General features: G+C 43.2%; 3 protein-coding genes and 2 pseudogenes across 4 annotated transcripts; 2 read left to right on the top strand and 3 right to left on the bottom strand.

Annotated features, from left to right (window-relative positions):
- Positions 1 to 45,781: 45,781 nt before the first annotated feature.
- On the bottom strand, positions 45,782 to 97,714 carry WDFY1 (WD repeat and FYVE domain containing 1). Its single transcript, NM_001046542.2, is given in 12 exon segments — positions 45,782 to 45,991; positions 47,027 to 47,135; positions 49,272 to 49,402; positions 51,054 to 51,155; positions 56,051 to 56,156; positions 57,146 to 57,272; positions 59,337 to 59,449; positions 61,214 to 61,364; positions 62,870 to 62,924; positions 70,106 to 70,179; positions 76,059 to 76,126; positions 97,527 to 97,714. Coding segments are annotated over 12 exon segments (1,233 nt in total). The 5' UTR covers positions 97,664 to 97,714; the 3' UTR covers positions 45,782 to 45,931.
- Positions 97,715 to 102,546: 4,832 nt separating this feature from the next.
- On the top strand, positions 102,547 to 102,641 carry LOC112443612 (uncharacterized; annotated as a pseudogene).
- Positions 102,642 to 103,440: 799 nt separating this feature from the next.
- MRPL44 (mitochondrial ribosomal protein L44) lies at positions 103,441 to 111,389 on the top strand. The gene is given in 4 exon segments (NM_001046321.2): positions 103,441 to 103,636; positions 105,457 to 105,925; positions 109,828 to 110,006; positions 110,843 to 111,389. Coding segments are annotated over 4 exon segments (999 nt in total). The 5' UTR covers positions 103,441 to 103,457; the 3' UTR covers positions 111,015 to 111,389.
- A 10,849-nt stretch (positions 111,390 to 122,238) lies between these two features.
- SERPINE2 (serpin family E member 2) lies at positions 122,239 to 193,174 on the bottom strand. 2 transcript variants are annotated; one of them, NM_174669.2, is given in 9 exon segments: positions 122,239 to 123,003; positions 124,160 to 124,243; positions 127,284 to 127,370; positions 129,540 to 129,640; positions 131,648 to 131,846; positions 141,920 to 142,117; positions 149,230 to 149,457; positions 152,518 to 152,798; positions 192,484 to 192,635. In NM_174669.2, coding segments are annotated over 8 exon segments (1,194 nt in total). In that variant the 5' UTR covers positions 152,777 to 152,798; positions 192,484 to 192,635; the 3' UTR covers positions 122,239 to 122,965.
- Positions 193,175 to 214,508: 21,334 nt separating this feature from the next.
- LOC104970072 (GTP-binding nuclear protein Ran-like) lies at positions 214,509 to 215,097 on the bottom strand (annotated as a pseudogene).
- Positions 215,098 to 288,358: the final 73,261 nt, after the last annotated feature.

Consider the following 288,358-nt stretch of genomic DNA (forward strand, 5'->3'; position numbering starts at 1 on the left):
TGCGCGGAGCACCAAGGGCTCTGCGGGTTCCGCACTGAGGAGCCCTGCGCGGGGAGCGCGGAAGAAACTACTCTTCTGATTGACCCGCGCCGTGAATGTGATTTCATTCATTCCGCAAACGTTGATCAGACCTGGCTAAGAGATTTCCCCAGACACTTGCGGCGGGAAGTGTCACTGGTTGTCTTCTCCTGAACCACGTAAGGGAGGAAGCATTTGGTAGAGCCGGAACCAGAAGCGATCTCTTGCCACCGAGTTGTTTTTCTTCTTCGTATGTGTGTGTATGTGTGTGTACAATCCAAGAACATAGGTCATTTTAAGCAGACCCGATTTTAAGAACTTTCTCCTAAGACTCCGGCGTGGACTTCCTAATCTTTCTTCTTCTCCCCTTGGTTTTTCTTAAGCCTGGAGTTGCCACCTGGGGCGTTAGAAGTCTCCAAACCCTAAGTTGTACGTCGTGTTTTTGAGTGCATTTTTATGTTCTTTTGGTTGAGTCGGTTGGTTTTACCAAATACCTAAAGAGATCTGTGACCCTGAAAAGGTTAAGAACCTTTGCCTGAGTGGTTTCTGGAAATCAAAACTGGTAAAAATCCTCAGATCTGTGATCTGAGGTGTACGGTGTGATCCAGCCCAGGTGACCTGGAGATACAAGCTCCATATCCCTCATGCACTTGCTCCTTGGAAGAAAAGCTATGACAAACCTTGACATCGTATTAAAAAGCAGAGACATTGCTTTGCCAACAAAGGTCCCACAGTCAAACCTATGATTTTTCCAGCAGTCATATAGGGATATGAGAGTTGGACCTTAAAGAAGGCTGAGCACTACAGAATTGATGCTTTCAAACTGTGGTGCTGGAGAAGACTCTTGGGAATCTCTTGGACAGCAAGGAGATCAAACAGTTTACCCTAAAGGAAATCAACTCTGTATATTCATGAAGAACTCATGCTGAAGCTCCAATGCTTTAGCTATCTGGTGTGAAGAGCCAAGTCATTGGAAAAGACTCTGATGCTGGGAAAGATTCGGGGCAGGAAGAGAAGGGGCAACAGAGGATGAGATGGTTGGATGGCATCACTGTCTTAGTGGATATGAGTTTGAGCAAACTCCAGGAGGTAGTGAAGGACAGGAAAGCTGGGTGTGCTTCAGTTCATGGGTTTGCAAAGAGTCAGACGTGGCTTAGCAACTGAAAAACAGCAAGCCACGTCCATGCATTGTTGAAGCCACATTAATCAGAGCCCTACACAAGGAGACTAGGGGATCCAGCTGGGAACCAGCAAGATACTTTCTTCGGAAGCTTATAATCTCTTTTGGCTCAACAAATAATAAACAAGTAAATAAATCATTACAAAGTAATGAATACTAAGTAGGTGAGAACATTACCAAGAAGATGAGTACAGGTTGCTGGACAGGAACAGGGGAAGCTACAGTTATTTAGCTGGGGCACCTGGGAAGGCTTCCCCCAGGGAGGTGACATGAGATGTGGAGGTGAGATGTCAGTGCACTGAAGAAAAGAAGGGGGAAAAAAAAGGATTGTCCTTCTCAAAGATCTCAAAGAAAACCTCTGTGGCTGGAGTTAAGTGAGAGGAGGTCAAAAGGTGGGCAAGAGGCAATGGGTCTTTCCTACCTTAAGGCAACTCATTTACTAAAACCCCCAAGATTACAGTTTCAAACCTGGAAATTCTCAACAAGCTCACTGCCTCCTTGTCCTGATGGCTTCCACCCCTGGTGTGGTGGCATCTGCCCAAAGTACTCTGCTGCTAAGTCGCTTCAGTCGTGTTCGACTCTGTGTGACCCCATAGACAGTAGCCCACCAGGTTCTCCCGTCCCTGGGATTTTCCAGGCAAGAACACTGGAGTGGGTTGCCATTTCCTTCTCCAATTCATGAAAGTGAAAAGTGAAAGTGAAGTCGCTCAGTCATGTCCAGCGCTTAGTGACCCCATGGACTGCAGCCTACGAGGCTCCTCCGTCCATGGGATTTTCTAGGCAAGAGTACTGGAGTGGGGTGCCATTGCCTTCTCCGAGTACTCTAGAAGAGGATTATTTAAGAAATAATTAAACCCCAGGCTATGGGATGAGTTTGCCTCCTGACAGAGGATCTGCAATTTACTGTAAATTTAGAAGAGCTGTTTTCTAAGCAAAATCTACCCCCAAGGTTCATTTTCTTCCTATCTTGGGCATTTTGGGCTTCAGTCTAAACTTTGTGCCTCCTGCTTGCTATCTGACTTCAGGGCTCACCCCTGGCCCATTCACCTTGCCCATTCTGCAAAGCTTCTGCTTTAAGGATATTGTTGCCATTGGAAAGAGATGGGAATGCTAAAGGTGAGGCTTAAAGCTAAAGAAATCTTGATGCTCTTGTCATGACAGTTAAGTAAAAGATAAAAGCAGAAGAAAATTCCCTTACTATGTGGCCCAGACTAGGAAAAGTTTGGTTTGAGAATCAGAGCATCCTTTGTCTGTCTTCCCACATGACCTTGCTGAGAGGGGCAGAGGATGCTCTCCTGGGCTATTTCTCACTAATGTTCTTCCCTCCACACCCTAAATCACTCTTGGGGCTGGACACTTTACATAAGTGGTCTTATCTGGCCCTCAAACAGCCTCCAAAAGAAGGAGTTCTTTGCCCACTGTACAGATGAGAGCCTGAATCTCAGAGGCATTGAGATCAAACCAAGCACAGACAGCTAATCAGAGGCAGAACTGAGCCTGGAATCAAGGCACTGAGGTTCAAGTTGATTCCTACTGAAGCCGCATACCTGGTAGAGCCACACAGGACACACACTGGGGAATAAACAATGTTTATTCAGAACACCCATGGGTCGTAGTGGAATAGCATGCATTTTTGAGTCTTGACTTCCCTAGCCCATCTTTGCTCCCTTTTGACCTTCACAGCAGGTCTACTATTAAGAAGGCCAATCCCAGGGAGTACCCAGAGGCCCTGTAAATCAAGATGCTTTACTGGGGAGATGGTCCTGAAAGTGCCTTTGATTCTAAATCTGCTGTCATAAGCAGAAGCCAGAAAGCATGGTACGTGACACATGATTCAGATCAGGTCGTCTGTGAGCTGATTCGTGTAATTCTGTGCACAAAGCCCTGGTATTAGATCAACTCGATTTGTGAGTTTCACTTCTCAGATGACTCTATAACTGCACATTAACAGAAAGAACAGAGAATACAAAAGCCACCATGAGGTTCACAGAAGAGGAAGGGGGTGGCGTTACAAATCAAGGACATGATAATAAAGTAAAACACTGATAGTCCATAAACGAGAATACTGACTGTCTGGAAATTGAGAAAAGTCAAACTGCTAGTTTTACAATATAGAAGGAACAAAGAAGAAGCCAGCTTCAAAGCCAGCCTGTGCAATTCCTCCATGGCAGCATGCATTTGACTAAAGCCCCGCTGTTCTTCAGTGTGTTCCTATTAGTGTCTTAAGCAATCAACATCCCCAGTAATCCCCTCTGAATTGTCTAGGAATTCACCTTGTCATGGGGAAACTTGTGACCTTATGTTTTTAGAAAACTTCTTCTCTTCTCAAAACTGGACAGTTTTATTCCAAATAAAAGAACCTTATCCAATGTATCTCTAAAGAATATTTTCAAAACGTTTTCAGTTAAAAAATAATATAGGTTCACTGTAGGTTTGGAAAATATAGGAGAGTGTTATTCTAAAGCCTCATTCCTAATCTTACCATCAAGAAATAAACACTGTTGGAACTTCCCTGGTGATTCAGTGGTTAAGAATACGCCTGCTAATGCAGGAGACATGGGTTCGATCCCTGGTCCAGGAAGATCCCACCTGCAGCAGGGCAACTAAGCCTGCACGCCACAACTACTGAAGTCTGCACACCCTAGAGCCCGTGCTCTCCAACAAGAAAAGCCACTGCAATGAGAATAGCAACTAGAGCAGCAACTAGAGAATAGCCACTGCTCACTGCAACTAGAGAAAGCCCTTGAGCAACAACGAAGACCCAGCACAGCCAATGTACAATGCATTAATTAATTAATTTTTTTTAAAAAAAGAAATGACCACTGTTATAGTTGGTGTATTTCCTTTTAGATTTGCATTTTACAGGCATAGAGGACAGAGCAAAATTTAGTTTTTAAAACAAAAATGAGAATCCTACCATATGTACTCTTTTATATTCTACTGATTGTTTTCTTGTTTGGGGCTTTTTTGGGGGCTGAGGGCAACAGTTACTGAACAAATATTAATTGAGCATCTGCTTTGTGCCAAGAATTGTGTTGGCCTTTGGGCATAGAACAGTGAGGCAGGGGGAAAGATATGAATGGTCCCTCTCAAGATGAGTATGCAGTGCTATAGGGAAGATAATTTTTTTTAAATAACATACATTAGTATATAATTATCAAAAAGAAAAAGTGCTATGCAAACACGTTAGAAATCCTGACAGACATTTACTTTTCTCTCCAGGATCCATTCTCCCTGCTGCCTGAAATCCCAGTTTTGGTTTGGAGACCCAACATACACATAACTCTTCGCTTCAGGAGTAGCACATGGCCCGACAGCATCCTGGCAGATCAGAGTGCTTTTCCCCAACAGAGACAGTGATTGGTCCTGGAACAGGCATATGCTTGGAGTTAAGTAACCCAAGCCATCAAGACTGAATTCTGGGGTATTAATTGGAATCCTCTTGGAGAAGTATATCCACTTTTCCCACTAGATTTGAAGTTCAAGGAGGAAGCTGGAGCCGTTGCAGCCATCTTAGCACCATGAAGAAGGAACATCTCTTTGAAGCCATCACCAAAGAAATGGGGGCCAAGAGACAAGACGATAATCAGGTCCTCATGACACTTTTTGAGTCTCAGATCAAGCCTGAATTTTGCAGTTACCTGAACCAGTTTGGTTGTCACCGTTTGGCTGGGTAAGATGATTCAGGGAGTAAATGAGTCAGGAAAGGTTTCTCAGAGGAAGGGAGGTATAAGATGAGGCCTGAGGCCTGTAGCAGAAGCCAGCGTGAAGGAAGAAGCTGAACGGAAGAAACAGCGCGCAGGGTCCTGGAGCTGATGGAGCTTCAGAGCACTGGACAAAGAAGCTTGAGCACACGCAGGGCCTCGGAGGCGGGATTAAAGATGCAGCATATGAAATCAAGAAATGAGAAGCCATTGAAGGCTTGCAAGTAGACAAGGGCCAAAATTGTGGCTTAAAGATGTTTATTAACAATCCCACTTGCTGTGGTTTGGACAGCCGCATGGGCGGCAGACAAAAGAGGATTCAAAGAGACTTAAGTGGTCTTTACAATGTTTCAAGTGAGAGATGATGCAAGCTTCAACCAGGAAGCTTGGTAATACATTTTTATGTAACATTATTTTGTGAGAATCTCTCAATATCAACTTCTAGTTAGACACACACATACACAGGGAATTCTCTGCTGGTCCAGTGATTAGGACTCTGCCCTTCTACTGCACGGACCGTGGGTTGGATCCTTGGTCTGGGAACTTAGATCCTACATGCCACAAGACAGGGCCAAAAAAAAAAAAAATTAATGAAAAATACATAATACTTAATAGTCCATTCTTGAGCTATTCATGTTCTAGTCCCTTATAAGAAACCCGTCATGAAATTCTAGAAATCTAAGTCCTTACAACTAAATACTGAGATTGTTTCCACTTCTTATGAATATTACAATGGAAACCTTGTACATACAATTTTTCTCCAAGTTTCTGGTTACATCAGGATAAATTCATAAAATTCAAACTATTTTTCAAAAGAATAAACCTTTTGAAGCCTCTCTCTATATATCCATCAAAAAAGAGTGTCCCAGTTTATACTGGTCTACATTCCCACCAGTAACAAACACCCCAGGTAACTCTTGAATTAAGAATAAATTTCAGAACTTTCCTGGTGGTCCAGGGGTTAAGAATCCACCTGTCAATGTGGCAAACACAGTCCTGGTCCAAGAAGATCCCATGTGCTGAAGGGCCACTAACCCCTTGTTCCACAACCACTGAAGCTCTCACTCTAGAGCCCCTGCTCTGCAATAAGAGAAGCCACTGCAATGAAAAGCTCTCGCACATCACAACTACAGAGTAGCCCCCATTCCCTGCAACTAGAGAAAGCCTACTTGCAGCAACCAAGATCCCAAGCAGTCTAAAATAAATAAATAGATAAATAAAATAAAAGTTCAGTTTAAACAAGGTTGGGGTCTCCCAGATGATGCTAGTGGTAAAGAACCCACCTGCCAATGCAGGAGAGTTAAGAGACACAGTTTCAATCCCTGAGTCAGGAAGATCCCCTGAAGGGAATGGCAGCCCACTCCAATATTCTCACCTGGAGAATCCCATGGATGGAGGAACTTGGCAGGCTACAGTCCATGGGATCACAAAGAGTCAGATGCTACTGAGCAAACAGCATTAACTTACCCAAGTCAGTGTCTGGACCTCTCTCATTTTCACGCTCACTTCCAAGTTTAGCTGAGATGTGGTGTGAATTAAGATAGTGTTTCAAAGCCGCTAGTGTGGTTTTGCACCAATTTTTGAAGGGCACTAATGTCAGTCAAGGGCTTCCCTGGTAGCTCAGCTGCTAAAGAATCTGTCTGCAATGCAGGAGACCTGGATTCGATCCCTTGATTGGGAAGATCTTCTGGAGGAGGGCATGGCAACCCACTCCAGCATTCTTGCCTGGAGAATACCCATGACAGAGGAGCCTGGCAAGCTACAGTCCATGGGGTTGCAAAGAGTCGGGCATGACTAAGCACAGCACAGCACAATGTCAGTCAAATAATTCCTGTTTCAGTTTTAGACAACAAGAATCTATTGATGTTTTTATAGCAGGGGCAAGGATGTCAGGAGGGGGAGCAGTGGAAAAGGTTAGCAGCGTGTGGCTGCAACAAAGCTGTCCTTGAAAGAGATAAACTTGAAAAGGTATTTGGCTGCAAGGCATAAGGACATGCTGCCAGAAGGAGTTGTTCAAACTGGATGCCCAATCAAGTGGGACCGTAAGTGTCTTTTTTGAGATCTGAAGAGAAACTAGTAACTTGGCCAAGAAATTCAGTGTGTGAATGTGATTTAATTTACTGACATGCATGTGAATTAACACACATGTGCATACACACACACACACATATTCCAATGAAAACAAAGTTTCCACAAGCAGTTCCTTCAGGTAATGTCTTTTATTGATTACTGAGAAAGCAGTACACAAACTTTCAAGTTGTTTCCATTTCTGTATAAGTGTGTTTCCAACATGTTTTTCATGCTGTAGGGATTTATAGAAAGAGGGTGTGAACTCCAGAGCCAGAGCTGTGGTGAGGTTGGGACAGATCCTTGAGGAAGATGGGAAAGCCAGAAAGTCAGATGCTGTAGGTTCACCGTCACCCCTACAAGTTCTTGGTGGGGGTACTTTGAGTAGGCTCCTCCCTCTTCGGGGAGAGTCTTGGACTGCCAAGCCCTATTGGTCCGTCCATGAGTTAATTACATCTATTTTCTCTAGAGACCACAAATGGGCTTTAAAAGCATAGCTACGTGCATATCACTAAGAGTGGGCTGCTCTAACATCCCATCTTGACATACTGAAGGATTCGTGCAGACATTGCAAATCCCTGAGAATGTGAACTTATTAAAGAATGAGGAAAATATCCCTGTGGTTACCTGCATCTCTGCCTCAGAGGTTTAATGGTACTTAACCAAATGATATATTAATATCTATTGATTAATACTATTCAAATGTTTCTTTATCACACTGTAACTTCCAGATTGTCTTTAGAAAAGAAAAAAGGTACAAAGTATGCATTTGTGTGTGTGTGTGTGAGATTAAGCAAAATGCTTCCTGATACTATTGAATTCTTAAAAGTAATCTTTGGAATCTGACTTTGGAATCTTTGGAATAAATGACTTACTAATGTCATCAAAGAAGATTTGTCAGGAAATGAATAAGCTTATTCTTTTTTTCTAATCATAATGGTAATTTGGTTAAAGGCTAACTAAAGTAAAAATAAATGGAATGGGAGGAGTAGTTCCTGGGTTTCTCATCTTGTTAATCTGGTCAAATACAAGATACTTCAACTAAAGTAGGCTGATGGTTATCACTGCTTCACTGAAGGAGAAAAGAAAATGGAATGCGGATACAACTTGACATTGGCTGGCAGTTACAATTACGATTAAAAGTGCAGAATATGTCAGTGTAATGGATGCCAACTAAGCTCAAGAGCCTTTGAAACAATTCCTTGAGAGCTGTCCTTTGATCCTCCAGTCATGTTCAGAGACTTGCCTTGGTTTCAAAGGATTGGCATAATTCCTGACAACAGCACTGCACTTTTGTCTGACTTATGCCACCATTTTCTCCTTACTTATTCCCACCCTACTTTGGAATTCTGAATGCTCAAACAATTGCCATGCTCCAGGAAGCTCTTGTGGCCACTCACGATATCCAGTGGTGATGCTGATGAGTTGCCTAAGGCATAGATATGTTGTTTGGGGGCAGATTTATAACTGGGGAGGAGGGGCCTTCACTGAAGCTTAATGCCACAGTGGTATCATCATTGCCAAGTGCAAGTGTTAGTCACTCAGTCATGACCGAATCTTTGCAACCCCATGGATTGTAGCCCACCAGGCTCCTCTGTCCATGGAATTCTCCGGGCAAGAATATTGGATTGGGTTGCCATTCCCTTCAGAGGATCTTCCAGACCCAGGGATTGAACCCAGGTCTCCTGCATTGCAGGTGGATTCTTTACCATCTGAGCTAACAGGGAAGCCCATCATCATTGCCAGTCTCCTGTGAAATATACTGGACTCCATGGTTGATATTTAAATTTCATATCACTGCAGAATCCTTAGTCCTGATGTTCCTGATAAGCAACAACCTTTGGTTTTGTAGGATTTAGTCTAACTCCCCAGGTAATCCTATGGTCATGTGTAGGATGAGCATGCCTTCAGAATCATTAGATCCATGTATATGTTGGGCAAGGGATTGAACCTCAAAGCCAATGATTTCAAAATCCAAGGCAGGGAGTGGGAAGGGTGATGAAGAGTCAGAATCACCTAGTCCTCAAGTGAGTAGGGACAGGGAAAGAGTGGAGAGTTAACATGGCCCAGGGAAATGTGCTAGGATTGTCTTACGGAGGAGGAGTTTCTGCAATCAGATGCCCTAAGTGCAGAGCAGGTGAATTTGGGCAAGATGCTTAACCTCACTGCACCTCTATTTCCTCATCTCCAAAATGGAGATAACCATTGTCATGCCTCCAGGGATTCATAGGAAATTAGGATTCCCTGGTGGCTCAGATGGTAAAGAATCCATCTGCAATGCAGGAGACCTGGGTTCAATCCCTGGGTTGGGAAGATCCCCTGGAACAAAGGGAATGGGTACCCACTCCAGTATTCTTGCCTGGAGAATTCCATGAACAGAGGAGCCTGGCAGGCTATGGTCCATCGGGTCACAAAGAATCGGACACGAATGAGTGACTTTCACTTTCACTAAAGACACTGGCTATAGACCATGGGGTCACAAAGAGGTGGACATAGCTGAGTGACTGAGCATAGGATTAAAAAGTTCACACTCAATAATTACAGTTGCTGCTACTAGTAGTAGTTAATTTAATTAGTGTTAACTTTATCTTTTTTAATTAATTAATTTATTTTTTATTTCTGGCTGGGCTGAGTCTTCGTTGCTGCCTAGGCTTCTCGTTGCAGTGGCTTCTCTTGTTCTGGAGCACGGGTTCTAGAATGCAGGCTGCAGTAGTTGTTGCATGGCTTAATTGTCCCAGGGCATGTCTACATGCCCTGGGCTTAATTGTCCCAGGGCATGTAGAATCCTCCTAGACCAGGGAATCAAACTCCTGTCCCCAGCACTGGCAGGCAGACTCTCAAGCACTGTGCGTGCATGCTCAATCACTTTAGCTGTGTCCAACTCTTTGTGACCCCGTGGACCATAGCCCACCAGGCTCCTCTGTCCATGAGATTTTCCTGGCAAGAATACTGGAGCAGGTTGCCACGCATTCCTCCAGGGGATCTTCCCAACCTAGGGAGCAAATCCAAGTTTCCTTCATCTCCTGCATCTCCTGAATTGCAGGCGATTCTTTATTGCTGAGCAATGGGGGAGCCCCTCAACTAGTGTACCACCAGGGAAGTCCAGCATTAACTTTATTTAAAAGCTGACTTATTTCCTTACTGATCAAAACACCTTTTCCAAAGTCTGATGTGCCTTCTTAAAAGCATGTTTCACAGAAAAAAAAAATTTTTTTTAAGCATATTTCAAAGCCATGGAAAGAGCTTAGTGGGATGGAATGGTAGCTCCGTGTCTCCAGCCAGCTTGTCCCCAGCAGTGCAAGCCACACTTGACTTTCACACAAAACTCAAGCAATAGGCAGAGTAACAGTCTGCACACACAAGCAGGACTTGGGTGATCACATGGTCTCAAGAGTGTTTAGGGTCAGTGATGTCAATGCATAGGGGAGATGATCACCTAAGAAAATGTCAGCTCACTGTCTGTTGCATTCAGGAACTTGTGAGAGAATGCTTTCCCTCCTTTGTTAAAAGAGATCAGGTTTTCTGCCTTATAATTTCTGTCCTTATAATGTTATGCCATCAAAATACTTAATTACATGCTGGCTTTTTTAAATAATAATAATAATTAACATTTACTAACTGCTTACTGTGATATCAGTGGAAGACTTTAAATGTATTGCCTTATCTAATACAGTTATCCATTGATATGGGTTATATGTTTATAATTGCATTTTTATTGAAGTATAATTGATTGACAATGTTGTGTTAATTTCTGGTGCACAGCAAAGTGATTCATTGTGTGTGTGTGTGTGTGTGTGTGTGTGTATTCTTTTTCATTTTTGGCAGTGCCTCACAGCTTGTGGGATATTGTTCTCTGACCAGGGATTGAACCCAGGCTTTCAGCAGTAAAAGCATAGAGTCCTAACCACTGGACCACCAACGAATTTACGTTTCTCATACTCTTTTCCTTTATGGCTTGTTATAGGATAGTGAACGTCGTTCTCTGTGCTATATAGTAGGACCTTGTTGTTTAACTATTTTATATATACTGGTGTGTATCTGTTCGTTACAAATTCCTAGTTCATCCCTCCACTGCTTTCTCATAGTGTGTTTTCTATGTTCGTGAGTCTATTTCCGTTTTGCAAATAAGTTCATTGGAAATAAGTTCATTTGTATCACATTTTTGATTCCACATAAAAGTGATATCATATGATATTTGTCTTTATCTGACTTACTTCACTTAGTATGATAATCTCTAAGTCCGTCCATGCTGCTGCAAATGGCATTATTTCATTCTTTTATATGGCTGAGTAGTATTCCATTGTTTATGTATACCGCATCTTCTTATCCATTCATCTGTTGATTAACATTTAGGTTCCTTCCATGTCTTGGCTATTGTAAACAGTGCTGCAATAAACACTGGGGTACATGTATCCTTTTGAATAAGAGTTTCCTCTAGATGTATGCCCAGAAATGGGATTTCAGGATTATACATTTAGATTTTGTTTTACATAGTGGCTACACCAATTTACATCCCCACCAACAATATAGGAATGTTCCTTTTTCTCCATACCTTCTCCAACGTTTATTATTTGTAGGTTTTTAGTGATAACCATTCTGAATGATGTGAGGTGATACCTCATTGTAGTTTTTATTTATATTTCTCTAATAGTTAGCAAAGTTGAGTATCTTTTCACCTGCCTATTGGCCAACTGTATGTCTTCTTTGGAGAAATGTCTATTCAAGTCTTTTGCTCATTTCTTGATTGGGATGTTTTTGTTGCTGCTGCTGCTCTTGTTGATTTGTGTGAACTGTTTGTACATTTTGGAAATTAGGCCCTTGTCAATCACTTGGCTTTTTTCTATTATGGGTCAGTACTCTAAAAATAGTGTTAGTAGGTATTAGATAATGGCTGTTAATTTTGTCTTTAATATAAACATACTGCCCTTTTGATCTAGGATTTTAAGACTTGGGTGAAGCAAACAACTAGCCGGAATTCATTCAGTGGTGAGGTTTTCTATGCAGGCTCAGTCCCTTCTTTATCTATTTTCTTAAACCACATGCTTTTCCTCTTTGGCTACTCATTTCCTCTCTGGTCACACTTGTTTCATTTTGTTTCTACCCTGGTCACACATTTTGAAAAGTACTGAGATTGCTCCAGATATTGTGTATGCTGTTATCTCTCCTTTGTACATGAGGAAACTGAAGCTCAGAATGAAGAAAAATTGTTAACATCCCCTCAGTGGTAAAGTGCAGATAGAGCCGGGGTTCAGATTTGGGTAACTGTGGCTTCTAAGTCCATCGTCTTTCCACTAAGGTGATCTTTCAGCCCCCAGCACGTGTTTTATCCAGACTTGAGCCTTTCTTTAGTCTTGTCCCCTTTCATCCCCAGCTCCAAACCTTCCAGTGCGTTAGAGGACAATTCTGTGTTTTGTTTTGCCATGCCACATGGCACGTGGGATCTTAGTTCCCCAACCAGGGATTGAACCTGCACCCCTTGTGTTGAAAACTCAGAATCTTAACCACTGGACCATGGGGAAGCCCTCAACCACAATTCTGAAGAGGCTTCCCAGTCCTGCACACATCATTCATACCCTTCTTCAGACTGAGGTATGCAGTCTCTACCTTAAACATGGGTCAGAGTCCCAAGGATGGGAAGGGTGAACTCAAACCCATGAGAAAGGTCCTGCAGTGGGAAGCTGTGAGAACTCTGGCCCTGCTCACTAGAGCCACTGAACTCCAAATTTTGGTGGCACAGAAGTGAGAAGAGCCCATGCTACTTCTCCCCTGCCTAGAGAAACGCAGTCTCAGGATCTCTGTTCCAGGGCTTAGAGTGAGGGCTCAGATTCTACTACAGGCTTTGATTTCAGTCCTGGTCTCACCACGCACTAGCTCTGCCACCTTGGACTGATTGCCTAGCTTCTCTGTGCCTCGGTTTCCTCATCTGTAAATGGAGATATAACATCAACATACAATTCAGTCTTGTTGTGACCATGAACCACAATAATCGTACCTGAAAAATATCTAGTGTGGTGCCTGGTACATAGTTGTTGCTGTTTCAATCACTAAGCCGTGTCTGACTCTCAGGGACCCTATGAACTTTGGCACACCAGGTTCACCTGTCTATGGAATTTTCCAGGCAAAAATACCAGTTGTTGTTCAGTCACTAAATTGTGACTCCTTGAGATCCCACGTACTACAGCACACCAGGCTTCCCTGTCCTTCACTCTCTCCCGGAAATTGCTCAAATTCATGTCCATTCAGTCAGTGATGTTATCTAACCATCTCATCCTCTGTCACCCCCTTCGCCTCCTGCCCTCAATCTTTCCCAGAATCAGGGTCTTTTCCAGAAAGTTGGCTCATCACATCAGGTGGCCAAAGTATTGGTGCTTCAGCTTTAGCAGCAGTCCTTCCAATGAATATTTAGGGTTGATTTCCTTTAGGATTGACTGCTTCCCTGGTGGTTCAGATGGTAGAGAATACTGGAATGGGATTGCCATTTCCTCCTCCAGGGGATCTTCCTGTCCCAGGGACTGAACCCAACTCTCATATGTCTTCTGCATTGGCAGGTAATTCTTTATCCCTGAGCCACCTGGGAAGCCCCTGGTACATAATTCAGTTCAGCTTAGTTCAGTCGCTCAGTCGTGTCTGACTCTTTGCAACCCCATGAACCACAACACGCCAGGCCTTCCTGTCCATCACCAACTGCTGGAGTCTATCCAAACCCATGTCCATTGAGTCGGTGATGCCATCCAACCATCTCATCCTCTGTTGTCCCCTTCTCCTCCTGCCCTCAATCTTTCCCAGCATCAGGGTGCTTCAAAAAAATTAACTGTTTGGGGGACTTCCCTGGGCTTCCCTGGTGGCTCAGATGGTAAAGAATCCTCCTGCAATGCGAGAGACCTGAGTTCCACCCCTGGGTTGGGAAAATGCCCTGGAGGAGGGCATGGCAATCCACTCCAGTATTCCTGCCTGGAGAATCCTCATGGACAGAGGAGCCCAGCAGGCTACAAGTTCATGGGGTCACAAAGAGTCAGACATGACTGAGCATCCAATGGCTAATACTTCATGCTGCCAATGCAGGCAGAGCAGGTTTGATCCTTGGTCAAGAAGCTAAGATCCCACAGGCTGTGCAGTGCAGCCAATAAATTAAAAAAAAAAAAAAAAAACAGTTCTTGTTGATACTAAAAGTTTGTGATTTATTTCTTAGGCAAAAACAAAGATCTCATTCAAACTTTCTGTCCCCCAAGACCAGTAGAAAATTTGGAGTTCTGAGTTTGCCCTCTGTCCTGGCATCCACAAAGGCAGTTATTTTTCAGTTCACTTCTGTCTGGAATGCTCCCTATAGGAGGCTCTCCTCAAGAGCACTCCAAAGGCAAGGTAGAAACTACCCCTCACTTTCTAACATAAATGATTAGAGACCTCACAGCTTGTGAAGACCCCAGAGTCACTTCCTTATTCACAAGCACCACATCAATACGCCACCATTCCTTTCTTTGCTAAGCCCAATTGTACTATCCTGTACTTTGCCCCTACTAGTTGGAGAAGGCAATGACACCCCACTCCAGTACTCTTGCCTGGAAAATTCCAGGACGGAGGAGCCTGGTAGGCTGCAGTCCATGGGGTCGCCAAGAGTCAGACACGACAGAGCAACTTGACTATGTGCTGGGCACTGAGTTAGGTGCATAAGCCCCATTGGATGAAAGAGACAGCATCCCAGTGGATCATAATCTAGTAGAGAATGGAAAGTAACCAGTATACCAGCAAAAACATTATCACTGGAAATTGTGATAAGTTCTATGATGGATAAAATCAGAGACCAGAGTGTAATGGGGAATCTACCTAGAAGAGGAATAAAAGGAGAGACTCTCTGATGAAGAGACATTTAACCTGTGGGCTGAAAGGGGACCTGCCAGGTAAAGGGGAAGGGAGAGAACAGATGAGTGCTTGGAGGGACAGAAGGGAGGCAGGTGGAGCTGGAGCACACCAGGGAGCAGAGCATTTGTCAGGCAGGAGATCCTCCAGGTTCCACTTTTACAACTGGCCTCCTGTTTGCATCTCATGGGACGCCAAGACCTGAGCTTCAGGCTGAATTTTTACAATTAGACTCCTGTTTGCTTTTTCTGAGAGGGGAGATAGGAGGGCTCCAGGTAACGCATTTACCATCAGCCTCCTGTTTGCATTTCAAAATAGAAATAACAACAGAAACAGGGTAGACAGTCTTTGTCTCCTGTAAACACCTTAAGATAACAGTCAAGGCAAGAACAAAGAGGGAAAAAACCCTGTTTGAGTAAACGATTAAGGGATCACCACTCTCCCTCCGCCCACTTCTTGGGGCAAGGGAGACACTACACATGCTAGAAAGTCTCTTTGGGGTCAAAAGTCAGAATAATGCCAGGCTTGCTCCTCCCAGAAGCCTTCCCATCAAGATCCATCTTGGCTGAGGAGTGAGTGCTCTGCTCAGGAGAGTATCTTAAGACAAATTAGCCAGAGGGGGACAGAACAAGATGATTGGCCTAAAGGAAGACAAAGACCCAAGAAACTGTCCCCATATACCGCAGCCATGAAATTAAAAGATGCTTGCTTCTTGGAAGGAAAGCTATGACAAACCTAGGGAGCATGTTAAAAAGCAGAAACTTTGTCAACAAAGGTCCATGTAGTCAAAGCTATGGTTTTCCAGTAATCATGTATGGGTGTGAGAGTTGGACAATAAGGAAGGCTGAGTGCCAAAGGATTGATGCTTTTGAACTGTGGTGTTGGAGAAGACTCTTGAGAGTCCCTTGGACTGCAAGGAGATCCAACCAGTCAATCCTAAAAGAAATCAACTCTGAGTCTTCATTGGAGGGACTGTTGTCGACGGGAGGAGCTACCCCATGCCCCAACACCGGAGGCCAGGGGCAGCAGCCAGGAGGAGCTACCCCTCGCCCGGGACAGGGGTGGCAGCCGGGAGGAGCAACCCCACATCCAAGGAGCCATGGCTGCGCGGGTGCAGGAGGGCCTAGAGGAGCTATCCCACGTTGAAGGTCAGGAAAGACGGTGGTGAGGAGATACCCCTCGTCCAAGGTAAGGAGCAATGGCTGCACTTTGCTGGAGCAGCCGTGAAGAGATACCCCACGTCCAAGGTAAGAGAAACCCAAGTAAGATGGTAGGTGTTGCAAGAGGGCATCAGAGGGTAGACACACTGAAACCATACTCACAGAAAACTAGTCAATCTAATCACACTAGGACCACAGCCTTGTCTAACTCAATGAAACTAAGCAATGCCCGTGGGGCAACCCAAGACGGGTGGGTCATGGTGGAGAGATCTGACAGAATGTGGTCCACTGGAGAAGGGAATGGCAAACCACTTCAGTATTCTTGCCTTGAGAACCCCATGAACAGTATGAAAAGGCAAAATGATAGGATACTGAAAGAGAAACTCCCCAGGTCAGGAGGTGCCCAATATGCTCCTGGAGATCAGTGGAGAAATAACTCCAGAAAGAATGAAGGGATGGAGCCAAAGCAAAACAATACCGAGCTGTGGATGTGAGTGGTGATAGAAGCAAGGTCTGATGCTGTGAAGAGCAATATTGCATAGGAACCTGGAATGTCAGGTCCATGAATCAAGGCAAATTGGAAGTGGTCAAACAAGAGATGGCAAGAGTGAACATCAACCTTCTAGGAATCAGCGAACTAAAATGGACTGGAATGGGTGAATTTAACTCAGATGACCATTATATCTACTACTGTGGGCAGGAATCGCTCAGAAGAAATGCATTAGCCATCATGGTCAACAAAAGGGTCTGAAATGCAGTACTTGGATGCAATCCCAAAAATGACAAAATGATCTCTGTTCATTTCCAAGGCAAACCATTCAATATCACAGTAATCCAAGTCTATGCCCCAACCAGTAACACTGAAGAAGCTGAAGTTGAACGGTTCTATGAAGACCTACAAGACCTTTTAGAACTAACACCCAAAAAAGATGTCCTTTTCATTATAGTGGACTGGAAATCAAAAGTAGGAGGTCAAGAAACACCTGGAGTAACAGGCAAATTTGGCCTTGGAATACGGAATGAAGCAGGGCAAAGACTAATAGAGTTTTGCCAAGAGAATGCACTGGTCATAGCAAACACCCTCTTCCAACAACACAAGAGAAGACTCTACACATGGACATCACCAGATGGTCAACACCGAAATCAGATTGATTATATGCTTTGCAGCCAAAGATGGAGAAGCTCTATACAGTCAACAAAAACAAGACCAGGAGCTGACTGCGGCTCAGATTATGAACTCCTTATTGCCAAATTCAGACTGAAATTGAAGAAAGTAGGGAAAACCACTAGACCATTCAGGTATGACCTAAATCAAAACCCTTATGATTATACAGTGGAAGTGAGAAATAGATTTAAGGGCCTAGATCTGATAGATAGAGTGCCTGATGAACTATGGAATGAGGTTCGTGACACTGTACAGGAGACAGGGATCAAGACCATCCCCATGGAAAAGAAATGCAAAAAAGCAAAGTGGCTATCTGGGGAGGCCTTACAAATAGCTGTGAAAAGAAGAGAAGTGAAAAGCAAAGGAGAAAAGGAAAGATATAAGCATCTGAATGCAGAGTTCCAAAGACTAGCAAGAAGAGATAAGAAAGCCTTCCTCAGCAATCAATGCAAAGAAATAGAGAAAAACAACAGAATGGGAAAGACTAGAGATCTCTTCAAGAAAATTAGAGATACCAAGGGAACATTTCATGCAAAGATGGGCTCGATAAAGGACAGAAATTGTATGGACCTAACAGAAACAAGATATTAAGAAGAGGTGGCAAGAATACACAGAAAAACTGTACAAAAAAGATCTTCATGACCCAGATAATCACGATGGTGTGATCACTCATCTAGAGCCAGACATCCTTGAATGTGAAGTCAAGTGGGCCTTAGAAAGCATCACTACGAACAAAGCTAGTGGAGGTGATAGAATTCCAGTTGAGCTATTTCAAATCCTGAAAGATGATGCTGTGAAAGTGCTAAACTCAATATGCCAGCAAATTTGGAAAACTCAGCAGTGGCCACAGGACTGGAAAAGGTCAGTTTTCATTCCAAGCCCAAAGAAAGGCAATGCCAAAGAATGCTCAAACTATTGCACAATTGCATTCATCTCACATGCTAGTAAAGTAATGCTCAAAATTCTCCAAGCCAGGCTTCAGCAATACGTGAACCGTGAACTTCCAGATGTTCAAGCTGGTTTTAGAAAAGGCAGAGGAACCAGAAATCAAATTGCCAACATCTGCTGGATCATGGAAAAAGCAATAGAGTTCCAGAAAAACATCTATTTCTGCTTTATTGACTATGCCAAAGCCTTTGACTGTGTGGATCACAATAAACTGTGGAAAATTCTGAAAGAGATGGGAATACCAGACCACCTGACCTGCCTCTTGAGAAATTTGTATACAGGTCAGGAAGCAACAGTTAGAACTGGACATGAAACAACAGACTGGTTCCAAATAGGAAAAGGAGTACGTCAAGGCTGTATATTGTCACCCTGCTTATTAAACTTATATGCAGAGTACATCATGAGAAATGCTGGGCTGGAAGAAGCACAAGCTGGAATCAAGATTGCCAGGAGAAATATCAATAACCTCAGATATGCAGATGACACCACCCTTATGGCAGAAAGTGAAGAGGAACTCAAAAGCCTCTTAATGAAAGTGAAAGTGGAGAGTGAAAAAGTTGACTTAAAGCTCAACATTCAGAAAACGAAGATCATGGCATCCGGTCCCACCACTTCATGGGAAATAGATGGGGAAACAGTGGAAACAGTGTCAGACTTTATTTTTCTGGGCTCCAAAATCACTGCAGATGGTGACTGCAGCCATGAAATCAAAAGACGCTTACTCCTGGGAAGGAAAGTTATGACCCACCTAGATAGCACATTGAAAACAGAGACATTACTTTGCCAACAAAGGTCCGTCTAGTCAAGGCTATGGTTTTTCCTGTGGTCATGTATGGATGTGAGAGTTGGACTGTGAAGAAGGCTGAGCGCCGAAGAATTGATGCTTTTGAACTGTGGTGTTGGAGAAAACTCTTGAGAGTCCCTTGGACTGCAAGGAGATCCAACCAGTCCATTCTGAAGGAGATCAACCCTGGGATTTCTTTGGAAGGAATGATGCTAAAGCTGCAACTCCAGTACTTTGGCCACCTCATGCGAAGAGTTGACTCATTGGAAAAGACTCTGATGCTGGGAGGGATTGGGGGCAGGAGGAGAAGGGGAGGACAGAGGATGAGATGGCTGGATGGCATCACTGACTCAATGGACGTGAGTCTGAGTGAACTCCTGGAATTGGTGATGGACAGGGAGGCCTGGTGTGCTGTGATTCATCGGGTCACAAAGAGTTGGACACGACTGAGCAACTGAACTGAACTGAATACTTTGAGCCCCTGATGCAAAGAGCTGACTCATTGGAAAATATCCTGATACTGAGAAAGACTGAAGGCAAAAAGAGAAGGGGTTGCAAAGGATGAGATGGTTAGATAGCCTCACCAACTCAATGGACATGCATTTGAGCGAACTCCGGGAGATAATGGAGGACAGAGGAGCCTGGCGAGTTGCAATCCTTGAGGTTTCACAGAGTCGGACACGATTTAGGGACAGAACAATATAAAGGAGTTAAACTTCCCAAAGGCGTGACTCTCTCTCTGAGTCCGCCTGTGGATCTTTCTGCATGTACTTTTCTTTACCAATATACTTCTTCCTTTTCTCCTTACCTTCTGCTTCCTCGACTGAATTCTTTCTTGACAAGGCAGGCATGGACTAGGGATCCAGACCCTAGCTGCTGGCCTCTGTGGTCTAATGGTTTAGGATTCCTGGTCTGGGAACTAAAATCTTGCTCCCTGCTACTGCTCAATGACATTTTCTGCTGTGTGTGTCCAAAATCAGTTGGAGAATATCTTGGTCCCAAGTGAGGCAGGCCTTGAGGACTCTGGTAGAGCTAGAATTTTATTTTTAAAAAACCTTACTTCTTTTACCTTTCTAAACAAAATGGGCCTTAGGAAGCACTGCTATCAATAAAGCTAGTGGAGGCAATGGAATTCCAGCAGAGCTATATAAAATCCTAAAAGATGACCCTATCAAAGTGCTACACTCAATAGGTGAGCAAATTTGGAAAATCCAGCAGTGGCCATAGGACTGGAAAGAGTCAGTCCTCACCCCAATTCGCAAGAAGGGCAGTATTTAAAGAATGTTCAAGCCACCGGACAATCGCATTCATCTCCCATGCTCCTAAGGTCATGCTCAAAATTCTGCATTCTAGGCTACAGCACTATGTGAACCAAGAACTTCCAGACATCCAATCTGGGTTTGGAAAAAACAGAGGAACCAAAGATCAAATTGCCAACACTGACTGGAACATAGAGAAAACAAGGGAATTCCAGAAAAACATATACCTCTATTTCATTGACTATGCTATAGCCTTTGGCTGTGTGTTGTGCTGTGCTTAGTCACTCAGTCGTGTCCAACTCTTTGTGACCCCATGGACTGTAGCCCACCGGGATCCTCTGTCCGTGGTGATTCCCCAGGCAAGAATATTAGAGTGGGTTGTCTTGCCTTCCTCCAGGGGATCTTCCCAACCCAGGGGTTGAACCCAGGTCTTCCACATTGCAGGCAGATTCTTTATCATCTGAGCCACCAGAAAGCCCAAGAATACTGGAGTGGGTAGCCTATCCCTTCTCCAGGGGATCTTCCCAACCCAGGAATCAAACCGGTATCTCCTGCATTGCAGGCAGATTCTTTACCAGCTGAGTTACCAGAGAAGCCCTAAACATATCTAGAAACACTCATTTGGAGAAAGATGTTTTCATACAGTTTGGGTGAAAATGAAGCCATCTGACAGAACCATGCCATAAACAACACTGACAAGTACAGACTTCCAGGCTGGAATCCTTCCCAAGCCCATAGTTCCCAATTGCCTCTTTCTGTCCAGGACCCTGGCCACACTCTGTGTTAAATGGTCACCACTGGGTACATCTTCTGTTTGCCGTTAGTGTGAGGGAAAGGAGCCTGGATCTGCTGGTAGCCCGTCTGCAGCCCATCCAGGAACAGGGGCACCGGGGTGATGGGCACTGAGTCTGGCTGCATGGTGTACCCTGCGAAGCGGGAAGGCAGGTACTGCCCCTGATGGGGCACGATTTGGCTTGCTGGGAGTTGAGCATGACGTTCATGGGCATGTTCATGTACACCTTGTTCATGGTGCCCTTGGGCAAGCAACAGTTGGTCTGGGACCTGGTCAGGGGTGCCTGGGCCCCTGAGTTGGCCCTGGAGCTGGACTGTGTGGATCATAACAAACTGTGGAAAACTCTTAAAGAGATGGGAATAACAGACTATGTTACCTGTCTCCTGAGCAACCTGTATGCGGGTCAAGAAACAATAGTTAGAATCTTGTATGGAACAATTGACTGGTTCAGAACTGAGAAAGGAATACAACAAGGCTGTTTACTGACACCCTGTTTATTTAACTTATATGCAGAGCACATCATGAGAAATGCTGGGCTGGATGAGTTACAAGCTGGAATCAAGATTACCAGGAGAAATATCAACAACCTCAGATATGCAGATGATACCACTCTAATGGCAGAAAGCAAACAGGAATTAAAGAAACTATTGATAAAGGTGAAGGAGGAGAGTGAAAAAAGCCGGCTTAAAACTAAATGTTAAAAAAGCTAAGATCATGGGCATCCAATCCCATCACTTCATGGCTTTCTATTGAAAGGGAAAATGTGGAAGCAGTGACAGTTTTCCTCTTCTTGGGCTCTAAAATCACTTCAGATGGTGATTTCAGCCAGGAAATTAGAAGATTGCTTGTTGGCAGGAAAGCTATGACAAACCTAGACAATGTGTTAAAAAGCAAAGAGATCGTTTTGCTGACAAAGGTGCGTATAGTCGAGGTTATGGTCTTTCCAGTCACATGCGGTTGAGACAGCTGGACTATAAACAAGGCAGAATGCCAAAGAATTGATACTTTAGAACTGTGGTGCTGGAGAAGACTCTTGAGAGTCCCCAGACAGCAACGAGATGAAAACAGTCAATCTTAACAGAAATCAACCCTGAAGACTCATTGGAAGGACTGATGCTGAAGCTGAAGCTCCAGTACTTTGGCCACCTGATGTGAAGAGCCAACTTATTGGAAAAGACCCTGATGCTGGGAAATATTGAAGGCAGAAGGAGAAGAGGGCAACAGAGGATGAGATGGTTGGATGGCATCATCAGTGCAATGGACATGAACTTGGGCAAACTCCGGGAGATGGTGGGGCACAGGGAGGCCGGGCATGCTGCAGTCCATAGGGTCGCAAAGAATCAGACATGGCTTAGTGACTGAACAACAAGAGATAAATGGAGAGACTTCTCTCTGCAGTCCAATGATTAAGACTCTGTGCTTCCAATGCAGGGGACAGGGTTCGATTTCTGGTTGGTGAACTAAGACCCTACCTACCGCAGAGGGCAGCCAAAAATTTTTAAAAACTTAAAACAAAATGGCACCCAAATCTCATTAGTTCCAATGACTAACAAATTCATGAATAGAATGTTTGTCCCCTACTCCTGTCTCCCTTCTCTGAATCCTTTTATAAATGGTGTCACCCATCTCAGCCCTTGGCAGTGGAGTTATTTGCTTATCTGAGCCCCCCATAAGCAACACAGGAAATCATTTTTCTTGGAATAGGGAGTTTTCCACATTTACCACTGCTTCCATATGTAATCACTGAACATTTGCCCACATAGTTCTCTTGCATTAAACTACACTTCCAGGCAAAAAGAGGAGTATACATATTAGCTCAGAGCTTGTTTACTCCTTGCAAGGAAAGTTATGACCAACCTAGATAGCATATTCAAAAGCAGAGACATTACTTTGCCAACAAAGGTCCATCTAGTCAAGTCTATGGTTTTTCCAGTGATCATGTATGGATGTGAAATTTGGATTGTGAAGAAGGCTGAGCGCCAAAGAATTGATGCTTCTGAACTGTGGTGTTGGAGAAGACTCTTGAGAGTCCCTTGGACTGCAAGGAGATCCAACCAGTCCATCCTAAAGGAGATCAGTCCTGGTGTTCCTTGGAAGGACTAATGCTAAAGCTGAAACTCCAATACTTTGGCCACCTCATGCGAAGAGTTGACTCATTGGAAAAGACTCTGATGCTGGGAGGGATTGGGGGCAGGAGGAGAAGGGGATGACAGAGGATGACATGGCTGGATGGCATCACCGACTCGATGGACATGAGTTTGAGTGAACTCCGGGAGTTGGTGATGGACAGGGAGGCCTGGCGTGCTGCGATTCATGGGGTCACAGTCGGACACAACTGAGCGACTGAACTGAACTGAACTGATTTCTGGTGAAATGAAGCTCTCAGAGGAATAAATAATCTTTTCTGTCTCTGCTGGACTTAAAGACTAGACTCAAACAGTCTTAGGAGAGTTAGGTGTTAGTATAGCTTTCAAAGAAGACCAAGAGTGAGCTGATTTCAGCCAAAACATGGCAGGAGAGACCCCGTGTGTTCATTCTGAGTAATAGCGACTGGCATGAACCTGGTTTTCCCCTGATTAGAAACAGAAAGAATAAATCAGGAGCTTGGAATGAACACAATTCACTACTATATACGACAGATGACTGATGGGGACCTGCTGTCTAGTCCAGGCAATTCTACCTAATATTCTGTGATAACCTATATGAGAAAAGAGTCCATTTATTTATTAATAAAAACAAGTGACATTTCACATTAAAAAAAAGAAAATTATAGAAGTGTAAAAATGTTCTTTATGCACCAGAGCCATTCTTAAGAAGTTTATTTTTTTTCTCTGTAATTAGTTGCCATATTTCCAAATACAACTTAAGAAAGTCAGCTCAGATTCAGTGGCACTAAGAAATAGGAAGTTAGCCTTACAAATGCATTCCAATATACATTAGGTGCAGACAAGTACAGTTTGAGTCCACTTACATAAGTTACCTGCATGCATGCCTGCCAAGTTGCTTCAGTTGTATCTGACACATTACAACCCTATGGACTGTAGCCCACCAGGCTCCTCTGTCCGTGGGATTCTCTAGGCAAGAATACTGGATGGACTGATATGCCCTCTTCCAGGGGAACTTCCCAACCCAGGGATCAAACCTGTGTCTCTTACATCTCCTGCATTGGCATACATTCTAAGTTGTTTCAGTCACGTCCAACTCTTTGTGACCCTCTGGACTGTGGCCCGTCAGGCTCCTATATCTGTGGGATTCTCCAGGCAAGAATACTGGAGTGGATTGCCATGCTCTCCCCCAGGGGATTTTCCCAACCCAGGGATTGAAGCCGCACCTCTTACATCCTGTATTGGCAGGCAGATTCTTTACTACCAGAACCACCTGGGAAGCCCATAGACAGTACCTAGAATAGTCAAATTCATAGAGTCAGAAAGAACATTGGTAGATGCCAAGGGCTGGGAATGGGGTGGGGAGCGAGGAGTCAGTGTTTAATGGGAACAGTGTTTCAGTTCAGAAAGTGAAAAGTTCAGGAGATAGATGATAGTGAGAGTTGCACAACAATATGAATGTACTTCGTGCCACTGAAATGTACAGGTAAATATGGTTAAAAGAGTATGTATTATATTATGTGACTTTTACAATAAAAAACATTAATAAAATAAATGGATCTGCAGGAAAAAAAAAAGAAGTTGGGTCAGTAATGAGCTGTCTTTCAGCCTTGATGAGACATGGTGTTACCATCGGTGAGCATAGTACATTTGGTCCATGTACTATCCAGCGGCCATTTCAACTCTCAACTTTCAGGAGCCTGTGATGACGACTGGAGATCTGGGTTCTAGTCTTGCCTTTGCCTTGGGTGGTTATGTCACTGAGCTTCACCCGGTCTCAGGGTCAAGAAGGAACTAGGGGATTGGATTCGGTGCTCTTGTAGGCTCTTCTCAGCTGTGTTCAACTAGTAACTTTCAAAACTTCCACCCAAATTCCCAGGCCTGAAAGAGTCCCCACTGCAACTTGTCCAAATATATGGCACTCCCCAAGCTTGGCTGTCAGTGTTTGGGAACACTGTGGTCTCTGTTCCCAAAAAAGACCTGAGTACAAAAGGCCAGTCAGGAACCAGGGAAGACAGATTCAGACATGAAACCATGGGAAGCATGTTGGACTCTTCAAATACCCTCTCATCAAGCAGGGCTGGGAACTGGGTGGAGGACCTGCTTGACACTATCTCTCCCTGGATAAGGACTCCCAGACTCCACCTGCTGGGCACGAGGGGCCTCTGAGTGTTTTGGAGGCCTCTGAGATACATTATTATTCCTTGAATTTCTAATCTTCTGGCCCAGGCTGGTGCATCAAAAAAGTGCAAATTTATTGGGCATTGAATGTGGCAGGCAATGTTCAAAACATTTTGCATATATTAACTCATTTCACCTTCACTACAAGACCCTCCGCAGGCAATTACTGTCCCCACCACCTGGGTAAAGAACTCTTAAGCCAGAGGTTAAATAACCAGTTTGAGACCACACAGCTCCTAAAGGAACCTCAAGTCCAGGCAGTCGGCTCCACAGCCCATGGTCTTGGTCACCACCAATACTCTGAACCCCCACAGCTCTGCAGAGTGGCTGCTTAATGAATACATGTTGAGTGAATCAATGTTGAGTGAATGCTTGAATGAATCAAAATGCAACTCACTTCAAGATTCAAGATCCCACTGAGCAGTGTTCCTAGGTTCCAGATTCTCCCAGCCCCTTCCCTTCCTTTCTGGCCCCTATGCGCTTCTTGGCCAGCAGGTCAATTCCCGGCCCATGGAAGGTGTTTGCCCTTCATGACTACAGATCACTTGTAGCCACCTTTGGAGAGGCGGCCTCACCCATAATCCGCAGTCCTGCTTATTCAGATTTATGTTTATTTTTCTCTAACTGATAACAAGTACCGCTGGGCCTGGGCTAAGGAACACCTGCGTGCCCTGCCCAGTATAGGCATTTTGTTAAAGCATCCAGTGTTCTCTTTAGGCTGTGAACCAGGAATTCAGGATGCCATCAGGCCACACACCTTAACTCTCCACCCTAAAGTGAGCCTTGCTTCAAGGAACGTGTCTCACACACACCTCTATCCCCCATCAGCCTCCCCAAAGCAGGTTCAATCTCCACTTTAACTCCATCACTTCTAGTGAAGGGAAAGAGGAGAGAGAAACTAATATCTAGTACGAATGCTAGGCTAGCTACTTCAAAAACTTTATGCTTTCACATATACAATATTATTGTACTGATTCTACAGGTAATTAAAGCAATGAACAGCCAGGATGTTTGCATAACTCACCAGTGTTAACCTAGCCAGTGAACAGCAGTGCTGGAATTCAAACCAAAATACATGCTCTTTCTACCCCATGCTGTCTTTGAAGGTGCTTATTAGCACTTCCCCTGGGCTTCCTCTAGGATGCCAGAATCAATGTTTGGGTAGGAAAAACAAAACAAAACAGTATTTAAGGACCATTTATTTATCTGCAAAATAGGAATTAAAATAGTTCCTACCAGAAAGGGTTCTTAAAAGGGTTAAATGAAAAAACCCAAATAAAGAATTTAGCACCAAGATTAAAAAAGAATAAGCACCACGACCCTTCCTCTTCCATTATTTTCCTCCTCTATCTCCTCTGGACAACAGGTGAACAAAAACTGGACCTCACACAAGAGAAGCAGTAACACCAGGCCATTTGGAAGATGAAGGAGCAGTGTGGTGGTAAAAGAAAAGAAAAAAAAAAAAAGAAGTAGGTGGTGTAAACATGTAACTTTATATCCAGACAGGCTTGGTTTCAAATGAATACAATTTAAAATCATGTGCTGGGACTTTCCTGGTGGCACAGTGGTTGAGAACCTGCCTTCCAATGCAGGGGACATGGGTTTGATCCCTGGTCTCAGACGGTAAAGCGTCTGCCTGTAGTGCGGGAAACCCAGGTTCGATCCCTGGGTTGGGAAAATCCCCTGGAGAAGGAAATGGTGACCCACTCCAGTACTCTTGCCTAGAAAAGTCCACGGACTGAGGAGACTGGTAAACTACAGTCCATCGGGTCGCAAAGAGTCAGACATGACTGAGAAACTTCACTTTCTTTCTTTCTGGGAACTAAGATCCCTCATGCTGCTGGACAACTAAGCCCCTGAACCTCAATGAAGACTCAGCACAACTAAAGAAATAAAATAAGTAATCATATGCTAGCAAATATGTTTTCAGTAGAGAAATTAGTTAAGTTCTGATTCGAAATTTTTTTTTGGCCACACCACTCAGATTTTGTGAGCTTAGTTCCTTGACCAGGGAGCGAACCCAGGGCCATTGCTAGGAAAATACTGAGTCCTTATCTCCAGACCACCAGGAAAACTAAAAATTTTTAAAGAACTGCCGGAAATTCAACAGAGAAAATCACACATGCAAAGAGAAAGCAACAAATAACAAAACACAGAGTTCTGAGATGCTGTGTTGTCAGAATTGGGCCAGCCCCGCTGCCTAGTGGGCTACAGTCCATGAGGTTGCAAAGAATCAGACACCACTGAGTGACTGATGTTCCCATACTGAAAGGTCTTCCAAGGTGGCACAGTGGTAAAGAATCTTCTTGCCAGTGCATGAGTCACAAGAGATGTGGGTTTGATCCCTGAGCTGGGAAGATCCCCTGGAATGGCAATGCACTACAATACTGTTGCCTGGAAGATTCCATGGACAGAGGAACTAGTGGGTTACAGTTCATTGGGTTGCAAAGAGTTGGACACGACTGAGCACACACACCCACACACATCCATGCTAAAACACAAGCACTGGATTCAAAAACAAAATATAATTCAATTCTATGCCTACTTTTACCATTTTTTACAAATTTCAGCATAGCTGGTTGCTCAGTCATTAAGTTGTGACAGACTCTTTGAGACCCCATGGACTGCAGGACTACAGGCTTCCCTGTCCTTCACTATTTCCAGGAGTTTGCTCAAACTCGTATCCATTGAGCCAGTGATGCCATTCAAACATCTTGTCCTCTGTTGTCCCCTTCTCCTCTTGCTGACAGTCTTTCCCAGCAGCAGGGTCTTTTCCAGTGAGTCAGCTTTTCCCATCAGGTGGCCAAAGTATTGGAACTTCAGCTTCAGCATCAGTTCTTCCAAAGAATATTCAGGACTGATTTCCTTTAGGATTGACTAGTTTGGTCTCCTTGATGTCCAAGGGACTCTCAAGAGTCTTCTTCAACACCACAGTTCAAAAGCATCAATTCTTTGGAGCTCAGCCTTCTTTATGGTTCAACTCTCACATCCATACATGACTACTGGAAAAATCATAGCTTTGACTATGTGGATCTTGGTGGGCAAAGTAATGTCTCTGCTTTTTAATATGCTGTCTAGGTTTGTCATAACTATTCTTCCAAGAAACAACCATCTTTTAATTTTGTGGCTGCAGTCACCATCTGCATTGATTTTGGAGGCCAAGAAAGTGAAATCTGACACTGTTTCCACATTTTCCCTATGTGTTTGCCATGAAGTGATAGGACCAGGTATCTTAATTTTTTTAATGTTGAAGTTTTAAGTGAACTTTTTCACTCTCTCTTTCACTCTCATCAAAAGGCTCTCTAGTTCCTCTTTGCTTTCTACCATTAGAGTGGTATTATCTGTGAGGTTGTTGATATTTTTTCAGCTTGCAAGAAGCTATTCTTTGAAGGTGAACATTTTCAAGTTCATTTTTATAAAAATATGGCAAATGGTAAGAAACAAGCTTATTAAAGGGTTTTAAGATTACAGTTATAGGGAGCCAATGTAGGAAAAGCTGTAAATTAAAGATGAAAAGATGAAATGGCATGGACCTCCTCATGGTTCATAACATTGTATAGGAGGCGGTGATCAAAACCATCTCCAAGAAAAAGAAATGCAAAAAGGCTAAACGGTTGTCTGAGAAGGGCTTACAAATAGCCGAAAAAAGAAGAGAAGCAAAAGGCAAAGGAGAAAAGGAAAGATATATCTATCTAAATGCAGCATTCCAAAGAATAGCAAGGAGAAATAAGAAAACCTCCTAAGTGAACAATGAAAAGAAATAGAGGAAAACAATAGAAGGGGAAAGACCAGAGATCTTTTCAAGGAAATTAGAGATACCAAGGGAACATTTCATGCAAAGATGGGCACAATAAAGGATAGAAACAGTATGGTCCTAACAGAAGCAGAAGATATTAAGAGGAGGTGGCAAGAATACACAGAACTATACAAAAAAGATCTTAATGACCCAGATATCCATGATGGTATTATTACTCACCTAGAAACAGACATCCTGGAGTGCAAAGTCAAATGGGCCTTAGGAAGCATCATTACAAACAAACCTAGAGGAGGTGACAGAATTCCAGTTGAGCTATTTCAAATCCTGAAAGATGATGCTGTGAAAGTGCTGCACTCAATATGCCAGCAAATTTGGAAAACTCAGCAATGGCCACAGGACTGGAAAAGGTCAGTTTTCATTCCAATCCCAAAGAAAGGCAATGCCAAAGAATGTTCAAACCACCACACATTGCACCCATCTCACCCACTAGCAAACAATGCTCAAAATTCTCCAAGCTAGGCTTCAGCAGTACATGAACTGAGAAATTTCCTTCCAAGGAATAAGTGTCTTTTAATTTCTTGGCTGCAATCACCATCAGCTGGTTCCATCACTTCATGGCATATTGATGGGGAAACAATGGAAACAGTGAGAGACTTTATTTTCTTGGGCTCCAAAATCACTGCAGATGGTGATTGCAGCTATGAAATTAAAAGACGCTTACCCCTTGGAAGAAAACCTATGACCAACGTAGACAGCATATTAAAAAGCAGAGACATTACTTTGCCAACAAAGGTAGTCTAGTCACAGCTATGGTTTTTCCAGTAGTCATGTATGGATGTAAGAGTTTGGGCCATAAACAAAACTGAGCACTGAAGAACGGATGCTTTTGAATTGCGGTGTGGGAGAAGAATCTTAAGATTCTCTTGGACAGCAAGGAGATCCAACCAGTCCATCCTAAAGGAAATCAGTCCTGAATATTTACTGGAAGGAGTGATGTTAAAGCTGAAACTCCAATACTTTGGCCATCTGATGCAAAGAGCTGACTCATTGGAAAAGACCCTGATGCTGTGCAAGATTGAAGACAGGAGGAGAAGGGGACGGCAGAGGATGAGATGGTTGGATGGCATCACCTGTTTGATGGACATGAGTTTGAGCAAGCTCCAGGAGTTGGTGATGGACAGGGAAACCCAACGTGCTGCAGCCCATGGAGTCCCAAACTGTTGGACATGACTGAGTGACTGAACTGAACTGATCCATGTTTTAAAAATCCTTAGTATGCAGTAGCTGCTGCATAACTTCCTACTCAGTTTTGTCATTTTTTCCAGAGAATGACTTTATTAAAGTTGTATATCTAGACATAGATCTATATCTTTATCCCATAGGGCTGTTTTACTAACCAATCTAATTAGTCCTTTGCCAACCATCTTCATATCCTACTCAGTGTTCCTGTATCAACACCAACTAAGGAGTCATCTCCAATTAATGGAAGCTTCCCTGGAAGATGGACTTTTCCTTCTTGTTAAACTCTGGGTATCACACAAAGACCCTGTAATTTTAATTAAGATCCAGATAGATTATCAATAGTCCCTAGACAACCAAAATTTCAGCGAATGATTTCTCTCATTCTGTCATGTGATATAAAATCCATTGCTATATTCCTAGTGTTTTTCTTAAAACGGTGCCAGAAACTAAATATGTGAAGAAGATATTTGAAAAAGTGAATAAATAAATAAACACATGCATCAATATTTACCCTCTTTGAAAAACGGGTTCTTCAATGCTCTACTTTTTAATTTGACTTTGTTGAAAGCACTAGTCGGCTCTAAGTAATAACCCAATATTCTTTCATTTCACCAAAGGTATATAGAAGAATATATTGGACATTTTTTTCCATTGAATTAACTCTGAACTCTGTGATGTTGGGAAAGATTAAAAAAGGGAACAAAGCTTTAAGAAGTACACATACTTCCTTTTATGGCATTTTGGATACTTGATTTCTAGACACTGAGCACAAACACTGAGATAAATTCTATAATGGTATCTTATTTTCTGAGATGTAAATGCCCTTCTGAATCCTGCCATGACTTAGTTTTGAGGCTTAGGCAATAGGTGGAAATATTCAACACTGGATTTAATTAGAAGCTTTCACTGAATTCATTAGGATGCAGATAAATAGTTTACATTGGGAGATTAAGGAACAATTAAAATGATTATAGGACTACAGAAACAACTTTGTAACTAGTGAGAATTCTCCTAAGTGTGTAATTGCATTTTCAACACAATTAGGTGCTTAATTGTGTACAATCCTTAATTAATACACTTTAACACATAAACCCTTAGATTGGAGGTGGGGGGACTGTCTTTGTCTACTGCCTTTTGGCAATCTGAAAAATATATGGAGTGTTCTCTTTACCCTTTACCCAATAGGTTGCTCAAGTTTTGAATGGTGAACCTAGAGTATGTCATACAGAGTGAAGTAAGTCAGAAAAAGAAAAACAAATATCATATATTAACACATAAATGTGTTAGGGAAGCACACTGAAACAGCCCACCCTGGCCAGGCACCATAGTAACCATTTGCATGAGTTGTTTTACGACAGGAGGTCCAGATAAGGAATAAGGAACTAATAAGCCACCACCAACCGGTAGAGTTCAAGAAAGGTCAAAAAGGTGACACCACATGTCCAACCGCCTCCCAGAATCCTTCTCTCTGGCAGCCATCTTGGCTGAACAAGGCGTGCACCACCAGGAAGGACTCTGAGTCAGAATGATTGGCTAAAGACAACTGGGAAACTAATCCCATCACCATAAAACCCAGATTGCAAGCCAGAGTGACAGAGCAGTTCTCCTGGGTTCCCTTACCCTACTGTCCTCCGCCCTGGCACCCTTTCCCAATAAAATCTCTTGCTTTATCATCACGTGTCTCCTTGGACAATTCATTTCCGAGTGTTAGACAAAAGCCCACTTTCGGGCCCTGGAAGGGGTCCGCCTTCCTGCGGCATACGTGTCGACTAAAAAAGATGCACAACATGAGAATTGCAAGTTAAGTCTTATTTGGGGCAAAATGAGAACTGCAGCCTGGGAGACAGCACCTCAGATGGCTCTGAGAGACTCCTCTAAAGAGAGAGTGGGGGAAGATCAATATACGTGATTTCGGTTAAGGGAGAGTTCATGAAATCAAGTGTTTATCTTATTCTACCAGTCACAGGAAGCTGATGTCACCACGAAGGGATTCAGTGTTTTTCTAGATATGAGGAAATGCAAAGATTGGGATCATGAAATTAGTTCCTGGGAATGTCTATCTAAAGACCTGTTTCACCAGTTTTCCTGGAGCACAGAGTGCCTCATTCCCCATCCTGAACACCCTTTGGGTGTGTTGAAGGTCAGCAGCTACAGCAGCACAGGATTCCATCCCTTCAGAGGCAGATGGCAAATGCCTTTCCTTTGGTTCAGTTCAGTTCGGTTCAGTCACTCAGTCGTGTCCAGCTCTTTTCGATCCCATGAAATGCAGCACGCCAGGCCTCCCTGTCCATCACCAACTCCCGGAGTTCACTCAAACTCATGTCCATCGAGTTAGTGATGCCATCCAGCCATCTCATCCTCTGTCCTCCCCTTCTCCTCCTGCCCCCAATCCCTCCCAGCATCAGAGTCTTTCCCAATGAGTCAACTCTTCGTATGAGGTGGCCAAAGTACTGGAGTTTCAGCTTTAGCATCATTCCTTCCAAAGAAATCCCAGGGCTGATCTCCTTCAGAATGGACTGGTTGGATCTCCTTGCAGTCCAAGGGACTCTCAAGAGTCTTCTCCAACACCACAGTTCAAAAGCATCAATTCTTCGGCACTCAGCTTTCTTCACAGTCCAACTCACATCCATACATGACCACAGGAAAAACCATAGCCTTGACTAGACAGACCTTTGTTGGCAAAGTAATGTCTCTGCTCTTGAATATGCTATCTAGGTTGGTCATAACTTTGCTTCCAAGGAGTAAGCGTCTTTTAATTTCATGGCTGCAATCACCATCTGCAGTGACTTTGGAGCCCAGAAAAATAAAGTCTGACACTGTTTCCACTGTTTCCCCATCTATTTCCCATGAAGTGATGGGACCGGATGCCATGATCTTCATTTTCTGAATGTTGAGCTTTAAGCCAACTTTTTCACTCTCCTCTTACACTTTCATCAAGAGGCTCTTTAGTTCCTCTTCACTTTCTGTCATAGGGGTGGTGTCATCTGCATATCTGAGGTTATTGATATTTCTCCTGGCAATCTTGATTCCAGCTTGTGCTTCTTCCAGCCCAGCGTTTCTCATTATGTACTCTGCATATAAATTAAATAAGCAAAGTGACAATATACAGCCTTGACGTACTCCATTTCCTATTTGGAACCAGTCTGTTGTTAGCAAATGCCCTTCCTTGGTAAGTGCCGATTTGTAGTTGACATATGGAATCTAGAAAAATAGTACAGATGAACCTATTTTGCAGGGTAGGAATAGAGATGCAGACATAGAGAATGGACTGCACATAGGGTGGGAAGGAGAGGATGGGATGAATTGAGAGAGTAGCATTGACATATATACATTACCGTGTGTAAAACAGATAGCTGGTGGAACCTGCTGTATAGCACAAGGGAGCTCACTTAGATGGGTGGGATGGGGGAGGTGGGAGGGAAGCTCAAGAGAGAGGAGATATATGTATACATAAGGCTGATTAACATTGTTGTAAAGTAAAAACTAAAACAACACTGTAAAGTAGTTATACTCCAATTAAATATTTTTTGTAAGTCTTGAGTGGTTCAAATTCGTGTAAGTATAATCTGTTTAATATTTATAAACAATGGTTAAAAGTTTGACTTTTTTTTAACCTAGTTAAATATGAAGATTTGAGAGAACACTATATTGAAATGTACATTTCTTAATTTTCATTGATCTAGTTTTACAAGTTGGGTTGAAATGTAGCAGGAAAAATTCTTCAAGTAAATCACTGTATATCAATGATGTCCAGGTTTTATGAAAACTAACAGGTTTTTTGGGAGCAGAGGCAGAAACACAAAATTTTTTAAAACAGTCAGCACTCAATAAAAAAAAAAATCAGCCAAGAAGTTAGGTATAATTTCAAAAGAGAAAAAAAAATCAATAACCTTCATATATACAATTACCAATTAGAGGATATAATGAGAAGCTTTCAAATCAACAAAATGAAAAGAAAAAAACATTTGGGAATAAATTTAATACAAAATGTGAAAAACTGTAAAGGAGAACCAAAATCACTGGCTGGGGAACAAAGATTCTCCCACCAAAATAGTGGGTTTTGGGGGATGTGATCCTATTAAGAGTCTAGGAAGGTATCTATACATGCTGTGCTGTTCTTAGTTGCTCAGTCGTGCCCAGCTCTTTGCAACCCCATGGACTGCAGCTTGCCAGTCCACGGTGATTCTCCAGGCAAGAATACTGAAGTAGGTTGTCATGCCCTCCTCTAGGGGATCTTCCAAACTCAAGGATTGACCCCAGGTCTCCCTCATTGCAGGCAGATTCTTTACTGTCTTAGCAACCAGGGAAACCCAAGAGTCCAGCAGACATGGGCATTTATGCAGCAGTAACTCCTCAGCCAGCCCTGCCACTGTTTTTCAATATCCTCCTATTGCATAGAATAGAAGTCTATGAAGATTTAAGAAAAAAATGTAGTTTATCAGGCATTCATAATAAACAGATCATCTGGCATCATAGAGAATTCACATGTCAAAAATAAAATGGTGCCAAAATCAGCACAGCAAAGATCCAGAAACTATAGGTAACTTATATACCTATGCTTGGAAACCCTAGGTATTTATTACTAGATAACTATAGGTAGGACTCAAAGAAACTTGACTTCAACAATCTTTGGCAGCAATGTGTTCGAGCTATACAAGATAATAAAACAGTAAGAACAGAAGCCATTCAAGTTGAATGGATTAAATCAAGTCGATTTGTAAGTATAAGGATACTGGAGAATATATTAGTTCAGAAAAATGATTTAGAAGGCAGTGACACTTTTTGTCGTTGTCACTAATTTGTGTCTGACTCTTTTGTGACCCCGTGGGCTGTAGTCTGCCAGACTATAGGCGCTACAGTTCCTACAGGCTACAGGCTCCTAGGTCCATGATTTTTTCCATGCAAGAATACTGCTGTGGGTTGCCATTTCGTCCTAGGGGATCTTCCCAACCCAGAGATCCAACCCATGTCTCCTGCATTGGCAGGCAGTTTCTTTACCACTGCATCACCTGGGAAGCCCTGTGATACTTTTTAGTCAATATTTTTGTCCTACACAACTGCATAGTTAAGCAACATATTATGATAAAGTAATAGTGAAAATGCCAGCTGCTAAGGTCCTAGAAAAAGACCTTGATGTTGACCCTGATGCTGGGAAAGACTGAAGACAGGAGAAGGGGTCAACAGAGGACGAGATGGTTGGATGGCATCACCAACTCAGTAGACATGAGTTTGAGTAAGTTCCAGGAGATGGTGAAGGACAGGGAAACCTGGTGCACTGCAATCCATGGGGTCCCAAAGGGTTGGACATGACTGAGCGATTGACCAACAATAACAAGGTCCTAGTGGAGGAAAGCTCCCTGCTCCCCCTCCCCTCAACTAGGGTGCAGCAGAATCAACAGGCAGTAGAGTCGAAATGGAATTGAATTCTGGCTTCCTCCTCTTAGTAGGTTGGGCAAGGTCACTGAACTTTAATGTCTCTGAACCTTTCAGAACTTTAGTTTCCTTCTCTGTAAAATGAGGATTCATCCTCATTCATGAATGTTGTGTGAAATCAAGCAAAAATGCACAAGGAGTATTAGTTCAGCATCTGGTCCAAATACGCTGGGTTCTTTTTTGTGGTATGAGGTTCAGATAAAGGTTCCCAGCATCTACTCTTCAGCTCAACAACTGATCATAATTCTGAGCTATATGTGAGCTTTGGCCTTCCAATGCTCAGGGCAAACCTTGGAGCCTTTTCTGACTGAGCCACTGTCACTTTTTGCCTCGATTACTCCCCATTCTTGCCACTACAGGCAAAGAACAGCAGAGTGGCTGGTGACCCTAATGTAAGAGTCAGATCACATCGCTCCTATACTCAAAACCTTCAGATGGCTCCTACCTCATTCAGTAAAAGCCAACATCCTTGCAGTGGCCTCCATGATCCAGCCCCCACGAAGCCCTCACCGTCTCTGCTAACTCTCTCCTTCATTCAGACCACTGCAGCCACTCTGTGCTCTTTGCTGTTTCCTGACACACCAATCTAACTCCTGTCTAGGAACCTCTGATCCAGCAGTGTTCCCTGCCTGGGAATTCTGACAAATTGCCCCTCACCTACACACTCCATTTGCAGAAACCTGCTCTGTAGCACCATTAGAGTATGGGCGTGTGCTCAGTCGTGTCTGACTCTTCGAGACCCCGTGGACTGTTGCCTGTCAGGCTCCTCTGTCCATGCCATTTCCTTCTTCAGGGGATCTTCCCAATTCAGAGCTCCAACCCACCTCTCCTGCACTGAGATTCTTTACCAGTGTAAAGAATTCTTTACCAGTGAGACACCTGGGAAACCCACCTTCGAAGTATGCTATATAATTCATCTGTCTTTTACGTTTATTGTCTCCCACTGCAAGAATGTAGACTCCACAAGAGCAGGATCTTTTAGTTCATTTTTTTTCCCCAAGGATCTAGAATAGTACCTATACATGGTAGATTAATTTTTCAAAGAATGGTGTTGTGTCAACAGAAACACAATATATATGATATGCATCTCATAGTAATGTTTCAGTGCTTGGAAAACTGGAAATTCCGTAATTCAGAACTCCCTATGCCCTAATCATGGTATATAACTTACATTTCCATAATGGGCAAAAACACTGAGAAAATTGAGCCCCCTTAAATATGGCCCATATAAAATCTGAATGTGCTTAGTACAGACGGGGTTAATTCAAAACCAAAGTCAATGTGGCCAAAATGAAAACCTCAAAGAAAAATTTGGAATGGAAATAGAAGGATGAGGCTAGGTGGGCAGGAAAATGGAGGAAATATGAAGAAAAAAACAACAAGGCTCATGACCCATTAACTATAGGCCTGTAGAATACTCATGCAAAAAAAACTCATTGTTTCTGAATCAGCTCACAATACTATGGTGACTTGGGTCCACTTTTCTTGCTAAGGTTGGAGGGGGAGGGGAGGGGTAGCACTCTGCCCTCTGGTTCCCAGATGGGGAATTAATGGCTCCTTGTTCAGGTTACTCTATTGCTACAAAACAAATCACTCCACAACTTAGCAGCTTCAAACAAGTACTTTATTTTGTTGACAGTTTGTGGATCTGGAATTCGGGAAGGGCTCATCTTGGTAGTCCTCAGCTGGGTGTCTCTCCTGCTATGGCAGTTGGCAGCTTGATCTGCAGACATCTGAAAGCTCAGCTGGGCTAGACGTCCAAGAAGGCACACGCACTCAGCTGGCAGTTAATGCTGGCCATCAGCGAGAGCTCAAGCTTGGCGGCTGACCAGACACCTGTTGGTCTGAGGTGCCTGGTGTCCCACAGAGAACCAGGTGGAAGCAGCAGGGCATGTTCTAATCTAGCCTCAGATATTGCAGAGTCCCTCCTGCCACATTCTATTGGTGAATCACTAAGGCTGGCCCAGATTCAAGGGGAAGGTACATAAGACCCACCACTCAACAGAAGGAAGGTCTAAGCATTTGCAGAAGTATTTTAAAATCACACACCGCTTCAAGCACGAAGCTGCAGACTGGTTACATCTGATTAGGTCTTATGATGATCAGAAACCCGGAATTAGTGTTTGATGTTTTAGAAGTGTCTCATGTCCCCTGTGTACTTAGCCCCTGTAATATCTCCCCACTTTTCTCTAACTGTTCCTTCTGGCCGCTGGAAACTGTTTGAGTAGCTTGGAAGGTAGGACAGGGTGGGCAGGAATGATGGCAGTGGAGGAACAGGAATTTCACACTACCGACTCACTCCCTAAGAAAATTCACCTAAGTTCCTTGTCATTTACGCACACGGCATCCAAACTGTACACATACAGGTAACATTATGTATTTATTTTTTAAAGTATTGCTAGTTAAAAATTTTTTTTGGCTGTGGTGGCACAAGGCTTGCACAATGAATCTTTGTTCTCAGGGATGGAACCCATGCTTCCTGACGTGGAAGCACAGAGTCTTAAGTAAGCACTGGACCACCAGGGAAGTCCCACATCATTCATTATTGATTGCCTACCAAGGTCTATGCTGTTTGCACAAATTCTCTGTCCCATAGCAGTTAGAGAGATGAACACAACAGCTGCGTGGCTAGACCAGAGTGAGCGAGGAGAGCAGAGGTCAGGGAGGTGATGACTGGATTGTTTACAACTAGGGTGTCTACCGTGGGTGGGGTGGAGTTTTGAGGGTTTTGTGTCCAACAATGGCATGATCAGAGTTGTGTTTTAACAGGCATGTTGAGAAAAGGCTGGTAGGGGCAGGAGCTGGGGGACAGGTTAGGAGGCCACTGGCACAATCCAGATGACAGGGAACTGAACTGTGGTAATAGGAGCTGGACGGTGAAAAGTGGCCGTACTGGGAGGATGCACTTTGAGGGCAGAGCCACTAGACTTGTACTGAGGCTTGGGTCTGCAAGCTTGTCTGTTATTTCAACACATGTTTGCAATGTGGGACTCATTACATAGATACAGTTGATAGACTCCTGCAGCAAAAGACAATTCAATGTCAATAAAATACAAACAACAGGAAAGTACGTTAATAATGTAGAAATAAAGTCCCAAGTCACTTGAGAAAAAAATTATTTTTATGCAAGTAAATCCAGAAATAAACAAATTTGTTTGACCATATGCTTTTTCCTCTGGAGTGGGTTTCCATTTCCTCCTCCTGGGGATCTTCCCGACCCAGGGATCAAACCTGCATGTCCCGCATTGGCAGATGGATTCTGTACCACTAAGCCAACTGGGAAGTTCCCTTTTGACACCACACTGGGTTAAGTCCACCAGATATTTCTACTTCATTTTAGAAGCTGCTCTCTAATTAGTTCCTCCAACTCTAGGTAACAGCTCAAGGAAGAGCACACAAAACCAACGCATTCAGCCTAATGTGGCATTCTCAACGGATGGGGAGAAACTCGGGTATGATGGGCAATGACAACACAGAAAGGCTAGTCCCTGCCTTCCAGAGGCTGTCTGGCAGGAACCAGTGCACATGTTAGCAGGCCATCACCATGCACGTGGCAACTTTCCTGTCATGATTTAAAGTATGTGGTGGGTACAGAAGAGTTTAAATAAACCTGCAAGTGTTGGAAAATCATTTGCCTTTCTATGACTTAAGTTATCTTGAATTCAACAAATTGTGCAATCATGCAAGTTTTAATATCACTGCATTAACTGGGAACATCTACGGAAATACTTGGTTACCATTATATTGTCAAAAGAATTATCATATTTAATAAGGGAATGACACTCTGAATTCTGAAACAGTAAAATCATGAAACATGTAAATGTAACATGAGACTCCATTAGGTGAGTTTGATTGTTTCTAGAGTCTACAGGCTACTGGCCATTCTTAAATGTTGCAGGAATAGATGATAATCCTCATTATGAGGGCAGATCTAAATACAAATCTGTTACAAGTGTCATACGCTTTAACAGCCATACTTTAGAAGAGTGATTCCCAAGTTCTTTCAAATTTTTGATTTGGGGGCATGCCTACATTCTTTATTGTGCATTAATCTATTTCAGATAAAAATAAAATTTACTTTCTAGAAGGAATTTAACCACTGTGAAATTATGTAAAAATAACAGAGAATCATTAAGTATCATAAAGCATAGATTAAGGATCCCTGTTCTTCAGAATATATGGGAAATGATTGGCTTGTAAGAAATTTTGGCATTATGTCACCAAAGAAGCCACTTTTTAGGGCCACCGCTGATTCATGACTGGGGGGTAAATAGAGTCCTAATGGCCCTCTCGATCTCAAACACTAGGCTGTGGGGAAACATGCCACACAACCCTTGTTAACAGTATAAATAAACCTCTATTACTTCGTCATTCTTCAGAATGTCAAGTTCAGGATTTAAATGTTCTTCAAAGAAAGGTTTTTTTCAAAGAAAGAGCTAGATGGGGCACTAGAAAGAGGAGCATGGGTTTTGAGGTCAGATGGACCGCAGCTTGACTCTTCAGTCTTCCACTTGGGTTTGACCTGGTAAACTTTCTCTCAGGCTCCATCTCTATGCTACAAATGATAGGACTCATGGTCTCAACTTTTATGGGAAACCATATGTATCAGTATGGGACAAGCCTTCTAAGGGATGGTCTGTATGTGTGGTGAAAGGATATAGAAAGAGATCTAATTATACTGTTGTCAAGGAAACTTAGGGACTAAAGACTGGCGGTTGGGAAAGGAAGCATATCTCAAGTACCTACATTCTCCTCCTGAGAATGTTTTCACAAGGAAGCCAGGTAACACCTAAAAGGGAAGGCAGGACACAAGAACTCGTCTTGTGTCTTGCTTCCACTTTCCATCGTCTTGTGTCTTGCTTCCACTTTCCAAGTAGAGACCAGCTCACCCTCCAGCGACCTTGGAGACACGCCTATCAGGCCGTCGTGACAGCAGCAAGGTCATCCACCAAACTTTCTTCCTCTGCATCCTGTCCACTAAGCAGCCTTCCTGGGGTGACTGGGGTTCTATCTAGACTGTCCCACAGAAACTCAAACATTAATAAACTGGAATTTCATAGACTAGGACACTAAGTTATGCCTGTTTATTGCCTGTGCAAAGGAACCAATTCAAGTATTGGCAATGGTATGAGGATATTTGCAATAAGAGTTAAAAACTTAGAACAGATATTCTTTGACCTAGCAATTCCTACTTCTAAGAATGCATCCTAAGAAAATAATTGGAAAAATGTGCAAATATGAATATACAAGCATGCTGAGTTTAGTATTTTTAAATGTTTAGTTTTATTTGAAAATTTAAATATTCTAAAAATGTATAACCTAACTTCAATTAATGGGATCAGTGAAATAAAGGATGGTTTAGTCACATAATGGAATAATGGAATACAGTTGTCCAGGCTAGATTATACTGCAGCTAAAAATCTGTGGTGTTGGAGAAGACTCTTGAGAGTTCCTTGGACTTCAAGGAGATCAAACCAGTCAATTCTAAAGACAATCAGTCCTGAATGTTCATTGGAAGGACTGATACTGAAGCTGAAAACCCAATACTTTGGTCACCTGATGGGAAGAACTGACTCATTGGGAAAGACCCTGATACTGGGTAAGACTGAAGGTGGAAGAAGGGGACGACAGAGGATGAGATGGTTGGATGGTATCACTGACTCGATGACATGACTTTGAGCAAGCTCTGGGAGTTGGTGATGCACAGGGAAGCCTGGTGTGCTGCAGTCCATGGGGCCACAAAGAGTCAGACACGACTGAGCAACTGAACTGAAAACCCTTATCTCAGCAGACTAAAACAACAGAAGATTTAGTAACACCCACTGTAGATCCAGAGCACGTTGGGTTTCATGGGATGGCTTGGCATCCCAAAGAAACTGGTGGTTAAGCCTCTTACCTGCAATTAAACTCTCCTGACTGCACGTCATGGGCTGAAGCAAGTCACGTGGGCTTACCTACCTTCACAGAGTAGGAGGCTGACAGTCCCAGTGCATGGGCACAGAGCCAGCATCCACTTCGACTCTACAGCAGCTGATGAGGCTAATAGGGGGCACAACTTTTGGGCATGGGGCAAACTCTCCACACTACATCAGGTGTGGCAAGAAGGTAGGTACATATGCATTAAAAAAAAAAGCAAAAATACTGGGAAGATATATGGCATAAATTTAACAGTGGTGTCTCTGCATGGTTGCATGCACTAAAGGACTTTTTAAAAATAAACATTTTAAATACTTTTGTGGTATTATCTTTTTATTTTCCTTTTTTTTATTGCAATAAACATATTATTATATTTTTTTCTTTGGCCACGCTGCACACTTTGTGGGATCGTAGCTCCCCAACCAGGGAGGGAACCACGGCCCCTGACAGGGACAGCACTGATTCCAAACCACTGGACCACCAGGGAACTGCCAATAAACATTCTGATGATGAGAGAAAATAAAGCTTTGGTTCTTAAAAAAAAAAAAAAAAAAAACTCTCAATAAACTGCTGTTCTGATCTCTAAATCAACCCCTCATCAGTTAAGCCAAGGACTCTCTTATCCTGGATCTGAATCATCCTGTTTCTTCATAAAACTGAGCTGTTTGTGAGGGGACCCAGGGCAGAGCTCATGCTGTCTCCACGAGGCTCAGTGCTCTCAGGGGGCCTGGGTATCCTGAGCAATCTCACTCCAGGGCCTCATAAACTTCAAGACAGATCATACCTACTTCCTTTATACCAAACCCTCATTACACGCTAGCACATTAAGGCACGCGATATAAAGAAGGCACGTGCTTTTGAGTCAGACAGACAGACAAGATTCACTTCGTTTTCTCATTTGTAAAATGGAGAAAACAGTGCCTTGCAGAAGTGTTGCCAGGATTAAATAGTACGAGGTCGGCAGGGCACCCAGCACACAGGCAGCACTAAACTCATGGTAGTTACTCCTGCTGTACTATGTCCAGGTCAAACAGAACAAAAGCTAAATTAAACAACCGGGTAACAAGCAAGGAACATTTTATTGTATGCATGTTCTCAAAAAACCCACAAAAACAGAACCCACAAACAGGAGCAAAGAACAAAGGTTTCTAGCTCTCTGGGACACGCAGGGCACCCTATCTTATAGAAACGTAGCTAGTAGTACAAGACAAAATGTACTAATCAACATTGCCCTTTGCCTCCCTAGTCAAAAAAGTCTAGAGAGAAAAACACTTTAAATTGTATTCTAATATAAATTTGTTGCACAATTAAACATCAACTTACTCAAAGAGTTATTGTGTAGTAAACTGCAGAAAATAGAGTAGGCATTCAATAATCTGCTCACAATTAACAATTAAGCAATAGACACACAAATACAGCATGTATTACTTATTTGTTAAACTTCACATTTAAAATGAGCAGACGGTTTATCATTAATAGTAACCGGTTTCTTACATTTTAAGAGATACCAGATCCAGGAATGAAGTAGGAAGTAATTAATGAAAACTGCTTTTAGAAAATAACTCCTTGAATCTGAGCCACTGTGGTTTTATTCCATACTTAGGCCAGTTTCAACAGTTTAAATCTGTACGTACTACCAAACTGAATGCTGTAGGGGGAGAACAAAGTGACACCACCTTCTAAAGTATAAAGCAGTGTGTTTCGTTTATGGCCTCTAGGCAGCAGGACAGAACTAAGACACAGTAAACAGAGATTTACAAGTAATGAAGAGTCTGCTTCCATCTAATGCTACAAGAGTATATTCCTATCGCAAAGAGCAATTTTAAAACATGTTTAGAAGGAAGAACTGGAAGGTCTTGATCACGAACCTTTTGTTGTTGTTGTTCAGTCGCTAAGTCGTGGCCAACTCTGCGACCCCACGCATACTAGATCTAAACAGAAAGATCTTCTCTTAACATTCTGTTCTTCGTGATCCCCAAGTGGGACTCTGCAGGAGCATTCAGGAATGGAAAAACTGGTAAACCATTATTTGAAGAACTATATATTGTCAGTGACCCGTTTAAAAGTAACGCAGTCAAAATAAGGCAATAACCAGAAGTCTAACTATATGTGCCCAATCACTAAAATTTTTCCCCACCTCTATAAAAAATATTACCCCATTTACTACCTTGTGTGTGACAGAGACAAGGCAAGCCTACCACATGTGTGTTTAAAACAAAAAATGGTAGTAAGCTCTGGTGGAAAGAAAATATATTGAAACTTTCTCCTTTCCTTTTCCAGATACCTGGCTCCAATTCTTCCTGACACAGACCTCTCCCTCTTGACTTATGTTAGTTTAACCCCTAAGGAGGCACTGTATCAGCCTTACACTCTCTGTGAAACATTAGGTTTTTCATTAGGAATCTTTTAAAATAAAAAAAAGTCAAAAAGCTATGGCATATCCTTGACAGCTGCGAAACTGCTCAGTCTACCACAGCATCATAAAATCACATTTTACAGAGGCTGAAAGAAAGCAAAACCATCGTGTAGCATTCTTCAGCATGGCAAGAAATAGTTCATATTCTCTTTTCCTTTCAGGACTTCAGAGAATCCCCAACACAGCACCTTTGTGTGTATGAGCCAAACCATTAACTAAATTAAGCTGACATTCAACACTACCGTTCAAGTTACCACCACTTGATTTTTCTCCTGGATTATGTCAAGAACACACATTCTGCCAAGGGCCTAGGGCAAGTTTTGAAAGAAAACATCTTTTTCAGGTGATACAACACAAAAATTACAAGGAGCAATAAAACCCTTCAGTCTTATTTCTAAAGGCAAGTCGACATCTACTGCAGATCATTCTAGAACATGATGACCTGACCTCCTTTCCTAATTTGTGCCACTGGCCATTAAGACATCTTAGTTTAATTGCCTGTCTTAAACTGTTATTAAAAACACACTTTCATTAACAACTGTTATTTAAAACTATCAAGTCCCTTAGTTATGTCACACAGAATGATGCTGTCTTGGTTTGATCCCCTAAAAGCAATGCAGTAGTATTTTTCTATATCCATCAGTAAGACTAACAAAAATACTGCTGCTATCTATTTTAAAATCTATCCTTAAAATAGCCCTAAAGTAACAAGACACATGTACTGCCGGTTAAAAACAAATAAATATCTGAATATTAAAAGACAGGCTCCCCATTTCCTACCTCTTCCCCAATCCTAGTACTAAGTGGCCAAAACCTTTTAAATTAAAATGCCATTTGATAACAAAAGATTTTGCTAACTGTTCTGGGAATAACTTACAAGTTAGGAATACCTGTGCAGAACCTTGTTAATAGTCACTGCTCTGGGTTACCAATTTCCTTCTACGAAATAAGTTTTAACTAAAAGTCAACCTAGTTTAAAAAGCTTTGGAGTTCTCTTCTGAGGTGTCTACTGAAGTGTCACGGTATTTACAGGGGCTCATCTTGGGCTGCAAATAGACTGTGTCTTTCAGGAGGACTGGGCTGTTCCACGGAGCAGACTGCTCGTTTCCCATCCCAGTCACGCTGGTAGCTGGGTTTTCCATTAGTCATCCCTAATTGCAATGAGAAAAAGTCAGGCGGCTTGTGCGAGTCCCATGTTAACAGCACCATAGAGACATCTTGTCCTCAGAGCACATCTGGGGGACAGGGAAGGATATGGACTCCCTTGGTTAGTATAGACACTGTACAGCTCACTTGGTGACAACAGTAAGGATCCGCCCACGGCACGCTGGCTGGGATGAGAAACAACTGAAGTGGACCACACACTAAGTGCAGACATGGCACTACCTGGAGAGGACAGGTACCATCAAGAGGTTTGTCAGTGACTAGGGGCAGAGAATGTTCACAGACGCCAGTGGACGAGGAGGGGCTCTGGGTTTCTAAGACCCCTGCACCCCCCCAAGAGAGAACGCAAGTCCTCCTCCCTGGACCCCTGCTCTGACCACAGAGATGCGTGGGAACCCCCGAGGGCCCAGCAAGTCTGGGAGGAGGGGAGTGTGTTTGCACTTGGAATTGCTTGCAGAAACTTCTAGGCTTTAAGTCTTTCGTTCAGTGTTTTTCTTCTGAAACTCTCGTGTGCTAAATTACTGTCTCGGCACACATCAGCTCACTGCTCGCGGGACGTCTCGCTGGAGTAACTCCACTCCTTGGGGACCCGCTATGTCAGTCCCCACGGATAGTTCCATAAATGCCCAAAAACACACGTTCACGTTTTGTTCTTTATAAAAATGCTGATTTGATTTTAGTGGCTGGCTGTCCATCCACCTGAAAGGGACTGTGGAGCTAGAGGGAAGCGTTGTGTGTAGGGGAAGGTGGCCGCCGTGAAGACTCAGACCCCGCTGGCCCCTGCATCAGTGTGGAGAGAAGCCGGTTGCCAGACTGCAGCCCACCACGGGCGTCATGTCCCAAATCTGCAAGAGAAGGAGGGGGAGGACCTGGAGAGGTGGCACTGGCTACGTGGTCCCACAGGAGGACAGACAGCTGGTATACTGGCCCGCAGGTCAAGACACACAGCTCAGCCTCTTCTTTCCCTATAAAGCTTCTGGAGATTTACACAGTGACAAGACAATGTGGTTGGCTAGAACACAAAAAAAGCTTATAAGCAGTATTTCTCTCAACACCTGCGAATTACATCATAATAATGTTTCACTACAATTTACTTTTATTTTTAATAAAAAGCCCACTGGGAAAAAGTCCATTTTTAAAATTATGAAACAAATTATGACAGTTTTATGGGGTTTCTCAGGTGGCTCAGTGGTAAAAGAATCGACCTGCCAAAGCAGGAGCCACAGGAGACATGGGCTCAATTCCTGGCTTGGGAAGATCCCTTGGAGGAGGAAACGGCACCCCACTCCAGTATTCCTGCTGGGATAATTCCACAGACAGAGGAGGCTGGTGGGCTACAGTCCACGGGGTCACAAACCGTTAGAGACAAGTGAGCGGCTGAGCACTATGCAGGCATGGCAGTTTTATAACTCAAGAATGGCACTAAGGATAAAGCGCTCACACTCAGTTTCTGTGCTAGTCACTCAGGGATTTAACAAAGGAAAGTATGGTTATTTCTTATAAATGGGGAGTATTCTACCCAGGATAAAGGACCATTAGCCAGGGAAGGAGCGACCAGAGAAAGACGTCAGCTAAGGCCAGGCAGTGGGAGGGAGGACCCTGGGGCCGGCTCAGGGCAGATAGCGACAGAGAGGTGGCAGACCCTCACCAGCTTACTTGGAGAGACTGAGACAGTGGAGGGAGACCCCACTGGACTGAGCCACCGGGAAGGGCATGGAAACTCACAAACATGCAATTTGTTAGCCAGGGCTTTCACCTCGCCATGGGGAGTTCATCCAAAGGGAAGGCGAGCTTGTCCATCTGAACTGCCTTACACACTCACAGCATATCAGTGGAGCAGTCTGCACGGAGGTGCTAATTGGGACAATTAGGCAGCTTACCTTCACCACGCGGTCGGTCCCGCAGGTCACCATCAGGCCCCTAGCAACATCCATGGACATGTGGGAGATGTTATGTTTTCCTTCATGGAAGGTTGCTAGAGATGTCCGACTAACAGAGAGAAGAGAGGCCATTTAAACTCACCCGATGGTTTCTAGAGCTGAGGGATGAGTCGTCTTAGCAACATAAAGGAAATGTTTACGGTAACAGTGTCAAAATTTGCTCCCCGAAATGTGGCTATGGTTTTGAAAACCAATTTTAATTAAAGGATGACAGAAAGCCGAAGTTGCAGGACTGGTTTTCTGGGGGGTTTTTCTGGTCTTTCTGTTTGTTTTTGGTTGTGCCGTACAACCTCAGGGATCTTGGTTACTCAACCAGGGACTGCACTTGCACCCTCGGTGGTAAGAGCAGAGGTCTGACCACTGGACCTCCAGGGGATTCCCAAAGGCAGTTTTATAAAGGATTTTCCAAAATTCCCAAAATATTTGATTTTCTTTTAGTGGAGAGGCTTGTACATTCCTAGACATCAGAATTGAGAGAGTCATTTCCTAGTCAGGTTGATAGGGAGTCTAGGGGTCCCCAAGGAGAGGGGTCTGGAATTCTCAAGGAGGAAGAAAGGACAAACTTTTTTTCTTTCTCCACATTCCTTAGGATTATATAACAATAATGTATCCTGCCAAAGGACAGTCTTTAGATTCAACCTTCTGTTATCTTAAAATGTTAATTATGGGAGTAGACCTGGTCTTTACAAGGATGTATCTTGCCTGAGGACAGTGTTATCTTAAAATGTAAATTATGGGAGTAGGTCTGATAAGGTCTTTACAACCTCCAGACATTCTTTGGATTATATAACCTCATTGTCAACACTAGCAAGCGGGTACTCTTTCTGCCCCCTTCTGATGCCTATGTCAGAAGCTTTCTCTATCTCCTTTATACTTTAACAAAACTTTATTACACAAAAGCTCTGAGCGATCAAGCCTCGTCTCTGGCCCCGGATTGAATTCTTCTCCTCCGGGGACCAAGAATCCCGCTGTATTCGCGTGATTCAACAACCTTTCAGAATGAGAACCTTTAACAGAGAAGAGGAACTACACTGCATGAGATCACAGGCTGCAGGCTCCCCGCTAATCCAGGCTGGAGAGGCAGTGCTGCCCCGGGGTGCTGACCCTCACTCTACTCCAAAGCCCACACCCTGGCCACATCACCAGCTCACTGACCAAGAGCAGTGGTGGTGTCACACCAGCCTTCCTACTTGGGCATCCACCAAGGTGTGCCCAGCTACTGCTTTCAAAGATGATTCAAAAATGAGCATAAGTAGAGAAGGAAATGGCACCCCACTCCAATATTCTTGCCTAGAAAATCCTATGGACAGAGGAGACTGGAGGGCTATGATCCATGTGGTCGCAAAGAGCCAGACACGGCTTCGCGACTTAGCATGCATAGCTGAAATTAACACACCAAAATAACTCAACTGCATTTCAATAAAATACATTTTTTAAAAAAAGGAGCAAAAGAAAATGCTGGTCCTGCCTTCATGGATCTATCTGATTCAGAACTGAATGGGGGACAGACATGTCTTATACACAGTTATTTAAGCATAGATCACTAGGTCAGACTTTATGTGGGAGAGAATGTGGGTCTCCAGGGTTTTCCCACTAATAAATTGTCCATGAGTGTGAGCACAGGTTGAAGCCGGGGTGCCTCTGTAGAGCGCCTGCTCAGCCACCCACCAGTGTACACACAGCCTTGACCCTCACAGCACTCTGAGTGGCTTGGAGTCTCAGGGCCGGCCACTCATGGCCTGACCGGTCTGAGCAGAATCATTCCTTCAAGTGTTTGGGAGAAACTTGTGTTAAGTCACAAAGCCAGGGCAGAATTCTCTCCTTGGAAACTGTTTACAGGAGACAAAAGATCAATACAGTGGATCCTTGAACAACACAGATTCAAACTATACTGGTCCACTTATATCCGGATTTTTTTTTTTACTAGTAAATATCATAGCACTAAATGATCTACAGACCCATGGATAGGAAGGTCTAAGTTATATCCAGATTTTTATACCCCGTCAGACCCAGAGGGTCTAAGGTATACGCTACACCCAACTCTTTAAGTTGTACCCAGATTTTCCACTGCATGGAGGACAGGACCCTAACCGTTGTGCAAGGGTCGACTGTGTATCCATGTCATTTCCCAGGCTCTCCCACTGCAGATGAACACACAGTAAGACAGAGACAGGCAAACACTCACTCCTCGTCCTTGATGGAGTCGTAGCAGGAATCACAGACTCGGACCTGGAACTCGAAGCCCATGACGGGGTAGCTGGAGCGCTTGCTGCTGCACTTGCCACAGACAGCCTGCCCACACTTCCGGCAGTGATGCTTCCAGAAGGAAGGAGGGAAAGGGGGAGTTAACCTCTTGTTTTAAGGTACGTGGTTTCCCTTCAGAGCAGGGGAATGGGATTGGGGATGATGTGCCTTGAATGATACTGCAAAGTCACTTCAGTCGTGTCTCTTTGTGACCCCATGGACCGTAGGCCGCCAGGCTCCTCTGTCCATAGGATTCTCCAGGCAAGATACTAGAGTGGCTTGCCATTCCCTTCTCCATGAATTATAATCACCCCTAATTCAGTGTATCAATTAACACACCAAAGGCTGACGATTTCAACACTTTTAAGGATTTCCAAATATCCTTGCTTTGTTATTGGTGAAATACTGATTTTTATTCTTTCATATTTTCGGCCTAGATGACAACAAACGACGTTTAAAACCAAGTTCAAGCTCACTTAGGAACCCAAATGGCTAGAGACTTTGGGAAGGAAAAACAATCCTATAACAAAGAAAAGTTTTAAATGGAAGTAAAGTTTTAAATGTAATTTGCCCTCATTAAGAAACAAACATCCATAATCATGTTTCGTTCTTTCTTTTACTCTTTCAAATGATGATTCTGAAAATGAGATTCAAGAACATTCCAAAATAGTTCAGCTATTATCACTACTTTTGACATATATATATTTTTAAACCACTGAAATTTTGTGACCCATACCTTTCCATGCTCTTCTACTAGCTGTTAACTCATAAGATTAAAATTAATTCTCCATGTTTCCTTTGAATTAGGGCCTACTTCACCCACCAGTTACTACCAGCCATGTGTTGTGAGAACAAGGCTAAAGACAGAATATTGCTGCAATTTCTGAGTGTTAGAATGTTATGAGTGATAAAATAATTCCTACACTGGCAGTCTTATATCTGACCTTGCTACAGAGCAGCTTCATAAGTAAAACTTTATTGACACACACAAACTGCACCAATTCCTTAGAGAGGGTACAACCCATAAGAAAAGCTATTAAAATTGGCATTCCATTTTTACTTACCTGCACAAATTCACATTCAGTCTGAGTGAGTGGCTACCTTCAAGCTTGCTATAGAACTATGCTTTTTGTAGAACTTTAGTATTACATGAATACCTAATGGTAACAGCTTCCTTGAAATCTATAGGCTATCTGGAACACATTTTTTCAATTAATTTACAAAATTAAAAAACAGTACATACTTGAAACATGCTTAACAGAAATGCTGCGGGTACATGCACATGGAACAAGCTAAAATTCTTACTGTCAGAATATTTCAGCGAGGGCTAACCTGTTACTTTTCGTCTGTTCGTGAAAGTTTAAGGCTTAGAGGCCGAGTTCATTCTGACTTTGTGCTGGGCTGGTACAAATACTAACTTTAACAAGTAATAGCCCTAAACTCAGAGCTCTTTCATCCCTTTACAAACAGGCTCTGGGGGTTTTCTGGACATCCCTGCTTTTCCAGAGCAGGATGAGCGATGGCATACTTTGGGAAAGTTAAGTCTCACTATAACCCCAGGAAAGATCTGCTCATGTTTGTCACACAATGATGGTGACATCACAAACGTAGGAATTAACAGCATTCATAGGGAAAAGTGTGATTCGAAATAAAATGTTAGACTAATCATATAAATAACAAAATATGAGATTAACACAGTGACAACTGGATGCCAGCTACTCACCTGTCTCAACCCCAGTGTCTTCGTGTCCCACATCTGCTTAATATTCCAGAAAAAGGGCTGTTCACATTTCTGACAAGAATCACTTTCCAACCACTGAGGAGCCTGGGGGAGGAGAAAGTCAGACCCAACATCAGAGCATCTGCTGATTTATACCAAGTTTTCAGAAATTAATACAACAGTTCTAGACCTCACTGGGGTTCTTTTTTTTTTTTTCTTTTCTATGTATTATAGCTGTTTCCATATTCATTCAATATTATGTTTGTGTTTTGAGTAATCTTTGCCATTTTTGCAATGTTTTCAAGATTGTTTAATTTTAGATTGTTCTACCTATAGACAGGAGGGAGGAATTCAATCTGCATTATGAACTCTTAAGAGTTGTCCTTGCATATTTGACCTCAATCACTTGGCATCATATATATGCAATAAAAACAGAAAATACTCTAAGATTATACCAAAGATCATGAAGTAAGGAATAATCTTTTCTTGATTCTGAAAGTTAACACTCAAGAAAAGTTTATCTGATAAGAAGAGACAATATGGGAGAACCAGAGAAATCAAACTACACTGACTCTTAAAAAATCTTCAGTGAAGATGGTCAGCTTTACAGATTTGACAAGGTGGTTTAAAGAGTTGAGTGCCCCTAATTTTTTGTTTCCTATTGCATCAAAACCTTTGGCTTTCCTATTTCTTATTTTAGATATGGCATTACAAGTATTTCTACATAAGACAGCCATTACAAAAGTCTTTCTTCCTGGAGTGGGGGTGGAAAAGGGACCCACACACAGAATGAAGCAGGCTAAGACAGAAGAGCCTTCCGTAAATGACTGGGGCAATGCTGGAAGTGGGAAGGGAGGACAGAAAGAGTGAAGAGGAAATGCATACCCACGTGACAAGGTTACTACCCGATGTAGAACTGCTCATTTCTGTGATCAGGGAAGAGAGGAGGGGGTTTGAGAACCCTGCCTGTGAACAACGTCCCTCAAGGAAAACCCGTGACACAGTGGGGCCTGCTGCCAACACCATAGGAATGTTTAATTGCAGTGGAAGGAAAGCAGGGCCACTGTCTAGTCTTAGTTTGTGACACAGGCCAGTGTAACTCCAGCAACACCACCCGTATGTGGAGCAGTCACATGGAACAATCAGCACAAAAATGTCTTCATGGCAGCGATATTCAAGCATGAGTACACCATGGCTAAGGCTGTGAGCATTAAATGCAGTGCTTTGCAGTGCCTGGTATACAGCAAGTGCCATATAGTCCACCAGTGTGCTTCGTTCTCAACACAACCCTAGGAGATGCAGAAGAACATTCTCTCAGTTTGACAGGCAAAGACACTGTGGCTCAGAGACTGTGGTGGCCTGTCCACGGTTGGTCAGTGGGCGGAGCTCCCAGGAGATGCAGGAGTCCCGCCCACATCTTTGTGCTTGTCCACTGCACTCTACACAGCCTCTGGACATGGTCCTCTTCATTTCAACAGGGTCTCCAAACATGTTTATGGAATATGACAACCAATGGGACTGAATTCCTGCCCTCAGGGAGCATAATTCTGTCTAAGGGTTAGGGAAGAATATCATTTTGCTGAGCTGGAAGGGACAGGGACACAAGGAAAGAAAAAATATGCTTAAAATAATCAGATAATGGACAAAAAAACAAACTCAGAAATATATTTTTGGAACATATTTTAATATAAGAAATAACCATGACTTTGTTTCTTTTAATAGGATTAAGTGTTATGGTATAGGCTCTCATGAACCATCCTACTGAATGCTCATTCTCTAAGGAGAAAAAATTTTCTTTTGTGCTGAGAAGAGCAAAAGAGAACATTATTCAAGTATTCTGACTATTGCACTCTCTTTTCTAAATCTTGTTCCACCTGCCTAACCTGGACAAAGATGATGTAACAAGAACCCCAGGGCACTGATAATCTGTTTTGCACTAATGTATAAAATACTTCCCATTCTGTAACCAGCTAGCTTCAAATACAATTTCTTCATGTGGATTTATTATGGCTACTTGCTCATTTACGTCTCTTGCCTCCTTCCAAAAAGGAGTCCCTTTGATTACAATCAGGCAGGGATCGTCTGCTTCCAACCTGCCTGTGTGGTGGCCGACAGCCACTGTGGGTTGGAGATGCCCCAGTCAGTGTTTCCAGGTGACTCAGAAAGAAACTCCCAGCAAGGGCTGTGGGGCTAGAGAATCTGGGGTTAATCCTCTCAGCTGGTGCCTAAGGAAGTCCTACAAATTGTAGAAAACCCTAATGCAAGGTCAGAATCTCATATACCACAGGCTGCTTACTTTTGCACTTATATACTCAGTTGGTAAAAACAAAACAACAACTAAACCAAAAAGTCCTACTAAAAATATTGCATCATTTTGACATAATTTTATTTCCCACCAACACTGCCAACCACTGAGACAGTGTTACCAGCCAGTGTGCACATGATTTGGGATAATTGCCTATAAGTGATTCAGAGGAAAAGAGTCCTCCCCTACACACACAGGAAGCACCTTGAATGAATAGCCCCCAAAGAGAAGATGGGACTCTCTTCTTTCCCTAGAGGTACAAATAACCTCACACTCACATAACCTTGGAGGTAAGAACCCTGCTTCTACTTTCCACTTTTAAAAGGACTTAGCAAGGATGAGAACAGTGGACTGAAATCCAAGTAACTAAACCCTTACAAGAGCCACTAGTAGCATCAGGCCCCGATGGTCTCCTCCCTCCTGATTTAGGGAACACATCCTCTCCCCATCCTCCCCGAGTTCCTGCTCTCTCAGAATTAGACTGAAGAGCAACAAGTCTAGGAAACAGGGCCTGGTGCACTGCAGTGCATGGGGCTGCAGAGTCGGACACAAATGAGTGACTAAACTGAACTGAGGCAACAGTGCAGTACACTAGCTGCTGATGTTGCGTGAAACTAGGAGATGACAAATACATAACCCAGTTCAGATAAACATTTGCAAAGGCAGTATTACACATTCTGTAATATTGAGTCAATTTTACATATGTTTAATAACAAGTTATTCTAAGCCTTACCAAAAAGCTTTTTAGAAAATTCAAATAGAGAAATTAACCAGCAGATATGCCATCAATATTTCCTCTGACTTGTCTCACAAGGTCACTAAAAAACTAGCAATCAGTACTCCAGATTACGAACGAAATTTTATTATTTATATGGGAATCTACTTCCTTCATTAGATTGCAAGTTTTTGGCAGGCAAGAATCTTTACGTATGCTGCTGCTGCTGTTGCTAAGTCGCTTCAGTCGTGTCCAACTCTGTGCGACCCCATAGATGGCAGCCCACCAGGCTCCCCCGTCCCTGGGATTCTCCAGGCAGTAACACTGGAGTGGGTTGCCGTTTCCTTCTCCAATGCATGAAAGTGAAAAGTGAAAGTGAAGTCGCTCAGGTGTGTCCGACTTCTAGCGACCCCATGGACTGCAGCCCACCAGACTTGTCCATCCATGGGATTTTCCAGGCAAGAGTACTGGAGTGGGTTGCCATTGCCTTCTCCGATCTTTATGTATAGAGCACAGTAATTATAAAGCCTGCAAGTGTAATGTCCTGTAAAGTAATGTCGCTGTTTTTTTTTAATAGACGGAACCCCTCTGATTATGTCCCCGAGGGTATGCTAAAGATGCAACTGTATTCAGGGAGAATCAGACTCGCAAGTAATCAGAGGCGACACAAAGCAGCATGTGCAGGGCTTGTGGGGAATGCTGCATTCACGCCCAGCATCCACTGCAGTGGGCAGCAAGCTGACCTACACGCTGTATAAAGGACAGCACTTGGAACACATCGCGTGACATCAGAGTATGAGTTGTTTCTGATTAGCTGCTCAATTGTGCAACCCCATAGACTGTAGCCCTCCAGGCTCCTCTGTCCATGGGATTTTCCAGGCAAGAATACTGGAGTGGGTTGCCACTTCCTTCTCCAAGGGATCTTCCTGACCCAGGGATCAAACCTGTATCTTCCTGACCCAGGGATCAAACCTGTGTCTCCAGCATTGGCAGGCAGATTCTTTACCACTGAGCCACCTAATATGCACCACAATACAATATCATTTACGAGGTATATGTGGCTAAGTTTCCAGACTTTAGGGCTACCGTTTAGCTAATCAGTAAATGTGTCTGAGGTTAAACCATAAGACCCTAACCCCCTCACAAAAAAATCTTTGGAATCAATGCCACTCTCTACACCACAGGTGGTAGACGTCACTTGGGAAAGACAAATAACACCTATGCCGGTAAAGATGAGAATGGAAATCCTGCCTGGAAATCATCTGACAACATCTAGAAAAAGCCTTAAGACTGTATATACCCTTGACCCGAAGGGTCTATTTTCAGAATTTTGTCTGAAATAAATAACTGAACAATCACACAATGACAAGGTCAAAAATGTTCACTGCAGCATTATTTAAAATAGAGAAAAAGGAGAGACTGTTTATAGTGTCTGTCTAAATAACTGGAGGAGAGCTTAGAAGCCGTCTCATTCAATTATTTCACTTGATGGAAGAAGGAACAGAGACGAGGAAATTAAGGCACTTAAACTCAGGTCTCCTGAAAAGAACACTAGAGTGACACGGACTCAGTGGGACAGAGCTCGTGGGAAATAAAAGCAGAGAATGGGGAAATATTTTCCCAGATGAGCTATGTCCCTGGTGAGTGTCTTGGGGACCCCATGGCAGATGTGGAGCACCACCCTGGAGCACCTGCCTGCAGTCCATTCCATGGACGGGCTGGGCTGTCTCCAGCGTCCTCTCCATGCACTTCTCTGTGAAAATCAGCCCAATGCCCCATGTGTGGTTACTGCTTGTCCCCGTGGAAACTCTCCAGTGAGTAGAGGACACAGTGACGGTGACATACAGGACCGCATTGGACAGCAACCAGTAAGCACAGCGGGGAGGAGCTGGGACTGCCTGCATCTCCAGCCAAAGGGTGGAAAACCAAGAGGCGGGCTGTGGGACCTCCCCGGGTCAGCCCTGCCTTGCTCCCTCTTACCTCCTCTCTGCTGACATCCATGTTCCACACTGCAATTCCACCATCCGAGGAACAGGAGACCAGCTGCCTCGTGAGCTGCAGGTAACACAGCGCCTGCACTCTGTCACTGCAAACAGACAGCAGTCACTGCCTCAAGCTGGGACACACGCAGTCTCTATGCAGGCTCCAGGGTCTCCCCTCGCTGGAATCAGCAACTGGCATTTTATCACTAACTAGTTGGTATGGTCATCTGGATCCCTGTATATACGTTACCAGGCATTCTATAATGTACTATACAGAATAACAGTTACTATGAAATAAATGCTACTGCTTTCAAGTCCGTCATTAAGAACTGCAGGTCAGAGAGGAGATGGTGACCATAGTTTTCTGGACCAACCACTATAATTTCTTACCAGGTGCACAAGATTGTTTCTGAACAAGTAGGTCTTCAGAACTTAAGAGGTGTTCACCTCTTAAAGGAGGTGTAACTCCCTTACTTACATAATCCGTAAGAACTAGCAATTGAACACGATGGAGATTACTGGTGTGCACGTGTGTGCACGCACACACTCTGACAGGGTAAGGGAGTCTGCCCTGCTCCTGCATGCTTGTCTGGTTCCTCTTCTGGATGCCCTAGGAAACAACCTCCTGACCTGTAGATTTGTGGGGAGAAGCTTTCCTCTCCTTGGCTGCTTTTCAACTTGACTCTGCTCGTAGCCAAGCAACAGACAAGCCTACCCAATGACGAGGAAAGGGTTCCTCTTCAAGACTAGATGGCAAAAACCTGAGCATTAAAATGCCATAGCTTAGGCGAAGCAGGACTGGGTCAATCCAGACATTATTCCTTAATGAAATTCACTAATGAGACTGGCTTAAGTGTCGTACCGCAGGCCGTCTTCCAAGGTCAAAGTCCCCATCCATGGTCTCTAACTCACATTTGCCTGAAGCAGACATTTCACTGGGGTGACTCCTTGGCAGAGAAAGGTGGGAGAAAGCCCTATCACCTGGACAGCTGAAAGGATGCGATTTGGAGACAGTGGTCTCAGAGTACTCATGCCTCCCCCCGCCTCGCCCCAGCTCGGATTCCACCCCCACCCCCGCCCCCCAGTCACGCACTGGTGGCCCTGGAGCAGGAGTGTGCGGCCCTTCCTTCCCCCGATGTCCCACATGATGACGCTGTTGTCAGACGCTCCTGAGAAGAGTAACCGTTGAATAGGGTCCCACCAGAGGCAGGCGATACTCCCTAGGGGTGAGAGAGGGAGGTTAGCTGGAACACTCCACTGGCACACAACTGACAAGGGAAGACTGAACCAGGACCAGCTGAGTCTGGATGTAAAATGGATCTTCTTGGTATAAAAGGGCATCTAACACTTTATCATGAGTCACAGGGGAGACACAGCACAGTCCCTACCCAAGCTACAAGAAGAGGATTTTCAGGAGTTGTATATCAGACTACTCTGAACACAAAGGTGTTTAAAATAAGATTTTCCTCCTCTATACCAAAAAACTATTTTATAGCTGTAAATGAGGGTTAGTTCAGAAAAAGCTTTTGAAGGGGAAAAAAAAAAATAGCTACCAGTATCTAAAGAGCAAAGGCAGTGAAGGTTTCAGGAGTTTTCTGATTTAAAAGTCTGGATTATTCCAGGTCTCTGGGACCTTGTGGGTGTCCTACTCCAGGATGCCTCTGTTTAAGGAAATTAAGTGTCTTAGAGGAAGGGAAAAAAAAGTGAAATCGTACCACACAATTATGCCAAAGAATGCAGGTAAAAATCCAAATCCTACGTTTCACATTCTGTATTGACTAAACTTACTAAATTTGATACCCTTGGGAAAACTCTTTCTTTCTACAGATTTCTCTTTCAACAGATCTCTTCATTGTTCCATTAATTGCTGCTTGCCTAGAAAAAGTAATAAACTTATTAAACCAGTCACACAAGCTAACAGTATTTTTGGTGGGTGTATAGAAAACTGGTAAAGCCATATTCAGAAGCAAACCACAAGAGACTTGTTTCTCACAGAAGCTTAACCAAAGTGAAAAAAGAAGTACTGTGCAAAACTGGCTTCAGGGATCAATTCTGTAGAAACCTTAGCCCTGTTTGATCCTATGACCCACGTTTTTCAGCTAGAGCCTAACAGCAGACAGGCCAGCTCTTTCTACATGAACCCTGCTGAGCAGTTATTAGAACTCATTCTGTCCTGAGCAACCCAGAGAATACTTAAGAGCCTGGGATCATGAGACCATGAGTCATAAACAGAAAGTGGTTTCTGAGGGCCTGTGTTTTCCTGCCTTTAGATTTATCTACTCAAACTTACTGTCCTTCCCTCCCCCTTTTCCTCTACAAGGTCACAGACCCAGATTTATCTAAATAAATTACCTACAGAGGACATTTAAACTGGCTATACTTAAAAACACTATTTTCATAAATCAATCCATCATTAATTCCTTCAACAAACTCCTAATTCTTCAATCTGAACCAGATGGCCTCAAAGCTTCTAATGTTACGAAATACAGTCAATTGAGCTTTAAAACCTTTCCACGAAGCCCTGCCAGATCACTCTGCTACAGAAATAACAGAATTCCGCCCAATCATTCTTTTCCCTCGGTGCCTCCCCAGTGGATGTTTCCCAAATAAAGACAGAACCAGCTCATACACTTCCAATTGTACTGACGGACCTACTGTGTCTTGGTGTCCTAGAAAGCAACAAATTTAAAATAACAATCTTTTTCCAAAGGTCTTACCATTTACATAAAATTTTAAAAAGGGGAACAAAATTAAATTACTTTAAATTAAATTTAAATTTTAATTAAAGAAGGGGAACAGAACAGAAAGTAATGTCACATAAGTATTACAAATCTAGAAGGGATCATGACACCTAACCCCATACCTTGCCTTCACTTAGTTTTCATAAGATCTTCTGGGACTGAAGTCCCACATCTGGCCAGTCAAACTGAAACCTGACAAGATCTTAGGTAGCTAATCATTCATGAAACCACAGAGGCAAGAACTAGATTTGGATGCCCATATTGGGTGAAAAGGGCTTCCCAGGTGACGCTGGTGGTAAAGAAACCACCTGCCAATGAAGGAGATGTAAGAGACTCATTCGATCCCTGAATCAAGAAGATCCCCTGGAGGAGAACATGGCAACCCACTCCAGTATTCTTGCCTGGAGAATCCCCATGGACAGAGGAGCCTGGAGGGCTACATACAGTCCATACGGCTGCAAAGAGTTGGACATGACTGAAGCGACTGAGCAGGCATACATGCACACATATTAAGTGAAAAACAGCGGTGATCACACAGCCTACCTTCATGTCCTTTAAGGGTGGTAATAACTGAACAGGTACTCTGTTCAAGTTTCAGCAGGGTGATCTGTCCAGAGTAATCACCAACAAACGCATACTGAGTATCAAAGTCGTATCTGTGGAGAAGCAGTCAAGGATGTATAACACAATCCATCTCAAAGTTACAAAGCAGAAAATGTACATTCTATAAAGGGTAAGCACAAACCTAAAACTCTGAGAAAAGAAACACTCCACTGAAAATCATACAGCATGGAAACACCAAAGGAAAAAATGCTTTAAGCTAGAATTATCAGGAAAGTTAATATTCATTCATTCAATAAGCATTCACCGAGTACCTGTTATTATTTCAACTAATATCCTAGGAATTGGCAACAAAAAAGATAAAAGAGCTGATATATATAGAGAGAGACATAAAAATAAGTAATCATATTATAGTAAAGTTTTAAAATGTAAAATATTCAATAATGAAAACAGTCAAAAAGAACTGGAAGAAAAATGCTTTTTATGAAATTATCTCTGGAAATAATGTAAAACTGAGAGCAAATGATGGGAACTCATCTTTTGGGGGGCCTAGAGGATTTAGATTTAAGTGAAGAAGATGGTTTACTTTAAATTGCTGTGAAGAGTTTAGCCGTCCAAAAGGCAGTCATTTGGGGCAGTAGTAAATTTAAAATTTAAAAATATATTAACTATTGGTAACAACTTGCCATTAACACTCAGTTACTCTATGGCCATAGCAGTTTGTGGTAAATCAGGTGTCTACACACAATAAGATAATTACTGTTTTAATTCCAAAACATGGATCAAAAGGAAGACCACAGGCTGGACCACAAAGATGTAATTCTGTGCTATTTTCTATCAATCCATATGAAACACATAACAGAAAAGCCTATATAGCACATGATATATCTGAGTAGTCTTCCCTTGTTTGATTCTAAAGTGTATGATACTATTTTAAGTATCTCATGATGTACGTTCATTTGTAGCAAACATTTTTATAAAGGCTCTCAATGGAAGAAAGAATTTCACTACACCAGATGTCCAACACGGAAAGAGAAAATACCATGGGGCGTTTGCCTGCGGCTGACAGCCTTGACCTTGCCAGCACTAAGATACATAGCTACCACAGGCAGCCTGATGCAAGAGCGCACTCTACATGAAACGAATACAGCAGCAGAATTTCAGAGCGGCAATTTCTTAACATCTGAGGGATCCAGAGGCACCTTCGAGAGTCATATAAGGATTATGAACCCTCTTCAAACACACACAAGAAAATGAAAAAACTCCTTGTAGCCCTTTTATGAATTCCAGGGTCACAAATTCTTATATTCTCTTGCCAGGTCTGCAAATAACCCACTACTAGAAGATTCATTCCTTTTTTTCCCTCTTTACGCAACAAAAAGTCTTTTCTTTCACTTCAAAAAGCAAGGGAGTGAAGGAGGGGTCTGTATTAATGAGGTTTAGATTTTCTGAGATTTCTATATTAAAACACCTATGGCACACCCCAGCAGAGAACAGCAATTCATTTATCACTTTTAATAAACCGTTTTTAAAAGTATTTCATTTGTTTGTTTTAATGTGGACCACTTTTAAAGTCTTTTCTGAATGTGTTACCATAGTTTTTCTGTTTTCTGTTTTGGGGTGTTGGCCAAGAGGCGTGAGGGATTTTAGTTCCCCGACTAGGGATCGAACCTACACCCTCTGCATTGGGAGGCCAAGTCTTAACCACCAAGTCCTAATAAACCAATTTTATACCCAAGAAAAGAGAGACATAAATTCTTCGATTTTATGTGAAATATGTAGGAATCATTCAGCCTTTAGGTCTCAATTAGCAGTTGAGGATCAGATGCAGAGCTAACTGCTGAGACTGGGAAGGATACTGCAGACACGAGGCCCAGGAAGAGAAGAAGTGCCTCCCGAGCATGTTCCCGCTGCGGGTGCACATCCAACTGACACACTTGTCGTGGCCAGTGCTGATCACCCACTCGGTGGCCAGGCTGAAGATGATCGCCGTCACCCGGTTCTGATGAGCTGCGGGAGCAGAGAAGAAACACGACCTGGGCAATCCAGTCTCAGTGGGTGGGAACTGGGGGTCCCCTTCTCCACCCAGTCAGCCTGCAGACTCACAGGCTGGACAGGCCCACCCTGGAAAGCCTGCACTCTCAACAGGCGGCAGAGAATCTGCCCGACCCCCAACCCATGATCTAATGGGCAGGCTCTCCGAGGCCCTGCCCTCTGCCTCCCTGCAAGGGAGGAGACCATCAGAAGCTAAATATCCTTTAAAGAATAATGCTCAAGAGGGATTCAAATAGTATATCAGAGGACAGATTAAAAAAAAATCTCAAACAACTATCAATGAGTTTCGTATGGAAAGCAGTAGTCTTTTCTTAACAGAACAGGTTTGTTTGTTTTTGTCTGTACCTTTAGTGCTTTGACTCTTTAGAAAACAGTGGCATTGTGAAAAGGGCAACTGAAATTTTCTGAAATAAACTTTTTATTATTTCTAAGATGAAGCATTTGTAAAGTTCCACATTCCAAAGTAATAGCTGAGAATGAGGAAGTATTCTATTACCTAACTTCTGGAATATTTCTATCTCCAGGTCAATTTTAAGCCATACCAGGGCAGTGACCTGTCTACGTGGAGCAGGGTCTTGCATACAGCTGGTGTTTAATAAATGCCAAGTCTGATGAATGAAGTCAGAAGCTAGACAGAGACACATCTGACCTTACTCTCAGCTGTACAGGCTGCTTCAGAAAAACAGAGGGACTGTTTCTTATAAATTAACCAGAAAACACTACAACCCCCTGGAAATGCAGGCGTAGTCATGTAGACATTCATAAAACATAACAAATGGCCAATATCAAATAAAGTTTAAATAATTTTAAAACAGAACTATTTTAACTATCAAACTGGCAATAAGCATTTAAAAAGAACAATGAAGACTTAATGAACAGGCACTTTCTCGATCACTACTCATTAAAATATTTACACTATTGCTGGAGAGAGTTTTGCAAAATAAATCTAGAGTATTAAAAAAAAGTTTTAATGTTTGATCCCAGTTATTCTACTTTTAGTAATCTATCTTAAAGTAATAAGAGTTATAGGATCTGAGTCAGTAACCATCAAGGACACACACACACATATATATGAAATCACTTTTATACATATATATATATATATAAAAACACACAGATATATATAAACACACATGCCTATGTACATATCATCATATGTCTTAGTATGTGTTATCAAAAAATGGGAGCAGTACACATTTTCAAAAATAGAGGAATGGTTAAACTAAATCTGACACACGCACCCAGTGGAACAGTATACAAAATTTCAAATGTTAATAAGCAGGAAAAGGATGTGTAAATAACTCTGAAGAGATAACAGCCTCTCTTAATAACTGGGGTAACCAACCTTTTAAAAAGTTAAGGTGAAAATCTAATTTTGATCATAAGACATGGTGTTCTAGTTTATTTTTGTGTGTATCTACATGTATATGTGTGCAAATGAGTGTGTGTATTATAATTACCTGGGTAGGTCTTGATAAAGTTCATTTTATTAAAATCTTCAGAAACGTGGAATTCCTAAAAGTAAAAACATGCAATAAGAGAACAGTTATAGTTTTAAAAACAATAGGAACTCATCTTCCAAAAGGATGTAAAATCTAAAACTGGCCATCACCAGCCTTATGACTCAAGACTGGCTCCACAAGAACAGCAGAGAATTGCTTCTTGGTCCTGTCCTTGCAACACTATTTATTTTGGAACCAGACAAGTAAAGAAAGTGCTGCTGACCACCACAGAATTTTTGTCTAATTCTTCCTCTACAAATGAGTGCTCTACACTTCCTTTCCCTCTAATTGCAAAGGAGGCATCCTGTTAACTTTGCTGTCTTGGTATCACTAAAAGTTTCTCAAGATGATATATCCAAAGCAAAGTGATATACAAAGACCCATTACTAACAGAGTTCTCAGTACCAGTGAAAATAAGGCATTGGGTATCTGAAGCAACAGAAGGGGCATATTACATATATTTAACACACAAACACACACACAAAAAAGAAATTTAAAGATTGTGGTGATTTTCCTTTTTTATCTCCCAAAGTTTTTATGGACTGTGTAATACTTTATAACTAGGAAAAATTAAAAGTATGCGCTTCTTAATGAAAAAAAATGAGCCTCAGGCATAAGACTAAGATAAAACTCTAAAGAAAATACACTACTTAAAAATTCTATTGATCAGTGCTAAATTGGTAAGCTCTTAACTGTCTAGATAACATGGACATTATGAATTGTTGATTGGTCAGGATGAAAAAAAATCCACAAAGGAATACTGATTTCTTGTTCTTCATCTTGGTTCTACAAAGTACAAAAATGTATCGGCATTTTATACATACTAATCTTTGCTGGGACTCATAGCTCAGTCAGTAAAGAATCCGCCCACAATGTACGAGATCCAGGTTCAATTCCTGGGTTGGGAAGATCCTCTGGAGAAAGAAATGGCAACCCACTCCAGTATTCTTGCCTGGAGAATCCCATGGACAGAGGAGACTGGCAGGCTACAGTCCAAGGGGTCACAAGAGTCAGACATGACTTAGCGGCTAAACCACCACCACAATCTCTGATGGGAAATCAACAGTTCAATACTAACTAACGCTAAATTGGACTTACAACGCCCCTTTCAACCGAAGAGCTGTAAGAGTTTTATATGCCATTCTATAATGGCAGTAGAGAGTACCCTTGAACCAGGAGCCACAAGAAGGGTCCCTAGAGAAAAAAATTCATGGCCACTGCCATTCCTGGAGATGTTATTTGAGGCCTGCACTCCTGGCCTCTTATTATGTGTAGGCACATCACCATATTCTGATAAAAATCTTCAGAAGGAGAAAAACGAGACCACTGGCATTTATTATCACACAACGGATTTACAGCAGCAAAAAACTGGTGGGCATCAACCCCCAACCATGTAGATCCCCTACCCCGCCCTCCGTTCTCACCGCCTGTCTATTGTCCAGTGAACTTCTTATGCAGACAGCCTAGCAGGAGAGCCTAGCTCTTTCCTTCCTGGCTCTTAAACATACTCAAGACTTCTAATTTAAAAAGCAAAACAAGTGAACAAAAAACCCTTTTAACAATGCTAAGAGTTTCTTTGCCGCGCCCCCCCAACCCCATCCCAGCCAAAACCTTCTCTATAGATCAGCCCACACTCAACACTGAGGCTTTCTAGCTCCTCACCCCAGTCACCCTTCAATCCACTGCACCCCAGGGCACCACCCCGCTGCATGGAAACGGCTCTCCCTGCAGCCACCAGCTGCTAACTGCCATCCCCAAGGTCATGTTCCTGTCTTGATCTCATCCTCTCTCTGCCCCACCTGAAACCTACTGCCCCTCCAGCTACCATGACCACTGTCCTGGCTGGTCCTCCCACCCCTTGGCGCATTTCGCATCACCCATGAATGGTGTCTCCCCGGTATCTTAACTGCACCACTGATTCCTCACTGTCCTTTTGCTCTAAATGCCCTCTCCCCGCACACCCTTAAGCCATTTCTTCTCAATGATGCACCATCCACCAGACACTCAAGCCAAAAACCCAGCTGTCATCTGGCTTGCTCCTCTCCCCACCCCTGCACCCAACCTGCCACAGCTGCAGCTCAAGACATCTGCTTCTGTCCGTCATCACTGCCACAACCTTCTCACCCAGATGGCGACAACAATTGATATTTCCGCCTCCATTTGTAAAATTTTTGTGGCAGTATAATTGATTTACAATGTGTGTTAGTCTGTGCTGTACAACAGAGCCGAACAGGCACACATATATAGCCACTCTTTTTAGATTCCTTTCCATTATAGGTCATTACAGAGTATTGAGTAGAGTTTCCTGTGCTATATGGTCTATTATTATTTACCTATTTTATATACAAAAGTGTGTATATTATCAATCCCAATGTCTCAATTTATTTCTCCCCTCTACTTCCCCCTCTGCTAACAACAAATCTGTTTTCTACATCTGTGACTCTATTTCTGTCTTGTAAATAGATTCATTTGTGCCATGTTTTACCATGCACATGGAAGCGACATCATATATTTGTCTTTCTCCACCTGGTTTACTTTGTATGATAATCTCTAGGTCCATCCATGTTGCTGCAAAAGGCATTATTTCATTCTTTTTATGGCTGAATAATAGTCCATCTTCTTCATCCATTCATCTTTCAATGGACAGTTAGGTTGCTTCTATTGTAAACAGTGCTGAAATGAACACTGGGGTGTATGTTATCTTTTCGAATTAGAGTTTTCTCTGGATATATGCCCGGAGTGGGATTGCTAGATCACATGGTAGTTCTATTTTTAGTTTTTTAATGAACTGCCATACTGTTTTCCATAATGGTTGTACCAATTTATATTCCCATTATCACTGTAAAGGGTTCCCTTTTCTCCACACCCTTTTCAGCATTTATTGTTTATAGATTTTTTAATGATGGCCATTGTGAGGTGATATCTCATTTTAGTTTTGATACGTATTTCTCTTGATGTTGATCATCTTTTCATGTGCCTCTTGGCCATCTGTATGTCTTCTTTGCAGTAATATCTATTTAGATCTTCTGGCCATTTTCTGATTGGGTTTTTGTTTTTTTTTAACTTAGAGTTGCATGAGGTGTTTGTATATTTTGGAGATTAATCCCTTGTCAGTAGCTTCATTTGCAAATATTTTCTCCCATTCTGTGGGCTGTCTTTTTGTTTTATGGTTTCCTTTGCCTTGAGAATCTTTTAAGTTAATTAGGTTCCATGTGTTCATTTTTATTTTTATTTTCTTTACTCTAGAAGGTGGATCACAAAAGATATTGAATGCGATTTGTGTCAAAGAATGTTCTGCCTGTGTTTTCCTCTAAGAGTTTTATAGTGTCTGGCCTTATACTTGCATTTAGGTCTTTGGTCCATTTTGAGTTTATTTTTATTTTGGTGTTAGAGCATGTGTGGTTTTTTTCGGCTGCACTGCATGGTTTTGCAGGATCTTAACTCCCTGACCACAGAAGGAAGAACCTGGGCCCTGAGCAATGAAAAGGCCGAATACTAACCACTGGACCACCAGGGAATTCCCTCCCACCTCCACTCTTGTTGCCCTCCAATCCGTGCTCCACTGAGCAGCCAGGGGGATCTTTGTAAATTAAATGACACCATTCTTCTGCTGAAAACCCTGGAAGAGCTTCCCACGGGTTTACAAAACTGAAAACCTCACCCCGACCCACAAGGCCTTGAATGACCTGCCCTCAGCCCACCTCACCCCGACCCACAAGGTCTTGAATGACCTGCCCTCAGCCCACCTGGTCCCATCACCCCCAGAGCTGCCCTGTCACTCAGCACCAACCAGCCAAGAGGATGTCCTCCAAGTCCTCAGACACACAGAGACGTCCTGCCTTGCGCCTCCACACATACCTTCACTCCTGGAAAACCTGCTCTGCCTGGTTGTCTCCTGCCTGCCCTTCAGGCCTCAGCTGGATGTCACAGCCTTGGAGCGGCCCTCCTTCCTGCAGATCCTGTCTGCTGGGCGCAGGGCCACACACCTCTCTGGACCCTCTCCTTCCCAATCCTGTTCATTTCTCCACAGTGCTCAACACGACCTGCAATGCGATGCTCACTTGTGTATTACCTGTCCTCCTTACTAGTCCAAAAGACCCCTGGGAGCAGGGCCCATGTCTACTTCCTTCTTAATCAGCATTCTGCAGGACACCCAGTGCTGAGTAAAATCTGAACGCACGGCTCTCTCTGACCTGCTCTAGCCACCTCTTCAGTCTTACACGTTTCATGCTGCCAAACCACTTCATTCTTTCTCTCTGCACACACTCTGACCTTGAAAACCTCTCTGTCTTTGCTCGTACAGTCCTCTGTGTCTGCAAGTCCTCCTCCTCCTCTCCTGGTTAACTCCTCGCCACCCTCTAGGGCTTAGCACAGTTACAGCTTGGCCATGCCACTCTCTCCGGCCAGGTGAGTGCAGGCGCCGGCCTGTGCTCTCACTGCTCTGTGTGCATTCTTCACTTTACATGTGATGGAACCCCACTAGCCAAATCTTACTTATTGTTACCATTCCCAGTTCTGTAAAGCAGTGCTACTCAAAATGAGGTCTGCTTCTTTAAAGCAGAAAATTAGGGAATGAGTGTTCAGAAAACTTTCCAGCAATTTAATATCATCATGACATTCAAGCGGATAAAGTTAAAAGTGAAAGTCATCCAGTCGTGCTAGACTCTTTGCGACCCCATGGACTGTAGCCTCTGTCCACAGATTTCTCCAGGCAAAAATACTGGGGTGGGTTGCTATTCTCTTCTTCAGGGGATCTTCCCGACCCAGGGATCAAACCTGGGTCTCCTGCATTGCAGGCAGATTACCATCTAAGCCACCAGGGATCCTTCCAAATTTTCTCCCTTAATAATGTAATATCCAAAATATTAACCAAGCAAACTAAACTCAAAGCAAACCAAAGGAAAAATCTGAAACACATTATCAGAGACTAGAAAAATAATAGAGAAATCAACAGAGAATCAATGAAAACTGGTTCTTTCGAAAAAACTAACAAAATTGACAAACATGTAGCTAGAGTGGTGGAAAAAAAAGAGAAATGATTCAAACTACTAAACTCAGGAATGAAAAGGGGACTATTAAATCTTATAGAAATAAACAGGACTAAAAAAGGCTGCTATCAACAATGATTTCCCAACAAATTAGATAAGCTAGATATCATTTCACACTGACTAAGAAATAAACAAAATCAGAAAATAATAAGTGTTGGTAAATATGTAAAAATTTAGAACCTTCATAGATTGCTGGTGGGAATGTAAAATGGTACAGTAATTTCGAAAACAGTTTGGCAGTTCTGTAAAAAATTAAATACAGAGTTACCATATGACCCACAATTCCATTCCTAGATGTGTATACCCAATAAAATGGAAAACTCAGGTTCACACACACACTTTTATGTGACTGTTCATAGCAACATTATTCATAGTAGCCAAAAGGTAGATATAATCCAACTATCTATCAACTAATGAATGGGTAAACAAAGTGTGGCATACAACAGAATATTATTCCACCACAAAAAGGACTGAAGGATTAATTCAAGCTACAACACAGATGAACCTTGAAAATATGATGCTAAGTGAAAGAAGCCAAATATAAAAAGCTATACATTTATGATTCTATTTACATAAAATGTTCAGAATGAACTCAGAAAGTATATTACTGACTGCTAGGAACTGAAGAAAGGGACAATGCAGAGTGATTGCTAAAGGATATGGGATTTATTTTTGGGGGTGGGAGGCACTGATAAAAATAATCTAGACTATTAACGGTTGTATAATCTTGAAACTATACTATAAAACCACTGAACCGCACACGTCAAGCTGGTGAATTTCATGGTATATGAAGTATATCTCAATGAGATATATGCATACGCACCCTGTGGCTCTGACAGTAAAGAATCTGACCGCAATGAGGGAGATCCAAGTTCAATCCCCGGGTTGGGAAGATCCCCTGGAGAAGGTAATAGCAGCCCACTCCAGTATTCTTGCCTGGGTTATCCCACGAACAGAGGAGCCCGGCAGGCTACAGTCCATGGGGTCACAAAGTCAGACACGACCGAGTGACTACACTTTCACTTTCAATTTTGTAACTATACTATAAAACCACTGAATTGCACACTTTGGTGAATTTTATGCTATATGAATTACATCTTAATGAAATATATACATACACACACACAATTAGACTTACAAAAACACCAATCTCTAATAAATTGAAAATTTAAATATCTGGTCCTGAACCAAAGATGGTTTGAGAAGCACTGCCTCAAAGAGTTACACGAGTTGTTGGCCGAATGACTGGTCCCTGATCTTGTTCTTCTTCTCCCTCCTCTGTCATACACACACACACACACACACACGCATGCGCGTGATCTCCCCCACGTCCTCCTTGCCCCAGTCTCCTCCTTCATGGGCTCAGGGATGGGGCTGCCACGCGACTCATGTTTCCTGTACAAAGGCTGTGCATTGTGGGTTAGCCTGAGAATCAGCCATCAATCATCAGAGCTCCATGGAGCTACAGCTGGTCCCTGACTTAGGATGGCTCAACTTATGATTTTTCAGTTTTACAATGGTGTAAAAGCGGTACACATTCAGTAGAAACTATACTTTGACTTTTGAATGTTGATCTTTTCCCAGAAGGGTGATAAGCCGTACGATCCTCTCTTGTGATGCTGGACAAGGGCAGCCACAGCCCCTATTCAGCGTCCTGAGGGTGAACAACCGACACACTTACAACCATGCTGGACTCATACAATCATTCTGTTTTTCACTTTCAGTACAGTATTCAATAAATTACATGAGATATTCAATATTTTAGTATAAAATAGGCTTTGTGTTAGATGACTTCATCCAATAGTAGGCTAATGTAAGTGTTCTGAGCATGTTTAAGGTGGGTGAGGCTAAGCTATGATATTCAGTAGGTGTATTAAGGGTATTTTCAACTTACGATATTTTTAAACTTACAATGGGTTTATCAGAACAAAGCCTCGTCATAAGTCAAGGAAAATCTGGAGTTTATTAATTTATTAATTAATGCTAGTTAATTCTAGAATTAATCCATTTTGGGGTCTACCATCTGTACTGAATGAAACATTTCCTAATGCCAAACAACTGGGCATTCTTTGTTAACTTTATTTAAACTGTCCAACAGTGAACATGGGGAGGTCAATACAATGAATACATTCTGGAAGCTACCTACCATCACAGCTCCATTATCCTGGCCCACAAATATCCGTCTACTATCATGATGGTAAGCCATAGCAGAGCAGGGAGCTGCCAGAAAGACAAAGATCATATTATGAGCAGAGTTAAGCACGTTAAGTCATTGTTCAAGGTACTTTATTAAAAAGAGCTATATGACTTAGGTTAAAAAAAAAAAGAGGGCAAAGATGTTTTATTTTAAAAAATGTTATTAAATTTCTTTCTGCTGTTTTAGTTTCAAATTTTAACTTTAATAACCTTCCAAGTTACTTTTATGACTTTGGGTGAAGCGAGTCAGCGTGAAGTTTCATCTGACTGAAATTCCTTCCTAGTTCTGGAAAGGTGTGGGGACCAGTGTTTAGAGCAGGCGATCTGCCACCCAGACTCTGTGGGTCATCCTGCCCCTCCTCCCTTCCCCATCACAGGCAAAACAGTGGCGGGCATCTGTGGAAAGAGAGGTGTCCAGTACCACAATTCCCATTCCAAGGTATGTGAGCAAACTGGGGAGGCTACTTGGGGATTACTTGTTGTTGTCTTTTTTCCCCAATGGTCAAAAAAGGTTCCGTTTTGCAGTGACTCATACAATCCCAGCTTGTTTCTTTGTCTAAAGCAGCGTCATGTGACTGAGACAGCCTGACTCTTCCCTTAGACACGACCCTTCCAGGTTCCACCTAAACTTCTTCCAGAAAACGTGTGCCAGAGAATGAGTTTCAGAAAGGAGAAACTCTAAATCCCTTCCTTCTGCTAAAAATCAAAATTAAAGTGATTTAGAAAATGGAACACTTGGAAAAAGAAATATTTGGGTTCACTTCAGCCTTAAGAATTTTAATTGACCACGGAAAGAAATAAATGCCAGGAAACAAAAACAAACTCGAGCTTACTTTGAAATAAAACGTCTTATAAAAAAGTAAAAGAGAAAAATCCTATAAATGAAGTTACCACTTGAAAACAGTTTAAAGTTCTCTAACTACCATGGCGGATATTCTCCACCAAGGAAGAAAACTGGAAGAAAAGCTGGATTGTACTCAAAGGCAGAAACATAGTTAGCTGCATGATCAGACTATAGAAAAAGACTATTTCAGTTGCATTCCAAGAACTATGTCGTTGAAATGCAGATACTAAAATTGTCTAACACCTAACAATTAGAATAGACTACAAGTTTGTACACCCTTATCCACCATATTGATGTTTGAAACTACAAAGAATGATCATGTTTAAGGATTATAACCACAAAGATACACGTTTGTTTGTTTTAGTCACTAAGTCGTGTCCAATTCTTGCAACCCCCTGGACTGCAGCCCACCAGGCTCCTTTGTCCATGGGATTTCCCAGCCAAGAATACTGGAATGAGTTGCCATTTCCTTCTCCTGACCCAGGGATCAAACCCGCATCTCCTGCATTGGCAGGCAGGTTCTTTACCACTGAGCCACTGGGGAAGCCCAACGATAGATGCTATTGTCACACAAAATGCTCTTTAATAATCACACACAAAATTATCTTCAACAATCAAATGTCTTTGATGATTTTAAAGATTCACTGTCATCATTTTTGCTTGCTTTTCAGTTGTTACTAAATCTTAATGTTTTAGTTTTAAGCTTCTTTTCAATTCTTTTATGCTCAATCCTATAACAAACTGTACATGAATATGTAAAACCTCTCCTTTGTGTAAAAATTACAACATGCTGAGTAATTTTATAAGGTTAGAGACATCTCACACTGAAAAAAAAAAAAGCAAGCCTTCCTGGTTTATTTGTTTAGTATATAAAAATGCTCTTTTTTCCTAGAAGGGAGGCTTCTAGTCAGATAAACTTTTTTTAAAAAGATAATCTTTTTTTTTTTAATGTGAATGTTAACATAGTTTTACAAACAAGGAAAACACAAATCATCTTTCAAATCAGAGACCTTTTAAAAAGGTCAATGCAGTACAAAATCATTTGCTTTAAACTCTAGTTTTATAAACAAAGGGTTTTCTGGAATACAGCCAGTCTCATTCATCTATGTATTCTTTATGACTGCTTTTGATTCTGCAATGGTAGAGTTGAGAAGCTGCCACAGAGACTGTCTGGCCCACAAAGTCTAATATTTATGTCTGGTCCTTTGTAGGAGAAGTCTGTGGACCCACCCCACACTGTGGTGAGCAGCCCAGTTCTGGAGTTGGATGCACATGGACTGGAATTCCAACCTCTGGCCTCAGTTTCCTTGTCTACTAAATGATGAAAATATCATCTTTCTTATAACAGCTGTTGTGATGATTTGGTAAAATAGTACCAAGAAAAATGCATGAGACACAGAGAAGATGGGCTTTCCAGGTGGTGCTAGTGGTAAAGAACCCGCCTGCCAAAGTAGGAGACATAAGAGACACAGGCTTAATCTCTGGGTTGGGAAGACCTCTTGGAAGAGGAAACAGCAACCCACTGCAGTATTCTTGCCTGGAGAATCCCATGGACAGAGGAGCCGGGCAGGCTACAGTCCATGGTCCACAGAGTTGCAAAGACTTGGACATGACTGAGCATCTGAGCAGCACACACAGTAGAAACAGAAACTGACAGTTACACTTCTCTTCAGCTAAAGCAGATTCTCAAAGTTCTTTTTGTTACGTGAGGATTGTTATGATTCATAATTGGTCCACGTACAGCGATATTCTAAGGTTTCACTTACTGATCACCTCTGTTTCATCATGGGGAACAGTTTAAATCCACGGATGACCACTAAAATGTCAACTGGTGAATCTGCAGTAGTTTTTAAATGCAACATGGCACTTTTCTTCTTGGGTTTTGAATTCAATTTTAAAAGTCGCCCTAAAACAGACAAGCAAATTTCTCAACATTCATTCATTCTGTTTTCTTCTGGCAGTGTTCCTGCAGTTTCATCCACAGATACTGCTCTAGCTGGAGGTCATAACCACTATTCGGAAGCAAAAGGCTGCATGCATGTATACAAACACGAAGGTGTCAGTCACCCACGGCAGAGAAGCTGTGCCTGTTCTGTCCTGTTTTTTCCTGATCCTTCCAGCCACAGAGTTCTGGGAGCTACTTCCGGAGGATACAGTTAAGCCAAGATAGCAAGGGATGGCAATGGAGAAAGCAAAGCCATATGCCCAAGACTCAAAAGCCAAGGAAGAGTGTGTGCTGCTGCTGCTAGGTTCTGGTGTCCCAAGAAAGAAATCAGTTACAAAGTGAACTAAGAATTTGGGGGAAATGCAAGAAAAATCCATCTTAGACTCTCCTTGTTCTAAAGGCATAAACTCCACAGTTGAGGTCTCAAGGAGACTGAGCTATGGCCAAAATCTGAAGTGTAAGGGAAGGAGGGAACAATCACAGTCAACAGCATTAATAAGACCATCCACAAGGATGACAAACCATCTCCCAGCACTGTCAGAGGTCCCCGGGTTGCTGTGGCTATTTCCAGCTACGGACCCATCACTGGACCATTGGAAGTAAGGAGTTACTCATCTAAGAGAAGCCTTTTTTTTTCCCCAGTTGAGTAAAAGGTAGGCTCAGAGGATGAGGGTGCTCCGTCTACCTTTGCCCCACTTCCCCAAAATCCCAAAGTAAATTTATTAAATGGAGAAATTTGTATACAGGTCAGGAAGCAACAGTTAGGACTGGACATGGAACAACAGACTGGTTCCAAATAGGAAAAGGAGTTCGTCAAGGCTGTATATTGTCACCCTGTTTATTTAACTTATATGCAGAGCACATCATGAGAAACGCTGGACTGGAAGAAGCACAAGCTGGAATCAAGATTGCCAGGAGAAATATCAATAACCTCAGATATGCAGATGACACCACCCTTATGGCAGAAAGTGAAGAGGAACTACAAAGCCTCTTGATGAAAGTGTAAGAGGAGAGTGAAAAAGTTGGCTTAAAGCTCAACATTCAGAAAACGAAGATCATGGCATCTGGTCCCATCACTTCATGGGAAATAGATGGGGAAACAGTGGAAACAGTGTCAGACTTTATTTTTCTGGGCTCCAAAATCACTACAGATGGTGACTGCAGCCATGAAATTAAAAGACGCTTACTCCTTGGAAGGAAAGTTATGACCAACCTAGATAGCACATTGAAAAGCAGAGACATTACTTTGCCAACAAAAGTTCGTCTAGTCAAGGCTATGGTTTTTCCTGTGGTCATGTATGGATGTGAGAGTTGGACTGTGAAGAAGGCTGAGCGCCGAAAAATTGATGCTTTTGAACTGTGGTGTTGGAGAAGACTCTTGAGAGTTCCTTGGACTGCAAGGAGATCCAACCAGTCCATTCTGAAGGAGATCAGCCCTGGGATTTCTTTGGAAGGAATGATGCTAAAGCTGAAACTCCAGTACTTTGGCCACCTCATGCGAAGAGCTGACTCATTAGAAAAGACTCTGATGCTGGGAGGGATTGGGGGCAAGAGGAGAAGGGGACGACAGAGGATGAGATGGCTGGATGGCATCACTGACTCGATGGACGTGAGTCTGAGTGAACTCCGGGAGTTGGTGATGGACAGGGAGGCCTGGCATGCTGCGATTCATGGGGTCGCAAAGAGTCGGACACGACTGAGTGACTGATCTGATCTGATCTGAAGGACATTTACTGAGACAATGGCCACTTCATGTTCCACACTGAGTAACCAAGGTGACCCACCCACAAATAAAGGCGAACATAGGACAGAAGATACTACTGCCTGCACGAGAGACCATGATTAGGGTTTCAGGTAGTCTTAACACGCTACATACATACAATGAAGTTTTACTTTTTATAATAGTTTTTTATAACTATTTTATAATTATATAAAAGGGTCCTTTTATAATAGTTAGCTTTATACCAGTATTCCAAAAAGTCTACTTCATTCTCATTGAATGGTTATCAAGACAGAAGGTGACTGGCCTGCCCAAGCTGTTAGTGGAAGGTAGGACAAAGGAAAATACTGATAAACTACTAATCCTTTGTGGAAATATTTATAGGATTGAAATCCCGCAGGTACCCTGCAATAAATGAGAAAGTGCTAGCAAGACAGGCAGTGCTTGGAAGGGTGACTCAAGCTGACGGAATAGAATCTGCTGAATAACTGGCTACTCTGCGTTTGTAACACACCCCACAGGCCCTGCAGTAACTCTTCATGGAGCTGCAGTGTCCGCAGAGTTTGGCCCTGGTAAGCACTCTTCTTTGGAGAACTTCATAATGGTCTTCAGTAACAGACCATCAAGCCTGCCCCAGAACCGTGTGTCTTTTCCCAGGGGGGGCTTCTGCACATTGAAACCTTAACTGAGGAAAATCTCCTCATTAAGGACCAAAACCACCCAGAAATAAGCAGCTATGATGCCTTCCATGTGGCCACTGGGGTGGTAGGACTCGATTCCAGCTTGGACCTGGGTGGTACCACATCTTTTTTTCAAGAAAGGGATGGAGAAGTGGGAGAGAAGGAGGCAAAGCTTAGATTGGCAGGAAGGGCAGGATTTAATTGCAATTTTATGTCACTACATCTCAGGGCTCTTCTAAAATTTCAATACAAAATCTTTATTTTTGGGGTTTATTTTTAGAACATGTTTGACTACTGAGAAAAAAAATCTCCATTTAGGATGTGTCGTGCCTTGGACCAAACTTGCCAACAGTACCCACAGTTTAAGAAAAAGCAGCACAAAGGCCAGGAATGAGACAAAGGAGTGTTCAGAATCTGATTTAGTGTCAGTATCGGCTATTACTAAGTAGAAAACTACTACTAATATAAGTTGGCAAAATGAAGACAAAGGAAAATGGGGGAGGTGGGCAGCTTTCCTCTTCCTATTTTTTTTTCCCAAGTTTTGTTCAAGTTGATTCAGTTAAACCAGTTGACTCAGCTTCCTTTTTGCAAAAGAAGGGGAGTCTTCCTGCATTTTAACACAGAATGCTGTAGGTATTAGGTAACCAACAAGCTCATTTTGAAATTTAAATCATCAAAGACATTCTTCTTGGGTGGAACAGAGCGGCTACTCACAGGCCATTGTGTGGTAAATGCTGGGCCAGTACTGACCGCTGTCTCTTTTCAGCCATACTCGGATAGTCCTGTAGAGAAAAGAAAAGAATGAGTAGTCTTTAATAAATTTATCCTCTTTGCCACCCAAGTAAACTTCTTATTTTCAATACTATTTCCCATTGACCTTATAACATTAATCAATTGGACAAATTAGACAAATACACACACATACACACACATAGAGAACATGGTATATTATACTAGTATGTACATGTACACACATACTCTACATATTTATTGTTGCTATTCAGTCACTCAGTCATGTCTGACTCTCTGCAACCCCATGGACTAGAGCAAATCCAGGCTTTCCTGCAGGCTGGCCAAGAAGTTCACTTGGTTAAGTGACTACACTGTTCAATAAAGTTCTTGGTGAAAATGAAAAATATGTCTTTTATTTTTACTTACAAACAAATGAACTTTTTGGCCAACCCAATAGCTACCTACAGTTATGTCTATACATGGTAAGTTATGAAAGAACTAGGAGTCAGGATTCTAAATAATATCAATAACATGGAAAGTGCTCATTATATAGCGATATACAAATAACGCTGAGGACTACTGATTTCTTGGCAACCAACTGCAAACTTGGTGTCTTGGCCATCCCACCCAAATGAGGAAAGCAGCTGAGGTAAACAGAAAGAAAATGTTTCTGGAGAACTGGGAGAGACCTGCATACAGAGTGGAGCCCATTATCACTGTTCATTCACCGAGAGTTCCCAGCCATCTCGGCCTTGGGAGGAAACCCTTCCACACCAGTCCCTGGGCCTCTCCTTTCACCAGAGCACACGTGGGAGATGAGGAAGTCCTGCCCACAGGTGGGCAAAGGACACACGACCAAAACAGCCCAGGTTTAATATTTTGGCTCATTCCCTCAGAAGAACAATAAGGAATGCCTCTCCTGCACTCCACCTAGCCTCCTGGAAGCTCTCGGGCTCATCCCCTTCGGAGCAGGACACCGGCCGCCTTGCCCAGCACAGCCGTGCTCTGCCTTCGCCTTGAGTCCCAGCTCTCTCTTGTCCCTTACTGTCAGCTCTGTCACAGCCACTCTTGTATTTCCAACAGCAATGAGATTCTGGCTCACAGCCAGCACTGAATTAATGTTTACAACCTTGAGCTAGAATACATTAAGGCTAAGTGCTGACACTCTCTGTTTCCATTCTGTTTGAAGTTCGAGACAAGGAAGACTGGTCTCTGAGGATAAAAACTGGAACAGTGGCTGCTTCCGGGGTTGAGAAAGGACAGAACACAGCAAAGGGATACGAGGGAACTTTCTGGGGCCGTGTCAGGCTGTGGAAAGGTGGTGATGTGGGTGTATGCATGTGTCAGAATCTGCCTAGCTTATTTAAGATCATTGTGAATGATTAGACCGTAATAAAGAAAGACTATATGTTGACCCTCATTTATCCAAATAAATAAGATGACTGAGCAGCACAGGGGGCATCATGCTATTTTATATGTGACCTGGAGACAGGCCTTGGTGTATGAACTGCCATTTGTACAACACGTCCCATCTTCCAGCCACGGCGGACTGGTCACAACAGAATCTTTGCCAAGTTGAATCCAGGATTTTCCTCTACATTATCCCACCTCTGATCACCACTGGTCAGACCAGAGAAGAGATTAGTCAGTTCCTTCCCTGGGAAATCAGAAACCAGGAGAGAGAAACAGACTCTACCTCTCCAGGAGTTGAAATGACTATTTCTGGCCACACGTTTTGCAGTTTGGACTGGAGAATTCTGTACGTTAATAAATGGGGAAGAATGAAGCCGACCTATGAAGAGAAGCTGGAGACAGTTCAGGTGGAGGGGCCTCACACCGGCTGCTCTTGAGGCCCCTCCTGTGTTCTGAGGGTTCTGTGAGGCAGACACCCCAGCATCCTCACCACAATCACCCTCAGCAGCCTCAGCGAATCTGAGTGATTTTCATCATTTGCAATCAAGCAGGTACTAATATACCACGTCTGCATGGGCACCATGAAGACATGGTGACATGCAGTCTCTTTGTTCAAGCACCATCAAACGAGCTTCTACGTCACACGGTTCACAAAGCAAGAATCAGGCAGACTCCTCCATGAGTACCTGTACTGTGATAGGAAGTTCTAGGAAGTTCAAGTTCACATCCAAAATTAAAAGGGAAAGCGAGACACAGATCAGACTAAAGCATGTGTAAACAGATCTGTACTGTTTACTGTTTGTAGTTCAACATCTTAAATCAAAATTTGACACTCTGAGGTAATGTTTAAACCGCTCTGTTACTATTTGTGGGTTCTTGGTTACTGTTCACGATTATTTAGTTTTCTTCTTCCACAAATCTCAGAGGTTAAGATATTTCCATGAACAGAAGGAACAGAACAGGAAGAGAAGGGGATGACAGAGGATGAGATGGGTGGATGGCATCACTGACTCGATGGACAAGAGTTTGAGCAAACTCCAGGAGTTGGTGATGGACAGGGAAGCTTGGCGTGCTGCAGTCCGTGGGGATGCAAAGAGTCGGACAGGACTGAGCAACTGAACTGAACTGATGGAACAGATCTTTCTAGTTGGAAACCATTTAAATGAAGTTATGAAACAGAAAAAATACTTAATGGTATGGGAAAATGTTCATTATACAATGTTAAGTAAAAGGGCCTATATAAAATTGATAAGTGCAGTATGATACCAACTTTATTTTACAATACATCTGGTCAAACCTCTAGATCCAACTATCAGTCTATAGGAAATGCAGAGGAACACAATAACCACCACCACTGGGGTTTATTCAGCAAAAAAGCAAGACTACAGGAAACTCTGTAGACAAATGACCTAGTTTCTTCAACACACAATTTGCAAGGGGGGAAACACAGAGATGGAGGACCAGCCTACCACTATAGAGGTTTAACAGACACATCAAGTAATCACCATGTGGAGACTTATTAGATCCTGATTCGGTCAAACTGTTACATATACATGCCTATATTATCATGCTGCTGCTGCTAATACTAAGTCGCTTCAGTCATGTCTGACTCTGTGCGACCCCACAGACAGCAGCCCACCAGGCTCCCCCATCCCTGGGATTCTCCAGGCAAGAACACTGGAGTGGGTTGCCATTTCCTTCTCCAAGGCATGAAAGTGAAAAGTGAAAGTGAAGTCACTCAGTCGTGTCTGACTTAGCAACCCCATGGACTGCAGCCTACCAGGCTCCTCTGTCCATGGGATTTTCCAGGCAAGAGCACTGGAGTGGGGTGCCATTGCCTTCTCCAATATTATCATGAAACAGCTGATAATAGGAACACTGACTAGATATCTGATATTAAAAGACACTGTTCTTTAGATGTGATAACAGTGTTGTAGGTTTCTGCTTATTTTTTAAGAAGTAATTCCAACCTAAGACACTGGGCCTTGCCTCTGTTCTTGGCATGTCCACCAACATCCAACCCTTACCACTCATGCCTCAGTGCACCCTCCTCCCATGTTACCTGGTGGGCTCCTCCCTCCAGACCACCTTGGGTATGTCAACTACTGGCGACAACTCCCAAGGAGCCACACATCCCATTGCCCCTGGGCTCAGAGACCACCAGTGGTAGTCTCAAATCAGGGGTTCAACTGACATGCTTGTGATTCCCACACCCAGACCCTGCATCCTAGCAAGCTGTCATCCTCAGGTGCCCAAAATACCGAGCTCAGGTTGTATCAGAAGCCCTCGTCCCTCACCTCCCTACCAAGGACTTTTCTCTCCAGGCAGTAGTCCCCCTGGGCAGCACACCACAGGATGAGTAGCATTTGGCATGGCCTTCCACATCTAAGGGCTTCCCTGGTGGCTCAGCTGGTAAAGAATCTGCATGCAATGCGGGATACCTGGGTTGGATAACTGGGTTGGGAAGATCCCCTGGAGAAGGGAAAGGCTACCCACTGCAGTATTCTTGCCTGGAGAATTCCATGGACTATATAGTACATGGAGTTGCAAAGAGTCAGACACAACTGAGTGACTTTCACTTTCTCTTACCTAAAATCATCAATAGACGCTTATAATGATGATCCTTAGGCCTGAAATGGGAGAAGGCAATGGCACCCCACTCCAGTACTGTTGCCCGGAAAATCCCATGGATGGAGGAGCCTGGTAGGCTGCAGTCCATGGGGTTGCTAAGAGTCGGACACGACTGAGCGACTTCACTTTCACTTTCCACTTTCATGCACTGGAGAAGGAAATGGCAACCCACTCCAGTGTTCTTGCCTGGAGAATCCTATGGACGGAGAAGCCTGGTAGGCTGCAGTCTATGGAGTCGCACAGAGTTGGACACGACTGAAGCGACTTAGTAGTAGTAGTAGGCCTGAACTACTAACACAATATCACATTTTGTTGACAGTATTTTGTTACTTAGTATAGAATGCTTATGGATACATTCCATTATATATGTTCAACACAGGGGATGAAACAGAAGGAATTATAAGAAGGTAAAGGCCAACTCTCCTCTAAGCATTAAATCTGCTCCAGGAGGGACTTCCCCGGTGGTCTGGTGGCTATGACTCCATGCTCCCAATGCAAGGCCCCTAGGGTTCGATCTCTAGTTGGGGGACTAGATCCCGTGTGCCGTGAGTGAAGAATTCACACGCCTCAACTAAGAGTTCACAGGCTGCAACTAAGATCCAGTGCAGCCAAATAAATAAATAAATATTTCTAAAAATTACATTAAAGCCTGTTCAAGGATTCTACTCCACTCGCAAACAGGACAGTAAAGGCCAAGGCACTTGGAGATGAGGGTGTCGGGCAGCACCTTCCTTTACTCAAAGCGATTAACAAGCTCCCTATCTGTGTGGTTTTAAGGGTCTAAAGATCAGAATGTGGACATATTCTAAACCCCCCAAAATCAACCCCAAAAGTTGTAGTCACAAATGCGTCAGTAGTTCAATGGAGGCCTCAGGGGACGTGCTCTTCCCTGTGTCTTCTTGAAAGAAGAATGATTTCAGACAGCAGAGAAGCTGCCGTGAGCAGAAAACCTTAAAGTCACCTCTTCCATTAAATCATCTAACCTGAAAAAATCACACTTAACTTCATGAAGCTTCAGAATGATAAACTGGCCCAAGGTCAAAATGCGACCTACCTAGACCCCAGGAACTCTGAAACACAGTAGTATTTCCTTTGGAGGACAAACATCAGACTACCATGTGGTCTGCACCCAGCTCAAGCGGACACACTAGAAAATTGGCAAGACTTGTACTATTTGTTGGGGGTGTTTCACCTGAAAAAATTTTTATCACATTCAGGCTGAGAGAAGACCATCCTTGCTTGAGAATCAGGTTTCAAACCAGGCAGCTGACCTTGATAGCTGGCTCTACTTCCATATTCACACGTTCTATCTAAAATTCCTTCTTGCTCTTTTTCCAGGCATACTCCTTTACTTCCTTGGGTGACAAATTAAAATCTCCCACTTCTGAGATAAAATCAAAACAATATTAAGTTCAACTCCTAATACTCCAGCACGCTCAAGAAACTGTGTATTAAACAAAGTTGTATAACTTTTATTAAGTAATACAGAAATTTGTTTTGTATTTAGGATACGTCTCATTGGCTTACAAAATGGTTATTAAAACAGGCTTAAGTTGGGCTGTTTTATTTTTAAAAATCAACAAATTCCAGACTAAAAAAATTTACTATTAAGCAAACTGGAAACAAAATCTACTATTCACAACAATACAGTTTAGCAACATTTTATAGGCACAAGCTATTAAAAACTCCTGAATGATATTAATAAACTGTATCAAAGTATCAAGACCAGATGGCTTTATTTTTACAAAAACTACCTTCATGAATGTCTAAGCCATACTCTCTGTGTTACTCGATCAGTTGTGTCCAACTCTTCGCAACCCCACAGGCTGTAGCCCGCCAGGCTCCACTGTCCATGGGATTTTCCAGGCAAGAATACTGGAGTGGGTTGCCATTTCCTTCTCCAGGAATCAAACCTGGGCCTCCCACATTGTGGGCAGATTCTCAATCATCTGAGCCACTAGGGAAGCCATGCTCTGCACCAAGATAAAATAGCTTCCTTTTCCTTCACTGTTTTGACAACTTACACCCACTCACCTAAACTCATTGTACGTTTTGCTTGCTGCTTATTCTACCCATTTTTCTAGTAGAGGGATTTTCTTGGATAGTCTAAGACTGTGTCAATGTAGAAAAAAAATTTTAGAAACGTGTTCATTTTGCCAAGCTCTATGTTTAGGTTATTTTAAAACAATAGCCTGAAACTTTTCCAAAAGGTACTTAGAAAGGAAATGTGTCATTTCTTCCAGAGAAGAAATGTGCTTTTAAAGTGCTTTTTAAACTTCCTTACACTCCTGCTGATCGTGTGGAGGGCCCTACCATCAGTCTCCTTTGCCCTCCTAGTCCGAGAAGCACGAACTCACGTAGGGCTGCAGAGTTTTTCATGGAGAGAAAACAAAGAGAGGTCTCTTCGTAAGAGATCAAATCATGATCTTATTTGTCTTGCTGTTCACCCCAGTGGATCATCATTCATTTAATTTCTGGGAAAATGAAAATGCCAAAGCTGGATTATATTTCTTTATTTTAAATATTTCAGACTGAAACTGCTGAGCAGGGCTAAGCAAGGAACAACTGAGAACAACAATAACGTGCCATTTCCAGGGTTCTCATGATGTTTTGTCAGCACTGCACATTAGAACTACTTCTGTGGCAAGAATCCTGTTCCATTTAGTGAGAAACACATTACCTACCTAATAATAATAACAGTAATGATGATGATGATAAAAACAATAAACTGATTTAGGAATTCCAGGCTTGGTAACTGATCTGCAGAAATTTTTTAACAGATGAAGAGAAAAGAACTATGTATTTTTAAAAGTTCACATGAGCCTTATTCAAAAGAGTAAAAATTAAAGGAAAATGCCATATAATCAAATCGGTTAATGACATATTAATTCAATAGCCTATATAGTCACTAAGATGAGTTATGATGACCATGGTAGCATGAAGAAATGTTTACAATTTTTTTTAAGCATAATAAAAGATAATGGAACTAAATTCCACAGCCACGCTGAGTCAGGCTGGGCAGAGAGGGCAAGAAGGCTGATGAGGGGCAGAAAGAGAGAAGTGAACACGCCTTCAAGGTAGACTAGGATTTTGGCTTCTGAGGAGGGCAGGATGGGGGGTGGTCCCCAGAGAAAAGATGTGGAGCAGCTGAGAAGCAGGAGGACAGCAGGGCCACCAACTATTAAACACTTCGTCATAAGCCTTGGGGCGTCCCTGGTGGCTCAGACAGTAAAGAATCTACCTGCAATGGAGGATGCCTGGGTTCGATCCCTGGGTCAGGAAGATTCCCTGGAGGAGGAAATGGCAAACCACTCCAGTATTTTTGCCTGGAGAATCAATCCCATGGACAGAGGAGCCTGGTGGGCTCAAGTCCATGGGGTTGCACAGAGTCAGAAACAGCTGAACGACTAACACTTTCATAAGCCTTGAGGTACATAGGTCTTATTTTGTCTGATTTTTCAAGTGTGGCTATCTCAAATTCTAAATGTAAAAACCGTCCACTCCCTGGAAGTGTGCTTAACAAATTGTTACCACTGAAAGCAAGAGAGGGTGAGGAGTGAAACAGGATCAGCCTGAAGCTCTGGGCAGCTGCAGGCACTAGAATCAGTGCTGGCGTGCTCACTCACTCAGTTGTGTCTGTGGTCACTGTCTGTGAACCCATGGACTGTAGCCCGCCAGGCTCTGTCCATGGGATTCTCCAGGCAAGAATACTGGAGTGGGCTGCCATTTCCTCCTCCAGGGGATCTTCCCAATCCAGGGACCAAACCTGCATCTTCCGCAGCTCCTACACTGGCAGGAGGATTACCACTGAGCCACCTGGGAATCAGAGGCAGTTTCAAACAGGATACAACCACTTTATTTTTAGTGTGGCAGACTCTGAGAGGCTCTGTGGCTGCTCAGTGTCCAGCTGATGTATCCATGGAGGTCAGCACAGAGGGGTGAGGAGGGCTTGGACACAAGGGCGAGAGGTGTTGGGTGGATGGGGCCTTGAGAGCAACAGTTACTCCCTGGGATCTGTGAACAGGGGCAGGGCAGAGCAAAGAAGTCTGGGGCAGAAAGGCAGGAAAGAGAAGGCACCAAAAGGCAGGGACTCACTGGCCTGAAAAATATAAGCAATAAACCATGCCTCTGTGCATTCAATATCATAGTAATCCAAGTCTATGCCCCAACCACTAATACCGAAGAAGCTGAAGTTGAACTATTCTACAATGACCTACAAGACCTTCTAGAACTAACCCAAAATAAAACGTCCCTTCCATTATAGGGGACTGGAATGCAAAAGTAGGAAGTCAAGAGTTACCTAGAGTAACAGGCAAGTTTGGCCTTGGAGTACAAAATTAAGCAGGGCAAAGGCTAATCCAGTTTTGCCAAGAGAACACACTGTTCATAGCAAACACCCTCCTCCAACAACACAAGAGACAACTTTACACATGGACATCACCAGATGGTCAATACCAAAATCAGATTGATTATATTCTTTGCAGTCAAAGATGGAGAAGCTCTATACAGTCAGCAAAAACAAGACCAGGAGCTGACTGTGGCTCAGATCATGAACTTCTTACTACCAAATTCAGACTTAAATTGAAGTAGGGGAAACCACTAGACCATTCAGGAATTACCTAAATCAAATTCCTTAGGATTATACAGTAGAAGTGACAAATAGATTCAAGGGTTGAGATCCCATAGAGTGCCTAAAGAACTATGGATGGAGGTTCATGACATTGTACATGAGGCAGTGATCAAGACCATCCCCAAGAAAAAGAAATGGAAAAAGATAAAATGGTTGTCTGAGGAGGCCTTACAAATAAATGAGAAAAGAAGAGAAGCTAAACGCAAAGGAGAAAAGGAAAGATACACCTATCTGAATGCAGAGTTCCAAAGAATAGCAAAGAGAGGTAAGAAAGCCTTCCTCAGTGATCAATGCAAAGAAACAGAGGAAAACAATACAATGGGAAAGACTACAGATCTATCTCTTCAAGAAAATTATACATAACACGGGAACATTTCATGCAAAGATGGGCACAATAAAGGACAGAAACAGTATGGGCCTAAGAGAAGTAGAAGATATTAAGAAAAGGGGACATGAATACACAGAAGAACTATACAAAAAAGATCTTAAGGAGCTAGATAGCCATGATGGTGTGATCACTCACCTAGAACCAGACATCTTGGAATCTGAAGTCAAGTGGATCTTATGAAGCATCACTATGAACAAAGCTAGTAAAGGTGATGGAATTCCAGCTGAGCTATTTCAAGTCCTAAAAGATGATGCTGTGAAAGTGTTGCGCTCAATATGCCAGCAAATTTGGAAAACTCAGCAGTGGCCACAGGACTGGAAAAGGTCAGTTTTCATTCCAATCCCAAAGAAAAACAATGCCAAAGAATGTTCAAACTACCGCACAATTGCATTCATCTAACATGCCAGCAAAGTAGTGCTCAAAATTCTCCAAGCCAGGCTTCAACAGTACGTGAACCAAGAACCTCCAGATGTTCAAGGTGGATTTAGAAAAGGCAGAGAAAGCAGAGATCAAATTTCCAACTTCTGCTGGATCAGAGCAAAAGCAAGAGAATTCCAGAAAAACATCTACTTCTGCTTCACTGAAAATACTAAAGCTTTTGATTGTGTGGATCACAACAAACTCTGGAGAATTCTCAAAGAGGTGGGAATACCAGACCACCTTAACCGCCTCCTGAGAAATCTGTATCCAGGTCAAGAAGCCACAGTTAGAACCAGACATGGAACAATGGACTGGTTCCAAATTGGGAAAGGAGTATGTCAAGGATGTATATTGTCACCCTGCTTGTTTAACTTATATGGAGAGTACATCATGCGAAATGCTGGGCTGGATGATGCACAAGCTAGAATCAAGATTGCCAGGAGAAATATTAATATCTTCTGGTATGCATATGATACCACTCTTATGGCAAAAAGTAAAGAACTCAAGAGCCTCTTGATGAAAGAGAAAGAGGAGAGTGAAAAAGCTGGCTTAAAACTCAACATTCAGAAAACTAAAAGATATGGCATCTGGTCCCATCACTTCATGGCAAATAGATGGGGACACAGCGGAAACAGTGACAGATTTTATTTTCTTGGGCTCCAAAATCACTGCAGATGGTGATTGCAGCCATGAAATTAAAAGATGCTTGCTCCTTGGAAGAAAAGCTATGACCAACCTAGACAGTATATTAAAAAGCAGAGACATGACTTTGCCAACAAAGGTCCATCTAGTCAAAGCTATGGTTTTTCCAGCAGTCACATATGGATGTGAGAGTTGGACTATAAGGAAAGCTGAGCACCGAAGAATTGATGCTTTTGAACTGTGATATTGGAGAAGACTCTTTAGAGTCCCTTGGACTGCAAGGAGATCCAACCAGTCCATCCTAACAGAAATCAGTTCTGAATATTCACTGGAAGGACTGATACTCAATTTGAAGCTCCAATACTTTGGTCACCTGATGCAAAGAGCTAACTCACTGGAAAAGATTCTGATGCTGGGAAAGATTGAAAGGAGGAGGAGAAGGGCACCACAGAGGATGAGATGGTGGGATGGCATCACCGACTCAATGGACATGAGTTTGAGCAAACTCTGGGATATGGTGAAGGACAGGGAAGGCATGCTGCAGTCCATGGGTCACAGAGTCGGACACCACTGGACGACTGAACAACAATAAGAACAACTGCAGAAACGTGCTTAACTCTTAGAGTTCACAGTGAAGAACCCCAGTGGCACAGGCAACACTTTCTGCCTTCTACCGCATCGGGAGTCTAGAAAAATTGTGGTCTGTTGAGTACATGCTGGCCACATCCTCTCGACAAAGATGCCAGCCAAGACTTCTGTTTTATACTTAGGGAAGCAGAAGCCAGGAGGGAGAAAGCCCTACAAATCAAACAAGCCAACAGCAGCACTGGATCAGATTTTCTGACTCTTGTCTACTTATTCTGCCAGAAGGTGATGAAAATTCACATTTCAAGACAACACCAATGTAAATAATTCAAAGTAAAGACGCTTCATATGGCAATTAATACACAGAATAATTTTCTAAAGGGCATTCAGAAAACTCTACATTTTATCCTCCAAAGCTGATTCCTTTTTTCTCCAAATAAATGCAGAATGTGGAAAAGTCTAGGTTCAACCCCAAAACTCTCACTTGGTTAAAAAAAAATAATAATAAAAACCCAACTTCTGCGCTAAACAGGAATAGTGATCCTAACAAAATTTCTCAGTACCTTAAGATCAACTACAGTATCCAATATGGTATTTAAGTGCTTGGGGTGGTAAATTGCAAGAACAAGCCCAATTCTTACCCCTCCCTCCTTGTGTGCGCTTTACAATGTGCCCTTGCAGTTCTTCCCAACAAGAGGTGGAAACTATTGCTCCAACCTTGGAGATGGGCTGTCCTGAGACTTGCTTTGGCCCAGAGAACGTGGCTGCAGCAATGCAGTACCGGCTCTATACTGGGCCTGAGTAAAGGCTACGTCTACATGAAGAGGGATTAGCCCGCTAGAGGATGGATCACAAGGAAGAGAGCTCCAAGTGTCAGGTGATGCCATCCTCTACCAGTCTGTGGCCAGCAAGCCCCGTGAAGAGACTGGCTGAAATGAGCAGGGCCAACACGTGTATAAGCAAGCCTGGCTGTGAGCAGGTGAACTGTCTAGGGGATTCACAGGCTCACAAGCAATGATGACACTTCTTGTTTTAAGCCTCTAAATTTCACGACGGCCTGCAACACAGCAAAGAGCTAACCGATACAATGCTGCCTGTTCCAAGTAGTACATCTTTAAGAATAATTAGGACTCTGACCTTAAAATTGGAAATAAAAACAGCATTTGGCATTGACCAAGTGCCAAAAATTTCAGAGTACTTAGTAAACACATTAAGTCCACTTTTAATTTTAACTGAGCTCTAGGATCCTCACTCTGCTGCTGCTGCTGCATCGATTTAGTCGTGTCCGACTCTGTGTGACCCCATAGACAGCAGCCCACCAGGCTTCCCGTCCCTGGGATTCTCCAGGCAAGAACACTGGAGTGGGCTGCCATTTCCTTCTCCGATGCATTAAAGTGAAAAGTGAAAGTGAAGTCGCTCAGTTGTGTCCGACTCTAGGGACCCAATGGACTGCAGCCTACCAGGCTCCTCCGTCCATGGGATTTTCTAGGCAAAAGTACCAGAGTGGGGTGCCATTGCCTTCTCCTCACTCTGCTCAGATGCTAATTTGATTTCCAAGAAATTGAAGTTATGCAAAAGCACAAATGATCATATTACTCTTAATTAAATATTACTCAATATTTTTCATCCTATCAAGAATAAGAATTCTGTATGTTCCTTTAACTTACTGGAGTAGATACATAAAAAGCAGACTAAAACCAACAGGTTTGAGAAAGAAGCACCTATTCCAGGGAGACGAGTCTGTGACCTGCTCACAGATACTCCTGATGAGGAACAAAGGTTCCTTTGATCTTTTCTAGCCCCTTGATTTCACTCTGTCAAAGAACTGGTGAAAAGCGAGTTAAAAAGATACTTTAGGAAATCACCAAGTTTATAAAATCTCATTTACATATGCTACAACACAGAGAAAAGACAGATTAAAGCATAATTTTCCTCCTGAAAAGCACTGGCTCTCAAACCAGGAGGCACCTTGTGCAAGTCACGATTAATACCGTTTTCAAACCTATCGCCCAATGAGAACATACATTTGGGTTCAGTACATATTATTTTCTGGTATGGTTACTTTGAAAATCATGCCCATACTTTGATAAAGAGATTCAAATAGCACACAGGTATTTCTATAAAATCCCAAGGCCAAATTCTACCTTGCCTGATACATCAGCATTTCTAAAACCGGCTCTTTCAAAAAGCTCTCCAAAAAACACCCTAATCATCCCCAAATAGCTAACTCAAAGCAATTTAATCATCTTTAAATTGTAAACTGATATACAGGGCTTATTCATTGAATTGGCTTAAAAGAATACAGAATATAGCATGTGTTACAAATTAAGCCCCAAGCCTGACTTTTTTTAAACTTGGAAAAAATAGTAAGTTTGGGGAACTCTGATTTTCCAGTCGCTCTTAGGATTGCTGATGCTATTTTATACCTTGATAAATGACCAAACATTTGTGTTACCTATGTCAAAGGATGTGTTTTCCTAGTCTGACAGTATCTCCAGGGTTACAGATAAAAATGCATAACTCTGATAGCCCGAGTAATTTCTACTGATGTAACACTAAGATGTTGGCCTAAAAGGGAGACGAGGAAAGGATACGGTACAATGCTGTTTCAGTGGCTTCAGTTGTGTCCGACTCTTTTGTGACCCTATGGACTGTAGTCCACTAGGCTTCTCTGTCCATGGGATTTCCCAGGCCAGAATACTGGAATGGGTTGCCATTTCCTCCTCCAAGGGATCTTCCCTACCCAGGGATCCAACTCAGGCCTCCAGTATTGTCAGCTGGGTTCCTTAACAATGAGCCACCAGGGAAGCCCTAATGGTACTATCTGTTTTTATCAAACAAACAGCAGTTTCCTTCCAGCCAAGTCTCTTGAACTCTGCCCTATTCATTAGTATGACAGAAAGCAGCCTTCCTCTTTGAATAACAAAGGGAGAAAACACTAGATTTTTACTGAATTAACTAAACTGAAAGGCAGGGAAACTTGCCTCTTTTGAATAAAGGCAAATCAGATTGGCTTAGAAAATTTAAATTTCCATCCCCTTCTACAGTCTAGGGAAGGAATCCTGTCCATGACCCTGGTGACCCTCAGCCTGCTGATTCTGTCACCAGCAGACTTTTACCCAGGGGCAAAGGGCATGTGCACCTTTGCCAGCCCCTAAATTAGAATAATGGCTCCACAAGCCGGGTGGCTGGGTCTTCCACCTAGAAGATGTTTTCTTTCTGACTTGAGGAACCATTCCTGTTGCTGTTTCCACTGTCAGCCTCAAAATTATCTTTTGTGACCTCTGTGCCACCCAGGAGGGTAAAAGCTATTTTACCCTGTGAGCCAGTGTGAGGGTAAAAGCTATTACAACCTCTGAGGAGCAGGAGGAGAGGATGGAGTCAGTCCAGGTAGGGTCCATGCAACATTAACTTCCAAATTACAAAAAAAAACCAAAAACATTCCAAACTCTTCACAGCCTTGAAGTCTTGAAACACAAGGGCAAACAAACTTAAAAGAAAAACAATTGGAGACAGTGAGGCTGTTTTGCAATTCTGGTCCATGCTTCTTCCAGATTTATTTACTGAGGGTTTTCTCAAATTAACATTTGAGCAACTTCCCTGGGGGTTCAGGGGTTAAGATTCTGAGCTCCGGATGCAGAGGGCCTGGGTCTGATCCCTGGTCAGGGAACTGGATGCCACACACCACAACCAAGAGTTTGCATGCTGCCACTAAGACCCAGCACAGCCAAATAATTAAATATGGGAAAAAAATAAAACAAAACCAAAACCAAACTACCATTTGAGAGACCACTGACCTCCTGCTTTCCTTCTGGGAGTCTGGGATTTCGGCACATGTGAGGCAGAGGCTGCCTTCAGGAACATCCCCCAGTGAGAGCCTGGGTATCTTGAGCCTCTAACCAGCTTGGAGGTAGCCAGTGTGAGTATTTCACACGTGTGGGATGACTCCAGGCTGGGGGAATGGAACGTCTCCTGAGAGTTTCTACAGGGCCAGGACTCCTGGAAGCTCACGCTTGGTTTCCTCTGGACTTCACCCCATACCTTTCCCATCATCGATTTTGTTCCCTGTCCTCCCACTGAAATACAGCGCGGCCGTGAGGATGACCACTCAGTGGCAGTCCTCCTCGTGAATCAAGGAACCTGGCAGTGGTCCGGGGGGTCCCTTACACAGCAAGCAGGGCAAGGACTTTTATAAGTGAAAACATGTGACTGACATGACTTGCAAGCGACCAAATATGGAAATGCTGAAAAGGCATGACTCAAAGACAGTTATAAGGTCTGTAAGGGACCCCCAAAGTGGAAGTTCTCAGTTTATACACAAAACCAGAATGTTAACTGCTGTATTTTTGTTGTCTCGCAGTGCCTAAAAATAGACTCTTTCATTTGTGTTACAAAATAAAGTGAAGAAGTGAGAAGTCAGAAGCCTGGGCAGGAAAGCATCTATTGCTCTGAAACTGTTCTATTCAGGCAGGAAAAATTTCACATTATTTACACACACACACATATATACCAGGGGCTTCCTATATGGCTCAGTGGTAAGGAATACACCTGCAATACAGGAGACGCCAGAGATGCGGCTTTGATCCCTGGGTCAGGAAGATCCCCTGGAGGAGGAGATGGCAACCCACTGGAGGATTCTTGCCTAGAGAACCCCATGGACAGAGGAGCCTGGCGGGCTACAGTTCATAGGGTTGCAGAGAGTCAGACACAACTGAGCACGCACGCACATGCATACTCAAAAGTCACCGTAAGCAAAGACATGTTTAGCTTCTGATGAGATTAAAGCAATTAACTGCAAAATAAATGGGAATGAAAATAATAATAGCCAACACACATGAACTCTGTGCCAGGTACAGTTCTAAGTGTTTTACATGTGAATTCATCTAATTCCCACAATTAGGAGGCTGGAGCCTTTATTATCTCCATTTTACAGATGACAGAACTACAACACTGGGAGAAAAAAGTAACCTGCCCAAGGTCACATGGCTAGGATTCAAACTCAGGCATTCAAGATTCAGAATCTGTTCTAAACTATGCTATGAAAGAAAATGATCTTAACAATGAAAACCCATTCCTAACGACACAGCAATAGATGCTTTCCTGCCCAGGCTTCCAACTTCTCACTTCTTCACTTTATCTTGTAACACAAATGAAAGTCTATTTTTAGGCACTGCAAGACAACAAAAATACAGCAGTTAACATTCTGGTTTTCTGTATAAACTGAAAACTTCTAGCTACACCAGGTTTCTTCCCAAGGATAACACTTAAAAATCAAGTTGCTTGTTTATTTAGCATTGTTTCTATAAGAACAGCTACTAAATACACAATTTTCCTTCAAACCATCTTAATATGCCTAGAAATGTCTAAAAGGAAACAAAAAAATAAACAGCTAATGTTTATTAGGGGGAAAATGTTTATTGGGGGGGGGGAAGGAAGATGCTACCAAAAATATTTTAAAAGTTGGTCTTCTGTGATCTCTATTGCTTACCAGCCTAAGTGCAACATCCTAAAATATCTTAAAATATACGCAATCTCTCTTTGTTTGACTTAGGCCAGACAAAACAATTTCTTGCAGAAATCAACCTTGACCTTTAGGCCCCTGAAACAGTAGTATCAGCAGGCATCTCTCCAAACTCTATTTTTCAAAATTGAAGATAGCTAGCCCACAGCCTTAACTTACTGGTAAGACTTTTAGTAAGATTTTACCTTTAAAAAAATGCTATCTATCCTTTTCAACCAACTGTCTAAATATTTGGTGCAACTCCAAGAAGTTCAGAAAGCAAACGTGTCTGGGGGATCATTTCCAATTGCCTCACAACATTTCAGTTCTGTCCTGAAAGTACAGTCTCATTTTCTGTTTCTCTGACCAGAAAAATGACTGCTGCAGTTAAATTCTGAAACGTAATACTGAGGTTATTACTTTTATTTTTACAGTTTCCTGACTAGAAAGACAGTCATACTCCACTGACTCAAGAATATCTTTTTTTTACTTTACCAATGTATCGTTTTTCTACGCTGCATGCTCAGATATTCTAGTTTCAACGTGCAACTTTTGAAAACTAAAATTTAAAAATACTAAGGTTTCATGAATAACGAAGCTTAAACAAAGGAATTTGTGTGCATGTGCTTAATCATTCAGATGTGTCGCTCTTTGCGACCCCATGGACTGTAGCTCACCAAGCTCCTCTGTCCATGGGATTTCCCAGGCAATAATACAGGAGTGGGTTGCGATTTCCTCCTCAGGGGATCTTCCTGACCCAGGGATTGAACCCATACCTCCTGCATTGGCAGGCAGATTCTTTTATCACTGAGCCACCTGGGAAGCCCCAACAAAATACAAATGAATCCGCATGAAAGAGCAGCACGTTCTCTGTTAACCCTTCAGGGCACAGTAATCCCTGAATGTTTCTGATTAGACCCCTAAACTTGCTGCCCAAACCATTAGCAGTGACTCCAGGTCCCATGGAATTAAGCTGAATCCTCCATATTAGTTTATTACTCCTTGGGGGAATTCTCTGTATTTAGCACTACCAGATATAGCTCGGTTTTACTAGGAAATAGATGGGTATATGTAAATGGCTCCAGGCAAATATATCCCATAAACTGACAAAAAAAAAAAAAGAGGACAAGGTATAAACAGTATTCTTTCCCAGTGCCTCTCCACAGACAAGCACGACGAATAATTCTCTTTTGCGTAAAGCAATTGCCCTCCAAGTGTGACCAGCAGCATCAGCATGGACATCACTGGGAACTTGACAGAAAGGCAAACTCTGGGGCCCAGCCCCAGACTTACTGAACCAGGATCTTTGTGCTTTAACAAGATCCCTCTCCAGGTGACCCTGATGCACATGCAAGCCCTGAGAACCACTATCTAGGCAAATCAGACGAACAAGTACATTAAGCCTAGACAAGGGTTTCTCCAACTCGGCATTAATGACATTTGGAGCTGGCCAATCCTTTTCATGAGGGACTGTCCTGTGTGTTACAGGATGTTACATCCTCTACCCCCTAGATTCCAGGAGTACCCTCCCCCAGTTATGACAACCAAAATATCTCCAGATATTGCCAAATGTCCCTCCCCCAGAGGGCGGGGGGGAGGGCAAAAGGCAGAATCCTAGCATTTTACACTTGTTGCTGGAGTCATCAACCACTGACACTGCCTCAACTCAGGTTCTCCAAACGTGTAGGCCCGGCAGAAAGAACCTGGGCCTCAGAATCAGACCTGGGTTCAAATCTCATTCCCATCATTTACTGGCAACGTGACCTCGGGTATTAATAGTTACTTCAGTGCCCCTTGCACCCCAGTTTTCTAAATGGCCAAACGCTCATTACAATAAGACACCTACACTACATGTTCCATAAAACTCCCAGTAGGACCCGCAATAAAATGCACTGATATCTCCACAGTAAAACAAATGAATATTCATGCCACATGGGATAAATACAGATTACAAATACTCTCATCTATGGAGGTCAAGTTTTAGCACCAATGAGTTTTCAGGCCTAACTCACAAAAACAAACAAACAAAAACACCTCTGACTTTTACAATACCTTGAATTTTGGAACTGTTGATAAGAGAAAGTGATTGAAACCATCTCACCAGGAGATGTGAGGACTGGATGCAGTCACATACACTGGTCCAATTCTCTACTGAAAGAGGGAGGGGACTTTTAAAGGTTAACTATTGCTATTTTTAAAGTACAAATGCTGGGGGACTTCCCTGGTGGTCCAGTGGCCAAGACGCCATACTCCCCATACAGCGGGCCTGGGTTGGATCCCCGGTCAGGGAGCTAGATCCCACATGCAGTGGTTAAGAATCCGCCTGCCAATGCAGGAGAAGAAAGAGATGCAGGTTAGATCCCTAGGCCGGGAAGATTCCTTGGAGGATGAAATGGCAACCCACTCCAATATTCTTACCTGGACAATCCCAAGGACAAAGGGGCCAGGCGGGCTACAGTCTATGGGGTCACAAAGAGTCAGACATGACAGAGTGACCAAGCACACATGATGCAACTAAGACCCCCTCGTGCCAAATAAATGAGTAAATATTTTGAAAAAAAGAAAGATTTCACGTACACATTCTGAGGGTATCATTTGCTTGCTTTAAACTCTTTGATGGTCTCTCACTGCTCGCAAACTGAAGTCCAAATCTTAGCAGTGGCACACAAGGCAGATCCTTCTATAACTGGACACTGGGCCTTCAGCTCTCAGTACACTTTCCGCTCTGGGCATCTAGAAATAACCATGGTTCTGTACCGCCTGTGATTCCCTCCTGTCCTTTCCCTCTGCCTGGACCAGGGTAACAGAGACCACTCCTTTCACCAGTGATATCTCTTCCAGCAGGCTTTTCTTGAATCCCAGTGCTCACCCAAGGACCCTCCTTCCCCTGTGTCTCCCCAGCACCCAGGGAGTTGAGAGCACAGGGCCATCTCTTCACCATACCATCCAGCCCTTTGGGAACATCAATTTCAGCATGTTTTCTACCCACAGATCTAAGACGGGCCTGCCACACAGAAAGTGCCCAATAAATGCTTGTTTGATGATAAATGGTGGTCAGTGTTCTATTTCCTGGCTGGTTCTAAAAGGTCGGGGGCCATAAAATCATGAATCAGAAGTTATATAAGGGCAAGTGCTATGACTTTTGCTCTTTGTTCTGTCCAGGGCCTGGCACTCAATAAGGAGATTATTTCTAAATCTATAAATGAGTGAATAAACAAACGACTGAAGAATATGACACAGACTTATGACAATGTGAAAACAAACCACCATATCCAACAACAAAAAACCTCATAGCCATGTGCTTTCATAAATCTCAGAAAGTGTAGAACCTGTTTCAACCAGTGTCCTGCCTCCCAGGAAGTTCCATGGGCCTGAAACACAAATTAAAAACCCAAGGCCCCAACCCCCACCTGGTCCAGTCCTCTGCCAGGACCCTGCTGTGCCCCCATGAAAGTGTTTCCTGGAACACTTCAGTCCCAGAGCAGCTAAGTAATCACTTTCCATAAAAGACTGATCAACACTGCTCCTGGCCAGTAATCGCAAATACTCAGCAATTTACCCAACACACATGAGTCACGACTAAAATATTTTACTGAACAAAGACAGCTAACTTGTATAAAGTGATGTCTCCATCTATGTTCACATCATGCAAATATCATTATTGTGTCCTTTGTCTTTTTTTTTAAACAGTTCCCTCTTCTCCCTGAGAAGGACAGGAGACTTAGCAACTGAACAAGAACAATTTCACCCTGTGGCTCAGGCACCCCCCTGTCTCCCACTCCTTCCTGGTGACACACCCACATTCAGGTTTAACCAATCACTCTCCACCTCGTTGGCGGTCAGTGACTGGTAAATAGCCTGCTCACAACAAACTCACTCAAAAGCCAAATACAAAGGTCAAATAGGCACTGGGGGCTTCAGGTTTCCTCTTATCAGTGGGAGCAGGCCCTCAAAACTACCGACTTCAAAAACTAGACGACAAAAGGCTGTACCGTGCCTCCCGCTTTAACAAAACAGCACAACCTCCCTTCCTCCAGAAAGACTTTCCTCTTTTGCAATATCACCGTTTAAGAACACTCACTGCAGCAAGGAAACAGTTTCTCTCAAAAACATCAGTCATTTCCTCCAAATTCCCACAGTAAAGCCACTAACCTTTGAAACTTTTAAGGGTTTACAAAACGCTAAAGTTACAACACAAATAATCTCTCTCCCATACAATCACAAAACCCTAGAAAGACCAGAGAGCTGGACTGGGGAATCTTGGAGTGCATTTCTGGCGTCACCAGAATCTCTGTGCCTTTCTACGAACCTGTTTCCTCTTGGGGAGAATGAGAAAATCGCATAGGATCAGTGTTTCCCAAAGTATGATGGGCAAGACGCCCTGTTAACGAGACAAGAGCTGACTTGAGGTGCACAGAGATGAACGTTTTAGCCATCCATTTTTTATGGAAAGGGATAACTGGTTTTCCATTAACACTGGAAATATCAAATTTCTTTAAAAATAAAAGCATTTTTATTATTCTTAGGGTCTTAAGTGAGTCACTTCTGGGGAGGGGCGGGGGGGAACCTTGTTTTGTAAATAACAATTCAAGTGGTTCTAACAGCTGTGGAAAAGTAACTGATCTAGAGACCTGGTGAGCGCCAGAGAGAGGTGTAAACCCCAGCATAGAGCAGAAGAGTGCTGAAGCCCCGGGAGGTTTGTTTCAAGAAAGGGATCCCTGGCACCCGGTCCCGCGGGAACCAGAGGCCAGTCCTGGCTACCAGAGAAGGCGGCTTGGAACGGACCGCGGAGGAGACGCTTCCAGCTCTAGGCAAAGGGGCGGGGGGGGGGGGAGGTTGCGCGCGGGGGTCCCGGGCTCGAAGGGTATACCATGGGGGGTCTCGGACCGGAGGGGCGCGGCGGAGATGAGGGTCCCTGGCTGGGAGAGCGCAGTGGCCGGGGGTTGGGACAGGTGTCCCGGACCGGGAGGTGAGAAGCACAGACTGGGGTCTGAGACCAGAGAAGCGCGGCGGCGGGTCAAGACTAGAGGACCCCACAGGCGGGAACTCGAGGGAGGGGGTCCCGGCGACCAAGAAGGTCTGGCGGGGGGCGACGGGCCGTGGGACCCGGGGACCGCGGACGCCCCCACGCGGAGAGGGCCAAGGCTGGCGACCCCCACGGCCCCCATACTCGGGAGCCGGTGGAATCCGGGCCGCCCTCGTCGCGCCTCGGCCCCGCCGCGCACCAGCCGCCGGCCCTACCTGTCCTCGCTGGCCGTGATCACTCCGTCCTCCTTGGGGATAAGCAGCGCGGCCGTGACGGCGTCCTGGTGCCCCTCTATCTTGCTCAGCAGCACCGGGCGGCTGCTCTGCGGCCTGGAGTGGATCTCGGCCGCCATGTTCGAGCGGCGGCGGCGGTCTCCGCGACGGGCGGCCCATCAGCTGACTGCGGGCGGGCGGGGACCAGTTGGGTTTCGCTCCGGCTCCCTCGGCCGCGTGGGTGCCGCGCCGCCGTAAGCTCCCGAGTGCGTCCGCCGCCTACCGTATTGGCTGAGGAAGCCGCGCAGATAAAAAAATTACGTGGCCAGGAGAGGCCTGTAAAGGGCTCGCCTGAGAAGTGGGGGAGGTTACAAAGTTCGAAAAGGAAACTCACGGACCCAGGAATGGATTGAGCAGTTGGCGGTGAAAAGGAATTGTCCCTCAAACTAGAACCTATCGAAAATAACAATACTATACTGTATCCATTCTAAGAAGCCTTTGTTTGGACCACACCTCCATTCCAGACATGTTAAAGTGCGAAAAATAAGAATGCAATTTAGAATCTTTGAAAGGCACTCATTGAGTGGTGATTGTATACCAAGCACGATCCTAAAATCTTTATTGGGTTCAGTCAGTTCAGTCGCTCAGTCGTGTACGACTCTTTGCGACCCCATGGACTGCAGCACGCCAGCCTTCCCTGTCCATCACCAACTCCCGGAGATTGCTCAAACTCATGTATCAAGTCGGTGATGCCATCCAACCACCTCATCCTCTGTCGTCCCCTTCTCCTGCCTTCAATCTTTCCCAACATCAAGGTCTTTTCCAATGAGGCAGCTCTTTGCATCAGGTGTCCAAAGTATTGGAGCTTCAGCATCAGTCTTTTCAATGAATATTCATGATGGATTTCCTTTAGGATTGACTGGTTTGATCTTGCAGTTCAAGGGACTCTCGAGTCTCCTCCAACACCACAGTTTAAAAGCATTAATTCTTTGGCCTCAGCTTTCTTTGTAGTTCAACTCTCACATCCATACATGACTACTGGAAAAACCATAGCTTTTTTACATGGGTTATCTTCATCCAGATAACAATTTAAGAGGTGAAGAGGTAAGTGCTCTCGCAGTCTCACTTTGGAAATTACAAAACTGAACCATGGAGAAGTTGAATCACTTGTTTAAGGTCACAAAGCTATGAGAAAGAGAAAAGCAGCCTTTGACTTCTAGGAGTTGGCTTGGTACTGTCAGTCAGACTTGGGTGTTGCTAGGAGCTGGCTGGGTGCTCACAGCTAGTATCTGTGGAGCATAAATGTTGCTGAACCAAATTTGGATCTGTTAGCCCCAAGCACAGCAAAGCTACTGCCACCACACTGTAGTGAAGGAAAGTCAGAGTTAATTTGCAGGTTGGCTTCCCTGATGGCTCAAACACTGAAGAATCTACCTGCAACACAGGAGACCCAAGTTTGATCTCTGGGTAGGGAAGATTCCTCTGGAAAAGGGAATGGCTATCCACTCCAGGATTCTTGCCTGGAGAATTCCATGGACAGAGGAGCCTGGTAGGCTATACAGTATGTGGGTTCACAAAAGAAAACACCAAAACAAAAAACATGACTAAGCAGCTGTGTAAGAGACGCAAGGAGAGCAGGCAGCTCATGCTCAAAAGAGCCAATTCCCAAAATGGCTTTCAGTGAAGGTTTTAAAGGCAACATTTGGGGTAAGGGTTGCGACTCATGACTTTCTTCTGGTTGCTTGGTGGTGACTGGCTATGTTTAGAAATCTTAATCATCAACCTTCTGGTTTCCACTTGTCTAGGGTACTGGTACTTTTGGTCAGCCTGTAGACACCATTCTCCACCTGAGTGGAGCGGGTCTTAGTTTCTGCAAAACAACTCAAAGATATGCATCAGATTGCTAGACTCTCCCTTGAGGAGGAACAAGGACTGTTACCACTGAACTACTGTTTAAGCTACTATTACTTTTCTTGATGACCGCTTTTCCTTTGTTTCTGTGTTCCCTCACTCCCCTAATTAGTAACCACTCTTTGGAACTCAGGAAAGGTCAGTGACTCCAGCCTTTTTCTGTAAACAAAAAACTGTGGTCCCCCGTTTCCTTTAATACTCCTCTCTCCAACTATATTAGTAGATCATTTATTAGAGTATTTCTCTCAATTAATGAAATACTGCAAAAATAACAGTTCCTTGTGCTTTCTTCAATTTATTTGAATGATATTCCATGAATTTTCAGTATTTCACATGCAATGTAACACAAAGCCCAATCACAATCCCCTCTCACCTCTTCTGAGAGAACTTGCTTCACCCAGAAATACATAAGCTTGTTTTACCATATGTGTCATATCCCTCTTTTCTTCTCTCCCTCCCCATAGGGAACCCTTTTACAAACTGGAATGAACCATTCAGATTCTTCCTCTTGATAGGTTAAGCTAAGAGATCTGAACTGAGTTATATGACCTGTCAAAGAAAAATGAGAGCTGGACAGTAGTTAATACATTCTATTTAGGAACTATTTAGGAACTATTCCCCTAAAAATAGGGGAAAAGACACACCAGCATAGAACTGGGCTCAGTTTCCAATACAGCATGGACAAGTGGCGATTTTTGAACTGTGGTGTTGGAGAAGACTCTTGAGGGTCCCTTGGACTGCAAGGAGATCAAACCAGTCAGTCCTAAAGGAAATCAGTCCTGAATATACATTGGAAGGACTGATGCTGAAGCTCCAATACTTTGGCCACCTGATGCGAAAAACTGACTCATTGGAAAAGACCCTGATGCTGGGAAAGGTTGAAGGCAGGAAGAGAAGAGGATGACAGAGGCTGAGATGGTTGGTTGGCATCACCGACTCAATGGACATGACTTTGAGCAAGCTCCAGGAGTTGGTGATGGACAGGGAAACCTGCCCTGCTGCAGTCCATGGGGTCACAAAGAATTGGATATAACTGAGAGACTGAACTGAACTGAAGTGGGGATTTAAAGCCAAGGCGTAGGGTAGAGGTCAGTGACTAGAAAAGTACCAGGAGGAAACATCAGGGGTACTAAGGGATTCTGCCTAAACTAAGTTGACAAAATTTTTACAAAAGGCAGGCCAGGGTGATCAGACATAACTGGAGGATAGTAAGGTTTATGAATTTGATTAGATATCAAGGATTGTCAGACATTGGGTGGGAGGAGCCTCTCTAAACAGACTTAACTTTATTGCTGAAACTGTGATGCAGGCCTGTCAACAGGGCAGACTGGAGCCTGAGGTGGAAGCCTTGTTGAGAAAAGGGCTTAGAGAAGCCAGACTGAAGTTTGGTCAAGGAGAATCTTTGCCAGATCCTAACACTGGAGATTCTTGAGCTAAGTCGTAGCATGCTTTGGGATGGTTTTGGTCACCACCTCCTGTACATTGTTATGAACCAGTTTTCAGGGAGATGAATGTAAGTGAGATGTGTCCAGGAAGAAAGGAAGGAAGAAGATTGATTACAGTGGAGGCTGACTACAATAACCTGGGAGAGGGGTAGGCTGGCCATCAGGTAGCTCCTATGGAAATAAACTGAAAGAAGACTTGCCACCTGGACAAAAGAGGGTATTTGTGGAAATAGGAACAACTGAAGACATAGCAGTCCAACCTGGGTGACTATGGGGGATGCCATTAACAAGTAGAGAGATCACAGAAAGAGGTGCTCTTTCAATATCTACATGTTTTGTGGGCAGTTCAAAATTTGAGGATTCAGTCTTCTTTTGTGACTTAATATTAAGTTTAAAAAATAAATTAACAGTTTGGTAAGAAAGCAATATTCATTGGAAGGACTGATGCTGAAACTGAAGCTTCAATACTTTGGCCACCTTATGTGAAGAACTGACTCATTGAAAAAGACCCTGATGCTGGGAAAGATCGAAGGCAGGAGGGGAAGGGGACGACAGAAGATGAGATGGTTGGATGGCATTTCCTACACGATGGACATGATTTTAAGCAAACTCCAGGAGATGGTGAAGGACTGGGAAGCCTGATGTGCTGCAGTCCATGAGGAGGCAAAGAGCTGGATCCGACTGAGTGACTGAACAATAAAGAAAGTGATATAATGATATTGCTAAAGAGTGAAAGATAAAGAAAAAAAATGACATAAATCCACTGTTCCCATTTTGACCCATTTCTCCCATCCTCCTCCCCCTTTTGCTGTAAAACAGTTTGTACTTAGATTGTTTTTAAATAAAAATGTTTATTTTGGATTCAATAATCTCTTAGTCTAGGGCTCCTAAAAGGAAGGCTTCTGGAGACATGCCAGGTAAATATTTGTCCATAAACAGCTGCTAGATTCATTGTCTTGAACTCTTTAAGACTACGCCTTGATAAGAAGTATTTTCTTGTTAAGAATTTAAGAGTTTTCTTTAAACATGAAACAGCTTGTCTTACTTTAATTAGGACAGAAGGAACAAGAGCAACAGACAAGATGAAGAAACTTCTTCCAGAAATTTCTGGACCCCAAAGCCCATGAAGCTCTGTACACTCAAGAGTGATTAATATCCAGGTAGGAATAAAAAGGTCAAATTACCAGAGATAAAATTGTCAACATCCACTGGATCATTAAAAAAGCAAGAGAATTTCAGAAAAACATCTGCTTCACTGACAACGCTAAAGACTTTGACTGTTTGGATCACAACAAACTTTGGAAAATTCTTAAAGAGATGGGAATACCAGACCACCTGACCTGCCTCCTGAGAAATCTGTATGCAGGTCAAGAAGCAACAGTTAGAACTGGACATGGAACAACGGTCTGGTTCCAAATTGGGAAAGAAGTACATCAAGGCTGTATATTGTCACCCTGCTTATTTAACTTACATGCACAGTACATCATTTGAAATGCCGGGCTGGATGAAACACAAGCTAGAATCAAGATTGCAGGGAGAAATATCAATAACCTCAGATATGCAGATGACACCACCCTAATGCCAGAAGCGAAGAGGAACTAAAGAGCCTCTTGATGAAAGTGAAAAAGGAGAGCAAAAAAATCACTTAAAACTCAACATTCCAGCTCGCGTCAGCACATATGCTAAAACTGGAACGATACAGAGGTTAGCATGGCCCCTGCACAAGGATGATATGCAAATTTGTGAAGCATTCCATATTAAAAAAAAAAAAACAACAACTCAACATTCAAAAAGCAGATCATGGCATCCTGTCCCATCACTTCATGGCAAACAGATGGGGAAAAAATGAAAACAGTGGCAGATCTTCTTTTTCTTGGCCTCCAAAATCACTGTGAATAGTGACTAAAGCCATTAAATGAAAAGATGCTTGCTCCTTGAAAGAAAAGCTATGACCAGCTAGACAGCATATTAAAAAGCAGAGAAGTTAATTTGCCGACAAAGGTCCATCTAGTCAAAGCTATAGTTTTTCCAGTAGTCATGTATGGATGTGAGAGTTGGACCAGAAAGAAGACTGGATGTTGAAGAATTGATGCTTTTGAACTGTGGTGTTGGAAAAGTCTTGAGAGTCCCTTGGACTGCAAGGAGATTCAACCAGTCAATCCTACAAAAAAATCAACCCTGAATATTCACTGGAGCCACTGATGCTGGAACTGAAGCTCCAATACTTTGGCCACCTGATGCAAAGAACTGACTCTTTGGAAAAGACCCTGATGCTGGGAAAGATTGAAGGCAGGAGAAGGGGACGACAGAGGATGAGACGGTTCGTTGGCAAAGAGCCAGACACGAATGAGCCACTGGACTGAACTGAGGGAAAACAAAACAAAACAAAACAAAACAACAACAACAACAAAAATCCAACGTTTGCGCATGCCCACTAAAACACCCCCACTGGCCCCCACCCACCGGGCGCTGGCTCAGCCCCCGCCTCTCCCGCGTCTCCTGGTTTCCGGGGGAACTGTGTTACCGTGACACTACTCCGGCTCTCCTTTTTCCGCCCTCCATTGCTTTCTCCGGTGCAATGGCGTCCGGCCTGACGAGGTTGCTGCTGCGAGGTCCCCGTTGCCTCCTGGCAACGGCCGGCCTCACTCTCATCCCGCCTGTTCGGGGAGTGAAGAAGGGATTTCGCGCCGCTTTCCGGTTCCAGAAGGAGTTAGAGCGGTGGCGCCTGCTCCGGTGCCCGCCGCCGCCTGTACGCCGGTAGGAGCCACCGGGAAAAGAGGTTAGGGGTGGCGGTCCTGGAGCCGGGGCGCGCTTCCCCGCGGCTTCGGCCGGGTGGCGGGTAGGGATGCTCATCGCTCGTTTGCTCCTGGCCTGACCCTAGTTGTGCGATAGAGACACCCACGGGTCGTGGACGCGTGGCGGAGGTAAAGGGAATACATTTCTGCTGAGGAGTTGGGCTCATGGCTGCCCCCGACGCTCTTGGAACTCCTATTTGGAGTCCTGTAGACTGAAACTTGTGAGAAATAAGGCCAGCTAGAGGGTAACCTCGGAGAAGGCAATGGCACCCCACTCCAGTACTCTTGCCTAGAAAATCCCATGGACGGAGGAGCCTGGTAGGCTGCAGTCCATGGGGTCGCTAGAGTCGGACACGACTGAGCAACTTGACTTTCACTTTTCACTTTCATGCATTGGAGAAGGAAATGGCAACCCACTCCAGTATTCTTGCCTGGAGAATCCCAGGGACGGGAAGCCTGGTGGGCTAAAGCGACGCAGTAGCAGCAGCAGCAGCAGAGGGTAAACTATACCCGGGCTTGGGTGTTTTAGCCCCTTTGTATTGCTGCCTCAGAATTCCTTGGGTACGGACAAGAGGGAGGAAAGCACAAAACAGTATTGCGATATAGGGCAAGAAAAAGTACACAATCACAAGTCCACTATCCAGAGGAAAGGGAAAACAGTTTGGGCTTTAGGTTTTTGCCATTATTAATCTTGTTCTGCTAGTGGAAAGTCTGGTAGGAAGACCCTCAGATCTTTATGTAACTCCAGAAAAGATCCCCTTATACGTGAGGTTTTGCATTTTTTTAAATAATGTTTCTTTGACGTGTGTCGTGGTCGTACAAATAGATGCACCTCACTCTTTGATGGCTCCGTTTGATGGGTGTTTGAGTTACTGTTGCTCTTACAACCGATGTAACACCGAATAGCTTTGAAGTTACTGCTCCTTTGGAAATTTAGTATGAAAATTGATAGCTATTTTAATATTGCCCTCCCCCCAAAAAAGCCGATCTAGTTTATACACCTGGTAGGAATATATATGTTCATAGTTCTATATTTTTTCAACACAGAATATTAAGTTGTTTCCTAAAAACAATAGTAAAATAGTGTTCCTTCTTAATCTGCATTTGGTTATAGTGAGGTTAGTCATTTCAGGCTTTAATAGTTGTTAGAAACTTTATATATTATATAGATTATATATATCTTAATGACTTACAACCCAGATCTTTTTGCAGCCCCTTTTTACTTGAGAGTTTTATTTTTGGTTTATTGTCTTTAGTTTTTAAAAGACCTTTTAGTCGTTCTTGAGAATGATTGTGAAGTTTTAACCTACTTACAATATTGATAACTAGATTTTGTTGCTAATTTTCACTGAATGCTTCCAAATCTTAAAATAATGAAATACAAGATAACTATAATATACTTAGTGTTTATGACTTGAACATATGACATTATAATTTGTGTTTCATGTGTAAGTATAAAGCACAGTTCCGTGGTTATAACAGTAGAACCTAAAAGTGAGGCTAAGGTCTTAGTCGCTGTTGATGAACTGCTTTGATGTGGCAGTTGACTCAGAGGGACAATTAATCCAGCAGAGGACCACAAGTAATCAGCTGACGTAAGTAATTTTTAGAAAATCAGATTCTGGAATTAAAATGAAGCTCAATCTTCATTTTAAAATTTTCTATAATTTTCTAAAATTTTATATAATTAAATAAAATTGCATCACAACGAGAAATGTTTGCATTACAGCAACATCTTGTTCTCTTTATTATCTCTTACTGTCTTCTGTTTTACATTTTCAGTTCGGAGAAGCCCAACTGGGATTACCATGCTGAAATACAAGCATTTGGCCCTCGGTTACAGGAAACTTTTTCATTAGATCTTCTCAAAACTGCATTTGTTAATAGCTGCTATATTAAAAGCGAGGAGGCCAAACGCCAAAAACTTGGTATAGAGAAGGAAGCTGTTCTTCTGAACCTCAAAGATAATCAAGAACTATCTGAACAAGGGACATCTTTTTCACAGACATGCCTCACGCAATTTTTTGAGGACGCGTTCCCAGACTTGCCCACTGAAGGCGTTAAAAGTCTGGTTGACTATCTCACCGGTGAGGAAGTTGTGTGTCACGTGGCTAGGAACTTGGCAGTGGAGCAGTTGACGTTGAGTGCGGACTTCCCTGTCCCCCCAGCTGTGTTACGGCAGACTTTCTTTGCAGTGATTGGAGCCCTGCTACACAGCAGTGGACCCGAGAGGACTTCACTCTTCATCAGGGTAGGTGATTGTTAGTTGCACATGCTGGAACATGCTTGAGGTAGAAAGAAACATTTCTTTTTGTACTTTACTTCTTTGTGCTATGACCTTGGCAGGTTACATGTGAATTATTCTCCTCATCCAAACTGAGAAAGACCTAAAGCTTTTTATCAGTTCAGCTCAGTCACTCAGTTGTGTCTGACTCTTTGCGACTCCATGGACTGCAGCACGCCCGGCCTCCCTATCCATCACCAACTTCTGGAGTTGATTCAAACTCATGTCCATTGAGATGGTGATGCCATCCAGCCATCTCATCCTCTGTCATCCCCTTCTCCTCCTGCCTTCAATCTTTCCCAGCATCAGGGTCTTTTCCAAGAAGTCAGTTCTTGGTATCAGGTTTCAGCATTCAGTCCTTCCAATGAATATTCAGGATTGATTTCCTTTAGGATGCACTGGTTGGATCTCCTTGCAGTCCAAGGGACTCTCAAGAGTCTTCTCCAACACCACAGTTCAAAAGCGTCAATTCTTCGGTGCTGAGCTTTCTTTAGTCCAACTTTAACATTCATACATGACTACTGGAAAAACCATAGCTTTGACTAGATGGACCTTTGTTGGCAAAGTAATGTCTCTGCTTTTTAATATGCTGTCTAGGTTGGTCATAACTTTTCTTCCAGGAACAAGCATCTTTTAATTTCATGGCTGCAGTCACCATCTGCAGTGATTTTGGAGCCCCCCAAAAATAGTCCATCACTGTTCCCACTGTCTCCCCATCTGTTTGCCATGAAGTGATGGGACCAGATGCCATAATCCTAGTTTTCTGAATGTTGAGCCTCAGGCCAACTTTTTCACTCTCCTCTTCCACTTTCATCAAGAGGCTCTTTAGTTCCTCTTCGCTTTCTGGCATTAGGGTGGTGTCATCTGCATATCTGAGGTTATTGATGTTTCTCCCTGCAATCTTGATTCTAGCTTGTGCTTCATCCAGCCCGGCATTTCACATGATGTACTCTGCATGTAAAATAAGCATGTAAATAAGTAGGGTGACAATATACAGTCTTGATGTACTCCTTTTCCTATTTGGAACCAGTCTGTTGTTCTATGTCCAGTTCTAATTGTTGCTTCCTGACCTGCATACAGATTTCTCAGGAGGCAGGTCAGGTGGTCTAGTATTCCCATCTCCTTAAGAATTTTCCAGAGTTTGTTGTGATCCACACAATCAAAGGCTTTGGCATAGTCAATAAAGCAGAAGTAGATGTTTTTCTGGAATTCTCTTGCCTTTTCAATGATCCAACAGATGTTGGCAATTTGATCTCTGGTTCCTCTGCCTTTTCTAAAAAAAGCTTTTTATGATAGTATCTTAATTATTTTTATGATAGTATCTTAATTATTCTTGAATAATTAGAGGTGAATTAAATATTAAATTTAGTGTTTACGTCATGGCAGGACTGCAAGCCATGTTTTTAGCTTTACATCCTAAGGGACAAGGGTAGTGCCTGCACAGTAGAGGCTCAGGAGTTTAGTGAGTGAATGAGTCCAAAGCACACCGCTGGAGGGCCTAGTGTGGTTTGGCAGCTCCTTGCTTAAGTACCAGCTGCTATTCTGCTTTTCTGAGTCATACAGTCTTGGATTTCTGAGTCCCTATTATGGGCTTTGCTGGTGGCTCAGACGGTAAAGAATCCCCCTGCAATGCAGGAGACCTAGGTTCAATCCCTGGATCAGCATGGCTACCCACTCCAGTATTCTTGGCTGGAAAATCCCATGGACAGAGGAGCCTGGCGGGATACAGTCCATGGGGTTGCAAAGAGTCAGACACAACTGAGTGAGTAACACTTTCATTATATACACCAAATTCCTTGTTAGCCAGTAGCTTGCCTAATTAAAATACTTGAGTAATTGGTATGATTTAACTCCACTGTCCTTTTAGAAGTTGTCAATTGGGAGAAGTTTTATTCTTTGCTTTTGGATGAAAACATGAGTTTTGGTCTTTCTTACATAATGGATAGTCCAGGCAATCACTTCAAGTCACAAAAAAGAGTCTTGACTCAGGCCTTTGAAATTAGTTGTTTTAAACCAGTTTCCCTTACTGTTGGAATCTATGTATTTAGTTTTGACACTAAGTTGATCTGATCATTTTGATCAAGAAGGATACTTGCATTAACCAGCACTCAGACTTCATTCAGAGTTAAGGTCTCCCTTCCAACTTTCCAGCCAGGACTTACCTGTCTGTCTGTCTTACGGAAGCAGGTTTTTAACTGACACCTCTGGAGATGGAGCTGAGGGAAATAGAAGGAAGGGAAGGCAGAAGGTGTTTACTTGACTTGATGGCTGAAAGCTGGTTTAGTGCTTTCTGAGTCTGCTCACTGTTTAAACAGACACTAGTGAGCATTTTGTTCCCAGCTGGAACCTTACAACCATGTACCTTCATGTGGGCATTGGCTGTCAGCTTCTAGTTTTCTGGATAGGGTTCCTTTCAAAATGACATCCCTGCTATGAATCCCACCTCAGGTCTTAAGGATTTTTGTACCCCTGACATCAGGTGCAGACTTCGGCCCCATTACTGCAGGTAACTTCTGCCAGACTGTCGCCTTAAGCGGGAGTGTTTGTTGACTGCCAGTTGACTGAACATCCATTGCCTCATTCGGAGGCCAGGGGACCCTTTGAAGCCCTCTAGGAGAAGGCAATGGCACCCAACTCCAGTACTCTTGCCTGGAAAATCCCATGGATGGAGGAGCCTGGTAGGCTACAGTCCATGGGGTCGCTAAAAGTCGGACACGACTGAGTGACTTCACTTTCACTTTTCACTTTCCTGCATTGGAGAAGGAAATGGCAACCCACTCCAATGTTCCTGCCTGGAGAATCCCAGGGATGGGGGAGCTTGGTGGGCTGCCGTCTATGGGGTCACACAGAGTTGGACACGACTGAAGCAACTTAGCAGCAGCAGCAGCAGCAGGCCTGAGGTGAAAAGGAAAGCCTCGCTTGCCCCCTCTTTCCCCTGCAATTAAACATTTTTTTATAAAGAAATTCTAACAAAATCCTCCCTTGATTTCCATTCTCTCCCAATCACTATAGCTTATGTAGAATCTTAGAACTATCTAAACAATTTTTGGTCACCATTTTGAAATTTTCACAGGGTAGTCATGAGACCATTTTGGAAATACTTGTTTACCATATTTTAGTGCCTCTGTTGACAGTTCCAATTATAGATCCTCAGGTCTCCCGCATTATAGACAGACGCTTTACTGTCTGAGCCACCAGGGAAGTCTATAGATCCTCAAAGAGATAGATAATTCAAATATCTTACTTCTCAGTCAAGAGCTGTGACATCTCCCATAGTAGAACTTACTGTGTTAGTGGTATAGTGTGAGGACAGCCACTCTCCATAGTGGAACTGACTGGTTTGAATGGTCTTACTTCATTCATTTGCTCACCTAATATTTATTGTTTCCTGTGTGCCAGGCACTGTGCCAAGCACTGGAACCAGAGTTTAATAGGATTCAGTCTTTGCTCACAGCTCATAGGCAGAGAGAGTAGAATGTGGACAGTGCCCTCAGGTATTATAAAGTGTAGAGGGAACTCAGGGGAGGCAACTACTATTTCCAGCAGGGTTAGGGAAGTTTTAGAGAAGTGACATTTGCCCCAAGAAGGTCATTCCAGGAAGAAACCTTGAGGAGCATATTCCCTTTACTGTACAACATACGCTTGTACTTTATTTATTTTATATTGAGTTGCCCAAAAAGTTTCTTTAGGTTATTCTGTCACATCTTATGGAAAAACCCAAATGGACTTTTTTGGTCAACCGAATACATACTAGCTCATACCTTTTAATCGCATTAAATTTTAAAGTTTCTGTTAGAAGTGAACTTTAAATTATGGTCCTTATTTTCCTTATACTAATTTAAATGTATAAATTATGTTTTTATATGCAGGACTTCTTAATTACTCAAATGACAGGAAAAGAACTCTTTGAGATTTGGAAGATAATAAATCCCATGGGGCTACTGGTACAAGAACTGAAGAAAAGGAATATTTCAGTTCCTGAATCTAGACTCACTAGGCAATCTGGAAGCACCACAGCTTTGCCTGTGTATTTTGTTGGCTTATACTGGTTAGTAACATTTTAATCTTTATAATATTGATCAGAAGTCTTAAAAACTGACTTTTCACAGTTCTTTAATAAACCTCGAATTGCATTAAAGGATTTTTTGAAAACCTCATTCCCTTTGTGATCTAGTCACTAACTACTTCCTTTCCTGCTGGTCATCCTTAGGGGAAGGTAGGTAATCTGTGGTTTGCTAATTGTAGCTTTTGTTAACCAACCATTTACGATGGAAATCTCATAGAGTATCCTGCTAATCTAAACATTTCTTTAAAAAAAATTTGACTTGTAATAGAGATTTAACCCCAGTCCACACTTGTAACAGCTTAAATTGAGCCTAGAACTGAAAAAGAAATTGAACGTTGCCCATCAAAATAAGTCAGCCCATGCTGAGAACTTTTAGGTTTCTTAGTAACAGTCGACCTGCCTCAGGTTGATTTCAGGTGGATAGAAGTGTTAAGTGTAAACTATGAAAATATTTACGATGACTTTTAAAATTTAGGTAAATATTTTTCTGATTTTATATGATGTAGGACTTCATAGGTATAAAAACAGTGGAAGACATTGCAAAGGAGAAAATTGATGGTGGTGTAAGATGTTGCATCTTTAATTTTAATTGAAGGGCAAAGCAAAATGAGATGCTCTTGCTTATCAGATTGGCAAGCTTTAAACGCATCCTTCATCAGCAGTTCATACACTGCTGGTAGAAAGAAAAGAAAAGGCACGATATTTCTGATAGTTTTGGTGAATATTGCTGCGAAAATTAGACCAGGGAAAACTGATCTGTGTGCTTTGTTTTATGATGCACCGTGTAATTTCAGGCTATTGTTGGGTTTTTTCCCTAGTGATAAAAAGCTGATTGCAGAAGGCCCTGGGGAGACGGTACTGGTTGCAGAAGAAGAAGCTGCTCGAGTGGCACTTAGGAAACTCTACGGGTTCACTGAGAATCGCCAGCCCTGGGACTACTCTAGGCCCAAAGAGCCTATGAGAGCAGAGAAGACCATTGCCGCCAGCTAGCCAGCCAGAGATGTGCAGCCTGAAACTTGTGAGCAAAACAGCGAGACTAACAAACGTCAAAAGATGATCCAAGCTGGACGTTTTTTAAATTGTAAAGAAATATGTCTTATTCCTCATACTGAGTTCCTAAGATTGAACAAATGTTTATCAGGTCACTTCTTTTATTTTCTTTTTAGTCATTTTTGTTCTGTCAAAAATCTTTTGATCTTTTGGTATTTTCCTGATAAATTTTAACTCAAATTCTTCATCTTATTATTGTATTTAAATTGTACAGTTAGGTGTATTTTATTCCCTTCTGACTTTGAAGTATCATAATTTGTATGTTTTACATGAAGTTTGCTGTAATGCCAATTAAAAAAAGTTATTCTTCATGTATTTCCTTGTAGCTTAATTTGATTTACCCAGATTAGTGAACCCTGCCTCTCTAATACAGTTTTAGCTAAAATAGTTATAACTCTTAACTTTTAGAAATGTAAGGTGCTGATTATAACAATTAGGCATTTACGATAACTTAGGTGGCGACTACTGAGCCTGTGTTCTTAGAGCCTGTGGTCCATGGTGAGAGAAGCCTCGGTTTAAAATTCTGTATGCAAGTTAATTTCATAGCTATTTAATTTCTATAAAATGAATGGCAGGGATGTACATTTTATGCTTTCAAAATAAAACATGAAAATCAAAAGCAGATTAAAATGTTGAAGCTAATGGAAAAATAAAGTATGTATTTATCAATTTAGTATTCCATAATCATGGTGACCATGTCCCAAGCACAGCTCTTAAATATTTCTACACAGTTAATTCAGTAGAAGACACATCTTAAGAGTGTGTGTTTCTGATTCTTTAATCTTTTGTATTTAATTCAGTAATCTTCCTACTGCAAATTCCCTTTATTTCTTTTAAACTTTTTGGCAACAGTAATAATTTTCAGTTTTAGTCTGCCAGCAGTCACTCCCCAGAAGTTAACAAGAAAAGTGGGAGTTGAGAATAGAAAAGAGGTAAAATGTTTAAATTGGTAACACTTTTTGCCATGAAATCTTTTTGTAAAGGAAGATGAAGAATCTTTGAAACTCCTAACCAGTCTCAGGCAAGCAGTTTCAAAGCGGACTTAATATCATCTAGGAGGACTTACTGGAGAAGGAAACGGCAAGCCACTGCAGTATTCTTGCCTGGAAAATCCCATGGATGGAGGAGCCCAGTGGACTTTAGGGGTCGCAAAGGGTTGGATGCAACTTGGCGACTAAACAAGGTGAAAAAAGAAGACTTATAGCTATGACAGCTAACACAGAGACTGCTTTCGAAGGGGAGTTTGAGAATTACCTAGTTGGCTGGATTGGTTAGGTTAAGTGTAAACTCTTTCATCTTTCTTTTGAGAGTAATTCCAACTCCTCTAATAATTCAGCACAGGGATAGAGGACCAAACCCAATAGTGAAATGGTACCCTTAAACGTATCATCCACAAGTAAATACATCAAGTATCTCATTGACAACATAGGAGAAAAGAGATACTATATAAAAAGTTTCTGGGAAGCAAAAGATGGTATGTGTCCTCCAACCACTTCTCATCCAGCATGTGCTAGACCAATGTTCTAGTTTTATTTAGTTGAATATTTTTTCCCAAAAGTCTTTGGAGAACTTAGTTGTAAACTGAGTAATCCTTTTTTTTTTTTCTGAGTAATCCTTTCCTTCTCTGTAAATTCTATGGATATATTTCTCCTGCTCAGGGCAGTTTGCAGGACCGTAATCTACAAGTTTGGAGGGGAATTATCTTCACCCTTAGGTTTTTCAATCTGCTAATCCTTGAATGCTTTTAGGGTTACACGTGCAACAAGTCTAGGTCTCTAGTTCATAAAAACTACTTTGTAGTGTGGCGTTGGAGAAGGCAATGGCAACCCACTCCAGTGTTCTTGCCTGGAGAATCCCAGGGACGGAGAGCCTGGTGGGCTGCTGTCTATGGGGTCGCACAGAGTCGGACACGACTGAAGTGACTTAGCAGCAGCAGCAGCAGTGTGGCGTTAGTTGCTCAGTCGTGTCCGACTCTGCGACCCTGTGGACTGTAGCCTGCCAGGCCCCTCTGTCTATGGAATTCTCCAGGCAAGAATACTGGGAGTGGGTAGCCAATCGTTCTTCGGGATCTTCCGACCCAGGGATTGAACCTGGGTCTCCTTTGCAGGCAGATTCTTTACCATCTGAAACACCAGAGAAGCCGGTACCTTTAAAAAGCACCAATCAAAATACCATGAACTAGAATGTAGAAGACAATTAATACACTCTCGCCCTTCCATGTGAAATAGCTTGACACTTGGGACCAACTTGAACGACTACTTAATTTGCTATATGAGAGTAAGTATTACAGAAGTTTGATGTGTGAGCAAGAGGACCATGTGGGTATGAGGGTGTTGCCAAAGGACTGTACCCAAGAGCACTCAGTGACCATTCCAGGACCCCTTTTTGACTGATGTTTAGTCCATGTTGAGAAGACAGTCGTTATAACCGTGGGAAGTTGGTGGCATATGAAAGCACTGACTAAACCTTGGTACTGGAGAAGAAAGATGTTGAAGTCATTTACTTTGAAATTCAGACACTCCCATCCTCCAGTTTCCTCAGCCCCAAAAAAGTTCCTTATCCAAAAGTGTAATATTGATGTCTATAGACTCAGTTATCTAAGCCTTATTTTTTTTTACTATAGTTCATATGTTATTATATACATATATAAAATAGGGCATATTATTCTCAAAAGTATCATGTGGTTTTAAGGAAGTGAAATATTAGTAAAAACTATCTCTGCAACTATACATTATAGTAAGTGAAGTAGGTCAGAAAAAAATACCATATGGTATCACTTATATGTGGAATCCAAAATATGGCACAAATGAATGTAATTATGAAACAAAAACAAACTCACAGATAAAGAGAACAAACTTGTGGTTGCCAGTGGGGATGGGAGAGGAATAGACTGGAACTTCTATATTACATATTGAATCGATAAACAAGGTCCTACTGTTGGGAACTGTACTCAGTATTCTGGGATAAACCAAAACGGAAAAGAATATTAAAGGAATGTATGTATGTGGATAACTGAGTCACTTTGCTGTACAACAGAAATTAACACAACATTGTAAATCAACTACACTTTAATTTTAAAAAAGGCAAAAAAACTCCCCCCAAACTTTTATCCTAGTTAGGAATGAAACAAACGAGACTATTTTTTAGTGCTCAGCATTTTAGGGATTTTGGCCACAAGATGGTGTTCTAACCCTACTTCTCAGTGAAGTATTAGTAGCATGCAAAGTAACATTAGGGGGAACACTTTTCTCCCCAAACAGGAAAGACTTATTACATAGAATTATAGTGAAATATGACTTTTCTAGACCTCTTACAGCTCTCTTCTGCGAGCTCGCCTTTTCTGAGCAATTTACTTCTGATGAAAGAGCCAATGTTTGGAGCTCTTTTTATCTTTACTAGAAAAGTGAAAATTTAAGGGTTGTCATAGATAATATGTTCAAAAGACCTTTTTTTTCTTCTTTTTTTGGCCCCTTCTTGTTATTCTTTCCTCCTCATTTTTATGATGGAAGAAAATGCACTGCAGAAGCAAGGGACACTGTCCGTCTTGACACCAGATGTTGCCATCCTTCTCGTGGGGGTAGGGAAGGGTGGGGTCCAGCTCACAGCTTTCCCCAGCTGCAGGCAGCCCCTTGAGGATGCCCAGCAGGCAGCATGCTGCACACCTCTGCATCTTCAGGCCCACCTTTTTTCTTCCCTTCAGCAGATCCCTGAGTCGTCTCCATTGGTGAAGCCCTCCAGCATGGTCGCTAGATTCTAGAACCATGGTTCACAACTTCTGTTGCTTCTCAGAGCATTCGAAAGCCACAGTTCTTTCTGGGATACCAAGGCTGATTGCTAGACTGAATTGAATCTTGCAAACTGAGGACAATTTTTCCAAGAAAAAAAATGCATGCAGTCAAAAATCATAACCACAAGCACACAGGCTCCTGAAAGAAGCAAGCTTTCTTGATATTAGTAGTATCTGTGCTTCCCACTCAGTGTTCATGGGCTCTTGTTCAATAACCTGGCTACCTGTTAGGTCTCACTAACGACCAAAGAGTAAGGGTTTTGAGAAAATTTTCTGAGATGGAGAAAATGGAATACGTTAGTTTATTCCCCTTCAATTGAGGAGGAACCCATTATTTGAGTATTCATAGAACACTTTTTTAACCTATCTGTTGTGCAGTAAAATTGCACAGTGAACCTGTGACTTTATTTTAATGAGTTTTGGAGAAGAGAAGAGAAATGAGGACATTGTCAGCTGGAGAAGGACATTTCTAGTTAGACGAGGAAGGTCTACCTGACTCTCTGATGACACTTCCTTTACATAAACTATTGGTATCAGCGTCTCTACAGCAAGACAACATGTCAGTAAGAGATATTTATCAGCAGACAATACAGTTAATGAGGCAAATGCAGTCAAAACAGCACAACCCTCAGACTAACAACAACGATCACCATTAGGTCAGGCTCCTGACAACCTGCCGCTCAGGTTTTGATCCTGGGATTGCTTTTTGTCCAAGAGGGACAAGCATGAAGGCCTCCAGTCTTCTCTTTACCTTCTGCAGATGGGATTATAAACTTCAAAGTTTTTTGTTATTTTTTATTAAACTTTGTTTCTAATGTGGACCATTTTAAAGTCTTTATTGAACTCATTACAATAATTATGTTTTGGTTTTTTGGCCCCAAGGCACATGGGGTCTTAGTTCCTCAATCAGGGAATGCACCCCCTGCGTTAGAAGGCAAAGTCTTAACCACTGGACCACCAGGGAAGACCCAGGATTACAAACTTTAGATGAAAGAGGTACAGCATTAAGAAGTTAAAAAAACTTGTTTACATTTTGCTACCTCATATACAGTAATTTAATCTGCAAGCAACAATGTACCTGGTATTGTGTAGAGTACTGGTTTCTCATTTAGCAAATTCCTCCTTTAAATCACAACTGCCTCCTTTTTTCTTCAAGATTTCAGTGAGTGTGAGAGGTACAGTTTGGGGAATCTTGAAAGAAATGGAGCTTAGCCAGTGGTGTTGTCTACCCTTTGGCCGTCCAAAGTGGACAAAGTGGACTCTTGGTAGGACACAGTGTCTTTCTGCATCACAGGACGTCAAGGACATAGCAATCGGCCATCAGCTTACAAAAAACCTCACCTCTCCTAGGGAGTCACCACCAATCACAGCTACTCCGCTTGTTCCCAGCAAACTCCACCCTTCCTCTTTCAGTTTTTAGGTCCTTCAGTGTGGAGCTCAGGTGTCCTTCAGTTTTTAATTTTCAGAAAAACAAAGAGCTACAGGGACAAAAGCCACTCCTTTGTGTCTTTTTGTAAAAATGATTGGCATTTTTTTCAGGTCATCTGTCATCATTTCCTTTTCAGGACAAAGACTCAAAGGCTGACAAGACAGCACTTTCAACTTATTTGGGTCAGTGCCCACTCTTTTTCCATTGTGTCTCAGGTGAATTGAAATCCCCATCTCATTAAGTGTCCAAGGAGTGAGTTTCCTGGTTGTTGATCTCCACTTTTCCATAAGTTTACCATTTTGTGACCTTAGGGAAATCGCAGCCAATCTCCTGTCCAACTTCAATGTGACATCTAATCCACATAAGAATTGTTTGCTCAAATATCTACATAGCAAATAAAGATTCTGATACCCAGTTCCAGCTTGTGCGGGGGTTTTCCCCACACCAGCTGAGAGTCCTACAATTCAACTCAATTCCAACACTACCCACCTGAAGAGAGCATCAGATTCCACAGATTAAGGGCTCATAAGACTGCTCCATTTGACATGCCAAGTGCAAGCCCAGGTTGCCATTGACCCACTGGCTATAAATGAGAGGTTTCCATGACCTCTCCTTGGGTTCAATAAATTTGCCAGAGCAGCTCCCAGAATGCAGAGGAATATTTCATTTACTAGATTACTGGTTTCTTATAAGAGGACATAAGAACAGCCAGATGGAAGAGACCAATAGGGCAAGGGCTGAGGGAAGGGCAAGGGCAAGGAGTTTTCAAGGAGCATGGTGCCCTCCCTGTATCTCAACTGTTGAGTTCACCAATCCAGGAGCTCTGCAAGCCGTCATCTTGGGTTTTCACAGAGACTTCATGTCATAACCTGCTGCTGTTGCTGCTGTTTAGTTGCTAAGTTGGGTCTGACTCTTGGCAACCCCAAGGACTGTAGCCCATCAGGCTCCTCTGTCCAGGGGATTTCCCAGGCAAGAATGCTGGAGTGGGCTGCCATTTCCTTCTCCAGGGCATCTTCCTGACCCAGGGATTGAACTCGCATCTCCTGCACTGGCAGACAGATTCTTTACCACTGAGCCACCTGGTTTCATAAGCATGATTGGTGAAATCATTGGCCATCAGTGACTGATAGAACCTCTAGCCAGCCCCCCAGCCCGAGGTTGGGGTGTGGGGCCCCCGAATCAGATGGTTGGTATTCCTCATGACCAGTCCCCATCCCTGGGAGCTGCAAGTTATTTTAACATATTAACATAACAAAAGGCACCTTTACTGTGCTTCTCACTTAAGACATTCCAAGGGTTTTGGGAGTTCTGTGCCAGAAGCTGGGATGAGGAACAAATACTGTATATATATATTTTTATTATAAATCAAAACAGCACAGCAAATATAATCTTTTACCCCAGGTCTGTCATATTTGTGGCAATCTCTGTATTTTAAATGTATTCGTTTCCTTCGAAGTTTTCATAAATGTTATCATTTGAAGGCAAGGTCTTCAGACCTACTAAGTGTATCAAAAGATAAAAGTTGAACTTTAGAAAAATAATTCGATGAACTTTCCCCCTAAATCCAGGAATTATAAACAAGTTTTACAAATCAGCTCTCTGGGCTGGGAAGATCCCCTGGAGAAGGGCTTGGCAACCCACCCAGTATTCTTGCCTGGAGAATCTCCATGGACAGAGGTGCCTGCAGGGCCTATAGTCTATGGGGTCACAAGAGTCAGACATGACTGAGCAACTAAGCACAAGCACAGGAGTCAGCCAGGATCGAAACTGGGTATTGACTGGAGTATAAAAAAAGTTAAACTGAAGCCTATTGTACAGAGTGAAGTAAGCCAGAAAGAAAAACACCAATACAGGATACTAACGCATATATATGGAATTTAGAAAGATGGTAACTACCGGGGTCCAGCCCCGATGGATCCAGGGGTTTCGAAGGGGAGACGGCATCGGCGATCAGGAAACAACAGCTTATTTAAATGTTAATTAAAGATATAAAGAGTGATTAAATAAGGATAGCTCAGTGAGGAAATTCAGTGGAGAAAAGAGGCTGAATAATTCAGCCAGAAGGTGAGAGAAAGAACGACATGGGGAGACGAAGTTTCGGTGAACAAGGCCCGCACTTTATTTTCCAAAGTAGTTTTTATACCTTAAGTTATGCATAGAGGATAATGGGGGAAGGGGTAGAGTCATGCAGCAAGCCAGGCTTTCTTCCTGCAAACTTATCATATGCAAAAGCTTAGGTGATTTGCATCATCTTCTGGCCCAGAGGCCTGTTAACATTTTAAGACTCTTTCTTCAGAAAACTTATTTTTCTCTAAAGGTGATTAGTCAGGTGCCACCCTCCAAAAGCATTAAAGTTGCATTCCTATAGGGCAAAGGTGTGGTGGGCTATAACAAGAAAAAGAATTAACTCAAGGGTCCAAGGTTACAAACATTAAAGCTATTACTTACACCAATCATATTAATCAATACACTGCCAGGGACACAGCAGGTAAGGGATATGGAGACTTAGCAGCAAACATTGGCCCAACAAGTGAAAAACCCTTCACCAATACAATTTCTAATCAATCTTTTAACTGCTCAAAGGAATCTGTATTTAGACAGTTTAGAACATCTCATGCCTCTCACGGTTGGGAGGCTCTGAGCAATCACATGTGGCCGGAAAAACCTGTTCAGGCAGGCTAGAGGACTTCCAAAGGAGTTTGTAGGTTGAAACACTATCACACCCAGGAACTTTATTAACTGGAGCTGTAAGTTAACTCTTTTTTTCAGAGAGAGGTAGTGGGGGACAGCCCCCCGTAAAGTCAGAGGTGTAGGTGAGAGCACAAAGCAGAAAGTAGTCAGACTCTGGTTTTAGGGGTAGATGCTCGAGAATTTCCAGGGGGACTCCTGAGGCTCGATCCCGCCTTTGCGTATGCCGAGCCTCCTTCCTCATGACCTTTGCCATGAGTGGAGCTCCTCACCGCCGGCCGGCTCCGGCAGGTAACAATAACCCTGTATGCGAGACACCAAAAGAGACACAAATGTATAGAACAGTCTTTTGAACTCTGTGGGAGAGGGCGAGGGTGGGAAGATTTGGGAGAATAGCATTGAAACATGTGTATTATCATATGTGAAACGAATCGCCAGTCCAGGTTCGATGCATGATACAGGATGCTCAGGGCTGATGCACTGGGATGACCAAGAGGGATGGGATGGGGAGGGAAGTCGGAGGGTGGTTCAGGATGGGGAACACGTGTACACCTGTGGTGGGTTCATGTTGATGTATGGCAAAACCAGTACAATATTGTAAAGTAATAAAAAATAAAAACCTAAAAAATAAAAATGTTAATAGAAACTGCAATAGAAACTGGTGACCAGAAGGGGGAGCTCTCACACCTGTGAAGACAGATGAGCCCAACAAAGAAAAATACTTTTCTTTTCTGGCAAGGAGTCAGCCAGTGGGAAGCCATGAACCCTTTTTATCACAGCTCCTCAACTTCCTGTTCTCCTCTATAAAAGCATTTCCTTCTCTTGCCACGGGTGTAGATAGTACTCCTCTCACCGCAGTTGCATATCCCAAATTGTAATTCTCTGCCTATCCTGAATAAACCCATCTTTGCTGAATGCCATACCATGGCATTCTACATGTTTTAGGTCAACAGGAGGAAGGGCTAAAGATGAGTAAGTTGAGAGGATAAAATGAAAAAGAGAGGATATACAAATATATTAAAGCTCAACATTCAGAAAACTAAGATCATGGCATCTGGTCCCATCACTTCATAGGAAATAGATGTGGAAACAGTGGAAACAGTGTCAGACTTTATTTTTCTGGGCTCCAAAATCACTACAGATGGTGATTGCAGTCATTAAATTAAAAGACGCTTACTCCTTGGAAGGAAAGTTATGACCAACCTAGATAGCATATTCAAAAGCAGATATTACCTTGCCAACAAAGGTCCGTCTAGTCAAGGCTATGGTTTTTCCAGTGGTCATATATGGATATGAGACTGTGAAGAAAGCTGAGCACCGAAGAATTGATGCTTTTGAACTGTGGTGTTGGAGAAGATTCTTGAGAGTCCCTTGGACTGCAAGGAGATCCAACCAGTCCATCTTAAAGGAGATCAGTCCTGGGTGTTCACTGGAAGGACTGATGCTGAAGCTGAAACTCCAATACTTTGGCCACCTCATGTGAAGAGTTGACTCATTGGAAAAGACCCTGATGCTGGGAGGGATTGGGGGCAGGAGGAGAAGGGGACGACAGAGGATGAGATGGCGGGATGGCATCACTGACTCGATGGACGTGAGTCTGAGTGAACTCTGGGAGTCGGTGATGGACAGGGAGGCCTGGCATGCTGCGATTCATGGGGTCGCAAAGAGTCGGACACGACTGAGCAACTGAACTGAACTGAACTGAACTATACTAGCATGTTTGCTAGAATACAAGTGGTCTTAGGTAACCATTCAAAATAATTCTTTGGCATTTACACTTAAATCAGGAAAACAATTGTCTCCTTTTTCCCTTCTCTCTTGGTTAATAATCAAGGTTGTTATTGTTCACTTGCTGAGTCACATCCGATTCTTTACGACCCCATGGACAGTAGCTAGAGAATACTAGGGAAGGTTGCCATTTCCTTCTCCAGGGGATCTACCCAAATCAAGGGGTCAAACCCGAAGCTCCTGCTTGGCAGGTGGATTCTTTACCTCTGAACCACCTGGAAGCCCTAACAATCAAGGTATCCACATTTAAATAGTTGCAAACAGCAAGACTCAGTCCATCTGACAAATAATTGTAAACAACAAACTGGTGAAGAGCTGAATGTGAGGTTTTAATGTACAAGGAGAGGAATAGAGCTAATAGGTTTAAAAAAAAAAGTAGTTTTTGATAACTACTGTTCTTACAAACTATTCTTATTTAGAATACAAACTATTCTTATTTAGATAAGGGTACCCAAATCTCTAGAAAATTAATAGAACAAACAAAAAAAAGGTAAACTTAGAATTGTGATGAGTTTTCCAAAAACACAACAGACAAAGAAAAAATCCACAAAAACTTGCTTTGAAAAACAAGCGTTCTAGCCTATCATCAAAAATGAAACAGCCACTGTTCACCGAGTAATTTCCTTCTGCTCTTGCTACCAAACCCCTCCCTACCTTTGCTGGGAAGCCTCAGCCCTGGCCTGAGGAACCCTATCTGAAATTAGAGACAGGATTTCTCTGTGATAGTGGTTCCCCGGAACTGATGCTTTTGAACTGTGATGTTGGAGAAAACTCTTCAGAGTCCCTTGAATTGAAAGATCAAACCAGTCGATCCTAAAGGAAATCAGTCCTGAATATTCATTGGAAGGACTGATGCTGAAGCTAAAGTTCCAATACTTTGGCCATCTGATGCGAAGAACTGACTCCTTAGAAAAGACCCTGATGCTGGGAAAGATGGAAGGCAGGAGAAGGGAATGACAGAGGATGAGATGGTTGGATGGCATCACCGACTCAATGGACATGAGTTTGGGTGAACTCCGGGAGTTATTGATGGACAGGGAGGCCTGGCGTGCTACAGTCCATGGGGTCGAGAAGAGTCAGACATGACTGAGCGACTGAACTGTGTGTGCTATGCTAAGTCACTCAGTTGCATCCGACTCTTTGCAACCCCACTGACTGTAGCCTGCCAGGCTCTTCTATCCTCAGAATTCTTCAGTCAAGAATACTGGAGTAGGTTGCTATGCCCTCCTCCAGGGGATCTTTTCCACCCAGGGATTGAACCCAGGTCTCTTGTTTCTCCTGCACTGGAAGGGAGATTTGGGGAGGTGCTGGGGCAGGAACAGTGACTGCCAGATTTAGGTGAGGGATGGGAAGGCCAGGGGTTTTTTTTGCTGTTTGCCTAAGTGCAAAGGTTTATTAGAAGAGACTGAGGTATTTTTAAAAGGCTGTTTCTTTTGTTGTATTTTCAAATAGCAGAGAAATGGCTTTTTCTTCTTCTTCTTCTTTTTTTACTACTCATAACACTTTATTTTTACTTTGTACAAAATACACAAATGCAAATCCAAAGAGTACAGACCAGTAGTTGACAGGCACACTGCACAACAGCAAACCTTGTCTAGCAAGACATTAGTTTTTTAAACTTTATTTTAGTGGATACATGCATTATATAAAATAACAACAACAAAAACACACAAAGAAGCTAAAGATTTCACTATTTCTACCCCCAAAGTAATGCAAGATTACTTTCAAGACTTTGGATGAGACCCAAAAAATTTTTTAAAAGGCCAATAATATTTTTTTCATATAAAAGTAAAAGCTACCATAAAATGTCCTTTTTTTCCCCTCCCCCATCACACTGATTAAATTTTTCTGAAAAGCCACACATATAAACAAAACAAAACAAAAATCCTGAACTGGACAGTAAATACTCAAGAGGGTTGTTAACCTAGGTAACTGCTCAGTAGTTTAAAGAATCTTTTAGACATTTTGAAACCTTTCTATTCATTTCTCAGTACAGTGTTCCACCATCCTGCCCTTTACCCCACTTAAGACTTCCCAGAACAGAAATGCTGCATCATTGAGTCTCTGAACCTAAGAACTAGTTTTGAAAAAGAAAGTCATGTACAAAAATATTTAACAGAACTAGGAAAGATGTAGGAAAGGAGTCTTTTCTTCATAGCAAAGTAGTCTTTGCTTTGCATGGTTCCTTCCGTATATTCTTCAGGGTTTGTTTATCTGCCCCATGAATAAGACAGCACCTAGAGAATTAAAAGGTAACAATACATAACTCTAGTCCTTCAGATAAGATGGAAGATATATCTAAGGGGAGGTTTCTGGGCTGTCTTTAACCCCACTGCTCTTAAGCAATGCTATCCAATGGAACTTTTTGCAGTGATGGGAGTGGTCTGCATCTTCATTGTCCAATATGGTAGCACTGGTCACGTGTGGCTATTAAGCCTTTGAAATGTGGTTTAAGAAACTGAATTTTAAATTACATTTCAATTGTTGTTTAGTCACTAAGTCACGTCCAACTCTTTGCAACCCCATGGACTGTAGCCTGCCAGGCTCTTCTGTCCATGGGATTTTCTAGGCAAGAATACTGGAGTGGGTTGCCACTTGTTCTCCAGGGGATCTCCCTAACCCAGGGATTGACCCCAAGTCTCCTGCATTGGCAGGTAAATTCTTTACCACTGAGCCACCTGGGAAGCCCTTCATTTTAATTAAAGTTAAAAAGCTAAGTCTCACGTGTGGCTAGAGGCTCCCATTTGGACTGTTTGGCTCAGGAGCATACTAATTATAATGATTAAAGTGCAATGAGATAAAAGGATAGGAGGCAGCTTAGGTTATCGATCAAAAGCAGAATAAAAGCTAGAATATGTTAGTTTCTACTCTGTACCAACATGAAGACAACCTCTTTACAAAGACAGTCTTAATTATTCTTCATAACTGTACTAAGAGGTAGGAATTACTGTTATGCTAACTTTAAAGATGAAGCTAAAAGACAGTGCCAGCTCTGAAGCCATGACTCACGGAGCTAAGACTGACTGAACTAACAATTCTCAGGTCATAACAGCAGGGTGCCCTTATAAAGGTTGAGGACATGTAGCTTCCTGAAAAATTTACCTAATTGCATTTATTTAAAATAAAAAGTCAGCAGATGTCAAAAAGCCCCAAAGGACTGCAGAGCTCTTCAGATATTTTAAAAAAAAAAAGCAAAGAGACAAAACCTAAAATCCTGTGTTTGAGAGATGCCATCACACCATGTAAAAACAGTCTGATTCTCCTTTCTCTGCAAAGGGGGCAGTTACATGACTCAAAGCGTTGGCACTTGTTGACACATGGCAGAGGGATTCAAAGCTGCACTGCTGGAGTTAACTCACAGCTACAGAACAATGGGAGAAGGCAATCACTCACCTGTAGGATTATGTCGGATGAAAAACAGAAAAGGTCTGTCTACTATAAACCAGGGAGGTGATGACCTTGCAATCAGAATTGCAGCTGCAGGAAGAAAAGGAAAACCCATTGTACACCCAGCATGAGGCCAGCAAAGGCAGCATGTAATTCAAGGCAGGACATCATTCCTGTCCCAGAGGCTGGCCGTGAAACAACAGGCCCTGTGGTCACCACTGACGGCACAGCCACCATGGGCCAGGCCTTTTCCAATCTGCCTCATTTAGTTCACACAAGCCCATCTCCTTTAAAAACCATGCTTACTCCAGGTAGCGCTGTTATGAGGATGAACTGAAACATATGACAGCTCTTAGAACAATGTGTGTGTATGTGCTCAGTCACTCAGTTGTGTCTGACTCTTTGCAACCCCATGGACTGTAGCCCACCAGGCTCCTCTGTCTATGGGATTTCCCAGGCAAGAATACTGGAATGGGTTGCCATTTCCTCCTCCAGGGGATCTTCCAGACCCAGAGATTGAACCTGTGTCTCATGCACCTCCTGCATAGGCAGGTGGGTCCTTTAACAGTGTTTGCCACTTAATAAGCACCCAACGCACATTCACTGTTACCATGAACTGTGCTTCATTCATACCATCTACCTAGCTGAGGCCTGGCCCCTGGTCCTTCTGGCCTATCCAGATCCTTTCTTGGTACCAAGGACCAGCTCACTTATCCATTTTGTCTGTGCCTTCTCCCTAGGGCTCATCATCTAGACTTTCTTCATATTGGCAGTGTAGACTGCTCATCTGGGGCCTACTGCCTGACGCTGCTGTTCAGCTCATCTGGTGCGGACACTGGAAGCAAACGTATCTACGCTTATGGTCTTAGACACGTTTCCTCTGCCCTGTTTCCCAATGGTAGTTTTGATCTAATAAGCCAGTGATAAGGCCTTGCAGAAGGGTGGATACCTGGCATAACTGCCCCATGCTTGCTGCAATGGCCCAGTATTCTTCCTCAAACCCCTGGGAAGCCTTAATAACTTGGGCTTGATGTTGTAAGGGTAACAGCTGTAGCTATGCTTAGACAAACTCAACCTAGGGTTATTACAATCAAAGCAAGAGTCAGTAAGAGATATGGACTGAACTGTATCCCTCAAAATCTGTCTGCTGAATTCCTAGCCCCAAGTGTGAGTGTATTTGCGTACAGGGTCTTTAGGGAAGTCTTTAAGTTTATTTTCAAATTTTTAAAACTTTATTTTGGCTGTGCTGGGTCTTCGTTGCTGCTCAGGTTTTTCTCTAGTTGCAGTACGCAGGCTTCTCATTGAGGTGGCTTCTATTTTGGGGGAGCACAGGCTCCAGGGCACAAGGGCTTCAGTGGGTTTGGCTCCCTAGGCTCCAGGGCACAGGCTCAGTAGTTGTGGCACACGGGCTTAGTTGCTCCATGGCATGTGGGATCTTCCTGGATCAGGGATCAAACCTGTGTCTCCTGCACTGGCAGGCAGATTCTTTACCACTGAGCCACGAGGGAAGCCCCAGGAAGGCTTTAAGTTTAAATGAGGCCGTGAAGGTAGGGCTCGAATCTAACAGGACTGGTGCCCTTACAGGAAGAGAATGAGAGGCCAGGGATGTGAACAGACAGAAAAGGCCATGGGGGGGATACAGCGAGCAGGTGGCCGTCTGCAAGCCAAGGAGCAAGGCCTCAGGAGACACCGACCCTGACAACACCTTGATACTGGACTTCTGCCTCCAGAAATGAGAGGTAAATTTCTTTTGCTTAAGCCGCCTACTCTGTGGTAGCTTGCCATGGCAGTCCTAGCAGACTAACACAGCAGGGCTGGCTTCAGGAGCATGTGACCTGGGCCGTCACAGGACCCCACACTCACAGTGGCCGTATACTTGGTCTAGTGCTTTGTGGATGTTGATTTGAAATTGTTTTTTTTTTTTTTTAAGTATTATTTACTTATTTGACTGTACTGGGTCATAGCTGTGGCATGCAGGATCTTTAGTTGTGGCGTGTGGGGTCTAGTTCCCTGAGGAGGGGCTGAACCCAGGCCCCCTGCATTGGGAGCACAGTCTTAGCCACTGGACCACCAGGGAAGTCCTTGAAATTCTTAGTAAGTTTTGAACAAAAGGCTCCATGTTTTCATTTAGCACGGGGCCCTGCAACTTACGTAGGTGGTCCTGACAGTACTAATTGGCAACACTTCTCAATAACTTTGGCAAAATTTAGATGTCACTTTCTAGCTCTTTGTTTTAAATGTTATTTTAAGGAAATAAAAATTAAATGTTTATTCTAGAAAAGCAATAAAGGGTCTATTTTGAGTACAAATGGTACATTTTAATGACCAGAAATATTTGACCCAGTTACAAGTAAAGCTAAGACAGTCAGTTTATGAGTTCACAGAGTTTGGCCAGATCTATTCATCCAATTTCATATGGATAATTAGGGGGTACAAAAACCAACCTAAGACTGTTCTGTTTTCTCCTTCATTGTATGAGCCATTGAGGAGAAAGCAAATGTGGAAGTTCTAATTATCGAGGAAGGCTGCGGAGCAATCCTGCCAGAATTCAACAGTTGCTTGCTAATTCTTCACTTGGTCCTAGATAGACTCAATTGGCTATTTTCCTATTAGTAGTTGCTAGTATTTTGTGTTTCAATATGAAGATGGGGCTTTACTGCCAGTAAGAAGCCACAATATGCTTGATCCATCTGAGAGTGGGGGCAGGGGTGTCAGTTAAGCACCACCCTTAGGTCAAGTCTGAGGGGTCCTGTTCTTATGAAGAAAGACGTACTAGCACACAGCCGTGCCTATTTGCTTGTAAGTCGGTCTATGCTGCTTTCACACTGCAAAGGCAGAGCTGAGAAGTGGAGAGGGAGCCTGTACAATCCACAAAATCATAAACTAGGTCCCATCCAGCTCTTGACGGAAAAGGTCTGCTGACCCCTGTCCTGGAGGAATTTCTACTGAAGTACTTTCCATAATGTAACAGACCCTGAGCTTCACGGACGCGGGTTTCCCCAAATTCACCACTGTCTCCCGAGGTCAACCCGCAATGCCTGGCTAGAAATGCGGCTCAGGACACAGTAGCTGAGTTGATGAAGGAACTGGGTGTACTTGCTCCCAGCCCCGAGACCCAGGGCTTACTTACTTGTTGCTGCTGAAGCTTTGGTTCCATCTTCACTGACTTCGATTTTTGCTTTTTGCAAGATGTGAGAAACATGAAGGTTTTCTGACCCTGTTTCCAGAAAATAAAACAGAAACAGCATTTGCTTGATATGCAGGCCACTGGGTTGGGTGAGAGAAGTAATTTTGAAGCCATGGCAAGTTTCAGTCCTTAAAAGGTGCTAGGAGAGGGTGGGATGAATTGAGACAGTAGCATGGCCACATATACATTACCATATGTAAAATAGATAGCCAGTGGGAATTTGCTGTATGACACGCGGGGAGCTCAAACCATGATAACCTAGAGGGATGGCATGGGGTTGGAGGGGGTTCCAGAGGGAGGGACATATGTATACCTATGGCTGATGCATGTTGATGGATGGCAGAAACCAAGACAATATTGTAAAGCAATTATCCTTCAATTAAAAATAAATTAAAAAAAAACCCAAAAATCAAAACAAAGAAGTGTCAGAGGAAGTGACTTCTGACAGTCCCCATGATGGAAGGGTGTAGGGTGACTGTCACTGTGGTGAATTTCAGTCTCTGCTAAGTGAACTGTGACCTCACTTCACAGCAGGGAGTCCGGGACCCCAAGCGTGTTAGTGCCTCTGTCGGTTCAACTCCCATCACTTAAGAATTTTATTAAAAAAATAAAAAGAGTGGAGCTTTAAAAAGGTGATCTAGTTTTCTGGAAGAAGCAAGCCAACAATATTACTTTTCAATTACAGAATCTCACATCCAGAAAAAACATAGCACTTACACACAGGGAACCTGTGGCCCAGAGTGTTAAGAAACTGTCCCCCAGTCACATGGCTCATTAGTGGCAGAGGAAGAGCCCTCTTTTCCTAACAAAAGTCCCTCACTTAAGGGCAGAGCAGTGACAGAGGAGGAGGAGCCAGGCTCAGAAGTGCAGCTAGGCCCCTGGGACCTTCTACTGAACACCCTTTCCTTCTCAGCAAATCTCACCATTCCAGCAACACCCACTGGGGTCAGAGTTTGAGGAGAATGCAAACAGAAGTTAATGTTGACCCTGATGGGACACAGGTCTGGTGCAAAGGGAGAAAAGTGCTTTTTGTGTTGTCTGCTTTTAAACCGTCTGCACTGGTGCTCGGCTCTAATGTGACTGATCATGAATGAGACGCATTTCCAGGGCCCTCGTCACCTGCACGGTTAAACAGGACGTCTCAGGAGAATTTCTGGCACCTGCTCCTCCCTCGGAACCCGTGTGAATACCCTGTCACAGGTATCTAGTATGTAAGCTACAATGCGTAATCCTGAAGGGGAAAGTGCAGGGTAAAACAGCACTTCCCCGGCTTCACTGGGATGAGGAGCCTTGTTCAAGCAAAGACGCTGACTCTAGGTCTGAGTCAGACCCACGATCGTGAATTTCAGACATGGTGATGCTAATGCAGCTGGATGAGGGAAGAGAGTTTGGTTAACACAGGATGAGAGTCTCAGAACATCCATGGAGCTGCAGTTTTACCAGGGGAGTCGCGTTAATCCCCACGACAGGTACCCAGGTGTTCACTAAAAGGCAACTGAGGTTGGTACTGAACTATTCTCTTATCACTCAGGGGGAAAAGTACAAAATAGAGCACAAATAATGTTTAAGTCTTGTCTGTGGAAGGAGCTGGCTGTGCTATCAATTAAAAAGACAAAGACCAAACATTGAGATATGACTCTAGGGAAAAAAATTACATGTAACTGGCAAATGAAGGGATATCATACCAGCTGTGTCCCAGATGGTGTGGCAAAGGCAATTAATCAGCCTCCTTTGAATTTATATTTCAGATTAATGGGATTGAGATGCCAAAATCCTATTTGCACATACTGGCACCTGCAGTTGTTTGGTGGAAGTTAAGCCATTTGAGAGCTCAAACATTCTTGATCTTGAAAATTGGAAAATACAGGGGGAAATTGTGCATTTGGAAAAAGAAGAGACTAATATCTAATTAAGAGCCAAATTTTTAGGTAATGGAAACAATACATGAAATGTTTCTTTAAATGCATGCAGTCACGTAGGTTTCCCATGAAATGTACATGGGAAATGTAAGGGATGCATGACTCATGCTGATATAAGTGATGGAGGCTCGGCAGCGTCATTCAGTGAGGCATCCAATGAAACCCTGAAGAGTTTCACAGCAACACATCCCTAATGCTGACCTTTTCTTCCTGAACAAATCAGAAACTTGGTTTATAACACACTGTTCAAGTTTAAGAGCAAATTCTAAATTGAACATACTTGTTATTTTTGCAAAATTCGCCTTTGATGGATCAAACATATCAGTGATGCCAAGGACTTTCAGCGGCTCCTTCAAATCTGTCTGTGCTACGGCTGTGAACCTAGCACAAAAGCAGAAAACAGGGGGAACATCATTATAAATGATACAAAATGATATATTCAATGCCAGTGGGAAAAAATGTTTACAAACATGTTTTTAAATGTATACTCTGAACAGTCATATCTTAAATTTTAACCCCAAGATTAAAGTTCCAGGTAAGTAGAGAACGATCCATCTCTCAAACATATATATGGCAAAACGGAACAGTAACAGCAAGTAGGGGGGTCCTCAACCTCGTGGGCAACAGGCTCCCCATTCTAGCCTGAGGAAGAGCTATGGAAGTACTTTCTCTTATGCTGAATGGGGAGATGCAGGGTTGCGATAGGAAAGAATCTCTGTATTCTCTTACAAGTTAATTGCTAAAGGGATGTTGCCTTTACGCTTAAATTATACCTACTGGCCCATCTCTGGGAACCCTACCTCCCAGGTAATCAACACTAAGCTAACACACTTTTGTTTAGCTCATAGGAAATAGGCCAGGCCCACCTTTGAATGATTGCAGGGAGGAAGAAATTGACACATCCCCTCTGGAGACTGATGGAAACCAGGAAATGTTCAACTTTACTCCCTCCCTTTTTAGTATAAAAGAAGCCTGAATTCTAACTCAGGCAAGATGGTTCTTTGGGACACTGGTCCACCATCTTCATAGTCTGCTGGCTCTCTGAATAAAGTCGCTATTCCTTGCTCCAGCAACTCATCTCTCTCTCTCTTCCCTTTCTTTTAGAATATTTATTTGGCTGTTCCAGGTCTTAGCCGCAGCACTTGGGATCTTTGATCTTTGTTGCGGCATGTGGGATCTTTAACTGTGGAATGTGGGACCTAGTTCCCTGACCAGGGATTGAACTCAGGCCCCTTGCATTGGGAGGAGGAAGTCTTAGCTATTGGACCACCAGGGAAGCCCCAGCAACTCATCTCTTTATTGGTCTGTTCTTGATGAGCAGTAGACTCGGTAACAGGGTCTTGACAAGTGTTCAGTATTCTACAGTCTTCCCCCGTATCCAACCACAGAACCACCATGGTTATTGGGGTTGTGGATGGTCAAAGGGAGGAGATACATTCCTGCTAGTTAAGTGTTTGCATTCTGGAAGCATTTCATCATTAAAACAGGGGTAAACATTAGGAACGATATTCCTTTGCATATGATATGGATTTGTGGGATGCTTGGACTATCTGGCATTATAGCTATACATGTGTAAATGTCAGTTATTAAATCTGTCAACAGAAGATGTGTTTACCAGATTTTATCACGTCCTGTGGGAGAGCAGCAAGGGTAAGTGAGCAGACCCATCACAGATGGGCTGTAATGGTAATTTACTTACAATTATAATTTATGTACACCACCAGCCTATTCATTTATGGCAAGCATTGCCTTATGTGAAGGCTTATTTTACAACAAAAAACTCTTGGGAGGATTACTATAATACTTACTATGAATATATGCCTCTGATTGCTTATCTCAGTGATTAGAGAATTAAAAGCTATCAGAACTGGAAGGTATACATGTGTGTGTGTTCGATTGTATCCAACGGGCGACCCCATAGATGTAGCCCACCAGGTTCCTCTTGTCCATGGGATTTCTCAGGCAAGAATACTGGAGTGGGTTGCCATTTCCTATGCCAGGGGATTTTCCCGACCCAGAGATCAAACCCTCATCTCCTGCACTGGCAGGTGAATTCCTGACCACTGAGCCACCAGAGAAGCCCCCTATGAACAGTGAGATATACTATAAACCCTTGTAGTGGCACAGCAGCCTGTGGTCTGGTAGAGGGCTTAGTGACCAGGCTGTTTTCTCTGCTTCCCCATCATCATTATCCTGCCACAGAAGAGGCACAGGGATTGAAAACCAACTTCTACAAAAGCATAGCTTTGTATTCCCACCATGCAATTTCTGCAAAATAAAGTGGGGTTTCATGATGCGTCACCCTTCGGTTGTCCGGTATGTGACACAGTCACTCCCAGGGCTCGAGGGCTCCCGCTGTTTTCTCTTTTAGGGACAGGGGCTACTTACTTGGGCAGGATGACCTGCACCCGCTTGGGCACCATGGTGCTCACCCAGCTGTCTATGGTCTTGGTGCTGATGTGAGGGACAATGGCCGAGAGTGGGACGGAGCTCTCTGTTGGCAGCGCGATCAGCATGCTGATGCTTTCGCCGTGGTAGGGCAGCTCGATAAAGTTGTACCATAGGCCACTGGGGGTGCTTGTAGACCCTAAAGAAATCAGAGGCAGGTTCAGGGCACCCTTGGTGACTTCCAGAAGGGGCATGAGCGGTTGCTGATAGCCAGGGTAGTTTTTTATTTATTTCATTGTGTTGACTTTGGGGCACATACTTTTATCGTTCTCCATTTTTTATATGCCCATTTCCCAAACATGTTTATTCACCTTTTGAATCTTTCAAATCTTCGGGACCTACCATATAGTGTGTGTGTGAGTCGCCCAGTCGCATCCAACTCTTTGTGATGCCATGGACTGGAGCCCACCAGGTTCCTCTGTCCATGGGATTATCCTAGGCAAGAATACTGGACTGGGTTGCCATTTCCGTCTTCAGGGGATCTTCCTCACCCACCCAGGGATCAAATCTGCGTCTCTTACGTCTCCTGCACTGGCAGGCGGGTTCTTTACTGTCTGAGCCACCAGGGAAGCCCCCACCACATACCACATAGGAGGCATCAACAAACACTTCATTTTCAAAGGATGGGCATCCATTGTCCTTTTAATAGTAAGAAGACAACTGATATTCAGGCACCATATGCGTATTTTTAAAAGATGAGAAACAGCTCATTTTCAAAATCGTGATAACATTCAGGTGAGTGTGTCAGGTGGTTGGGTCCTAACTGCTTCGCCTTTTATTTCATTTTTTGTATTATAAGATCTCTAGAAGACAAATAAATGCCCAGCCACGTTAGTCTACACAGCACTCACTGCTTTCCCCCTTCATTTTCTGTTTTTATGAAAGCTTCCAAAAACAGCTTTCTTAGAAAATAAAAGACAAGGGCAATTATTTTTTCCTTCCCTGGTAAAGAATTCTTTAGTCTAGACATGTCTAGAATGCCTTTGGCCACACTAAATCTAAGCAGAATTAAACCAGATCATAAGGCATGTAGAATACAGTGCTTTGTAAGAAGTTGACCTTTATCAGATGGATGAAGGGTTGAATGTGAGCTGCCTAAGCATGATTCTTTTGGTGGAGCCTCTGTGTGTGTGTGAAGGAGTTATGGCAAGGGGGTGTAGTAAACAGCTTCCCCTGTTTAGGGTCCACTCTGTGCCAGGCCCACACCAATTATGCCAACACATTTAGAATCTACAGCACCCCACAAAGTAGATTTAAGCAGTCTTATTTTACAGCTGTGAAAGTGAAAGTGTTAGTCACCCAGTCATGTCCGACTTTGCAACCCCATGGACTGTAGCCAGCCAGGTTCCTCTGCCCATGGGATTCTCCCGTTAAGAATACTGGAGTGGGCTGCCATTCCCTTCTCCAGGGGATCTTCCTGACTAAGGGATCAAACGTGGGTCTCCTGCATCGCAGGTGGATTCTTTACTGTCTGAGCCACCAGGGAAGAATTTTATAGCTGGGGAGGTTACAATTAGAGACACTAACTTGTCAAGAAGGGACACGTGGCTGAGAAGTGGAGCAGAGCTCCATAATGACTCAGTACGTCTAAACCCAAAGGTACTCCTCCTTCACTCCCAGACTCCCTACTCATTCTTCATCCATTCCGGTAATTACCATGAGGGCTTTCTGATAGTTTACGGTACCCATGCTTACTAATAAAGACCCAAGAGTGATTTAAACCAGCACTTCTCACAAAGTCATCTAGAGAACACACAGCCTGCAAGACACCTGGTAGACAAAACGAATTCCACATCCCAGGAAGCTCCGGACACTTGATCCTTCTTGCACATTCATAATACACAACAGTTCAAGAAAGGCTCTGAGAGGTCCCGAAGAAAACTGTTTAACTCTAGTTATTCCCAGGTTTCCTAAATTTATTTGATCTTAGAATCCTTTTATCCCATGTGAAGGGGCTTCCCTAGCAGCTTGGTGGTAAAGATTCTGCCTGCCAATGCAGGAGACAATTCCTGGGTTCAATTCCTGGGTCTGGAAGACTCTGGAGAATGAAATGGCTGCCCACTCCAGTATCCTTGCCTGGAGAATCCCATGGACAGAGGAGCCTGGTGGGCTATAGTCCATGGGGTCACAAAGAGCTGGACATGACTTAGTGACTACATAACAACAACAATCCCGTGTGAAACATTCAAAACAAAACTAAGCAGGGCAACTGAGGATCGCCCATCAGAGACAGCATGAGTGCAGTCATGGCGGGTGTTGGGGAGAAGCCCAGGGCGGGGGTGTGGGGCCCAGAGGGGCCATGAGCATCCCAGGAAAAGAGCCTTCCACAGAGTATGCCTGAGCATCCCAAGAAACCTTTACCTTAGCCATGCAATGGGACAGCTGTAAGAATTAACTACGTGAATGGAAACCCAGCATTTCTAGATTATGTGGAATTCTGAAATGTTTTCTTGAACACTTCCAACTTTAGAAGAAGACCTCGGTGATCCTGGTGAGGCTCCTTAACCTCTGTGCGCCTCCTGGTTTGGAGAACAGAGAGATCAGGAAAATAAAAAGTGTGAAAAAATGTAACCAACCAGGTGCTACTGTAATAGCACAGGGAACTCTGCTCGATGTTAAGTGGCAGCCTGGAGCGGGGACTTGACGGAGAGCGGATACATGTATATGTATGGTCGAGTCCCTTTGCTGCCCACCTGAAACTATCCCAACATTGTTAATCAGCTATACTCTAATATAAAATAAAAAGTTAAAAAGTGTGTAGCCCACAAGATCATTGTGAGGATGAATGAAGCCATATACAAGGTACTCAGCGGGGTTTCCCTGGTGGCTTAGTGGTAAAGAACTCACCTGCCGATGCAGGAGGCATGGGTTTGATCTCTGGCTTGGGAAGATCCCCTGGAGGAGGAAATGGCAACTCACTCCAGTATTCTTGCCTGGGAAAAATCCCATGGACAGAAGAGCCTGGCGGGCTATACAGTCCATGGGGTCGCAGAGTTGGACACAACTTAGTGATTAAACAAGGTTCCCAGCAGGGCCCAGCCATCGTGGGTGCCCAGTGAATGCTGGGCCCCTCTTCCTCCTCCTCTGAATGACCAAGAAGGACAAAACATTTAAGGATAAGAGAAAAGAGAAAGTGAGTTTCTCTCGTGATCTTCACTTGACTGTTTTTTGGGGATGACCTTTGCTAATCGCTGCATCTGAGACAAGGAACTTCAGTAAGCCCTTTCTCCAGATAGGGGTTGGGAGGGAGGTCCTGATGAAGGAAGAGACTGCGAACTTTGATACATAGTGAAGTGAAGTGAAAGTCGCTCAGTCCTGTCTGACTCTTTGTGAGAGAGACTGCGAACTTTGATACATAGTGAAGTGAAATGAAAGTCGCTCAGTCGTGTCCGACTCTTTGCGACCCCATGAACTATATAGTCCACGGAATTCTCCAGGCCAGAACACTGGAGTGGGTAGCTTTTCCCTTCTCCAGGCGATCTTCCCAACCCAGGGACTGGACCCAGGTCTCCCGCATTGCAGGGGAATGCTTTACCAGATGAGCCACAAGGGAAGCCCAAGAATACTGGAGTGGGTAGCCTATCCCTTCTCCAGTGGATCTTCCTGACCCAGAAATCAAACCAGGGTCTCCTGCCATTGCAGGCAGATTCTTTACCAACTGAGCTATCAGGGTATGTAAGAAACACCTTTAGCTGTGTGTGTGTGAGTGGTTCGGTCCTATCTGACTCTTTGTGACTCTATAGACTGTAGTTTGCCAGGATCCTCTGTCCATGGAATTCTCCAGGAAAGAATGAGTGGGTAGTCATTCCCTTCTCCAGGAGATCTTCCCAATGCAGGGATCGAACCTGGGTCTCCCGCATTGCAGGCAGATTCCTTACCGTATGAGCCACCAGTAATATGACAAAATGGTGAAGCTCTTAGAATACATGACACTACAGGAGGACATGACAGGCTCTCCTTGAGGAAGAACTATTCGAGCAATTCGTGAGTCACTTGGTGTCTCCTGTTCCCACCATATGCTTCTGCCTGTGGAACTGCCCAGGCACCTGGGGTGCTGGTCTCAGCTCAGGACACACGTGGACCTCACTCTCACCCAGGTTCTGTCTCAGGGCTGCCGGAGAATCCAAGATGAGATTCTGTGTCTTTCCCCTGCATCATAAAATGGTCTCAGCAGAAACTGAAAATGATGGGAAAGAGAAAAAAAACAACAACAAACCACTTCCTAATAAACCTTTTAATTCTCAAAGAAAACATTAGGTTCCTATGCTGGTAGAGCTCATTTTTGGAAACTGTGAAATCTGGGAAGTTGCTAATAAAGGACTGCTCCGTTGCATGAAATAAGGACCCGGAGGTGTTCATTAACCACTTCTAGAAGTGTTTTCTGTTCTGGTGAGAATCAGGGTCATGAAAAATGAAGTTATGAGCTGGAATGTGTTTTAGGTGGGGCGAGAGCTGCTACTTCTACCAGGGAATCCAGCCTCGAGGGGATACATCGTTAACTGATCAGTAAGGTGAATAACAGCTAATCAATTTGCATCTAGTCGCTCAAAGCTGCCTGATGTTCCATTTCTCCCTGGCCCCACTTCTCATCACAGGAGCAGATGACAAATGTCAGCTAGGAAGACTCCATAGACAGCCCCCTTCCACGCTTATCTTTGCTTGTGGAAACTGAAAGTGAAAGTGTTAGTTGCTCAGTCGTGTCCGACTCTGTGACCCCAGGGACTGTAGCCCACCAGGCTCCTTTGTCCACAGAATTCTCTAGGAAATAATCCTGGAGTGGGTAGCCATTCAAGGGATCTTCCTGATCCAGGTATCAAACCCAGGTCTCCTGCGCTGCAGGCAGATTCTTTATCGTCTGAGCCACCAGGGTGAAAAAACACTTTTCCTCTCTGTCCACCCAATCATGGAAGTACCGCTTTCATAGCATGGTTTTACAGAGGGCAAAGGTTAAAGACACAATTATCTGGAGTCAGAGGACCTGGATTCAAACCCTGGCTCCAACACACTAGCTCTGGGATTTGGGCAAGTTCCTGAACTCCAAGTCTCAGTTTCTCTATCTGTAAAATGGGATGATAGTACCCACCTTACACAGCTGTTGTGAAAATTAAATGAGATAACTCGTGCCTGGAGCTCAGCCCAGGGGCTGCACACAGCAAAAAGCCTTCATCTATGGGTATGAGCAGCTTTGTAAGATACTTTACTTCCTGAGTGCCAGAACTGATCCATCAGGAGAAACCACACCTGCTTCAGTGGGGCACAGCTCCTGGGTGGAATGAACCAGGCGAGGAAGCGGCATCTAGGGATTTTGTGTCAAAGCAGGGAGCCTGTTGCCATCCCAGACCTCTTTCTGCCCCAGACCCTCCATCCTTTAACATCTGGGAAGCAGACTGAGTGTTCTCCAGTGAGGAAAATTCCTGGAGTATATAGAGATGTGAATGGAGCAGCCCCATTCATTCTAAAGAGAAGGGAAAAGGTGAAAGAGGGAAAAATCAGTTTTTTCTTTTAGATGAATGAAAGTGAAAATGTTAGTTGCTTGGTGTGTCTGACTCTTTGTGACCCCCATGGACTGTAGCCCACCAGGCTCCTCTGTCCATGGGATTCTCCAGGCAAGAATACTGGAGCAGGTTGCCAGTTCCTTCTCTAGGGCATCTTTCCAATCCAGGGATCAAACCCGCATCTCCTGTATTCCCTACATTGCAGGCGGATTCTTTACTGCTGAGCCACTAGAGAAGCCCTCTTAGATGAATGGCGATCCAGAAAATCTTTTAATGAACAGGCAAAGAATCAAACCTTGAAAATACAGAGAAGATATAGAACTTTCTGTAGGTGGTGCTTTGCGGATGGTCTGGTTTTTCTGGAAAGCCCTGTAAAGTACTCTGATTCCTACTTTAAGTCCTATAATGGAGGAGATAACCACGGTTCTTAAGTGTTAAGAGCCCTTCTCAGCCTGTAAAAAAGGAGAGAGAATATTTTAAATATTCAGTATCAAGAAATCCTTGTAGATGAAAGTCCCTCTAATTACTTCTACTACAAGCAGCTTTGTGGATTTCGGAGTTCTTAAGGAACTGTTCAGGCTATTCTTAAGTAGAAATCGAAATATATATTTGAGAAAAAGAAGCACACGATCCACTGTACATGGTAGTCTACAATCGGGCTGCAATGGAAAGGGAGTCTGCGGAGAGTTGATGGAGAAGGAGATGTGGTTTGAGCAACTGGGTTGAGTACTGGTGCCATTTGTTGGGCAAAGGAACACTGCGGGGAGAAGCAGATGGTGAGGGCAATAGCGTGTCTACCTGCGGGATGAGAACTTGGTAGACAACCAAGCGGACATGTCATCTGGACACACAGGTACAAGCCATAAGCTCCGAGGAGAGTGGAAGCTGGAAACATACTGGGTATTCACAGAACACACGTGCACATATTCATATGCATGTATGTCTGGATTCTTCTGTGGTCTTTTTCAAAATAAGTGAGTCTCTTAAGTCTAAATTCATAGCAATAAAAATAAAAAACTTGTTAACAACTTTGACTCAGCAATTCATATCCAAGGAAATTGCCTTTATTGAATTATTAATTTATTCATTTGGCCATGCTGCATGGTTTGTGGGATCTTATTTCCTTGACCAGGAATCAAACCCGGGGCCCCGGCAGTGGAAGCGCAGCATCCTAACCACTGAACCACCAGGGAATTCCCAAGGAAATTATCTCTAGCAGTTCCAACACAAACATCTAAAGATTCATGTACAAGAATGCTCATTCTAGTGCTGTCACAGAAAAAAAGTAAATGGCTATCCAGAGGATACTATGATATGCGGAATGCTATGTAGCTGATAAAAGGATCAAGCAGATCCAAAGAAATGACATAAAGTTTTCCAAGGGAGATTGTCTAATAAAAAAGGTTACTGAATAGAAATTATAGTGTAATCCCATGTATGCAAAAAGTTGCACAGACGTTTTATATACCCACAGAAAAGGTCTCAAATGATACACCAAACACTTAATAGGAGTTTTTATACTAGAAAGGGGATTATTTTTTTTCTACCTTACATACTGTTACGTTTGAAGATTTTGTAATGAATGTGAAATATACTTCCACTAATTTTAAAGCTTTTTCTTAATGGAAAAATTTCTGCCCTCAAAGTACTTACAGTTTATGGAACTTAAGTCAGAAGGGTTTTCCCCTCTTATTTCCATCCTCTCCCTTACTGTTTTATTAAGTGAATCCTCTCAGAGACCTTGACATCTCGGGTGAAAAGTCAGGAAGGCTGATAAATGGGTAAATGGAACAGCAATGTTGCAGCAAAGTGACCAAGGATGGCTCAGCTTGGCTGAGGCCTACGAGAAGCTGGGCAGCAGGCACCAGAGGCCATGTGAGTGACCAACTGCCAGGACCACCTGCCTCCCAGCCCTGGCTGGTCATGTGGTCAGACAGTGATGAGACAGGCAGGAAATGGGTGACCCGCTGGGCAGTCTGCTGTCATGAAAACAAATGCCTGCCTGCGGCCACCATGGACTATTGGGCTTTCTTCACAAGACAAACTGGCCCCCTCTTTCCATGAAAAGCTGCCTTGCCGGCCCAATGGGGAAACCTGGGAACAGACAATGCCATGGAAGGCCCTGGGTTCCAATCCCAGGTAAAGAAAGTGGGGCAGGAAGGACGGCCCCGGGCCACTTGCAGTGTTGACTTGGGAGGGAACAGGACCGTCAGGACTTTCATGGTCTGCTCTGAATTCAGCACAGGTGAGTCAGGGTCCAACGGCTAACAGGCAGGACACCAAACAGGGCAATTAAATTCATGGAGGGACCATTTAGGAAGCAAGGGGAGAACACAGAGGAGTCATAGAATGGTACCCTGGACCACAAACCTGAGCACCATTACCAGCCCTAGGCGGGGAGGGCTGAGGGGAGGGGGTGTTGGCCCAGAGACAAAGGGCCCTTGGGCAGGTCCTGACAGCGGGAGACCTTGCCTGGAGGGATGAGGCGGCCCGGTGATGCAGGGAGAGCCCTGGAGTGCCAATGCCTGACCCTGCCCTCCCCCTTTACTCCACCACCTGCTGGTTCACCCCATCAGCCAACCAACAGGAAGCCCAGGGGCAAGGAAACCCACTGATGCAGCCTCCTGGGGGCTCAGAAGGGAATGAAGGAACGAGAACATGAATCAGAGAAGGCGGGGAAGAGATTCCCCACACCGTGGACCGTAAGAATGTATTTGTCTCGCTTTCTGTAAAGCACACACATATTCTTAGATAAATTAGTTCTTAATTGAGAAGCCACCTGGAGATGTAACTCCCTCCCAGGAAACATCCTATATGTTCAAGAAATTCCTACGAATACAAACATTTTGCTCTTCATGGGAATGTCTACAGAAGCCTTGCATTTGAATCTTTCCTGACTTATTCGTTATTTTTCAGCAATAGAAATATACAGTGAGGCCCTCTCCAATTTGGTTTATTAGAATGTATAAATACTGATCTAAAACAAAATAGCTTTTCTTCGGATAGGAGCTAGAGGCAATTCTAGTTTTCCAAAAGATGTCTTCCTAGGAAACGTAACCTGCAAGTGATTTATAGACAAAATGAGCCTTCTATTTTTTTTTTTTTTGCCTTCTATTTTTAAAATTTTATTTATTTGCTTTTTTTTTTTGGCCATGCTGCGTGGCTTGTGGGATTTTAGTTCTCTGACCAAGGACTGAACCCATGAGAGTGTGGAGAGAGTGGTTAGGACTCTGGACTGCCAGGGAATTCCCAAGAGATTTTTATTCTCCTCAGTTTCTTTGCATGACACCTTTCTGTAGGACTTTTAAATACATATTATCTTTAAAAAAATGTACTGAGTGGGCGACAAAATACCACCTGGAAGCTTAATAGATGACAAGAGGAAGAAAAGTGACTGCTTATTGCGTCCCTCCCGTGAGTCATTCCTTACTCTAAAGAATTAGGCAGCTAGAGACATGAAGAGAAGTGCCTGATCTAATACACACTGTATATGCAAACGCAGTGCTTGGGACCCACACATCCACATACAGATTGGAGACATGAAGGTTAACTTACAAATGAAAAGGTAGTTTAACTGGACCACAAGTATTTCAATGAAAGCAGGTTTATCAAATAATCACCAGCCTTAGTTCTCTGTGGTAATGAGGCAGAAATAGGTCATTCCCCACCCCCACCCCCCCGGCTATAAAACTGACATATGCTCATTTAAAAAATTTTCAAACTCAAAGCAAAAATAATCATTTGAAATACTACCACTTAACATCTTATTGAACATCCTCCAAGACATGACTGTGTGAATATATAGAAAGTATTTTACATAAACGAGATGAAACAGCATCTGCTGTTCTGTAACTTGTTTTCTGAAATCAACCACATATTATATAACTTTCTACTTACATAAATCTAATTGTCATGTGTGTTCCACTACATGTACGTGTATAGCTTCTAGTTGTTTGCCAGTGTGTGATTATCTTCAGATTATAAATTCCTTGGTGTGAAACTGTTGGGGCACAGCTTCTAGGAAGTCAGTCAGACCACAGTCCCCCCAGCCCCACAGCACTCAAGGGCGCCCATGTGCCCGCACACCAGAGTCATGACTGGGCTGGCCTTGTCAACTTTTGCAATTTTTGCTAATCTGATCAGTGGAAAAGAAATCTAATTTTTACTTTCATTTTTAATTTGGTAATGTAAGATTGCTAATGATGAGTTGACAACGCATTCATACGTTTACTGTCCATTTATACTTCTTGGGTCCTAAATTGCCCTTTTATCCTTAAATTTCAACCTAAAAGGGATGCATGTGTTACATACTAATACATGTTGCTGTTTAGTCGCTAAGTGGTGTCCCACACTTTCATGACCCCACGGACTGTAGCCCACCAGGCTCCTCTGTCCATGGGATTTCCAGGCAAGAATACTGGAGGGGGTTGCCATTTCCTTCTCCAGGGTATCTTCCCAACCCAGGAATCAAACCCACGTCTCCTGCAGTGGCAGGCAGATTCTTTACCACTGAGCCATCAGGAAAGCCCACAGTAATACATAACCTTTGTAAATAATGCCAAGACTTACCATGAGCTCTTAAAAAATCCTGCCCTCCCCTCCCCTGTGCTTTTTAAAAACTGAGAAGGCAGACTGCCCCTGAACTTAGTGACAGCACTCAAGGGCCTTTCCATGGCTGGCACATTCTACAACACAGCCTCACCCAGGGTGAACTTACCGCAGCGGAACACAGAGAGCTGGGCCAGCATGGGCACTTGGTAGGATTTCCCGTCAGCTGCCACAAATGTGCGCTTCTTGGTGTTCTCAGGCAGAAACCGTGATCTCCACAAACCCTTAAAATACACTGCGTTGACCAGGACCAGTCTGGTGAGGACGCCGTTGAGAAGATCTGGGGACAGCAGACTGTCGATCATACCTGTGCAGGCAGAGAACAGACATGGAGGACACTTGGGACCGGCCATCCATTAGCGGGCAAAGGCAGCTGAGGGGTCAGGGGGAATGAAAAAATCTAACAAGTTTTAAGATTCAAAGATTTTTAAAAGACCTTCCACAATATCCTCTTGTCCTTCTAATTGTTTTCCTCACTAAAAATTAAAAGCTGAAAAAAAAATTAAAAATCAGTGAACTAGAAAAGACTTCAGAGAACCTCTATTTAGAGTCACCAAACTTTTCTTCAAGAAATTCTTTTAAAGTTGTAGGATATAAGAGCAACATACTAAAAATCTCTGTTTCTGTACACTCAGAATGACCAATTAAAGAATAAAATGAGAACAAATCCACTTATAATAGCATGAAAAATAATCAAAGGAATATATCTGATAAAAGCACAAGACAAGAACACTGAACCAGAGATCAAATTGCCAACATCCGCTGAATCATAGAAAAAGCAAGAGAGTTCTAGAAAAACATCTATTTCTGCTTTATTGACTATGCCAAAGCCTTTGACTGTGTGGATCACAATAAACTGTGGAAAATTCTGAAAGAGATGGGAATACCAGACCACCTGATCTGCCTCTTGAGAAATTTGTATGCAGGTCAAGAAGCAACAGTTAGAACTGGACATGGAACAACAGACTGGTTCCAAATAGGAAAAGGAGTACGTCAAGGCTGTACATTGTCACCCTGTTTATTTAACTTATATGCAAAGCACATCATGAGAAACGCTGAGCTGGAAGAAACACAAACTGGAATCAAGATTGCCAGGAGAAATATCAATAACCTCAGATATGCAGATGACACCACCCTTATGGCAGAAAGTGAAGAGGAACTAAAAAGCCTCTTGATAAAAGTGAAAGTGGAGAGTGAAAAAGTTGGCTTAAAGCTCAATATTCAGAAAACAAAGATCATGGCATCTGGTCCCACCACTTCATGGGAAATAGATGGGCAAACAGTGGAAACAGTGTCAGACTTTATTTTTCTAGGCTCCAAAATCACTACAGATGGTGACTGCAGCCATGAAATTAAAAGACGCTTACTCCTTGGAAGGAAAGTTATGACCAACCTAGATAGCATATTCAAAAGCAGAGACATTACTTTGCCAACAAAGGTCCGTCTAGTCAAGGCTATGGTTTTTCCTGTGGTCATGTGTGGATGTGAGAGTTGGACTGTGAAGAAGGCTGAGCACCGAAGAATTGATGCTTTTGAACTGTGGTGTTGGAGAAGACTCTTGAGAGTCCCTTGGACTGAAAGGAGATCCAACCAGTCCATTTTGAAGGAGATCAGCCCTGGGATTTCTTTGGAAGGAATGATGCTGAAGCTGAAACTCCAGTACTTTGGCCACCTCATTCGAAGAGTTGACTCATTGGAAAAGACTCTGATGCTGGGAGGGATTGGGGGCAGGAGGAGGAGGGGACGACAGAGGATGAGATGGATGGATGGCATCACTGACTCAATGGATGTTGAGTCTCAGTGAACTCCGGGAGTTGGTGATGGACAGGGAGGCCTGGCATGCTGCGATTCATGGGGTCGCAAAGAGTCGGACATGACTGAGCGACTTATGTGATCTGATGTGATAACTAATTCCCTATAAGCCCGTTTTAAGAACATTTTGCTGCTGCTGCGTCACTTCAGTCGTGTCCGACTCTGTGCGACCCCATAGACAGCAGCCCACCAGGATCCCCCGTCCCTGGGATTCTCCAGGCAAGAACACTGGAGTGGGTTGCCATTTCCTTCTCCAGTGCATGAAAGTGTAAAGTGAAAGTGAAGTTGCTCAGTTGTGTCCGACTCTTAGCGACCCCATGGACTGTAGCCTACCAGGCTCCTCTGTCCATGGGATTCTCCAGGCAAGAGTACTGGAGTGGGGTGCCATTGCCTTCTCCGTAAGAACATTTTACTTATCCTCATAAGCTATACTCATTAATTCATTTCTGTGTTTGATAATAACTGACATGTATGACTGCCATTGAGGGCTTTGGTTGGTACAAGATAAACTGGTGTCATGTTGATTTGTTTTAACTCTTGGGTTGATTTAATCCCAGTTAAAAATAAAGGAACATTTCAGCCTATGCAATGTTATCAAAGCTAAATGCTTAATTTCTCTTAAGATTTTAGGAATGTGGAGCATTAGTTTGGAATCCCTGGTTATTACAAAGCTACTTAAAGAAGAGGTAGGACTAAAATCGGTGTCTATATTGATGGGTCAGGGATCCGTCTAGGCTCATATTACAGAGATTAAAAAGAACCAGGGTCTGTCTGTACGAAAAAACTATTTGTTAAGGAAGAGCTCTTCACAAGACATCGGGGTGGTCCAGCTTGTTTGTGCAGGAGTGAAGGAGCAAACATAGCTGTTGTGGTTTCAGGATGCTCTTGTGAATGCATGAAGATCCCCCTCAAGTGCCATCTCTGCCTGAAGCTTTGGATTTTCATTTAGGTTCCTTTTGCTTGGCGTTTAAAGATTCAATTGTGTGTTGGTGTGTGTGTGCACCTGTGTATGTGTGTGTATCTGTCTCTCCGAGTGTGTACAGGTTTAAGAGAGATCACTAATACCAGAACTATTAAAAATGAGTTCACTGTAGCTTTTAATCCAAAAAGTACCTAATATAAATGCCTGTTACAATACCTTAAATGGTGGGAATAAAACCAACAGCTTCTGAAGAAGCAAGACTATCTAATTCAGCAGAGAGAGCTTTAAGTCCTTTTAGATGAAGCTCAAGAAGACTCAGATGGACAATAAACAGATGTTTATGTGAGTCATGGTTAAGAAGCACACCAGGATGGATACCCTAACCAGCAGGGTTCTCTTAAGTCAGTCAGTGTCATCACTGTTCTTTACTTACACCAGGGGGCGCCAACGCCCCCTTATAGCAGGATCTGCAAGAACACAAGCGCTATAAATAGCCATTTTTCTAAGCAAGCGGCCTCTGTGAACACTGGATCCTGTGGGAAGGAAGTGAGAATTCTGTGCTCCAGCAAGTCGGTTTCCCAATAGCTGTGTCTTGCCTTCGCTGGGACCATTATCCATCCAGTCCAACTCCTACATACCTTTGAGATACAGCTCAATGGTCCCCTCTTACAACTCTTGTCTGACCCTCCTCCCATCTCCCAGGAGTTTCCATAAAACCCAATGCTCAGCACTATTGTTACACTGCAGCATTTTATTCTAGCCAAATGTAACATCTGTCTCCCTCAACTAAACCGTGAGCTGTACAAGAGCAAGCACCCTGTCATCAATTATTGAAAAATCACACCTAAGACGCTACGTTCACTCTTCTGTCGGTGCATACCAAGAGTCTGAAGCAATCTCTTCTGCCCTTTTTCCTGAGACAGATAAAGCCTCTTACGGCCACTAGGTTTAGGCTGGCTCAGTGGTAAAGAACCTGCCTGCCGATGCAGGAGACACAGGTTCAATCCCTGGGTCAGGAAATTCCCCTGGAGAAGGAAATGGCAACCCACTCCAGTATTCTTGCCTAGCAAATCCCAGGGACAGAGGAGCCTAGTGGGCTACAGTCCGGGGCGGGTCACAAAAGGGTCAGATGCAACCTAGCAATTAAACAAGAACACTGCTACTGGTAGAACGGAGATATAATAAGGGAGCACAAAGAAATAAGAAGAAAAAAATGCATGGTTTAGAGGCAAGGAGGGACCTGCCATCAATAATTGTCATGAACATGCATCCATCATCTATCCACGCATTCATTCTTTGATGCCTGCCTACCATGTGCCAGGGATTCTTTTAGGTAAGAAAACAAAACAAAAATAAACCCTGTCCCTCAAAAAGCTATAGATTAGAGGGAGGTGGAGACTGACATAAGTGACTTGGAAATACAATTGTAATAAATATCCTGCAGTAAAAGTATGGATACTTAAGGATGTAAGGGCAAGTAAGAGGGGGATGCGATCTGGTCAGTGAGATCAGGGATGGGTGGGCTCCTTGAGGAAGTATTACATGAACCCACAGCTGTAAAAATAACTCACATTTGCTGAACATTATTTCTAAAGTGTCAACTTTCAATGCCTTATGAGTATTATTCATATTCCCATAACAGCCTTAATGTTATTACAAGAATTCTAGTAGGCACCACTGTCTTTTTTTCCTTCCGTCTTTCTTTTTTTGGCTGCACCATGAGACTGGCAGGATCTTAGTTCCCCCACCAGGGATCGAACCCGTGACCTCGGCAGTGAAAGCACTGAGTCCCAATCACTGGACGTCAGGGAAGTCCGGTACCACTATTATATCATCTCCCCATTTTACAGAGGAGGATGCTGAGGCACAGGGAGGTTAAGTAACCGGCCTGAGGTTACACGGCCAGTAGGTGGCAGAACTGATATTCAAACTAGGCACTTAAGCTTGTAAGGGCTATGCCATTCATGAGATAGTGTGAAATGAACAGGCCAGGGGCTACTGGGGAGAGAAAGCATTCCAGGAAGCAGGATGCACGAGGGTGTCTGTGATTGGAGACAGGATGGCCGAGAGATTGGGAGGGGGCCCGCGTGGCTGGATCCGAGGCCATAGAGAGGGTGTCCCAGGCAAGCCGTCACCATATCCCTGGCACACTGGAAAGTCTCCCCCACCCTCTGCAGGGCAGGATCTGTCATCTCCACGTGGTGGTCTTCCACATGTGGACTGATTCACCTCCAGTGTCTCTCTGAGACTTCGCATGTAGCCAAGTGCCTCTGAGTGGGGCCGTCTGAAAATCTGTAGGAGTGTTTCTGGCTGAGTGGACAGTGACCAGAGATGCTACCTGTCTTGTAATGTTCAAAACAGCCCCACGCCGTGAACGGTCCTGCTTCTGGCATAACTTTCCAACACTCCGCTGCAGAGTCATGTTGCTGAGAAACCTGCTCAAGGTCATCTGAGCCCAGAACCTCACTCTTCTTGCTGGTAAACACAAAGTATCTTTTTTTAAAATAATTTATTTTTAATTGGAGGATAACCGCTTTACAGTATTGTGTTGGTTTCTGCCATATATTTTGCGTACTGTTGACGGACACTGAATTTGCCAGGAAAGTGATGACCACGCAAACCAAGAAGGGCCTGTACTTGTTTTGGTCGGAAATTTACAAAGAGTTTTGCAGTGTTTTAGAAAAAAACTGCATCAGTGATGGCAACACAGCCTGTGGTTTTTATGTCACCAGTGGGGTGGGCCTGACTCTGCTTTTGTGGCTGTCAATTCACAGTCAGTGTGAATGTCAATTCCCATGTCAATTCTTATTCTAAGATTCTGTTGCATATTCAGGGGTGGCTGTACCCAAGGGTTTACCTATTGAACTACATCCATAAACTACTTTTGTTTTTCCTAGTATTTCAGCTTGGCATTATATTAATTTTTTAAAATTTATGTACGTGTGCATAGGTTACAGGAGCTATGCATTTCACTTCAAGAGAGTATGAAAATCTTTTTTTGACAGCTAGTGTTAGGTCTGCAGGGTTGAAGAGTACTTGTTTAGCCTTACTGTTTTCCTTTCCCCAGATGCTATGAGCAATGCATTGAGTCAGTGTGTGTTCAAAGTGGCCTGAAACTGTCGGGCGGCATCCTAAGGGACTTACTGCTCCCAGGACACAGCAGAGGAGAAGACTAGGTGGGATCTGACATGTCACATCACACAGCCACTCTGTATCTGAGTGCCATCAGCTTCCTGCCTCTGTTCTCAGTCCTACAGGCTCAGAAGTCACACTAATCCCCTCCCACTCGCTGGTCTCCTGATCATTTCGTGGTTTCAGGAAGGGAGCCTAGGTTGCACCGTGCAGGGTCCTGTTTAGAAGGGATGGCACGGGTTTACCAACACCACCCTGGCTCTCCTCCACCCTCTGGAGCATCTTTTCTAGCCCCTCATGTGGTTTGCAAATATTTGCCTTGACAAGTTTGGAGGGAGACTAGGGGAGAACTTGTTTTAGTGCAGAAGGCTAGGCCCCTGCCTCAGAGCTTCTGCCTCAGCAGACTGGGGGTCCAGGGATCAGAATTCTAAACACATGCCCTGGGCCATTCTGAGGCTGGAACCGTGCTTTGAGAGATGTGACCGGAAGAGACAGAGTTTCTCCAAGCTTCCTCTTTGGGCTTATTCTCCTTCTTGCTTCCACTCTTTTGCTTCCACTCTCTTTTGCTTCCACTCTCATGACCTTAACTCCCCTCTTTGTGAAAGATGGTTTCCAAATCTCTGTTTCTAGCCTTAACTTTTCCCTGTTGTTCTGTGCCTATCCCACCTCCTGAATGTTTCCACCTGAAACTGCACTTCACATGTGAACAGGCTAAAAACACTGATGTCAGACATTTCTTCAGTTTCACGGGGGAAGGGACACACATGCACAAATGACCATCACGGTGGACCTGCTGTATCTAATGAAGGGCACAGTCGTGTAAGCACATGCCAACCACAACCCACCAACACACCTACTTCCTGCAATGACAGGCGAGAGGGGAGGAAGGGGAGGAGAGAGGCAACACAGGGGCAGGGGGCCGAGAGGTCCAAACGATTATGTAGAAAATATGCTACAAGGATGTGTTGTACAGCACGGGGCATATAGCTAATATTCTGTAATAACCGTACATGGAGTGCAACCTCTAAAACCCGTGAATCGCTACACTGTACACCGTACCTTATATAATACTGTACATCAACTATACTTCAATAAAGAGAAGCAGGAAGGTGTGGGGAGGGCTCAGTCCTGAACCTTACAGGCTGAGAAGCAAATTCTGGGCAAGGGGGATGCAAGTATAGAAGTAGGAAGAAATAAGCAAAAAAAATCTGCAGAACAGACAAGAGCCTGGGGGCAGGGACCTGGAGATGAGATGCATCGAGGAAGAAAAAGAATCCTCGGAGCTGTATTCTGCCCTGGTCCCTGAGCCACAGGGAGACAAGTCCCCGGTGGTGGGGGTGGGGACGAGCTGTGCCCACAGCAGGAAAAGGGAAGGAAGAAGACTGAGCCGTGGGGCTGCTAAGAGGGAGAGGATGGTGCAGTCAGTGGGGTCCAGGGCTTTCTCCAGGCCGCTGGACTCACTGACCCCAGGTAGGGTCTCAGAGCCTAACTCGCGCCTCTGTCCACAAAGCAGAAAACCACCCCCACTCGCCCTGGGACCCGTGGCCACTCACCCTGCGTCTCGTTCCTGACCCACGCGTTGATGGACGCACAGGCGGAGGCCGGGTCCTCGAAGTTCGCGTTCCGGACTTCACACTGGAACACGTCTTTGTTCCTCGTGACGAAGGGCACTTCCATCTTAGAGTCGTTCTTCACAAACACAGCGTTGGCCACCATCACAATGTCTTTATTCTTCTTGGAGACGATGGCCTTGTTGATCTTCTTTAACATCTTACCGACTCCTGAAGCAGAAAGGAGAAAATGCAGAGATATTTCTATAAGAATTCAAGGCTTTCTTTTAAAAAAAAAAAAAATATCATCTGTAGTATGGAAAATAAGAACAGTATAATAAAAAAGATAAGTATGAGGAGCAAGAGACTAAATCATCTGATTTTTCAGTGGCCTCCTGTTAAGAAAAGAGGGGAGGGTGGAAAATGATACATAACCATTCACAACCCCTCAAGATCAACTGTGGGCTTCCCAGATGGCTCAGTGGTAAAGAATCCGCCTGCCAATGCAGGAGATGCAAGTTCGATCCCTGAGTTGGGAAGATCTCCTGGACAAGGAAATGGCAAGCCACTCCAGTTTTCTTGCCTGGGAAATCCCATGGACAGAGGAGTCTGGCGGGCTACAGTCAGTCCATGGATCGCAAAGTATCAAACATGACTGAGCACACAGACAAACGAGATCAACTGTACGTCTTGCCTGAAAACAGGCCTCTCCCTGGGCTTCTCCACACCTTCCCCGTGTAGGCCTCGCTCTCCTGAAGAGGTTCCTGGCACCAGGCCAACAGGGAGACTGGAACCCTCGTCAGTTATGTACCCATGGGGGAATCAGCCCAAGGACTCTCCCTAATCTGTCTCTCTTTCTTCTGAAGCGCTATTTCCTTTCCTGACAAAGATTTAATAGTTCAATTTCTTGTCTCTATTTTGAAAAAAAAAAAAAAGTATCAAGAAACGTCAGAAAGACTACGAAAAACTGCCACGTGCCACCATCCAAGAACAATGTGATTTTTACTTGATACCAAGCTCACAAAGGGGATTCATTCTATGGCAACATAAGCTTTATTTTTGACTTCCCTGGTGGCTCAGACAGTAAAGCGTCTGCCTACAATCCAGGAGACCCGGATTCAATCCCTGGGCCCGGAAGATCTCCTGGAGAAATAAATGGCAACCCACTCCAGTACTCTTGCCTGGAAAATCCCATGGACGGAGCAGCCTAGTAGGCTACAGTCCATGGGGGTCACAAAGAGTAGGACACAACTGAGCAACTTCACTTTTCACTTTTCACTAAGCTTTATTTTACACGTGACTTGTATGCGCTCCATCTGGTTTCAGGGCATGGAAAAGAGGGAAAGAAGTCACAGAGGATGAAATGCGTGCCTACAAGAGAGCTCAACTTACAGATCCGTCTAACTCACTTGGGGTCCTTTCAAAATGACACTGTTCTAAAACAACCAGCAGGGTCACCTTGACGGTCACTCTGGAAAAGGGCAGGTGAGAGCCCCACGGTCCGGCCCTTTGTGAGGCCTCTGGGGACCCCACCCCTCGTGGGTTCTGAGAGGCGGGCCCAGCAGGAGCGGGCAGGCCCCCTGTATGATGAAGGGACCAGCCGCCGCCAGGGCCCAATCCTGGCACTCGTTCCTTTCAGCTGCACGGCCTCCTCCACCGGCCCCGGCCCCCTCCTCAGAAAAGGTCAGGGTAAGTCCTCCTCCCCTGCCCTGGATTGCCTCACCTCCCTCCACAACCCACGTACCGCCATTCTGAGTTCCCAGAGGCTGAGCCCAAACCAGGGCCTGACAGCCCACCCGGGCTCCCCTGGATGAGTCTGTCATGTGAACTGACTTCGGTCAGGGGAGGCTGCCCAGCGACCGATATTGTCAACATTTTAGAAATACTACCTGACATGGATGTGGCTTGGCGGGAAAACAAACAAGAATCTAGTTGCTCTTTTAAAATGGTGTTGGCCGGCAGGGCCTGGCCGGCCCTGGGAGAGGCCAAGAACCCTATGGGTGGTTTGCTCTGATGTTATAAATCACCAAGAGTTCTGTGGGCTTCCAACGAGGGCAGCACAGTGTGTTCCAAGCATTTAGTCCTCCTGTGCTTCCAACAGGTGAACGAACTGCAAACTCAAGAGGAGGTTTCATGCTGTGTAAACAAGAGTGAGGGCCAGCGTGGGAGGGCAGGGGTGGGTAGGCCTCTGGGGCTGGTGGCCCCAGAGGAGGCTGCTTAGAGAAGAATCAAGCTGGGGTGCAGAGGGAGGCACTCAAGCTCCCAAACCCCCATCTCTCTCCTCTGCTCCGAGTGTCAACAGGGTCAAGACTCCTAGAACCTGATGGCAAGTGGGAGTGGAAGAATGTGGGTGGGAAAGCACCTTCACTTCCCAATAAAGCAACCAAGAACCAGACGTGAGAAAGGAATTGTTCAAGGTCACGGTGCCTGCTGGTGCCAAAGACCAGTGCTGCCCCACATACCCCATGCCCTGGAGGAGGTGGTGGATGGGGACTCAGGTAAGAAAACCTCAGCTAAGGCTGAGTGACAACGCTTAGAGATGCAAGCTCCTAAGTTTAGGCAGGTAATTCAAACAGGGTTTTCCTTCAAGAAAACGAAACCATTCCTATCGGGCCTTACTTGAAAAAGAAATCAAGCTTTTTATTTTGCAATAGTGATAGAGTCACAGGACGTTGCAACACCATATATTTTTCCCTGTATATTTCTACCTTTCACCCGAATTTCCCAATGATAGTATCTTGCATGATGGTAGGATACAGACCCACAACCAGAAAACTGCCACTGGCCCAGGCTCCCACGCACTTGTTTTACACGCATGTGTGTGTGTGTGTGCGTGTGTGTGTGTGCGTGTGTGTGTGCAGCTCTTTGTAATTTCATCCCCTGCGGAGACTCATGTGTCCACCACCAGTGAAGACGCAGATGGATTCCCTAGCACAAGGCTCCCTGCTGCAGCCCTCCATGGTCACAGCCACCTACCTCCCCAAGCTTATGGATTTAAAAGCATATTCACAGCCATAATGCATTCTGAGCCCTGTATACCATTGGGGTGGGGCAGATGGGAAGTTTTGTTTGAGATGAGAAAACAGGAGCATCCAGAGATCAAGTGCCTGCCTGTAGCCCCACAGTTGCAGAGCAAAGCCCAGAGCCCAGCTCTCCCGAGCCCCAGCGCTGCCACTGGCCCTTAGAGGAGGCTGGTCCTCAGGCCCAGGGCGCACTAGCGAGACCCCTCCTGGCTGAGCAAGGGGCCCTCCTGCCCGGGACGCCTGTACAGCCAGGCCCGGACACACGCACCGTTCACGCCGTATCTCATCACCGTGGTGAGCTGCTTCTTGGTCCTGCCATCCGCTCCCAGCTGTAGCATCCCCAGGACGGACGCAATCCCATGCGGAGAAATGATGATGTTGTCATGAGGCTGGGACTTGACGATCTGATTGAAAACTTGGATGCCCGTGTCGGAGCCGAGTTCCTCCAGAGACAGAGGGTTGAACTGGGAGCACACAGAGGGCAACGTCACGGAGGCCACCAGGAAGAAGGGGAAATGCCAATTCATGGTTCCTTCCGGCAAGGACAACCTGAAAGAGGAGACAGAGAAAATATTTACGTTCTATACTGAACAAACATTTATGGAGGAATTACTTTGTACTCAGGCTTCCCTGGTGGCTCCGTGGTAAAGAATCCGCCTGCCAATGCAGGAGACACAAGTTTGATCCCTGGATAGGCAAGATCCCTTGGAGAAGGAAATGGCAACCCTTTCCAATATTCTTGCCTGGAAAACCCCATGAACAAAGGAGCTGGCAGGCTACAGTCTAGGGGTCACAAAAAGAGTCAGACACGACTCAGCGACTTAACAACAACAAAACAACTCTGTACCCAGGTGGCTATGATTTATTAAATCCAGTGTAACTGCAGATCTTTAATATAGTCAAGATAGAACAGCATAGATGAAACTGTTTTCCTTTATATTTTGTGAGGGGGATGGGGAGCTACAGGAAGGAAACTTCCACTTGCTGGTCCCAAGACTGCAGCAAACACAACTCTAATCATTATTTCTTTTTCGTAACCACCCTTCATCCCATCATACCAATATTTACTGAGCACCCGCAGTGTGCCAGGCCCTTGTCTAAGTGCTGAGCACAGACTGTAAAGAAAATGGCCATGATCCCTGCCCTCCGGGAGCTTATATTCCAGAGGAGACACAGAAAACCAGGAGGCAATAGAGTCATTACAGAGAGGGAGCAGGGTCATGACAGTATGAATGGTGATGTAAGTGAAGGAAGCAGTAGGGGTGGGGCAGCATGGGCCTGGATGGGCAGGGAAGTCACTTCTGCAGAGGGACACACGTGCCAAGGCCAGAGTAACCAGAAGAAGTGCGGATCTGGGGAAAGGATGTGCCAGGCGGAGGGGCAGAGGATGGGTTATCAGAGGTTGATGCGGCTGCAATATAAGGGACATGGGGAGGGGGGGTCGGGGAGGGGGTGAAGAAGCAAAAGGGGCCAGATTCTGAAGGGCTTGTCAAGCCCCGTCCGGCTCTTGCATTTCATTCTACAGGTCGTGAGAAACCACTGGAGGGTTTGAAACAAGGAGTGAATCTCTCAGGTTGCTGCGATTATCTTATTAACTACACGTACATGATTTTTACGATAAGCATATGATTTTCTTAACTAAAGAATGCTTAATGAAACTAAATTTAAGTGAAAATAAATGTAAACCTGCAAGAGGGCAGAGCAATCGGCAAATTCAGCAACTGTGAAGACGGCATTGTTTACAGATATTGCCAGTTGTGGTGATTCCTTTGAAATACGCTTTCTTCCTTGATTACTGCTGAGCTTTCTTTGGCTGTGACAAGTAAGAGGTATGAAATTTACATGTGTTTATGGAAAAGCAAATACTCTCGTTAAACAAGAACTTGGAAGTGACAACTGGTAAAACCAGCACAGAACTCAAGGTGTGGCTAACTTGGCTCCTCCCTAGATCTGAGCTCCTGATGGGCACAAGTTTATCCAGGAAACAACTGGTCCTCCTGTTACATGCTTCCCTGGTGGCTCAGATGGTAAAGAATCTGCCTGCAATGCAGGAGACCAGGGTTTGATCCCTGGGTTGGGAAGGAAGATCCCCTGGAGAAGGAAATGGCACCCACTCCAGTATTCTTGCCTGGAGAATACCATGGACACTATGCGTATTTGCATGGGGAAGGTAGAGGGTGTGTCTTCAGAGAATAAGACTGAGGGGAACCTTTTAGCAGAGGTAACCTGGAGGGGAAAATAGTGTCCATGTGCTCCAGGGAAGGAAACGGAACCAGGACAGCATCAGGCAACACGGGAATGTGTGTTCCCTTAGTTCTTGTTTAGTCACTAAGTCGTGTCTGACTCTCTGCAACCACCAGGCTCCTCTGTCTATGGGATTTTTCAGGCAAGAATACTGGAGTGGGTTGCCATTTCCTTCTCCAGGGGACCTTCCCAACCCAGGGATTGAATCCACATCTCCTGCATTGGCGGATGGAGTCTTTACCACTGAGCCACCTGGGGAGCTCCGTGTTCTCTTGCCTTCCTCTTTATTTACTTTTCCTGCTCCCCACTCCAGTAGGTGTTCAATAAATGCATGTGGGATTAAACTTAATGCCTTATATACGTTCTATTTTTGTTATTTTTCATTGCATCAAAATAATGTTATTGAGCATGACTAGAAAATGATTCCTTTTAAAAAATGTATCTTATTTATATTTCTCTGGCTGCACACAGGCTTTCTCTGGTTGTGGAGCACGGGTTCTAGGCTCGCAGGCTTGAGCAGCTGTTATGCACACGGTTTAGTTGCCCCACAGCATGGAATCTTCCTGGACCAGGGATTGAACCCCTGTCCACTGCATTGGCAGGTGGATTCTTAACCACTGGACCACCAGGGAAGTCCTAAGAAAATGATTCTGTTTAGTCCTGAGCCTCACTCACTTTTAGCTTCAAACATTTTCCAACAGAGTAAAATGCACTGGAGTGGGAAGAGGCACCCACTACTTCCCCACCTGCTCCCCACCGAACACGCAGGGCCCCAAGGTGAACCACTAAGGCCATCAGTGAAAGGTGATGGTGGAATATTCTTTATATTGGGAAACAAGCACATTACAAAAAATTCAGAACATTCAGAGCTTAACTGTAGAATGAGTGTAAATACAGCCTGTCTAAATTCAAAACATGTAAGTGACCTACATACACTCCCACTCAGGGCTTTCCTATGGCCAGGGTGGCCTAGTCTGACTTTGGCACCTTGGACCGGCTCTAATACCACAACAATCCTCTGAGTTTCTTTTGGCCTGGTTGACAATGCAGAGCTTCCCAAACCTGACTATGGAAGCTTTACTCAATGCATCTAAAAATTAGACATTAGACACTGTATCCATCCCCTCTCCCTCCCTTCTTTTTTTTTTTTTTCTGGAAATAAATGTCTGCTTTAACCTTTGAGATACTACAAAGCCAGCATAAATATAAAATAGTCAGTACCATCTTTGTTACAAATGGGCCAAATCCGGTGACTGGTACCAACTTAATCAATGTGAACTGTTGACTCTCGCATTTTGGTGGACTCTGGCAGCTGCCTTCAGTGTGCCATAATCCATACTCCCCAAACCTCCCAACAAAATTCTCCCGGATTAGCAAATATTTGAATCTGCATACTCAGAAAGGACACCAAATTGGTTTAGCCTCTGCTAGCTTAAAGCTGATTTACCCAAACACTATAGATTTATGTAGAAGATTGTAAAACGGGTAGAAAGGATCAGTAACCAGGAAAAGCTACATTCCAAGGTCTTGGAATCAGCAAAGACTGTCTCCCAAATAAACAGCCACCTTATTTAGCAGAATTTTGCTTGGTCGTGAATTTTAGCTAAAAGAACAGTTTCATTATAAAGTGGGGGAAGTCTGCCAGGGGTGTTTTTCTTGGTTCCTTGGGTTGGGAAGTTTTTGAGAGATGTCTGTGTGTAGTTTCATAACAGTACACTGCGACAGGGTCCGGGGCTGTGCAGAACTTGGAATCAGAGCTGTTTGTGATTGATGTTCTGGGCAGAACTTCTTCTTGGCCTCAGTTTCATAGGCTAAATGCTCAGCTGTCTAAACTTACCTGGCTTGTGCGCGTGTCTAAGATTAAGCTTTTACTTCTTCCCAAAGTTCTGTAGCCAGGACAGTGAGTATTAATCCAAACATTACTATCGGCTGATAACATTCCTGATATGAATACATATTCATCTTCAAACAGTCTTTTACATGAAATAACTGTTAGAGTTATCAGGCTTTGAAATGCTTACTCTCTAGAAGGAAGAGATTCTCATTATGGGAGGAACATAGTAACATCCTATTTTATTTTTTTGAAAGAAATCACACTTTAAATGTTCAGGTAAAAGAAGGAATAAAGATGTCGCCCAAATGTATTACACAGCATCAATATGGACGATCCTGCTGCTGCTGCTGCTGCTAAGTCACATCAGTTGTGTCCGACTCTGTGCGACCCCATAGACGGCAACCCACCAGGCTCCCATTTCTTGAATAATCTTTTCATAGTAGTGAAAAGTCTCTACTTTAAGCCATTCTTGTAGGGAGATCACAAACCTATAAATAAAGCCATTATTTCAGGTGAAAATGAAAGTCACTCAGTCATGTCCGACTCTTTGCAACAGTCCATGGAATTCTCCAGGCCAGAATACTGGAGTGGGTAGCCTTTCCCTTCTCCAAGGGATCTTTCCAACCCAGGGATTGAACCCAGGTCTCCCACATCGCAGGCATATTTTTTACCAGCTGAGCCACAAGGAAGCCCATTATTATAGGTATATCCTTCCAAATGTGGGCTTCTGTTTCCCCATGAACTTCTTGTTTCTGACTTCAAATCTTTCCTTTCCAGAGTGAGGAATGTTTTTGAGCTTTAAGTGAGATTTAGTGTTGTAAATCTGGCTTCCCAAATGGCACTAGTGGTAAAAAACCTGCCTGCCGATGCAGGAAACACGAGAGACGTGGGTTTGATCCCTTGGTCGTGAAGATCCCCTGGAGGAGGAAATGGCAACACACTACAGTATTCTTGCCTGGAGAATCCCATGGACAGAGGAGCCTGGTGGGCTAGTCTGTAGGGTTGCAGAGAGTCAGACACGACTAAAGCGGCTCAGCACGCATGCACACACAGTGTTGTAAATAATGGGTTGGCAGTTTTGCAAACAGGGCTTCCCTGGTGGCTCAGTCAGGGAAGAATCTGCCTGCAATCCAGGAGAAGCAGGTTTGATCCCTAGGTCGGGAAGATCCCCTGGAGAAGGAGATGGTAACCCACTCCAGTATTCTTGCCAGGAGAATCCCATGGACAGAGGAGCCCAGCAGGCCACAGTCTATGGGGTCGCAAGAGTTGAACACAACTTAGCAACTAAACCACCATCAGTCTTGCAAGTGCCAGACCCAGAGAGCACTCTGACCACCTATATAAATGTACCACCTATCAAGGGCAGCCATTAAAGAAACACACTCTTTACAGGGCCTGTGACTCAACCATCACTTCTAGGAAGACGATGGCTCCAATGTGCAGCTCACATGCTCAGCCAAATTTCAGTGCCATGCTTCCCACTGTTTGCTGACTATTCATCTGATTGTGCAGAACACTATCTCGGCCTGAAAACCCTTCCCTGGTGGGTCGTGGAGGGCCACTGGCCGAAATCTCTTACATTTATTTGGCCGCCCTGGGTCTTAGTTGTGGCACATGTGATCTTTGGTCTTCGTTGTGGGATCCTTTTTAGTTGCAGTGTGCAAACTCTTAGTTGTGGCACATAGGATCTAGTTGCCTGACCTGGCATCAAACACGGGCCCCCTGCATTGGGAGCGTGGCACCTTAGCCACTGGACCACCAGGAAATTCCCCAACTCTTCTCTTAAAGGGTTGGTTTCCCGTGGCTGGGTCTTGCTCTTGCCCCTGTCTGCGGCATTCCTTCTCTCCCTGGCCCTCCACCTAGCACACCAGAGCTTCCCCCAACTCCTTCCACGGCCTGTGGGAAGTACTCCCTTATTGTCTCCGATGGGACTAGCCACCCCCTTCTCTGAATTCCCACAGCATTTTCTATCTGCACCTCTCATTTTGTTTTTCAAGTATTTTTTTCCCTCCCAACTAGACTGGAAGTTCACAGAAAGCAGGGCCAGAGCACTTTAGAACCCCCATGCCCTCAGGCTCTCGTTTAGGGCCCTGCCACTGGGGAGGAAAGCTAAATCTGAGGTCTAATCCAGCCATTTGAGGGTCTGGTCTGGAATACAAGGTGCTCTAGAAATATTTCAGGCCAGCAGTCCCCAACCTTTCTGGCACCAGGGACCAGTTTCATGGAAGACAGTTTTTCCATGGACCGAAGATGGGAGTGGGGGGATGGTTTTAGGGTGACCTGCATAAGGAACACACAACCTAGCTGTCTTGCATGCACAGTTCACAGTAGGGTTAGTACTCCCGTGAGAACCTATTGCACGGCTGCTCTGACAAGAGGCGGAGCTTGGGATGTAATGCGAGTGATGGGGGGCGGCTGTAAATACAGACATTTTGCTCACCTCCTGCTGTGTGGCCTGGTTCCTAACAGGCCAGTAAAGTTAGAAGATGTCACATACAATCTAGATGTAGAGTTCTTATCAGGAAAAAGGAAAATTGATGGGCATCTGGTAACACAGGGCCCTCATTCCCATGGCAGACATCCCACACAGCAACCACCCCTGGAGCTGACGCCTGCTTTTCTGCATCCCTGGCTCCCACTGCATCCCACCGCCTCATCCCCGCCAGTTGCCGTCACTCACATTACCTCCCTTGTGGAAAGGCCTTGTGGCCAGATTCCTGCAATCGCTCATCAGTTAAACAACGGGGGACCAGTGGAGCTGGTCACAAAAGATGAAGCTTATTTTCAGTCTTATAAATTCTCTCTCTCCTTTTTTTTTTTTTAACAAAACATCTTTTACATATAACATGTGAGCAAATGATAAGTAATATACTTGTGAGCTCAAATGATAAATAATGTGATATCTGCTGAGTCTATTTAAAATAACAAATAAGATGTCTATAAACAGTTTTGGGGGAAAAACACTGGAAAGACTTTTGGTGCCAACTTTTAGGCAGATGATTCCCATCTGTTTTAAGAGGACACAGGAGTGTCTAATAAAAAATGCTCCATCCCTTCTTATTCTCCAAAATATGTTTAAAGTGATGTATTTGGTAAAATGTATATATTTTAAATATCTTTCTGTCATAAAAGATTTCAAGTATATGCAAAAATAAATCCTCAATACCTAACATCCAGATAAAATAACTGTTAACTTGTGGCTTATTTTCTTTTAAAATCAAAGATTATTTTGGAAGCAAATGCTAGACAGTATATAATTCAAAGTATTTTCAATACATACTCTAAACCCAAGGAATACATACACATATTATCCCCCTCAAAAATTAATAACTATTTATTATGTTAAATATCTAATCAGTGTTCAAATTTCCCCGATTGTCTTCCATTTTTGCAGTTTATTTAAATCAGGATCTAAATAATTAAATCAGGATCTCAATAAGCTCCATACCTGGCAACTGGTTGACATGTCTCTTGTCTTTTTAAAAATCTTTCCCTAGTTACTTTATTTTTAACTTTTTCCTGGGGAAGTCTTTCTTTGAAGAGACCAATTTGTCTGTTCCATCATTTCCCAGTTGAGATTTTGCTAACTGCATTCATGTGATGCTGTTTAACAAGCTCCTCTGTCTTCCTTCCTTTCTGTAAACCCATACTTAGACCTAGAACGTTGGTCTGCAAACTCCTGGGTCAGATCTGGCCACGCTTTGTTGCTTTGTCTCTGGTCACATTTAAGCTCCTACAGCAAGTTGAACAGACAGCTGCCCCGTTGGACCGCAAAGCCAAGAAACATTTACTACCTGGCCCTTCACAGGAAGTTTGCCAACTTCTGCTCCAGAGGCTGATCAGATTTAAATCTCTTTTTTTGAAAGAGTATTTCACAGAGGTTTTGTACAAGGGGCTGGAATCAGGAGACAGAGGCTGTCTGTGTCTTTTTTGTGATGTTAGCACTTACTCATGATCATTGCCTAAGTGCATTGTTTTATTACGGCTTGCCAAATGGTGCTGTTGTAATTCTTTCTTTCTTTATTAGTTGGAATATTTCTGTAAAAAGAAATTTCCCATAACCAACTATTTGGTTGTCTTGAGGTTCAGTTTGTATAGCAAAGGCAATAATCCATTCCTTATATCATTCTCCAAATAATGACTTGGTTACCCAGAATTCTTAATGTTAACCAGAGGGGGTTTCCTTGTTTGTTTGCTTAGTATAATTATGAATGCATGTTTTCCAACATATTTTAAGGCTTTTGATTGACTGAGATACTATTACTTTTATTGGTGCTCAGAACAAGCCTCTTCAGGCTGGCCCCTGAACCTTTTATATGACCCTGCAGTCTCAATAGCTCCCTTGTTTCTGGTTTGGCAAGATGTTCTAGGCTTGTTTGACATACTTCCTGTCCCAGTTGGAACCAGATACTTCTCTAGGGAACTCTGGTTCCTTTTAGTGGGAGACAGTATTTAGAGACCACAATCTTAGTATCCTGATCAAATAAACCCTAAATTAACCGTGGGGATACTGGGCAACAACAATATGGAAAAATACAAAATCCATTTACATCTCTCTCTGGACTACAGCCAAATATTAAAATTCAAATTATGGAAGACAGATTGCTTACATGTGAACTGGTTTGCTTCCCAGGGCTATACAGCCCTTATAGTCCTGGATGCTGAGAAGATGAGGGTATGAGCTGGGCATTAGAAGTTGAGCTAGGATAATTAAAACGGATCACTCTCATGTGGAGGTGGTAAGTCTCCTGGATCAACCCCATCCTGAGTGAGACCCTAACAATGCAAGCTCCTAGAATGAACAACTGGCCCACAGCATGACAAGGAGAGTCCCCCAGTTTATGAGGGGGAGAGGGGAGGCATGACAATCAGCTCCCTCCCCTTGATAAACGCTGACATATTCTCAAGTATTAGGAAACTGGAAATGGTTAATATCCTTCTGATTTCAGTGCTTCTAGGATCCTGGTTCTTAGAAACTAAGACCCTTCATTAATTTGCCTCTGGATTAACCAATTCTTCTAGCAGGGGGCTACAGGAGGTAGAGAAAAAGAACAGCACATCAGATTTTATTAGAATCATGACATCTCCCAACAGATTTCTTGATAGAGCTTCCCAAAGAAGTAAATGTGAAGGAAAGGTGTTGGGCTGCCGGACTGAGACCTCTAAGAGGCCTGAAGTAGGACTGTGCTGCCTAGCCATCAGGCCAATGTTTCTCACCAATGCTTTGCCAACAGGCAATGGCCCAACTGGTAAGGGTACTTGGCAAGAGGCAGCCTGGAGAACTTCAGGAGTTGCTCTACGGAGGTGAAGTCCGTGTCTGCAAAGTGACTGTAGCTGTCAAAGCACAAGTAACTGTGGTTAAGTCTGGTCCTATGATGGAGAGAGGGGGACTCCAGTCCCTCAAACCTCTACAAACATTACTGATATATGGCCACCAGAATCTGTCCTCGTTTCCAAATATCTACCACATTCTCTTAAGATAGAAAATTAGATAAACAAGCAAAACGAAAGGGCATCTTGATATCCTTCTTGGGAAGGTATGGAGTGTTATCTGAATGAGTTAGCATTCTTAAGACTTAAGAGAACAAACAGGAAATGCCAACTGATCAAAGTGACAGCAGCTTGGTGGTTTTAAAATGTCTCCTTTCAGGTTACTGGAGAGAGGCTTAGAGAGACCTCTTTGGATTTTTTCTTAAATTTTTTAAGACTTCAAAGCAGATGCTTGATCTGTGACACTAATTCCCTTTGCCAAAAAGGAACCTAAAAATACCCAGGAAAGAAATGTTCAGCCACGGAAATGTATGGCATCAGCGTCTAAAAGGTTCCTTCAACCAAGAGACACACATTGTAAGTACACTCTAACCGACATCCAAGTGCCTTTCATCCACACACCATTCATTCTGAAATCTCTTTTGGGGTGAAAGGGAAAGGCTAGGAGAAAGAAGGTAATTGGGGTTTTGTTAGTTGTCCATCTCTTTTTTTATGGTTCTTTTCTTAAAAATTGAGAATTGTCCAATTTTTAAAATACAAGATAATGAGACATTTATTTTCTTTTCCTCTAAGTGTCAGGGTAAATTTATCTAAGGCTCAAATCCCAGTTTTACCATCCACTAACAAAGAGATCCAAGGTAAGTCACAATCTTTATCAACTTCAGCTTTCTCATTTACTGTATTAGAAATCAAATTTCAAGGGTGGTCATGGGAATGCCATCTGCACAACAGAAAGGCAGACAGGACCGAGCACAGTGCCTGGCTCAGAGGAGGGGGCTCAGTAAATGTTGTTTCGTCTCCCTTGATGCTCAAACAGTCTCTGATTTTCATTTCAATAGCTATTAAGAAAGTCTCAAGGATCGAGCTAAGAAAACAGGTCAAACAATACTTCCACCTTAATAGAGCCCTGTCTGTATCTTTACAACTTCTTTAGACTATTTACGAAAAAGGAGACAGCAACCCACTCCAGTATTCTTGCCTGGAGAATCCCATGGACAGAGGAGCCTGGCGGGCTACAGTTCATGGGGTCGCAGGAGTCAGACACGACTGAGTGACTAAACCACCACCAGACTATTTACACAGAGCAATACAGTGCTGGTGTGTTCCCAAATCTTTATAAGAGAAAGAAGGGGTTTTATATGGTGGGAGTGGAGATAGGTAGGGCTTCCCAAGTGGTGCAGTGGTAAAGAATCCACCTGCTGATGCAGGAGACGTGGGTTTTATCCCTGTGTCAGAAAGATCTCCTGCAAGAGGAAATGGCAACCCACTCCAGTATTCTTGCCTGGAGAATCCCATGGACAGAGGAGCCTGGCGGGCTACAGTTCATGGGGTCGCAGGAGTCAGACACGACTGAGTGACTAAACCACCACCAGACTATTTACACAGAGCAATACAGTGCTGGTGTGTTCCCAAATCTTTATAAGAGAAAGAAGGGGTTTTATATGGTGGGAGTGGAGATAGGTAGGGCTTCCCAAGTGGTGCAGTGGTAAAGAATCCACCTGCTGATGCAGGAGACGTGGGTTTTATCCCTGTGTCAGAAAGATCTCCTGCAAGAGGAAATGGCAACCCACTCCAGTATTCTTGCCTGGGAAATCCCACGGACAGGGGAACCTGGCAGGCTACATCCATGGGTACACAAAGACTTTCACAAGACTGAGCAACTGAGCATGGGAGGCAGGTAAGTATGTTCCAAAAAACCTTTAATGGTTGTGTGAGATGTTTTTTTAGGCTGCTGATTTGGGCCATTAAATGTTTTACATGTGATGTCAAGTCCTATAGACTTCCTTATTGACAAATCTTTAAGACACAACAGTTTATATGGATGACTTTCTAATCAATAGCCTAAAATATTAGAGTGATACGGACTGGTGGTTCTCAATCTTTAGAACAAGGCAGCACATTTTTGAGACCTAAGAAAAGTATTATGGATGCTTCATGACTAATTATATTTTTAGTATTGGTGAAAAGACACAATAAAATACTACCATGAATCCATAAACACCATTAAAATGCAAATTATTTCTATTTATATATAGTAGCATCTTGATACATTTTAAGACAATCATGTTTTGAGATATTATTTATTCAGTCTATACTGAAAGTTAGACCAGGAACATGACTTTTCTGACCCTTGAGAATAACTCTGTTGTCGTCTACAGGTCTTCAATTCATAGGTCAGAAATCAATGCTCTCTAGACTTGTTGCTTAAAAAAAAAAAAAAAGAGTGAACAGTAAGTGCTGAAAGTGTAAATTGATAAAATTCTTTCTGAAAAACAATTCTTGGTATGAAAATTCTTAAAAGTGTGTATACCTACTGGAACAGTAAGAGCTCTTCAATCTTAAAGTAACAATAATAATTATAAAAGATTTGAGCCTAAAAAGGTTCACTGTGGAGTTGTTTCTCGTAGCAAAATCACACAATATTCTTTGCAATAGATAATTGCAACAGCAATGGTCACTGCAACCTAAATTTCCAAGGGAGGGACACTGTTGGTGACCTCTTAGCAGCTCTGTGCCCTTTTCCTCCAGCTTCTGTGTGCTTTGATGTTAACTCTATGTACCCGTTATTTTCAGAGGCTTGCCACTGCGAGTTGGAGCCCACAATCTTAGTGGGCTGTAAGTGCCTGGGAGGTTACATACACCATTCTGCCCAGAAAAATTAAATAAACCTCCCAGCTCATACAGATCATACAAGGTGAAGAGATGTCTGAAAACTGACACATTTAGCCAGTCTATCATGCTGACTCTTGGGATGCAGTTTAAAGGGTCAGCTGAGGGAAGAGTAAAGAAACACTGCCTTCTTTCTACCTCTCTGTCCTGTGCTTAAATCATCAAATACTCAGAGTAAACAAGTGACCACAGCTCTACAGAGCACAGGAACTGAAGAGAATGCTTGTTCCTCTAGGGCCATGGTTCCAACTGGGAGGGGGAGTGACACTGCCCCCCTCCCCTGCCCCAAGGGACATTTGGCAAGGTCCGGAGATGTTTGGGTTTGCCGTACGTGGGAGGGGGTGCTGCTGGCTTTTCATGGGTTGAGGCCAGGGACGCTGCCTGAGCCGGCTCCCCGCTGCAAAGAGTCATCCGGCCCCAAATGTTAGTTGTGCCAAGGATAAGAAGGCTGTTCCAGCACAAAAAAGCACACATGTGCACTCTTCCCTCGTGTGTCATGACTGACTTTCCTTAACTTAGAATCGACGCTTCAGTCCGATCACAAGACTTGTTTCTTATCAAAGCGACAAATGTCACATTGACTCTCCCTGGAACTTTGGACCCCAGGCTTCTCTACCTAGGGGAGGAAGGCAGCCTGCCCATCCCTTTTGGGAATCCCAGACGGGAAGCTTTGTGTTACCATTAGATAAAGCTGTGGCCTGTCAGCCGCCTTATCAAATCAGGCTCTTCTACAAGCCTGTGAAGTTCTGCGGCTGGAGCAGGGGGTGGTGCCCATGTCACCCCGAGCCCCCTGCAAGGAGCAGCACGGAAGGCGTTAACAGCAGGCCCAGTTGCTCCTGCACCTCGGGAGGACCAGCCCGAGCCTCCCTCTGCTGCGGCTCACCCTTGATGTTCCTCCCATAAAGCAAGAGTAACCAGTTATTACCCCCATCAGCCTGCCCCCTCCCCACTGCCTACTCCTCCACACCCAGCAGTCCTTTCTTTCTCCGCCCCACCGCCCACCTCAGTGGTTCAATGGTAAAGAATCCATCTGCCAATGCAGGAGATGCAAGAGACGCGGGTTTGATCCCTGGAGAAGGAAATGGCAACCCACTCCAGTATTCTTGCTTGGAAAATTTCATAGATGGAGGAGCCTGGCAGGCTACATACAGTCCATGGGATCACAAAGGGTTGGATGTGACTGAGCACACATGCAAAGCAAAGCCCACTCTATCATTCAGGCTCACGGCACCAAAACTGCCAGGTACAGAGAAAAGCCTAAACTGCTCACACATACCCTACATTTATACTTACGGCTGACTGCGCTTACTCCTTGGCATGTTTCTGAACTAATTATATTCAGTTACATGCTTAGCTAAGCAAAACTGAGCCCAAACCTCTATTTTCCTCCCTTTTCTCATGAAAAGGGAGCAGAGGCCAGCAAGAGAGGGGAGGTGACTCAGCTGATGAATGCTGAATTGCGTCTCCAGGCAAGCCCTGCGCCAAATTACCCGCAAAATGCCACCTGCAGGAGGTTCCTGTTCTGCCCGTAGAGATGCTCCTCAGAAGGAGCATTCAGAGGTAGCAGGAGGCCTCCTAGCTCTGGGAATGATGGAGATGCTTTTTCTAGGCTCTGAGGGCCCCTGCCCTGGCTGTGTTAACAGAGGATGTGGGCTTTAATCAGGCAGGAAGTCAAAGACTCCTGCATCCTTACTCCAGGCAGCAGGGGAAGGGGGTAAGGAAACCATACTCAGCTAAGAAGAGGAACTCTAGATTTCGAAGGCTCAAATTCACAACGAAACCCATTTGGTTCTTTTGAAATCAGGTGGTCTTTCTGAGGATGCCACATAAAGAACTGTTTAATGAGGAGGTACCGTTCTTCCATTTATCAATTTCACAAATATTAACGAGGCACTGGTGTGCCAGGAGGACTAGGGGGAGAACCTGGACAGAACGGGCTCGGCGCCTACCCTCTGGAACAGTCTAGTGATGCGGTTCTCCACTGGGGTGGTCTGTCCCCCAGGGAACATCTGGAAACAGCTGGAGGTCTTCGGTCATGACAACTGGGTGTAGAGGGTAGGGTGCTATGGGCATCTAGAGGGCAGAGGCCAGGGTGGTGCTCAACACCCTCCAAGGCTTAGGACAGCCCTGCACAAGGACCTGTCCATTCCAAAACGTCAAGAGGGTCGAGGTTGAGAAACCTTGGACTAGAGGGAAACAGACTTCAATGAGACCATCATGAATCCTGGGTGGATGTTTACATTCACACTGACATATCTGCTTTGCAAGTGCTCTGACAGCAAGTACAAATGACAACAGAGGAACCGAGACACACCTGGGGAGAAGGAGGGACAGGCAGGGGTTGGGGAGGTGCTCTGAGGAAGGGCCAGCCTTGCAGGATGAGCTCAAAAGGACAAAGGGGGAGGAAGCTGGGGGCAGGGGAGAGTGCTCCAACAGAGGATCTCATGTGCAAAAAAGTTTTGTGTCAGGAGGTACTGTGGATGGTTCTGAAAACAGAGATTTTGATTTTTTTTTTTTTTTAACACCATCATCATCCTATAGTCCTTGTAGGACCAGGTCTAACCTGGGGCCATAACCTTAAGAACAACTCATCATGACACACACCTCCTGAGTCTAAACTAGACAGAGGCTGGAAGAACAACGCTTCACAATCCAACATCCATCCTGTCCCCTCACCCCCGCCTTCGGAACCCACAATCAGACACTGCAAGTTAAAGGAGGCAGGAACCTATTTTGTCTTAGCTTTGAAATTAAAAGTATGACCCCCAAAATGAAAAACTGATGAACTGTACCTGGTGGCTCACTGGTAAAGAATTTGCCTGCCCATTTGCCAGGTTTGATCTCTGGGTCAGGAAGATCCCCTGGAGAAGGGAATGGCTACCCACCCCAGTATTCTTGCCTGGAGAATTCCAGGGACAGAGGAGCCTAGCAGAGAGTAGAACACTACTGAGCGACGAACACTTTCATTTTTTATTTTCATAAAAAATAAAAACATTTGCTCTAAACAAACTTATGGTTGCCAGGGGGAAGGATGGGGGAAGGGATAGTTGGGGAGCTGGGAATGGACATATACACACTGCTATATTTAAAATGGATAACCAACAAGGACCTACTGTACAGCACAGAGAACTCTGCTCAATTGTATGTGACAGCCTGGATGGGAGGGGAGTTTGGAGGAGAATGGATACATGGATATGTATGGCTGAGTCCCTTTGGTATTCACCTGAAACTGTCACAGCATTGTTAATTGGCTATGCCCCAATACAAAATAAAAAGCTAAAAAAATATTTGCTCTACCAAGGACTCTGCAAGGATGATGAAAAGACAAGCTACAGATTAGCAGAAAATATTTGCAAACATCCTATCTAACAAAAGTCTAATATGGTATTTAGAACACACAAACAACTCTCATAACAAAGAAGTAAAAAAAACACCAAACAATTCAATCTGAAAATGGGCCAAAGAAACAGACTGACATTTCCTTGAAGAGAACATACAAAAGGCAAATAGGCCCATGAAAAGATATTCAACATCATGAGCCATTCAGTTCAGTTCAGTCGCTCAGTCGTGTCCGACTCTTTGCAGCCCCATGAATCGCAGCACGCCAGGCCTCCCTGTCCATCACCAACTCCAGGAGTTCACTCAGACTCATGTCCATTGAGTCGGTGATGCCATCCAGCCATCTCATCCTCTGTCGTCCCCTTCTCCTCCTGCCCCCAATCCCTCCCAGCATCAGAGTCTTTTCCAATGAGTCAACTCTTCGCACGAGGTAGCCAAAGTATTGGAGTTTCAGCTTCAGCATCAGTCCTTCCAATGAACACCCAGGACCGATCTCCTTTAGGATGGACTGGTTGGATCTCCTTGCAGTCCAAGGGACTCTCAAGACTGTTCTCCAGCACCACAGTTCAAAAGCATCAATTCTTCAGTGCTCAGCTTTCTTCACAGTCCAACTCTCACATCCATACCTGCACTGGAAAAACTATAGCAAAGTTTTAGCCTTTGTTGGCAAAGTAATGTCTCTGCTTCTGAATATGCTATCTAGGTTGGTCATAACTTTTCTTCCAAGAAGTAAGCGTCTTTTAATTTCATGGCTGCAGTCACCATCTGCAGTGATTCTAGAGCCCAAAAATCTACTTCCCATGAAGTGATGGGACCAGATGCCATGATCTTAGTTTTCTGAATGTTGAGCTTTAAGCCAACCTTTTCACTCTCTGCTTTCACTTTCATCAAGAGGCTCTTTAGCTCCTCTTCACCTTCTGCCATAAGGGTGCTGTCATCTGCATATCTGAGATTATTGATATTTCTCCCAGCAATCTTGATTCCAGCTTGTGCTTCTTCCAGCCCAGCGTTTCTCATGATGTACTCTGCATAGAAGTTAAATAAGCAGGGTGACAATATACAGCCTTGATGGACTCTTTTTCCTATTTGGAACCAGTCTGTTGTTCCATGTCCAGTTCTAACTGTTGCTTCCTGACCTGCATACAGGTTTCTCAAGAGGCAGGTCAGGTGGTCTGGTATTTCCATCTCATTCAGAGTTTTCCAGTTTATTGTGATCCACACAGTCAAAGGCTTTGGCATAGTCAATAAAGCAGAAATAGATGTTTTTCTGGAACTCTCTTAGGGAAACACAAATTAAAACACCACCACAGGCTGGTACTACACTCCTATCAGAACGGCTAAAATAAAAACTAGTGATAATACCAAATGCTGGAGAAGATGCAGAGAATCTGGATTGCTTACACATTGCTAGTGGGAATGTAAAGGGGTACAGCCAATCGAGACAACAGTTTGGCAGTTTCTTGTATGTGTTGAACCATACGATCCAGCTATCTTAGACTTTACTTAAGAGAAATGGAAACTCATCATCACACAAAAACCTGCACCAGTGTTGTAGCAGCTTTATCTGTAATAGCTTCAAACTGGAAACAACCAAGATGTCCTTCAACAAGTGACTGGTTAAATAAACTGTGGCACATCCTACATGGAACACAGCACAAAGAAGGGACAAGCCATGGATACACACTGCAACCGGGATGGGTCTCAAGGGAATTACTCTGAGTGAAAAAGTCCATTCCCAAGGGTTACCCACTGGGGAATTCTCTGGCAGCCCGGTGGTTAGGACTCAAGGGTTTCACTGCTGGGGCCCAGGTTCAATGCCTGGTTGGGAAACTAAGATCCCCTACAAATCACACGGCACAGCCAAAACAACAACAACAAACCCAAGCCCCAAAATCATGTATGCTGTATGATTTCCTTGATAAAATAGTTCTCAAATAACAAAATTATAGAGATGGAGAACATACTAGTAGTAACCAGGAATCAGCGGTCTGAGAGGGAGGTGGGTGGATGTGACTATAAGAGGCTGACATGAGGGGTCCTGATGATGAAACTGTTCTGTGTCTTGACTATGGTAGTAACACGAATCTACAATATGATAAAGCTGCATAGGAGTCAATACACACACACACAAGTACATGTAAAACTGCATGAAATCTGAACAAGGTGGAGGATTATACAATTCAATGTTAATATCTTAGTTGCAGTACTGTAGTTATAGTACAGTGTATATAGTACAATATAATATATATTGGTGGGTACTACAGTTGTGCAAGGGCTTTCCAGGTGGTACAGTGGTGAAGAACCTGCCTGCTAATGCAGGAGATGCAAGAGACGCAGGTTTGATCCCTGGGTCTGGAAGATCCCCTGGCGTGGGAAATGACAACACACTCCAATATTCTTGCCTGGAAAATTCCATGGACAGAGGAACCTGGCAAGCTACAGTCCATGAGGTCGCAAGAAGTAGGATATAACTGAGTGACTAAACACACACACACACACACACACACACACACACACACACAGCTGTGCAAGATGATACCTTTGTAGGAACTAGGTGAAGGGTTACAGGCAATTTCCCTCTACTGTTTTTTTTATGGCATATCCATCTGCAACTATCTTAAAATGAAAAATTAAAAATAAAAAGCATTATTTTAAAATTTTAGTCAGCAAATGCACCTTAAGACAGACCTTTTCATTATTTACTTTCTTTTCCCAATATTGCAAGCACACTAAAAATGTCAATATTCTAAAAAAAAAAAAAAAAGATGTCAAAACTATGTGTCTGAATAATTCTGCCTTTTCATAATTCTTTGAGAGAGCACCAATTCTTAGCTGTCTTGGCCGCTGTAAGCTCCGGAGACAAACCACTCAAATTCAAACTGGGTCCCCCACCAATTCACTGCCTGATTTCTGACAAGCACTATACTTCACCTGCTTGCTGCACAGGGCATGTAACAGTAGTCCCTGCTGATGTGCTGATATGAGGAATGAAAAAGGGCGACACAGCTCAGGTTCTTTGGACAGTTCCTGAACACCAAGGAGTCCTTGGGTCTCTGTCCTCAGTCTCTGAACATAGACTCTTGAGCCCATCCTAACAGTTCTTCCTCAACTGCAAAATTTCCCCAAATTCCAATCTCTGAAAATCAAAGGGAATTTTTAAAGCTGCCTTTTCTGTTTTATTCATGGTCTCTTTGCAACTGTGGGCCATTTCCTTCATTTCTTTGGGCTTCAAGGATCTACCGTCTGACTTTATCAGAGTTTCACGTGTGGGCACAGGTCCTCAGGGAAGGGACCTGAGAGCAGCCTTGCCCTCCCAGGGCAGCAGCTGGGCCCCGTGAAGCCTCCTGGAACAGCCCTGGTGATGGTGTCAGGGCTGCTCTAGAATTTTTTTTTTTTTTTTTAGAAAAATGTATCTGATGTCACTGGGTGACCTAGGATATGGGTATCAGGCTCCAGTGACTTTCTGGTGCTTCTTCTGAGACTGCCAGGCTCAGGCATAAGGAGACATGTTTCCTACCAGCTGAAAATGAAATAGGGCAGGACCAGACTGATAAAATTCAGAAAACAGTTTCAGCGTGGCAAAGCCAGACGAGCCCTGTTTCAGAAGCGTGAATGGTGAGCGGAGTCTCATTACTGTTTTATTTACCTAGGTAGAGGGGAAGTCTAATACAGAAAATGCTTGATGATTGCCCAAGGAAGCCATTTAGAAATCACTCTGAGCTGCACTGGAAAGCCTATTATGATGGTAACTGGAGAGAAGAAGCAACCCAGGAGAAATATGTTAGATTTTAGCTCACAGAGCAGACTCTAAAACCCAATGTTTCTTTTCAAAAGAGACACGAGGTAGAAAGATACAGAGAAGTCCCCTTACCGGTTTTCACAGAAATTCTAGGATGGGAAGAAAAAAGAGCCCTCCTCTAAACTTGCTGTTCCTCCTTGTACTACCTACATCCCAATAAGGGTAGCTCCCCATCCATCCAAGAGTCTAAGAAGAAAGTCTGGGAGTCACCCTGCATCTTCTCCCTGACCCCATTTAACCATCAGCAAGCTCTATCCTTCTACCTCTAAGATGCTTCCTGAATGGTCTATGTTCTCCACCTTTGTACTCAGCAAGCCACCGACATTCATGGAAGAGGACATCAGTCTCCCACATCCAGCCCAGAGTCTGCCCTGTCCAGTGACCTTGCTGATAGGGAAGGCTGACCTTGACCCTCGACACCAAGACCGGCATCAAACAGGTCTTCCCTGAGCTCTTACCCTCCCACAGCCTCCAACCCGGCCAGTCTGGTCTGATCTGGCTTCCTCTGCAGCTACACTCTCCCCCTGGCAGTATGCAAAACCTGCCAGGCTCTCTCTAGCTTCAGGCATCTATAATCCTGCTCTGACTACCACACTTGTTGCCTCCTCTTCTCTTTGTGTCGGGGGTGGGGTGGGGGTGAGGGGAAGTGCACTTCTTCTGTCCTGTTCACACTTCCCCGGCATCCAGTGCTGCGCATGGGACACCACAGCGCCCTCTTGGTAACCAAGCCATTAGTGAAGAAGCCAGGCCTTTGGTGATCACCTGAATTCACCTCATGTAATAATACTGATTTGGGGCTTCCCTGGTGGCTAAAGAATCCACCCTGTGATGCAGGAGACATGGGTTAGATCCCTGGATGGGGAAGATCCCTTGGAGGAGTTAGATACAATTTAGCAACTAAACCACAGCTAACATCCATTACAGAAGCCACCATCTTGCAAGCACCGAAAGGTTCGTTCAGATTTTTCCATTAAATGTTATGGAAAAATCCAAAGGAATCTTTTGACCAACCCACTATTTGGGGAGTCATTTCTTTTTTTCTAACACAAAACAAAAAACTTTCTAGACCAGGGCTTCACAACTTTGGCACTACTGACTTTCCATGTTGGATAGCTCTGTGTTGCAAGGCATGCCCTGTGTATTATAGGGTGTTTAGTTGTCTCCTTGGGCTCTCCTATCAGATACCTGTAGCATCACTCATGTGGCTGTGACAAACAAATGTCTACAGACACTGACAAACGTTGCTGGGAGAAAGGGAGCTCACCCCTGGCTAAGAACTGTTGATCCTGAGAAAAGTTAAATACTAGTGGTTAAGACTTCAATTCTGCTCACAGAATGCCTAATTAACCCATGCTTTGATTGAATTGCAGGAGCAAGAATGCATTTTTTCTAATATCTAAATTTTATTTTTAAAAAAACTTTTAATTTTGTATTGGGGTATATCCCTGATAGCTCAGTTGGTAAAGAATCCACCTGCAATGCAGGAGACCCCAGTTTGGTTCTTGGGTCAGGAAGATCTGCTGGAGAAGGGATAGGCTACCCACTCCAGTATTCTTAGACTTCCTCTGTGGCTCAGCTGGTAAAGACCTGCAATGTGGGAGACCTGGGTTTGATCCCTGGGTTGGGAAGATCCCTTGGAGAAGGGTACTGGCCAGGAGAATTCCATAGACTGTATAGTCCACGGGGTCACAAAGAGTCGGACACGACTGAGCTACTTTAACTTTACACTTTCATAAATTAACAGTATTGTGATAGTTTCAGGTGAACAGTGAAGGGCTTCAGCTATACATAAACATGTATCCAAGGGATGCATTTTTGAGGGGGCTTGCCATGTGGCATAGGGGATCTTAGTTCCCTGACCAGGGATCAAACACACACATCCCTGCAGCAGAAGCTCAGAGTCCCAACAACTGGTCTCTCAGTGAAGTTCAAGAATGCATTTTAATACAATGTTACCTAACCAGCATTTACATCTTTTCAATTCGGTGGGAATACGCATTTCAAGCCTCTCCTAACATTTATGAACAACCACGGAGGGGCTAGTGGGTCCATTCTGAGAGACTCAAGCTAGCTTTCTGCACCAGTGCACTAGGTGAGGAGCTGAAGTGAAACAGGAAGAAAAGTATGGTGGGGGTGGGGGGATGGAGCAGGTAGTCCAAGAAGAACTGGGGGAAGGATGAGGCTTCTTATGTTTGATCTAACCTTCTATCTGTGCCTGGTGCGTGAAAACAGGAGAGAGCGCCAAGAGGACACCTTAATGCTTCGTTCGAGTCCTTGCTGAGTGCCCTCCCGCAGGCAGCCGCAAGTTCTCTTTCTTTCCATGCTGTGGCAGAGTCCAGGAATGAAGTGGGAAGGGTGGAATCTCAACACTACTCTGACCCTGTCGACCACCTGCCCCTTAAGACTAACATAAGGCTATTGAGCTTGGAAGAATTCAAAATGACTTCCTACTTTTACCTGCCACACTGCAATAATATTTTCAATTATTGGTTAAACTGCAAATACTCCCACGAGTCATTTAAATAAGTCTCACATGTATGAAATAACCAATTGTGTTCTCAGAGCAATTCCCAGCTGTAAAAATAGACCCACACTGAATGTACTTTTTTCTGCAGCTAATTGAAAATACTGCACGTAGAATGCATGAGCGAAAGCCCCCAGGAGGAATTTCAATTTGCGTTCCCTGTTTTAAAACGTACAATCAAATGCTGTCTTAAAGTGTTCTGTGCACATTTGAGTCAATACTGCTTGCCTGAAGCCCCAACACTTAAATTTTCACACCAGGAATTGATGACCTGAGGTTTTTAATGCTCCAGGTGACTTTTTAAACAATGGCTTTAAGAGGGCTGTGTTTCCCAAGAATACAAACATTCCTGGACTTGATAGATTCAGACCTCTGTGGCCCAGAGAGGGCTTCCCAGGTAGTACTAGTGGTAAAGTACCCACCTGCCAATGCAGGAGACACACGAGATGCTGGTTTGATCCCTGGGTCAGGAAGATCCCCTGCAAGAGGGCATGGCAACCCACTCCAGTATTTCTGCCTGCAGAATCCCATGGACAGAGCCTGCCAGGCTACAGCCCATAGGGTCACAAACAGTGAATGAAGTGACTTAGTACACACGAGGCCCAGACAAAATCCCCCAGGAGACAGCAACGAGTATTTAAACAAAATCCAAAGGAATATTTAAGAAGATGACCACTCTATATTTATCCCATCTTCCCTGGTGGCTCAATTGGCAAAGAAACCGCCTACAATGCAGGAGATCTAAGTTCAATCCCTGGTTCGGGGAGACCCCCTGGAGAAGGGGATGGCACCCCACTCCAGTATTCTTGCCTAGAGAATCCCATGGACAGAGGATCCTGGTGGGCTTCAGTCCACGGGGTCACAAAGAGTCAGATGCAACTGAGCAACTAACACACCACTCTATATGTATATGTTGTCTGTTGCCACACCCTGGCAAGAACCATCCAACCAGCAAAGTTACACAAAACTTAGAAACCATCTGAAGTGATGGGAAGTATAATTTCAAATTTGGCTTCAGTCACCCAATACCGAGGTTCTTCCTTTAGTCTGACTCAGTTTTCCTCACTGAGGTCCCTGCTGGTGCTTTCTGAAGGAATCTGGCGAGGGGAGGGGGAGTAGGGGAGGGGAGGTGTTCTAACCTGTGTCTACTTGGACATGGTGATGGAATAAGACTATTGAGCCCTAGGCCTGCCTGTGTGGGATAAATTCCATCCCTGCTCTGTGACTCCGCTCTCCCATCAAATCAGTGATACCTGCCCCCTCCCCCAAACAGCAAAATCCACACACGAGACACCATCCTGAGAGGTGACCTGACAACTCTTTGGTCCCACAGAACTCTTCCTCATGGGACAGGCCTTTACACAAAGCTGAGGGAGAACAGGGATTTCTGGAATTAAAAATCAAGGACTTACAACACTATGTTGGTTTTCAGTTTTAGGTGTACAGCACTGTAAATCAATTATACTCCAATAAAATAAAAAAAAAGAGAATCAGTACCAGATATACCAAAAAAAAAAAAAAAAAAAATCAGTGACTTAATGGAAGTTCTCCTCACCCATCTCTAACCTCTGCTATAAGATACTGCAGTGAGAGATCATTAGGGATGGAGGAGGCTGGGCTTCTTTTTGTCAGGAAGTCACAGTTTTTGGGGGGGCTCCAAACTCACTGTGGATGGTGACTGCAGCCATGATATTAAAAGATGCTTGCTCCTTGGAAGAAAAGCTATGGCAAAACTAGACAGTATATTAAAAAATAGAGACATAACTTTGCCATATAGGTCCATATAGTCAAAGCTACAGTTTTTCCAGCAGCCATGTATAGATGTGATAGTTGGACCATAAAGAGGGCTGAGTGCCAAAGAATTCATGTTTTCAAACTGTGGTGCTGGAGAAGACTCCTGAGAGTCCCTTGGACAGCAAGGCGATCAAACAAATCAATCCTAAAGGAAATCAACCCTGAATATTAATTGGAAGGACTGATGCTGAAGCTGAAGCTCCATTACTTTGACCACCCGATGTGAAGAACTACTCTTTAGAAAAGACCCTGATGTTGGGAAAGATTGAAGGCGGGAGGAGAAGGGGACGACAGAGGACGAGATGGTTGGATGGCATCACTGACTCAATGGACATGAGTTTGAGCAAACTCAGGGAGATGGTGAAGGACAGGGAAGCCTGGCGTGCTGCAGTCCATGGGGTCTCAGAGTAAGATGTGACTGAGCGACTGAAAAACAACAACAATACAGTTTGTAGGGGAGAATGTCTCTCCAGTTTCTGAGGACCAGTTATGTTCACCATAACTGGGGAGCTAGTGAGTTACTGCACACAGGAGAGGGGAGGGCTAGTTTATGAAGCTCTTCCTGTGTGCACAGCCCTGTGAATGCATGGTCTTACTGAATCTCACATGAGCCCTTTGGGTTAGAGCTGAATTAACAGGGATGCAGAGAGGCTGAGTCATCTGTCTCACATCACACAGCAAGAAAGAGGCCTTAGACGACATGGACATGCCCACCACCACGTGACAGACATTGCCAGAGGCTTCTCCCAGGTAGAGTGCAGAGGTGGTCCCGTCACTTGCCTCCCCTCATCCACTCCCTCTGGATCCTCTTTCACCCCCCAAGTCAGAGCTCAGGGTTGGTGCTGATCCCTTCCCCCAGCTTCGCCTTACCTTCTGCTCCTGGATGCTGAACAGTGTGTTCTGAGCACATCTGCCAAGCGTCCGCCACGCTGCTGCAAAAGGCGCCCCTTCTTCCAGCATGAAAGTCTGTTTTTTTATGTTCTAAGTATCATCTGTGCTTGAATACATAGTGTCTCCCAAAAAGGACAGTTCCCTTGTCCAGCGAGAGAATCCCAACACCTCCATCCCAGCACGCCCAACCCACAAGTTCTGGTCAACATGACTAAACAAACTTTATGACTTAGTATGTGAAATCACATATATTATGATCTAGAAATAGAACCTTTCCATTTCCACCTTCCATGAAGCAATTTAATTCAGAGTTCTCCCCACAAGTCTTCTCCATGCCTGTCATCGCTTTTTGAGTCTAACCATTTCCTTCAGCACATTATCTACTTTCCTTCCGAGCTCCCTGTGATACTGTACTTTTCAAATCTGTGTGTGACACTTCATGAAAAAAGTCTATCCTAAGCCATAAGAAGCCCCTCCACAGATCATCAGAACAGTGGCCCTCACAGACAAAACTATATCCGCGATCCCCACAGCATATTACTGGCTGTGTTACATTTTAAAGTGACCCTTTGTGGCTTAAATTTGACCTGACAGAGTAGCTAACCTTCTCAGCAAACCTGTTTCCTCTTCTGAAGACGGGGCAATAGCTTGTGCTGTAGGTGGGAGTGACTACAAAACTGAAATGCAGTGAACAAAATGGGAGTAGAAATGCTGTCCGCAGGCCTGGCCCATCCAGACCTGCCCTATGCAACCTGCCATGACCTTTCTGGTTCCACCAGCTTGATGCCGACCAGCATCATGCCCTCAGAATCCACCTGTTAAATGAAGTGGAACCACGTGATGGAAAGAGGCTGCATCACTGAATCACCAGGTTGGAAAAGAACGCACCAATCTGGGGCTTTATGCAAGCGGAGAATAACGTTCCATCACATCTGCACCATGGCACATGTTTGGGTTTACTTTTTACAGCAACTAGCATGACCATAACTAACACAACACATTCAACATTTGGTAACTGTGAAACCATGACCTCAGGAATAACGACTAAGCCTGTATTCAATTTCTCTGCCTTTTTAAAAAAATGCCTTTTCATCATGCAATCTCTCTAAGCACTCATACTAAGTATTGATAAAGGTGATTTCAGGCTTATGTGCTTTCTGTCTGTGTTCTCATGAGTCTCACCCATCCGGTGTTTTTGGTAAGCTGTGACCGATAAACATATCAAGATCTTTGCAAAATGGAAGATTTTGTAAGGACCCCAATATAGAGCAAATCTCTCTTTGGCTGAGGGACAATTTCAGAAAAATTTTCACTTCATATTCACACAGGTTTTGAACTAGGATACTCTCTTTTTCACAGACAAAATTCCCCCATTTTAGTGCCTCTGGGGGCTTCCCAGATGATGCTGGTGGTAAAGAACCCAGCTGTCAATGTAGGAGATGTAAGAGATGTGGGTTTGATCCCTGGATTGGGAAGATCTCCTGAAAGATGACGGCAAGGCAACCCACTACCGTATTCTTGCCTGGAGAATCCCATGGACAGAGGAGCCTGAAGGGCCACAGTCCATAGGGTTGCAAAGAGTCGGATACAATGGAAGTGACTGACTTAGCATGCCTGCAATGCTTTTTAGTGACTCATTAAGGCATCTCCAAAATACCCGTTTGGCATACCTGACCCAGAAAACAGCAGGCCTTGCTGCAATTTGGGACACTTCAGGGTCTTGAAGTCTAGAGTATTTACTGAAAGTGAAAGTAACATGCAAGTAACATTTTACGCTTTCCAAAGTCATATATTAAAACTTCCATATTTTTTATGAGATCTGATCTCTCTGCCAGGAGCCCATGAGAGACTAAATGGCCAACTTTTATTATGGATACAAATCAGTAAATAGCAATTCTACACAATTTAGGGCAAAATGGATTTTGTGGAGAGTAACCTGAAAGAAAAAGAAAGGGCCACATTACCCAAGAGGGCCATCTGCACGTTTGTGCTTGTTAGCCACAAGCCAACACTTCACACTGTGCACACTTTACCTCAACACATACAGACACACGCATATGAACACACGTGAGTTGTAGCGACTGACATTTAGGAAACTCCTCTGAGTAAAGGGCTTTAGCATCAGCATGGCTGAGCCTTCCAGGCTCCTGGAAAGTGGGTATCACAATGCTCAATTCAAGGGGGAGGAAACTGAGACCTGGACACAGTCCATTTCTTGCCCAGCTTCCTGACCCTCAGGAAGCCTCTGAGTTCCTCATTCACAGAACATCCTGCTGCTAAGTCACTTCAGTCATGTCCGACTCTGTGCGACCCCAGAGACGGCAGCCCACCAGGCTCCCCCATCCCTGGGATTCTCCAGGCAAGAACATTGGAGTGGGTTGCCATTTCCTTCTCCAATGCATGAAAGTGAAAAGTGAAAGTGAAGTCGCTCAGTCGTGTCCGACCCTCGGCGACCCCATGGACTGCAGCCTTCCAGGCTCCTCTGTCCATGGGATTTTCCAGGCAAGAGTACTGGAGTGAGGTGCCATTGCCTTCTCCAACAGAACATCCTAGGGCTGGTCAAGTGACCTAATTCGTAATACTTCCTATTTCCGTGTCTGTAAAACAGGAACAGTTCAATCTCTCTCTGCAATGAAGCTGCATCCTTTATCATCTCCATTCTTTAGCTTTGGAAATGGTGCTCAGGACTGATGGTGGGGGCGGGGGTGGAGGACGCAGAGAGTATTTTACAGATATAAAACTACTAAGCGTAGAACAAGACATTTAAGTCCAGGTTCATTTGACTTCCCAAGTCACCCTCCATCCAGCCATGGTCTGTGGGTTCAACCACCATTGTTTAGCCTTAGTTGTTCCCTGAAAACACTGTTTCAGAATCAAAATCTCTACTGAGACACCCAGACCTGGAGTGAACATCCCATGGGCAGGAATCTCAGAAGGGTGCTTCACACACTTGAATCTCAGTGTTCTCACCTGTGAAGTATGACTGATTTCCACCTTACTTAATTTCCTTCTGTTTAGATTCAACAAGATCATGTATAAAAGGTGTCTCACAGCAATTGACACCCTAATGACCCAGTGATCTTTCACTTCATTCCCCATTTCAAGCATCTTCTGGGCTCCTCTGTGTCAAGTACTGTAGAAGGAGACCAGATGAATAAAAGAGACTACAAAAGCCTGAAGATTTCCTAGTGGGGCAGAGAAGACACACTCAAATAACTAGAACACATGATAGAGGGTATGAGAAAAGCACATTTTTACCAATGTATATATAAAAAATATATTTATCCTTCTTAAAGAAACTTTAGACTAATAAGTGATACACGTGCATGAAACAACCCTGTGTTCAGTAACTGCTGAATCAATTCACATTAGTATGACTAGCACTGGTCATGATTAATGACCTAGCTGCACAAGAAGAGGTTCACTATGAACAGTTCAGCATCTCTGGCCAATCTTCTGAGTTGCTATTTTAATTAACGTGTCTTTAAGAAACGAACACAGGTTTGGCAAGACATGATATGAGTCTATCACTAAAGTAACCTCAAAGAGAAAATTCACACTTTTAGAAAGAAAACTCTTTCTAAATTAAGTCATCATCCAGAATCTCCTTGGCATTTCCCAACTCTTTGTCCGAGCAACAATTTAGGTTCGGGCATACACTGGGTGCTATAAAAAGTCCCACGTGGATATTTGCCAGTAAAATTCTTAAATCATACTAATGGCAGTAGAAAATACATTTCCTATCTAGGAATGTTGGCAATGGTTAATCCAACATTCACAGAACTCTTTTGTATACTGAAGGAATCAAATCATAATTAGATGACCATGGGTTTTAAGTATGTTCACCATGTGCTTAAAATGGCTATTTCTGGATATATGGACATCACTGAATACAACAGAATGACTTTTTCACAGTCGGACAAACAAGAACAAAAGGAGAAGACTTTGGATGCTGCATCTGCAGAAACCTAAATATTAAAGCTTACTTTTACCTAAGATTACTTTTCCTATTGTGTAATTTATTCATTCTTCATAACTACAATAAGAAAAAAAAAAGCACCCAGTCTGACAAGGCGAGCCTGCAATGCACCCCTATAAAGACCTAATGGTAACACTGATGCTTACATTTCCTCAAAGGTGGACTAAAACGGAGTTGATTTCATGCACCAGCTATCCTTTGCTCTGTGGCCAATACTAGAGGAGCTGGAAGCCTGTGGAAAAGACAGATGACCAGCTGATCACTGGGAACACTGCTCAGGAGAGTTTTACAGAAAAAGGGTCTGGAAACTAAGCATGCAAACACAGACAGCAAGTCACTCATTCATGAGGTCAAAGGCACAATGAAAACGCAGGTCCCAGAGGAGTGAAACATTCACATGGACTACTGTGACAAATAGAACCCCACCTCCATCTCATGTCCTGGAAGTCAACTCCATTCGAGACTCTGTGCTCAGCACCTAAAGCATACTCTCCATTGCATCCTCACAACACTTAAGATATGATTACCTTCACGCCCAGTTCACAGATGAAGAAACTGAGGCTTGGAGAAGTCTAGTAAATTGGCTACAGCCTCCTGACCTCCAGCTAGTATCCAATATAATCTAGATAGAGATGAAAGCCCATTCATCTCTACATCCTCCATACTCTTAATTACTACACTATACAAAGGAGGAGGAGGAGGATGGGGAGAATATATACCACAAGATATGACAAACTCTGAAATAAAGTTAAATACAAAGAAAACCATAAAACAAGTTAAATCTCAATGTTTTCACCTAAGTCTCTAAACAGTTGTGGAGTAGACCTCCTTTAAAAATGTCACATTTGTTCTTTAGTTTTATCCAGCTTAAAGATATGTTATTCCCTTGGACTCTGGGTATATGCACTCTACCTTTTCAATCCAAAGGTCAGTATTAATTTTTAGAGTGTGAGTCCCAGGAAATAAAACAAGTATCTAAGAAACAACTGGGCCCAGGGGCCCAAAGGCGTGAAAACATAACTTCAAAAGTAACACAAAAGTATTAGCCTCTTTCCGTCTCTGTTTTGTTTGTCTTATTGAAGGACATCATAGAGCAAGGAAAGAAGATAGTCTCTTGAAAGGAGGCCCACGGTTTGACACGGGTTTCTTCTTGAGAGGTTATAAATATTGATGAGTCATAAATCTTTGGCGGTTCATAGTATGAGCTCAGAGCTCACGCGTTTACAGACCTGGGTTCAGCCTCTGGCACTGACACATACAGGCTGTATGAGTAACCACGGATACCTGGGCTGCTCTACACTCTTCTGCACAACTGTCTGAATGGGAATGATGTTCGTATCTGTCCTACAAGGAGCCATGAAGCTGGAGGAGACGACGCTGAGCCTCTGTCAACTGCATACAAATACTAACCAGCACACCTCTCTCAATACTCCTTCCTCCTCTGACAGCAGGCTTTGAACATGTGACTCAGAACCTGGCCAATCACAGTCACTTATTCCTTTGACCACAGCCATTGGTCCAGGGAAAGGCACATGACTCAACCTGAGCCAATCAGAGTGCCTCCCTGGGATTTTTTTTCTGACCTGAACAGCCCGGAAGCTCATCTTTCCTCTTTGATCTTGAGGCTGTAGGGAGGTCAGCCTGAAGGTGCCTGCAGTCATGTTCAGAGACAAGACAAGACAGGGTGGGAGAGAAAAGAGGCTCAAGGATGTGAGTCTCTAGTTCCGGTCACCTCCAGGGCCAAAGCACCCTTGCCCTGGCTCGGGGTCAGCAACGTAAGCCAGTAGCTCCTCCCAGGCTCTCCGTGTTTTTGAGTCAGTTATTTTGATTACACTTGATTATACTTCTGCACTTGTAACCAAAAGATCAGACGTAATTAAAGCGCATATAATCTAATCAGTAACCAAATCCTCAATAAAAATAATTTTCTCCTAAGTGGATTCATTGGTTATAAAAGACAAACACTGCCATTATTTATACTCATTTTCTCAAAAGAAAGAAACATCTATTTTCATTTTCAGTCACCTTGTTCATTTTCCAGTGGGGTTCGTATTCGGCGTTAAACTTTCTCACTTGCCCATATTCACTTTCAAGATTTGGCCCATAAAAACTGGGGCCAAAAACAGTTATTTTTTTCTATAGCTGTATTCAGTTCAGTTCAGTTCAGTTCACTCAGTCGTGTCCGACTCTTTGCGACCCCAAGAATCGCAGCACGCCAGGCCTCCCTGTCCATCACCAACTCCCGGAGTTCACTCAGACTAACGTCCATTGAGTCAGTGATGCCATCCAGCCATCTCATCCTCTGTCGTTCCCTTCTCCTCCTGACCCCAATCGCTCCCAGCATCAGAGTCTTTTCCAATGAGTCATCTCTTCGCATGAGGTGGCCAAAGTATTGGAGTTTCAGCTTTAGCATTAGTCCTTCCAAAGAAATCCCAGGGCTGATCTCCTTCAGAATGGACTGGTTGGAGCTCCTTGCAGTCCAAGGGACTCTCAAGAGTCTTCTCCAACACCACAGTTCAAAAGCATCGATTCTTTGGCACTCAGCTTTCTTCACAGTCTAACTCTCACATCCATACATGACCACTGGAAAAACCATAGCCCTGACTAGATGGACCTTTGTTGGCAAAGTAATGTCTCTGCTTTTCAATATGCTATCTAGGTTGGTCATAACTTTTCTTCCAAGGAGTAAGCGTCTTTTAATTTCATGGCTGCAGTCACCATCTGCAGTGATTTTGGAGCCCCCCAAAATAAAGTCTGCCACTGTTTCCACTGTTTCCCCATCTATTTCCCAGTTGACACTAAATACAGAGGGTATGTAGGGGGTGGGGCACTGGCCGGGAACAAAGGACTGATGCTATTTTTATCTTGCTCATAGAAATTCCCCAGGTTACTGGACTTCTTACTGCTGTAAGGTGGGGGAGGGCATTACAAAAACAAAACAAAGTATATTCACCAAGGTTTACAATCACTGTAAGAAATCCTTTCTGCCTTTTCATAGGATTTAATTCTGTTTTATATTAAAATGTCCGCATATTATCATTCTCCCAAAAATGAACTGATAAAAATAAAAAGGCACAGTGGGCTCCAATTTTCCAATTATCTTCTGAGGCAAAAGGGCAAAGTCTGAGGTCAGACTGAGGCAGGAGCATGGGGTGTTCCTGGTCTCATCTTGAATTAGGGCATCCACCCCAACCTTTGAAGGAATTCAGGGAGGAAATGGGGATGAAATGTTTGTCAAAATGCATGAATGGAATTACAATAGAAGACTGCTGAGGCTCAGTGGCCATCCCCATGCACAAAAAAGAGGCCCAGAAGGAACGCCAACTTCTCTGGACTGGGCTGACATCCAGACCTGGAAATCTAACAGCAGAATAAAGGGAGAATCATTTACTGTGTAAATTGACTTGGCCTGTTGGGTGAAAGGTAGCATTTCTCAAAAGAGAAATAAAATTGTCCTAGTCTTTCAGTGTTCTTAGACAAATTGTGAACTTAGAGATAAGAAATAACCTAAAGATGTAGTTTATTGCATTTGACTCCATTCCATACCTAAGGGTATTTTTTTAAACACAATATTGATTTTTAGATTAGACATGCAATCTACTCACGAGGAAAGATAGTTCTGCAAAGAGAAGGCAGACACATTTATGAATGGAGACAGAGGTTTACAAAGAAGATCCCAATATACGGGACTCAATGTATCACACATTTTTATAAATGCCTCCAAGTAGGAATACAAACCAAATACATCTTCCTGTTGGGCCTCAATGCTATTCCTGAGCCCTAAAGAGCCAAACTGAATGATTTATTTTGTTCAAAAGAAAAAATTAAAGAGAAGAATTAATTTCATGCAGATAAACATAAAACTGCATTTAAGAAAAAATTTCATCTAGGCCTGATATTTATGAGAAAGCTGGATCAGAAAGGAAAATAAGCCAAGAAGTTAAACTGTTTTGTTTTTTAAATAAGACATGTTTGAGATCACTATTTCAACATACCTATTGTATAGGTAAGGAAATTAAGATCCAAATGATCAACTATATAAATCCTTTATGGCACAGGGCAGACCCTCTCCCAACCCAGGCCTTCTTCCACTAAGCTTAGCTGAAGACATTAGCCCAAAAACTGCCCTGGCAAAAACTGAAAGAAAAAAAAAATCATAACAACAAAAAAATGGGTCACAAAGAAGGTATGCCATTATTGAAAAGGTTAGTGGAAATAAGCTAGACGGTATTCTACCTTGTGGGCTTCCCTGGTGGCTCAGTGGTAAAAAATCCACCTGCTAATGCAGAAGACATGGGTTCAATCCCTGGTCTGGGAAGACCCCTGGAGAAGCAAATGGCAACTCACTCTAATATTCTTGCCTGGAGAAACCCATGGACAGAGGAGTCTGGTGGGCTATGGTCCATGGGATCGCAAAGAGTGGGACACGACTCACAAACTGAACAAGAATTCTACTTTGTACAAATTGTGAAATATGAAGAATAGCCAGTGGACTTCAAGGAAGACAGAACGAAGCCAAAAAGGGTTCAAATGGGGATAACTGAAGTGAACACAGCCACGGAAGCCCTTCTGTGTTAGACTTCCACTTTTTTCTCAGTAATGTTCTGTCTTAGAAGACATGGTTGATCAAATATTCTTTTTATGTTAGGATATAGATTGATTAAGTGCAGAAGTCCCAGCACCAGGGGTAGAGGTCTAGAGACAAAGCTCCCTTTAAGCCCAGAAGACAAGCACTGTTTCATAAAATGTGCAGCCAACTTATGAAAGATATGAAAATGGTTTAGTTCAACATCCACTAAATGCCTTTGGGTCATGCACCATTGCTGGTATAAATGTAACCAGAACTCAGGCACAACTTCACACCACTTGGGAATCTGGTGGATAGAGCATGTTGCTATGACACAGTAACCACCATCAGAAAGGCATTCACTGCATAGTGTACATGCGTGTGTAAACACACCACATGTACATCAGGGAGGACAGGCAGACACTACCAGTCTTCAGGAAAGATTTTTTGGAACAGGTGACACTAGCCGTGAGTCCTGAAAAAGTGGAAGTTGGCCAGACAATGAATGCAGAAGATGGAGAATGAGAATTCCAGACAGAGGTCCAGTAGGAGCCAAAGTAAGGAGGCAAGGGCAGCATCATGGTGTGAGAAGTCTGCAGGGAGTTCAGTTTTGCAAGAAAATAAAGTTGTGGTGTTAGAGAAGACTCTTGAGAGTCCCTTGGAGAGCAAGGAGATCAAACCAGTCAATCCTGAAGGACATCAACTCTGAATATTCATTGCAAGGACTGACACTGAAGCTGAAGCTCTAGTACTTTGGCCACCTGATGCCAAGAGCCGACTCTCTAGAAAAGACCTGGATGCTGGGAAGGATTGAAGGCAGGAGGAGAAGGGGGTGACAAAGGATGAGATGGTGGGATGGCATCACCAACTCAATGGACACAAGTTTGAGCAAGCTCTGGGAGATAGTGAAGGTTAGGGAAGCCTGGTGTGCTGTAGTCCACAGGGTCACAAAGAGTTGGACACAACTTAGTAACTGAACAACAACAAAGCAGGGAGGTGGGAAGCTTGGCCTTTGTAAGGTCATTACTAATGGCCAGCAGCCTGGGGAGGTACTGGAGAGAAGGGCACTGTGGAAAGTTCCCTGGCTGAGTGCTGAGGACTTCTGGGATAGGACTGCCCAAAGGGAGCTAAGCGATCTTGGGAACACAGCGCATGACTCTGGGCACCACGTGAAATGAGCTCCGCCGTGTTCCAAGGGCTGAGGTCTAATGGCCTTGGGACGTGGAATTCAGCCTGCCCTGTCTCCTCCAGGGGTAATGGGGCAGGAGGAGTGTGGTGAGGTCTATGGACATGGTTTATAAACAGCAGAGACTGCATCTCAACACAGGTGAGACAACACCAGAATTATGTATCAGCAACCCTCCTTGAAGAGGCTCAAAAGTATTTTGAGAAACTCTGGTACAGCACCTTTAAATGTGAACAGAAAGATCACCTCTTCAGTCTGAGATATCTACCTTGTGACACAACACAGCTACTCTTTCAGAATAGGGCTTTGTCCCCAAGAGGGAGGCACTGAGTTTTCTCGGGAGGGACACAAATGGATTCTGATTTAAGGGGCCCACGGCAAGTAGGCCCAGCAGCAACGTGGACGATGGTTTGAAAGGGGTACAAAACTAGCGTGAAAGACCAGGCAGGAGATGGTGCCGTCAGTCACTCAGGACTGCCCGTGGTCATTCCCCAGCCTGTGGTTGCCAGCTCAGAAGACCATGGGCACTGGGAAGCTGCTGTAAGCGGGGACCAGGGGGTCCAGGGGGAGTGGAAAGCAAGCAGTCTCCAGCCTACCCGGGCCCTGGGAGCTCCATGCCAGCCACGTGCTGCTACATGGCAATGCAGGCCTCCTGTTCCAGGGCCCCTGGTTTTTAAGAGTAGCTGTAAATCCAAGTGATAACTTAACCTTTCTAAAGATTAAGTCAATTTCTGTAGACTTGTGTTCAGGCCAACGGCATGTCTGCCAGCTAGAAGTGGCACACTGGCCATCACTGTGCCACTTCTGGACTGCAAAGCAGAACAGGGCCACGGTGACTGGAGCAGAAGCTTAATGGATTTCACAGCACCAGCACTAGGACAGGACTTGGTGACTGTCTGGATGTTGGGGGGCTGGTGGTTGCTGGAGGAGTCTGGTGACCCTAGGAGGTCCCTGCTTTAGCACCCTGGTCAATGGTGGCGCCATCACATAAAACGGGACAGGTTTTCACTAAGGATGAAACAGGTGTGGGGTGCATGATTAAAAACTAAAATTGCTTTTGGACTTATTGTGGGTTTTCTACCTCAAGAGCATGGATCAGCCCACTAGACTGTGGGGAACTAGGTGGAGATACAATCTGGGACTTTGAACTGGTGAAAGTGGAAGCCATGGGAAAATGGTAACTCTAACACTCCTCGTAGAGCTCAATATGGATGAGAACTGAGCCCCAGGAAACCCCAGGAGGTAGTGGAGTTGCCAGGGAGGCAGAAGGCAAACCAGGAGGAGATGGCAACTAGGGAAGAAGAAAAGTACCCATGAGAAAAAGAGGAAAGATCCATACCCAGTCCTGCAGAAAGGTCTACAGGACTTCCTCAGATCCTTCAGGAATTGTGGTGTCTAGATAGGGAAAGAATGGAAACCGGTGACAGACTTTATTTGCTTGGACTCCAAAAATCACTGCAGATGGTGACTGCAGCCATGAAATTAAAAGACGTTTGCTCCTTGGAAGAAAAGATATGACAAACCTAGACAGCATATTGAAAAGCAGAGACATCACTTTGCCGACAAGGGTCCATATAGTCTAAGCTATGATTTTTCCAGTAGTCATGTATGGTTGGACCATAAAGTAGGCTGAGTGCCAAAGAATTGATGAGTTTGAGCTGTGGTGTTGGAGAAGACTCTTAAGAGTCCCTTGCACATCAAGTAGATCAAACCAATCAATCCTAAAGGAAATCAACCCTGAATATTCACTGAAAGGACTGATGCTGAAGTTTAACTTCCAATACTTTGGCCACCTGATGCGGAAGAGCTGACTCAGTGGAAAAGACCCTGATGCTGGGAAAGATTAAGGGCAGGAGGAGAGCGGGGTGACAAAGGATGAGATGGTTGGATGGCATCCTCAACTCAATGGACATGAGTTTGAGCAAACTCTGGGAGATGGTGAAGGACAGGGAAGCCTGGTGTGCTGCAGTCCATGGGGTCGCGAAGAGCCGGACACAACTGAGCGACTGAACAACAACTCCTACTGTGGTGAGATTGGCCAGGTTGCAGAGAGTTGAGAAGAAAGGGAAGCCTAAGGAAGGGTTAACTCACTTAAGAAGACTTGGATACACAGGTGGTCACTGTAGCTGAGTTGGGGATGCAGGGACAAGGAGGTTATGGTGTTTTAAAAATACTGATAACATGTACACCCATGGCTGATTCATGTCAATGTATGGCAAAAACCACTACATTGTAAAGTAATTACCCTCCAATTAAAATAAATAAATAAATTTTTAAAAAAGTTCATGGGGAGACATGGAGCACTGTCATATGTGTGTCTGTCTCTCTGATCTTCTCTTAAGTCCCTGACCATCCCCCGATTTTTCTTCTATTATTCTACCTTATTGCAACTCTATCAGAGCATAGTTACGTTTGCTTTGTGTCTGCCTGCTTCCACAAGAAAGACTGTTCTAGGAGAGCAGGGACCTGCTGTTTACCATACATCAGGGCCTAACAAAGTGCTTGGACACAACAGCTGCTTAAGATTTCCTGGATGTGGGTAACTGTGGAAAAGTCTGCGGGAAGGAAATGGGGTAGGACATGGAGAGACATCAATCCAGTGATTCCTGTTTTCCTGGCAGAAGGGGTCATTCAGTTCAGTTCAGTCGCTCAGTCGTGTCCAACTCTTTGCAACCCCATGAATCGCAGCACGCCAGGCCTCCCTGTCTATCACAAACTCCCAGAGTTCACTCAGACTCACGTCCATCGAGTCAATGATACCATCCAGCCATCTCATCCTCTGTCCTCCCCTTCTCCTCCTGCCCCCAATCCCTCCCAGCATCAGAGTCTTTTCCAATGAGTCAACTCTTTGCATGAGGTGGCCAAAGTATTGGAGTTTCAGCTTCAGCATCAGTCCTTCCAATGAACAACCAGGACCAATCTTCTTTAGGATGGACTGGTTGGATCTCCTTGCAGTCCAAAGGACTCTCAAGAGTTTTCTCCAACACCACAGTTCAAAAGCATCAATTCTTCAGTGCTCAGCTTTCTTCACAGTCCAACTCTCACATCCATACATGACCACTGGAAAAACCATAGACTTGACTAGATGGACCTTTGTTGGAAAAGTAATATCTCTGCTTCTTAATATGCTATCTAGGTTGGGCATAACTTTCCTTCCAAGGAGTAAGCGTCTTTTAATTTCATGGCTGCAATCACCATCTGCAGTGATTTTGGAGCCCCAAAAAATAAAGTCTGCCACTGTTTCCACTGTTTCCCCATCTATTTCCCATGAAGTGATGGGACCAGATGCCATGATCTTCGTTTTCTGAATGTTGAGCTTTAAGTCAACTTTTTCACTCTCCTCTTTCACTTTCATCAAGAGCCTTTTTAGTTCCTCTTCTTTCTGCCATAAGGGTGGTGTCATCTGCATATCTGAGGTTATTGATATTTCTCCCGGCAATCTTGATTCCAGCTTGTGCTTCTTCCAGCCCAGTGTTTCTCATGATGTAATCTGCATAGAAGTTAAATAAGCAGGGTGACAATATACAGCCTTGACGTACTCCTTTTCCTATTTGGAACCAGCCTGTTGTTCCATGTCCAGTTCTAACTGTTGCTTCCTGATCTGCATATAGGTTTCTCAAGAGGCATGTCAGGTAGTCCAGTATTCCCATCTCTTGAAGAATTTTCCACATAGTCAAAGGCTTTGGCATAGTCAATAAAGCAGAAATGATGTTTTTCTGGAACTCTCTTGATTTTTCCATGATCCAGCGGATGTTGGCAATTTGATCTCTGGTTCCTCTGCCTTTTCTAAAACCAGCTTGAACATCAGGAAGTTCATGGTTCACGTACTGCTGATGCCTAGCTTGGAGAATTTTGAGCATTACTTTACTAGTGTGCGAGATGAGTACAATTGTGCGGTAGTTCGAGCATTCTTTGGCATTGCCTTTCTTTAGTACTGGAATGAAAACTGACCTTTTCCAGTCCTGTGGCCACTGCTGAGTTTTCCAAATTTGCTGGCATATTGAGTGCAGCACTTTCACAGCATTGTCTTTCAGGATTTGAATGGGTCATGAGTCACCTGCCAAAGTGGAAGGTGGGTAGGGAAGAGATCTCCTGTGTTCAAGAAGAGTTGTGATGGGAGGACCAGTCTGCAACCCGGAAGGAAGGAGCTTGCAGTGCAGAGACACTGAGATGCTGATTTCAGAAGCTGAGCAACTCTGGGAGAGGGCAAGACCCGGATGTACAGGACCCAGTAGTGAGAGTGGGTGGAGGTCCCTGGAATTGAGATGGTCAAAGAAGCAGGCATGGGAGCATCTTCCACATGAACTGTGGGACGAGGGGAGGAGAGAAAGCCCACGGGTCAACTGTCCATGCTGTGGGACAGGTTGGCAGAGGACAGCCACAGAGACGGGTAGCTGGGACCTGACTAGGTCCCCACATCATTTCCAACTCTGCCACCTCAAACAATCTCTGACTAGTATCTAGTTACTGACGTGTGGAACTGAAAATTACTGTCCTTTAGAGACTGACTCATTTCTGTCCTTTTAAAATTACACTAATAAGTAAAGTTCACGGGGGATGAAATTTTCTGCATAGATTCATTTTTTAAAGAATTAAAAAAAAGAAAGATGACACCTTGCTGACCTTCAGTAATTGCCCTACACTGTACAATATTTTTGAACCTCATTTCAAGAAAGAATCAAAACTCAGAGTTGAAAGAAACCTTACATGATTTCAGCTAAAACCTTTATTTGCATGCCTGAAGAAAAATTTCACTAAAATACTGCAAACAGCACATAATTACTGATTTAGATATGCAGACAGCATGGAAGGTATCTTCAATTTCTGAAGTGTGCTTTATATATACAAATTAGCAACGCTTACATTTTTCCCAGTTATCAGTGTTCAACTTTCGATATAAAATCTCCAAAGTATAAAATTATCACGTAGATTGCTCCTTAACAGTTCAGAGGAGTAAACTGCTTCCTGTCTTGAAAGAGGAAGTCAAATCTTCAAACACCTTTTTATGTTGATGCTAAATATAAGAATATAAATATAAAAACGCTCCCTGAGAAGTAGTCAAAGCAAGCCACAGCAGCATTAGAGATTTCTCAAGAGAGACATAGGCGAAGATTATTTTTCGTTCATTAAAACAGTAAAACCTTTGAGAGCATCTTCCATGACACCTGAAGGTGGAGTGCTGTCTTATGTAATAGAAGCCTTCCCTCCGCACTCAGTTTGTAGGCAAATTAAACACCCAGTTCCCCCAGAATTTCTGAGTACTTTCACCTTACCTGTAGGCACTAATCAGTATTGCAAGTCCCATTGCGACAGGCGATTAAAAAAGAAAGAAAGAAAGAAAGATCTGCTCCACAGGGTTAAATCGGAGGCAGGAAACCAATTTAAAGGTTCTCCCTCAAACCACCGGTTACCCCTACCCTGCTCAGGCAGCGGTAACAAGTAGGAGTCCGTAGGAGTCCTCCCTAACAGAAGGTGCACCAGTAAAGTACGGGGTAGGGGACGCCCGCGAGTACCTGGGTACCCCAAGTTCAGGGTCAGGAGCGCCCGCTAGGACGGACCGGCAGCAGCCACGGCGGCTCCAGAACTCCCGGTCGCGGGCACACCTGGACGCCACCGCACGCGCGGCCCCTCGGCTACCAGCCCTGGTCCCACCCCGACTCCCCGCGGGGCCGGGCCCGCACGCCGCGGTGGCCGAGGCAGCCCGGTCGGGCGAGACTGAGAAAGTTCCTCCGCCCGACGCCGGCGCCCTCGGGCCCCGCTCGCCCCGCAGCCTCCCGGCCGGGCGCAAGGTCGCGGCGCGGAGCCTGCGGCGCGCTGAGCCCCGGGACCGTCCCCGGCGTGGCGGGCAGCCGCGGCCGCTTCCCTCCCGCCCCTCGGGCGCCCGGGATCGGCCGCGGGCGCGCAGCCCCGTACTCACCGCCCCTCGATCGTGATCCCCAGGTGGCTGCCGCGGGGCGCGGCGCGGCCCGAGCCGGAGCCGGGTATTGGCGGGGCGGGGGAAGTCTGAGGAGGAAGAGCGGCGAGGAGAGAGGCGGCGGCGCCTGCACAAGCCGCGCAGCCCGGCAGCCCTACAGCGCGAACCGCCGGCCACGGCGGCGGGGGCTTTATCGGCTGCCCGCGCGGCCCCCGCCCCTTCCTGCCGCCCCCGCCCCCGGCCCGCCCCGCCCCGCCTTCCCGCCGCCTTCTTTGTGTGCCGGCGGCTGCCGCGTCCCCGCGCCCGCACTCCGGGGCGCCCCCGCTCCCGCCGCCGCCCCGCTGAGGCCACCCCCTCCCCGCGGGTCCCCGTCCCGGGGCTGCGCCCGGAAAGCGCCGGGAGACACGCCGACCCCGAGGTGCGGCGCCAGCCCGGGCCGTGCTGCACGTGGGTCGCCGGGCTCGGCGGGGGGTGTGGGAGGTGGGGAGGGACCCGAGGACTCGCGGTGCGTCCCTGGGACGCCAGCCGAGTCGTCTGGGCTTGTTCCCCAACCCCGCATCCCCCAGCCCACCCCAGGAGAGACGGGTTGGGACGCCCGGGAGACTGCCTACCGTTCCGGGTGATGGGGTGAACGGTGCCAGGTCGCGGCTGGGGACGGACAGATCGCCGGGTGCCCCAGAGCCGACTTCTCCCGGCCTCGGGGACAGAGGAGCGGCCGCTGGTCGCCCTAGGCAATAGGCAGACGAGGGAATCCAGAAAACTGAATTCCTGCTTGTGGTGACAGCGTAAGGTAGCCGCAGAGCCCAGGGCATCTGGCCCTTCCCAACCGGTTACTGCCGCCGATGGGACCTTGTGCGCTGCAGAGAGGCACAGACCCCAGAGGCTGGCGACAAATCACTGTCCCGCTTCCATCTGTGTTACCCAGATCTCCCGTATTCAGCCCTCCTTTGCGTCAACTTAGGTTCGTGGGTACCCAACTTTAATGACATATAATTTATGTCGCCCTTATACAGTGCGGAATCCTCATCACCAGGCCTACGGCCCCAACTGTGAAAAAAAAAAAAAATGTAAATCTGAAACACATCCTTGAACTAAGCTTGCACGTACTGATGAGAGCATCTTGGACTCTTAGAAGGGTTTTCACAGCCTCTCATATAGGGAAACTATGGGAGGTTTGGTCCTAAAACAAAAAGGAAACAGTCCACAAAGAGAAAATGCCTTTCACTGCTTTACTCTCATGTCTAGTATTTATATTCAGTTATATGCATGATACAGATCCTTTTTTCTTGTTGTTCCCTCTGCCAGAAATGCTTTTTTTTTCTCCCTACGGTCTTCCTCATGACTACTTCCTTTTACCTCGGGTCACAACTCAAATGTCACCATCTCTAGAAAACCTTTCCTGGTCACTTGAGCTAAAGCCACTTCTTCCTTTCTCCAACCCATTACATTCTTCGTAACTCTCATCATGATTTTTCTCTTCCACCTGTTTCTTGGCTAGTTTTTTCCCCATCCTTCTTCATTAGAATATATACTCCCAGAAAGCAGGGAAGAGAAACCAGTTGAATATGATTTCTAACTCACCTAGTTCTTAGTGCCTGAAGCCAGTACTCCATCAAAGTAGTTGCTCAATAAATATTTGTTGACTAATGGGTGGACAAGTGCCAAGTGACTATTAGCAAGGTTAGGTATTGCTCCAGGGACAGGGTTATCGCTTGGTCTCATCTGGCAGGATGAGCTGGAGCTGGGAACAATGAGATGGAGGTGGAAGAGGCTAGAGGAGAAAGCCCAGAGATGGAGAAACTGGGATTCATGTGTTTGAGAAACTGGGATTAATGTCTTCCAGATAGGAGTCATCCAGGGGACTAGAGGAGAAACAAATGAGAACCAAGATGTAGGTGAAGCCAGCTTATGAAAGCCTGCATGATCCCCCCCATCCATTTCTATCTCTATCACTTTTGAAAACATTTTATTCATTTTTGGCTGCACTGGGTCTTTGTTGCTGTGTGTGGGCTTTCTCCACTTGTGGCGAGTGGGGGCCACTCTCTAGGTCAATGCACTGGCTTCTCATTGCGGTGGCTTCTCTTGTTGTAGAGCACAGGCTTGAGGGCTCGCGAGCTTCAGTAGTTGCAGCACGTGGGCTCAGTATCTGTGGCACACTGGCTTAGTTGCTCCTGTGGCATGTGGAATCTTCCTGGACCAGGGATCAAACCCATGTCCCCTGCATTGGCAGGTGGATTCTTATCTGCTTACTCCATCATGTTTTTTAAACTGAACACTTTTATTGAGATAATTGGGTAGCATTTTGTGAAACTACTGTATAATATCATAATCAGGATATTAACATGGCTAGATTGATTCATGTCTCAAACACTTTGGTAATTACTTTCAATTTCAAATTTTTTGGTAAAATTACTCTGATTTTTGAAAGAAATGAATATTATTTTAGAGGGTGTCAGTCTCTTGTTTTAATGGAATCAACTTTTTTTTTAAGGTGAAAAATGTTTTATTTTCCCAATTAGAACATAGTGAGGGTTCAGATTCTTCATCTCTAAAAGACAGTCCGAAATCTTTGGAACTTGTCTCTGACCATTCACTTCTCCGCTCTACCCAGGACTGTCGAAGGAATGTTTTGAGCAATACTGTACATGACTTGTCAATTCTGAAATCAGACAGGATGCAGTGTTAACTAATATGCTGAACTATGCCTAGCCACTAATGGGCCTTTCTCTCTCCTTGGACATTGGATGAGACTGCCAATGAGTGCCTCCCAGAGGGAAGTGATTCAAGACAAAGACCCATTCTGCCAGTGCGATATGCTGGGAATATCAACTATGCTTGCTACAGAATGTGCATGGAGGCTGCTGGCCAGTCTCCCCATTGCCAGCAAGAGGACATAGGTGCAATCTCCCAAGCTTTCCATGTCACTCAAGTGACCAGGCACGTTGATACCCATCATTAGGGGCTGCCCAAAAGTAGCTCTGTTGTTCCTACCTCACTTGGTGCCCATGAGCAGCAGTTCCTCTGGTGTTTAACCCTCACTGAAATGGATTTTTCACTGGTGTGCATTTTCAATCAGCATTTCCCTCCTGTCTCTACCTCTGTTTTGTTTGAAAAATCCAAATCGTTTAATGCTCCTATCCACTTCTTTTTTTACGACTTCACATTCATAGCAGGATTTCATTTTGTCCTTCAATTGTGTGGCTTGCCTTAATCCTCTGATAGAGCTTCAAATTGTTTATTCCTTAAAAAAAAATTTTTTTTTCAAGTGACCTGGAGTTTAGCCAGCTCCAGCCAGTCTCTGAGTTTGGCTTTGTGTCCATAAGCTGCAGTTGGGAGAAATGCAAGAAAATGCCCAAACAGAATAAAACAAATGATCTATTTAGTCTCGTTTCCTCTCTTGGAAGAGGTCCAGCTTTGAGTGCTTTGGAAGAAGATGAAAATCCACGCCCCCCCCGCCCCACCCCCACCATTCCCTCAAACACCCAAACAGTATGACCTTGTATTTAAATAAAAACTACCCTTAGCTCCCAATGGGTGATGGTGTTTTGTCTGGAAGAACTACTGATGTTTCTATAATAAGGTAATAATGGTTGCTCCTCTCCTATCTAACCTCTATTTAAAATACATTTCATCACAACTGGACTTGTTACACAACTTCACAGATGCAAATGCTGTTTCATAAGATGGTTTTAACCAGAGGCAAGGAGATTGGTTACAATAGTTCACTTAGACAATTAGTTTCTGGGGCTGTTGCATTGGTCTAATTTCTTTCTCTTTTTTTTTAGCTTATAATAGGCAATTGTCTTTTTATTTCTCTTTCAAGTTGGCTTTCAAATAAATCCAGTTTCCTCTTGCTGTAACTTCTGAAACAATTCACGCTTTCCCATTGTCATCAATACTTTCCCCCAAGAGCTTCAGAGAAAAGATATCGCTAGGTGCTGTGTTGAGGATGACTTGCTACTTGTATTTGACCAAAGAAAATGGAAAGCCCTGGGTGCTGAGGGTCATTGTGATGCTCACCCATTAAAACAAGAGCCTAACTCTTCTTCCTTTTATCACTGAACAGGGATGCCACGTCTCTTCTTTTATACCCTCTCTGCCCTCTCTTCATACCTGCGTCACTGTATCTCCCTCACGCCCCTTCTCTCTCAAAAGTTACCAGTAACTTCCAATGCCAACCCCAGTGGTTTTCCATCATTCATTATCACCCTTGTTCTCTTAGCACCATTGAACTCTGCTGTTTTGTCCATTTTTGAAATTCCTTTGCTTTTTCTCTATCCTCCAGTTCCTCAGCCAGCCTTTATCTTTGGCTCATTAAATCTTCCTCCTGCCACATATGCCACATGTGCCATATACTTGTCTGCCCTTAGCTGTCTCCTCTCCTTCAAATATTCTGTCAGTGGCAGGACCATTGATTGGTTTGTGGCCACCCCCATCTATTCCCTGTCTTTTGATTGCCAAATCTGGTTGCCTTTGGAGAATTACCTCTCCTGCTTTATGCATCACCTTGTTAGCAGTGGATGACATGGTGTCTTTAACTTCTTCTAGCCAAGGGATGGACATATGACCAAACTCACTGGATCCCTTCCCAGGACCCTGAATACTGAAAGGAGTGGGGAAAGTAGTTGGAACTGACTCATCCTAGCTTGCTAAGATTGTTTATGAGTTCTTCCCATCTGGATCTCCAGAACCACCTTGGTCCCTGACTCTTCTGATTAGAAGTCCTCACTGGACTCTTCTTTAGTTAGATTTGGTTTCTGTTGCTTGTAACCAAGGACTCTTAACAGAGACATTCTAGATGCGTGTAATTTTTCTTAGTTCTGGATGATTTTCAAGCCTGTATCTACAGATGGCCTTGACCCCTGTCCAAGTTCCTACTCCTATTATCTCCAAATACCTGGCAGATACTTCTAATTCATATCCCACCATCGCCTCCCACCTAACATGTCTAAAGCCAATTTATTATCTCCCTGCCAAAGCATCTCTTCCTCCTGAACTCCATAAGGCAGCAGTCTGCAACCTTTTGGGCAACAGGGAACAGTTTCATGGAATACTATTATTTTTCCATGGGTAGGGGATAAGAGGGCTGGTTTCAGAATGATTCGAACACATTACATTTATTGTGAACTTTATTTCTATTATTATTATGTCAATTCCACCTCAGATCATCAGGCATTGGATCTAAGAGGTTGGGGACCGCTGCCACAAGGGTTTTAAAGGGATGACTACCATCTCAGTCACAGAAACGAGAAGATGGAAATGAATTCTGACAACACCTCTTTCCTTTGTTTATCCTATATCCAGCCATTTCCTGGATGGGATTAATAGCGTCTTCCTGATGTCTCTCATCACTCCAGCACTCTTGCCTGAAAAATCCCATGGATGGAGGAGCCTGGTAGGCTGCAGTCCATGGAGTCGCTAAGAGTAGGACACGACTGAGCGACTTCACTTTCAGTTTTCACTTTCATGCATTGGAGAAGGAAATGGCAACCCACTCCAGTGTTCTTGCCTGGAGAATCCCAGGGATGGGGGAGCCTGGTGGGCTGCCATCTATGGGGTCACACAGAGTCGGACGCGACTGAAGGGACTTAGCAGCAGCAGCAGCAGCAGATGTCTCTCATATTTATCCCTTGCTCTTTTTTTTTTTTTTTTTTTCAAATTAGTTCAGACTCTTTTCACTTCATACCTGGACCACTCCAATGTATCCTAAACTTTCTGCTTCCAGATTCTATCCACCTCTGCCTGCTTAATTTTCTAAAGCACTGCTTCAATTATGCCACTTCATTGCTTAAAATGGTTTCATGCTTATCACTAAGGTCCAAATTCTTTGGCTTAGGCCATCTTTTGTAGAGGTTGGTGTCATAGGTTCTGGAGTTAGAGTGCCTGAGTTCAAATACCAGTCTCATCAAAACATTTTTTTTTTCAAGTAACTTAACCTCTGAGCCTCAAGTAATAGTATAACCTACACGAGAGTTATGTGAGAACCAGCTGGTCCATGAAAAGGGTTTAGCTGAATGTAGATAGTAAGTGCTCAGTAAGAAATTATTACATTGAAACCTCACCACACTCTAACTCTAACCTACCTTGCTAACCTTATCCTCTTATTTTTTCTAATATGTTCATAAAGGCTTTACCAATGAGAATTGCTCATCTAAATTTATATTATAGTTTTCTACTATTGTACCCTTGTTTGAACCATTCTATCTACCCCAAATACCTTTTCTTTCCACCTGTATCAATTTCTAGCCTTGTATTATGTACTATCCTAATCTTAATGGCTTAAAGTAGCTACTTCGTTAGTTCACAGTTTTATGGGTTAGCTGGGCACACTTCAGCTAGGATGGTTCATCTCTGACTCACCTAGTGTTGTCGGACATGCGCAGCTGTAAGATTTAAGATGGTGCCACTCACATATATGGACCCTAAACAGGCTTGGCTGGAACTCCATCTTCTCTCTCCTCCACTTCATTCATCTTTATGGGCCTTTCCCCTCCTTTCATATTTCAAACTAAGAGGCTTCTTTCTACATTGATTTTCCAGCAATATGCAGACTTCTTTACATGATAGCACAAGACTCTGAGAGGGTGAAACCAGAACTTGCAAGACCTCTTAAGGACTAGCCTTGGATTTAGTACAGTGTCACTTCCGGTTGCAAGGCTTCCCTGGTATCTCAGCTGCAATGCAGGAGACCCCAGTTCGATTCCTGAGTTGGGAAGATCCTCTGGAGAAGTGATAGGCTACCCACTCAAGTATTCTGACCTGGAGAATTCCATGGACTGTATAGTCCGTGGGGTCACAAACAGTCGGACATAACTGAGCGACTTTCACATACATACACCTCTGTTGCATTCAGTCACTTCTGTGACATTCAAAGTAGGACTATCTCAAAGAAGGAGGAGTAGTAGACTCTGCTTCTTGATGAGAGAGACAATAGTCTCCTAGAGCTGCCAGAATAATATATCACAGACTTAAACAACAGACATTTTTTCTCACACAGAGATCTTAGAAATGGAAGATCAAGGTACTCTTAGGGTTGGTTTCTGGTGAGACCTATCTTCCTGTCTTGCACATGGCAGCCTTCTCACTGTGTCCTCCTGTAGTCTTTTTGTGTGCCTGAAGAGAGAGAGAGAGATCTTTGTTGTTGTTTCCTTTTATAAGGACACCAGTCATATTAGAGAAGAGCCTCACACTTGTTTCCTCACAGATATGCAGAAAATAGCACTCTAATGGCAGAAAGCAAAGAGGCACTAAAGAGCCTCTTGATGAAGGTGAAAGAGGAGAGTGAAAAGTCTGCCTTAAAACTCACCGGTCCCATCACTTCATGGCAAATAGATGGGAAAAAAATGAAAATAGTGGCAGATTTTCTTTTTATTGGGCTCCAAAATCACTGCAGTACTGACTGCAGCCATGAAATTAAAAGATGCTTGCTCCCTGGAAGAAAAGCTATGATAAATCTAGATAGCGTATTAAAAAGCAGAGACATCGCTTTGTTGACAAAGGTCTGCATAGTCAAAGCTATGGTTTTTCCAGTAGTGATGTACAGATGTCAGAGGTGGACCGTAAAGAATGCTGAGCAGTGAAGAATTTATTCTTTCCAGCTGTGGTGCTGGAGAAGACTCTGAGAGTCCCTGGGACAGCAAGGAGATCAAACCAGTTAATCCTAAAGGAAATCAACCCTGAATATTCATTGGAAGGACTGATGCTGAAGTTCCAATACTTTGGCCATCTGATGCAAAGAGCCAATTCATTGGAAAAAACCGTGATGCTGGGAAAGATTGAGGGCAGGAAGAGAAAGGGATGACATAGAATGAAATAGTTGGATGGTATCACTGACTCAATGGACATGAATTTGAGCAAACTCCAGGAGACCGTGAAGGACAGGGAGGCCTGGTATGCTGCAGGCAGTAGGGTTGCAAAGAGTCAGATGTGACTTAGCAACTGAAAAACAATCCTAATTACTTCCCTGAAAAGCTTATCTTCAAATTAGCCCCACAGTGGTTGGGGCTTCAACATATGAATTTTGGAGAGATACATTTTAGCATAAAACAAGAGAAGTGGCAAAATCACTTTGCAAAGGACCCGTAGGATGGGAGGTATCAATTTTGGACTTAGTTCACTATCTTTCTCTGCCACTGAATTAATAATTTTCATGCTTCACAATTTCCCCTTCTCAGCCTAGCTGGTGTTGAGATCTCCTCACTCAGCACTCTTGCAGCTCTAAGTATGGGTTGTTTATGTCTCATGACCACATCCTGTCTTGGTTATAAGCTTTTGGTTTAGGCTGTAACTTGAAGGCAATCACAATTTTTTTCATATCTTTAAGTTTTCATTTCTGTGTTCTCTTCTAGCTCCCTATACCATTGCATGGGGGTAGAACTAGAAGACCAGACACTGGGAACCAGAAGGCCTAGGTTATTGTCCCATTCTGCCTCCTCTTGATTGTGTTTGTGAGCAAGTAATTTGATTTCTCTGAGCCTCAGTTTGAAAGAAGAATAGCAATGCCTTTTCAGGTTTGTCATGAGAGAGAATATGATATTTAGCAGTAAGCATTTTTTGAAATCCAAAGAACTTCACAGATATTATTACTTATATTACTCTGGTTGGGCTGCCATAACAAAATACGTAGACTGAGTGGCTTAAGGAACAGAAATTTATTTTCTCTCAGTTCTGGAGGCTGGAATTCCAAGATAGGGTGCCAGCATGGTCAGTTTCTGATGAGACACTCCCCCTTTGGTTCTGGGTGCCTTCTTTCCAATGTGTGCTCACATGATCTCTTCTTTGTGCCTATGAATGGGAGAGAGAAAAAGAGAACTCTGAAGTCCCTCTTACAAGGAAACTAAGCCTATTGGATCAGGGCCCCACCCTCATGACCTCATTTAATTTTAGTTTCTTCCATAAAGACCCTGTTTCTAAATTCTGTCACACTGCAGAATAGGGCTACAACAGATAAATTTTGGGGGGACAAGCATTCATTCATAACATTACTGTTGTTTGGGGCATCTCAGGTGGCACTTAGAAGTAAAGAACCCACCTGCCAATGCAGGAGACATAACAGATGTGAGTTCGATCTCTGGGTCAGAAGATCCCCTGGAGGAGGAAATGGCAACCCACTCCAGTATCCTTGCCTGGGAAATCCCATGGACAGAGGCGCCTGGTGGGCTATAGTCCAAAGGGTTGCAAAGAGTCAGCCATGACTGAAGCCACTTAGCATGCACGCACTGTTGTTCTTTCTGGGAGAACACAAACATTCAGCCCTCAACATTATTATTGTTAATTCTGAAACACACAATTGATTGTTTTTGTTTTTTTTAATGTTTATTTATTTGGGTGCTCCAGGTTTTAATTGCAGCATGTGAAATCTAGTTCCCTGATCAGGGATCAAACCTGGACACCTTGCTCTAGGAGAACAAAGGCTACTGGGCCACTGAGGAAGTCACGCATTTGATCTTCACTGGTCTGTCTTGGTTCTTTGTTGATTCTGCTCTATACCAACTCTTCTGGTGTGCCTTCCATAGTGCCTGGCACATCATAAAAATCAATAGATAATAGCATTTATTATTGTTTTTCCAGTCCCTATGGACAGATGTTTGGGAAGGGGAAAGTGAAGCCAAGTGTTCTGAGATTTCCAGTTCTAAACAGAAGGAATGTCTTTTTCTAGGTTCCCAACTTCACCAGGTTAGAAAGCTGTCTTCAAGTGTTCAGGAAGACCCCTGAATTATCAAAGGTGACTCAGATTGCAGAGAGAATAACTAGGGTTTAAAATCTCAAGAATGGCTTCTGAGTGAAAAAGAAATTGAAAAAAAAAAAAAAATCACAGTGTGTTTAATAATCTCTGTAGCCAGTCACAGGGCAGGAGCTGAAATGCACTGCCTCTTGCCTCCCTGTAGGGCAGTTCTTGCTGTCCCAAGCTTCCAGCATCTTTGTTGTGGAGAAGGTCCTTGTGTTCTACCCTCTTCAGCTTCCCCCTTATCAGCTCTCCTTATACACCATTTTAGATTTAATGCGGATAATCATGTCCCATCCTTATGAGACCCTGAGATAATAATAATAAGACTGGTTCTTATTAAAGAAAAAGTCAATTATTAAATCATACCAGACATAGAAATCCATTGTCATTTTTAAAGTAGTAATTCCATAGGGGACCACTAAAGAAGCCTCTGTAGTCTTTCCAAACTATGCTTTGTGCATTTCTACCAAAATCACTGCAGGTGGTGATTGCAGCCATGGAATTAAAAGACGCTTACTCCTTGGAAGGAAAGTTATGACCAACCTAGATAGCATATTCAAAAGCAGAGATATTACTTTGCCGACAAAGGTGCGTCTAGTTAAGGCTATAGTTTTTCCAGTGGTCATGTATGGATGTGAGAGTTGGACTGTGAAGAAAGCTGAGTGCCGAAGAATTGATGCTTTGGAACTGTGGTGTTGGAGAAGACTCTTGAGAGTCCCTTGAACTGCAAGGAGATCCAACCAGTCCATCCTAAAGGAGACCAGTCCTGGGCATTCTTTGGAAGGACTGATGCTAAAGCTGAAACTCCAGTACTTTGGCCACCTCATGCTAAGAGTTGACTCATTGGAAAAGACTCTGATGCTGGGAGGGATTGGGGGCAGGAGGAGAAGGGGACGACAGAGGATGAGATGGCTGGATGGCATCACTGACTTGATGGACGTGAGTCTGAGTGAACTCCGGGAGTTGGTGTTGGACAGGGAGGCCTGGCGTGCTGCAATCCATGGGGTCGCAAAGAGTTGGACACGACTGAGTGACTGAACTGAACTGAACTGACCCTGAAGGATCTAGGAACCAATGACTGAACCTGTAAGTGTGATCTTTGACTAACTGTATCTATTAACACATGCTGTTGACGTGTTAATGCTGTATCATCTTAGCATTGAACATTTCTTCAAAGACTTCTGGAGTGAAGAAGGAACCTTACTGATCAACAGGCCAGCATTTCTTAAAAGTATAATCCAAAGATGGCTGCAAGATCATCTTTGAAATTCTTATTAAAGTTGCACCTGGGAATCCATCTCAAGATCTATTCATTCAGCAGCCATCTCAATATGAATTTTTTTAACAGGCCTATCATATACATCATTTATACACATACATCTAAACACTGATGTAGTCCAAGCCTTTACTTCTTTAAAAAAATTTTAATTGAAGTATAGTTGATTTATCAAGTTATGTTAGTTTCAGATGTACAGTACAATGATTCAGTTATACATGTTTATATCTATTCTTTTTCAGATTCTTTTCCCTTATAGGTTATTACAAAATATTAAGTAGAGTTCCCTGTGCTATACAGTAGATTCTTGTTGTTTACGTGTGTGTGTGTGTGTGTGTGTGTGTGTGTGTGAGTTCCAAACTTCTAACTCCCCTCACCCCTTTATCCTTTGGTAACCATAAGTTTGTTTTCTGTGTCTGTGGGCCTGTTTTACCAAAAGTTTTACTTGAGTTTTAGGTTTGAAGGATTTGTTAACAAAATAAACCACTCTTTATTCACAAATAAGCAATTTCAGTTTTTTATAGATTATTTGACTTAATCTCAATATACAGTCATTAAAAGGAAAGAAATAGAAACAACAGAGAGAAGTAACAGCATCAGTCAGTTCAGTCAGTTCAGTCGCTCAGTTGTGTCTGACTCTTTGCGACCCCATGAATTGCAGCACACCAGGCTTCCCTGTCCATCACCAACTCCCGGAGATCACTCAAACTCATGTCCATTGAGTTGGTGATGCCATCCAACCATCTCATCCTCTGTCGTCCCCTTCTCCTCCTGCCCCTAATCCCTCCCAGCATCAGAGTCTTTTCCAATGAGTCAACTCTTCACATGAGGTGGCCAAAGTACTGGAGTTTCAGCTTTAGCATCAGTCCTTCCAAAGAACACCCAGGACTGATCTCCTTTAGAATGGACTGGTTGGATCTCCTTGCAGTCCAAGGGACTCTCAAGAGTCTTCTCCAACACCACAGTTCCAAAGCATCAATTCTTCGGCACTCAGCTGTCTTCACAGTCCAACTCTCACATCCATACATGACCACTGGAAAAACCATAGCGTTGACTAGATGGACCTTTCTTGGCAAAGTAATGTCTCTGCTTTTTAATATGCTACCTAGGTTGGTCATAACTTCCCTTCCAAGAAGTAAGTGTCTTTTAATTTCATGGCTGCAATGACCATCTGCAGTGATTTTGCAGCCCCAAAAAATAAAGTCTGACACTGTTTCCACTGTTCCCCATCTATTTCCCATGAAGTGATGGGACCAGATGCCATGATTTTCATTTTCTGAATGTTGAGCTTTAAGCCAACTTTTTCACTCTCCTCTTTCACTTTCATCAAGAGGCTTTTGAGTTCCTCTTCACTTTCTGCCATAAGGGTGGTATCATCTGCATATCTGAGATTATTGATATTTCTCCTGTCAATTTGATTCCAGCTTGTGCTTCTTCCAGCCCAGCGTTTCTCATGATGTACCCTGCATAGAAGTTGAATAAGCAGGGTGACAATATACAGCCTTGACGTACTCCTTTTCCTATTTGGAACCAGTCTGTTGTTCCATGTCCAGTTCTAACTGTTGCTTCCTGACCTGCATATAGGACAGCATATACATCACCAAATTGGGCCGACCACCAGAATTGAACAGTGCTGGGAAGTCCCCCGTTAACAGCAATCTGGAATCCCAAGTGAGAAAGTGTCCTGGGAGGTGCATCCACTCCACGGGTGAGAATTTGAATTGCAGTTTGGGGGGCTCCCCCTTATAATCTCAGGCCAGAAACTGATATCATTAGTTTGCATGCAAAAATGCAGCTCTGGTTTTACATTTGCAGTGCTGCTTGTTTCACCTTGTAAGTCACAACATTTCTTAGGCCCTGGGCTAAGGCCCTAAGGGGAGAGGGGTCCTGGCCAGACCCTCAGGGGTTTAAGAAATTATAGGGCCCGCTCTCTTTCTTATCTAAAGTGCTGCCTGATCTGCTGTGCTTACAGGCAGTCACAGAATCCCGGCAGTGCCCAGGCAGGTCAGAAGCAGGTCAGAGGCCAGCTCTCCTGCTTATGAATTCTGAATAAGATTTCCTCAATTTTAATTTAACAGGGTCTATTTCTGTTTTGTAAATAAGTTCATTTGCTTCACTGTTTTTTAGATTCCACACATAAGCGATATCATACGTTATTTTTCTTTCTCTGTTTGGTCAAACCCTTACTTCTGAAGACATAGTCCTTAGACTGGTGGTATCAGTATCACTGAGTAGCTTGTTAGAGATCCAGAATCTCAGGCCTTATCCCAGACCTAGTGAATCAGAACAAGATCCCCACTTGAGCCATATGAACATTCAAATTTAAGAAGATTGCTCAAACTCACTTATATACAAGGCAGCTGGGATCCAAGAACCCAGTTGACTTGCCCAAGGTTACATGGGTAAACCATGGGATGATATGGGTAACTGGATAGGAACCTATGCTTGCGGTCAGGTAGACCCCTGTTCAAATCCAGGCACCCCTATCTTCTAGCCTAAAATCTTAGGTAAGCCCCTGAACATAGCACTAAACTTCCCGTTATTCATTGTTAATGAGGTTTCATAGGCCTGTTGAAAAGGTAAGATGAAAAGCATGTAAAGAGCACCTGAAAAATTCTCAGTAAACAGCTCTGATGATCATTACTCTAACTTGGATTTCCTGATTCTGTGCTGCCTCCTGGGCATCCCATGTTGCTTGCAAGAAATGGAAAAAGTAGTGCTTTGGATAAATTTGGTCTTTTTGAGACTATTCTATCTAATTTACATTCTGAGGTTTGAAAGAATGAGGACAAGGGTGGGGGCCCTCAAAAGGAAAGTAAACGCAACATCATGCAGCTTCTTCTCAGACCCTGCTTCCCAGCTCCTCCTAGCTTGGCCCTTCCTTCGTGTCCAGCAGAGACAACCACCCCCTGGAGAAATGATCAGGTGAGTGAGGTGTTTGTTTGCACATTTCCACTGCCTTCAGGGGCTTCTCACTTTCTTCACCCTCCTCTGACCCCCAGCATTCCCACACAGACTCCCTACAGCCTTCCTAAAGGGGGCTCCTCCTCTTCCCATCTCCTGGAAAGCTCAATAAACTTAGGATCTTACCCTGACACATCAAAAGTCACCTTCTCTGTGCCTCATTCCAGAGGATGGGCCAGGCAAGGTGATAAGCAAATGTAACACTTGCTTCATGCTAATGTTAAGTTGCTTCAGTTGTGTCCGACTCTTTGCAACCCTATGGAATGTAATCTGCCAGGCTTCTTTTTGTTGATGGGATTCTCCAGGCAAGAATACTGGAGTGGGTTGCCATGCCCTCCTCCAGGGGATCTTCTGGACCCAGGGATCTAACCCGAATCTCTTATGTCTCCTGCATTGGCAAGGCAGGTTCTTTACCACTAGCGCCACCTGGGAAGATTCACTTCCTTTCAAATAATATTTGCATTTTAATAAGCTCTTTTCTTGTCTTAAACACTAAACAGTGAGCAATATATTATCAAGTTGTTAGGGCATTTATATGATGGTATAGGCTCATCTTATATTCTCTACAGAGTCCTAGAATCAGTCATTTCTTCAAGAGCCCTGAGTCCTTTTATTGGGGAGCAGCATTTAGAAATGAATATCTGGGCACCATGTGTGTTTGTTGCTGCTGAGGCATGGGGCATCGCCAGCGTCGCTATGCTAAAGTTTTAATGCATAAGTTATATCCGTATATATGATACCCAATGGCTCTGAGAGTGTCCCATCTCTTGCTCACTGTACATCTCCTGCTTGACCAGCTTCACCTACACTTTGTTTCCCTAACTGACCTTTTCTCTTAGTCGTAGAGCCCAATCACTGAATGCTAACATACTTGCCCTCAGCCCCAGCTGGTGATTGTTCTAAACTTTAGATCAGAACCATCTCTTACTAGGATAGTTTATCAAAGGGCCATCTCCTTCTGTTGGTTTCCCTAACGTCAATTCTCTGTATAGATGGTGACCTCCCTCTCCCCCTTCCCAGCCCCTCTCCTCTCCCCGCCGGTGAAGACTGCTGCCTAGTCCTGCCTATTGTCTGCCACACACGGTGGACTGTCACTTCAAGACCTTGCTTCCAAAGTCTAAGCTCCTCCCTATCCATTAAACCACTGAAGTCTCTGTAACTGATTCTGGACTCTTTTTTCAGTCTTGAGGCTGAGCAAATAAGGGCTTGCAGGCCTGTGGAGAACATCCTAAGACGTAGATGTGAAATAACCCACTCAGTGCCTCTTTAAACCTATATCCTGGACGTTTACTCTGATTTACTCATGAGAAAAGGTCTTCATGTGTTCTAGAATACATATCTTTGTAACACTGAATGCTTCTGACTCTTATTCATGGGAAAATACACTCTGTACTACCCTACAGCAAGACAACTAGCTCAATAGCAATTTTATCTGACACCTATTAATATATCAAAATATATATTCACATAATACATTCTGTACTCAGATCAAAATCTGGCAATAAGTCTGTAAAGTTGCCAACCACTGTGTAGCAACAGTGGTTTGTCTGTGAATGCCATCCCCCTTTCTTGCTAGCAGAATCAGAATTTCATTCAGGCATCTATCCATCTATGTCTCTAATACCTATCTTAGAAGTAAATCCTCTTTAATCTTGGTCAGCAATAATTTTATTCTCTTTGCCAGTGCTTGGTTTAGAGGTAGAAATTATCTGTAGGGAAGTCAATTGGCAGGAAGCTTCTGAAAAAGGTTGTCTTGATGATAAAAAGTGGTTTGTACTGAAAGAGGGGATCACTTCTATTTGTTGCCCAGAACTACAGCAATCACCTTGTGACTATGGGAGGAACTAAGTTACACGCTGGGGATGGAAGAGACAAAAGAAAGACTCTGAGTCTTTGATGATGTCACTGAGCTGCTGAATTAACCAACTCAGGAGATGCCCTACCTAGGAACACCAAGTTATATGAGGTAATAAATAGCCCATATTGTCTTGGGAATTTTGAATCATTATTTCTTTTACTTGCAGCCAAAAGCATCATCATGAATACATCCTACTTTAGAATATTTTAAAGCAATTAACTTTGGGGAGAATCCAAAGCCTTTTTTAGAATTCACCCATTTGCTCACTCATTCATTTTAAATAAATATTTACTGAGAAGTGGCAGCAAAAAAGAGATTGATCAATAATCACATACACATAAAATGAAAAACTGTGATAATCAGTAAGAAAGGAAAGCATAAGAAACTATGTGAGGGAAAACTGGAAGGGTATAATTTAGACTGAAAAGGAGTGATGTTAAGACTTCACTTAGCAAGTGACGTGTGTGAACAGAGGTCTGAAAGCAGGTATAGAAGGAGGAAGGTATAGGGATGGGGCACAGTGTATGAAAAGCACTAGCATGATGCCCTGGAGGAAACTGAAGATCTATAGGATGAGGCTGAGAGGTTGGGGGAGGGCGTGGTACATCGCAGACTGAAGAGGTCTGCAGGCTCCAGATGACACAGGATGGGTCCTGGAGACCATAACAATTTCTCTCTTTCTTCTAAAAGAAAGAAAGAAATAAAGTTATGTGCTCTAAGCTGTGCTTCCCTAGTAGCTCAGATGGTAAAGAATATGCCGAGCCTGCAATGCAGGAAACCAAGGTTCAATCCCTGGGTCAGGAAGATCCCTCAGAGAAAGAAATGGCAAACCACTCTATTGTTCTTGCCTGGAAAATTCCATGGACAGAAGAGCCTGGCAAGCTACAGTCCATGGGGTCGCAAAAAGTTGAATATAACTGAGCAACTAAACACACACACACACACACACACACAGTTGTGCAAGATGATACCTTGGTAGGACTAGGTGAAGGGTTACAGGCCATTTCCCTCTAGTGCTTTTGTTATGGCATATCAATCTGCAACATACAACCTGCCCAAGCCTGCAGGGCCATGGCTTTCCCATGACCTCTCCTTTTAAAAAAATTTTGGCTGCACCACACAGCTTGTGGGTGGGATCTTAGTTCCCTGATAAGGGATCAAACCCGCATTCCCTGATTGGAAGTGTGGAGTCTTAACCACTGGACTGCCAGAGAAGTCCCCAACCTCACCTTTTTCCTCCCACCTCTCTATGTACCATCTCTCCAAATATTCATCTTGAATCAGGATCACAAGAATCATGAGAAGTGCGCTGACAAAAGCAGAACACCCATGGAGAGCAGAGCAAAAGGGAAGAAATGAAAGAAGCAAAAGCAAAATATTTCAGTGGATGAATGGGAGTGGAAGGGTGGAACCCTCTAAGTCAACAGGCTGCCCCCATCAGCACTGCATTTTAAAAGATCATTCTGGCCCTGGTTTGAGTCTGCTGGTAAAGGGTGGCACGAGCATAGGTCAGGAGGCCCCTGGGAAGAAATTGCAGAAGCTCTGATGGCTCAGACCATGGTGATGGAGGAAGAACACAGGTGCAGATATAGTCCAGGAAGAGTAGTGATAGGATGGAGAAAGGGTGGGCGGAGGGTAGTGTCTCGTCAAAGCCGTGGATCCCATTTTCAGGAAAATGAACCTTCACAACCTTTTATATAAATACAGTGACTCCTATTGTGGACTCCTGAAACTCACTCTCATTCCTGAGCTTAAAAGTCCTGCCTCAAGGGGCAGAATTGCAGACTTTTGGGGAAAAAAGTACTTCCTTCATCCCCACTTCTGATAGCAACTGAGCAACAGCGGGGCTGATGTTATTCTTTGTGAGGGCTGCCCCGAGTGGTTCAGTTTGCCTGACCTGAGTAAAGCCATTGGCTTTAATAGCCCAATACCTGTAAGACCAGGGTGCCACCTGCGAGGAGCCCGGTCAAGAGGACAGCACAGGAAGGGCTTTCATAACTTTTTTTTTCCTCCCCAAAATGCAATGAGTAAAGAAGAAATGCAGTTTCAAAATGGGAAAAGCCAGTGGATATCTAGGGGAATTCTGGGCAGAGGTGAGAGGAGGCAGGCCCCCGAAAACAGAATATCCAGGACAGATTCCGAGAAGTGGGAGGGCGTACAAGAGGGAGCAAGGTCACATCAGGTCCCGTGACTCCCAGCCCTGCTTGTGTGGAGCCAGGCAGCTCGCAGTGGTCCTTGTCCTGGTGGCCTATGCTAAGGAGCGCAGTGCCTGCCCCTCATCATGTAGGGCTGGTCCATCAAACCTGCCTTCTGTTTGCAGCCTGTGTTATGATGACGTATTCCAAGTTGGTCCCCAAGGATGTACGGACTCCTCCACAGGCCTGTGGGGCAGGTAAGCAGACTCAGACTGGGCTAGAGCTGCAGGGACTGGAACAATTGGGAGTGACCATTTAGGAGATCCTGCCCAAGGAAGGTAGCTAGCCATCTTAACTATGAGGTAAGATTGGGTTTAATCAGGCCTGGCATAAGCAGAAAGCTGGTCCAGTTTGAAGACCAAGGGTACAGTAATAAGATCTCTGAGTAGCCATAGTAACCAACATCAATGGTTGGTATTTTGAATCCAGGGGGGATATATCCAGGATGAAGCAGCGTTACTGACAAATGGCTGTTGGGTTGAGGAACAGGGTTCAGCTCACTGGAGAAACAAGGAGGCAGAAAGGGGCTGAGCAGGTTTTTAGGGTTCTAGTCCAGCAGGGAATGGATCAGGATCTGGCTGGATCCAGTGAGGGGCCACACACAGTGCTGGCTGTGAGCAGGGCTGGAGGGAGTATGCAGGTTCTGGTTCCCGCTCTGATCTTTTAGGTAACTGTTGGCTCCGGGTCAGACACAAGTGTGGCTCTGGTGGTTTGGCAACTGAATATGTTGCCAGGCTTGTCTCTCATTGGCTCATGAGTACAGTTTGAACAACACCTACCGGGTCTCTGGTCTTCATCCTGGGCTTGCCTGAGACAATCAGACTTCGACACTGCCATATGGATTTTTGCTGAGGTGTAACACTAGAACTGCCCATGCCTCCACTCATTAGACTCTCCTCTCCGCAGGATTTCCCTTAGCCTGCCCGGTCCAGAAATTGTTCTCTTGGGGTGCTGGCTATTCACCACCTTCCTCCAGAATCCTCAGGCAGCTTCCCACCAGACTGGGCACTCCATCTCTACCTCCAGCACAGGGGATCACCCTGGTATCACCCAGCCATTTCTAGTCCGGGTCTTGGAGCCAGATTTCCTGTTCTGAGTTCTGGCTCTGACACTTCCTATGAAGTAAAATCTTGAGTAGATTTCTTCACCCCCTGAGACCTAGTTTCTTTTCCCATAGATGAGAAAAATAACCCTAGAGCAAGGGTAGATAAAAGGATTTCATGAGGCCATGCGTGTGAAGCACTTGACCTAAAGCCCAGCACACGTAAATACTGTGTGATATTATTATTACAGTGCATGATTGGTTGGTCTGGTTGGTCTTAGAACTGGTGCTGCCCGCTGCCCTTGCCCTGGCTCCTTATTTTGGCTTCTGCCCTTTCTTCATCAATCTAGAATGCTGCGATACTCTCAGGCTGAGGTGCCTTGAGGTGCCTTAATATGCCTTAGGGAACTTCTGCCATTGCATTCATGTGAGAGGATATTCACATGTATATTAATATATATGCATGTATTTTTACAATGTTATTTATTTATTTTTGGCTGAGCTGGGTCTTCATTTCTGCACAGACTTTTCTCTATTTGTGGGGAGCAAGGTCTACTCTCTAGTTGCCAGGTGAGGGCTTTTCATTGCAGCAGCTTTTCTTATGGGGCAGGGGCTCTAGGCTGCATAAGCTCAGTAGTTATGGAGCATGGGTTCAGTTGCCTCAAGCCATGTGGGATCTTCCCAGACTGGGGATTCAACCCATGTTGCCTGCATGGGCAGGAGGATTCTTTACCACTAGGGCACTAGGGAAGTCCCACATGCATATATTGTAAAGGAAGGATAGGGATCAAATTCCATCAGTTCAGTATGATTCTTCCTTTTTAAAAAATCATTTCCATCCTGAATGGAGAACAGAGGGACCTCTACCCCTTCTGAAAACATAGTGAAGGTTTCACCTTTTCTTTCAGAAAACTTGTTAAGGGCTGAGTACATAGGATTGATGAGAAAAGATCATTTGATCCTTCAGCTTGGTTCACAGCAGGACTGGAATTGGTTTAATAATGGTAAGCACACAAGGAGATATTTGTAGGAAGGGCAATGACATGTTATTCTCCACCATCACTAATAATAACAGTATAAAAGTAAGTTAATTATAAGAGGCAAAAGTCAAGGCATCTGGTCCCATCACTTCATGGCAAATAGATGAGGGGAAAATGGAACCAGTGGCAGATTTTATTTTCTTGGGCTCCAAAATCACTGTGGATGGTGACTGTAACCATGAAATTAAAAGACACTTGCTCCTTGGAAGAAAAGCTATGGCAAACCTCTACAGTGTATTAAAAACCAGAGACATCACTTTACCGACAAAGGTCTGTATAGTCAAAGCTATGGGTTTTCCAGTAGTCATGTATGAATATGAGAATTAGACCATAAAGAAGGCTGAGCACCGAAGAATTGATGCTTTTGAACTGTGGTGCCAGAGAAGACTCAGAGAGTCCCTTGGACAGCAAGGAGATCAAACCAGTCAATCCTAAAGAAAACCAACCCTGAATATTCCTTGGAAGGACTGATGTGGAAGATGAAGCTCCAATACTTTGGCCACCTGATACAAAGAGCTGACTCACTGGGAAAGACCCTGTTGCTGGGAAAGATTGAGGGCAGGAGGAGAAGGGGACAACAGAGGATGAGATGGCTGGATGGCATCATCGACTCAATGGACATGAGTTTGGGTAAGCTCCAGGGGTTGGTGATGGAGAGGGAGGCCTGTGTGCTGCAATTCATGGGGTTGCAAAGAGTTGGACATGACTGAGCAACTGAACTGAACTGAGCTGGGAGTTAGTGAAGAACAAAGAAGCCTGATGTGCTGCAGTCTATGGGATAATAAAGTTCAGACTTTGCAGCTGAACAACAAGAACAACAGAAGTCAGTTTAGGTACAAAGAAGAGAGGACAGAGATAGTTTTAGCAGAATAAGCTTAGAAAATACAAAACTTGGAATTGTCCTTGAAGTCACATTTAAGATATAGAGTGCAGCGATGTTACCATAGGTAAGCACTCAGTGTGGATCTGTTTAGTCTATATGGTCTTACAGGGAAGTAGTAATTATCATGGCATTTTCCCTCATAATGGATCAATTTCCTTCTCCTTCACCTTTTTTTTTTTTTAAGGATATTTGAAATATAACTTTACTTTGATTCTAAACAAGATTCCACCTCTCAATATTATAATATGACTATCAGATCAGATCAGATCAGATCAGTCGCTCAGTCGTGTCCGACTCTTTGCGACCCCATGAATCGCAGCATGCCAGGCCTCCCTGTCCATCACCAACTCCCAGAGTGCACTCAGACTCACGTCCATCGAGTCAATGATGCCACCCAGCCATCTCATCCTCTGTTGTCCCCTTCTCCTCCTGCCCCCAATCCCTCCCAGCATCAGAGTCTTTTCCAATGAGTCAACTCTTTGCATGAGGTGGTCAAAGTACTGGAGTTTCAGCTTTAGCATCATTCCTTCCAAAGAACGCCCAGGACTGATCTCCTTTAGAATGGACTGGTTGGATCTCCTTGCAGTCCAAGGGACTCTCAAGAGTCTTCTCCAACACCACAGTTCAAAAGCATCAATTCTTTGGCGCTCAGCCTTCTTCACAGTCCAACTCTCACATCCATACATGACCACAGGAAAAACCATAGCCTTGACTAGACGAACCTTTGTTGGCAAAGTAATGTCTCTGCTTTTGAATATGCTATCTAGGTTGGGCATAACTTTCCTTCCAAGGAGTAAGCATCTTTTAATTTCATGGCAACTGTGTTCCAAAACACCTAAATATGCAGGTCCAAAAAATGAAGGTATTTTTTTTTTAAACTGCCATATTCACTCCAAAGCCCATCCATCTCCTTCAGCATCCAAAGATTAAGCACATGTTCTGCTTAGATATATAATAAAGTGGCAAACACACCGCACCACTGACATCATAGGATAGTTGCCTATATAACTAGACTTCTGACACTGGGCCCCAGCTTCACTTTCTCACAGGTCACGAGCTTCATCCAGGAGAGCATTTGTCTGAGCAACCTCTAAATCGTCCTTGTACTGTGCAGCCAAGGCCGGGTCCATGAACACCTCTGGCAGGGCAAGAGCAGGCAGGCATGGCGACAGTCCCCAAGTGAGGATCTCCAGTCAGTTTTCTAGCAATCCAGAGGAAGGGCTTTTCAAAGTTGTAGTTCGTTTTGGCAGAAATGTCATAGTCCTGAAGATTCTTCTTTCAGTGGAAGACAATGGACTTTGCCTTAACCTTTCTGTCCTTAATATCCACTTTGTTGCCACACAACACAATCGGGATGTTCTCACACACTCATACCAGATCTCTATGCCAGTTAGGCACGTTCTTGTAAGTAACTCTCGATGTTACATCTCCCGACCAGCTGTATCACATACATTGAACTTAATCGGTCCTCTTGGTATGGAACAAAAGAGGATGGACCTCAACACCCAAGGTAGCTACACACTTCTCAAATTCACCAGTCAGATGACATTTCACGAATGTAGTTTTTCCAGTACCACCATCACCAACCAATACAAGTTTGAACAAAACTTGGGGTTCTCCTTGGGCAGCCATTGCGAAGCATCTCCACACTCGTCTGACTGAGGCTTCCTTCACTTTTTAAAACTGAAAAGTTTCATTATATTTTAATTGATGTATAGTTGCTGTATAATATTATGTAAGTTACAGGTGTGTGATATAGTGATTCACAGTTGTAAAGGTTATACTCCATCTATGGTGGTGGTGGTTTAGTTGCTAGTCATCCAACTCTTTGCAACTCCACAGGCTATAGCCCTCCAGGCTCCTCTGTCCATGGAATTTCCCAGGCAAGAGTACTGGAGTGGGTTGTCATTTCCTTATTCAGGGGATGTTTTCAACCCGCATCTCTTGCATCTCCTGCATCTCCTGCATTGGCAGGTGGATTCTTTACCACTGACCCATCTGGGAAACCCCATACTCCACTTATAATTATCGCAAAATATTGGCTATCTTCCCCATGTTGCACAATATATCTTTGTAGCTTTAAAAAAAATAAATTTAACATTTTATTGGAGGATAATTGCTTTACAATGTTGTGTTAGTTTATGCTGTACAACAGTGTGAATCAGCTATATATATACATGTATTCCCTCCCTCTTGAGGCTCCCTTCCACCTCCCCCATCCCACCCCTCTAGGTCACCACAGAGCACTGAGCTGAGCTCCCTGTGCTTCTGACTAGCTATCTATTCTACACGTGGTAGTGGATACCTGTCAATGCTACTCTCAGTTTGTCCCACCCTCTCCTTCCCCCGTTATGGCCACAAGTCTGTTCTCTATATCTGCATATCTATTCTTGCTCTGCAAAGAGTTTCAGCAATACCATTTCCCCAGATCCCCATATATATGCATTAATATATGATATTTATCTTTCTCTTTCTGACTTTCTTCACTCTGTATGACTGAAAGATAATATTTAATCCATATGATTGATTACATATTTATTTATTTGGCTGCACTGAGTGAGTCTTAGTTGCACAGCACAGGGATCTTCAGTTGTAACATGCAAAATTTTAGCTGGTGGCACGTGGGCTTTAGTTCCCTGACTGAAGATCAAACCCAGGACCTCTGAGTTGGGAACACAGAGTCTTAGCCACTGGACCACCAGGGAAATCCTACTTGTAGCTTGTTTTATACCTTATAGCTTGTATCTCTTTATGCTCTCCCCCTATATTGTCCCTCCCTTGCTTCTCCCACTGGTAACCACCAGTTTGTTCTCTATGTCCGTGAGTTGGCTTCTTTTTTTGTTATCTTCTTCACTTTTCATTGTTTATGTGTCTTTTTACTTCCCCATATTCTCTACTCCCTTTTTCATTTTGCCTTAGTGACTATGTTGTTGTTTTCAGCCATTCAGTTGTGTCCAGCTCTTTGCAATCCCATGGATTGCAGCTTGCCAGGCCTCCCTGTCCTTCACTGTCTCCTTCACTCGTGTCCATTCAGTTAATGTTGCCATCCAACCATCTCATCCTCTGTCACCCGCTTCTCCTCCTGCCTATGATCTTTCCCAGCATCAGGGTCTTTTCCAATGAGTCGGCTCTTTGAATCACGTGACCAAAGTATTGGAGCTTCAGCTTCAACATCAGTCATTTCAATGAATATTCAGGACTGATTTCCTTTAGGATTGACTGGTTGGATCTCCTTGCTGACTAAGGGACTCTGCGAGTCTTCTCCAGTACCACAGTTCAAAAGCATCAATTTTTCGTCACTCAGTCTTCTTTATGGTCCAACTCTCACATCCATACATGACTACTGGAAAAATCATAGCTTTGACTACATGGACCTTTGTTGGCAAAATGATGTCTCTGCTTTCTGATACACTGTCTAAGTTCATCATGGACTTCCCTGGTGACTCAGATGGTAAAGCGTCTGCCTCCAGTGTGGGAGATCTGGGTTCGATCCTTGGGTCAGGAAGATCCTCTGGAGAAGGAATGGCCAGTTCTTATGGCGACCCCCAGACGAGCAAGTATTTTAATTAACGAGTGGGTTTCCCTATGGGACCACTGCATGGTATGAGGACTAGGCCTCCACCATGCCCGTAAATTTCTCAGGCACCTGAGAAAACCAAAACTGGCCAGGAGGAGTCTTGTCCCTTTCCTTCAGAGCAGAGCTCTCAACTATTTTCCTCACTTTTATCCTGACAAATTCTATAATGGCAGTCAAATTGAGGAAAATTGTTAGATCAGACTCTTACTTAACCAGTTAGCCAAGACCATTCAGTCTCCTACAATAGAGTAACCTCGGCATCTTTCAGCCGAGCCCCAGGTATTTCTTGATTTTTTTCCACTCAAGCCCCCCTCCCCAGGACCTTTCCACTGGGTGGGCAATTCCCCTGCCATCTGTCAGCCAGCCTCCTACCCAGTATCTTTTGACTGGGTGAGAATTTCTTGGTATCTTTCAACCAAGCCCCACTCATTGTCCAGACCAAGAGTGGGTGTGCCCCAGATGTTGCACCTGGGCAGCCCCCCTGCCAGTATCTTTTCTACTGGGAGGAGGCAGGTAACCTGCTCCACCACCAAATAAAACTCAGAATCTCAACCAATATGGGAGATTCGAGAACCAGGAGAGTCTTACCCAAATTCATCTGCACTCCCCAAGGAGGTGGATGGGTACAAGTGGCCACTGCTGGTACCAAAGCTCCAGTCCCTCGCAGAGTCCAGAGGAAGGAAGGAAGTCCACTCTGGGTCCCTTCATAGTTGCCATAACTTAACTCGCAGCTCTGAAGTTGTACATCTTTTTTAAGTCGACAGTTATGGCAACCATGAATCAAGAAATACCTGGGGCTTGGCTGAAAGATGCCGAGGTCACTCTGTTGTAGGAGACTGAATGGTCTTGGCTAACTGGTTAAGTAACAGGCTGATCTGACAATTTTCCTCAATTTAACTGCCATTGTAGAATTTGTCAGGGTAAAAGTGAGGAAAATAGTTGAGAGCTCTGCTCTGAAGGAAAGGGACAAGACTCCTCCTGGCCAGTTTTGGTTTTCTCAGGTGCCTGAGAAATTTACGGGCATGGTGGAGGCCTAGTCCTCATACTGTGAGGTGGTCCCATAGGGAAACCCACTCATTAATTAAAATACTTGCTCGTCTGGGGGTTGCCATAAGAACTGCCCATTCAGCAACCTGAGCAGCCATGGTGGGATCGCTGGAGGCAGAATCTGAGACACGTAAGAGGAGCTGAAATGACTTTGGGGAGGCTCCAGGAGGAGTTAAGCTCACAAGCAGCACACGGGCCCACTACACAAGTTCATGAGTGATTTTTATACCTGACAAATTCAGCTTAAAATGGGAAACAGAAGGGGTGTCAGAAAGCCAGCTTCTGACTAACACTCTAGCCAGATTCATGTACAATACGTATGGAGCTCATACTTGCAAGTACCTAGTTAATTGGAGAAATTATACTAAAAGAGATCTCAACCTAAAATGGTCAAATTGGGGTTGTTTTGATATTCTAAATTGATATTTTTGCACACACGATTAGAAAAGGCCGGCCGTGATTTGACTGGTATCTAGAAGCTTCTAAAACAGGAAATGATAGAGTAAATTCTTCACAGAAAATCAACAAGAAATTTCTTGAAACTATATCAAAACTAAAAAAAGGCTGCTAGAACTGACTTTGCCAGGTACAGGTCTAGTCGAACTGGGAAGTCACGTTTGGCATTTATTTGGCTTTTGATTTCTGGGCATCTCTTTGCCTTTTGTTTCATTTGGAGTGTGACTCCTGGCTGGTGAAGTTCTGGTTTGGTTTGCTTTTGTTGGTTTGGTTTGAGTACACAGATATCTGGAACAAACTGCTCGAGCTAATATGGGAATTGCTCACTGTAAGGTTCCACACTCCTTAAGGTTCCACACTGCAAGGTTCCATCTGGGAACCCCTTGGGAAAAAACTAAAAAAAAATGTTGATGGGTCAGTCTATAGCTGTGATCCAATGACAAGAAAAATGGCCTAAAAAATCTTAGATCTTTATTGACATAGGATAGGAAAATGGACTGAAGTTCCCTTATGTCCAGGACTTCCTCCTATAATCAACAGCCGGGGACTGATCAAACTAAGACCCCTACTTCCCCAGAGGGATAATCCCTGCTAAGACAGATCTGCCCTTGTTATCAGCCAAGTTGAGCACTATCTGGTCTAAATTTTGGCTATAAAACTATGGTCACAAAAAGATATGATTTTTGACAATTTGGTCACAATATTCTTTAGACTCCAGAGGAAGCTTGAAGAAAAATATCTCATTAAGAATTCTTGCCCTGAGGAAATAACTTCTCCTATACCTTTAGACCAGAGCTCTCTGGATCACTTATCTAGACCATCTCTAATTCCTGAAACCAAAAGGAAAAAAAGGGGAACAAAGCCTTTTAAAATTGTATTCCAACTGTTTTTTATTCATAACTAAGTTTGGAAAATAAAGCTATAGGATCTCTTGTGTCTATTTGAATACATGTATGTCTCAATGTGTGTCTTTGTTTTTTTTTATAATATTGTTGATTGCTGAGATCAGTTTGTAAATGAGCTCTAACCTAATTGGCCTTATAAGCACTTACAAATCAAATAATTCTAAATACAAGAGAAAGTAACCTAAATGAATTTCAGGTTCATGTGAACTGGAAAATATTCAGTATTAAATACCTGATATTAATGTTTATTTGTTGATCTAAATAATGTAGTCATGTCTAAGAGTAATTAACATTAAGGAGAATATTTTCATTGTACCTAGGTTTAATATGTTAAATATGTTTATTTAAAACCAGATATCTGTGTACTCAAACCAAACCAACAAAAGCAAACCAAACCAGAACTTCACCAGCCAGGAGTCACACTCCAAATGAAACAAAAGGCAAAGAGATGCCCAGGTTTAAAATGTTAAATATCATTATATCTGTTACAAGTTTGTCAGCAAGGAAATTACCTCAAGTGAAGAAACTTCTAAAACAATGTAAATGAGATATGAGCCTTTAGATAGACTCTATTAAAAGTAATTATGCTCTTTAGGAATATGTTTATAAAATAGTCTCTCCGGATTGGGGTAACTTGAACTTCTAAGGGTTGTGCTAAACTATTGGAAGTCAATTGAATAGCTATGTCATTTCCAAATAAAATAAGATTTTGAAACATTTGCTACTAAACACTGATTTCCTCTTACAAAGAAACTAAAGAGATTTAGGATTAAAAATAAATGATGTTTGGTGCTATCCTAAAATGTTCTCTCTAAGAAAATAAGGTTTTAGAAATTATCACTGGTATTTATTCTCACAATCTATAAAATGCTAATATGAAAATCAGTTCTTGGTTGCCTAAGGGAAATAGGAAGTGTGTTTTTGGTAAAGAAGGTATGGGGAATGGAATTGCATTTTATGAAGGGAAAAGGAAGTAAGCCTGATTTACAGGTGGCTTTTTAGGATGGGAGAAGACAGTAATGGGTACAGAAAGTGGTAAGTTTTGTGAAAAGTGAACCATGAAGAAAGAGTTTTGCATATGGTTAGGTCTAAGTTTAAAATAAAGTTAATTAAATTTACCTTTTAAGTAAAATGAGCTCATGCAAAAGCTTGAATTTAGCTTTTCTCTCTGTTAAGAGGACATCTTTTCTTCAGATATTGAACTGCCTGTGATAATAGATTTAAGTTTCTTTATCTCTTAAATGATCTGTTCTGAAATCCTTTATTGTTACTTTGGCGAAATGAATAGCTATTGTTTCACAATGGCCTATAAACCTATCTGACTGAGTGTTTTAAATCATTTTGATATTTGTTGACAAGACTTCCTGAATCATTCTAATGAAGAAGATTTCTAGCTAACTTTGGGATGCTTCAGAGGGCCCCTGAAACATCCCAAAGAGAGATATTACACTAATTAGGTTCATTTTGTATACAGAATTACATGGGGAGTATTGTCAAGTGAGTAATAAGTCTCAGGTTATAGTGCATGGTGAAAGTGAAAGTGAAGTCGCTCAGTCGTGTCTGACTCTTTGCGACCCCATGGACTGTAGCCTACCAGGCTTCTCCATCCATGGGATTTTCCAGGCAAGAATACTGAAGAGGGTTACCATTTCCTTCTCCAGGGGATCTTCCCGACCCAGGGATGGAACCCGTGTCTTCCGCATTGGAGGCAGATGTTAAATGTTACTAATATAGATATCCTAGAAACTGTATGAAATTTCCAAAATTCTGATATGTTTGGGTAAAATGTTATCAGGTATAATTCTAGTTACTGTTTCAAAATATTGTCATAGCACTAACCAAATTTCGCAAAAATGCTTCCTCTTCAAGAAGATTTATAAAAAGGACTTTTGGATAAATACCAGTTCCTGAACTGGGTAAGGATTCTAATGGAAAACCTGATGACTTCACAAAGGTTAACAAAAGGACTGAATGAACTGGTGAATATGCTTATAACTTTTATGGTTTCTATCTGAAAAATTACTGATTTGAATCTGTGTTTTCCAGGTGTAAGAAAAAAAACCTTCCCCTGAAACTAATTATGACAGTAATTTGGTAAAATTATATTTTATAAACAAATTGAAACATTTATCTTTTCTCTCTATCCGAACCTTCCAGAAACTGGAAGCTCTTAGTTTCCAGTAACTTTATCAGGTAAGTTAGGAAGGTTATCCCAATAACAGGTACAGAATCTCAAGGAATTTTGGAGACCTTGAGATGGGAGAAATTTACTTAGATCTGTTAGGCAAAATCTGTGATAAGCCTTTGGCATGACTTTCCTAGCCCTGAAAAGTCTTATTTTAAAAGTTCAGTCTGAGACTCTGTAAAAGTCCCAGCAAAAGCAAGAGTCTATGATCAATTATGGTTATATAAATCATCAGGCCAAGATTATTGAGACCAGACCTATATTACAAACAGGTCTTAGTTATATTTGGTAAAAATGATGGTGATTTTAGGGAGAAAGAGATGTTTCAATGAATGTTAAATCCCAGTTTGTTAATGGAGGTCTGTATCTACTAAGACTCATTTCCTGGATAGTTCTTTGCTGTTAGGGTATATTAATGTAAAATTTAATTGAATTATTAAAGGATATGCTAAGGTTGTTTCTGAAGCTTATCTCAGTAATCTGTCTTTGGATGAAGATCAGACACTTCACACATGACCTGCAACCAAGACTGGAAGCAGACATAATTCAAGAAATTGTCTCCAAAAAATAAATAAATAAATTGTCTCCAACCTGGATGGAAGGACCTTTCTATCAGGTACTCTTAACTAGCTCATGGCCAGTGAAATTGAAGGGAAATTAACTCTTGGGTTAACTCCCACTTTCAAAGGCCCCTAAGCTGGACTGGTCCATAGAGAGGCTTGCTGACCTCAGACTCACCTTAAAACAATGTTCAAACAGAGAAAACTACACTACACTAGGGTGAGGAGAAGATGACATCAGAAGTAGACAGCTTGCCCAAAATGCTGATCTGACTCTTACGGTCATTTATGATGTCCCTGAATCCTTGGACCTATGCCTATCAATCAAATGTTTTCTATCATGGACACGAGTCTATGCTAGTTTAAAACTCAAACCAATTGTTTGGTTGTGGCCAATAACCTGTGTCTAGTACTTCTGGGTTCAGAGAAGGCAATGGCACCCCACTCCAGTACTCTTGCCTGGAGAATCCCATGGACGGAGGAGCCTGGTGGGCTGCAGTCCATGAGGTCGCTAGGAGTCGGACACGACTGAGCGACTTCCCTTTCACTTTTCACTTTCATGCATTGGAGAAGGAAATGGCAACCCACTCTGGTGTTCTTGCCTGGAGAATCCCAGGGATTCTTCCAGGGGGAGCCTGGTGGGCTGTCTTCTATGGGGTCACACAGAGTCGGACATGACTAAAGTGACTTAGCAGCAGCAGTACTTCTGGGTTACCTTGGTGGATTTCTGTGCTCTAGGGCTCTGATTGGATACCCCCTAGGAAATTTATTTTAGATGAATGTTCAGTCCTATTCTATTTTCACGATATTACTAGATGGGATCCTTTCACCTGGCAAATTAATAATACCTGCTCTGATGCTGGCCATAGATTTAAGTTTTCTCTTAGGGTCATTCAAATTCAATCAGAGTGATGAGCTAAGTATCAATAAAAAAAATTAACCTCTCATCTATTAAAAGGAAAATTCCCACAATTATGGGGTGGATCTACACAGTTAACACCAGGCTATGGTCATTTAAGTTTAAAAGCTCCTCTATGTTGGGAAGGGTTAAATCACACTAAAAATGATCAACCTGGTAATTATGAGACAAGACTGGGTGCTTTATAAGCTATGTCTATTTTTACCCTTAGAGAGAGTGATTGGTATAGAACTCAGTGGATTTGTAGCATTAAGTTATAGCCTTCACATCTACAGAGATGGATACGAAGGTGTAACCTGGGATTCCCATAAATTTAAGGTCATACATGTTAACAAAATAGAGGTAACCCCAACCAATCTACCACTGGTATGATCACAGTGGGTCAAGGATCTGTATTCTACTGGTATGACCATTTAGCAGCTGTGTGTGTGTGTGTGTGTGTGTGTGTGTGTGTGTGTGTGTGTGCACGTGTGCCTTCGATGGGGTTAGAGGATAGCCTTAACAACTTTCAAAAGCTTTAAATGATAGTAATTGGGCTATTAGCCTATTGAATTCTGAGATCTCTATGATGAGAAAGGCAATGCTACACACTGCAAGGCCCTTGACACCTTACAGCATCTCAGGGAGATATCTGTGCTATAATTCAAACTGAATGCTGTATTTTCACACCTGATAAATCCTTTAATGTAACACATTTGAACCACATGAAAAATCAGATTTCTGCTTTAAGTGACCCATTCCCTAGTTTTGATGATCTTTAAAAAAAAAACTGGTTTGGTGTGGGAGGCTCATGGTTAAAATATTTGCTTTTAATTCCACTAATATTATTAACATTTGCATTTTGCTTGTTTCACAAGATTATTATTTCTTATATTCCAAGGGTATGACTGAGCCTCCAACGAAAATGATGATAGACTTGAAGCAGCTGATCAAATGTATGGCTCGATATATGATCAGTGATTGTAATAGTATAACTCTAGGTATGAAAAGATGCAATGAGAGAGAATACTTTCCTGGACCATTACTAGAAGACAGGTGTCCAGAGATTTTTGACTATTAAGACCTAGTCCAGTAATAACACATTGAGTGGCTTATCAACCAAAACCTTCTTCAGAACTGGGAACAAGCCTTCCCAGCAACGTGGGACAAGATGGTTATGAAATGCCCCCCAAAGTATTGTCGGATTTATGACTACAACAGGCCATGTCAACTACAAATTGGCACTTACCAAGAGCATTGCCAATGACTGAACAACAAAGGCATTTGCCATCTGCCTTTATGGAGACTGAACCCCATTCTGCTATAGCTGTTGACCTTCAACAACCTCTGTGGGAGTTCAGGGTGGAGAGAGGCACTCTGTGCTACAGGGGATCTGGTGGAACAGGTATTTAAGTAGTTGGATGTTTTTAGGAACGGATTTTATGATCTCAATCCTTGCATCTCCTCATATCTAGAGAAGCACCAAATCCCTTGATGGTGACATCAGATCCTCATGACTAACAAAAGAAAGTGAAAGTGAAGTTGCTCAGTCGTGTCTGACTCTTTGGGGCCCCATGGACTGTAGCCTACCAGGCTCCTCCACCCATGGGATTTTCAAGGTAAGAGTACTGGAGTGGGTTGCCATTTTCTTCTCTGGGGGACCTTCCCGACCCAGGGATCGAACCCTGGTCTTCCGCATTGCAGGCAGACGCTTTTACCATCTGAGCCACCAGGGAACCTTTTGTAAAATGAGTGCTTCATGGCATTGAACTCCCTCTTCACCAAAACCTTGTATATTGACTTTCCCCCACTGCAGCTTTGGGGCAGTCTCTCAGAGCTATCTAAGATGCTGCCTCCTGGGCTGCAGTCCTCATTTTGCCCCCAATAAAACTTAACACACAGCTCTCAAGTTGTACATCTATTTTTAGTTGACACAGGGAAGGTGGTCTGGTATTTCCATTTCTTCAAGAATATTCCACAGTTTGTTGTTATATACACAGTCAAAGTCTTCAGCAAAGTGAGTGAAGCAAAAAGTAGATGTTTCTCTAGAATTCTCTTGTTTTTCCTATGATCCAGTGGATGTTGACAGTTTGATCTCTGGTTCCTCCGCCTTTTCTAAAACCAGCTTGAACATCTGGGAATTCTCAGTACACATACAATTGAAGCCTCACTTGGAGAATTAGAGCATTACTTTGCTAGCGTGTGAGATGAGTGCAATTGTGCAGTAGTTTGAACATTCTTTGGCATTGCCTTTCTTTGGGATTGGAATGAAAACTGACGTTTTCTAGTCCTGTGGCTACTGCTGAGTTTTTCAAATTTGCTGGCATATTGAGTGTAGCACTTTAACAGCACCATCTTTTCAGTTCAGTTCAGTTCAGTCGCTCAGTCATGTCTGACTCTTTGCAACCCCATGAATCGCAGCACGCCAGGCCTCCCTGTCCATGACCAACTCCCAGAGTTCACCCAGACTCATGTCCATTGAGTCAGTGATGCCATCCAGCCATCTCATCCTCCGTCGTCCCCTTCTCCTCCTGCCCCCAATCCCTCCCAGCATCAGAGTCTTTTCCAATGAGTCAACTCTTCGCATGAGGTGGCCAAAGTATTGCAGTTTCAGCTTTAGCATCATTCCTTCCAAAGAAATCTCCTTCAGAATGGACTGGTTGGATCTCCTTGCAGTCCAAGGGACTCTCAAGAGTCTTCTCCAACACCACAGTTCAAAAGCATCAATTCTTTGGCGCTCAGCCTTCTTCACAGTCCAACTCTCACATCCATACATGACCACAGGAAAAACCATAGCCTTGACTAGATGGACCTTTCTTGGCAAAGTAATGTCTCTGCTTTTGAATATGCTATCTAGGTTGGTCATAACTTTCCTTCCAAGGAGTAAGCGTCTTTTAATTTCATGGCTGCAGTCACCATCTGCAGTGATTTTGGAGCCCCCAAAAATAAAGTCTGACACTGTTTCCACTGTTTCCCCATCTATTTCCCATGAAATGATGGGACCGGATGCCATGATCTTTGTTTTCTGAATGTTGTGCTTTAAGCCAACTTTTTCACTCTCCACTTTCACTTTCATCAAGAGGCTTTTTAGTTCCTCTTCACTTTCTGCCATAAGGGTGGTGTCATCTGCATATCTGAGGTTATTTATATTTCTCCTGGCAATCTTGATTCCAGCTTGTGCTTCTTCCAGTCCAGCGTTTCTCATGATGTACTCTGCGTATGAGTTAAATAAGCAGGGTGACAATATACAGCCTTGACGTACTCCTTTTCCTATTTGGAACCAGTCTGTTGTTCCATGTCCAGGATTTGAAATAGCTCAACTGGAATTCCATTAACTCTACTAACTTGTTCATAGTGATGCTTCCTAAGGTCAACTTGACTTCACACTCCAGAATGTCTGATTCTAGGTAAGTGATCACACTGTCATGGTTATCTGGGTTCTTAAGACCTTTTTGGTACAGTTCTTCTTCGTATTCTTGCCACCTCTTCTTAATCTCTTCTGCTTCTGTTAGGTCCATATTGTTTCTGTCCTTTATTGTGCTCATCTTTGCATAAAATGTTCCCCTGATATCTCTAATTTTCTTGAAGAGATCTCTAGTCCTTCCCATTCTATTGTTTTCCTCTATTTCTTTGCATTGTTAACTTAGAAGGCTTTCTTATCTCTCCTTGCTATTCTTTGGAACTCTGCATTCAAATGGGTATATCTTTGCTTTTCTCCTTTGCCTTTCGCTTCTCTTCTCTACTATTCGTAAGACCTCCTCACACAACCATTTTGCCTCTTTGCATTTCTTTTCTTTGGGGATGGTTTTGATAACTGCTTCCTATACAATATTATGAACTTCTGTCCATAGTTTTTCAGGCACTCTGTCTATCAGATCTAATCCCTTGAATCTATTTGTCACTTCCACTGTATAATCATAAGGAATTTGATTTACCAGGGAATGTCCTGGTGGTTTTCCCTACTTTCTTTAATTTAAGTCTGAATTCTGCAATAAGGAGTTCATGATCTGAGTCACAGTCAGCTCCAGGTTTTGTTTTTGCTAACTGTTCTCCATCTGTGGCGGCAAAGAATATAATCAGTCCGATTTCAGTATTGACAATCTGGTGATGTACATTTGAAGAGTTGTCGCTTGTGTTGTTGGAAGAGTGTATTTTTCTCTTGGCAAAACTGTTAGCCTTTGCCCCGCTTCATTTTGTACGCCAAGGCCAAACTTGCCTATCACTCCAAATATCTGTTGACTCTCTACTTTTGCATTATAGTCCGTATGATGAAAAGGACACCTTTTTTGTGTTAGTTCTAGAAGGTCTTGTAGGTCTTCATAGAACTGTTCAGCTTCTTGGGCATTAGTGGTTGGGGCATAGACTTGGATTACTGTGATACTGAATGGTTTACCGTGGAAATGAACCAATATCATTCTGTCGTTTTTGAGATTGCACCCAAGTACTGCAATTCGGCCTCTTTCATTGACTATGAGGGATATTTCATTTCTTCTAAGGGATTCTTGCCCACCTTAGTAGATATAATGGTCATCTGAATTAGTGACTATAGTAAGATCTTTTTTATGCCTAATTAAGCTGAAAGCTAATACCTTCTCTCCTTTCAAATTGCCCTTAACATATTTTATCCCCCATCTTCACTCCAGGCCTAGTCTATGAATTGTTTTTAGTGATATCTTAATCTTGATAGGCTTCCCTGGTAGCTCAGCTGGTAAAGAATATGCCTGCAATGCAGAAGACCTCAGTTCATTTCCTGGGTTGGGGCCCACTGCAGTATTCTTGGGCTTCCCTGGTGGCTCAGATGATAAAGAATCTGCCTGCAATGTAAGAGACCTGGGTTCAATCCCTGGGTTGGAAAGATCCCCTGGAGGAGGTCATGGCAACCCACTCCAATATTCTTGCCTGGAGAATCCCCATGGACAAAGGTGCCTGGTGGGCTACAGTCCATGGGGTTGCAAAGAGTTGGACACAACTGAGTGGTAAGCACAACAGGTAAGTCTTGACATAGAGCTGAAGATGATGGAGCAATGGGAGGGAGATATTTCTTTAGGTTTTATTCAGCTTTCCAAAGTCTTCTGGGCGTAGTTGTCTGTGTAGACTTCTGACCTTTGAGTTCTCAGCACCTGCTTTTTGTTATTCAGATTACGGAGCCCTGATTTGCTTTGGGGACCCACCTCCTTTTCTTCTATACACACCACTGAATGCACTCCTTTCGGATCTGAGGCAACCTAGCCCTCCCTTGGGCAAGAGTAAGTAGGTGTCACAAGTTAGGCCAAGTGTCTTCCTGGAAGTGGAATCATAAAGAAAATCGGCACAAAAAGACTGAAAACAGCTGGAGGCTGTTCATCAAGACAATGACAATCTGAAGGGGTGACATAGTAAAGAGATCCTGGCACCTCATACTTGGAACTACTCTGTTTCTTGTCTTTTCAGTAGTCTGTGGGGGCTTTTTATTTGTTCATTTTAGCTTTTCTTTTGATTATGACAGTCATCCCATATCCTTCTCAACAAGTTCCTTTTTGCTTAATTTAGTTACAATTGACTTCTGTGCTATAAGCACAGAACCCTCAAAGACACTCCAGTACACTGTTCTTTAGTAGATTATTAAATATTACAAAACAATTCCCATATGTTCTTTTAAAAAACATCTTTTCTTGCTTTAAGGCACTAATAAAAATGTTGATTATTGGCATGGAGATAGTTGTAACATTTTGGAGAAGTCACCAGATGGTGACATTACATATTATTTCCTAATCCAATTTATCTTGAAATGTGTTTGTTAAATCTTGAGGAAATGCCTTATCATCATTATTATGTTATAGCTCTGCTTTAAAGAAAACAAGCTACAGAATATCTTCTGGGGATAGAATTTGGATGTGATGTAAGCAGTTCTTTGGCAGTATCTCAGAAGTATGTACTCTAACTTCAAAAAATTTATGTCTGAAAGCAAACAAATATCCTCAGAAGGGGAATATTTCCTAAGTGGATGAGGCCAATATGTAGATTTTATTACAGTTCTGTCAGGAAGCAATGACTTATACATTGCTGTTGCTCACACATAAACCTTTCACAGAATATGATTAATGCTTTTTTGATATGTAGGCACTACTCTCAGCAAAACCCTCAAGCAGTGGACTCTGACCAGAAGCCACGTGTGTGATAGAAAAGACCTTTGCTTTGGATTATATAGAAAATTGCAGATTAAATTGTTATTCAATATGATAAGTAGGGGCTGGAGAAAAGTTTTACATTTGTCATGGGAAGTCCATGGGTACTTTTTTTTTTAACCAGAGTTATTTCGGTAGATCAGATCAAAAGAAGAAGGTGATGGTAACACTGAACTCAGTGCTGCTGACTATGAGAAACTCTCATTGGTAAATATCAGCTTCTACCAGGAGGGAACAAAAACATTTTTTTAATTTATTTTTTTACTGAAGTATAATTGCTTTACAGAATTTTGTTGTTTTATGTCAAACCTCAACATGAATTAGCCATCAGTTCAGTTCAGTTCAGTCGCTCAGTTGTGTCTGACTCTTTGCAACCCCATGAATCACAGCACGCCAGGCCTCCCTGTCCATCACCAACTCCCAGAGTTCACTGAGACTCACGTCCATCGAGTCAGTGATGCCATCCAGCCATCTCATCCTCTGTCGTCCCCTTCTCCTCCTGCCCCCAATCCTCCCAGCACCAGAGTCTTTTCCAATGAGTCAACTCTTTGCATGAGGTGGCCAAAGTATTGCAGTTTCAGCTTTAGCATCAGTCCTTCCAAAGAACACCCAGGACTGATCTCCTTTAGAATGGACTGGTTGGATCTCCTTGCAGTCCAAGGGACTCTCAAGAGTCTTCTCCAACACCACAGTTCAAAAGCATCAATTCTTCGGTGCTCAGCTTTCTTCACAGTTCAACTCTCACATCCATACATGACCACTGGAAAAACCATAGCCTTGACTAGACGGACCTTTGTTGGCAAAATAATGTCTCTGCTTTTGAATATGCTATCTAGATTGGTCATAACTTTCCTTCCAAGGAGTAAGCATCTTTTAATTTCATGGCTGCAATCACCATCTGCAGTGATTTTGGAGCGTATACATATATCCCCTCCCTTTTGAACCTCCCTCCCATCTCTCTCCCCATCCCACCCCTCCAGGTTGATACAGAGCCCCTGTTTGAGTTTCTTAGCCATACAGCAAATTCCTGTTGGCTATCTATTTTACATATGGTAATATAAGTTTCCATGTAACTCTCTCCATATATCTCACCCTCTCCTCCCCTCTCCCCATGTCCATAAGTCTGTTCTCCATGTCTGTTTCTCCATCGCTACTCTGTAAGTAAATTCTTCTTCTAGATTCCATATATATGCAGAATTGCATATGAATAACAGAATGACATATGAATGTCATATGAATTTGAAATTTTTTATGAGGATTTTCTTTTTCTCTTCTGATTCTAGTTTTGATTTCTCTCTTTCACAAATGTTATCAGTTAGCTAGTGCTGTGTAACAACCACTCCAAAAAGCAGTGGCTTAAAACAGCAAACATTACTTAGCTCATCAATTTGTGTGTTGGCACGGTGGTTCTTCTGGTCTCAGCTGGACTTGCTCATGCATAGGTGATGGGTTCATGGGCTGGCTGCTGGCTGGCTTTGCTGATATTGGCTATACTCTTACATGTTTTGGAGAAAGAAATGGCAACCCACTCTAGTATTCTTGCCTGGAGAATCCCATGGACAGAGAAACCTGGCTGGCTCCAGTCCATGGGGTTGCAGAGAGTCAGATACAACTGAGCAGCTAACACTTTCACTATATATTTATCTAAGATGTTCTCAGATGGAACTACCAGGCTCTCCTCTACTCATCTTCCAGCATGCTACCTATACTTGTTCATATAGCCATGTCCAGGCTGAGAGAGAGACAGAGAGAAATGCGGTGGTGGGGGGTGGGGGTGGCAGGGAGGGAGGAAGTTAGAAAGAGAGAACAGGCAAGGTATTTTTTGAACTCTAAACTCAGAATTGGCACATAGAGCCTTCTATGTCCAGAAGAGGAGATACAAAATCACATTGCAAATGGTATGGATATAGAGAAGCATGAAAAATTGTGGCCATTTTTTATTTCTCACACTTAGGAATGTTGCAATGCTGCTAGTCTGGTTGTCTATATGTGTGTGTGTGTCTGTCTGTCTCTGTGTGTGGTGTCAAATGAGAAGAATGGATATGAGAGGGATAGTGGACCAGAAAGGAGGATGGAAGAGAAGAGAGTTCATGTGGGTTGAATGTCAGAAAGAATTTTGGGGATTTGGTAAATGAGAGGCTTTCAACAGCCTCAGTGTAGAAGAGAAATAGGTATAAGAGGAAACAGGATTTGGATACGCATTCCCATGATTTAAGAATTTGATCTCTTGATATTCTATAAGAGATGCAAGTAAAGAATGAAATTTCTATTATGTAATCTTTTTGGCTGTTGAGCCATGCATTTTTAAAATGCAACTGTGTAAGGCGAAGCACTGTGGAGTCCCAGGACTCATTTGGATTAAGCATTTAGTCTTCTAAAGGAAGACCTTTTTTTAAAAAAAAAGCTCTACCAAACTTGAGGAAAATTAAAACATTGACTCTCTGCACCGTCCCCCACCCCCATCCCCCAAGAGGACAATCAATCATATCTTGATGTTTAATATTTTCTGGGTACTCTCAGGTTTAGCAAGTCAAAATTTTGAGTGAACGTGGTGTTTTCTGAAGACTTTGTGATTTGAGATTTTTCAAATATCCGTGGGAATGTAAAGAAATCGTGTATTGACTAATTTCTAGGCTCATGATGCTGCCAGTTTATTTGAACATTTGACAGCTCCTGTGAGCCCACACACTTTTCTTCACCATTTTCTATAATAATGGTGTTCGTGCTTAAGATCTGTAATACCTACAGAATGAATGGGAAATGCCCTGAAAGTTAGACCAACCTGTAATTCAAATCCTGACTAGCTACGTGAGCTTGGGCACATTTCTTACCTGACTAAGCTTTTCTAAACTCTTAACATGAGGATAACAATCCTTTTGCATACATTTGTAATAAGGATTAAAGATAACGTATAATCAATGTTAAGCATATACATGTTTATTTTTGACTCCTTAAAAAGAGTCTATAAACCAGCCTTTATTGGACCAATGTCAAGATAATAGGATTTCCCAAATTTGGTCAAATAAGCCTAAGGCCAGTATTGTGAACCAACAAAGACCCCTTTTCTTCTAGTTACTTATAAGAGAAAACCAAGGGTGTAGCTATGAACTTAGGTGTTGGTGTTAGGTTTTATATGTTATGCCACTGGGGCCATTTACAAATAAATCGATCATCAGGTATAGTTTTTATTTTCTATATAATTATTCAAGATCTCAAGGTACTTACAATTTACTTGGTTAAAAAAAACAATAGAAAACTTTAAAATGCAGTGAGTATTTAATGAAATGCTTAAACTTGGACCTTTCCGGCCTTCGAGCAGAAATCGATAAAGGCTTAAGAGGATCTTGAAAATGAGGTAAGTTTTAGGGTAAAGACATGTCAAAGAGAGCATCTGAAAGAACACCTGGAGGGTAATATAGACCAGAAAGACAGGTAGAAATTAGAGATATGAGTGGGTGCAGGCTGATCTGGTGGGGAAAAGTAGATAATGGAAAGTTTTGAATGCCTTTGAAGACTCTTGTTTGGGCAGAGGCTATATTATCACTACAATTTCTGAATAAGTGGAAGACATCCTGAAGATTAATGCATGGCAGGGACCTCCAGATTCTTGAGGCAGAGCCTGGACTCAAGTGTTGGTTGGCAGGAAGTCAGGCACATAGTGACAGAACCCTGCCCAATGTAGTGGTAGTAGGGGCAGGGAGAAGTCACAGAGACTCTTCACTACTGGAGTTTTGGAGGGCTTTGGAATTTTGGGTTCTCCTGGGCCCCACTTAGTCAACTGAACACCAGTGTGATCCTGGCTCCAATATCTGCTTTGGGTAAAGATTCAGAAGGCAAAATCTGTCCTGTTGGATACTGGCTGGATGAACTCAGCATCACTTTCCTTGTTGTCAACTTTGCAGCTCCTAAGGGACCTGCCTATTACATGTTTCCAAGCAATGCCTAGTCCTTCAAGTGCTAGACAAATAGGAATCACAACAGTGGGCCTCACCTGGCAGTTGATACAACAGCTACAATTTTCTTTCTATCTGAACTCTAGTAAAACAGGCAATTCTCTCCCCATCCCCTTATATGAAGGGACAAATAGAAAAGTAGAACATGGGATGAAATAACATGGGTCATTCCCTTAATGACTAACGTTCATTTTTGCCTTCCCTAGATTGTTAATTAGAGATAAATTGGTCCTCAGGCCACTTCAGGGAAAAGTGAAGGTCAAATGAATCCTCTAATTCAAGAGTCAGCTGGACTTCTAATGCTATACTTTTCTGACAACTAAAGGATGAGAACTTATACGTTTTAAACAAATGATTTCTTCTTTGTCCATTCATCTAACTACAGACACTTAGATTACTTCCATATCTTAGCTATGGCAAATAATACTGCAGTTAACATTGGGGTACATATGCTTGCTTGCTTTCTTGGGTGTGCTGACTCTTTGTTGCTGCACATGGTCTTTCTCTAGTTGTGGCGAGCAGGGACTACTCTCTAACTGTGGTACTTAGGCTTCTCATTAAGGCGGCTTCTCTTGTTGCGGAGCACAGGTTCTAGGGTGTGTGGGCTTCAGTAGTTGCGGCTCCCAGGCTCTAGAGCATGGGCTCAATAGTTATGGTTCATGGGCTTAGTTGCTCCTCAGCATGTGGGATCTTGCCAGACCAGGAATGAACCCATGTCCCCTACGATGGCAGGCAGATTCTTAACTACTGGACCACCAGGGAAGTCCTGCCTATGTTTTCTTCAGGTAAATACCCAGAAGTGAAATTGCTGAGTCATATGGCAGTTCTATTTTTAATTTGTTGAGGAATCTCCATACTTTTTTCCATAGTGGCTACTCCAATTTACATTCCCATCAATAGTGCATATGGTTCCCTTTCCACCATATCCTTGTCACTTGTTATTTACACTTGTTCTTTGTAGACTTTTTGATGATAGCCATTCTGACAGATTTGGGGTGATAACCTCATTGTGGTTTTGACTTGCATTTCCCTGATGATGAGTGACATTGAGCATATTTTCCTGTCTGTTGGCCCTCTGTGTCTTTGGAAAAATGTCTATTCAGGTCCCCTGCCCATTTTTTTTTTTTTTTTTTTTAACAGTGTTGTCTGTTTTTTTGATGTTGAGTTGTATGAGCTCTTTGTCTATTTTGGACATTAATTCCTTAGGGGATATACCTTTTGCTAATATGTTCTTCCATTCAGTAGGTTGCCTTTTCATTTTGGTGATAGCTTCATTTTCTATGCAAAAGCTTTGTGTATATATACATATATAGTACACATGCACAAATATACACATATACAATGAAATAAAATATGAAATCTTGCCATTTGGGACAACATGGGCAGATCTAGAGGGTATTTTGCTAAGTGAAATAAGTCAGACAGAGAAGGACAAGTATGATATGATCTCACTTATATGCAGTATCTAGAAAACAAAGCAAACAAAACAAAATGAAAACTGATTTACAGATATAGAGAACAAGTGGGTGGTCACCATAGGGGAGTGGGGTGGGGTGGGGAAAATATTAAAGAGCATTAAGAGGTACCAACTCAACGGACATGAGTTTGAGTAAACTCTGAGAACTGGTAATGGACAGAGAAATCTGGTGTGCTGCAGTCCATGGAGTTGCAAAGAGTCAGACACGACTGAGTGACTGAACTGAACTGAACTGAACTGAAGAGGTACAAACTTCCAGTTATAAAATAAATAAGCCACAGAGATGGAATAAACCACATTAGGAGTATAGTCAATAATGTTGTAATAACTTTGTATGGGGGCAGATATCTGGCTACCAGACTTATTATGGTGAACATTCTATAATGTATGCAAATATTGAATCATGACATAGTATGCCTGAAACTGGCATAATATTGTATATCAACTACATTTTAAAAAACACTTCCATGTTTCAAAGCTGGATTTCAGCATGGAAGAAAGAAGGTAAAAGATTCGACTGGAGAAAACTATTCCCTTCTTGTTTAAGGTGTTTTCTTATGGATAGGGTCTGTCATGATGTGAGAAGGGGAAGGTGAGAGAGACTATTTTCTTGATAGAATACAAATATTAAAATCTAACACTTAAATATTTACCTGCAAATCATCTCTGGACTTCCCTGGTAGTGCAGCTGGTAAAGAGTCTACCCACAATGCGGGAGACATGGGTTCAATCTCTGGATTGGGAAGATCCCCTGGAGAAGGGCATGGCAACCCACTCCAGTATTCTTGCCTGGAGAATCCCCATGGACAGAGGAGCCTGGTGGGCTGCAGTCCATGGGGTCGCAAAAAGTTGGACACAACTGAGCAACTAAGCACAGCACACAAATCATCTCTATAGAAATCAACAATTTAAAACAAACTGTGGAAAATTCTTAAAGAAATGGGAATACCAGACCACCTTATCTGTCTCCTGAGAAACCTGTATGTGGGTCAAAAAGCAACAGTTAGAACATTGCATTGAACAACTGACTAGTTCAAAATTGTGAAAAAAGTACGATATGGCTGTATATTGTCACCCTGTTTATTTAACTTATATGAAAAGTACATCATGCAAAATGCCAGGCTGGAAGACTCACAAGCTGGAATCAAGATTTCTAGGAGAAATACCAACAACCTCAGGTATGCAGATGATACTACTCTAATGGCACAAAGTGACGAGGAACTAAAGAGCGTCTTGATGATGGTGAAAGTGGAGAGTGAAAAAGCTGGCTTAAAATTCAGCATTAGAAAAACTAAGATCATGGCATCTGGTCCCATCACTTCATGGCAAATAGTAGGGGAAAGAGTAGCAGCAGTGACAGATTTTCTTTTCTTGGGCTCCAAAATCACTGTGGGTGGTGACTTCAGCCATGAAATTAAAAGACACTTGCTCCTTGGAAGAAAAAGCTATGACAAACCTAGACAGCATATTAAAAAGGAGAGACATCATGTTGCTGACAAAGGTGCATATAGTCAAAGCTCATGTATGGATGTGAGAGATGGACCATAAAAGTCTGAGCACTGAAGAACTGATGCTTTCAAACTGTGGGGCTGGAGAAGACTCTTGAGAGTCCATCAGATAGCAATGAGATCAAACCAGGGAAGCCTAAAGGAAATCAACTCTGAATATTCATTGGAAGAATTATTGCTGAAGCTGAAGCTCCAGGACTTTGGCCACCTGATGCTAAGAGCTGACTCATTGGAAAAGACCCTAATGCTGGAAAAGATTAGGAGAAGAAGGCAGCAGAGGATGAGATGGTTGGAGAGTGTCACCTACTCAATGGACATGAACTTGAGCTAACTCTGTGTTACAGATGAGGACAGAGAAGCCTGATATGCTGCAGTCCCGTGGGGTCGCAAAGAGTTGGACACAACTTAGAGACTGAACAACAATAATAAGCCACTGATATTTATTTATTCAACAAATAGTTGCTAAGGATCTATCCTGTGCCAACTCTGTCTCAGGAATGAAAAAAAAAAAATGTCAGTAAATGAAACAAATCCCTATTCACGTGGGGTTGACAAGGCAGGTAGAGAATCTGGACAAGAGCCTTATAAAAATACTCTGTCAGGGGGTCCTAAGTGTTAAGAAGAAGAATTAGTTTGGGAATGGGGGTGGAGAGGGATGGAGTTGATGATGGTGACCTGCTCTTTTAGACAGAGTGTCCAGGGCAGCCCTCTCTAATGGGATGCTATCTGAGGGAAGTGAGGAATGGAGCCATGCAGACTGGGCCCAAGGAAAGGGTGGTCTGTGTGGAAGAATCACCACATAGGGTAGCTAGATAAAATATAGGACGTCCAGTTCAAGTTGAACTTCAGATAAAAAACCAAATTATTTTTAGTATAAGTATGTCCCCAATATTGCATGGGACATATTTATACTAAAAAAAATTATCTGAAAATCAACTTGAGCTGGGCATGCTGTATTTTATTTGCTGAATCTGGAAAGGCTTGTTAGGTCTTGAGGAAAGAGTACACTTGGTGTGTTCAAAGAACAACAAGAAGGCCCAAGATATGAGCAAGAGGAAGACTGATAGGAGATGAGGTCCTATAGGTGGCAGATGGCTGGGTCACAGGGAGTCTTTAAGCTACTGTACTAACCTTGACCTTGGCCTTTGAGTGTGATATGATAGCAGGAGGCTTTGAGCAGAGAAATGTCATGATTTATTCATTTTTTCCCCCAAATGCTTAATGAATTCCATTCTATACTCATTCAAACAAATTACTGAACATCTACTAGATTTCCTGAGCTAGGACAATGTTAGGATCCTGTCCCTGCACTTAACAAAGTAGGCAAATAACAATATAGATGTACGGGTCAGCATAGGTGGCTCAGCCCAGAGCACCATCGGTAGATGGGTTACTTGGGCCAGAAAAGTCTGAGAAGCATTTTGGAGGAGGTTGGACTAAATGGCCCAGGAAGGATGGGTGGAAAGGATCATATTCTGCTCCCTCTCTCCCCCCGTTTTAAGCCTGTAGATGTTGTCCTCTAAAATGTGAAAGGAGCTCCAGGGAGCCTTTTAGCTTTTGCACCTAATATCCCCTAGAGACAGGGCTCCCTGCTACATTATACAGAACAGCACATTCAGAAGTAAGCAAATCATAGGAGGAGCATCCATCCCCAAGTAACAGGTCAGACAGAGGACTAGAACTCTGAACAGAGTCAAAACGGATCTTCACCCCACTGACATACCACATGCACAAACCCTTGTCTGGAGTGAGAATATGCACCTCAATAAACCATTTTATAGAAAAGAAAATCATTACTTTTCGCTATGGAGTCCTATCTCTGTTAGCACCCAGGAAAATTCCTGGTGCCCCAGAGAAGCTGAAAAATGATTGTGGAATAAATATCCATCTTGTTCATCAATTTGCAGAATGCATTTTGAAATGCTTCCAATAGAGTAATCAGCTTCTTCAATTAGCTCTAATTTAACTCATTTTTTTCTACCCAGACTGCCTAAGTGAGTACAGAAGAGATTCCATCTCCTTTGGCTTCTCTGAAATGGCCAGAGAACCTCAGAGAAGGATAATGCTTGTGGTCTGGAGCCAGGGGACCAGTGCTGAGAATCTCCTGGTTCTCAAGGCGTGGTGTGCCTCTGCCAGTCAGGGAAATGCAGTCAGTGTAGATCCTCCAAGGGAGAGCCTGGGTAGGACTGGAGGACTGGTCTGTGTGCAAGCTTCTTTATTCCTCAGTAAAAAGCTGTCTTTGGAGAAGGCGATGGCACCCCACTCCAGTACTCTTGCCTGGAAAACCCCATGGGCGGAGGAGCCTGGTGGGCTGTAGTCCATGGGGTCACTGAGGGTCGGACATGACTGAGCGACTTCACTTTCACTTTTCAGTTTCATGCATTGGAGAAGGAAATGGCAACCTACTCCAGTGATCTTGCCTAGAGAATCCCAGGGATGGCGGAGCCTGGTGGGCTGCCGTCTATGGGGTCGCACAGAGTCGGACACGACTGAAGTGACTTAGCAGCAGCAACAGCAGCAAAAAGCTGTCTTAGGCTTCCCTGGTGGTCCTGTGGTTAAGAATCCGCCTTGCAATGCAAGGGACACTGGTTCGATCCTTGATCCCAGCAGATCCCACATGCCACAAGGCAACTAGGCCTGTGTGCCACAACTACTGAGCCCACACTGCAACTGTGGAAGCCCAGGCACCTAGAGCCTATGCCTTACAACAGGAGAGGCCACAGTAATGAGAAGCCCGAGCACTGCAGCAAAGAGCATGCCCCACTCGCCTCAACTAGAGAAAGCCCACCCGTAGCAATGGAGACTCACCACAACCAAAAAATAAAATAAATAAATCTTAAAAACAAAACAAAAAGGCTCTAAGAGGGCAATGGCTACTGCCCTTCTCGAAAGAATGCCAAACACATTCAGAAACAAATTTATGGAGACTTCCTATTTTCATTTCCTAGGCCTGCTATGACAAATTGCCATAAACTGAGAGGCTTAAAACATCAGACACAAATTGATTCTTTGCATGGTTCTGCAGTCCAGAAGACCAAATCTAAGGTGTCGGCAGGGCTGTGGCCCTCCAGTCTTTAGGGAAGAATCTTTTCCTGCATCTTCCATCTTCTGGTGGCTCCAGGTATTCCTTGATTGTGGCAACATCAGTCCCATCTCTGACCCCATGGTCACATTGCCTCCTCCTCCTCAGTCATAAGATTCTCTATCTTATAAGGACATTTACCATTGAATTTAGGGCCCACCCAGATCCATATCTCAATATCCTTAACTGACTTACATCTGCAAAGACCCTTTCTCCAAGTAAGTTGACTTTTACAGGTCCCAGGGGTTATGATGCAGTTGTATCTTTTTGGGGGGGACACCATCCAATCCACTATGGGGCTTCTCTGGTGGCTCAGGGATAGATAATCTGTCTGTAATGCAGGAGACTCAGGAGATGCAGATTCAGTCTCTAGGTCTGGAAGATCCCCTGGAGGAGGGCATGGCAATTCACTCTAGTATTCTTGCTTGGAGACTCCCCATGGTTAGAGGAGCCTGATGGGCTACAGTTCATGGGGTCATAAAGAGTTGGACACAACCGAAGCAACTGAGCACACATGCATGCATACACCCAACCCACTATACTCTCCCAAACACAAAAAAGGGAGAGGATCAGAGAAAATGAAATTGTATGAATAAAGTGAAAATGTGTAAGAAGATTACTGTTATTGTATAACATGTGCAAACACAGACAGCAGCAAGTGCTGTCATTGCCTCGCCTGTAAACCCCAGCATCCACCATTCCCACACACCTATGGCTTCTAACTGCAGGCACCTCTCACACTCTGCCTAAGTATTCCCTCTCTTTGCTGGATTGTGTTTGCTCCAGAGCAGGTGAGGCAGAATGAAAATTACCAAGGAATTAACACTCTAGGGAAAGGATCCGGCAGATGACAGATAGTAGTTAGGGGCAATGTCCCAGCTTCCTTACTTTTCTTTTTTTAATAAATCATGTATTTATTTATTTTTGGCTGTGCTGCATCTCTGTTGCTGCATAACCTTTCTCTGGCTGCAGTGAGCAGGGAGCTTCTCTTGTTGTGAAGTGTGGGTTTTCGATGCTTGGGCTTCAGTAATTATGGCATTCGGGCCAAAAAGTCACTATGCATGGGCTTTAGAGCCTGGGCTCAGTAGTTGTGGCACAGGGCTTAGTTGCCCCTGAAGCATGGGGGATCTTCCTGGACCAGGGATCAAACTGGTGTCTCCTGCATCGGCAGGCGGGTTCTTAACCACTGGACCACCAGGGAAGTCCTTCCTTACCCTTCTTGAGGAAAGCGAGTTCTACCCAACCTTTCAGAGTTCCCTGGTGGGACTGAGTCCTAATTGCCCACATCATTAACTACCTTGTTGGCTTCCTCTTTTTTCTCCATCTCACATACTTTTTCCCCAGTGAATGCTTCCTGGGATCACCTCCCCAGTAATCTACCCACATTGAAATAACTAGACTCAAGGTCTGCTTCAGGAGGAACCCAGCAGAAGGCACATTTAAGCATATGTGCTTTCATTTGAGTGCTTATTATGCCAAACACTGTGCTAACAACTTTATCATATCTAATTTACTCAGCAGCAGCAGCCATTTGAATGCCACATTCTTTTTTTTTTAATTTATTTATTTTAATTGGAGGCTAATTACTTTACAATATTGTATTGGTTTTGCCATACATCAACATGAATCCGCCACGGGTGTACACATGTTCCCAATCCTGAACCCCCCTCCCACCTCCCTCCCCATACCATCCTTCTGGGTCATCCCAGTGTACCAACCCCAAGCATCCTGTATCCTGCATCGAACCTGGACTGGTGATTCGTTTCTTATATGATATTATACATATTTCAATGCCATTGAATGTCACATTCTTATTATCATTTTACAGATGCAGAAACAGAAAGTAAGCATCTTGCTTACAAGTTCACAGGTAGTAAGTAGTACATGGAATTGGAACTAGCTCTATGGATCTTCAGAATCCACACTCTCCTTAAACCCTTTGTGATACCTGATTTTTATATTCAAGCTCCTGTCTTAGCTTCCCCAGGGAACAGACTGTGAGTTGGAGGTTGGTCAGTAAAAAGTTCATTGGGGAGTGTCAGCAATCTTAGTACCCATGGGAGATTGTGAGTTGGTCAGAGGAACAAATTGGATTGTAACACACCATAAACAAGAGTGAGCACTAAAGAATGGATACTTTTGCACTGTGGTGCTGGAGAAGACTCTTAGGAGTCCCTTGGACAGCAACGAGATCAAACTAATCAATCCTAAAGGAAATCAACCCTGAATATTCATTGGAAAGACCGATGCTAAAGCTGAAGCTCCAATCCTTTGGCCACCTGATGCGAAGAGTCCACTCATTGGAAAAGACCCTGATACTGGGAAAGATAGAGGAAGGGAGGAGAAGGGGATGACAGAGGATGAGATGGTTGGATGGATCACCGACTCAATGGACATGAGTTTGAGCAAACTCTGGGAGATAGTGAAGGACAGGGAAGCTTGGCATGCTGCAGTCCATGAAGTTGCAAAGAATCATACACGACTTGGCGACTGAAGAACAACAACAACAGCAGTCACAAAGGCCTCACCCTGTTTTATGGGGAGCTCAGAAACTGAGATGGTCCTTCAGTGAATCCTGCCTTGAGGCAAAGGGGGTGGTTATTTATATTCTCCTAGGATTATCCGGTCACTGAACATGGGCTGCCAGTGAGAAGAAGGCATGGTTTTGTGTGAAGTGGCTCTACTTGGCAGAGGACAGTTTCTGGAAGACGACTCATCTGAAAGTCCTCTGCTGTCAATTTGCAGCAATAGAGGGCGAAGGTATCAGAGTCTTGAGAGGGAGGATCTGGGTTGTACCCGAACATGTGCACAGCTGTTTACCCTCTACACTGCTTGGATCCACTCTTTGTCATATAATACATTCTGGGGATAACTCTCCTTGGATTCTATTGATCTATTTCTCTAGAGATACTTGGAAGAAAACTGTTAGTAGGATGAACTATGGGTCCCATCACTTTAGCTCATCTCAGAGCTGCCACTAATCTGCTTATTCCAGATCTCTCACACCCTCAGCTGTCACTTCTGCTGGTTCAGCGGGGTTCCTTGGTGGGATGACCCAGAACCCCCAGCCTGAGAGGTCTGAACATTGGTCAGTCTGCCCTTCTCAGGCTGCAGCTGCTACCGTTACCCATTCACTATCAAAACTGGGCATGACATTACCAAGAGAGGCTCAGGTGGGTCACCTGGGTACGAAATGTAATCTTCCTTCTGGAACAGCAGCCTCATCTCGTGTGAGTATCAGAATCAACCACTCCTGCCAGGGTAGAGGCAACTTGCTTTACCTTCTTGTTTCTTGGCACAAGGAGAGAGAAGTGACTGGTGCAGCCCAGTAGCTTAAAGTTTAGTGGGACCCTTGCCTTGCCCCTTGGTGCATGTTTCCATTCTGGGAATTAGGACCTTTACATCCATAGGAAGTAGAGTTTTGAAGACCAAGAGCATTTCACTGGGCATCATGGCTGATGGGACCACTCCTACTTCCGCCCATTGATTCTAGATACCTGTGTTCTACCTTCTGTGAGCCAACATCATGCAGTGGTGACTGATTTAGAGTATATGCTGAGTCCTGGCGGGGTGGAGGGGAGGGAAGGTAGCTCCTTTTCAGGGTATCACCTTCAAGATGGTGCCTTAATTATACCTTATAAAGTCCATTCTATTGTTCTATCAGGCCAGCAGTTTCTGAGTGGTATAGTAAGTCATGGGACCAGTAGTGCCCATGGTCATGTGACCCCTGCAACACCTCTGTGCTCTATAGTGGGTTCTTTGGTCCAATATGACGTTATGCAGGACCCATGTCAGTGGATCAGATGCTCACGCAGTGTTGCTGGGTGAGGTCCTGTGGGAAGAAGAGGCCAACCCAGACCCCATAAAATGTGTTTATATGTCTGTCAGGGTCAACTGCTGTCCCTTCTATGGTGGAGAGTCCAAGGTAGTTCTCATCAAGAGATGGTGTTGTGTCACGGCATTTGAAACAAAGGTTTCTGTCCATCCCACAGAGGGCTTGGGGAAAGGATGGTCCTGTAGGGTGGTCTTAATTTAAGGAGAGAGGGCTGACACTTTATACTCACTTCTCCACCAACCAGTCATTGCATGGGGTCCCCAGAAAGGTAAAGACTTCGGGACAGACAGCTGCTTTCAGCTGCCGCGGATTCCCAAAGAGCAACCCAGCTGAACGCCTTCACTTCCAACCGCTCCAGCAGCTGGGGAAGGAGCTGACAGCACAGCCTCTACTAGGGCTCATTTATCTTCTATGAGCAAGACTATGTTTGCCACTGTTTTTCTTCCCGGGAGAATAGATTGGCTCTGAATGGTCCTTTCTCAGAGCAGTTAGCAGATTGTTGGAGGTTTTTAGAAGGAATTATTTCAGTGGAGTGTTAGGAGGAGGTAGGAATCCGGGCATAGAAGAAATAACTCTGAAAAAAAGGAAATTGAGCTAATGACTCTAAACATCCCTTGCAAGAAAATGTCGAGAAGAAGAGGGAGTCTGTAGATTTGGGGAGAGTGAGTTAGAATACCTTCCTTCCCCAGTAAGTGCACTTCCAAAATAGATGGCTGGGGTTGTCGGGGAAGTTTGGACAAATTTTTTCTCTGTGATAAACTAATTAGTCCTCAGGGGAACCAAGTCTGTAGTCCCAGTTTCGTTACTTCCATTCCAGCTGAATCGGCTGGCTGGAGAGCAACCAGTCTTCAGGCAAGCTGCAGCAGTTAAATCCAGGATTATCTGGGAGGTCAAGTTATTGACTGAGTCAGACAGACAGGGTGGGTTTAGATACGCGTTATCTACAAAACATTTATATCATAGCGTGTGAGGTCTGATGTTATGGAGTCTAGTGGGGTTTGGCTGAAACTTTGAGGAAACAATCCTATTTATGCCCAAAAGGGAGAATAGATTTATTTTTCAAAAAGATGAACATAAGTGACTCTGGGATATTTTAACAGAACAAATTTGAAGGTGGCCGATAGATTCAGATGCAATCAGAAGTTTCCATGTTGTCAAATGAGCAAGTCTACTGTAATTGTACTTTCTGGGCATCATTTTTGCTACACATCTGTTTAGTGTATAAAATATTGAAAAACAAGCTCATTATGCAATAAGTATAACTGTTGGCCTGTATCCCTCAGGCCTGCCAGCCTTGTAGCTGCCCAGCCTCGAGACAGAAGAAAGAGCCTGAGACAGTGACAGAGACACCAGTGATTTAACAGATGGGGGCTTACACAGCTGATGCAAGGTCCTGGGGCAATGAGGCTCCCACAGCGTGCAGTTGACAGCGGGCAGGACAGAGCAGAAGGCTTCGTTACCTGTGGGAGAGGAGGTTACCTCTTATAGGGGAATTGACATCAGGGTAGTGCATCAGCTACCAGGGAAACCAGCAGCGGGGGGAATGTCCTTCACAGACCCTCAGGTTAATGACCTTCACAAGGGTGAATGGTTCCCTTTGTCCAACCAGCAGGTGGAGCTCTTCTGGTCTGAGGGACAAGGAGCAAACACATTTATGGAAGTACCGTGTAGGTGAAGCAGGGACTGTTAAAGCCCGAATGTACAGAGAGCAAGAGAACAGCCATCTTGAGTGGCCTGACCATATAATACCTGACGAGAACAGGTGGGATTCTCACCTGCTCATGAATCATCTGAATAATTTCCTAAGTCCTATATTTGATTTTTTTTCCTCTTGCCAGGAAGCCCAGCTCTCAGTCTAATCGGGAAGAAGTCAAGCTGGTTTGAGCAGAGCTACGAGTATGAAACTGAGCAAAGCTTCAGCTTCAGTCCTTCCAGTGAAAATTCAGGGTTGATTTCCTTTAGAATTGACTGGTTTGATCTCCTTGCTGCCCAAGGGACTCTCAAGAATCTTCTCCAGAACCACAATTTGAAAGCATCAATTCTTGGGCTCTCAGTCTTCTTTATGTTCCAACTCTCACATCCATACATGACTACTGGAAAAGTTATAGCTTTGACCATATGGACATTTTGTGGGCAAAGTGATGTCTCTGCTTTTTAATTCTCTGTCTAGGTTTGTCACAGCTTTCTTTCCAAGAAGCAAGCGTCTTTTATTTCATGATTACAGTCACTGCAATGATTTTGGAGCCCAAGAAAATAAAGTCTGTCACTGTTTCCATTTTTCTATTTGCCATGAAGTGATGGGACTGGATGCCATGATCTTAGTTATTTTAAATGTTGAGTTTTAAGCCAGCTTTATTATCTTGAATTGAATGAAGAGTTGAACCAGATATATGTAAGACTCAGGCATGGTTCATCCTTGGACATCTTAAGCATGTCAGAGAACAGTCTGGATTGACCTTCATGCTCAGCAACATTGAAAGCACCTTTGTATGCTCAGAATCTTTTTCTTATGCCCCTCCGAACTCTTCTCATGGCTATCTCTTTTTCTCCCCTCAGAGATCTGACCTTAAATGCCTCTTGTGTCTAAAGTTGGGAGCTATTATTTGATAGGCAGCTGCTGTATCTAAAGTAGATACTTCCCTGTTTTTCTCTTCTTCCTGTTAAAAAAATATTTTTAAGAGCTTATAGGCTAATTAGTAATCATCTGGGAGCTTTCTAGGTGGGGCAGTGGTAAAGAATCCACCTGCCAGTGCAGAAGATGCAAGAGACACAGGTTTGATCACTGGATCGGAAAGAGCCCCTGAAGGAGAAAATGGCAACCCACAGCAGTATTCTCGTCTGGAAAATTCTATGGACAAAGGAGCTTGGTGAGCCCATGGGGTCACAAAGAATTGGACATGACTGAACACACACACATTGTAATCATCTTACTTATGTGTTCATCTATTTTACCCAGCCAGATGTAAGCTCCATGAGGGCAGTGACCAATTCTGCATTATTTCACAGTCAAATCCCAGTGCCTGGTACTTTGTAATCAGCCAATAAGCTCATGCTGATTGAATAAATAATAATGAACGGGTTTGGCTTGAAAAGGATGTGAAGGCAAAAGCAGGGCTTCATTTTAGTGTCAAGGTATAGAGTTGGTCTTGGTCTGTTAGTAACCAGCTCCCTAACTTTGGACACAGCTTTCAGTCTCTCTGGTCTTCACCTGTAAAATGAAAGGTCAGAAGGGATTCAGCCTGACTGCAGTTATGTGACTAGAACTGACACAGACTGGAGACATTTTGGAGTTTCACAACTGTGCTAGTTTATGCTGTAGCATCACCTCAGGAGTTTCTCTTTCTAAGTGATTTATGTACCTTATTTTTCATAAAGCAGCTTGTTCTGACCCAAGGTGTATCTACAGCCAAAACTGAACAAGTCCTTATTGGAAAAATACATCCATGTAATTAAATTCCAGGATTCATGATTTCCCAAACCACTTTACAGAGAGGATACGGTCAGTTAGTGTAGAAATTTCCAATACAAATTCAATCAAGCAGTAGGATCCACCATTCAAAATGGTTACAAATAACATACAGGAAACTCAAAACCTTTGTGGTGTATCAAAATATTTCACATACTTGAAGCAATGGCCTTATTTACTAAGGTATCAACAAATTATTCTTTAATGTTAAGAACAAAGGTATTGAGAAATCCCCTTGGCAGATTTGTTGGTGGGGACAACGGCACACTATTACCACTATGTTTATTCTTTGACCACAGAAAAGTGGTCATCAGGGTTCAGAAACACATGACCTGCACATGAGTTGCCAGTTGAGCCTCGGTTTCAGGTTCTTTTGTATGGGTCAGTGTCACTTTCATTAGCACCACAAGTAGAAGGAAGTCAGGTCTGCTTCTCTTGGTTTCTGTGATATCAGCAAGTCTTTTCTGGGGTCGAGATGATTTCTAGGACCTAGCTATTCATTTCATCACCCTTAAAACTCTAGTGGTGGCTTCCATGGGGTTGGGGAGGGTAATGTAAAGCAAGTCCCAACATCTATAATGGTTGGTAGCATTATTTACATTTTCCTGAGTAAGTTGCACTTAGTTGACTCTGTGGCATAAATACTACTTAGAGCACTGAAGTGCTGAGTTGGAGAAATAGGTAACAGGGTAGAGGTGAGCTCAGCTGCAAGGACTCAAAAGACCATATCATCTGGGAATGGCTGGTCTGGAAATGAGATGCCCTAGATAACATCACTGACTCAATGGACATGAATTTGAGCAAACTCCAGAGATAGTTGAAGCACAGGCAAGCCTGCCTGCTGCAGTCCATGGGGTCGAAAAGAGTCAGACACGACTTAGCAACTAAACAACAACAAGGCTACTGTGGCCAGGCTACTGCGTAGAGACTTCATCCATGGAAACATGGATGACCTAGTGCCTTTATTAATAGGGCACTATGATAGAGTTTTTACTTTGGATTCATACTCAGAGGGTGATTAAATGCATTTCTGTGTTTTAAGAGGGATTAGCAAAAGCCTATAAACCAAGAGGGTGTGTCCCAGAAGAAGCAGACTTTTTTTAAGAAATATAAATTCCGTTGATATTGACTAGACAATTCTTTGAGCCAGTGGTAAAGGATGTATTTATTCAGACTTCAGATTCAAGTCTTCATAAGATCAAAGAAAAAAAAAATGTTCCAACAAGTAAACACACTTTATACCCTTGTTAGGGCTTCCCTGATGGCTCAGACAGTAAAGAATCTGCCAGTAATGTGGGCGACTCGGCTTTGATCCCTGGGTCGGGAAGATCCCTTGGAGAAGGGAATACCTTGGTTAATCTGCTCCAGGAGAAAGTAGTTCCCTCCAGCCTTCCTCTTAGAACTCATCAAGATTAAGAAGGCTTTGCCCCATTTTCCTTTTTCCCATTCATCTTTACTTTTTGTTTTGCACACCGAATGACATGTGGGATCATAGTCCCCAGACCAGGGGTTGAACTTGCACTCTCTGAGCTGGAAGCATGGAATCTTAACTACTAGATAGCCAGGGAAGTCCCTCTCCTTTTCTTGTGTTTTCCCACTTTGCTCTCTCCCTTATCCCAAAGCCTTTCATGAAAATTTCTCCAGAGTGCTAGACTATTTGCCTTTTCTCTTCTTTACTTTTAATCAAGAAAAATCTATTTTTCTCTCAGCCCCAGAACCTTCTAAAAGTGTGCATTTTAAAGATTCCTTTCCTTTCATGAACACATTATAAGAAATATGAATATAGATAGGAAATACAGGGTGTCCATTAAGTATAGAAACATAATGTTATGCTATTTCTTTATATACTGAGGGTCTCACAGAGAATATTTTACTTATTTACTTTTTTCCCAGACTCTACGGACACCCCATATATTGCCTAAGTCCCCCGGCTTCCAAGGCGGAGATCTATAGCCGGATGTTTGAGGCTTTGTTGTTGCTGTTCAGTTGCTAAGTCACCTCTGACTCTTTGTGGTCCCACGGAATGCAGCACGCCAGGCTGCTCTGCCTTCCACTGTCTCCCAGAGTTTGCTCAAATTCATGTCCATAGAGTCGGTGATTCTATCTAACCATCTCTTTCTCTACCACCACCTTCTCCTCTAGCCTTCAGTCTTTTCCAGCATCAGGGTCTTTTCCAGTGAGCCAGCTCTTCGCATCAGGTGGCTAAAGTATTGGAACTTCAGCTTCAGTATCAGTTCTATTAAAAAGTTATTATGTTAAGCTGTTCTTAGTCACATACAACAGAGTGTAGGAGTTTATTCGCTCCTTCGTAACAGCAAGTTTTGCCAGGGCAGAGAGTGGACAACATATAGTGAAATGGAAACTGGGAGATGGGAGGAATCATACAAGATGGTTAAGGCGGAGGTTCTGGTCCCCTCCTGCCACTCCAGCTCATCACCTTCTCAGTTTCTGCCAAAAAGAAATGGTCAGTGCCTAGTAGGTTAAATTCTCCCTACTTTTCTTAGCCTGGTTAATAACCAAGAAGTCCTAAGTTACTTCTTTCTTCTGGCTAACTTTATTCAGTCATTTTTCTTTTTTGTTTTGGTTTTAACTTTTCATTTTATATTGGAGTATAGCTGATGAACAATGTTGTGACAACTTCAGGTGCACAGCAGAGTGACTCAGCCTTACATATTCATGTATCCATTCTCCTCTAAACTCCCCTCCCATCCCGGCTGCCACATAACATTGAGCAGAGTTCCCTGTGGAAGCTACAGAGTTCCCAGTAGGACCTTGTTGGTTATCCATCTTAAATATAGCAGTGTGTGCATGTTCGTCCCAAATTTCCTAACAATCCCTTCCCCAACTCTTCCCCTTGATAAGAGTCATTTTTCATTCTCTACAATGTGCCAGACATTGTGCTAGTTGCTCGATGTGTGTTAGCAAATAATGCATGTCCCTGAGTTCATGGGTCTTACAATCTAGGACTAACAGGAGACAGGCAAAGAAATAAATAAACCTGTAGTCAAGTGTGATTAGCCCCATGAGGGAAGCAAATGAAGCTCTATAATAGAGAATAACAGATAAGTGGCCTTTATTATACATCAGGCAAGAGAGCTTCTCTGTGAAGTTGAAAAGAAAAGGGAGAAGGGATATAGATGTGAAAAGAAAGATGGATGTCCCAGGAAGGGAAATAGAAAGTGTGAAAACCATGACTCAGAGGGCAAGCTGGAATTTTAAGAATGTTCTACCATGAATCACTGACTCTACCTAAAATCTTCAGCAAATGTTTTTAGGCTGAGTATTGAGTATTCAGTATTAGTATTAGTATTGAGTATTCAATCATAGGATGATTCATAGTTCTCATAACAGTTGACTAGCTTCTGGGTTGGGGGATATCTGAGTAAGATAGAAGGATAGTATTAAAAAAAAAGTTTTTAACCTCATTTTAAGCAACTGAATACTAGAGGTGGGGGGATTGGGGTGAGAGGGAATTCTTGAAGTCTAAATGAAACATAGGAGTTCCCCAGTTGAGGCTAGTGGTAAAGAATCTAATGCAGATTAGATTCTTTATCTAATGCAGGAGACTCAAAAGACGCAGATTTGATCCCTGAGTTGGGAAGATCCCCCCTGGAGTAGGAAATGGCAACACACTCCAGAATTTTCTTGCCTGGAAAATTCCATGGGCAGAGAAGCCTGGCAGGCTACACTCCCTGGGGCCACAAAGAGTCAGACGTGACTGAGCACGAGCACACAAGCACACAAATGAAGCACAATTTTTCAATAGATACATTTTTAAAATGTTTTCTTTGAATTCTAGGCATTTTGTCTCACTAAACCTCTTTTTATTGTTGGCACATTTTTGAGTGTCTGGGTGTCAAGTCTCCAATTCTCATGCATCTCAGAGAGAGGGGGATAGTTGGGGAAGAGGTTTTACACATGTGGTATAAGATATCACAACTGGTAGGAGTCCTTAGCAGTGCCTTGCATAGGGAGAGGAGGCTAGCTGAGCTGAAGTTCCCTTCAGCTCTCCAGTGCTATGGTTGTCAGGAAGCCGGTGTCTTTTGTATTAGCCATCCCTTGTGTGTGCCTGTCAGACTTTCTTCTTTTGGAAAACTGTCCCTTCCACCATGATAGTGGGATATCAGCCATGCTTTTCTTGACCTAGCGTGGGCACATGACCTAAGATTGGCCAATCAGAGTAGCTCTTTACTCTGGTCACGTTTATTGGAGTAGCCATGAGCATGTGACTCAAGCAAGTCCCACCAGAGCCCTTCCATGAGATTTTTATATTGAGAATACTGGAAGATAGTCTCTTTCTTCCTCCAGAATCAGAAGATAGACAAGGGGTGCTTGGGGCCATGAATAGAGTCTTCAGGTCAGATGGAGAAAGTGCCTGAGACTAAAACCGAGCAGTGGTGAATGGAAAGATGAAGAGGGAGCGAGTTCAAGTGTCACAAACAGCCCCAGATCTCACTATCCTTGAAGCAAGATGCACATATCAGACTTCCCAGCCAACACATTGCCTTTTTGGCTGAAATGCTAGTCTGAGTTTTATTTCCATCTCTTTCAGTCAACACAACTTCCAATTTTTTTTCCTCATTTTCACCAAATTTTGATAGAAAACTTAGATATAAATTCATGTATGGGTTCCGTCCACCACCAAACATTGGCAGCTCCTCATAGAGGACAGTTAGGTAGCTTTCCTGGACTCTCTTAAATTTGTAACAGAAGACTTTTAATTCTTCAAGTACAGATTACCATCCAGAAAAAAAAAAAATCAAAGCATATGTTTGCATCTGTGATAAGAACAAACAGTAATAAGAATAGTTGCTTAATGGGAATTTTACTTTATAACAACCTTCTTACCTACCTGGAAGAATAACTTTCAGACAAAGCTCTGTTCTCATACATAACCAAAAAACCTATTTTCTTCCTTAGGTTGGGAAACAAGCAGAAATATTTATTTTTATTTCTTGGAATTAGAAAGAAAATTCATAAGTTGCAGAGGTTGGTGACCTGTATTTGTGACTTGCACAAACTGCTTCTACTTCTTTCTGAATGTTGAAAATAGTGGGGTTGTTGTCTGGTCATTTAAGCCAATCCTGAAGATGAGTCATTAGATTTAAACCCCAGGAAGTGAAGACTCAGAGGGAGAGGAGTTGAGTCTGTGACCTCCTTTTCCATCCTTGCTTAGTGTAATGAAGAAAGAAAATCTAACCCGAGGATAAACTGGAAACACTGGAGGGGTCCTAACTTCAGACCCACTTCTATCATGTTTAAGAAACTGAATAATAAAGTCTGTTAGCCTCTCTCAGTTTCCTTATTCAAATGAGTAAGAGTTCTCATGATAATTCCATGAAAAATCTTGAATTGATGAAGCAGCCATCAGCAGACATTTTTAGTGATCTTAACACACAAAGGCTTGAAATGCCACTTAAGGAGCAAATCGGCGTGTCTCTGGGGAAAAATAACCACTTAGCCTTGAAATCCTAACTGTATTTCTGCCAAGTCAGGTGGGTCTGAGAAGTCCTAGAACTCTGTTTTATAGGATAGCATTCCTTTTCTTCATCCCCTTTAGCTACTTAGTGAAAAAGACCAAATGCCATATCATAATGCTCTGGGGCAAATCAGAAACTTCAAGCTGGAAGAAAACTTATTCACTTTCCAGATGAAGACAGAGTGACTCACAGGAGTTTTGAAACTTGCTCAAGGTCTCATAAAGGTCTTATAATTTTTAAGGATGGCTCAGTCACCAGGGGTGATGCTAAAGTATTTAGCATTTGTCATAAATTCTGCCCAACAGATTGCACTGGCATTTTTTTCAAAGTATGTGCCTTACAATACTGGTGAACAGAGGCTCTGGGCATAGATTTTGCTAGACAGATGAATTTAGAAAGTAGCATGTACTGTATCTTTTCTTGGAACATACTGACAACACAGATTCTACAGTAAAAACTACATTTGACTACATTTATCAGAGAATTTGGGCTTTCTTTACCTATGTGGCTCAGTGGTAAAGATTCTGCCTGCCAATGCAGGAGATGCAGCTTTGATCTCTGGGTCTGGAAGATCCCCTGGAGGAGGAAATAGCTACACATTCCAGTATTCTTGCCTAGGAAATCCCATGAACAAAGGAGCCTGGCGGCCTATAGTCCATTGGATCACAAGAGTTAGACACAGCTTAGCAACTAAATAACAACAGCAACAAAAATCAGCATATTAAATGACAAACCTAGACAGCATATTAAAAAGTAGAGACATTACTTTACCAACAAAGGTCGGTCTAGTCAAAGCTATGGTTTTTCCAGTAGTCCAGTATGGATAAAGAATTGATGTTTTTGAACTGTGGTGTTGGAGAAGACTCTTGATAGTCCCTTGGACTACAAGGAGTTCCAACCAATCCATCCTAAAGGAAATCAGTCCTGAATATTCATTGGAAGGACTGATGCTAAAGCCGAAGCTCCAATACTTTGGCCACCTGATTTGAAGCATTGACTCATTAGAAAAGATCCTGATGCTAGGAAAGACTGAAGGCAGGAGGGAGAAGGGGATAACAGTGGATGAGATGGTTGGATGGCATCACCGACTCAATGGGCATGAGTTTGAGCAAGCTCTGGGAGTTGGTGATGGACAGGGAAGCCTGATGAGCTACAGTCCATAGGGTCACAAAGAGTCCGACATGAGTAAGTGACTGAGCTGAACTCAACAACAATCAGAGAATTTGCCCAATATATTTGACCAAGGAACACTTGTTGTGTGGAACATCCACTAACTTGAGATCAAAAGTGGGAAAACTGATATTAGCTGTTTGGTGTTTGTTCTGCCACAAGAACTCAGTCTCCTGGGTACATTTTTCACTTTTGTCCTGGGATTTATTGGGCCAGTCTAGATTTTATTTAAAATTCTAAATTAAAAATTAAACATTCCACTGAAGGAAAAATTCAGGTATATTGTTTCTGGTGTTTTTATAGCACATCTTAGGAAATACCAAAGTACCATAACCCAGTGAAAGTTAGCCTGTGGTTCTTGGAATCAAACAATCTGACAATTAACTATCTGAGTAAACTTGAAATATGAATCCATGAGTCAGGATGAACAAACCAGCTCTGCATGGGTGTGCCTAGCAGACTTAGGAGTCATTAATAATCCTATGTGGGTCTATTAGCCAACACTACCGAACATCTTCCAGTGAAATTGCTACATCTCTCTAGAAATCATTTCAGATGCCTCAGGCAATGGCATAAGTGAATAAAAATGAAAAGGAGAGTGGTAGGAACCACATTGAACTGGGGAGTACTTGATCACTTAAAAGCAAAAAAATAAAAAGGTTTTTATCCTATGTCTTCCAAAGAAAACTCACCTGGGGACAGTATTAGTTACATGAGCTATCAGTGTACAGCCCTTGTCTTGAACTGAGAGATGTGCATGTGTGCTTACTTGCTTAGTTGTGTCCAACTCTGTGACTCCATGGACTGTAGCCCCCCAGGCTCCTCTGTCCATGGGATTCTCCAGACAAGAATACTGGAGTGGATTGCCATTGCCTCCTTCAGGGGATCTTCCTGAACCAGAGAAGGAACCCATGTCTCCTGCATTGCAGGCAGATTCTTTACTGCTGAGCCATCGGGGAGGCCCCGAAACTGAGACACAAGATTTAAGTAATAGCAGCCAGAATGATCCTAGAAAATAATAATGTTCTGCTATCTGGTAGGACTAGGGAACAGAGCAGATGGCTTATCAACATCATGATTTCTGATTCACGATTGCAAGCCATGAGTTTTATCTTACCAACAACATGCAGATTTGCCATTTCCATGAAATTGGCAGAGGGGAAAATGTATTTAGCATCCCAACTTGACTTATTATTATTGATTCTCTTAATGATTCATTATTGCAACCCACTCCAGTATTCTTGCCTGGAGAATCCCACAGACAGAGGAGCCTGGCGGGTTATAGTCCACGGAGTCGTGAAAGAGTCAGACACGACTTAACGACTAATATTAATGATTCAGAAGACACTAAAAGTGCCTGGTGATGCTTTGAGCAGTAGTCTCATTGTATCAGGGAAATCCAGAGGGGGACACAAGGAGGGATTTAATGCTCTTAGGAACTTGCTGTGATTAGGTTAGATCTTTAGAATCCACTGCCCACAATTTAGAACAAGAGAAGATTGCTAAAAAGTGAATGAAAGGTGGAAAGTCAGTAATCACATGAAAACTTAGCAGGACATGGGCTTATCTAGTTTGTAAGAGTTGCCAAGAAGCTGCTACCTAAAGCAGGTTTTCAAGAGAGGAAAGGTAATTTCTTTTTGGAAGAGGTTTTTAAATTAAGATAAATAATCCTATCATCAGTAATGGTGAGAGTACTTGCCTTCCTAGAGGCAGAAAAAGCCATGACCTGCGCTGGTTGCATTCAAGAGCATTACCAAATCTTCCTCTAGGAATTTCAGAACACAGGAAAATCTCTTTGTTAATTCTCTAGAAGCAATGATGTTTCTTCTCCAGCTTCAGAAACATTCCCATTAAGCCTGTTACTACTGTGCCATACCAAGTGTAGACACTTAATGTCACCCAGAAAAAAAAAAAAAAAAAAATGTGTTCACTGGAAGAACAGTAATACTGGCTAGCATTGACTGACTCTTTGCTGTATAGGGGAAAGGCACTGAACTGGTGCTTTGTGTATTTGTGTGTGTGTGTGTGTGTGTGTGTGTGTGTGTGTGTGTGTTCTTAGTTGCTCAGTCCTGTCTGATTCTTTGGGACTCCATGGACTGTAGCCCGCCAGGCTCCTCTGTCCATGGGATTCCTCAGGTAAGAATACTGGAGTGGGTTGCCATTTCCTTCTCCAGTGGATCTTCTCAACCCTAGGATAGAACCCATGTCTCTTGCATTGCAGGCAGAATCTTTACCATCTGAGCCACCAGATGGACTCTACAAAATATCATTAATTCTTACGGTGATCCCTATTTCTTAGGTAAGGAGACTGAGCCTCAGAGAGGTTCATACCTCCTCCATGGTGACATGACAAAGTGACAGGGCCAGGATCATATGCTTTTTTTTTTTAATTGTAGTAAAAGTCACATAATATAAAACATACTATTTTAACCATATTAACTGAACAGTTCAGTGGCACTAAGTACATTCACATAGTTGTATGAATGTACAATGAAACTCTCACCATCATCCATCTCCTGAATTATTCATCTTCCTAAACTAAAACTTGGTCTCCATTGAACACTAACTCCCCATTCCCCCTCCCCACCCTCTCTACCCTCTAGCTCCTGGTATCTACCAATGTACTTTCTGACTGTATGAATTTAACAAGTCTAGGCATTTTGAATAAGTGGAATAAAACAGAATTTGTCTGTCCCTAATGTGTTTGGAATGTGTTTTTTTTTTTTTTTTTACTATAGAATAAAGTTTCTTTATTGTTTACATATTTTTCTGTTTATAAAAATTACAAATGTTGAAAGCATAGAAATTATAAAAAGGGAAATCAAAAGAACCTATAAATAATTTCATCATCCATTGGTAAGCCCTGGATTGGAAGAATCAATATAGTGAAAAAGAATATACTACCCAAAGCAATTTATAGATTCAATGCAATCCCTATCAAGCTACCAACAGTATTCTTCACAGAACTAGAACAAATAATTTCACAATTTGTATGGAAATACAAAAAACCTCGAATAGCCAAAGCTATCTTGAGAAAGAATGGAACTGGAGGAATCAACCTGTCTGACTTCAAGCTCTACTACAAAGCCACAGTCATCAAGACAGTATGGTACTGGCACAAAGACAGAAATATAGATCAATGGAACAAAATAGAAAGCCCAGAGATAAATTCACGCACATATGGACACCTTATCTTTGACAAAGGAGGCAAGAATATACAATGGATTAAAGACAATCTCTTTAACAAGTGGTGCTGGGAAAACTGGTCCACCACTTGTAAAAGAATGAAACTAGAGCACTTTCTAACACCTTACACAAAAATAAACTCAAAATGGATTAAAGATCTAAATGGAAGACCAGAAACTATAAAACTCCTAGAGGAGAACATAGGCAAAACACTCTCCGACATACATCACAGCAGGATCCTCTATGACCCACCTCCCAGAATATTGGAAATAAAAGCAAAAATAAACAAATGGGACCTAATTAAACTTAAAAGTTTCTGCACAACAGAGGAAACTATAAGCAAGGTGAAAAGACAGCCTTCAGAATGGGAGAAAATAATAGCAAATGAAGCAACAGACAAACAACTAATCTCAAAAATATACAAGCAACTCCTACAGCTCAACTCCAGAAAAATAAATGAGCCAATCAAAAAATGGGCCAAAGAACTAAATAGACATTTCTCCAAAGAAGACATACAGATGGCTAACAAACACATGAAAAGATGCTCAACATCACTCATTATCAGAGAAATGCAAATCAAAACCACTATGAGGTACCATTTCACGCCAGTCAGAATGGCTGCAATCCAAAAGTCTACAAGCAATAAATGCTAGAGAGGGTGTGGAGAAAAGGGAACCCTCTTACACCGTTGGTGGGAATGCAAACTAGTACAGCCACTATGGCTAACAGTGTGGAGATTCCTTAAAAAACTGGAAATAGAACTGCCTTATGATCCAGCAATCCCACTACTGGGCATACACACTGAGGAAACCAGAATTGAAAGAGACATGTGTACCCCAATGTTCATCACAGCACTGTTTATAATAGCCAGGACACGGAAGCAACCTAGATATCCATCAGCAGATGAATGGATAAGAAAGCTGTGGTACATATATACAATGGAGTATTACTAGCCATTAAAAAGAATACATTTGAATCAGTTCTAATGAGGTGGATGAAACTGGAGCCTATTATACAGAGTGAAGTAAGTCAGAAAGAAAAACACCAATACAGTATACTAACACATATGTATGGAATTTAGAAAGATGGTAACAATAACCCTGTATACGAGATAGCAAAAGAGACACTGATGTATAGAACAGTCTTTTGGAATGTGTTTTTAAGGTTAACTTAAAATATGTTCTACAAATAGATTGTACCTTCTACTTTGCTTTATAGCAGGTTCTCATTGGTGGTGGTGGTGGTTTAGTCGCTAAGTTGTGTCTGACTCTTGAGACCCCATTGACGGTAGGCTGCCAGGATCCTCTCTCCATGGGATTCTTCAGGCAAAAGTACTGCAGTGGGTTGCCATTTCCTTCTCCAAGGTTCTCATTAGAACCTATCAATATTCGCAAAGTAGAAATAGAGATACGAACATAGAGAACCAATGTATGGACACCAAGAGGGTGTGGGGGGAAATAGGTTGGGAGATTGGGATCAATATATATATATGTTGCTGTGTACAAAATAGATAAATAATCAGAATTATATGTTTTTCAACATACTCTGTAATAAGATATGGATTTGCAGAAATAGAGGTGCCTGAGGAACAAGCAGGATTTTGGGAGGGAGTTGCTGGAATCTATAGAAATTATTGTGATTTGGGAAGATATGAATCAAGAAGAGATTTGAAGATGAATGAAACAGGGCTTTAGAGAGAGGAGGAGCACTGCAGAATTACAAGGGCACAATGCTATTCATCTTATCTGAGCTTTAAAACCAAGTGATGCACATATTTGTGGCCCTGTGACTGGGACCCTGCTGAGAACTTGGGTTAAGAGCATGTAGTGTGTTAAAGGAGAGTTGGACCATAAAGAAGGCTGAGTGTTGAAGAACTGACACTTTCGAATTGTAGCACTAGAGAAGACTCTTGACAATCCCTTGGACTGCAAGGAGATCAAACCAGTCAATCCTAAAGGAGATCAACCCTGAATATTCATTGAAAGGACTGAAGCTGAAGTTGAGGTTCCAGTACTTTGGCCACCTAATGTAAAGAGTCGACTCATCGGAAAAGACCATGATGCTGAGAAAGATTGAAGGCAAAAGGAGAAGGGGGTGGCAGAGGATGAGATGGTTGGATAGAATCACTGACTCAATGAACATGAATTTGAGCAACTCTGGGAGATAGTGGAGGACAGAGTAGCCTGGTGTGCTACAGTCCACACAGTCAAAGAGTTGGACATGATGACAATGGGTTGAATAGTGTCCTCCTAAAACATATGTTCAAGTCTTAACTCCTGGAACCTCAGAATGTGATCTTATTTGGAATAAGGGTCTTTGTAGATGTAATTAAAGTAGAGTTCACTAGTTAAGATCATTAAACCCAATGACGAGTGTCTGTAACAGCCAGAAAAGAAGACAGATACAGAGCAGAAAGCCATATGAAGATGAAGGCAGATATTGGAGTAATCTGTCCACAAGTCAAAAAATACCAAGGATTCTCAGAGCCACTAGTATCTAGGAGAGAGGTATAGAATGGATTCCATGTCAGAACTTCCAGAAGGAACCTATCTTACTGATTTCAGACTTCTGGTTTCCAAACCATAAATTATTTCTCTGTTTTAAGCACCAAGCTCATGGCAATTTGCAGTGACAGCCCCAGGAAACTGATACAGAGTACCTGTCACATTTTTTTCTGTGGATCTGCTTCCACAGAGTTCCATAGAGCTCTGGTGTCTCACCAGGGTCAAAGTGTACCTTCTGAGAAATGGCTTCTTGATGGAGAAATTGAGCTGAATGCTTTGGCTTGGAAGCCAGAAATGGGTCCCATAATGTGACCTCTTGGGGTTTCCCAGAGGGTATAGTGGTAAACAATCCTCCTGCCAATATAGAGGATATAAGAGATGCAGGCTCAATCCCTGAGTCAAGAAGATTCCCTGGAGTAGAAAATGGCAACCCATTCTAGTATTCTTTCCTGGAAAATTCCATGGACAGAGGAGCCTGGGGGCTACAGTCCATGGGCTTGAGAAGAGTTGGATATGACTGAGTACGCACACACACACAAAATATGGCCTCTTAAGTGGTCAATTTTATTTTCTTGCTGCAGAATTTTCTAAACTGGAACTAAAAACAGATCACTAGTTTGAATTCTTCAACTCCTCATCTTGATTTCTCTTTAATTCTTTCTGTGACCTGGCCTTAAACAATTTATTCCATATCAGTTTCCTGGTTGGTAAAACAGGACTGCACCATCAGCTGCTTTACTCAACCACTGGCCAGAAAGTGAGCAGTACTAAGCCCAAGGAACTGGTGTCATTGTTGCTTCCAAGTTCCTTTGTCCCAGAAGCTTTTGCAACCTTAACCTTTGGTGTTGCAAGTTAGTGATGATCCCCTGTAAAGGGTTAATATTCTGGCATCAACATATTCCACCACAGATTCATGATGCAATGTCTCAGTGGGCACCGTCAGTAAGCCTGTCATGGAAACAAAGGCCCAGAGCTCTTAGATGATGCTCTGAGATATACTTTTAGTGAAGATTCAAAACACACATCACTGGTCTGTAATGAGCTAAAGCACTTTTTCCCAGTGGACATGTCTATCTAACCTATGCTACACTAACAGGTTCCTGTGGGTGAGAGGCACTCAAATACACTGCAAAGATACCAACAGGTAAGAAACATGTCCCCCCACACTCAAGACTAGTCTGTTCACTGTCCAGCATCACCTAGCACCATCACACTATTTCATTTCCTGTTCCATTTTGCTCTCATAGGTTTAAGTAAGGTGTTGTCCTGGCAGCATTTCATCTGTGCTACGTTTTGAAAATGTTTGCTCTCTTTGCTGATAAAGGCAGGTTAAGTGCAATGCTTTCACTTGGTGAAGCAACAATGCTCTTTCCACCGTCATCAATGCTAAAAATCCCTTCTTACTGTTTCACTCAAAATTTTTGACAGGTATTTCTCAATAGTTTTTTGGTGCAGCAGCACTTATAACAGACAAAGTTTTTCTCCATTGAGCATGTATTCTGATGGGGAGAGCCAAACAGCACACAAATAACAAATATATATACAAAGTCCAGGTGGTGATAAAGGGCTATAAAGAACTAGGTAGGATAGGTGGTTAGAGGGTGTTGATAAGCACGTTCCTCCATTTGAACTGTCATAACAAATACCATAGGCTGAGTGGCTTACACAAAAGAAATTGATTCTCACAGCTCTGGTGCCTGAAAAGTTCAAGGTCAGGGCACTGGCTGATTCAGTTCCTGGTGAGGATTCTCTTCCTGGCTGGCAGATGGCCACCTTCTTGGTGTGTCTTCGCATGACAGAGAAAGAGGGAGTGCTTATAAGAATGCAAATCAGATTCAGTTTCCATTCTTATGACCTCACTTAATATTATTTCCTTTTCCAAATATAGTCACATTGGGGGTTATAGCTTCAACATGTGAATGTTGAGGGGACACAATTCAGTCACAGTGGTGAGATGATGCAAGTTGCTATTTTATGTAGGATGGCTGGGACAAGCTCCCCTGACATTTGATCTGAGAGATAAAGAAGTGAGGCAAGAAAACTTGTGGATTACTGGAGAACGCTTTCCAGACAGACAAACAGCAAAGGCAATGTCTCTAAGATAAGAAAGTGCTTGAAAAACAGCCAGGAGATCAGTGTGTCTGGAGTGCAATGAGCCAGGGAGAGAGTAAAAGAAGTTGGATTCAGAAGAGCTCAAGGGTTGGAGCAGGTTGTGTATTCCTTTGCAGACAGTGGCAGGACCCTGAGTGGTGGAGCGGTGTGATCCGACTTAAGTTTTAGGAAGATCCCTGGGCAGGTGGTGGTGGTTCTCTATATATTTCTCTCTTACTCCCTGTGGTAGTGACCCTCCAATGATGTCTCACAAGAATCCTTCCCCAACCTGTAAACATAAATCTCTTCTCATTTCAAGAAGCAGAGCCTATTTCCTCTCCTCTTGAATCTAAGCTCTTACAACTGGCTCTGACAAGAATGCAGGGGATGTGACATTATTGCACCGCTGCCCCAGATCTAAGCAAAATGGGTCATTTCTGCTTCTAGCCTCTTGAAACCCAGCAACCATGCTAGGAGGAGCCCAAGGCACATGGAGACACCCCATGGAGGAGAACCATGAGGTTGTGCTTTAGAGCCCCAGCTAAGATCCCTCCCAGACAGCAGTTGGCATGGTCATGGGTCAGTGCCATCTTGGACGTTCCAGCCCAGCCAAGTCCCTTAATATCTGCAGCCCTAGCCAGTATCATATGAAGCTGAAGTGTCACTCATCAGAGCCAGTCAATCCACAGGATCATGAAAAAACGGAATAGCTGTTTTTTTAAACTACAAATTTTAGAGTGATTTGTTACACAGCTAGAGATAACCAGAGCACCCCCTCTCTCATTTTTCCCTCCATCCCTCCATTCCTTTTTCCTTCCTTCTCTGCTCTTTCTTCTTCTTCCCTACTTTCTTTTCTTCTTTTCTCTCTTATCTTTCTTTCTTCTTCTTTCTTGTACACCATCTCTGTTCACTCTGTCCTCCTACATTCAGCCCACATAGAAGGGATACAGGCTAAGCTGTTATGTCTAAGGAAGTATTTAATAAGTAAAGGAAATAGGCAATTAGTCCATGAGAAAGATGCCTACCTACATGTCAGAGAATGGAAGGAAAAAGATCTGGGAAAAAGGTAAACAATTAAGTAATGCTCTTCTTCTTTTTATAAAAAAAATCCTGAGATATAATTGATATATAACAACACTCATTAACCCACAGTGTTACAGATCAGAAGGCATGGTGTGTCTAGGATTTCTGAAGAGTCTCAAAGGCTGAAATTAATGCATCAGTCTGGTTGAGCTCTTATCTGTGGGCTCCAGGGAAGAATCCACTTCCAGGCTCATTCAGATTATTGGCAGAATTCAGTTCCCTACAGTTGTGGGACTAAGCTCCCCGTTTCTCTGCTGGCTTTTCAGCCAAAGGCTGCTCTCTGTTTCTACAAGCTGCCCACATTCCTTGCCTCATGACCTCCATCTGCCAGTCAGCAAGTGTGCATGGAATCCTTTCCAACTCCCAATCTCTCACTTTCTCTTCTGTGATGAGCTGGAGAAACTCTCTGCCTTCAAAGAGCTCCGGTGATTAGCTCAGGCAGGGATGACAGAGGATGAGATGGTTGGATGGCATCACCAACTCAGTGGACATGAGTTTGAGCAAGCTCCAGGAGATGGTAAAAGGACGGGGAAGTCTGGCGTGTGGCAGTCCATGGGGTTGCAAAGAGTCGGACACGACTTAGCAATTGAACTGAACTAAACTGAACCCAGATAATCTCCCTACCTCAAGGTCAATTATGGCATAAATGTAACCTAATCACGAGAGTAAAACTGATCATATTCACAGTTCCAGGAACTAGACAAAGGTACACAGGGCTCGGGGGAGAGGACTGTGAGGACTCTCTTATAATTGTGATGGTCAGTACCACATCTTTGTAAGTATTAGAGTTTTGCAAGACTTGGTTTTCTATGGAGTAGAAAGGTCAGACAATGAAGCTACTTGACTATGAGCTGACATGCACAGAGACTTGTTTTTTGACTGAAGGAGGAAAGAGGAGAGCTTTTGTTTTGTTTTGTCTTTGTCAGTGGGTGTCCAAGAGTGGTGGAAGAGACAAAAAGAACAATTCAGCTCACACTTCCCACTACCACTGTGGATTGACTGTGATTCCTGGTCATAGTTCTGCATTCAGGGGATAAGTTTAAGTGGTTTTTTAAAAAAAATCTTCTTTTAAATAAAAATTTGATTTTTAAGGAAATATCAATGACATTTTATAAATCCCAGCTAAGGATGGGAATTTTGAAATTAATTTCTATTTTACCACTTTCTGGGAAATATTTTTATCATTTCCCTTCCTAGAAATTGCCATAAAATGTCCACAAACTTATTTTGCTTTGTTGCTGATAATTTGCATCCCAAGAAACACATTTCTTTGTCTTTTTCACCTGACTGTTTAAAAAGTCACTCTGATTATATTACTCAGCACTGTAGACTGCTGCTTTCTAGGTACCAGGAATCTTTTTGAAGACTTCAGTTGGTTTCTTTATTTTAAAGAATATCCAGACATCAACAGAGGATAATTACCCCCAGGGTAGCCTTTCCAGAAGTAGACCCATTACCTAAAAGTAGACAAGAATAGTTTTTACATTAATGATATCTAAGGTTCCAAGGTTTAATTATGTGTTTATGTCAAATGTGCTTCTTGGTCATTCTAAGAACAACTTCACTGAGCATCACCTATCCCTTGACTTTATTATTAGGAGACATGCTGCAATGCACTCTCATAGATAAGAGAAGCATGCCATTTGTGTGGGAGGCTGAGGATGAGGGTGTAGTCTTGCCCAATCCAGGCAAAATTCATATTGTAAGGAACACTGGCTTTCTCTATGCTTCTCAAAATAGCTAAGCTTACTCCCACCTCAGAGTCTTTGCACATGCTGCTCCATTTGCCTGAAATTATCTCTTCCCATATCTCCAAAGGGCTCAGTGATTTCCATCATTTTGGTGGATGCTCAGGTACCACCTTCTCCAGGAGGCTGTCCTTGATCTTCATATGTAAAATGAATCCTATCTCCTTTTATCATGTTACACAATTTCATTTTCTTCATAGCACTTGGGAAAGCATTGTTATATATATCCTTTGTAACCTTTTGTTGATGGAGACCTTTTATATTATTTTTAGATAGCTGACTTAGGCTCAAAACTGAGGACAAATCATTTGTTACATACTCCTGAATTCTAAAAATTGGCATAAGAAATCAGGGCCGGCCCTTCCCTTGGGTCTATCTAAACAGCTGCAAAAAATGGCCCTGTTAACCTCAACAAAAGGGTAGGGAGAATTTCTAGAAAAAAAAAAGGGGGGAGCCAGAAAGAGAGAGAGAAAGCAAAGAACCACTGGCTTTGAGTAAAGATGAGAGGTTACTTCCTCCACTTCTGCCACGACTCTGCCCAGCCAAGTGACCCTGGAATCTCCAAGAGATTTGTTTCTGGAGTTGGAGTTGGAAAGACCACATCTGCTTCATGGAGAGAAGATTGGCTGAGCTATCTGGTGGGCAGGATGACCCTGGTGTCTGAGTGCATTGAGGGAGTTGCTGTACAAGTTTCATGAAGATTCTGGGGAGCCTGGGGTCATCAGTAAACAGGGAGAGTTTGTGACTGCTTCTCACATAGAATTATGCAAAGGTAGGATGCTGAAGCTGAAGCTCCAATACTTTGGCCACTTGATGCAAAGAGCTGACTCATTGGAAAAGAACCGGATGCTGGGAAAGATTGAAAGCAGGAGTAGAAGCGTGCAACGAGGACGAGATGGTTGGAGGGCTTCACCGACTCGATAGACATGAATTTGAGCAAACTCTGGGAAATAGTGAAGAATGGGGAAGCCTGGTGTGCTGCAGTCCATGGGGTTGCATAGAGTTGGACACGATTGAGCAACTGAACAACAAAGGATGCTTAATGGAGAAGATGGGATGCCAAGAGTGAGTTTGGAATGTGGTCTGGTGTACCTGGAGAACTAATATTTCCCATGGCTCTTAGAGAGCCTGGAAAAGGATCGCAGGGTTCTTTTTGCTCCAGATCAAAGAGCACAGAGGTTGCAGGAAAGAACAGAGTTGTACTCTTGACCAGGTGACAAGGGAAATGATGCCCACCTAGAGATCATTGGAAGGGGCTCAGTGTCCCAAAGTACATCCAGAGCCCATGATGAGATCCCATCATTTACAGACTATTTGGTCTAGCAGATGTTTTTCTAATGAAAATTTATCAAACCAGCTCAGTTAAAAGTTAAGATATGATAGTGACAGAAGGCTTTAGCACTGCACCATCAGCTAGAAGGTTTGTTTGCCTAGGGCAGAATATCTGCTCAATGTCTGGCATTTCTTGATGACCATTTCATTATTTGGAACGAATTCTAGACATAGTAAGACACACGTCCAAGATATTACCAAAGCAGATATTTTTATAAATGTGAAGAAAAGATTCTAAACAAGAGTATGATTCAAAAGGGAAGGGCATTTCTAAAAGTGCATGATGTAGAAAAGGAAGTCTCTAAAAACACCCCAAATAGTCCCCCAGGGAGCTACCCAGTGAGTGCACATTTTAAAAGGTCATGTACAAAAAAAACTGAATGAGCCAGAGATAACCAAGAAGGAAAGCAAGAAATGTGTTGTGAAAGCAAATGACTGGGCTCAAGGAGCACTTGTGAAAAGTGAAGGAAGCTAAAGTCGTAATATCTGTTCTTAGAGCAGAATATGGGGGAAATGGCCCAGAACAATTTTTTGACAAGATAGTGAACATTAGCAGGTAAGAGAGATGTCAGAATTTCCTTGGCCCTGTAGGGGGCAGGGATGAATTGGGATTGACATACATACACTATTGATACTGTGTATAAAACTGAACTGATAAAATAGATAACTAATAAGAATGTACTATATAGCAAAGGGAACTCTACTCAGTGCTCTGTGGTGAACTAAATGGGAAGGAAATCCAAAAAAGAGGGGATATATGTATATAGCTGATATGTTTTGCTGTGCAGTAGAAATCAGCATAACATTGTAAAGCAACTATACTCCATAAAAATAAATAAGATATACACCCCTAAAAATTTATTTAGACATAAATCCCTAAAATATACATCCCTAAAAATAAATATAAATCCCTAAAAAAAAGGAATTTCCTTGCTCTTGTCTTCTTTCTATCTCTTTGACCAGGGCTAATGGGCATCAAATTGGGTAAGTATAGAAAAATCACCACTGAAAGAGACTTGAATTTTAAATAAATGGATAGATCTATCAAGTTACTGGATCAAGGAAAGAAAGTATTCAATTCTTGCCAAAGTTATGTATGGAGTTTGTAGAAATTCTAATTAAAATCCCCATGGCTATATGTTCACCAAAGCATATGTTCAAGAATGATTATAGCTGCACAACTCATTATAACAAACATTTGGAAATGATCCAGCAGAATGTATAAATAAATTGTGGATTCCCACAATGGAATACTATACAGCAATGAGAATCAGCAACTACAAATTACAATTTGGATGAATTTTACAAACATAATGCCAGCTGATGCAAAGAGCTGACTCATTGGAAAAGACCCTGATGCTGAGAAAAATTGAGGGCAGGAGGAAAAGTGGGTGACAGAGGATGAGATGGTTGGATTGAATCACCAATTCAATGGACATGAGTTTGAGTAAACTCCAGGAGTTAGTGAAAGACAGGGAAGCCTGGTGTGCTACTGTCCATGGGGTCTCAAAGAGTCGCACACGACTGAGCGACTGAACAGCAACAACAATGGAGATAGATCAGGCAGGCTGAGGAAGTATGGCTCAGCTGGTAAAGAATGCGCCCACAATACGGGAGACCTGGGTTCAATCCCCGGGTTGGGAAGATCCCCTTGAGAAGGGAAAGGCTGCCCACTCCAGTATTCTGGCCTAGAGAATTCCATGGACAGCATAGTCTGTGGGGTCACAAAGAGTTGGACACGACTGAGAGACTTTCACTTTCACTTGAGCAAGTATTAGTTCTGTGAAAATTTGAGTATTTGCCCGTGATTTGTATACTTTTCTGTGTGAATGCTATACATTAATAAGATGTTTCGTCTTCTGCAAGTAAAGAAACATTTCCATGAGATTTTCTTTTAGAACTTAACTGAACTCCTCTGAAGTTTATTTGGAAAATTACAATGATAAATGTGTCTATTAGTAAATTCCAATGATGAGTAGACTTAAGTATTATGATATAGAGTCAGTACATCTTATGTTGCAAGATAAGGGAATAAGAGGGGAGAAAACAAAGAAAATGTGACCCCATGGACTGTAGCCTGTGGGTTTCTCTGTCCGTGGGATTTCTCCAGCCAAGAATACCAGAGTGGGTTGCTATTTCCTTCTCCAGGGGATCTTCCTGACAGGGATCAAACCTATGTCTCCTGCATTGGTAGGCAGATTCTTTACCACTGAGCCACCTAAGCAGCCCAGAAATATTAGTACATACATGCAAACATATTCATAACAAAGTAAGGAGGAAACACACTTGACAGTTATGTACTCATTTCTGTAACTGATCATGGTGATTGTAGCTGGTATTTGTACTGCTTCTTCCACCATTCATTCTATATTCCTTTGGCTATTGGCAAACGTCTTAGCTGGTCATTGTTCTTTACCAAGAGAGATGACCCAGCCCTGCCTTCATTCCTGAAGAATCTGGGCCAGTAGTAGTCCTGTCTAGATGAGCTTGTTGCAGTTTTCCATTGACGTTAATCACCAGGCTTGGGAATACTAAGAGATACCATAAGAGAGCTTCTGTATTTCAGACCTACTCTTCCTTACCCACTTTGTGGAGCTACAGTCCAATTTCCCCTTGACACTCAGAACCAATCTCCCCAGACAACAGTAACTCTTTTCTTTGCCTGATGATTCAGAAGCGTGAGGAACCCAAAGTGACCAGGTGACAGTCTTGATTTCCAGTTCAATGAAATCATTGTTGTGTCTACTGGTGGAAGCATTGCTCTGTTTGGAACTAAGACCTCTAGACCAGCAGAACATAAGGTCACAGAGACAGGAAGCAAAACTTTTGCTAGTGTGTCACTAAGGGTAATGGTAAGTGGTGCCACTCCCATCTGACCTCTTGATTCCTGGACTCTTAAACCCTGGTTATGGGAGAAACAGCACACCATATATTGAATGTTAGTTCAGAGCATAAACAGCCATCTGGAGAACTAGGTGGCTAGGGATTGCCACCTTGCTAGCGCTATAACTGAGATCATCCTTTTGTTTCCTCACTTTGTCCTTCAAAATTCAGAGCAACCAGCCAACCTCATTACATATTAGCTTGCCCAAAATGTCAAAGTATTTGAAAATGTTCAAATGTCTGAAAAGACAAAAATGTCTGTGTGATTGACTCTCCAGAGTCATGCTTATCCTTGCTTCTAATAAGTCCTTAGTTAGGACTTTCGGATGGTGATATTTTGCAGATCGTTATTGCCAGATCATATCATAAATGATTAGCACTTAACTTACAACTTAAATAGAGTTGTACAACCACAAGGAATTCAATTCTGTAACAGTAAGAGAGCCAGGGAGAGATTTCCAATCCTCAGATAAGAATCACAGCCCTTCTGACACCTTGAAACCCACTCAGGTTTGTGAAGCGCTGACCTGAAAAAACTGTAAGGTTGTGTTGTTTTAAGACACTAAGCTTGTGTTGTGCTTAAAGTGATGCTAAGTTTTGTTGTACAGCCATATAAAATTAATACATTAAGAACTGCTTGGAAAATTTTGAAAATAAGGAGTATTAAGAAAAGCTTTATTATTTGAGATTTTAAAATTCACTTTAAAAGCTTGATCATCAAAACCATGTCATTTGTAGCAACAAAAGGTGATGAAGATCACTGGAAAAGAGCAAGTAGTTCTGTAACCAACGGAGCATGTACATACACAGACACAGTACCGAACATAATAAAGTGGTTTTTAACATTGTTGGGAAAGTTGACTAGATATCTGGGAGATAATGGAGTAGGAAATGGCAACCCACTCCAGTATTCTTGCTTGGAAAGTTTCATGGACAGAGGAGCCTGGCAGGCTATAGTCCACAGGGTCGAAAGAGTTAGACACAACTGAACAACTGAGACCCTCCCCTCTGCCAGGGGGTAAAGTTAAATTTATAATCTTGCCTTATAGCTGTGACAAGAATATTAAAGGGTTAAATCTAAGAAGTGAAATTATTAAAAAAAAAATAGAGCTGCAGAAAGATTTGCAAATGTAAAATATGGTGACATATACCATGTGCCCTAGTAAAATTCAAATTCTTAAATCTAGTAATTCTACTTCTACGAAAGCATTTTCAGGAAACTGAGAGATGAGATAAAGATTTTTAAGTCCAGTTTTTCTTTCAGCATTATTTGTAATTCCAAAAAATCAAATAATAGAGGAATGTTTAAATAAAGTATGATACTTCATGTGAGCTCAGCCATATCCAACTCTTTGCAACCCCATGGACTATAGCCTGCTAGGCTCCTCTGTCCACAGAATTTTCCAGGCAAGAATACTGGAGTGAGTTCCCATTTCCTTCTCCAGGGGAATAAATTATAATATAGTGTTGATAATATAGTAGTATGTACACATACTACTTTTTTTTAAAAAAAGAGTCTGAGTACATTAGGCAAAACATTTTTTACTAAAAGTATTTATTTGCTTATACTAAGATGTTAAAAAAAAAAAAAAAAGCTAGTGGAGGTGATGGAATTCCAGTTGATCTCTTTCAAATCCTGAAAGATGATGCTGTGAAAGTGCTACACTCAATATGCCAGCAAATTTGGAAAACTCAGCAGTGGCCATAGGACTGGAAAAGGTCAGTTTTCATTCCAATCCCAAAGAAAGGCAATGCCAAAGAATGCTCAAACTATGACACAATTGCACTCATCTCACACACTAGTAAAATAATGCTCAAAATTCTTCAAGCCTGGCTTCAGCAATATGTGAACCGTGAACTTCCAGATGTTCAAGATGGTTTTAGAAAAGGCAGAGGAACCAGAGATCAAATTGCCAACATCCTCTGAAACATGGAAAAAGCAAGAGAGTTCCAGAAAAACATCTATTTTTGCTTTATTGACTATGCCGAAGCCTTTGACTGTGTGGATCACAATAAACTGTGGAAAATTCTGAAAGAGATGGGAATACCAGACCACCTGACCTGCCTTTTGAGAAACCTATATGCAGGTCAGGAAGCAACAGTCAGAACTGGACATGGAACAACAGACTGCTTCCAAATAGGAAAAGGAGTATGTCGTGGCTGTATATTGTCACCCTGCTTATTCAACTTCTATGCAGAATACATCATGAGAAATGCTGGGCTGGAAGAAACACAAGCTGGAATCAAGATTGCCGGGAGAAACATCAATAACCTCAGATATGCAGATGACACCACCCTTATGGCAGAAAGTGAAGAGGAACTAAAAAGCCTCTTGATGAAAGTGAAAGAGGAGAGTGAAAAAGTTGGCTTAAAGCTCAATATTCAGAAAACTAAGATCATGGCATCTGGTCCCATCACTTCATGGCAAATAGATGGGGAAACAGTGGAAACAGTGTCAGACTTTATTTTTGGGAGCTCCAAAATCACTGCACATGGTGACTGCAGCCATGAAATTAAAAGACACTTACTCTTTGGAAGAAAAGTTATGACTAACCTAGATAGCATGTTGAAAAGCAGAGACATTACTTTGCCAACAAAGGTCCGTCTAGTCAAGGCTATGGTTTTTCCAGTAGTCATGTATGGATGCAAGAGTTGGACTGTGAAGAAAGCTGAGCACCGAAGAATTGATGCCTTTGAACTGTGGTGTTGGAGAAGACTCTTGAGAGTCCCTTGGACTGCAAGGAGATCCAACCAGTCCATCCTAAAGGAAGTCACTCCTGGGTGTTCTTTGGAAGGAATGATGCTAAAGTTGAAACTCCAGTACTTTGGCCACCTCATGCAAAGAGTTGACTCATTGGAAAAGACTCTGATGCTGGGAGGGATTGGGGGCAGGAGGAGAAGGGGACGACAGAGGATGAGATGGCTGGATGGCAAATGGAAAAACAAGAAAAGAACTGTTAAATTACTTAAATATGCTATGTTTATATAGAAAATTCAGAAAACATAGTAAAAAAGAAAAAAAGTGTAAACTATTATAATCTCACCATCCAGGGCCATTTTGTTAAATTTAGTTTTTTAATGCATGTACCCATATTTAAGTATAACTTAGATAAAATGATAATAATGCCTTATACAGTATTTTGTAACTTACTTTTCACTCAACAATATATAAATATTTTATGAAAATAAATTTTAGTCTAAAAACTTGACTAGCTGCATAAATTTTCATTTTATTCTAGTGATTTATTTAATCACTTCCATATTGTCTTCTTTTTAAACTTTTTCTTTTGCTCTAACATTTAATGGTGTGAAGATCAATCTGATAACTAACTTCACAGACTTAAAAAGTTACTTTAGGGTATTTTTTTAAAGCCAGGAAAATATTAAAAGTGTTATGATTTGTAGCTAATATGAAATTATAAACATATATGGGAAATGAGCTCTAAGATGATAATTTAGTAAGAAGTTTACTTTAGTTTTAATTTCTAAATGTATGAAGATAGCTTTCAAAAATGTTAAAGAAATAAACGTGTGTATTAAAAAATCAAAGATCCCAGAAGAGTTACTAAGTAGCTCTGTGCAGAAGGGTGAAGCTTGTTTACTAAGTTAGAGTGAAAGAGTGGTGATCCAGCTCTTTTGCTTTAGAGACTCTAAAGTTAGAATGTAGAGAATATTTCTCTAGGGTACCATCTTCCACATAAAGATCTTAGTTCTCTTGAATCTTCCATTCAATCAAGAAAAGAACTCCTTATTGGAAGGGAAAGTAATGCCTGTCCTGGGCACCTGCTCCTGGGGTGAAGGTTGGCTTAACCTATTAGTCCACAGACTTCAGTTGTTCCCCTGTCATGACCCACCCTGACCCTCTGTTGTACTTTGAATCCCCAAATTCAAGCTTTCCTGTACTTCTTGAAATCAGGCAAATCATTTCCCTTCCCAGATGCTCACCCACCTCTCTACTTGTTATTGACCACAAGTTCCTCCACTTGAATCATCCACAACTCTAGCGTCTGCTTTCCATTTTTCTAGGAGTTTATTGAAATCTTAAATCTATTGATGGTCTCCCCTTTCTTTCCTTTGTTGTGAGAAGAAACACAAATACCTATTACTATGCTGTTATACCTGTTGTTGCTGTGGCTACTATTAATCCATTGCAATAAATTTAGTGTGGGCACAGATGGGAAAGCAGACAGATGCACTGGTCTAATATACCACCGTGGAGTGGAAGTTACCTACTTGTTTTATTTTTTAATCTAATTTTATTTTTTAAATTGTTATTGAAGTATATAGTTGATTTACAGTGTTGTATTAGTTTCAAGTATAAAGCAAAGTGATTCAGTTACACACATATATGTATATATACATACATATGTATTATTTTTATTTATTTTTTAGGCCACACTGTGTGGCATGCGGGATCTTAGTTTCCTGACCAGGGATTGAACCCACGCCCTCTGCAGTAGAAGCACAGAGTCTTAACCACTGGATCTCCAGGGAAGTCCCGGTGTATTCTTTTTAAGATTCTTTTTCATTATACATTATTACAAGATATTGGGTAGAGTTCCCTGTGCTATACAGTGGGTCCGTGTTGGTTATATATTTAATATTTTATATATCAAAAGTGTAAGTGAAAGTCAGTCAGTCATGTCTGACTCTTTGCGACCCCATAGAGTATACAGTCAGAGAAGGCAATGGCACCCCACTCCAGTACTCTTGCCTGGAAAATTCCATGGATGGAGGAGCCTGGTAGGCTGTAGTCCATGGGGTCGCACAGAGTCGGACACGACTGAAGCGACTTAGCAGTAGCAGCAGCGGAGTATACAGTCCATGGAATTCTCCAGGCCAGAATACTAGACTGGGTAGCCTTTCCCTTCTCCAGGGGATCTTCCCAACCCAGGGATCAAACCCAGATCTCCCACATTGCATACAGATTCTTTACCAGCTGAGCCATAAGGAAAGTCCAAGAATACTAGAGTGGGTAGACTATCCCTTCCCCGGTGGATCTTCTAGACTCAGGAATCGAACCAGGGTTTCCTGCATTGCAGGAGAATTCTTCACCAACTGAACTACCAGGAAAGCCCCGTTTTATATATAGTAGTGTGTATATTTTAACCTACTTGTTTTAAATGTGCTTGATTATCGGCTCTAGAATGTGTACTTAGCAAGTTAATATCAATTTCTTCATTTGCACATTGAGTGAAGCAAAACATGCCCTATCTACTTCTTAGATGAGATTGAAGGAAATTATCTTATGCATGCCAAAGGACTCTTTAAAGCACAAAAGCTACACACAGCCAGGGTTTCTTTTATTCCTTCAGTCTTCTTCCACTTGAAATATTGTTATTTCAGCTCATAATCTGGCTCATAAAAGAAGGTTTCTCAAAGAATATAGACTCTCTTCTAAACCTATTTTATGCTAAACAAAACATAATATGAATTTTTAATAGTCAGGCAAATTTGTTTTAAAAGGTATTACTTTTTGGATCACCTTTTATGGTGCTATTTTCTTTTATTATTTCAAAATGTCACTGGTTTTAGTGAAATATTATAATAGGGTAGAATATGCCAGGCTTTCTTTTTCTCCAATAAGAAAACCTATTAGCAGATAAAAGGAGAATAAAAGTACTTGTGAAATCTTTAATCCATGTGTTAATTGAAAAAGTAGTTTGATTTCCTTGTTGCTGTCAGATCGTTAGGGTCATGTTGCCGCTCATTCATCAGCCTCCAAAACACAAGGGAATGTGGACTGGTTCAAGCAACTTGACTCCTGGTGTCTTCACTCGACATAACTTTCCTGTACTGCCTTGCTCTGTGCATTCTAGCTGACCTAAAGGCAAATGAAAAATGGCGAATACAGGGCTTCCCTTGTGACTCAGTGATGAAGAATCCATCCACTAATGAAAGAGGCACAGGTTTGAACCTTGGTTCAGAAAGAACCCACGTGCTGTGGAGCAACTATGCACCGCAAATATTGAACCTGGGCTCTAGAGCCCTTGAGCTGCAACTACTGAAGCCCGTGTGCCTAGAGCCTGTGCTCTGCACCAAGAGGAGCGTCCACAATGTGAAATCTATGGATTGCAACTACAGAGCAGCCTCCGTTCCCTGAAACCAGAGAAAAGCCGATGCAGCAATGAGACCTTAAATGAAGAAATACAATTATTTTTAAGTGGTTTAAAAAATAGTGAATATGACTAAGGTCTTTTTCTTTCCCCGTGACTCAGTGGAGTTCACTTTTTGATGATTAATAACTCTAAGACAACTTGCCTGTCGGTATGCACAGAATTCTCTGTCCGGTCATTAAGCAATCAAGCTGCATACACACAATAGACTTTCATCACTATACTAATGCACAGTGTTGCTATTAGGCCAGAGATTAGAAGGAGTGCAGAATGCAGCCATTGCTAAAAAATGAAGGATTCAGTTCCCATTTCCAGGCCCTCAAATTCTTCACTTGAAGATCATGATTGCACCATAGACTGTTACTCTAGGATTAACACAACTTGCTTTTATATCAGTTCTGCTGAGGGATGGGGAAACTGAAATCTATTTTTAGAAGGTTTGTGATGCTCATGGATCATGTACCTGATGGTCATAGATCATAATGGTGGTAGCAGCAAACACAAGACTGGAAACAAGCGAGGCTTCTGGAGGTTTAGGCTCAGAACTGGCCCACTGTTCCTTCTGCCACACTCAGTTTGTCAAAGTAAGTCAACAGAGTAGCCCAAATTCAAGATGGAAAATAGACTTCCCGTCTTTATGGGAAGAGCTGCAATACCACATTGCAAGACTGCAAGTGGCACGGATACAGGGAAGAGTGGAGAATGTTAGCCACCTGGGCAAAGTTAAAAATCCACCTCAGGGAATATGTTTTAAAACGCAGATTCCGAGGCCCTCCCCGAGATATCGTTGTCACTTTTAAGACCAAATGAGCTTATTCTGTTTAATACTATTCCCATCCAGTGCTCTCAGAAAACCTGGGAAACTTTCTAGTCTACTCTATTGATTAGGGAAATTAAAATGGAGGAAGTCTTGTTCAGGTTTCAGTAGTGGGAGAGCTGACCTCTGACTTACCTCTGACCTGCCTGAATACTGACCGGATTCCATGCCTGCCTGCAAGCACAGCAAGTCAGGCAGCACTGTAGATAAGAAAGGGAGTGAGTTTTGGAATCTCTTTAAGCCCCTGTAGGTCTGGCCAACCCCTGGAGTCTAAGAAGTCTTGTGAATCACAAGGTGAAACAAACAGCATTGTAAAAATTAAAGGAAAACTAGAGCTGCATTTTTGCATCAAACTGATGATGATATCAGTTTGCAGCCTGGGATTATAAGTGTGAGCCCACAAAGCTACAATTTGAAGTCTCACCCTTGGAGTGGACACACCGCCTGGGACCTTTTCCCAATTAGGACTCCAGATTGCTGCTAATGAGGGACTTCCCTGTGCTGTTTAAGTCTAGATGTAGGTCAGCTCAATTTGGTGGTGTATATGCTGTTACTTCTATTGTTTCTGTTTCTTTTTTTTTCCCCTAATGACTCTATATTAAAATCAAGTTAAATAATCTTCTATTAAAAATTGAAGTTGTTTATTTGTGAATGAGTGGTTTCTTTTGTTAACAAATCCTTCAAACCTAAACGAAAATAAAACTTTTGCAAAACACCATCTCATCAACCTCTTCCCTCTCTAAGACAAGGAAGCAGGCAAAGATTTCTCATAGCCTATTTTCTGCAAAATAAGATAAACCAGGCTCATCTTTTTCATTCCTTTTTAAAATATGGGATGCTTCAGGGAGAGATTATAGCTCCACAGTGTTTGTATACCAATGTTGCTGGCCATTTGGTCAAATTCAGCCTTCAAAATATGGTACTATTCACCCGGTGACAAAGTATTTCCAAAGTCATTCCCTTCACAAACATTTTTTGGGTATCTGTTATGTACCAGGTTCTATAAACATAAAGATATTAAATACAGCCTTTTTGTGTAAACATCAGTTTTATTAGCAGAAAGAAGTTTATTGCCAGAAAACTTTCCAGGAGTGACTTGGAATTAATGACATTAAACAAATAACATATTTTATTATGTATCTACTTGAACTAAACATTGTCAAAAGCCTTCATCTTGGAAATTCAGGTAATGTTTGTACTATAAGAGTATATATAAAAAAAGAATTTAATGTTCAGATTCATTATTAGCACCCTTAAAATTTGTTTTCCTGTGAGCTTTTTCTTTGTTGGGGCATCTTGGTTGGAATTCAGTCTAATAAAGAGTGGAACAGATCTTAAAATTATCAAAATTCACAGTGTGACAACAGGTGGAAGAGGAAATTTTATTTTTTGGCAAGGGCATTGGTGTAGATTAGACCATTTCAATGTTTAAACTTAATGAGCTGTATCAGTGGGTCTCTCATATATTAATGACTTAAATAATGAGCTCTTTCTTCCCTCTGGGAAACTTTCCTGAGTGTCTGTTAAATGTGAAGGCTTGGGATACATCAGTATACAAAACAGAGCTCCCTGCTTTTGTGGTTCTTAGCTCCAGTGTATTGAAATCCAAAGGATTTCCCCATCTTTAAGGGTTCTCAGTGCTGGTAACAGTACCTTGTCCTTAAATTAAAAAATAAATTTGGGGGCTGGGGGGATGTACTGTGTTACAAGGAGCTGCTCACTTTATAGACTTCCTCCAGAAGGTTTTGATTTTGGATGATATCAATTGCACCTCCCCTGAAAAACAACCTATTTAAATTATGGAGTGCTGGAAAATAAAGATAGGAAATACTCTCCGAGGAGTCTGGCGACCTGAGAGTGTCTGGGGAGAAGCATGGGAATTTGGGTATTCATGGTTCCCAGAGAGTTCTGCAGAGCGGGAGGCTGAACAGGGAGGCACTCAGGCCAGACAGCCCTGCTCCAGCTGTGCAGCTCCGGCCAGGCCAGGGCCCACAGGAAGCCGAGGGCGTGGCTGGCCAGGGCTGAAGGAAAATTCCAGAGCCCGGAGGCAGGGCCAGGGGGACATCACAGTGTCTTCAGCCTAGGCCTCCTTAAACAAACAACCAAAAACCTCTCTGAAAATAACAACAAAAGTCACTCCTACAGTGGGATTATTCAGAAACGAAATAAAACAAATAACATGGAAGTAGTTTATTTTATTAAAAAAGAACACCAGAAAAAAAGGGCTCCAGTCCTCAGGCCTTGTTAATAAAAGAAATGTTAGTAAAAAGATATTGCAGAGGAAGCAGGAAAGAGGCGGTGGACCCAAGGGAGCTGCTGTTTGGGGGCAAAGCCAAGTTTGGATGAAGCAGAGGCTATGGAAGATGGTCTGGGAGGAACTGGCCTTGAAATGATTGCCAGACAGCGGAGCAGAGAAAGAAGGTTCTGAGAGGAATCTGAGAAGCTTGACTTAGTGTGTGGTTTGGGCCTGAGCACAATCCTGGCCAAGGAGCCAGTGAGGTTTAGGAGTTTGTCTCCCTGACGGCCACATCCATCCTTGCCCACGCCCTTCACAGCCGCTGCCTCATGGAACAAGTCATGGCTCATTTCCACCAAACAGCTGCCCCAGTGTCTATAGCTTAGTTTTTCTGCTCCTTTTGGGCCCTCGGAGTTTGAACCAATCAATATATATTTGATATACATGTATATGGGCTTCCCTGGTGGCTCAGCGCAAAAGCATCAAGAATGCACCTGCAATGCAGGAGCCGCAGGACATGCGGGTTCGATCCCTGGGTTGGGAAGATCCTCTAGAGGAGGGCATGGCAACCCACTCCAGTGTTCTTGCCTGGAGAATCCCATGAACCAGAGGAACCTGGCAGGCTACAGTCCATAGGGTCCCAAAGAGTGACTTAGCACACACATGTATGTATGTATGTGTATGTAAATATATATGTGTGTGTACTAAGGAGCTTCAGTCATGTCTGACTCTGCAACCCTATGGACTGTAGCCTGCCAGGCTCTTTTGTCCATGGAATTCTCCAGGCAAGAATAGTGGAGTAGGCTGCTATTTCCTTCTCCAGAGGATCTTCCCGACCCAGGGATCAAACCCCGCATATTCTGCTTGGCAGATGGATTCTTTAACAAATAGCACCACCTGGGAAGCCCATACATATGTATATCCTTGCTTAATAGACACATAACACATAGCTTATATGATGTTTTACAAATATGAAATTCATTATTTATACTATAGTATGGACCTGTAGGTGCAATGTACATGTACATAGGGTGAGAAAATGCTCTGAGGCCAGAACTGAACCAAGTAATCAACCAGAAGTGAGATCACAAAATTAGAAATATTCTAATGAAAAGGGCAGGTATCAGACATATAGCCCTACCCTGCCCCACACTTGGAAAATGAAAACCTGGAGGACTGCAGCGTGTGGTCATCTCCGTTTTAAACCGGGTTGGTTTTTACCAGGCCATCCTAGTAACCACCCCCTTGGTAATTAGAGCACATCTTAACTCATTTCCAGCAGGCTGCTTTCTGCTCTGCTGAAGGCCTCGTGTGGGGCCCTGAGTTGGCTACAAAAAGGAAAGAGATGCCTGTTCAGACATGAAGGACCTCCACACAAAGGCATGGAAAGGTACAGGTGGTTCAGATATTTGAGAACTGATTCAAGCCCAGCCATGTGGTTCAGCGAACACTTCCATAAAGCTCCGTTCCTGGGGTTTTGGTTTGGATAAATTTTCTCAAATACGGCCTTTGTCCCAGGACTTACTTAGGATACGAAATCAACTTTTGAGATTTTGCAGATGGGTGATTTGACGTAGGAATAAGTCTAAATACAGGAAGCACAATTGTTTGTTCAGTGTATATAATAAAAAGCATTCTACATTTGAGAATTTAGTATCTTGGTTGTTTTCTGGCTAAGGGCCAGCTTTTGTCTAGCCTTTTGAATCTACTCAAGTTCTGTCTGCAGCTTGCAGTAAAAGGTATCAAGATGAAAACCAGGGAGATTTCCTACAGCAACTCAGGAGATTATCTCATAATCTCAGCCTTACTCTCCCCATTTTCTAATTTGTTCTTGAAACTACATGTACCTGCTTGTTCTTCCTGGAGAAGGAAATGGCAACCCTCTCTAGTATTCTTGCCCAGAGAATTCCATGGACAGAGGAGCCTGGTGGGCTACAGTCCATAGAATCATTCAGAGTTGGACGTGACTGAAGTGATTTAGCTTGCCCTCATGCTGGTTGACAAAACAGTACGTGACTGCCTTTCTTGCAACCTCCTTCTGAAGAATGTGTCTTGGGAGGTTCAGTCTATAGTTTCTCCCTCCCTAGGACCTTGTCGCCCTAAACACAATACACTGGTTCTCAGGTCTTCTTCATAACCAAATGGAACTGTAAGGGAAATTCAATAATGAGGTAGCTTGGGCTGATTCTGCCTGACAGTCGAGTTTCATAGTGAAACCTTCCATACTGACTTAAGGACATCTTCTCTCTTGGGGGCAGTGAATGGGAAATTCATCAGGGAGAGAAGTAGGGAGAAAGATGTATTCTTGTTCTAGGGTACAAGATGACCAAAATCCTTGGAAGATAGTAGGCACTCAGTTTGTTAGAACAAATTAAGCCATGATTTCTCAGAGGAGAGAGTTTCATTTATTCATCATTTATTTGTTCATTCATCAAAATAGCTCACACATGTAATGCCTCTTGATATCCTGGGCACTGTGAGATACACACCTGAGCTCATTCTCAAAGACTTGAAGTCTACTCGGGCAATGAGATACAAAGTCGAATCCCAGTTTATGAATTCAATAACAGAAAAAGAGTTGTGATTATCAGCTTTCCCAGAACTCTTTTTTTTTTTTTTTTAATCCAACATCAGAGAGTTTTTCCTTTAAGTACAAAACTTCTTTTGAGGCCTCCCTGACTGTCTACTGAAAACTGTAGCCCACTCCTCTCCTTTGCCCGTCTCCTGACTTGTATCACCTATACCCTGTGTTTCTTCTGTCACTGTTAGCACCTTTGAACACAGTGTATGCTTGCTTCCTTGCATAATTCATTGTTTATTGCCTGTTTCTCTTGGCAAAAATTTAAGCTGCCCAAGAGATGTCTGTTTTGTTTGCTGATCCAAAGTATTGATCAGTGCCTGAAATGTGACAGGGCCTCAGTAAAAATTTGAAAGATGTTAATTGAGTGAAACTTGAAAAATCGTGGATGAAAATACTTCCAAAATCTTTCTTACTCCCTGTCTTCTTAACTATAATATTCTGGATAGAATGTAAACTTTGGGGGCAGGAGGTAGGTGTTGTCGTACTGAACTATTCTTTGCCGAGTTTTTATAGGAGAGTAAGACTATTTTCTCTTATTCTGGGCCCTACAAGACTGCAGGGAGATGGACAATTTGAATTCTGGTGCCAGCTTTTTCTTTGGTATCAGATGACCCGAGAGTCTTTCTCACCACCATCCAGGGGAGTGTCTCACTGCTTCAAATTCTTGGGCTACTCAGGTGGACTTGGATAAAACCAGAGAAGGAAGCCCTCTGTATTTATGTTGGAAAGAAGACAATAATTACCTTTGAGATCTTATTTTCTAACCTCCAATCATAATAGCCTTTTAATCTAAATTTCATATGGCTGATTTATGGATAGAGGAAATGGGGACCTCTCACCAAAACGGATCCAGGTTCACACAGTTGATCAGTGAAAGGGGTGAGACTTGACAAGGGTCTGCCTGGCTTCACAGTCAGTACTCTTTCCTTACCAGCATTTTGCTACTGTGAAAATCTAGAAATGTGTTCCTATCAGGAGTGTGCTCAAAATTCCATTCATGAGACTTTCCCTGCGGCTCCTGGTTGCCCATGGTACTTTTACTTCTTGATTCTCCTTTCTTCTTTCCTTCCTTTTTAAAACAAAAAAAAACAAAAAAACAAAACAAAAAAAAACCTTCCTTATAAAATTGAGGTTTCAAGGGGCTGAGTTCTAGTCAGAGATATTTCAGAACATATGCCAATGATTGGTACACCCTTGTTTCTGGAGGGTGTGAGTGGGGTGGGAGGGTGTGGTGTCTCTTTTGAAAACTGAATGCATATTTGCAGATTAGTACTGGGTCTGGAGTAGCATGAAAGAGCAGGTATTTGGGCAAATGACTCCCTTCAGGATGGGGCAGCCACCTATGATGACAGTAGTGACAAAGGCTTTGACCAAAAAATCAATAAGGAGCAGCTCTTAAATGCTTTTCCAGATTGAAAAGTAACACTCCCTCCTGAGAGGAACAGTGACATATCTGTTCCTGGCATCACTTTAGAGGTTTAAGAGAAAAAATTAATTACTAAAGCTCCCTGCACAGTGAGTTAGAAGAATGAAAGAGAAAATGACCTAATGAGATCAGGGTAACAGTAACACCATTTTTATTATAAAAAATATAAACAAACACTCCCTAAGTCTCCCTCTGAGGAGACCCCTCAGGTAAAACTGGTCTCAGTTTGACTTCCAGCACTGAGACCCATTCTCCATGGAAATCCTCCCACAGCCCTGGGAGGTCTCACAGCGACAAATAACTCTAAGGCCTGAGAGTAAACACACAGTCTGGTCAGTGAAAACAAACAAACTCTCACTTATGCAGAGCCCAGGGGTTCAGATTTCCTCTCACCATTTCTACAGCAGGATCTTGCTCTTAATCATTATGCCTGGCCTCTGACCAAACTAAAGAGTTCAGCTGCTGCCTCTTCTGTGGCCAGAAGTGTCTTTGCATGAGTCTCACTCTCTTCTTTTATCTTTACTTCCCCTCCTCTTTCCCAACATTGCCCTTATTTTTCAGATCTTTTTGGCCCAGACTCCACTTCTGAGAGGCTATTTTCTTCCCGACTTCCTGACTGTTGACCATTCTTTGGTGTCAGATGGTTCTTGAGGGTTGACCCTTGAATCCACTTTCCTTATCCTCAGGCGATGGGAAGAAGGGGTGTGACAGTAGACTCATTGGGCAGTTTCAGTACCTTTCTTCTCTTTAAAGTTTTGGCTGCGCTGTGTGGCATGCAGGATCTTAGTTTCCCAATCAGGGATGAAACTCATGCTCTTTGCAGTGGAAGCACAGAGTCTTAACCACGACTGCCAGAGAAGGCCTTCAGTGACTATCAGAATAAGTTCTTTGGCTGATAACATGGAGACAGGAGGCTATCCTCAGGGCTCCAGGGTCTCTGATATCATTCATTCATTAAATCCCTTCTTTGTTCATGCCTTCAATCTCCCAACATACTGTTTCATGACCCTATGCCTTAAGGCTTAGAGAGAAATAAAGGCAGGACTTCCTGTCCTATTCCAAATGCTTCACGTACATGTTCAAATCTCTTCACTTGCATATTGTGTCCAACTCTTTGTGACCCCAAGGACTGTAGCCTGCTAGGCTCCTCTGTCCATGGCATTTTCCAGGCAGCAATATTGGAGTGGGTTGCTATGCCCTCCTCCAGGGGTTCTTCCCCACCCCGGGATCAAACTTAAATGTCTCCTGCATTGGCAAACTGGTTCTTTACCACTAGCGCCACCTGGGAAGCCCCTCTCTTCAATTATTTAATTCTTATTTACTCTTTAGATTCCAACCCAGTTAAAACCTCTTAAAAGAATCCATCCCCAACCTATAACTGTCTGCACTCACAGAATCCTTTTTTCTTCCTTAATAGCACAGTCGATGCTTTTATTTTTATATCTGATCATTTGATCATTGGTTTTCCCCACTAGATTGTAAGCTGAATGTTTGTTTTGCTCTCTAGAATATTCAATATATAGCAAACATAGAATAAATGATTGTGTAATGAACGTAGATAGATCAAGAGATGATTACACTACTTTTAGTGGGATGGCAGCATAAACCTTGGTGTTCTTCTAATGCATATGGGGTTTTGGGCGGATGGGATAAAGGAAAAACTTCTGGAAATGACACTTGAACTGAGTCTTAGAGTGTGAGGAGGTGGCTCAACTAAGAACAAAGGGGTGGGAACTTGTGGTGACAGACTTTCAGGTTGGGTGACTCTGTGAGCTGAACCTTGGATATGGGACGGAATGTAGCTGGCCCGTTTGTGTAAAGGCAAAAATCTCAGAGAGTCTGAGGTTCAGGGGGTAAGTTGCAGAACGGAAACATGCCAGTTGAGACTAGGCACATAGATGAAGGACATGCGATTAAGACCTTGCACACCATGCTAAAGTGTCCTGACCTTCTTCAGCAGGGGATGGGGCAGGGACCACGTGTTTTCTTTTTTTGCCTTTAAAGATTTTAATTTAACTGGCAAATACAACCTAATAATGACAGTCACCAAGTACTAAGGGTAAATTCAAGATACAGAGAAGAATCTAGTCTGGTCTGATAAGGAGTCAAAGGAAGGCTTCTTGGAGGAGGTGGGGCTCAACCTAAAACACGCTGCTGCTGCTGCTGCTGCTGCTAAGTCACTTCAGTCGTGTCCAACTCTGTGTGATCCTATAGATGGCGGCCCACCAGGCTCCCCTGTCCCTGGGATTCTCCAGGCAAGAACACTGGAGTGGGTTACCATATCCTTCTCCAATGCATGAAAGTGAAAAGTGAAAGTGAAGTTGCTCAGTCGTGTCCGACTCTTAGTGACCCCATGGATTGCAGTCTACCAGGCTCCTCCGTCCATGGGATTTTCCAGGCAAGAGTACTGGAGTGGGTTGCCATTGTCTTCTCCACCTAAAACACAAATGTGCATTAAAAAAGGGAGGAGGAGGAAGAGGCAGTAAAGTAAGAACATTCTAAGGAACGGGAATAAAAATGCTAAAGATGGGGGAAGGAGAGTGGCATAGTACTATTATACTGGTAGCTTTCATTCATTAAAGATCGAAGTACTTTAGATGGAATAGAGGCATGAACACACATGCTCCAGGTTCACTCAGATGGGTACATAGACCCCACTGTACATCACAGGCTACTGGAGGATGGTCAGGAAATTGCTAAGCCTGTTGGTCCTGAAAGCAAGTTGCCAGGAGAAGTGGGGGTCCCAGAAAGGATGGGGGAAGCAGTGGCTTTAGAGCTTCATTGAGGTGAAGGAAGAAATCTGGTTAATGTTAATGAAAGGAAAATTTTGTTCCTATTTCAAAAGCCAGGATTTTAGAAACTCATCCTTCATTTTCTGGGGAAAAAGAAAGCATTTGGGGGTTTGGATGGTACATAACAGCCAGGAGTTCAGAAAGTTAGGCATCATTACTCTTTCCTCATTTGTGGTAAACTTCAGTGTATATGCATCATTTAATGTCATGGTCAATGGGACCAGCCACTTTGTTATCTTACCACAATGCTTGTGCTTTAGGAAAATGCTCACCAAAGAAATTCTAAGATTATGATGCAGGAGAAAAGGGAATTTTTGTCTTTCATTGGAAATCATTTATGACTCAATGATCATGATTCAATTAGGACTCCCTTGAAGTTCTCCTTTCTGGGATGTCTGAACACTTGGTTTTCATTCTTTTGAAGAATTTTTACCCTTTTACAAACCAACTTTTAATTTTACCACTTGCCAAACTGCCTCGTTCCTTTTAACTCAGGATTTCCTCAAATCATCCAGCTTCTGAACCCAGGAAACCTAACACGGTCCTGACTCACCAGCCTCTCTGATTTTTCCTTCGTTCCTCTGTCCACTTTGTGGGAGGGAGTATCAGCCTGTGAAAATCTTTGTTCCAAACCTATTTAATTCTTAATATTCCCAAATGTCTCACCAGCCAAGGCAATACCTGTCAGGGACAGAGTAGAAGAGTGTGTCTCCAGGGTTGGAACAAGGGCCCTGCCCTTTGTGTGGGGCTCTCTAGATGGACTGGCCTCCTGCGGCCAGTTCCAGGGTAAATTGTGAAATCAGTGGTCTCTGGCTTTTTCTCTTAATTTGTTCCAGGTTTTATTTCCTTTCCACTGTAGCCTCATCTCTCATCAACCACACAGCCTCAGCCTAGAAAGACCCTGGATTAAAATAAGTGTTGTGCTCAACTCCCAACTAGAGTACAAATTGTATGGACATTGTGTGAGTTCTGGATGCTTCATTTATTCACAGAAGCAGAATCCCCATACTTACCAGCCATGTTAGCTTTGAGAATCAAATTTTATGATACATTTACAGGGGTTTTCCAAACTGTTGAGTGCCATGTAAATGTGAAGGATATTGGTACTGGTGATGCCCAAAGCCTGGAAACTGCTGGGCTGTTTCTTAAACTTTCTTCCATTTATTGTAAGTTATTCAGCCTGGACATAATCCCTCTTGGTCCTTTGTGTTTGTCTCCAGTCCCTTTTCCAAAAAGGTCCTGTGTATTTTTCTCTCAGGTTCACATTTTCTCCCTACAGCATTCTACATAATATTCAGATTAATTTATGAGTATTAATGAACAAGTAAAAAAAAAAAAAGAAGAAGAAGGTAGCTGTGATATACTGTGCCATATACTTATGTATTTGATTTCATTTAGAACCAGGCAATCCTAGAACTGATTCTTTGGAAAAGATGCTGAGTGGTGCTGGGAAAGATTGAAGGCAGGAGGAGAAGGGAGTGATAGAGGATGTGCTTTAGGAAAATGCCCACCAAAGAAATTCTAAGATTATGATGCAGGATGCAGGATGGCTGAGTGGCATCATCAACTCAATGGACATGAGTTTGAGCAAACTCTTGAGAGACAGTGAAGGACAGGGAAGCCTGGCATGCTGCAGTCCATGGGGTTGCAGAGTCAGACATGAATTAGTGACTAAACAACAATACTTATGTGTACTGTGGCAAACACATATATATTATGAAAAACATACATATTAATGAACTGGTAAAAGAAAGTGTGCTGTATAGTGAGCTAGGTAAGAGTCATCAAACCACAGATTCACACCTCTGCCTTCTCTCTTACTCCTTGTCACTGGGTCTGTGGTTTAGGCCCGAATTTCCAAAGGTGTTATATAGGAACAGAGAGATCAAAGTGTGGGAACCGCTGGGTTAAAAGCAGCTAAATGAGTTATTTTTATAGTGAGATTCATGTGCACTGGGAATATTTAAGAAGGGGATTTATGCATCTTTTTTCAAACTTGGAATACTTTTTTTCAGAATGAAGTATCTGGATAGCTAATGTTTCATGGGATGCACCTTGGGAAAGTCTGCCTTTAGCAAATTTTGAAAAATGGGACAATGATAGTGATCATAGGAACTGAAAAAATTGCTATGTACAGTAGCCCCTCATCAGCCATCTACTTCACACACACACTTTGTTGTTGTTTAGTCGCTAAGTCCTGTCTGAATCTTTGTGACCCCGTGGACTGTAGCCCACCAGGCTCCTCTGTCCATGGGATTTCCCAGGCAAGAATACTGGAGTGGGCTACCAATTCCTTCTCCAGGGGAGCTTCCCAACCTAGGGATCGAACTTGAGTCTCCAGCATTTCATGCAGGTTCTTTACCGCTGAGCCATACATTTATACCAGGTACCCAAAATAGTCAAATTCAGAGTCAGAAAGTACATGAGTAGATGCTGGGAAAGATTGAAGGCAGGAGGAGAAGGGGACGACAGAGGATGAGATGGTTGGATGGCATCACCGACTCAATGGAGATGCGTTTGAGTAAACTCCAGGAGTTGGTGATGGGCAGGAAGGCCTGGCATGCTGTGGTCCATGGGGTCACAAAAAGTCGGACACGATTGAGCGACTGAACTGAGATGCCAGGGGCGAGGTGGTGGGGAGGTAGTAGAAAGTGGAGAAGGGAGTTGGGGAGTTGGTATTTAATGGGAACAGAATTTCAGTTTAGGAAGGTGAAAAATTCTAATGGTGGATGATGGTGAAAGTTTCAAAACAATGTGAATGTACTTAGTGCCACTGAACTGTACAGTCAAATCTGCTAAAATAGTATATTTTGTATGATTTTTTAAAAAATAAAAATTTATGTGACAATAAAAAAAATTTAAGAAAAACAAGTAATATGTGGACATGTATGCAAGGGTTCTGGGCTTGAAAGGCTTAGATAGCAACATCTCACTGCTTGCATATGAAAGATGTTCAGGGCTGATGCTCAGAGGATGTCATGATGATGACAAATAGGAGCACAACCTCTGATAGGCTCTGAGCAGGTAATGACTCCCTCTGCCTCCTGGCAAAGGGATTTGCAAATTTTCCATGATTCAGGCATTCCCGGATCAGGCTGTGGGCGGCACAGAAAGTACTGACAGGATTTCAGGGCAAGGAATGCAGGTTAGCCAAAGTCTCACGACTCTCTGTGATCATGCTAAGGACTCCTGAGTAAGAAAGGGAGCTTGGAAGACAAAAGCAACGTGGAACCCTCAGGAAAGGAAACAGAGAGGACCCATACAGAGGCCTTAGCGACCCTGGTTAAACTGGATACCAGCCTTTTAGTGAAGAGGAACTAAAAATCAATATAAAACCCATTGTCTTCCCTTCATGGTTGCTCATGTATACCTGTGTTTAAGACACTGGAACTTGTTCTCATTAGGGGTGTGGGATTGATCATCCTCAATCTTTTTCAATGACTTATATCTCTGTCATAAACCTTACATTAAGCACACGCCAGGAGGGAGATTCAAGAGAAAGGGAACGTATGTGTACCTATGGCTGATTCATGTTGATGTATGGCAGAAACCAACACAATATTGTAAAGCAATTATCCTTCAGTTAAAAATAATATTTTTTTTTTTTAAAGAACCTCTAAGGTATGCTCTCAAGGGGTATCTGGTGAGGGTGGACCAGACACTCAGGCTTTGGCATCCAGAGGGGGCAAAAATAGGCTAGCAGTGCCCTTTATAGAATACTGTCTTACAATTCATAGCATCAGTCACAGAAGGTGTACAATGGACAATATCCACTGGGTGCTTAATGCAGAATCTCACTCATTCCTTAGTTTGTTCTATATTCACTGAGTCCACAATGTTCCTTGAAAATCCTTTCTTTTTAACAGGCACTTTGATAAGATCTGGGAACTCAAGGTGAACACAACAGACAGGGCCCTGATTCTCATGGGCCTGTGTTCCAATGATAGAAAATACTTCTTTAGTTAATCCAGAAGGAAGGATGGAAGGGAAATCTTCCATCCTATCCAGGCCCCTTACTTCAGTCAGTGTCGTGACCTGTGAAAGGCATAGCACTCTCCCCTGGTGCAAAGGAGAGACCCTAATTTAGGGTGTCCAGGCAGTCCAGGTCAGTGGAAAGTAGCCCCATGTCAGGCATCTGGGAAGACAGGGCATTGCCAAGTACTCAATTCTTTGCATGTAAGAACTGTTTTGTCAGTAAATGGCCTGGGTGCTGTGAAAAATCACATTTATTTCTCATTCTCTTCACCGAAGTCATTACTCAAGAAGACAAGGACCTTTCTGCCCTGATTCAAGGTGGAAGCTTGGTCCAGATCTACCCAAAATGACTGGCCACTC

This window comes from Bos taurus, chromosome 2 (assembly GCF_002263795.3).
Source record: "Bos taurus isolate L1 Dominette 01449 registration number 42190680 breed Hereford chromosome 2, ARS-UCD2.0, whole genome shotgun sequence".
Lineage (NCBI taxonomy): Eukaryota > Metazoa > Chordata > Mammalia > Artiodactyla > Bovidae > Bos > Bos taurus.

What these genes read in the sequence shown, in the direction of transcription:
- SERPINE2 (XM_024999003.2), bottom strand. Translation starts at nt 152,776, where the DNA reads ATGAATTGGCATTTCCCCTTCTTCCTGGTGGCCTCCGTGACGTTGCCC. An exon ending in GGTCAGGAACGAGACGCAGG is followed by an intron (nt 142,118 to 149,229) that starts GTGAGTGGCCAC and finishes CTGCCTGCACAG; the next exon opens with GTATGATCGACAGTCTGCTG. An exon ending in GCTCTCTGTGTTCCGCTGCG is followed by an intron (nt 131,847 to 141,919) that starts GTAAGTTCACCC and finishes TGATTTCTTTAG; the next exon opens with GGTCTACAAGCACCCCCAGT.